Raw genomic sequence first — 278438 nt, 5'->3', positions numbered from 1 at the left:
GCTAAATTCCTAAGCCCGTCATGGACCGTGGGATGGCCTTGGTAATATAAGCCACTTACACCAGAAAAGGAAGAGGAAAGAAACAAAGCCCTTCACCAGCTCCAACTGTGTCACTCCAGACTTCTTTATTAGCGGGAGGGAAATATGCTTCTCTTTCATTTAATCTGAGGTCATTTTGGATTTTCCTGTGATATGCAGCTGAACTTGATCTTCAGTGGTATAGAAGTACAGAGATGATGCTTTAATCACTCTTCATTGAAAATATGCTTCACAGTCTCAATACAGAAGGTTCAATTGAAAAATATATTTATTGAATTGAACTTCAAAAACCACTGGGAGGGCTCAGAATTCTCCATTGAGTTATACACCAAAGTTCCTCCTGGTCTTATTGTCTACATCTAATTAAATTCATTCCAAATAAATTTTATAATTGTTTCTTTTCAGTCTTTCTTGGTCAGAGGTTTCATAATAGGAAAATACTTAAATAAAATGCTTTATGAATATTCCATATGCTTAAATATATTTTATTAGCTTTTGAATAAAAGGTGACCAAAATATTGTTTTGTGCCTTTTATTGAAAACAAACTTTAGCTTTATTATTAGGGATTAGAATAGCTTTAAAAAGAAGAACTAAACTGAAAACAAGTCAGTATTACAATGCATTTTCTGTTAAGACAATATAATGTATATTGTATATCATATTAACAATGTTATATAAGGCTCAATAATTACCTTGAGTTTTAAACTAGCAAGTTACACCAAAGCTTTTAGAAAATAAATATTTGTAAATTGGTGCGTAGGGGCTATATATAGACGTGTAAAATCCAAATATCAGTACTATAGTTTCTGGATTTTGGAAACTATAAAACCTTAGGATATTCTTTAATCATAACTTATTAGATTTCATCCTATTAAAATAATGACTATCGTTTTAGCACTCAATTTGTTTTTCTTTTTTAATATTGAGGTATAGTAGATTTATAATAAGATATAATTTTCAGGTGCACAACATAGTGATTCACAATTTTTAAAGTTTATAGTCCATTTGTCATTATTGTAAAATATTGAGTATATGTTCTGTGCTATACAATAACTCCTTGTAACTTATTTATTTTATACACAGTACTAATAGTTTCTACCTCTGAATCCCCTCCTCCTATCTTTCCCCTCCCGCTTCCCTCTTCCTTCTGGTAACCACTAGTTTGTTCTCTAAATCTGTGAGTCTGTGAACTATATCATACAAGTAAAATAAAGAATATTATCAAGTCATTCTATATAATGTTTAAATATATGTAATGGAATATAGCTGTCCTATGAACAACACAGGAGTTGGGGCACCAACCAAAGCAGTGGAAAATCCACATACTGCCATCTCAGTCTCAAAAAAAAAAGGAATTGATAAATGACTTACCCAAGGACAAGAAGCTGAAACAGTGTGGATACAGATAAGACTCAAACCCTGGTTCTTTTGATTCCACATATTATGATCTCTAATCAAACACAAACTTTTCCTCACACTTAAAGATCTATAAAGTAAAAATGAAATTGCCAACATTCGTTGGATCATAGAGAAAGCAAGAGAATTCCAGAAAAACATCTACTTCTGTTTCATTGACTACACTAAAGACTTTGACTGTGTGGATCACAACAAAATGTGGAGAATTCTTAAAAAGATGGGAGTACCAGACCACCCTACCTGTCTCCTAAGAAACCTGAATGTGGGTCAAGAAGCAACAGTTAGAACTGGCCATGGAAAAACAGTAGTTCAAAACTAGGAAAGGAGTACATCAAAGCTGTCTACTGTCACCCTGCTTATTTAATTTATATGCAGAGTACATCATGCAGCGGCCAGGCTAGATGAAGCACAAGCTGGAATCAAAATTTTGGGGAGAAATACCAACAACCTCAGATATGCAGATGATACCAGTCTAATGGCAGAAAATGAAGAGGAACTAAATGGCCTCTTGAGAGGAGAGTGAAAAAGCTGGCTTAAACTCAACATTCAAAAAGTTAAGATCATGGCATCCAATCCCATCACTTCATGGCAAATAGAAAGGGGAAAAATGGAAACAGTGACAGATTTTATTTTCTTGGGCTCCAAAATCACTGCAAACAGTGACTGCAGCCATGAAATTAAAAGACACTTGCTCCTTGGAAGGAAAGCTATGACAAACCTAGACAGCGTATTAAAAACATCACTTTGCCGACAAAGTCCATATCATCAAAGCTATGGTTTTTCCAGTAATCATGTACAGACGTGAGAAATGGACCATAAAGAAGGCTGAGAGCCACAGAATTGATGCTTTCAAATTGTGGTCCTGGAGAAAATTTTTAAGGGTCCTTCAGACTGTAAGGAGATCATACCAGTTGATCCTAAATGAAATCAACCCTGAATATTCGTTGGAAGGACTGATGTTGAAGTTGAAGCTCCAGTACTTTGCCCACATGATGGGAAGAGCCATTGTAGAGACCCTGATGCTGGGAAGGATTGAAGGCAAAAGGAGAAGGGGGTGGCAGAGCATTAGATGGTTGGATGGCATCACCACCTCATGGACATGGACATGAATTTGAGCAAACTCCAGAAGATGGTGAAGGACAGGGGAACCTGCCGTCCACAGGGTCACAAACAGTCGAACACGACTTAGCAACTGAACAACTAAAACAAAATTAAAATTCAAGTACTGCATTTATTGAAAAAAATCTGTGTGTAAGTGGAATTGCACAGCTCAAACTTTTGTTCACGGATCTACTCTACTTATGAAACTTCTACATTCAAATAGAAAATGCTCATTAGTCCATCAATATTTCTTTTGCACCTCTTACAAAATCATCTAAAAACATCCTGTTTAAACTTTAATCAGTATTATCTAGTCTACATTTTAATCAATAATTATTATTAAAAAGAACAGTTGTTCTGTCACTAAGTCGTTTCCAACTCTTTGTGACCCCATGAAAGATAACAGTAGTCAATATTTATTGATTATTTATCATGTGCTAGGCATCATTTTAAGAGTTTCACATATTCCACAAATAGAATACTGAAACTCAGAAATGATAACAATATGCTCCAATCCTACCAAAAAGGTAGAATTGTGATTCAAATCCAAGTCAGTCTGACTCTGAATTCGAATCTCTCTACCAATGAACACACTTTGCTGCCTTCTATTAGTAACAAGGAGACTATAATTTCAATATTTTTGTCATTCCATTTTTCTTCAAGTGGAGGTTAGCCAAATTAATGCCAAAAGATTTGCCAACCAATTTGTTAAATTCAAGAACTATAAGTCTTTCTAGTCTGCCTGAGGTGACTATTTTTTATATAAATGAGAAAATAAATCCTATCATTATGCAAAGACTGTATCATCACAGTTATTATTTATCTTTAAGCTGCATGGGAGCCAAGGTGACAAAGCAAATATGGTGAGCTGCATAATTCTTATTCCAAGACCTTGAGAAAAACATTTTTTCTAGTATCAAATTCTAAAACCCATATATTTATGAAGAAAAAGAATCAACAATGTCTTAAATATCATTTTCACAACAAAAAAAGAAGTGATATTATGTGCCTAACTTTTGGATTGTGTGTCTATGGAAGTCAATAGGGCAATAGTAAAGGATAATTCAAAAACAGTAATTTTTTTCAGAATTATCACAGTCAATATTTACAAATGTTCTATAGGAATCAAGCTTTCGCTTAACTAACACTGACACTATGTGTATAAGTTGTAAAAACATCATATCAGTGCCATCAAACCATAAAATAATGTATTCCATGATGCCGACTGTCCACATTGCCTCAGCATTTCTTTGACTTGTATGATACTATACAGAATTATATAATATCTGTGCCCTGCATCTTCCCTTTGAGCTCAAAAACCTTTTCACCTGTTTATGAGAAAAACTGAAAGTCTTAGTCTCTCAGTTGCTTCTGGCTCTTTGAGACCCCATGGACTGTAGCCCACCAGGCTCTTCTGTCCATGGAATTCTCCAGATGAGAATACCAGAGTGGGCAGCCATTCCCTTTTCCAGGGGATCTTCCCTACCCAGGGATTGAATCCCTCTCTCTTGCATTGCAGGCGGATTCTTTACCACCTGAGCCACGCATCTAAGCAAAGCATTCTTTTGCTGCCCTATAGCATATTCCCTTCATGTAGCTGACACCGCTGAGCATACAGGTACAAAATCGTCATGGCCACATGAACACCGGTTCTTGCCAGCTCGCAGCTCCTCCCTAGACAGTAGACAGGCAGAGACAGGCAGCTAGAAAGAAAGTGCGAGGGCAAAGTCCCCTGAGTTGACCTTTTGTGTCAAAAGTGCTTCACCTCCCCCACATTCAGCAGAGAGCTCACAGAACATCCTCAGGTATGTCTGTGATAAAAGCTGCCTTTGCCTAAGCACTTGCTTTGTGAATGAGGTCACTTTAACAAGCACAGTAGAAGTGATATAATGAAGAGATGTGGGTCTTTCCCTCATTAAGACATCACGTAAAACATAGAATGAGCTATGGTCCCTCCTGAGGAAACTTAGACATTTTAAATTCATAGTTATCATTACACATTCAAAGATAATCAGCAGCAGCAGCCTTACCTGGGATATATTGAGGCACAAAGGGAAAATGGAGCATAGGAAATTGCTTACCTAGTTCACAAAGGTACTGAGAAGCTTAATGCTTGAACTCAAAGCACTTGAACTGAAGACACAAAGCGTTATCTTCTTAGCATGCCATTGTAACAGACGTCCATATGGTCCCATCTTCCACTAATTGAACTTAGATGTTGTATGCATTTGATGATTGTGATAATGGGTGATCTGATTAAGAGCCTCCCATAGGGCATTTTATCCACAAACAAAATTGTCTTTATCTTATAGGAGAAAATGTTTCTCAGCTTGAAATAATCTGATTTGTCACCACAGGTTACAAACAATGTCCTGGGCTTGCAGTGTGCAAAAATGTCTTTAAGTCAAGTGCCTGTCTTAAGAGGTTTCTTTAAAAAAGAGAATGGAAGCCTCCATTTGTACCACGTGACACGATCTTATCTGTTGTCTAGACTGTGTTACCAATTCAGATCCTCTACCGTTGGGTGAATTGAGTTTAAAGGTAGATAAAGCAAAGCTATAGTTACACTATGTAAACTGATCTGGAAAAAAGAAAATTTAACAGTTTACCTACCATGAGATTGTGCACAGTACTTGTGTTCATTCACTTAGTTCTAGAAATCTTATATAATTCGTACTCAGCACGAGTGTGTGAATTTTGTAATTACTCATAATTAAATTGTGGCTTATTTGAGAACAACAGAGAATCAAAAGTTCATGAATTTTGTTATCTACATCTCAGATTGTAAAGTAAATAGATCGTTTTCAGAGTTACGTTTTTTACTTTTTTCTTTTTTCTTTTTTTTAAATTTATTTTTTAATTGCAGGACAATTGCTTTACAATGTTGTGTTGGTTTCTGCCATACAACAACACAAATCAGCCATAATTATACATACATCACCTCCCTCTTAAGCCTCCCTCCACAGAGATGCATTTTTTTAACCCATCAATAAGAGGAAAAAAATTGCAACATCTTGTGACTTTGCACTGTTCCTATTAAACTATTTAATAAAATCTAAAAATATAAGTTAAAATTGTTCATTGCTTATAAACTAGTTTTCCTTTAAGAACTATATACCGTTTAAGTTTTTCTTTCCTACCTTATATTATTGTGAAAGTATTTCTGTTTGAACAATGAGTATTTGGCAATAATCACCTTCCCCAGGGTCACAGCCATTCTGATCAAAGTTTAAGAGATGAATTAAGGTCTCCTTTTCAGTAAAGCAGGTATTGGTGCAGCTATACATATATATATATGTGTGGGAGTCAGGCCCTCAGAAAAGGTGATCCATTATCTCTGTACTGTAAGCCAAAGACATATACAGAAACTCACATAACTCTCCCTTCACCCACCCAAAGAGAGGCAAAAAAAAAAAAAAAACCAGGAAGAAGATTGATAACTATAGCCTGTTCGATTTACCTCAGAAGGAAAAATACACGGTAGCTTAAAATGAGAAAAAGGTAAATTCCTATTACTTCCAACAACTACAAAAGAACTGTGGAGTATATTATTTTTGAAAACTATCTGCATAAATCTAATAAGATTTTTCCAAGAGATGGACAAATTTAGAAAACTCAATCTAACACAGTTAAAAAGATATAAGATCTTGATGTATATGTAGCTATTTGAGGAAAGTTCTTAGGTTTTTCCAGTAACAGAGTTGTACCTTTGCTAAAAGCTTTTTGGTCTCAATTAGCTGAGTATTTACTTGGAAAGGAATCCCAATACTGAATGGGAAAGGAAAGATTAAAAATGTGGAGGAAGAAAAACACTCATTCCATTCAAAACCCTGGACCTGTATGTGGTTTCCTATGGGATCTGGATAATGGTACTATTCATCATTTATCTCTCACTGCTTTTCAAAACATTACAGTTGTAATGTCATCCTTATAAAATTTCCTTATAGCTACAGGGATCTCCATCCGATTTTGCCTCTCTGCTAACTCGGCTTTATTATTTACCATTGGTGGGTCCATAATTCATGAAACATATCATTCTTTTTAATTTTTCTTATTTTTATCTTTATCTCCTATTCTCAACTTTATTAAAAATTCATTCATCCAACATTGTATTTACAAAGATATCCACAGGCCTAGTTAACCAGCTTATGCTATTGTGTTACTGCAAAAGGGAGGTCTTAGAATTTATTTCGTGGAAATGAAAATTGTTTCCTTCTTGGAACGATCAATCAGTGCAGTCTTTTTATGTCAAGCTTAATGAAAGTGAAAGGTCCAGTCATTTAAAAATGAAGAAACTGAGCTTGGACTCAGACAACACTTATTCACCCATGAAAAGAGACCACCATGATCTGGAAACTTAAGAAACTGATTCAAAAATGACTATTTGATATTAATTTTAATTTTCTACAGTAATCCACCATTCATTATTTTTAAAAATTTTCAATCTTATAGACTGTGTCCTGTAGGAATGTTGCACCATTTGGAAAAAAAATATAAACGAAGCTATAGTTTCATCACATTATTCAATTAATATTAGCACTACCAATAAAGAACCAATGGTGAAAAAGGAGATAAACTTCAGTATCTACTGGTATACTTCTGTTACATTCGCCATCAATTATTTCCGTCTTCATTAATTAGTTATATGAGACACAAACATGTGTTCTTCAAGGAGTTGGTCTCATTATAATTAGATAAGTATGGCTTTGTAGGGATCTACTCAGCATATTATGTAACTCACATACAGGACAGCTTGTATTAACTCTATTATAATTTCAATATATTGTTAAACTGGAATCTCATTAATAGAGAGTAACAAAGGAATAAAGTTCTCTCAGTGAAAGCACATTTTTGAAACAAAGAGAATGAAAGAATCCTGGGAGAATGTTTGGGATAAAAGAATATCAAGCATGTTGTCATTTTTCATTTGCTTTAATAGCTTGGTTATAAATTTAGCTGGACACTAACAGCTTTAAGGAGAAGGCAATGGCACCCCACTCCAGTACTCTTGCCTGGAAAATCCCATGGACAGGGGAGCCTGGTGAGCTGCAATCCATGGGGCTGCAAAGAGTCGGACACGACTGAGCGACTTCACTTTCACTTATCACTTTCACGCACTGGAGAAGGAAATGGCAACCCACTCCAGTGTTCTTGCCTGAGAATCCTAGGGACGGGGGAGCCTAGTGGGCTGTCATCTATGGGGTCGCGAAGAGTCGGACACGACTGAAGTGACTTAGCAGCAGCAGCAGCAACACAGCTTTAAATCTGATGGCAGGTAATTTTTACTCAGCTCTTAGTGACAAGCTGGAGTCATTGGTCTTTTTCACTCTGTATTAAATACATGTCAGACAGTGGTAAATGAGTTTTTAATTTGTCTAAGTGGCCTTTTAGATTTCAAACAACCTTAGGATTTGCTCCAATTACTATTAAATATTGGAATCATTACATTATAAGTGTTATACAGTTAATAGTAAAGGCAATCATGATTTTTAATATGTGTGTTTGGGGGGAGCGCCATTCAAGGAAATAAGATTTGTAAAACTATTTCTCAAGCCACTTTGAAATCTAGTCTACCTATAACTTACTTAGAACCCTGCCATGGTCAAAATTACAATGGTCCAGGCAGCATCGTTAGACCTAATATCTTACTGCACTAAAGGGAATGAAACCTTGTCTAAGAGGCTGCGCTGTAAATAGTATCAGCCTCCTGACTTGGGAATCAGCTTCACAGAATTGTCTTCTCTGTCAAGTATGACATACACTAGAGAGTGAAATTGATTGGTAGTTTACAGAAGAAAGATCTAACCTTCAGATTGTATAACCAAAACTTTCTAAGAAAATCTCTTCTGAAAGTCAAAATCCTTTCATAGTCTTAGCAAATAACGATCAGCTGGAAGATTAAGACATTACTAGGTTTTTCCTAGAAGACCAGTTAAAATGGTGGTTATTTTTCCTGTTTTATCCAATAATAGTATTTTGTTTTCCTTTTTTATCCCAAAGATAAAATAGATCATCTTAAAGTTATAAATACTTTAACTCTTTTTCACAGAAAAATAATTACAATCGTTCTCTATTTTAAGTGTTTTTAAGTACTTATGGAAATATATATATTTAGGACAATTCAGGTAAAAATTCCCATGTAACCATGTTTAAAAGACCCTGCATCCTGTCCCCAAAGAGAAAATGAAAACAATATCCAAACTTCAATGCAGGAGACCCAGGTTTGAGCCCTGGGTCAGGAAGATCCCCCACCTGGAGAAGAGAATGCTACCCACTCCAGTATTTTTGCCTGCAGAATTCCATGGGCAGGGGAGCCCAACAGGCTATAGTCCACGTGGTTGCAAAGAGTTGGACACAACTGAGCAATGAACACTAGGATTACAGTTTACAACTTCCTTCCTGTTCTGGCTTTTGTGTTTGCAATTTCCTTTCATGCTTTATTCCTCTTCACTCACCCTATAGAACCCAGCCACACTGATCTCTCAGCTCTACAACCATATCTAGCCCTCCCCTCGCTTTCCCCTCTTCTTGGAATGCTTATCTTTCCTCTCCTTGAATGGTCACTTGCTTATCACTCAGGCCTCAGCTTAAATATCACCTTCCCTGTCAGGCCTTTCCCAGTAATTTGTCACAATAGGAACCCTCCTTGTTAGTTCCTATTTGAGGAATAGGAATAGTTCTTTGTTTGTGTTTTTCTTAACACATACCATCATTTGTCATTTGCCTGGTTATTTGACCTCCATCCCATTGCATGCTCCCTGACAAGAGGATCAGAATGTGTAGTTCTATACTGTAGTGTGAGTACGTATCCCTGTGCCTGCCATTGGTAAATTCTCAATAAACATTTGATCAGTAATTTAATTGATGCCCAAGAAGAGGTCATACTGGAAAACTATTTTATGCCTTTATGTTGGCAAGTCGTTTCTTTTTAAAATCTAATGCTGAGAATACTGCCTCTGTCACCACCATATAAACTAAGTCCTTGCAAAGCAATTCATTCTACAAAATTATTTTAAAATGTTTTAGGGACTCAGTTCAGTTCAGTTCAGTCACTCAGTCGTGTCTGACTCTTTGCAACCCCATGGATGGAAGCACGCCAAGCCTCCCTGTCCATCAGCAACTCCCAGAGTTTACTCAAACTCATGTCCATTGAGTCAGTGATGCCATCTAACTATCTCATCCTCTGTCGTCCCCTTCTCCTCCCACCTTCAGTCTTTCCCAGAATCAGGGTATTTTCAAATGAGTTACTTCTTCGCATCAGGTGGCCAAAGTGTTGGAGTTTCAGCTTCAACATCAGTCCTTCCAGTGAAGACTAAGGACTGGTTTCCTTTAGGATGGACTGGTTGGATCTCCTTGCAGTCCAAGGGACTTTCAAGAGTCTTCTCCAACACCACAGTTCAAAAGCATCAATTCTTTGATGCTCAGCTTTCTTTATAGCCCAACTCTCACATCCATGCATGACCACTGGGAAAACCACAGCTTTGACTAGACAGACCTTTGTTGGTAAAGTAGTGTCTCTGCTTTTTAATATGTTGTCTAGGTTGTCATAGCTTTCCTTCCAAGGAGTGTCTTTTAGTTTCATGGCTGCAGTCACTATCTGCAGTGGTTTTGGAGCACAAAAAATAAAGTCTGACACTGTTTCCACTGTTTCTCCATCTATTTCCCATGAAGTGATGGGACTGGATGCCATGATCTTTGATTTCTGAATGTTGAGCTTTAAGTCAACTTTTTCACTCTCCTCTTTCACTTTCATCAAGAAGCTCTTTAGTTCTTCTTCACTTTCTGCCATAAGGGTGGTGTCATCTGCATATCTGAGGTTATTGATATTTCTCCTGGCAATCTTGATCCAGCTTGTGCTTCGTCCAGCCTGGCATTTCACATGATGTATTCTGAATATAAGTTAAATAAGCAGGGTGACAATATACAGCCTTGACGTACTCCTTTCCCTCTTTGAAACCAGTCTGTTGTTCCATGTCCAGTTCTAACTGTTGCTTCCTGACCTGCATACAGATTTCTCAGGTGGCAGGTCAGGTAGCGTGTTATTCCCATCTCTTTAAGAATTTTCCAGAGTTTGTTGTGATCCACACAGTCGAAGGCTTTGGCATAGTCAATAAAGCAGAAGTAGATGTTTTGCTGGAATTCTATTTTTTTTGATGATCCAGCAGATGTTGGCAATTTGACCTCTGGTTCCTCTGCCTCTTCTAAATCCAGCTTGAACATCTGGAAGTTCACGGTTCACATACTGTTGAAGCCTGGCTTTAGGGACTACCTATCACGAATAAAATTAAGTTCAAGATCCTTATCCTGACACTCAAGGCCTCTAGAGCTGGTGGCTGCAGTGCCCCCATGCCCTGCTTCCTTTTTCACACTCTGATAACGGCCAGCTGTGCCAAGCCCTATGCCTGTGATTGAGCAGGCACTCCACAAGTGCTTGATGAATCAACTGCTAGCAGTTTCCTGCGTACTCCTGCCTGTTTGGGTGGTGTCAACTGAGACTGGAGAGCTAGTCAGAGACCGGATCTAGAAAGATGTCTATATGACATGTTAGGGATTAAAGCCTTTAAAGATTTAATGGGAAGCAATGCAAGGGCTCTTATCGAGGCAGTGACATCAAGGACTGCTCAGAGAGAAGCAGCATGCGTATCCTTCAGCATTGGCGTAACTTAGCATGTCTTTACGTGATTAGCTCTAAGGGTGATTTAATAGCCCCCCTCGAGAGTCGGGGGCAGAGTCTGGAAAATATTTGTAGCTGGTAGTTTCCACTTGAGTTGCATCTTGTCCACTTTCAGTTCTGTCTTTTATGGAGCATGTAAGTTCTGAGTAACCTCCAAAGTCACTCAAGTAAAAATAAATCAAGAAGGATTGTGTTTTATACTTCACTTCCCTGAGTGTCCTTAGGCAGGAAGAAAGACAGGCTTGGAGGGTCTGTATCTTTCCCAGTCATTTATCTTGAAAATGTCTGAAGCAACATTGAACTTTCAATGATTTTAATTAAGGTATATATTTCCCAAGTAAAATAAACATAGGGACAAACAAAAACCTCCCTGTTTGGGTATAAGTAGCTCTAAACTTTATATATTATCTGTTGAAGTGTTATATACTGATATAATATGTGCTAATGTTTGTGTTGATAATGGCTACACATATATGAATAAGAAATGCAAGGACAAATTTTATTATCATCATCAAAGAACTCCTCATAAAAAGTTTTCTAAGCATCTTTTGATAACTTTTTGATAATAACTATGCACTAAATTAATCACTAATTGTTTATTCCCTCAGCAGTAAGGATTATTACTTGGTATTTGAGCTCCTTTTTTAATAGCTTAGGTATTAAAACTTCTCTGTGACTGTCAGCTAGAACCAGTTTTACTCATTTGTCAAAATAATCGAGCTAATTTGACAGCATAAACACAATGCGTGCAAAGAAAAAGGTACATTGTTCTTTAGAGATATCCAGCAGCTACGCAATGACTGGGCTTTACATTTCTCATTTTTCAAAAATAAATTCCTATGACTTTCATAAAATCTGAATTAAAAATCAGTGCTGTCCAGAACCTCATGAAATAATCTGCAGGTGTTAACATGCTGATAGCCGCTGAGCTGAGAACAAAGTTAACATGCCAAAACTGGTTGCATTTTGGAATATTCTAACATCTGGGCATCGAGTTGGATGTGTATGGATAAACCTCAGCTTCTCACAGCTCAGAAGAGGATGAGTATGAAAAAGAAACAGAGGCGATCAGAAGTTTGCAGGAGCAGGCCAGGCACCATCTGGGCTATGTAGGAGGACTGCTGGGGAAAAAGGAACGTAATGGCATATGCTATAAAAGCACAGATTGTAAAGAAGGGTAGCACCCTTGTTTTGCAGACGAGTAACTACATTTATGTTGCAAAAGAGCCCTCTAAGACTCAGGAGGAAAAAAACACTCTGGTTTCAGGTTAGCTGTATTGCAATGTTCTCTACTGAAGGATGGGGAGGGGATGGGGATGTGCACCAATTATAGCCCAGTAGGTACAAATAAGTGTTCATGGGTGTAAATCTCTTTAACAATTGAGTAAGAATCTTGGAGGAGGAACCGTGTCTAAAATGCCTCCTGCCTTCCCCACAGAAATGCAATGCTGGGCATGTGAGAGTGGCAGAAACTCTGTATTTGAAACTCAGAGCATCTGGGTTTAATTACCATCTGTGCTTTTATGAGAAAGTCAGCCTCTCAGCCCAACTCCTCATCTGCAAAAGAAAAAAATAAATAAATAATAGGGAAGTGGATGGTTAATTCCAGTCCTGCTTGGGTTTTTTAGGGATTCTGTCAAAGTTAATACATTAATATGTGTGAAGATGTCGCATAAACTGTAAAAAGCCCCACTGCTGGAAGGCAATGATATTATACCTCGAGCAGAAAGATCAACAAACAGTTGTTAGTAGACTGGTTTCAAGATTAGGATTTATTCATGACTCACCTATGGAAGGATTCCTTTCCATTTACTTCAGGGCTCACAACCCCAACACTGTTGACATTATGAACCAGATAATTCTTTGCTGAAATGTGGAACGTGAGGGGTGGGGATTACCTGTACATTGTAGAATGTTTAGAAACCAAACATCGCACTATGTCTAGCCCTAGATATCAATAGCAGCCTCCCCTCCCCACTCGACCCTTATGAAGTGAGACAACCAAAACCACATACGTGCTCAGTCACTTCAGTCATGTCTGACTCTCTGTGACTTTATAGACTATAGCCCACCAGACTTGTCTCTCTATGGGTTCTCCAGGCAAGAATACTGGAGTGGGTTGCCATACCCTTCTCCAGGGATTGTCTCAGCCCAGGGATCAAACCCATATCTCCTGAGTCTCCTGCATTGCAGGCAGATTCTTTACTGACTGAACTGCCTGGGAAGCCCCAGAATGTCCACAGACAGCACTAAATGTTCCCAGGTGGGGGCGGGGCATAGGGGGCCACACCATCTCACAGTTGAGAACCACTGATTTAACCTAGAGACAAATCCCATTATTTTCTGAAAAAGCCATATATGCTAACAGCAGTAGTCATCTGGGATTACTCTGTGGAAGGCACCCAGCTAAACTATTTGCCTATATTAACTTCTTTAATCTTACAACAGCAAGGAGGTTCGAGTAATCCTCATTTCACAGATGAAGAAATGGAGGTTTAAAGGGTTGAAGCCACTTGCCCAGGTTCAAAATCAGAATAAAACAGAGCTTGCATCTGGATGCTACTCTGTAGGATTTCAGAGTTTTCACTCTTAGCCACCCCTCCTGTTCATGCTCACGTGAGATAAGCTGATCAAAACAGCCCCACTCTCTGTTAAACATAAGACAGAACTTGCAGAGGTGAAGCTGACGGAAGGATTAAAGCACACAGCTATCTAAAGGCTATAGCTGCTTAGTAAATATTATTTATATGAACCATGAAACTAGGCTAGGCATTGAAAAAAAATAGTCATGTCTGAAGAAAAACAGGCAGCAAGTCCTAACGTATTCATACATAATCATCGTTTAATTCAATATAAACCATTTTTTATTGGGAAATCGTATTTTCTTTGTAAATATTTATATTTTCTCATTTCAGTGATGTGGAAAGAGATGAAGCTTCCAAAAGTAGGAAGCAACATTGGCAAGGGTAGGTTGATTATAGTACATCTTACTTGATGGATATGAGGGTGGAAAGCCTTCTTATGGGACCAAGCAGCTCAGGGCAAAGGCTGTTGTTCATTAAGCATCTATGTGGGTGTGTTTTGCCAGGTGCTTAGCAAAAGTTAATGCCCTATGACTTAATATCTAGGATCTAGGCTCTTTCAAAATACAGAAGCTGTCGATATTATTCCCAATTCCCAAACCCAAAAATGTAGACAAGGTAAAGTTGACCAACACGTATCAAGTCACAAAGAGAAGGCAAAAGAAAACTTTAATTACAGAAGGATGTATAACTCAGATCATTCTCCTTGTACTGTCAATCATTAATGTCCCCTGAAATAGTAACCTGAGTAGCAAAGGTATTTCGTTTCTTAAGAGATCCATCCCTCATGGATGGTTCCTTCTCAACTGACTGTTGAACAAGATTGTAACTGCTAATTCACTACAAGGAAACCTGATTGCATTATCTTCCAACTTCTCTTCTGCTCCCCTAAATCAACCAGAATTCCTAACTTTACAAGTTGATACACATGTTTATTTCCTCCAAGAATAATCTTGAACTTTAAAGATGTGACGAGAATTTCTTTCTACCAATAACAAGAACAGATCAGTGTCCCCATAGGGTCCAGAAGATCTGGTCCTTCCCCAGTCAGAGATCTAGTCTGAGTATATGCAGGAAGGGTATGCTTACAATCTTGTTCTCATCTTCCCAGCCAGCATCACACATGTATGGCCAGTTCCCACAGCCACCCTTGCACTTTCAAGAGATGGTCCTGAGGGGAAGCGTCTGCCTCTGGGCTTGCCCCCAGAAGGCATTCTATTCGCGTTGGTTTCGTTGTGCCCCCTTGATGCTTTTCATCTGATTCAGATGAACTGTCAGATAACGCAGGTGCCCGAATTCTGTAGGAGATGACTATGTAAGTCAGGATTCTATCTGTTACAAAGGACGGAAACCAAGATCAAATTTGTTTAGGAAGAACTGGGAAGTTATTCTCTTTCCTAAATGAAAAAGTTTAGGCATGAACCCTTCCAAACCATGGGCCCAGAGTTTTTAAGTTACAAAGAATGTTTACATTTATTGGATTGCTATTAATAGATAATGGAGATAGGTAGGTAGGTAGGTAGATAGATAGATAAAGAAGTGGACGGATGGGCAGGACAGGTCTTACCTTCCTCTTCTGCTAAGTCACTTCAGTCGTGTCCAATTCTGTGTGACCCCAGAGACGGCAGCCCACCAGGCTCCCCCATCTCTGGGATTCTCCAGGCAAGAACACTGGAGTGGGTTGCCATTTCCTTCTCCAGTGCATGAAAGTGAAAATTGAAAGTGACGTCACTCACTCGTGTCCGATTCTTAGCGACCCCATGGACTGCAGCCTACCAGGCTCCTTCGCCCATGGGATTTTCCAGGCAAGGGTACTGGAGTGGGGTGCCATTGCCTTCTCCACCTTCATCTTCTAGATGTCATTAAATGATGTGCTCAAAGTCTCTCAGCTAGTAAATTGCACCGCTGATTCCTAGTTGACTCCACTTGCTGTGAATCCTAAACACTGTGTATTTCCCAATGTGGCCTATCTTGAAAGGATTGTATTAGACAATAGCCTTACCCTCAAGATATCTAATTAACAGCAGAAAAAAACGGATGCCCTTGAAAGCACTTTTGTGTGAAGAACTGATTTGTGCTTTACTGGTACTACCTCACTTTCTTTCCATAAGAGGAATTCTACAGGACTGCTTTGTGGAACTTCTAAAGGCATGTGCAAAGTAGAAGTGGACACTTTCTTTTGTCACTATCATACTAAACGGACAAACAGCGGACTGTATCGTTATCATCAGTATGTCACAGTCATGTTGCTATTGCCAGCAGCAATCGCAAGCACCTTGAGAGTAACTCCTAGCTCGGGCCTGTGTGCATCTGCAGGGTCTCAGAAGCCAGCGCTGCATTCATTCATCATCATATCCCTGACACCAAGCGTAATTTTGGTTGAATTAATGGCGAACAAGTCCTGATGGGACATAAAATCTGAAGAATGAGTAGAGGGAAAACGGAACTCTGGAGACTTTACGAGGGCCGTGACTGTAGATATTATTCTTTTTTGAAAGCGTAATGAAAATGAATCATTTCTTGAAGTTCCCATTGGTTATAAATGAAGATTACTAATTGATGAAGGACACATATAAGTTACCCTATTGTTGTGGAGCTGTATAAAGTTTCAGCAAAATTAGAATGAAAAAGTACCTCTCCTCCACCTGCACTGTAAATTCCATCCCCCGTCACACCCTAGGGGGTTTTTTGCCATCAAATACCCCCTCTTCATTTGTAGGTTTACTCAATGTAAAATTACAGCCATCAGTTCCAATATTAAAACAATCCTGGCTCGTCCTGGTATCTCCCTATAACAACTGCATTCTTTCCTTCCATTCAGAAACTAAAGTCTAAACTCATTGTCTCCAGTTCATTTCTCATTCATTTTTCATACTGTGACTCGGTTTTCATACCCTCTATTCTGCTAAACTTGTTCTTGCCAGTTTCTGATACCATATACTAATTTCAATTTCAAAGTATTCTTCTTATCCCTTATCTTACTTGACCTCTCTCTGGCATTTGACATTATAACTCCGTTCTTAAAACTCTCTCCCTGGAAGACCACATTCCCTCGATTTCCCCTATTTACCCCTTCTCACTGAAAGCATCTCTCTTAAACGCTATTATTCCCCAAGGCTCCATTGTCAACTGTCTTTTCTGTCTACATACTCTGTTAGGAAATCTTATATACTCCTATGCCTTCAATGAGTATTGATTTAATGTCTCCCAAATCTTGGTCTCCATTAATAAATCCACAAACACTTCAGCTATCCTGCAGTTTCAGCATGCCCTAAATCAGTTGCACTATATTAAATCCCACCAATATTCACATCATTGACTCCCTGTCCCCATGAATACCAGTATTATCTCTCCACATTGGAAACTTCAGTCATTCCAGATTATTCTGCCAAATCCTTTCAATTCTACTTTCTAAATATTTCTTGTATTTGGCCCATTTTTCTCATGCTCACTGCTGCTCTCAAAATATTTCTCCTGGTTGTTATGAAAAAAGCCTTTTATTTGGCCCACCTGTGTATGATCCACCTACTCACTTGCCCCCATTTCCCCATCACCACTCAATTCATCTCTAAAACAAGCTGTCAAAGGCCATTCTAAAAACCAAATCTTATCATGCCATTTTTGTGCCTGAAATACTTCAATGGTTCCACATTACCTCAAGGATGAAATTTTAACTCTGTAGTATGTCTCCCTTATAAGGCCTTTCATTATCTGGCATCTCACAGATATATTGATCTCTATATTTACAGCCCTAGTACAAGATAGGCCTTTGATAAGCACCTACTGAATGAATGAATGAAAGAATTCTGGAAAAGATGTCCTTAAATTTAAAAAAAAAAATGTTATGTTGATTTTATTTATCATCAACAAATAATAACTTTTATCCAGGGACTTCCCTGGAAGTCCAGTGGTTAAAACATCTTCTTCTGATGCAGGGGGTGCAAGCTTGATCCCTGGTCAGGAAGCTAAGATCCTGCCTGCCTCGTGGCCAAAAGACCAAAACACAAACCAGAAGCGATATTGTAACAAATTCAATAAGGCTTTAAAACTAGTCCGCATCAAAAAAAATCTTTAAAAAATAATTTTTACACATATATAAATTCACATAGCTTCTCTATTTTAAAGCTTAACATGTGTCATCCAAAAAAATAGGGTCTTAAATTTTGCTTCTTTATTTTAGGAAATAAATCTTTTAGGAAAAACACCTAATAAGATATTTTAGAATATCCCACAAATATATGAGAAACTCCTGAACTTGTAAATGAGCCATGTTCCAAACATTCTTTTATAACTTAGTTCTGTGAAACTTGGAACGCATTTTCTCATAGAAACAATGTTTTATATATATTTTATTTAATTTAGACTTAAATTATTTTAAAATGATTTAAGGTAGTATATAATAAAATGCACATGTCATAAACTATTAAAGTAATGAAAGAAAGTCTATTAACAATATATTTGACCTATGGAAAGTAATTATATCATAAATTTAATAAGCCTACACTAATCCAAAACCACATAGACATAACTGAGAATCTTGTCAGCCAATACAATATGAAAGGGAGAAAATTATGGGATTCTTTTTTCTTTTTTGCTTTTTAAACCTCTTTTTTAATTCTTATTGTCTAAAATGTTATATACTGATTCATCAGGAGACACATTTTCTTTGTACTAAATTCTCAGAAATTTTTCAAATGGACTCATACAAGGAATGTTTAATAAACTGTTACACAAATGTGGTCTAATAGAATAAACAAAAATATTATACATAGATCTACCATCAATGAAACTGAGAACATATTTCATTATATTCCTATAAAGGCATTTCTATAAGCAATTCAAGTAATATATACCCATATCTCTGATGCTATAACTTTATATGGAATCAAATCTGGCCATAGCCAGCATGTATCATTTAGAAGGTGTGTACATGCAACATCCCATTTAACCTTCACAAAAATTTTTGTGGTTAGTACAATTATTACCATTCCCATTTTACAGATGAGAAAACTGAGGCAAAGAAGTGAATAACCTGCCCAGTTCACACACCAACATTGGTAATATTCCTCTTACCTTTTTTCCTCCTTCAAATATTAATGATCTCATTCAAGAATTCAAAAAGCAGTTGAATAACAAAATTCTTGAGTTTGAGCTCAAGACTCAAAATTCTTGAGTCTGTTGTCTTTAAGATGAGTTGCACCACTCCTGCCTTTCCAATGTTATCTAACTCTTTTACCCTCTTTCCTCAGTGAATTTTTACAAAGAAATAAAATGCCTCTTACCAACCAAATGTCTTCCACACACATTAGGGCTTTACACTTGGAAAAAATACCCTTTACCTAGAAAATATTTCCCAAAACTCTTTCCATGACTGATGCTTTCACATAACCAGATCCCAGCAGAAGTCAAACTAGTTCCTCCTTGACCACACAATCTAGAGAACCCTACTCAGATACTCTCTAATGCATCACTAGATTTTATTTTCAGGCTGTTTATTGGTATTTCATTTATTCTGTTCTCATAACCTCTAGAATTGTGCTAACAGAAATATACTGTGAATCATAAATGCAAGTCACACTTGTAATTTTGATCTGTCTAGTTGTCACACCAAAAAAATATATATATAAAGAAATTTTATTAATTTTAGTAATATATTTTCTTTAACTCAGTATATCTCAAATATTACCATTTCTATAGCAACCAATAAAAAATTAAAGAAATATTTAACATTCTTTTTTTCATGCTAAGTATTCAAAATCCAGGGTTTATTTTTTATTGGCAACACACTGAAATTCAAATGAGCCACATTTCAGGTTCTCAGTTCAGTTCAGTCGCTCAGTCGTGTCTGACTCTTTGCAACCCCACGAATCGCAGCACGCCAGGCCTCCCTATCCATCACCAACCCCCAGAGTCCACCCAAACCCATGTCCATTGAGTTGGTGATGCCATCCAGCCATCTCATCCTCTGTCGTCCCCTTCTCCTCCTGCCCCTAATCCCTCCCAGCCTCAGGGTCTTTTCCAATGAGTCAGCTCTTCGCATGAGGTGGCCAAAGTACTGGAGTTTCAGCTTTAGCATCATTCCTTCCAAAGAAATCCCAGGACTGATCTCCTTTAGAATGGACTGGTTGGATCTCCTTGCAGTCCAAGGGACTCTCAAGAGTCTTCTCCAACACCACAGTTCAAAAGCATCAATTCTTCAGCGCTCAGCTTTCTTCACAGTCCAACTCTCACATCCATACATGACCACAGAAAAAACCATAGCCATGACTAGACGGACCTTAGTTGGCAAAGTAATGTCTCTACTTTTGAATATGCTATCTAGGTTGGTTCTCAGTAGCCACATTCAAATGTTCAATAGGTTCATGGGGCTGTTTGGCTACCATACTAGACAGAACAACTTAAAATATAAACTCTTATTCACTGGTATATCTCTAGAACCTAGATTAGCATAGTCATGTCTGGCCCTTGGGGTGCTCATAATGCTATGGAATGAATGAAAGAATGTGGACTATGTGGAATATAAGTGTTCTATAATGCCTATATTCTGTTAGTGCCAAATTTGCCCATGGCAAAGATGACATTGTCTTATATAATTTTAGATGAATGCTAATACCTTGATTCAGCTAGTGAACTGATTGCAGATGTCTGACTTCCAGAACTGAACAACAGTAAATGTATGTTGTTTTCAAGTAATTGACTTTGTGATAATTTGTTACAGCAGCCATAAGAAACTAATACACTTATTGATCTCTAAGCCACCTCATACTACATATAATTCTCTGATAGCCTGCAAAAATATTTTCCTTACGATATCCACTCCTCTCTGTGTCCATACCCCTTTGCCATGTGAATTAGCAGATTCTCTCCTTAAGAAATGTGGTTGGTTTCTTCACACTATCTGTTGCTTTGGCCAGCAGAATGCTGCAGAAGCAACATTCTGCCAGCTCCTAGTCTGGGCCTCAGGAGAGCGTGCATGCTTTCTTCCTCTCATCCGGAACCCTCTGTATTTCCATGTGAATAAGCCTGGCCTATCCCACTGGATGCAAGAGACAAGGGACCCAGGTGTTCTCCGTTGTCCAACCTAACAGTGAACCATCTGCTGGACCTGTGAGTGAGGTCATCTTAGGCCAACCAACTCTCGGTTGACCTGCCAACAGCTGACTGTGGACAAATGTGCAATATCCACAGATATCAAAATAACTATCTAGCGGAGCCTAGCCCAGATTGCTAGCCTATAGAATTGTGAGCTCAAAAAATTGTTGCTGTTTAACGCTGCTAAATGTTGGGGCAGCTTGTTATGCAGCAATAAATAACCGATGCACTCCCATAAAGCAAATTCCTTCTACATGTGCTCAACCCTCCCACACAAATTCAGAGAAGGAGTCTGCCAAAAAAAGAAGAGTTGGTAGTCTCACTTGGGGACAGTGCCAACTACACCATTTCTTACTGGGACTCTACAGAGCTAAAATTTTCTACAGAAGCAACATTTCATCATGTTGAGTATCTCAATGAATACTTGGCTAAGGCCAACGGCTCAGCATATATCACAGTAGAGATAAAGCAAACCTGGAATTTCAAGGTAGATATGAGTATATAGCTGATCTAAACATTTACTAAGCATCTCGTTTCCTGCCAAATATAATTTTCAGTGACATTAAATCCATTTTGCCCAGTAAAGATGAATTTGCTTACAGATATATCTTTGATAACTGTAAGAACCAACCTGTTGAATAGGTCAGTCCCGTTCAGTTCAGTTCAGTCGCTCAGTCCTGTTCGACTCTTTGTGACCCCATGAATCGCAGCATGCCAGGCCTCCCTGTCCATCACCAACTCCCAGAGTTCATTCAGACTCATGTCCACTGAGTCTCTGATGCCATCCAGCCATCTCATCCTCTGTCGTCCCCTTCTCCTCCTGCCCCCAACCCCTCCCAGCATCAGGGTCTTTTCCAATGAGTCAACTCTTCGCATGAGGTGGCCAAAGTACCTGGAGTACATGGAGTTTCTTTTTTTTTTTTTTTAATTTTTTATTTTTTTTTTTAATTTTAAAATCTTTAATTCTTACATGCGTTCCCAAACATGACCCCCCCTCCCACCTCCCCCTCCCCACAATATCTCTCTGGGTCATCCTCATGCACCAGCCCCAAGTATGCTGCACCCTACGTCAGACATGGACTGGCGATTCAATTCTTACATGATAGTATACATGTTAGAATTGCCATTCTCCCAAATCATCCCACCAGCATTGGTCCTTCCAATGAACACCCAGGACTGATCACCTTTAAGATGGACTGGTTGGACCTCCTTGCAGTCCAAAGGACTCTCAAGAGTCTTCTCCAACACCACAGTTCAAAAGCATTAATTCTTCGGTGCTCAGCTTTCTTCACAGTCCAACTCTCACAGCCATACATGACTACTGGAAAACCAATAGCCTTGACTAGACAGACCTTTGTTGGCAAAGTAATATCTTTGCTCTTTAATATGCTATCCAGATTGGTCATCGGAGAAGGCAATGGCACCCCACTCCAGTACTCTTGCCTGGAAAATCCCATGGACGGAGGAGCCTGGTTGGCTGCAGTCCATGGGGTCGCTAAGAGTGGACACGACTGAGCAACTGCACTTTCACTTTTCACTTTCATGCATTGGAGAAGGAAATGGCAACCCACTCCAGTGTTCTTGCCTGGAGAATCCCAGGGACAGCGGAGCCTGATGGGCTGCCGTCTATGGGGTCGCACAGAGTTGGACACGACTGACACGACTTAGCAGGTTGGTCATAACTTTTCTTCCAAGGAGTAAGCGTCTTTTAATTTCATGGCTTTAATCACCAACTATAGTGATTTTGGAGCCCCAAAAAATAAAGTCTGACACTGTTTCCACTGTTTCCCCATCTATTTCCCATGAAGTGATGGGGCCAGGTGCCATGATCTTAGTTTTCTGAATGTTGAGCTTTAAGCCAACGTTTTCATTCTCCTCTTTCGCTTTCATCAGGAAGCTTTTTAGTTCCTCTTCACTTTCTGCCATAAGAGTGGTGTCATCTGCATATCTGAGGTTATTGATATTTCTCCTGGCAATCTTGATTCCAGCTTGTGCTTCTTGCAGCCCAGCATTTCTCATAATGTACTCTGCATATAAGTTAAATAAGCAGGGTGACAATATACAGCCTTGACGTTCCATGTCCACTTCTAACTGTTGCTTCCTGACCTGCATATAGGTTTCTCAAGAGGCAGGTCAGGTGGTCTGGTATTCCAATCTCTTGAATAATTTTCTACAGTTTATTGTGATCCACAAAGTCAAAGGCTTTGGCATAGTCAACAAGGCAGAAATAGATGTTTTTCTGGAACTCTCTTGCTTTTTCCATGATCCGGCAGATGTTGACAATTTGATCTCTGGTTCCTCTGCCTTTTCTAAAACCAGCTTGAACATCTGGAAGTTCACGGTTCATGTACTGCTGAAGCCTGGCTTGGAGAATTTTGAGCATTACTCTACTAGTGTGTAAGATGAGTGCAATTGTGCAGTAGTTTGAGCATTCTTTGGCATTGCCTTTCTTTGGGATTGGAATGAAAACTGACCTTTTCTAGTCCTGTGGCCACTGCTGAGTTTTCCAAATTTGTTGGCATATTGAGTGCAGCACTTTCACAGCATCTTCTTTCAGGATTTGAAATAGCTCAACTGGGATTCCATCACCTCCACTAGCTTTGTTCGTAGTGATGCTTTCTAAGGCCCACTTGACTTCACATTCCAGGACGTCTGGCTCTAGGTGAGTGATCACACCATCGTGATTACCTGGGTTGTGAAGATCTTCTTTGTACAGTTCTCCTGTGTATTCTTGCCACCTCTGCTTAATATCTTATCGAGCCCATCTTTGCATGAAATGTTCCCTTGGTATCTTTAATTTTCCTGAAGAGATCTTTAGTCTTTCCCATTCTATTTTCTTCCTCTATTTCTTTGCACTGATTGCTGAGGAAGGCTTTCTTCTCTCTCCTTGCTATTCTTTGGAACTCTGCATTCAGATGCTTATATCTTTTCTTTTCTCCTTTGCTTTTCGCTTCTCTTCTCTTCACAGCTATTTGTAAGGCCTCCCAGACAGCCATTTTGCTTTTTTGCATTTATTTTCCATGGGGATAGTCTTGATCTCTGTCTCCTGTACAATGTCACGAACCTCATTCCATAGTTCATCAGGCACTCTGTCTATCAGATCTAGTCCCTTAAATCTATTTATCACTTCCACTGGATAATCGTAAGAGATATGATTCAGGTCATGCCTGAATGGTCTAGTGGTTTCCCCTACTTTATTCAATTTAAGTCTGAATTTGGCAATAAGGAGTTCATGATCTGAGCCACAGTCAGCTCCTGGTCTTGTTTTTGCTGACTGTATAGAGCTTCTCCGTCTTTGGCTGCAAAGAATGTAATCAGTCTGATTTCGGTGTTGACCATCTGGTGATGTCCGTGTGTGGAGTCTTCTCTTGTGTTGTTGGAAGAGGGTGTTTGCTATGACCAGTGCGTTCTCTTAGCAAAACTCTGTTAGCCTTTGCCCTGCTTCATTCCGTACGCCAAGGCCAAATTTGCATGTAACTCCAGGAGTTTCTTGATTTCCTACTTTTGCATTTCAGTCCCCTATAATGAAAAGAACATCTTTTGGGGGTGTTAGTTCTAAAAGGTCTTGTAGGTCTTCATAGAACTGTTCAACCTCACCTTCTTCAGCATTACTGGTCCAGGCATAGACTTGGATTACTGTGATATTGAATGGCTTGCCTTGATAATGAAGAGATCATTCTGTCATTTTTGAGATTGCATCCAAGTACTGCATTTTGGACTCTTTTGTTGACCATGATGGCTACTCCATTTCTTCTAAGGGATTCCTGCCCACAGTAGATATAATGATCATCTGAGTTAAATTCACGCATTCCAGTCCATTTGAGTTCGCTGATTCCTAGAATGTCAACAGTCACTCTTGCCATCTCCTGTTTGACCACTTCAATTTGCCTTGATTCATGGACCTAACATTCCAGGTTCCTGTGCAATATTGCTCCTTACAGCATCAGATCTTGCTTCCATCTCTAGTCACATCCACAACTGGGTGTTCTTTTGCTTTGGCTCCATCCCTTCATTCTTTCTGGAGTTATTTCTCTGCTGATCTCCAGCATGCAGTATGTTTCATGGAAATCAGAGGAAATATTGCCATTTATATTTTTAGTGTTTAGCAGTTAATTAGATTTTAGTTGTAGTTAATTAAGTTCTGGTATGCAGAAACACTCCAGCTTATCTAGTCAGAAACATGACCAATACAGAGAAACATTTACACACAGAGTTTGAGGAGCAAGATCTAGTCTTAGCTTCCAGAAATGATTCCCAGGTATAACAATGAACCTGCGTGGGAACTGCTGTTTCTCCATCAGAAATCTAGAAAATAGGAAAAATGTAATTGCTCGTTTCAAGAACACACCATCTTAACCACAATCCAAACAGCAAAATGGGTGCTTGGTGTCCTACTTCTCAACACTCAAGAAGTTAGGAACAACCACACTCTTGCCCAAAAACAAATGCTTCACAACCAAACATTTCATAAACAAACTTGTGCAAAGTAACAACAGAAGCACAATCACCTCATTACTCACTTCCAAAAATTATATTTGGAAAATCCCAAATATAAAGGAAATGGTGAAATGTAGGCTTTGACTTCCAGCCACTTCTTTTCAATAATGTGTGATCCAAAGATTGGAGCGATGTTGGGTGAGCCAAAGAACAGTAATTTTGCAATGCTGCAGCTGCTAATTCACTCACAGGCCCCAGATGGGATCATCCACCTAACTAAAGCTAATTAAAAAGTTAATTCCATTAGAAGAACTCCTGAAACTGATCCTCTCAGAAGACATAGCATTTATTGAAAAGTCAATGATTTGCATTGTAGACAGACACTTTACCGTCTGAGCCTCCAGGGAAGTCCTATTAGCTAATAAAACTATACATTTATATATGACTATATATCATATTGAGGGCTTCCCTGGTAGTTCAGATGGTAAAGAATCTGCCTGCAATGCAGGAGATGTGGGTTCAGTCCCTGGGTGGGGAAGATCCTCTGGGGAAGGGAATGGCCACCTACTTCAGTATTCTTGTCTGGAGAATCCCATGGACAGAGGAGCCTGACAAGCTACAGTCCATAGCGTCACAAAGACATGACTGAGAGATTAACACTTTCCAAATGCTGTTAGAAATGAAGTGATATGCACATTCTAATGATTTCATCAATGAGAGACTGAATTGTCCCTGAAATAAGGACAGTGTGTCGGTCCTTAGACTGTCCTCAGACTCACAGCTCCCCCTCCCGCTCCTCCCCCTCCCGCTCCTCTGGTCTGCTCTCTGTGCAGAGGGGCTGTCTCACACACTGTTTTTCCCAGACACCTTTGGCAGCCGCTGTTTTGCTGGATGCGGTCAATGAGAAATGCTGAACAGAGGATGGGAAAGGAAGAGAGAAGGAAGGTCATTTCTCCCTCTCTGCCTTGGGGATCATCTCTGGCAGCATATAGATTTCCTCCTTGACCCCAGCTGTCATTGAAAAGCCCACCTTGGTCTCACCTTCCTTTAGATAACCCTGAACACTGGGCTCTGATAATATTACCTCCTCCTTGAGGCTCTCCAGCAGTTGCTAATCTACATGATTTTTCCTGATTGGACTCTGACTGATAAAATTATTGTCATAATTCTTTTGGGTTGATCTGCAGTTTCCCGCCCCCCTCCTTGGGGTAAGAGATAGTTGGTACTTGGCCTGTGATTCGAAATCAACTTTAGTGACTGTCTTTTTTTCTAGTTTTTCGTTCCTTCTGGCTGTGCTGGGTCTTTGTTGCTGTGCAGGGACTTTTCACCGGTTGCAGGGAGCGGGGGCTCCTCTTCCTTGCGGTACGAGGGCTTCTCATCGCAGCGGCTTCTCCTGTTGCAGAGCACAGGCTTTAGGGTGCTCGGGCTTCAGTGGCTGCCGAGTGTGGGCTCAGTAGCTGTGGCTCCCACACCCTAGAGCACAGGCTCCATAGTTGTGGCACACGGGCTCAATTGCTCGGCAGCTTGTGGGATCTTCCCGGACCAGGGATCAAACCTGTATCTCCTGCATTGGCAGGAGGATTCTGTACCACTGAGCCACCAGGGATATCCAGTGACTGTCTTTTTTTTTTTTTTAATGTGAATTTATTAACTTTTCCCAGTGATCTAGTGTGTGTGGATCAAGGATTTCCTTTGACAGATGAAAGATAATTGGGATAATAAAAGGGTTCTGTAAGTGCTTAGTTAGGAGACAAAAGCTAGTCTGCCTTCCCTGTTTGTTTCTCAACCTGGTTCTCCATCAAAATAGTATGGAGAGTCTTAAAAATTATTCCCACCAAGAAGATTCTGACTTAAACAATCTAGGATGAACAATTTTTACAGTAATGGTCCCCAGATCAGTGGCATCAGTATTACCTAAGCACTAGTTTAAAAAGCAAACTGTGGGTTCTCCCCACCAACCCCATCACAACTGAATCAAAAACTTCTTGAGGTTAGCACAGGAAATCTTTGTTTCAACAAGGCTACTAGGCATTCTGATGTACACTGAACTTTTAAGTGCCACTGTTCTAAAACTGGTGCTTCTCAAATGGCTCAGTGGGTAATGAACTGCTTATAATACAGATGTGGGTTCAATCCCTGGGTCAGGAAGATCCCCTGGAGGAGGGCATGGCAACCCACTCTAGTATTCTTGCCTGGAGAATCCCACAAACAGAGGAGCCTGGTGGGCTACAGTCCATAGGGTCGCAAAGAGTCAGACATGACTGAAGCAACTGAGCACACCCACACACACATCCTAAAACGACCCAGGTGATGCTGATGTGCAGTGGCGTTTAAGAACCACTAATTTGGGAATAAACTATCGATAAAATCATAACTTTAATTAGACATGCAATTATTTAATACCTGCCATGTTTTGGAATTTCCTGTTGCCCAAGAAAACAACTGAAAGTGAGATTATTAACAGCACCTGAAACTGTGCAGAAAGATGATGCATTAAAACAAAAGCTGTAAGAACCACAAATATTCAATCACAGAGAATACAAAAAGAAAAATATATTATGAAATTTCTTCTTTCTGAATTGAAAAGAGCTAGCTAAATAGTAAATGTGCTTCAACTATAAGGCTGAAATCCATTGCAGAATGCATGTCCAATTATCCAACATACATTTCTCCAACTTGCCTTTAATCACCCTAATGGCGCAAAGTCTTTGCTAGAGATGGTTTTAGATATCATATAATCCAGCATTTTGCAACCAGTAATTCACAGACCCAAGAGCTCACAAAACTTTTCTGGCAAGGTAATAGTTGAAGGACGTGAGTAACAGTAGCTCCAACTCAAAGCAGCATAAACGATCGAGCACATAGGCTCACTCAGTTTAGGTCCGCGACTAATGACAGTTTCAGGCACAGTTTGCCCCACCTTCATTTCTCTGCCGTTCTCTTGGTTTCAATCTCCTCCTTATGTCAATCGACTTTGACTTCAAACTTGATGTCCGTCATTGTCGCAAAACAGCTGCAGCAGTATCAGGCCTCTCATCACAGCCTGTACCATCCAAAGAGAAAGCGTCACTCCAGATAAACGCTGAAGAAAAACAAGAATTCTCTTTTTCTAGAAATCCTTGAAAAATATATTCTGGTTTTCCTTTAGCCCAGGTTGGTTTATGGGACCTAATCCTTGTGGTCCAGAGAATGAACTGGACCTCGATCAGGGCCAAGTCCTAGAGCGAGGGGGGAAGTTCTTTTCTCATGAGGCAAATGGAAAACAAAGATACTACTGCCATAGGAAAATGCAATGAATGCCAAGAAGCCTGAAATGGCAAATGTCTGCCATACCTGGGGGAGGGGGAGAGATTTAAAATTGATAAGTAAAATAATTGTTCGAATGTTTTCTTTCAAATTAGATGCATCTTAGAGCTGCCAAGAGTTTATCAGATGACCATTCATGGCAGCCAGTGGACATCAGGAGGATATTCTCAAGACTCAGTCATTCAGTCAGTTTACTATCTAGATTAATACTACTAGTTTAATGCTTTATTTGTTCTTCACCTTAAGATAATTTTTATTCTTAGTTGTGTATTGTATAATTTAGCATCTACAAGGGACTGCTGTTTCGAGACAGGTATACATATTGATATGTTGTTCATGTTCACCCAGCACCTTCTGATAGAACCACAGTTTTCTTAAAGGAGGGTACCAACACTTTGGGACTTACCAGGTGGCTCAGTGGTAAAGAATCCATCTGCCAACTCAGGAGATGCAGGAGACACGGATTCTATCCCTCGGGTGGGAAGATCCCCTGGAGAAGGAAATGACAACCCACTCCAGTACTCTTGCCTGGGAAATCCCATGGACAGAGTAGCCTGATGGGCTATACAGTCCATGGGCTCACAAACATTTGGACATGACTGAAAGACTGAGCACAGCACCAGCAGCTCTTTCCTAGTGGGCACAATATAAGCAGGACTAGGGTTTTCCTAGTGGCTCAGTGGTAAAGAACCCTGCCAATGCAGGAGACGCAAGAGATGCAGGTTTGATCCCTGGGTAGGAAAGATTCCCTAGAAAAGGAAATGGCAACCCACACCAGTATTCTTGCCCAGGGAAATCCCATGGACAGAGGAGCCTGGTGGGCTACAAAAGAGTCAGACACAATTTAACAGCTAAACAGCAACAACCTTGATCATGATGTCCCTCTGTCCCATAACCAAGCAGTGGACATGTGACTCGCAACAGGCCAACCAAATTCCTTTTCCTGGGACAGGAAAGAATGGCAGAGCTGATTCATCTCTGTGATGATACCTTAACACGACTACTAAATTACCTACAGCTCACAAAACCCAAGAGCTTTCCAGGTTCTTGCTGTTTCTAACCTGGCCCTTGAGTGTCCTTTGATGTGTGAGTCACCCATGGCCTTCCAGTCAATTCTCTTTTTGTTTGAGTTTTTCAAGAATAGGTTTCTATGGTTTGCAACATACAATCCTGAAGAGAAGCATAAAAATGATGATTATGAACATTTCCTTCAAAATGATCAACACTGAATTAATAAATTGCATATCTGATCAAAAAAAATTATACAATGCATGAATGTACCTCTAGTACTTTAAAAATCATTGTTGAAAGGGAAAATCTAATAACATTTTATCCAATCTGACTTATAATTTGTTAGGAATAAAATCTTTCTAAACTCTCAATGTGTTATTTGTGGATGAGTGGTTGGGAATAGCAGCTTGAAGTCTTCTCTTTTATCTTACCATTTAGAAACAAAAGAAAAAAATTATGAAAATAAGCTAGCTTCTTTTTTAAAGCAAAACTGCTTTAAATGTTAAAATTCTAAGTATAGCTACAAAAGTGGCTTTTTGTCAAGGTTTGATGCATAATAGGCAGTAAAATTTTAGTATATATTTTAATATGTATTTAATCCCCAAAGAAACATAATGTAATATTATTTTTAGTTGATTCACCAACAGATTATGCTTTTTCTCATGCAATAAAATTCAGGAAAACTAAAGAGAATTAAGCTTTTTCTGAATAAGTCATAGGAATGTAATGTACAGGAAAACTATAGTTAATGATACTGTATTGTGCATTTGAAAGTTGCTGAGAGAGTTGATCTCAAAAGTCTTCATCACAAGAAAAAAAATTCTGTAGCTATGTATGGCTATGGATATCAACTATAGTTGTCATGGTGACCATTTTGCAATATATTCAAATATTAAATCATTGTGATGTGGTACACCCCAAACTAATAGAATATTGTATTATACCTCAATTTTAAAAATAAAAATAAAATTAAAATGCTTTCTAAAGCCAAATGGTACATTTAAATATATGGTGACTAATGCGCAATATATACAAAGCAATATTAAGAAAAAGAATAAAAATGTGTATAGTGCTCTTTGAAGACATACTGTCTTGGAAGTTTTCCTTGCCCTTCTTCGAATCTACATTTCACACAGATAATAATTATTTTTAACTTCTAGGCACTTTCTATAGATTATTTATCTCACTGAAAGGTGTTCAAGTCAAAAAGAAAGCTGGGAAACACTGATATACCTCCTTACTTGACAGGAACCAGAGAGGTCACACAGATAACCCTGAGAGGTGAGATACAAGCAGAGTTCCTTAGACTCTCAGGGCCCATGAGACACTCTTACTTTCTGCCACCACGAAAGCACTTCAGCACTTGTAGAAAAGCAAATTCTCATCAGCTTCTAGGCAATGTCTGTAACTTGTCAGTTCCAAAACCACACATTTCTATGTAATTACATATACAATTGCCTGTGAACCTCCAGATGAAGTCCTGTGTTGAACCCCCACATTTTGAGGCTAAAATCTAGAGCAGTTTCCCAGGATCCACAGCCCATAGGTTGATTTAAGACCTTCTCAATATTGAGTGATATTGCTAAATTAAGATTTCATATATCTGAGTTTAGAGATTGAACTTCTAATATTTATAAGAGGTATAGAACTGACTGCCCTCCTCTAGTTCTCTGCTAGAAGTTTGCTGGGACACCAAGGCAGGGAACCAAGAATGGAAAGAGACTGTGTCCCTTTGGTTGCTTCTGCTGCCCCAACTAGCCACTTTTGTATATTTCTGCTATCTTCAGCTGTCTCTGATGAAACTGATGCATAAACTTACAATAATCAGGACCCCATGGCATTGAGAGTCTGTAAGTAACAAAGAATAGTTCAAAGTTCCTGGACGAGACTGTTCCCCTTGTAAAATGGGCTGTCCTGATAAGCAGAGGAGGGGTAGACTTAGAAGGCTGGAGAAGATGACAATATCATACCATTAGTGAAGTGAAAGTCGCTCAGTCCTGTCCAACTGTTTGCGACTCCATGGACTGCATAGTCCATGGAATTCTCCAGGCCAGAGTACTGGAGTGGGTATCCTTTCCCTTCTCCAGGGGATCTTCCCAACTCAGGGATCAAACCCAGGTATCCTGCATTGCAGGCAGATTCTTTACCAGCTGAGCCATAAGGGAAACCCAAGAATACTGGAGTGGGTAGCCTAGCCCTTTTCCAGCAGATCTTCCCAACCCAGGAATTGAACCAGGGTCTCCTGCATCACAGGTGGATTCTTTACCAACTGAGCTATGAGGGAAGCCCCATACCGTTAGAATACCTGTCAAAATTTTGTGTTAGCTTCAATTGGAGCCTGATCTGGTTCCTGTGACATGATGAATGTCATGTGGCTAACAAAACCTCACTTTAGACCAAGAGTTTCCATGTTCCTCTAGATAAGCCAAGAATCCTAAGCTTAAAAAAAAAAATTAAATAAATAAACAGACAAGAAAATAGAGGAAGAGTTTTAATCAACTGTAGTATCCACCAACTGTAGTGCTCCACCCAGTTGATTAGAATTCCTGTCGTGTTTTATTTCTGAAAGGATGGCCAAAAGATACATGTTTTATCAATTATTTTATTGGGTTTTTTTTTTTTTTTGGTGAGAACATTCAAGTTCTACTCTCTTAGGCGTATTTTTTAATTGTATGATTCAATATATATTCACTATGTTATATATTAGATTCTCGGCTCATTGATAACTGAAAGCTTGTATCCCTTTACCAACTTTATTTCCCCAGGTCAGATTTATTCCTGACTTTATTTTATTTTAATTGAAGTAGAGTTGATTTACAATGTTGTTAGTTTTTGGTGTACAACAAAATGATTCAGTCATTTGTTTTTCAGATTCTTTTCCGTTATAGGTTATCGTAAGATGTTGAATATAGTTCCCTGTGCTATATGGGAAATCCTTACGGTTTATCTCTTTTATATATAGAAGTGTGTATCTGTTCATCCTGTACTCCTAATTTATCCCCCTTTTTCCTTTTTGGTAACTATAAGTTTGTTCTCTATATCTCTAGATTCCACATAAAAGTGGATACCATATTATATTTGTCTTTCACTGTCTGACTTACTTCACTTTGTATAATAATCTCTGGGTCCGTCCATGTGGTGGCTGCAAATGGCATTATTTCATTCTTTTCATGACTAAGTAATATTCCAATGTGTGCATGTGTGAGAGAGTGTGTGTGTGTGAGAGAGAGTGTGTGTGTGTGAGAGAGAGTGTATGCATATGTGTATGTTCAGATACACACATCTTCTTTATCAGTTCCTTCTGTTGGTGAACACGTAGGTTACTTTCATGAAAAGACACATTTTTTTTCTTCAACACTCTGCAACCAGGTCTAGAATCCAAGTGAATTTTCCCTCACCCCTCTCTTATTCTGAAATTTAGGATTCAGGCCTAATGTTCGTCTCTATTTCCCCTCCGACCTACCTTTCACTTAAATTCCAGACGACTATCACAACAGTGTTTCACCTCCTCGACAGTTTAATCTCTGGGCTTCTGCCAGCATGGAGCCCATAAGAAGTTGCCAGTGTTGCCTTTTTGTGGTTTATCAACCTGACAGTCAGGTCCTTGTCAGTTCAGTGCAGTTCAGTCGCTCAGTCGTGTCCGACTCTGCGACCCCATGAATCGCAGCATGCCAGGCCTCCCTGTCCATCACCAACTCCTGGAGTTCACTCAGACTCACGTCCATCAAGTCCGTGATGCCATCCAGCTATCTCATCCTCTGTCGTCCCCTTCTCCTCCTGCCCCCAATCCCTCCCAGCATCAGAGTCTTTTCCAATGAATCAACTCTTCGCATGAGGTGGCCAAAGTACTGGAGTTTCAGCTTTAGCATAATTCCTTCCAAAGAAGTCCCAGGACTGATCTCGACATCCCACAAAAAAACCTATTTAATTGATAATATCCTTGAACTGTGGTAGTAATACCAGTAGATCTCGACTTGCAGAGTTTTAGTTGGAGATACCAATCACACATCTTTGGCTACAACGGAAGCATAAATTCAAAATCTTTATTAAAATGTGCTGTAGATTCAAGTTTAATCTAGATTAGTGTCTGACTCCATTGTGTAGTAAACACCGTGTGATAAGTAAAATCTCCCAATATTTTTCCTGCTAATGATCTCTGTGTTTCTTTTAAGTTTCCTAAGAACACTTCTTTCCTAAGAAAGCTATGACAACAAAAAGGAAGTGGGGATGGGTAAGATCACCACAAAATCTGCCATTTTTAGGGCCTTCATATCTTAGTAATACAGGCACGAAAGTTATGTGTTTAATATTAATTGGACCCACCTGAATCAGGGAATGTCTCTGCTTACTTTTTCAACTCTGAAATTCTGCTCTCTGATCCTTTCCTTTTTTGGCTGTGGTGAGTCTTCGTTGCTGCAAGCAGGCTTTCTCTAGTTGCAGAGAACGGGGGCTGCTTTTAGTTGCGGTGTGCCAGCTTCTCATTGCAGTGGCATCTCTTGTTGCAGAACACAGACTCTAGGAGCACTAGCTTCAGTAGTTACGGTGCATGAGCTCAGTAATTGCGGCTCATGGGATCTAGAGTGCTGGCTCAGTAGTTGTGGTACACGGGATTAGCTGCTCTGTAGCATGTGGGATTGTCCCGGACCAGGGATCCTCCTGGTGTCCCTTGCATTGCAAAGCAGACTCTTAACTACCAAACCACCAAGGAAGCCCTGCTCTCTGATCTTTGAAGTTAGAGTTCTTGTCGGAGAAAGCAAGAGGATTATTCATTAAGACTGTGGAATGTACGGTAGGCTGAATGTAGCACGGGTAATGCAGATGCCATATTAAATGTGAAACCACGTTTATGGAAAAGAAAAGGGGAGCTTTCAGGGAGCAAAAACGCACCAGAATATAGAAACTACAGAAGACAGAGCTAGAACATGCTTCCGATGGCTAGGAATAGCAGAGTTAAAATGTCTGTATATTAGCAGATGTGGAAAATTCCAGAGTAATATTTGACAAAACCTTTTATTTCATACTTCTGTTATTTGTCCAGTTTCTTCCTTCTTTCCTTCCTCCTTTTCTTTCTTTCTCTTCCTTCATTTCTATAAGATTATATATTAATATGTCACATTTAATATACTCTAGTTCTGTTCATGTTTCCCTTTCTTTGACTCTATGGGCACCAAAAATAGTTTGCCTTTCTGATCACTGAATGGAAACTTCTTTGTATAAATTCTGAAACCTGGACCCTATGATATTGAGTATAGTCTTTCAGGGAGACTGAACTGAAAATCTTCACAAAATTACTTTTCAGTTATAATATCCTTCTGTGCAATATGGGATGTGATTTCTTATCCAAAGGTTTCAAGTTAATTAGCTTGTGAATTTGCTATATTGAATACTCTTTGATCAACATGAATACCAAATAAGTGAAATTATTTACCTAGTCATTTTAGGTTTCCAAAGAGAAAAATCTCTATATATCTCGGGAACGATCACCAGTCCCTGAGTAATCCACTTTAGCTGATCAGCTGGCGGGCTGACTGCAGGTCTCTCTGTCTCAGACAGCCCAGGTAGCACAAGCCCTGGATGAGGAGCCGGAAGCTCAAATATCAGCTCCACAGTGTCCCTGGGAAAATCTCTCAGCCCTTGTAACTCTCAGGTTTTTCATCTGTAAAATAGGATAAAAATATCTTCTGGTCTGCCCTGCTGGATTGTTAGAAGAATCAGAGAAGACAGCGCATTTTGTGAAAGCATTTTGCAAATGCAAGGCATTTGGGATACAATTTTACTCAACTGGTAGTGGATAGTCTCCTGCTTTAAAGCCACATTGTCAGAAAATGAAGCAATTAGTTATGGCAGTTCATATATATCCCAAAGCTAATTCTGACATAAAAACATCAGGTTCAAAGGCCCAAACCATGTGGCCTGTCCTTAGGCCTGAAAATTATTCAATGTTTCGTAAAGCTGAGATCAGTCCATTGGTGCCTCAGGACGGTACCAGCAGCAGGCCAAAGATACTCAGCTTTAGCTGGAGACCAGTTTTCCACTGTCCTCAATATTACAGTGTTTCAGCTATCACATGTTACAGCCCTGTAGGCTGGTTGATAAGAAAAATGAGGCAGGATGCAAACACTTGGGGCTCAGCTACCCTAGCGAGGTTAAGTCACTGTTAGGAATTGGGAGGCATTTCAGCAAGGGCTCTCACATTTATTTAAACTGATCTTAGCCTAAAGGTAAACTATTAACCTACTTAAGGAGCAACTAAATTAGAGTAGCAATGTAGTTTCTCAATTCAGCTATCAGAAGGACCTGGAAGGGAACCTTGTCCATGAATGAAGACATGGTCACTTTGTCACCTAGGTATTCAACCTGGGACAAGTTATTTTCCAGAAAGCGGTAGCAACATCTTATGTTTATGTGGTCTTTGGGATTGAAGGGGTAGAGTTCTATGAGAACATGACTGGTAGGAACAGAACCAGCTCAAACATTAGCATCATGACAGCAGTCTCACTGCCAGTGGTTAAAATGTCAGCTTTCAGTTTTCAGATATTAAAATAACAAGAACAGTTTCTACAAATGAACTGATACTTTTCCCTACCTTTGCCACTTCACAACCACATTATATCTGGACGCTAAGATATGGGACCAGGACTTTGAGAATTTCCATTATCAGGTTGGTTTGCATGGCTAGATGAAGATGTCTGGGGGAGTCCAAATCTCATTTACCACGAGGCTCCTTTGTTTATTTCCATTCACCTTCTGTACTGTATAACACAACAAAGTTAAATAGCATGGATTCCCAGGTTGAAGGCTAGCAATAGACTAGACCAAGTCTACTAGAGGATACGCAGTGGAGAAGCAGAAATTTTAATAAAATCCAGGGAGCAGGGGTAGAAAATCTGCTGTTTTAATTAGTTCTACCTCTTCCAGGCTTCTTATAGTTGTACAGTTATTTTCTGCTTCATCACCATGAGCTTGTTCACGTAAAACAGTAATTAATAAAGCTTTAGACTGCCCTTCCCAACAATTAAAAAAATCTGCAAGCAGAATTATTATATCATTTTATCACAGCCATTTAAAAAAAATAGGGTAATATAATTAGCAAATTGAGACCGACCTGTGACATGTCCAAGCACTTTCTTAACTGATAAATCAAGAATTGAACCAAGCATTTCTGGAGCCCCTCCAAGCACTGATACTCTATGCTTCTATTTCAAAAGGCAAAGGGATGCAGACAGCTCTTGAATTAACTGGGATGAAATTAATGTATCTAACATAACTGATAAAACTAAAACCTAACTTTATCAATTCATTTTTGGCTCTTCTTTCCCTAAATGTCTTTTTCTCTTCTTCCTGCTTATTTTTTGGTAGTTGCACAAATGGAAATGAAAGGTCAAATAGATGGCATAGACAGAAGAGATGTAGGTCAAAAAATACAAACTTTCAGTCATAGGTAGAGTAAGTCCTGAAGATCAAATGTACAGCATGGGGGCTACTGTTAATAACATGGTATCGTATATTTGGAAGTTGCTGACAGTAGATCTTCACCTTTATCACCACAAAAAAAAAACTATGTGAGTGATGAACATGTTTATTTTATTGATGTTGGTAGTTACTCTGCAACATATATGTGTATCAAATCATTGTGCTGCACTAATTATATACAATTCTATTTGTCAATAAATAAATGTGTGGGTAGGGGGACAAACAGCTGATCTCTCAATATTAAAGCACTGGCCATTATCAAGATTCCACAGAACCACTTATGAAATTTATTGAAAATTCCTCCTTTATCTATCTTTACTGGAAGTGGATTAGGCCTTAAAATGTTTCAGGGGAGATCCTACCCAGGGTTGCTTGCCTTCTAACTAAAGAATTTACTTAACGCTGTTGATGAGTTTTCATGTCCGCCCCCGCCGCCCATTCATAGAAGAGAAACACAGCACTGACGAGTCTGCTCCAGTGCATTGTGCTACTAGTTGGCCTCAATCCTGACCCAGAAGGAACATCTTCAAAGCTGAATGTTAATTTAGAGTCTGTTCCAGGTCAGTCCTTGGCATCTTTGCTGAGAAGACCTATTAATGCCAACCTCAACAAAAATAAACACAAGCCCATTAGGAAATGGACTAAGACCATTCATCATTTAGCATAAGACAAATAGCACAGCCTATCAAATGATGAACCTACCAACTCAAAACTGAGTACAAAATAGCATTTCCAAAATGTTTTAGTAGGTAATATCCTATCAAAAGGTACAGAGTTTACACATGGCCAACAAACAAATTAATGTACAATTAAAATAACATAGTAGAAAATTCTAAACGTAATGATCTTGTGATGCTCTTGTGATGTAGTCTGAGCCAGGAATGCTTCAAACTAACAAATTCTAATTTAGGGCATTTCACTACAAACTATCCTTCATACTTGGCACAATTTAAGATACAAAGATGCATGTCTGGGTTATGGTGAAATTTTTATTATCATAAAAACAGTAAGCTGCAAAACATTAAAACATGACTAGTAATCTACTGTCTCAATTTTTGAAACACTTTCAAATATCTCCATAAATGGAGAGATTTTTAGAGTTATCAATTAGGTACAGGATTTTCTTGACCAGTAAATTCTTACAGAATGAAGCTAATTTATACTCATTGTTCAATATCCTAAAGAACTACAAATTTAAATTAGCAAACTGTATTATGCGCTCGTATTGACAAGCATGTCCTTGGTGGTTCATATATAAATATTTTAGATACTTCTTTGCATCCCTTGGAGAACTGGATTAGGACACTTTTCTGAGGTCTTGCTGTCACCATAAGGGGCCGGTCCAGATAAAAAGTCTGTCTCGTGGCTTACAGACAAGGAGACTCATGTTATCACCTGGGCAGGTGTTGCTTCTGCTGGTGGCATGCTAATACTCCAACACTGAGTAAGTAATGAGGGAAATGAGGTCAGGACTGGGCAGGGACAAAGCTGGGAGAAACCAACCCAGCTCCAGGGCTGGTACCCAAGGAGGCAGTCTGCAGTCAAATGACCAGTCCAAAAGGGCACAGTGATCCTCCAGCGTGGTTGCAGCCGTCATCAGCACCTGAGATCCACTGAGAAGGTACAGTTTGGCAAAATGAGGATTCAGGCAGCAGGTGACCTGCCAAGACAGATGCCATTGTCACCGCAGAAACTGTGTCAGTCAGGGTCCTAAAGGAATCACACTCAGGTTAGGAAAATTCAAGAAAGTTCAAGTAAGGGACTATTTCAAATGTTGTAGGATGAAATCAAAAGGGAAAATACAATTCCTCAGTTCCTGAAAATGAAAGTATTAGTCAGTCAGTCATGTCTGACTCTTTGTGACCCCATGGAACCCACCAGGTTCCTCTGTCCATGGAATTCTCCAGGCAAGAATACTATAATGGGTTACCAGTCCCTTCTCCAAGGGATCTTCCCTACCCAGGGATCAAACCTGGGTCTCCTGCATTGCAGGCAGATTTTTACCTTCTGAGCCACCAGGGAAGCCCCAATACCTAGCTAGGCTATAACCATCCTTAACCAGAAGGGGTGAGAAGTGAAAGCAGTTCCTAGAGTGTGGAAACAGAGGACCACCTGGAACAGAGCTCTGACCTTCTGTGGAAGGAGGCAGGCAGCTCAAGGTAGCCTCAGATGGAAGAATCCAGAGATATAAATATATAAATTCTGGCCAAACCCAGCCAGAACCAGAGGGCGAGGATTGGTAGGTTCATATGGGTCATTGTGGATGAGAGAGGAAGAATGCAAAGTAGAAGAGGGTGGAGAAGAGTCTGGCAGAGCAACCAAAAAAATGGTGACATAAACAGGATCCCCCAAAATATGTGGGAGTCTAGGGATGAGGGTTCAGCATCCGGAGAAGGGCCAACAGAGGGAAGCAGAATATTACAGCCTCATCAAAAAAAAAAAAAAAAAACCAGAAACAGAAATTGTATCGGAGGACTCCACCCACGTAGGAAGTCAGATGCTAACCATCAAACCAAGTCTGCTGGCACATGCTCTGCCGGAGATGTGGGGGGAGGAGAAAGTCCCCAGGCATGCTGGAGGACTGGCTGCAGAGCAGAAACGCTCATTCTAGATCCAGCTCACTGATGCTTTTAGCATCGGAAGTACTTTCTGCCTGGATCAGGATTCACAGACGAACAAGTCAGGATTGAGACTAGTGAAGACCAGCACATGGGCCACTGAGCAAACAGGAAGGAAAAGAAGTATCAGGGCTATCAGAGACTGTATTATAATGGTCCCTGCAGGAAGTGGATGACACATTCAAGTTGGGAAACATAAGGAGAGTTTACAAAGCTGTGGGAAGAATGTAGGAAATCCTGAGAATCTACATGGGATGTGTGCTCTGCTTCTAGGCTTAGGACAGCAAGGGGAGGGGGTAGTTACAAAAGCCATAACTGCAGCCTGAGAGATGCCTCCAGCCTCCAGTTGAGGGACATTATCGGCCCTAGGATGGAAGGAGGGTGGCCACCTACGGAGAGGAAATCAAGGGGGCATATCCCTGGACGCACTCTCCACCCTCTTCAGTTCTTCTTCAGGACTCCCCATTGACCAAACCCACTCTGCCGCCAGAGGACCAGCTTAACTAGTCCGTATAGGTCAGTGTTGTAGGCCACAAAGAAGGATGCAGAAGGTTGGGATAGGGACACAGCAAAGCTGACAAAAATTATCCAGCACAGGCTGTCATGTCCTCCTGGTGACAAATAATGAGGTTCTTCCCATGGGATACTTATCCTTTACAAAGGAAAAATAGTAAGTTTACAGTAAAAGACACTAGCAGACTCCACCTCGCCTAGATGATCAAGTTAGCATCACCAGATACAGGTCAAAGTGGTATCACGTGCCTCCCTGTATGATTCACTGAGAAGAGATGCACACTGGAGTCTAATTATGAAGACTCAGCAGACAAACCCAGCCCGAGGGGCAGCTTGCAAAACAGTTAGTCCATCCACTTGAGAAATGTCAGTGTCATGAACGGCAAAGAAAGACTGCACAGTCGTTCCTGGTGAAAGGAGACTAGAGACACGGTGGCTGAATGCGGCGCATGACAGTGCTTTCTCCTGCTACAAGGACATTGCAGGACACGCTGTGAAATTTGAATTAGGTCTGTAAATCAGGTAACAGTGTTATATCTGTTAATTTCCTGATTTTGACTGTTGTACTGCAGTTATGTAATAAAAAGCCCTTGTTTTTAAAAAATACATAATGAGGTATTGAGGTGTAAAGATGCCCTGTGTCTACCCTCAAACAGTTCAGGGGGAAAAAGGCACAGAGAGAAAGAAAAGACAGAAAATACTATAAAATGGTAAAATTTGGGGAATTCAGGTGATGGATATATAAAAGTTCCTTTACTATTTTTGCAATTTTTCTTTAAGTAGAAAATTATGTCAAAATAAGGATAAAGATAAAAGTGATGAGACCTTGAGCTGGTGCAATAGCAGTGGGGTTAGAGAGAAAGGAGCATATACAAGAACAGTGTGGGAGGGAACATGGAGCTGATTTAAGCTATGAATTTCTGCGGGAGGGGTCTACAGTGGACATAACACATATGGTTTTGGCCACTGCATAGTACAGAATATCATCATTTTTGGTACTGTTAGCATAAGTTGTTGTCTGAATGATATATTAAATGTGCCCTGGCTAAAATGTAAATGTCTATTTCTATAATTTGCTATTTTCCCATCAGATTGACACAGTCATTCAAATATTAGTCGATTCAAAACAAGATCCTAAATATTGCCATCATCAATAGTAGTAAGAGTTCAATTCTTTCCCCCCGGAAGAGCAAGCAATTCTGAATTTACCCAGCAAGGGGCGAAAGAATGCCCCTGCCGAATCAGTCCCTCTTCTCCAGGGTTACAGAGCCTATTAGAGCTCTTTCTAAACATCAGAAGAACACTTAGAATGCAAAATAACTCAGACCTGTGAGAGAGCAGTTACCTGAAACTGATATTAGAAGCCAGTTGTAAGAGAGAGCATTCCAAACTCTTCTCCTCTCATGTAAAACACAAAGTTGAGAAAGAAAGACATATGTCTTATAGGCTTCCATTAATCTCAAGTAGTCACCACTATGAGGAATTACCTGCATTTCTCTAATCATCCCATGTGTCCTATCCCACGGTACAAAGCCCAGTTTTTAAAGCTATAGTCTATTCAACAAATTCAACAAACATGTACCGAACACTTACCATTACATCAGCTTTCAATCAGTGTCAGACTTACGGGTAGGTATAACCCACACTTGGCAGGAAATGGAGACTTGGGGGTATAACTTTTCTGCTGTATTTCTCATAATAGTGTAAGTTTTGTGTGACTAATTGTGATTATGGATTTAATGCCTAGTGAATATGAGTTTTATCTGTTTTCATTACTCCGAGTCCTAGTGAGATATTTGTTATAACTGAAATACCTCAATATTGATGGATTCTATTGAACAAGCAGCAGCTAGTGCACCCACAGTCAACTACTGGGCTTAGAAGGGAATGATATTGAGGTGAAATAGGCAACTGGTTATTAATTGATTGTCATTTTGAGATGCTTCAGGATCCCACAGATTCTGCAAGTGAAGTGAAAGTCGCTCAGTTCGTGTCCAACTCTTTGCAACCCCATGGACTTATAGAATTCTCCAGGTCAGAATACTGGAGTGGGTAGCCTTTCCCTTCTCCAGGGGATCTTCCCAGTCAAGGGCTGAAACCCAGGTTTCCCATATTTCAGGTAGATTCTTTACCAGCTGAGCCACGAAGGAAGCCCAGATTTCACAAGGTTACCATTAAATCCCATAGGTAACCATTAAATACCATAGATTCTGCAAGGTTACCATTAAAAATCTCTTCCTTAGGAATAACCACACCTATCAAGGTCTCCTTTAAAATGCAAATACCCTTAACGTATATCAATAATTCAGGAGGGTAAATCAATTTATTAACTATTATCAAGGATGAGGATAATATAAGAGTATTTTCAGGTCTGAAAGGGGAAGATTTTTAAATGGAGAAAAGGGTGGAGAATAGAGAAGTGCAAAGTTTTAGAGAAAGAAAAAAAAAAAGAAAATCTGCCTACTTCACAGCTTTCCCTGGTAAGGCCGTGAGTATATGGTGTGTTTTCTTTAACTTTGTCCAATCGAGAAATTTTTTTCCAAGGCTACAATCTACATCCCCAATTTTGACAAACACATTGTATCAGAATGAGAGTTGAGGAGCAAGAGGGCAGGAACTCAAATAATAACTAGAATTTCCAGAGCCCATGCTTTTAAATGTGGGAAGTAACGTCAAAATCATAAAATAATCCAGGATGTTTGCTTATCTTCCCTATTTGCTTACCGTCCTATGACCTGCCATTTCTAGCATTCTCTCTCTGCCAAAAACAAAGTTTTGTTCTGACCACATAAAAGAGCATCACTGAAATCTGCGGCTGTTTGGAAGAATATCTCCAAGCATGGGGCTGAACTTCTTCAATTAATTTTCAAAGAACATTTCCTTCCATCGAGATATGTTTGGGATTTCAGGATTCAAAGCACTGTACCTTAAGCTTCATTTTCAAACTGAGCATCCTCTTTAATTTTTCTCATCACACAGAGTGTGCACATAGTGGAGAGCTCCCTGGGACCTGTGTCTGATCAGAGCCCACAGTTCAGCAGGAGGGATCTTCCAACCAAGATCTAAAGGTAAACCCCGAGTGTCCTCATGAACACACTCTGGATAATGGCTTATATTTAATCACTTCAAGTGCTGCCTCTCTTTCTCGCTGGTAACTTCTATTTTAATTTTCATCTTTAGTGATCAAAAAAAGAGCAAAGAAAAACTTACAGTAATTTTTCTCCTAGTTTTTTGTCATTGGAACTACATTTCTAAATTTTTCCCACTCTGTTTCCTAAACCTAACATAATGTTATATGCCAATTATAACTCGATTTTTAAAATAATTAAAATGGTTTTTAAATTTTAAAAATTTGATAGAATATAATAAAATCCAGGAGGGTCAACTCTCTGGTCAGGCCCCACATATGTAAAATAGCATTATGCTTTCTATCTCACATAGTCATGATAGCACATGAAGTTATATTACATACATATCTTGCACAGAATGGACACTTAGTAAATAGATTTTTAGTCATGTCTGACTCTTTGCAACCCCTGGACTGTAGCTTGCCAAGCTCCTCTGTCCGTAGAATTCCCCAAGCAAGAATACTGGAGTGGGTAACCATTCCCTTCTCCAACCTGAGTCTCCTGCACTGAAGGCTGATTCTTTACCATTGCGCCACCTGGGAAGCCCAAATAGTAGCTATTATTTTCTAAAACTGGCATTTTAATAGCTGGCAATTCAAGAGCAAGATAGAGCCTGATAATGCTAAGAACATCAATGATAGCAGTTAGCTTATGTATGCTGCTTAATAATTTCTGATGCATTTCATACAATAATCACACAACTCTGTGAGGTAGATGGATAGTGTGATTATATTAGTTTTTCATTGCTGCATAACAAATGGCCACAAATTTACTGAATTAAATGATACAAATATATTATCTTATAGTTCTGCACGTAAGAATTCCAACAGGGGTCTCACCAAGCTAAAATCAAGGTGTCAGTAGGGCTGTGTTTCTTTCTGGAGGCTTTAGGGGAGAATTGAGTTCCTTGCTTACCCAGGTTGTGAGTGGAATTTAGTTCCTCGCAGTCATAGGACTAAGGCCCCCATTTCCTTGCTGGTTGTCAACTGACAGCCATTCCAGCTTCCAGAGGCTGCCCTATTGCTCAGCTCATGGCCTCTTCCCTCCATCAAAGCCAGCAACATTAGGATGAGTCCCATTCATTTTTGCCAGGCTTCACTGGCGGTTCAGACAGTAAAGAATCTACCTGTGATGCAGGAGACCCAGGCTTGATCCTTGGATCTGGAAGATCCCCTGGAGAAGGGAATGGCAAACCACTCCATATTCTTGCCTGAACAGGGAAGCCTGGCAGGCTACAGTCCATAGGGTCACAAAGCGTCAGATACAACTGAAACGACTAACACTTTCAGACTTGCAATCATGTTTTAAATCTTTCCTGCCTCATCTGGCACAACATCTTTCTGATTTCAGTCAGGAAAAGTTTCCCAGTTTTAAATGTTTGTGTGATTAGATTGGGCCCACTTGAATACTCCAGGATAACTGTCCATCTCAGAGTCCGTGTCTTTAATCACATCTGCAAAGCCCCTTTTATCATGTAGCATAGCAGATTCACAAGTGCTAGGGATTAAGACATAGACTTCTTGGGAGATGGAGAAGGGCATGGCAACCCACTCCAGCATTCTTGCCTGGAGAACTCCATGGACAGAGGAGCCTGGCCAGCTAGAGTCCATGGGGTCACAAAGAGCTGAACACAACTGAGTAACTAATACAACAACAACATCTTGGGGGATTCATTAATTTTCCTCCCACCATTATCATTATCCACATCTTCAAGAAGAATAATGAAGATCAAAGAGAATAAGAGCCTTGCAAAGAATGCACAATAAGCAGCAAAGAATGGACCCAAATCCCCAAGCTGTTTTACTCTAAACCCAAGTCAGTGTTCTTCCAAGTTTTTTCTCTGAAAGGCAATTTGGCATTTTTTGCTCTTGCATCGTCCCTCCCTCTCACCCACATGTAAACCCACACTTACATTAACTATATTTAAGGCTGACATTCTTCAGGAATTAATGCATTTTCCAAAGCTTCCAAAAAGAAGTCAAAGTTTAGTTGCATTTCTGCTGATTTTGATGTAATTTCTTCCAGGACTTACACCATTGAAAGTATTATTTTGCCAACAATTGGATACTTTCAGCTGGAGCTATAAAGAAAATATATATTCTGATGGGCTGAGCACTAAAAGTTTACACTTAGGTTATCTCACAATTCTTCTCAAAAGATGTACTTAACAATTTGATACTGAAATGTTCAACATTCATTTGAGATAGGACTGATCCCTTCACATTTCCTAGAAAATAGTATTTCCAGGCTCCTATCTTGTTACTAGGATTTAGAAACATAATTTCAAATTTATTTTCATGTGATATCAGTTGACCAGTAAGTATTTATTAAACCCATTAATAAATATAAAATGGTGATAGGCAACTCAAGGGAATATATGATTAAATGGAAAATTGTAGAGCCTAGACTGTAGTCTGCAAACAATCATGTTCCTGAAATATAAGGTGACTATTCTGACTAGAAGTAGAAAATGCTGTTTAAAGAAAGGTGAACAGTAAATTCAAGTTGGCTGTGTGCAGAAATATAGAGAACACGGTAAAAGCCTGGCCATAATCAGTCATATACAAGAAAAAATAAATAAATAAATGGTTTTATTTTTTAAAAATCTTGAAAAGTAAAAGTGATCAGTTTATGCATTTTTATTTATTTCTATAAATTACAAAATTAAATCAATAAAACTCATTTGTGAAAAGGCCAGGACATGGAGTAGATGCAAAGCAAAATAGACACATTGAAAATGTTTAATTTTAATTTAAATTTTAAAATTTAAGACACTTAAATTTTAAGAGAAATTTAAGCAAAATTAGTCTGACAACAGTACCCAATCTGAACTGTAAGTGGAAGAAAATAAGGACCGGTATGAGCCAAATACTTTCCAGCCATCTCAGTCTGTGATAATGAAGAGTGTAATTGTATAGTTGACTGGCTATCAGTTCAGTTCAGTTCAGTGGCTCAGTCATGTCCGACTTTTGTGACCCCATGAATCTCAGCACGCCAGGCCTCCCTGTCCATCACCAACTCCTGGAGTTCACTCAAACTCATGTCCATCAAGTCAGTGATGGCATCCACCCATCTCATCCTCTGTCGTCCCCTTCTCCTCCTGCCCCCAATCCCTCCCAACATCAGGGTCTTTTCCAATGAGTCAACTCTTCACATGAAGTGGCCAAAGTATTGGAGTTTAAGCTTTAGCGTCAGTTCTTCCAAAGAACACCCAGGACTACTTTCCTTTAGGATGGACTGGTTGGATCTCCTTGCAGTCCAAGGGACTATCAAGAGTCTTTTCCAACACCACAGTGCAAAAGCCTCAATTCTTTGGCACTCAGCTTTCTTTATAGTCCAACTCTCACATCCATACATGACCACTAGAAAAACCATAGCCTTGACTAGATGGACCTTTGTTGGCAAAGTAATGTCTCTTCTTTTTAATATGCTATCTAGGTCTGAAGGAGATCAGCCCTGGGATTTCTTTGGAAGGAATGATGCTAAAGCTGAAACTCCAGTACTTTGGCCACCTCATGCAAAGAGTTGACTCATTGGAAAAGACTCTGATGCTGGGAGGGATTGGGGGCAGGAGGAGAAGGGGACGACAGAGGATGAAATGGCTGGATGGCAACACTGACTCGATGGATGTGAATCTGAGTGAACTCCGGGAGTTGGTGATGGACAGGGAGGCCTGGCATGCTGCAATTCATGGGGTCACAAAGAGTCGGACACAACTGAGCAACTAAACTGAACTGAACTGAGGTTGGTCATAACTTTCCTTCCAAGGAGTAAGCGTCTTTCAATTTCATGGCTGCAATCACCATCTGCAGTGATTTTGGAGCCCCAAAAAATAAAGTCAGCCACTGTTTCCACTGTTTCCCCATCTGTTTCCCATGAAGTGATGGGACCAGATGCCATGATCTTAGTTTTCTGAATGTTGAGCTTTAAGCCAACTTTTTCACTCTCCTCTTTCACTTTCATCAAGAAGCTCTTTAGTTCTTCTTCACTTTCTGCCATAAGGGTGGTGTCATCTGCATATCTGAGGTTATTGATATTTCTCCCAGCAATCTTGATTCCAGCTTGTGCTTCTTCCAGCCCAGCATTCTCATGATGTACTCTGTGTATAAGTTAAACAAGCAGAGTGACAATATACAGCCTTGACGTACTCCTTTTCCTATTTGGAACCAGTCTGTTTTTCCATGTCCAGTTCTAACTGTTGCTTCCTGACCTGCATACAGATTTCTCAAGAGGCAGGTCAGGCGGTCTGGTATTCCCATCTCTTTCAGAATTTTCCACAGTTTATTGTGATCCACATAGTCAAAGGCTTTGGCATAGTCAATAAAGCAGAAATAGATGTTTCTCTGGAACTCTCTTGCTTTTTCCATGATCCAGCAGATGTTGGCAATTTGATGTCTGGTTCCTCTGCCTTTTCTAAAACCAGCTTGAACATCCGGAATTTCAGGGTTCACATATTGCTAAAGCCTGGCTTGGAGAATTTTGAGCATTACTTTACTAGCGTGTGAGATGAGTGTAATTTTCCAGTAGTTTGAGCATTTCTGACTGGCTCTAGAGTCTGACAAATATTGGGCCAAATTCTGGCTTTTTCCTTACCAGCTCTTTATCTTTGAGCAAGACACTTGATTACTTTAAGACTCAATGTTTTCATCTATAAAATGGAGATGATGATATTATCCAATTCATGGAATTGTCAGGAGAATTAAATGAGCTGCTATATAAGAAGCACATAGCATCTAACAAGTAGAAAACACTCAATAACTTTTAGCTGCTATTATTATCATGATTATTAACAATGGTGGCAATGAAATGGAAAGAGAAGAGACAAAGGTCATTTTGAAGGCAATATGATCAGGACACAGTAAATATCCCCAGACTTTCTAACTTATCACTAACACTTAATTGTTTAGGAAGTTGGTACAGCCTAAAACCTGACTCAATCTAGATCTTCACTCCTAATATGTCACCCTAAATCATTTCTGCCTACATAGGGCAAAATATGGTCAGGATTGTACTCTAAAGACCTCCAATTTAACAAGGCTATCCAACAGAGCTTTCTACAGTGAAATAAATGTTCTGTACTGGAACTGGGCAATATGATAGACACTAGCCACATGTGGCTATTGAGCCATAGAAGTGTGGCTATTGAGCCATAGAAGTGTGGCTAGTGGAGCTGAAGCTGAATATTTTGGCCACCTGATGCAAAGAGCTGGTTCATTGGAAAAGACCTGATTCTGGGAAAGACTGAGGACAAGAGGAGAAGTGGGCAACAGAGGAGAAGATCCGATTCAATGGATATGAGTTTGAGCAAACTCCAAGAGATAATGAAGGACAGGGAAGGCTAGCGTGCTACAGTCCATAGAGTAAGTCCATACTCTGGGGTCACAAAGAGTTGGACACGACTTAGCAACTGAACAACAAGTGCAACTAAGGAACTATTTCTTTAAAACTTTAGTTAATTTCATCTAATTAATTAATTAGCAAACTTAATCTTAACTAAAAGTGAATGTCCACATGTGGCTGGCGGCTACCTCCCTAGACATTGGCACAGCTGCTATGATAGCCAAGATGGTCTGTGATCAGGATGTGAACCCTTCAGTGCAAAAGTATGGGGTGTTGCTGGCTGGTGGCTCTGAGTACAGAGGAGGTGTTCATAAGATGACTCCAAAAGCTGGAGTAGACTAGAACAAAAGCTGAGGCCATAATTCTCTTAGATCTAGAAAGCCCGACTCTTCACTGTACAATTCAAAGCTAACTATTGAATACATTTACATTATCCAATAGTTTACATAAATTGGAAGGATGGGTAGAGAAAAGGAAATGAATTAGGAGGTAAGAAAATGAAATAGGGGACACTAAAGACAAAGGTCCAATTTCCAATCAGGAAGAAGTTGGGGTCGACCCACTCCTCCCAGTCTCTGTGCACAAGTGAAACTCGGGGTGGAGGAAGAAACAAATAGTTTGATTTCAGTTCCTTTTTTTTTTTTTTTTTTTTGCCTTCTCCATCTATTCCTCCACTTCACTTCCAACTTTACCCTTCAGCTAGCTGCTTCCCTCCTCTGTCTTCTTCCCTAATAGTAGCAGCACAGAAAGAAACATAAACATTCTGGAAAGTTCATTCTGTCTTTCCTAAGAGAAGCAGAGGAAACAGGGTAGGACAGATGGAGAAACTGTGATTCAGTTGAACCGAAGGCCTCAGCTGACCCCTCAGAGGGTGTGCTGGTAGAAGAGCATGAGTGGCCCCTTCAAAAGGTCATGAATTGTCCTGAACTGAAGCAAAGAGGCTAGTCCTTTGAATTTTCCACAGTCCCAATACCAGATAGACCGGAATGCAGGCTATCCCTGGGGGCAAAGGCATAGACTTGAGCAAGGCAGCTTCCCTTTGGCAGAGGACGGTGCCTAGAGAAAGAGGGAATTCTGAAGAGGAAAATGACTATCTTAGCAACCAACACTCCAGGCTGTTGACAGACATAGTTCAGTTCAGTTCAGTCGCTCAGTCGTGTCCGGCTCTTTGCGACCCCATGAATCGCAGCATGCCAGGCCTCCCTGTCCATCACCAACTCCCAGAGTTCACTCAGACTCACATCCATCGAGTCAGTGATGCCATCCAGCCATCTCATCCTCTGTTGTCCCCTTCTCCTCCTGCCCCTAATCCCTCCCAGCATCAAAGTCTTTTCCAGTGAGTCAACTCTTCGCATGAGGTGGCCAAAGTACTGGAGTTTCAGCTTTAGCATCATTCCTTCCAAAGAAATCCCAGGGCCAATCTCCTTCAGAATGGACTGGTTGGATCTCCTTGCAGTCCAAGGGACTCTCAAGAGTCTTCTCCAACACCACAGTTCAAAAGCATCAATTTTCGGCACTCAGCGTTCTTCAGAGTCCAACTCTCACATCCATACATGACCGCAGGAAAAACCACAGCCTTGACTAGATGGACCTTAGTCGGCAAAGTAATGTCTCTGCTTTTGAATATACTATCTAGGTTGGTCATAACTTTTCTTCCAAGGAATAAGCGTCTTTTAATTTCATGGCTGCAGTCACCATCTGCAGTGGTTTTGGAGCCCAAAAAAATAAAGTCTGACACTGTTTCCACTGTTTCCCCATCTATTTCCCATGAAGTGATGGAACCAGATGCCATGATCTTCGTTTTCTGAATATTGAGCTTTAAGCCAACTTTTTCTCTCTCCTCTTTCACTTTCATCAAGAGGCTTTTTAGTTCCTCTTCACTTTCTGCCATAAGGGTGGTGTCATCTGCATATCTGAGGTTATTGATATTTCTCCCAGCAATCTTGATTCCAGCTTGTGTTTCTTCCAGTCCAGCGTTTCTCATGATGTACTCTGCATATAAGTTAAATAAGCAGAGTGACAATATACAGCCTTGATGTACTCCTTTTCCTATTTGGAACCAGTCTGTTGTTCCATGTCCAGTTCTAAGTGTTGCCTGTTACTCCAGGTGTTTCTTGACTTTCTACTTTTGCATGTCAGTCCCCTATAATGAAAAGGACATCTTTTGGGGTGTTAGTTCTAAAAGGTCTTGTAGGTCTTCATAAACCCATTCAACTTCAGCTTCTTCAGCATTACTGGTTGGGGCATAGACTTGGATTACTGTGATATTGAATGGTTTTCCTTGGAAACGAACAGAGATCATCCTGTCGTTTTTGAGACTGCATCCAAGTACTGCATTTTGGACTCTTTTGTTGACCATGATGGCTACTCCATTTCTTCTGAGGGATTCCTGCCCACAGTAGTAGATATAATGGTCATCTGAGTTAAATTCACCCATTCCAGTCCATTTTAGTTCACTGATTCCTAGAATGTTGACATTCACTCTTGCCATCTCTTGTTTGACCACTTCCAATTTGCCTTGATTCATGGACCTGACATTCCAGGTTCCTATGCAATATTTCTCTTTACAGCATTGGACCTTGTTTCTATCACTAGTCACATCCACAGCTGGGTATTGTTTTTGCTTTGGCTCCATCCCTCCATTCTTTCTGGAGTTATTTCTCCGCTGACCTCCAGTAGTGTGTTGGGCACCTACAGACCTGGGGAGTTCCTCTTTCAGTATCCTATCATTTTGCCTTTTCATACTGTTCATGGAGTTCTCAAGGCAAGAATACTGAAGTGGTTTGCCATTCCCTTCTCCAGTGGACCACATTCTGTCAGACCTCTCCACCATGACCCGCCTGTCTTGGGTTGCCCCGCAAGCATGGCTTAGTTTCACTGAGTTAGACAAGGCTGTGGTCCTAGTGTGATTAGATTGACTAGTTTTCTGTGAGTATGGTTTCAGTGTGTCTTCCCTCTGATGCTCTCTTGCAACACCTACCATCTTACTTGGATTTCTCTTTCCTTGGACGTGGGGTATCTCTCCACGGCTGCTCCAGCAAAGTGCAGCCACTGCTCCTTACCTTGGACGAGGGATATCTCCTCACTGCTGCCTCTCCTGACCTTGAACGTGGAATAGCTCCTCTAGGCCCTCCTGCACCCGCGCAGCCACCACTCCGACAGACAGAAAGAGCCCATAAAAGTGGGGTGGAGGCGGGAGGTGGCAGGGCAGCAGCCACTGAGGTTGGGTCCCAGGCTTTGCCACCAGCAAGTGAACTTGTACCATCCACTCCTGTGATTGGGTAGGATAGCTTTTAAACCAGCCCTGAGGAAAAGGTTTATGTCTCATTCTTAAATGTCTCCAAGGAGCTCTTTCAGAATGTGATATGCCCTTTAACATTGATCAGCAACATTCATAGTTAGGAAGTTCTTTCTGATATCTAACCTAAATCTCTCCTACTTCTATTTCAAACTACTCCTTTTTCCATCCTTAATGAATTAGGAAAAGATCTGGTAATCATTGTCACTTACCTCATAATTTTCATGTTTAACTTTATCAGGATTTACTAAGACCTAAACATTTTCTCCTATGTGGCATTTTGTCCTACTTAGCTATTGCCTGCTTTTTAACTCTTGAGAAATATTGTTTAATCTTTTTAGTTCATTTTCTAGATTCTTTATTCCTTTATTTATGGAGCTTCTTTGTTCCATAAAGTATGGAGGCCAAATTTAATGAGTCTTTAAAACACCATGATTAATGAAGTCTTTGTTCAGACATTTGGCATATTACAACCTAACGTGGGTTAGCTTTCATATTCCCTTTAACTATCCCTACATTAAAAATGTACATCAGATTGTTTAACCTCAAGGAAGAAGTAATTTTCCCATGAGACCTATTTATAAAGTAGGATAGTATCTTCCATTATAGGGGAAGCTAAGGTAAACTATTAATGACATGTATCAAATACAAAATGTTCTTAATGTTCACTCTCTCCAAATAATTTTTAAAATAACAAGACTCATTTTACCTATTAGAATTTGGTTTTGAAAGACAAATATCTTAATTATTATTAGCTCAGTAATCAATACTTGGGAAGTTACTGTTTTTTCTGAGTACAGCCTCCATAATCCCATTGGCTAATGTGAGTTTTTTGACATGTAATATCTTTCCTGACATGTACAAAATTAGAAGGAAAAAAATGAACAGAGCTTCCTGACAGATTTTTCTGTTAGTATGTAGACTTCAAAAGAATTACAGGAAAAACAGAGCTCAAATTTTGTGTTTTAAGGAACATATGGAGAAAATACAAAAAAAAAAAGGAAATTCACTTTCTACTTGATATATCAAAAAGAAAGACAATTTAAAACATTTACAGTGGTTTCTATATTCTATTTAAGTGTAGATTTTATATTTGTACCAGGGAAGAAAGTCATATATACTTGTATTTGGGGACACAGCTTCCTTATGGACCTCTGCCTGATACTTCTATCATCTCCTTCTAAAAGTTGACTACCCACAAATGCATGTCAATTGGAAAGTCTGTTGACCCTGTAATTTGGGTCTCCTCTGGCCTGTAGGTATGGTGACTATCACCTCTGCTTCTTGGATTTATATTGCCCTTGAAAAAGTGAAAGTTGCTCAGTCGTGTCTGACTCTTTGCAACCCCATGGACTATATTGTCCATGGAATTCTCTAGGTCAGAATACTGGAGTGTTTGCCTTTCCCTTCTCCAGGGGATCTTCTCAACCCAGGGATTGAACCCAGGTCTCCCACATTGCAGGCAGATTCTTTACCAGCTAAGCCACAAGGGAAGCCTATATCTTCTCCCAATTCTGACTATGAGCCCTGGGTTTACTCCTCTGATGCTGCTGTTCCCACAGGTTGGGAAGAGCAGCTGAGCTGTTTCACAAAACCCCTTTGCACAAAAATACCTTCCCCATTTCTTCCCAGTCATACATTCAGATGTGAAGAGTGCTTTATATTTTGGTGATAGGTATTGTCTAGGCACTAATTTGTTTAATTCCATACTAAACTTGTAATATAAGTACTATTGTCATTATTCTACATTTTAGAAAATTAAATTCAGAGAAATTAAATATCTTACCCAAGCTGCATACCAGTAAAGGGTGGAGACAAGATTTGAATAGGTATTTCTGACCCTAGTGCACAAGTGTTTCCCATTATCCACTGTATATCCCTGGCCATATATAGGCAGGACAGCTTAGTGGTGCAAAGGGATGGTGGAGTTAAACTGTTAAAAGTGTTCCAAAACTGCTTCTCAGTTTATGACCTATTTGGCATCTCTACGCTCCAGGTCCATGATGTGTAAAATGGATATAATATTAATAATAGTCAGTAGTTCATAGAGTTGGTATAAGCATTAAATATGACTGGGTGTAAGGTAATGGTTACCATGTAATGTCATTAAATTAGCTATTATTATTATTTTATTTTTAACAACGTGCTAAGAAGATCCTGTGCTGTGTGTTTAGTTGCTCAGTCGTGTCTGACTGTGGCCCCATGGACTGTAGCCCGCCAGGTTCCTCTGTCCTGGGGATTCTCGAGGCAAGAATACTAGAGTGGGCTGCTATCTCCTTCTCCAAGGGATCTTCCTGACCCGGGGGTCAAACCCATGTGCCCCCTGTCTCCTGCACTGCAGGAAGATCCTTTACCCACTGAGCCACCAGGGAAGCCTTAAGGTCCGGGTGGTGGTGCTTTAGTCACTAAGTTGGGTCTGACTCTTTGAGACCCCATGGACTGTGTAGCCCGCCAGGCTCCTCTGTCCATGGGATTTTCCAGGCAAAGATACTAGAGTGGGGTGCCTTTTCCTTCTCCCAAGAAGATCCTACTGAAAAGCAAATGATATAAAAGTGGAGGAGGGGCAGTAGCACATTAATTCAACAGCCCATGTGGAGTCTGAAAGCTGGTAACTGGTCACCCAGCAGATCTGCAGGGAAATGGATAAAAGCAGGTGTATTTGTTGCACAAGGTAGAGCTCCCTCAAGGTAGTGCTAAAGTGGACAATGACTGAGAGCAAGGGACACTAGAAGCCCACATTTAAAATTATATATGTGGGAGAATAATTATAAAACTACCTGGAGTTATATATGGGACCTGTATAAAATCTAGGCCTTAAATTTTTATTGTTTCCTAATTTGGATCAAGGTCTGGTGCTTAGTAAAGTCCAGAGTATGTTTGACAGCATTCCAAATATCCTTTATTCGTCTTGATTTGACTTTCAACTTCTTTACAAGATTCTACTTCTTTGTCAGCACCTCAGAGGAGATAGCCTGCCTAAGAAGCAGATTTCATGGCAGCCTTCAACTCTATCCTGGTACCAAGATCTTAAAAGTCTCTGATCAGCTTGTCACACTTTAAGAATTAAAGCCTTGGTGGCGTGATCAAATGCTGAGATTCCATTCAGAACTTCATCTAGGATTTTAATCTGATTTCCTGTACATGCTAGTTGCAAGCATATAAAAATTTTCTATTGGTTTGTAGTGATTCCTTATGTAAAAAATTAAATCATGCAGAGGAAATGGTCATGGAAGTGACTAAATCTTCAGAGGAAAGATGAAACCATTTATACCTTTGCCTTTCCAATTGGGGCACAGTCAGAGGAATTCAGATTCCCAGTAACAGTTCAATAAGCACTCTATTAGAGTAGTAGGGACTTGAATGCCTACTTCATAACACAAAACCAATGGATGTGCACCATATTATTATGAATTCCTCAGTGAATTTTTAGTAATATCTAACATGCATTCTAGTTAAGACTATGGTTTTTCCAGTAGTCATGTATGGATGTGAGAGTTGGACTGTGAAGAAAGCTGAGTGCTGAAGAATTGATGCTTTGAACTGTGGTGTTGGAGAAGACTCTTGAGAGTCCCTTGGACTGCAAGGAGATCCAACCAGTCCATTCTGAAGATCAACCCTAGGATTTCTTTGGAAGGACTGATGCTAAAGCTGAAACTCCAGTACTTTGGCCACCTCATGCAGAGAGTTGACTCATTGGAAAAGACTTTGATGCTGGGAGGGATTGGGGGCAGGAGGAGAAAGGGATGGCAAAGGATGAGATGGCTGGATGGCATCACGGACTTGATGGACGTGAGTCTGAGTGAACTCCGGGAGTTGGTGATAGACAGGAAGGCCTAGCGTGCTGGGATTCATGGGGTCGCAGAGTCAGACACGACTGAGCAACTGAACTGAACTGAACATTCATTCTTTTTGTGTCCCTCCAATAAAATAAACCTTAATAGTAAGAATGAGTATGCTATAATGGCGTGTGTTTTTGTTAGTGTATCAAAAGCACCAACTAACAGTATTTTAATCTAAATTCCATCAATTTATAGTGAACCCTACTTCACTGGTTGTTGTTGACTAGTTGCTAAGTTGTGTCCCACTCTTTGTGAGCCCATGGACTGTAGCCCACCAGGCTCCTCTGTCCATGGGATTCTTCAGGCAAAAATACTGGAGTGCATTGCCATGATTCATTCCAGGGGACCTTCCCAACCCAAGGATTGAACCTGCATCTCCTGTGGCTCCTGCATTACAGGCAGATTCTTTACAACTGAGCCACCAGGGGAGCCCAGGGCAAAACCAAAAATGGCCTGGATTCAACAAACCACACAGAATGGGAGTAAAAGAAAAGATAATTCATTAGCAAGGTGTGAGATGAATTAGAAAGGCTGTCAAAATAATGGAGGCATGGTGAAGTCAGAAAGAAACCAAATACTATTTTGTGGAACCAATATGATTTAAATGCAAATAACAAGGGACAGAGGCAATCCCAAGAATTAGAATTACCTGTATGATGATGGCGTGTGTGTGCATGTGTGGAAATGGAGCCTCGAAAAGGCTGAGTAAGGTCATAGTGTTATGGCAGAATGTGGATTCAACGCTAGGTCTTTGGCTTTGAATTTGGTGTGCAGCGAAAGGGCATGGTTCTTCTCTAAATACGCCGTGAACAAAGGAATAGGATCTGCTAGAGAGTGTCCTGATAAAAGATACAAGATACAATAGAAAAAGACACCACTATCTTTGAACAGTAAGAACACAATAGGAAGTAAGAATAATGTTAAGACAAATAATAAGATATAAGCTGGATAAATATATGCTAAAAAGATATATAGGAAAGATGCACTCAGAATAAGTAGCATTGTTTTTAATATATCATTTGTTAACACAGAGTCCAAAAATTATCTCATATTCTGTGATAATATTTGGAGTACTCCCTGAACTCAAAAAAAGATTGTGATAAGATATTTTAAATCTGAAATTTTAATATTTTCCATATTATTTAGAAATTGGATGTGGTATTTTTCCATCCAAGAGTGTCAAATGCTCTCTACCTCTGTAGACATGTTGTTCTTGAACATTTATCTCAGAGTAGAGCCATCGTCAACTCACAGTTTAGTCATGAAGTTCGAGAACTGAAACCCAAGAGACTTGTCCATATAAATGAACATGTTTAACCTGTGCAGCATGACAGAAACTAAAATGTTTCTTTCTAATGGATGAATCATAGCATAATACAGACCTTTCCACAAAAGAACTTGACACTTTTTAAACATGCAATTTTAAAACCATTCAGTAAGCACAAAAGATTTCAGTTAATGTTAAATTTAGGAGAAGTAATTCACAGTAAAAGTCCTTCACTGGAATTTGACTCTACCTTTCAGTTGTCCTCAACCTTGACCATGTATCAGAATGACTTGCAAAGCTTTAGAAAAACACCTGCTGAGTCAGAACCTCCGAAGGTGCAGCCTGGACTTATTTATCTGGGAAAAAAAAAAAAAAAAACAATTCTACAGATGACTTCAATGCACAAACAAGATTGAGACTTCTGATATAAGCAATTCATAAACACATAAATGGTTCTTCAGTCACATTTCTCTGTGGGGAATTAGTTAGGATATTGCCATGCAAACCTAAAAACTAAAGTGTTCCCTGACAAGGAGAGTTTGACCACTTCTCAGAAGAGTTACCTCAGTTCCACAGAACAGCTGTAATTCCACAATCTGTGCACCTCCAGGCGATCCCACTTTCAGCAGCTGCGATAAATTCCAAGCATATTTCCAATGCAAACCACCCCAGCCTTTGAATCTAAATCCCTCCAACTCTCTCCTAAACTTTAACTGTGTAAGTGTAGTTCAATTTTCCATTTCCCTGTATTAGTCAGCTAGAATGGTTTAAAGATTTATAGATAGAAAAGCTCACATATGATTCATATTTTACTGTAATCAAATATTAACTGGGTTGCTCATGCTACCAAGTATTTGTCTACTAGGGACACTTAAAAATGATTATTTTCAATGAATCTGGGCTTTTTTTTTTTGAAAACTGATATTTGACCCTAATAAATATTTATTGGCATTCTACTATGGTTGGACATAGTGACATGCACTGGAAATATAATAATTTGCCCTTAATTTGCTCTTATTCTAATAGGAGAGCATTCACTTGACAAACATTTATTGAATGGAAACAAAGATATGTAAGATGTAATCTCTGCATTCTGGGACATCCCAGTTTACATGGAGAGGCAGATTTATACACAGAACTTCCTCTTCCATTTGCTAAGTGTCATGACAAAAGTGTTATGAGGTGCTATGTGATCACAAAGGAAAAGCTGTCTATATGGGGAAAGTCAGTACCTGCTCTTTAGAGAAAGTAGCATCTACAATGAAAGAACAAATGGAATTTTCCAGAGGAAAAGAAAGAGCATTCCGAACAGAAGTAGTACATGCAAGTCTCAGAAATAAGAAAATCATGGCTCTCTCATGGAAGAATGACTTCATGGAATATTTAGCCACAAGACTCATCAACTCTTTCTCCATTGCCAACATTGTCATCATACTTGATGACTGCACCAGAGCTGTAGATAACCATCCAGTTGCCCTGCCTCTAAGCTCTGTAGTTCCAGTCATCATACAGAAAGGTAAAATGATGGAGAATGGCTCTCTCTGCCACACTGTCTTTGAAATAGGATGTCAGTCTTGTCCTGCCTTTGGACTCAGACTTGAACTAGACCACAGGCTCTCCTGGGTCTCCAGCTTACTGACCACAGCTCTTGGGAGCGCTTAGCCTCCATAACCATGTAAGCCAATTTCTTATAATATGCATGTGTACATGTGTGTATTCACGCATAAGTATGTGTGTCTTATGAGTTCTGTTTTTCTATAGGACCCAGACTAATACGATAGCATCAATAAACAAAATGGATGAATGAATAATAGTATGTATAGTTAAAATATGGTGGGGGAATAAGGATATGAAACTAAAGAGATATCAATAATAATAATACTGCAAATAGATTATGCCTTAATTATATGCAAGATACTCAGTCAAAAACGTTTTAAGTGGGCAATCTCATTTAATCTTCAAAACACTATGAGATGTGTGTTTTTATTAGCTCCATTTTAGAGAGAAAGTCACTGAAGCTGAGAGAGATGAGGTAAATTTCTAAGGTCACATTATTAAAAATGTTTTGTTTTAATTCATTTCCAAAATAGAAATACTTTTCTTCATTATTTCAGTTCTTTTAAATCAATGAACTAATCAAGCAGCAAGAATGTACTGAGCCCGCTATTATGTGCCCTTTGTGATTTCCTCTCAGGAAATGAAGCTGCTGACGGTGAGCACAGGCATCTTCTTGGCTTCAAGAAACATCAGGTCAAAAGTACTCCAAAATTACTCTGGACAACCTTCCATTTTTCAGTTCTATAACTAGCTACTTGCAATAGAAATAAGTAATTATAAGAGCAAAATAACTACTAATTACAAGCAGCTGTAAATAAGAAAAACTTAGTTCAATGAAGCATATAACCCATGTGTTCCATTTCAGAAATGTGCTGTCCAGGTCATTAGTAACATGGGAATCATTTTTTACTCTAGACACCAAAAAGTCTGTCCCTGGTAAACGTATAAAATAAAAACTAAAATAAATACAAAAACAAACACCTTTTTTCCCCCTCACACAGCCATCTAGACCATGAATTGGCCAACTTTCCCCATAAAAGACCAGAAAGTAAATATTGTCGGCTTTGTGGGCCATATAGTCTCTATCACAACTGTTCAACTCTGTAGCTGCAGCATGCCAGACAGCCGTAGACAACAAGTAAATTGACATGCTTATACATCCAATCAAACCGTATTTCTGAAAATAGATGGTCAGCTGGATTTGGCCTGAAGGTTGTAGATTGCCCAATCCCTGGTCTACAACATTTGATACCATATTCCCAGATTAGAAAACATAAGTAGTCTACTCACTCTGATGAAAATTACTAATTGATGAGGTCTAATCTGATGAATATTATATCCAAAAGAATAGGTTGAGAACAGGTAAAATGTAGCAGTGTTTACAGATTTGTGTCTCTACTTGAGCCTATGGTAAATAAACAACTAATAAAGAACCTGTGTCACTAAAGAATCAGAGTGGTTACCATTTTAAGACCGGACTGTATCATTTATTCAACATCATCTTTCATTGGCAGGTTCTTAAACATTACTGGTTCCTTCACATAAATTCCACTTTACTGTGGATATTCAGGTATCATAGACAAATCAGATTTGTTATTTACCCCATGATTTGGTGACTTGTAAACTTGTGAACTGAAACATAGAAATCAATTAGAAAAACCACCTGCAATTTAGTTTTTAGGTTATTTCTAAGTGGTACCACAGATTTCAAAGGTAATGACTTAGACATCAGAAAATCTGCATTGGCAGGTTTTCACCAAGGATTTTGAATTTTGAAAGATAACAGGAGAATGTTTTTAAAAGTATAATAAAATTTCTGAGTCATAAACCCATTAATATTCATATTATAATCAAATATTAAATCTTTCAATTTAAAACAATGTCATTTTTAACCACACAAAAAAAAATGATGTAGTTAAAACTATTTTAATTCCCCTTAAAATTGCATTAATATTAGTAAACAACACTTTTTTTTTTGCTTTACACAATTTTTATAGATTTATAAAATCTATAGTATTTTGTTAACACTTCAGGTTGAAAATGAGATCTTGTTAACACATTATACTGGGATTTTATTGCTATAGGAACTGAAAGAACCTTCAAAACATATCTGGTTTAGGCCTTAACTTTCAGTATAGAGTTGTTAAAGTTTAATTTCCAAAGTGAATTCCACAGAATGCAAGTACCACCATTTAAAAATAAAACAAACAACAACAACAACAAAAAAAAAACCACATGCTTTGTGTTGTTTTATTTTATTCAATAAGAAGGATAATTTCTAAGTTCAACTAAGTTTAGGAAACTCTTGGTTAATCTTAAACAGGATTCAAAGCTGATCTTCAGAAAATCTATTCTTCTGGAATATAATTTACTCTATTTGCCCTAATTACTACCCTCAGAAGTTTTATGTAAGGCTTGGGTTAGCATTTGGAGGAAAACAGCATTCCTTGTCTGGCAGGGGTAGGCCAAGGATGTCCTGGGGGCAGAACAAAAGTCTCCTTCAACTTTTTCTTTCCAAACTACTGAAAGAGATTGACAAACAGGTTCATGCACTGCCAACAGAGAAGGCCTTCTCTAATCCATGTACGTGAGTCTCATTCCTAAATTTGGTTCAGAGACTCGAATTGTAAATCACTATCAATCAATAAAATTATACTCATCAGTTTAAAACTACTCCATATGCTATGCTACTGTTATTAGTATTTTGAGTTATAAATTAAGAGAGAGTTGCTAGAGCATGTGGAATTTTTTAAATAAACAACAAAAGTACATTGAGGCAAAAACAATGTTTTTAATCTTTATTTTAAATTACAAAGTGGATCGTGACAATAATCTTTGAACAACCAAAGGGCTGTTTGTGGAACAGGTGAGCACATTAGAGAAAAATCATTTGTCTTTCTTGCCATAGTAACAATGTTTTGAGAGTTAAATATACACTTTTTTCAAATGTTGTTTCACTCATTTCCATACTTCATAAGCATAACTTCTGTACATAACAACACCTGTCAGTTGATTATCAAGTGCTTATATGAAAACACAATAAAAATGTTAGAAACTACCAAAAAAAAAAGAGAGAGAGAGAAAATCTTCTTATTTCTTAGCTTTATAAGAGAAAGAGTGTGGTTAACAAAATAGTGTGTTTTAAAGTAACACATGTCCTGTTGAGACAACTAAATCCATCAATGGTTGTTTCAGAATATAATGCAATATATTTTTAAAGTCTTCTAAAATCAGGTATTATATGAAGAATAAAATAAATAAATTAATAAAGAATAAAATCTTTATTATATGACAAGTTGAACATCATATGCCCTAATTTAAAATTGCCTTATAATTTCTGAGGCCCTCTTCTTATGTAGAAAGGCAGGAGGGACAGATCAACTAGAAGGAAAAAGTAGAAACTGGTCAATTGGAAGAAGTAAGTTGAAAAAAAAAAGAAACATCAGAAAGAGAACTTTAAGAAGATTTTAAAAAGAAGGGCATTGAGAGAGAGATAAATGGAAAGAATAGAAAACAAGAAGAAAGAAAAAGAAGAAAACAGGGCTTCCCTGGTGGTCCAGTGATTAAGAATCCTCCTTGCAGTGCAGGGAACACCAGTTCAATCCCTGGTCCGGGAAGATCCCACATGTGTGGGAGCAACTACGCCCTACATCGCAACACCTAGCATGCACGCCTAGACCCTGCGCTTTACAGCAAGAGAAATCGTGGCAATAAGACGCCCGTGCACCACAATGAAGAGTGGCCCCCACTCTCCACAACTAGAGAAAGCCTTCGTGCAGCAACAAAGACCAAAAGCGGCCAAAAATAAACATGTATTTTTTAAAAAGAGAAAAGGAAGGCAAAGAGGCTAGTAAAGGAATCAACATAGATTTATAGCTAATGTGCCTTATTTTTCTTTCCACCCCCCCCCCAACTATTTTGAAGAGAAAAATGGCTAAATTTTATAAAACACAAACTGTAACCACCCAAGAACTGCAGAACTGAAACTTTTCTGTTACCAAATAGCCCTATTGCTTCACAATAATATGCCCTGCCTGGCATTTCTGGAACACAAAGATCACTCCATCTGCTATCTGATCTGCTATCTGATCCCATGGCTCATTTCCTGCTCCTTCCCTCGGTGCATGCCCCGTGTCCAGAGGAATATACTAGACACAGTTGGCTCAGTACTGGAAGTAAAGCTTTAAGAAAAGGAATATTTAGGTCCCTAGGTAGCACAGGAGGATCATGGGAATTTTGTAGCCATCAGTGTAGTAAGTAATTTAGGCAAGTGTCATCAATGGGTGCTGAAACCTTGGTCTCAAAGTATTACTCCATAGACGACTTATTAATTAAAAGGGGGAAAGTTTATCTTGACAAAGGAGAAACCTGGCGGTCACCATCTTACACAAGTAACCAAACTAAGCCCCACCAACAGGGGAACAACTTGACATCCACCTCTGTACTGTTCCTGCCCAAAATATTTTAACCTAAACCGAGCTATGAGGAAACAATCAAACAAATACAGAATTTAGGACACTCTGCATGACAAGTGACCTGACTTTTCACAAAAGATAATAGCATAAAAGATAAAAAGTGGGGAAAGTGTTCTGTGAGAAAAGATAAAAATAGACTACCCAAATGCTATGCATGATCCTAGGTTGGTTCCTAGATAGAAAAAAATAGAGCAATAAAAAAATAGGGGGACAGTTACAGAAATGTAAATAAAGATGATATATTAGGTGATGTCACTGAATCATTATTATTAGTTTTTTAGGTGTGAAAAGATTTATTATGTAGGAGATGTCCTTATTCTTAAGAGATGCAGGCTAAATATATTTGGAGGTGACAGGATGTCTGCAACTTACTTTCAAATAGGTCACCAAAAAACTGTGTGTGTGTGTGTGTGTGTGTGTGTGTGTGTGTGTGTGTAAAGGCATAAATCAAATGTGGCAAAATGTAATTGGTGAACAAGTGTTTGTTGTACTATTATAAACTGTTCATAGGTTTAAAGCATTCGAAATAAAAAACTGGACAGCAAGGTGGTGTTGGGAAATTGTGAGCCTTAAAGTCAGACAGCCTGGAAGTTCAAACTGGTGTTTCTCTCTTGGCGGCTCCAGCCCCTTGAGCTTGAAAAGGATTACCTCACTGATCTCCTCATAAGATTGCTCTAAAGATGTGCAATGTATGTGAAGAGGAGTTTGTAAACTATAAAGCACCCTAGAATTATCGACTTGCAGTCCAAGGATACAAGACAGGGTGCCGTGCATTTGGATAAGGGGAAAGTTACACCTTTGCTGTCTGTAGTCTCTAAGTGAAATTTATCACTTTTTCCAATTATACACATAGGCATGACTTACATGTCTTGTGTCAAGTACACAGTAAGAGATCAACACATGTTAGCTCTATTATCACTGCAGTTAATTGCTTCAAATTGCACAAATGAGGGTCATGAAAAGCATGAGTCAGTCATGGGGTTCTTAGAATCTTGCATCCTCTTTTTTCTTCCACATCTTAAAGGACACACCTACTCTGAGCCTGTACCCTGTGACAGATGCTGTATCTCTGACTCATGCTGTCCATGGCCCCTCTCTGCTATAGCTTTAAAATGAATTGCACTGAAAACAGAGCTAACTCAGTGCATTCAAAACTGAACTCCTGGTCTCACCTCAACCTATCCCCTCTTCCAAAAAATACTGCTCACTCAGAGCATGCTTCCCTAATGGCACTCCATCTGTCCAGCTACTTAAGTCAAAAATATTGGAGTCATCTTGATTTTCTTTTCTCCACTGACTTCTACTTTTTCAGAATATTCTGTCAGCTCTAACTTTAAAATAACTTTTAAAATCTAATCATTTCCCTTCACCTCCACTGCTACTATCCTGGCCCAGACCACCATCATCTCTCACCTAGAGATGATTCAACAGTCTGCTGAGGGGTCTCCTATTTCTTCTCTTGCTCCCTGTGCCATCCATGAAGAGTTCTCCTTTTACATTGCATCACACCATGGCATTACTCTCCTGACATTGCAATGGCTCTCATTTCCAAATAAAAGTAAAACTCCTTCAAGAGATATCAAGAACTGAGCTCCCTTTATGTCTGACCACAGGTCCTACTCTCCTCTACCCCAGCCACTCACTTTGACCAGCCACACTGGCCTCCTTGTGGTCCCTTCAACATGCCCAGCATGCTCCCACCTTAGAACCTTCATACTGAGTGTTTTCGAGATATTCATGTGGTTAATTCTGTCATCTCCATGTCTCTGCTCAAGTCACCTCCTTGGAAACGCCCATGCTGACAATTTGATATAAAATAGCATCCCACCTTAGGATGTCTAATCTGTCCTTACCCTGTTCTTCCTTTTGTGCTTATAGTACTTATCACCTTTTAACATGGGAGTAATTTAATTGCATGTGCTCTATCTCTTCCTACTAGATTATAAGCTCCATAGAGGCAAAGATCTTTTTTGTTTATTCATATATTATTTTTTAATTCATGTGTTCCTTACACATTAATAGATGTTGGCAAGAATGTGCAGAAAAGGGAAACTTTATACATTGTTAGTGAGAATGTACATTGGTACAGCCACTATGGAAAACAGAATGGAGGTTACTCAAAAAACTGAAAATAGAACTACCATATGACCCGCAATTCTCCTCCTGGGTATACATCTGAAAAAAAAAAAAAAAAACTGACTCAAAAAGGTACATGCAGCTCAATGTTCACTGCAGCATTATTTAACGATCGTCATGGAAGCAACCTGTGTCCATCAACAGATGAACAGATACAGTATGTATGCAATGGAAAACTGCTCAGCCATAAAAAGATTGAAATTTTGTCATTTGCCACACCATGGACAGACTTGGAGGGTATTATGCTAAGAAAAGGAAGTCAAAGAAAGAAAGACATCTACTGTATGATATCACATATATGAAATCTAAAAAGTAAAATAAAGCAGTGAATATGACAAAAAAGAAATAGACTCACAGAGAACAAACTAGAGATTACCTGTGGGGAAAGGGAAGCAGGGAGGGGCAAGCTTGGAGTAGGGGATTAGAGGTACAAACCACTGTGTATCAAATAGATAATCTACAAGGATATATTATACATCATAAGGAATATAGCTACTATTTTATAATAACTGTGAGTAGAATATAACCTTCAAAAATTGTGAACCACTATGTTGTATACCTAAAACTTAAATAACATTGAACATCATTTATACCTCATTTAAAAAATTGTGTGTTTATTTATTTTTTTTAATTGGGTTGTTTGTTCAGTTGTGTGTGTGTGTGTGTGTGTGTGTGTGTGTGTGTGATAAACCCCACATAATATAATACTCACTACTGTAACCGGTTTTTAATGTATAGTTCAGTTATGCTAACTACCTTCATATTGTTGTGCAGCCATTGCCATACTACCATTTTCAGAACCCTTTCCATCTTGCAAAACTCAAACTCTGTACCTATTAAACCATAACTCCCCACTTCTGTTTGTCATGCTCTGTAAGTGCCTACCACATAGGTACTTAATAATTTTTTGTGGACTTAATGAATGATTACATGTCACAGAACTTCAGATGTCATCTCCATGGGAAATATTTCCAAATCTGTGGGCTTCCCTCATAGTTCAGTTGGTAAAGAATCCACCTGCAATGAAGGAGACCCTGGTTCGATTCCTGGGTCGGGAAGATCCCCTGGAGAAGGGATAGGCTACCTACTCCAGTATTTTTGGGCTTCCCTTGTGGCTCAGCTGGTAAAGAATCTGCCTGCAATGTGGGAGACCTGGGTTCAACCCCTGGGTTGGGAAGACCCCCTGGAGAAGGGAAAAGCTACCCACTCCAGCATTCTGGCCTGGAGAATTCCATGGACTGTATAGTCCATGGGGTGGCAAAGAGTCAGACGCGACTGAGCAACTTTCACTTTCAATTTCAATTTCAATGATCACCTGTCACAAAACTTCAGATGTCATCTGCATGGGAAATATTTCCAAATGTATAACTCAAATAGGCTCTATTTCAAATTCCCCCCATTCTGTCTAAATTATCCTCTTCCTTATACATAAATTGGACTGTGTGCCTTTTACATCTTTATATTTTCCAACATCATTATCAGATTATCTTAAACAGAAAATGCTTACTAGAAGTCTAATAAGTGAATAAATGACTGCATACCAGCGTCATGGGTGTTGGACCTCCCACTACCTCAAAACCCAAACACATGTTTTAGCACCTCCTGCATGGTCCCACCAGAGAAGGCAATGGCACCCCACTCCAGTACTCTTGCCTGGAAAATCCCATGGACAGAGGAGCCTGGTAGGCTGCAGTCCATGGGGTCTCATGGACCCTACGAGGCTCCTCCGTCCATGGGGTTGTACAGAGTCGGACACAACTGAAGGGACAGCAGCAGCAGCAGCAGCAGCAGCAGCATGGTCCCACATGTGCCAGCGTGTGTTAAAGCTGAGATGTTCTCGGTAGGAAGGAAAGAGGCCACCAGCTAGAACACACACAGAACTATTTTTTTTTAATATCCTAAAAACCAAGATTTACCATGGATATTGATGGCCTGACTTTAAGATGCCAGTGCTTTAAGGACCAGCAGATGAGAAAAGATGGAAAAGTGGGGAAGAATTGAGCCAGTATATTTACATTGGAATTGGGAATTTAAAACAAACAAACAAAAACAGGCTTCCAAGAGTTGTAAATGCTAAAGAATATACCAGACCCCTTGAGAGAAAAATCGAGATGGAAAGCCTATGAAACCATGGTTGACACTCTCTCAACCAAAAAGAAAGGGATGAACCACCCAACCTAACATAGGAAAGAGGTCACTATGTTGAGAATCCATCCTGTGATACCTGTCCACAGCGGTGTGGAAGAGAACATTTTAAGACATATGATTATGTCCCTCAACTTGACTTCCTCCCAGGCCCTAGGAAGTGCTGCAGATTCTTTTGCAGAAGTGCCTGTAAACAAGTCAGGCTGATGCTGGGATCGGGAAGCAAAGCTGTGAACAATGGTGAGGCGGGATCGCCTGCACACCTCTGAGAGAAAGGCAGGGGTGACGCAGCTGTAGTGAGAGGATAGACCCACGCCAGTAGCAGGTGGAGAATGAGCGTGGGCAACAGGGACAAATCCTAAATGGCCACTGTGGAGAGGGCCTGAGCAAGGAGATGTGGGGAGGCTGAGAGGTCCAGGGCCTTAAATAGGTAGAACCCTGGAAGCCCTTTTTTATCCCTCCTGCCCTACAGGGCTATTGTTCCAAGGAAAGTGGAAGCACAATTAGATCAACTCAACTGAATTGTCTCTTCTTTGAACTGAAGTTTGAACCATAAAATGGGTCATAAAAGGTCTGTGCGTCCTAACTCATAGATATTCTGTATTCCAAAATTTCATACTGGTTGAACTTTTTCATCAAACTGTGGGTTAAACCTCTCCATACCATTAGATCTAAAAAGTTGAAACTGACTTCTGATAGCTGTCGAACAAAGTGATACAGTCCCTTCATGTTCCAGACCCTTGTTCCTCATCCAGTGCCTCTATTTTTAAAAGCTTCCCTTGTGACATCTAGATAAAAAGCTGTAGGATTTGGGGGTAAAAGAGTAGGAGACTAGGTGGTGATAGAAAAATGCTTTGACTCTCATAAGCTCCTTCAACGGGCCTCAGCCCAAACTCACAACAGAGATTTAGAACCTGCACACCAAGAAAAGCACGCACCAGAAAATTCACCCACCACCTCCTGCTTTCATCTACTTCAAACTTGAAGATTGCTACCTCTTCTTATTTAGCATCTGATGGTGCATCTTCAAATTGTTACTAATATTTCTAAGGAATTTTTTTCTAGTGTTTCTCCCTTAGCTCAGAGGAGAGTGGCCTACACTTGGGGGGAAAACACCAACCAGGCCCACAGTGTCCTTTCAGGGAAGGAAATAGGAAATCAGACACTAGAGTAATGTGAAGGGGCGAGGTATCTTCTTATGTGTTGCAGGATGGAAAAAAATTGAAATTCAGTTTTACTCAGTAATTGAATTCTATGCCACAGTCCCTCCAGGGCCTGTGATTCTGAAGAATGTGTCTTAATTTCTAAAGGTTGAAAGAAAGTCTTGAAAGAGGAGATTAGAGATTAGGGATGTAATTAAGGATTGGGTGGAATGGCAACAAAAACACAAGGTAAATGTTCCACACTGATATTTGAGGGGGGCGGGGGTAAGTTTTCAAAAAGGGTATCTGCTTTGCTATTTGTTGAAATTTGCATTAGTACCAGATAAATGATGTTATGAAAGATGGTGGGGCAGTGGAAGGGGGGGTGAGGGGAGGGAGGGTGGGGGGGTGAGGGGAGGGAGGGTGGGGGGGTGAGGGGAGGGAGGGTGGGGGGGTGAGGGGAGGGAGGGTGGGGGGGTGAGGGGAGGGAGGGTGGGGGGGTGAGGGGAGGCAGGGTGGGGGGGTGAGGGGAGGCAGGGTGGGGGGGTGAGGGGAGGCAGGGTGGGGGGGTGAGGGGAGGGAGGCTGGGGGGTGAGGGGAGGGAGGGTGGGCGGAGGGGTCTGGTCTAGTCAGTATTATTTGCCTTTCCAAGAGCCATTCTTTTTTCTTTTGTTTAAAGAATCCTGGCTTTATGGCCAGCTTTAGGAAATTAATCATAGTCTGTACTAGAGGAAGACAATTTTTTTTTTAAATAAAAAGCCAGGTAATAAATATTTTGGGCTTTGCAGTTCATATGATCTCTCACAACCCATCAGTTTTGCCACTGTAGTACAAAACAACCGTAGACAGTATGTATGTGAACGGGTGTGGCTGTGTTCCAATAAAACTTTATTCACAAAAACAGGCATCAGTCTGGGTTTGCTCCAGGACCATAGTTTGTCAAACCCTTATCTAAGGCAACATAGCAACTCCAATCCCTTTTGCCAGTGATTGATCTTGTCATACATAAGTGACCTACTTTTGCTGAGTATGAAATATGAGGAAGTGAGTTAAGAGATTTCTGATAAAACATTTCTTTCATAATAAAAGAGAGAGGGTATAAGAAAAAAGTGTTTTGAGTCCTTCCCTCCTTGTTTTCCTTTGAATACTTGTTTGAGGCCACGGTGCTTGAAGTTGCGGCAGCCATCTTGTCCTCACGAGGTTCTAAGTTGGAAAATAAAAGCCAACAGCTGAGAGTGGTGGAATGGCAGAAAGGAAAGAGCCAGGATTTGTATTAAATCACTGAACTGCCATTTATCTCCAGATTTCTTGTTGGGAAAACAATATCCTGAGATTAAGTCATTGTGATTCTAGTTTTCTGTTACTTGCACCTGAAAGCATTCTTAATTGATATATTCGCAGAAGCTCAAAATGTAAATGGAATAGTTTTAATAGTACCTTTAAATTCTTCTGAACATTTGGGATATTTTCTGCCTTAGCATTGGAGCATGAGCTCATATAAAATGAAAATAAGGACTACCCCAAAAAGTACAGAATTGCCACTGTCAAAGGTGTGGAGATTACACCAGTGCTATCCATGGAGGAATCACCATGACTATAAAAGAGGTTATTTTTACATATAAAATCATTTTAGATCAGGTTTTATTAACAAAGGAGAAGAGAGTTTGGGGATATGAATAAAGGCACCTAATAATGACTGCCACATCAGTACAATTACTGAAATTATTATTGATAATTTTAAATTGTCAAATAGAAGTGAAATTACGTGGTTTCTGTTTAAGAATTCAGGGAAGCCCACAAACTATTGTAAAAGTTTTTGTGTAATTAAACCAAAAAGAGTTTTATGTTCTTCAGAATGCTCAGCCTAATTGGACTCATGTCCCCTTATCTTCACTCAGTAGATGTTTACTGATAGCTCTATAGTTCAACCCTTTCCCTTTCTCTATGGCCTCCGAGTGTTTCCATATGCTATTTCCTCTGAATGGGACCTTCTCCCTTCTAATTCTAGCTCCCCGTATCTCAATCTCGCTGACTCTAACTCAACTTTCAGGTCGCAGATAAGCGTTATTGCCTCAGGAAAACCTTTTTCTAACCCCATATGATCACATTATGTATTTTCATGGCTGCCTGTCATCCACCTATCATTATGCTCGTTGTTCTATACTATAATTATTTTCTTTATTATCCATCTTTGTCACTTATATGCTTCACGAGTTCTAAGATAATGTCTGCTTTGTACATCAGGATCTAGCGGACTGCCTGCCCCATGTTGCATATATACTTGTTGACTAAAGAAATTAATGAGATGTCGTATAAACTGTGATAAAAGAAAACTAAAGACAGACCTAACATAATACTGCAAAGTGGCTAAGGCTACTACAGAGTCATGAACAAGAGGCTACGGTATACAGAACAAGTGAGTTTAACCCATGGCTTGAAAAATGTGTTGACCAGGTAGAGCATTTCATGCAGAAGAGATAATAGCTACAAAAGACTACTAAAATCCTGAATCAAGGTAACTGTAGTGGGAGGGGGTGACTGGAAATTCAGATATATTTTGAAAGTAGAATCAATATTGTGTGTTGAGAGATTGGTTGAGAATATTGAGGAAACAAGTGTTCAAAATGACTTCTGCATTTTTACCTGAGGCAACTACAGTGGTAATAACACCATTTATTAAGTATGGGTTAAAAGAGCAGTACATGTTTGGAAAGCCAAGAAAGTTAGCTAAGCTTAGGATAAATAGAATTTGGGGATTTGGGGAAACTTTGGGTATAGATAATAAGAAATCAAAGTTTGAAGTGGAAGACATGTTTGAGGGAGTCCATGAATCTGCCTGCAATGTAGGAGACCCTGGTTGGATTCCTGGGTTGGGAAGATCCCCTGGAGACGGGATAGGCTGCCCACTCCAGTATTCTTAGGCTTCCCTGCTGGCTCAGACCGTAAGGAATCTGCCTGCAGTGAAGGAGACCCAGGTTTGATCTTTGGGTAGGGAAGATCTCCTGGAGAAGGGAATGGCAACCTACTCCAGTATTCCTGCCTGGAAAATCCCATGAACAGAGGAGACCAGTGGGCTACAGTCCGTGGGGTCATAAGAGTCAGACACGGCTGAGCAACTCACACACACATGGAGCTCAGAAGATAGTTGAAAACAGGGGTCCAAATGAGACCAAGCCCAATTCATCTGCAAAAACATGGCATGATTATACAGTTACAATTGCTTCATCAAAACAAAAACAGCTTCACTTAGACATACAAAAGAATTGATGCTTCCTTCAGCTGAGCTGCCCCAGGAAGCCCTGCATTCATGCTGTCTCTGCTGCTACTACTGCTAAAAATATTTTCAACACTTTTTTTTTTTTGGAACCATCCTTTGAAAAGTGAAAAGGGTATTTTTTTTTAACATTCTCTGTGATGGCAAATCTTCATTATCTAGTATAACTTTTATTGGGGGGAGGAAGAAAAACTTCAAGGCTAAGTCTGATGAATAAAGGAAATGAATAATCATATTATTATCTAAGATCATTTTGATTTAGAAAAAAGGGAGTAGCAATAGCAAGAAATTTTCTTCTATGACTTATAACTGAATTTTAAAGCAATTTTAATTCAATAAATATTTCTGCAGTGCCTATAGGCTAAGCACTGTGCTCTTTGTGCACAGTAGCAAAAAGGAAGCTGCTGATGTGTTTTGAGCCATAGCATTTGAGCAAGAAGCACCATTTGAATAAATATTAAGGTCCCCCAGTTGATTCCTTTGAGAGGCATATTACTTAAAGAAGTGTTATATCTTCCAAGCTTCCTCATGGTTGGGCTGGATGCCTCTTTATCGTCTTCCAAAGCTCTATGTGCATATCTCTTTGATAGCACATTCATATAATATTGTTATCACCACATGTAGGTTTACTTCACAAGAGCATCATTATTTTATTCTTCACTACCATGCCCAACACAGAGCAGTGGTTAATAATTGCTTGCTCATTGAATAGGTAGGTGGATTAATGAGTGAGTGAGTAAGTGAAGCATAATTGAATTTCTGCACAAATGGCTCAAAGAAGTCTTTCCCCATCAGCTCACCTAAATATCTACACACTGCTATCCCTGTCCGTCTCTGTGTTTTTATTTGCTTTACTTTTTCTCCAGAGTATTTACGTGTATCTGAAATTATGTATGTGCTATCTATTTTTTATTGTCTGTCTCCCTCAGTAGAATGTAGCCTTCATGAGAACAATGGCCTTGCCTGGGTTATTCACAGATGCATCCCCCAAGTGTCTACAACAGCTACTGGCAGAATACTTTCTTTTTAAATAAGTAGATGCATTTTCAGTTATATGTTGTTATGTAATAAATTACCCCAAAATGTAGTGGCTTAAAACAACAACAATTTTATTATATCTCATGCTTGTGAGGGTCAGGAATTAGGGCAAGGGTCAGTTGGGAGATTCTTCTAACAACTGAGGAATCTTCAGTGATATTCATCTTGGAGGTGGGCTAATCTGGAGGATCCAAGACAGATATGCTCACATTTCTGACTCTTTGGCAGAGATGACTAGAAGGCTGGGCTTCGATAGGCCTGACGACCGGAGGGCCTACATCTGACTGTCCAAGATAGAGTTCTTAAGGCAATCAGGTTTCTTCCTCAGTGGTTGAGAGCTTCTAAATGAACATTCAAAGAGGTATAGGCAGAAGATTCAAGACTCTCTGTTAATTAGCTTCCCATATCCCACTCTATCTATTCATCAAGCAAGTCACCAAGTCTAGCCTATATTCAAGAGAAAGAGAATTGGACTCCATGTCTCAAAGGGAGGGTTAGCAAAGAATACATGGTCGTGCTTTAATCTTCTATGTTGCATGAAAGAAAAGTAATGAATATGCAAAATTGGGTAAGGGTTGAAAACATTGATTGCTAGGTAAGCTAGACATAAGTAGCCAAGAGAAAATAAATTACAACCCAGACTTCTTTTCTCTACCCACAGAAAGACCAATTTTTAGCAAACTCCTAGAATATGGGACCTATTAAACACTCTCTATATGTCGGCCACTCAAGTGACTACTTGACACATATTCTTTGACTTGGTCCTCACAAAAACCACACTATGGTGTCAACTATAGTCACCCCCATCTTAGAGATGATGAAACTGAGGCACGGATACATCAAGTCATTGTTTAAGATATTAATACACCATTAGTGAGTGGTAGGAACCCAAGTCCAGTACTCTTGCCTGGAAAATCCCATGGACAGAGAAGCCTGGTAGGCTGCAGTCCACGGGGTCGTGAAGAGTCAGACACGACTGAGCGACCTCACTTTCACTTTTCACTTTCATGCATTGGAGAAGGAAATGGCAACCCACTCCAGTGTTCTTGCCTGGAGAATCCCAGGGACGGGGGAGCCTGGTGAGCTGCCGTCTATGGGGTCGCACAGAGTCGGACACGACTGAAGCAGCTTAACAGCAGCAGCAGCAGGAACCCAAGTAGTTCAACTCCAGAGCCTACATTCTTATCCATTAAGCTATAATGCTCTCAAAGTAGGCATCATCATATACTGCAAGGCTGATATTTCTCCTTAAGAAAGAGGAGGAAGGGCCTATTTAAAGAAAGTGAAAAGAATGTGAGCTTTAGAATCAGCTCTTTGTCATAACCCTGGCTCTTCCTAGTAATAACTGTGCAACTGTGGGCAAGTTATTTCTTAATTACTCATCTGTAAAACTGGGATGATGATATCTAGTTTGTAGGATACAGTGAAGATGAAAGTGAATATTTTAAAGTGCCTAGAATAGAGCCATCACTTATAAAGACTTAAAAAGTGTTAGTTCCTTTCTCAAACACATAATGAGTGCCCTACTTGTAGGGAAAATCAATCCCATTGTGTGCCACAATTTTTTCAGAAGTTTTCCTGGTATAATTAAATATTTATTCTGATAGAAAAAAAAAAAAAGATGCTCCAGAAATTTAGACTTATCCCTTGGTGGCTCGGTGGTAAAGAACACACTGGCAGTGCAGGAGATGCAAGAGACTAGGGTTCGATCCCTGGGTCGGGAAGATTCCCTGGAGGAGGAAATGGTAACCCACTCCAGTACTCTTGCCTGGAGAATCTCATGGACAGAAGAGCCTGGTGGGCTCCAGTACATGGGGTCGCAAAGAGTCAGACACAACTTAGCGACTAAACAACAACAACCTTCACCAGTTCAGTTTCTGCCCTATGTAGTGTGGACGATAGAATCAATTCTATTAAAAGCAAGATTACCACTGACACAATAGTAACGGCCTGTCAACAACATTGTTCAGTGGTAATAGAAGTAGTTTTAGAAAAGACTTACTTCTTAGTTAGAATGAGCTGTAAAATTAAACTGTAAAGAAAAATGCTGTAGATTTAGTTCCTAGTTCCGTGTTCTGCTAAGTATCACCGCAGAGAGATTGTGGTATTAGAATATCAGCATTTCTAACTTTCATAATCTTACTACTATGATTAGCATGAATATTTTATTACTGATAGTATATAGGCATGGTTTTATAAGAAAACTTTCTTTTCTACAGCTAAAAGCACAAAATTGGTACTTGGCCACTTATAATTGTTATGTATAACAATGTACACTACTATTTTAAGTCTTAAATTAGCTACTTGCCTGACAAATAACAGAGAATATCAATTGCATTTACCATGCTCAAATTCTGTACTCTCTTAAAAGGGAGAAGAAATAAACTCGAGAGCAAACAGGCAGCCCAAGTATATGGAACATAAGGGCACCATTAGACTAGGGAAGAAATAGGACAGCTTGTGGTGATGGAAGGAAAAAGCTTGTAACTATCAGAGGAAGGAGGAGGAAAAAGCAGATACAAGTCAAGTGCAGAATATTTCAGCGTTGAAGTGAAGACAAATTTATGACAAATACAAAAGATGGAAACACTCTTGAATTCTAATAATGCTATATTTACAAGCACCTCACTTGAAGACCAGAATTGTTGCCTGGGATATATCTCATAATTACCTAAATTATAAAACCAGAGTATGAATCTTAGACTAGAAGGATCACTCTAAAGCAACAGGATATGATAATTACAGAAGAGACATGGGCAGGGAAACAATTCTGATTATTCCAGTCTTCTTGAATATATGAAGTTTTTTGTTTTGTTTTGTTTTGTTTTTACAAAGAAGACCACCAGAAGCGCCAGGATTTTGAAGAGAAAGATTTCAGAGAGAACCTTAAGAGAACTGTGAAAGATCGAGGAGACTGCCTAGATTTTGAGAAATCAGTCTTTGAGCAGCAAACTATTGTTGACACAGGAATCGAATGTGATAGGCAAGTGTTAGGTTGGTGCAGAAGTAATTGCGGTTTCTGCATTGTTGAAATTTGCCCTTTGATATTGGAAGGCATTCTATATAAATGTGGTTATCTTATACATCATTTTAATGTGCTTTTCTCACTTTGTGTTTTTTGCTGTGACTTATCACTTGTTGTTTATTTTATATTTATTTTAGACTATGAAAATAACGTTAGACAAAAAGTAAATTCGAGTGATTTTCTTATTTGAGTTCAAACTGAGTTGTTGAGTAGTGAAGACACCTTGCAACATCAACAATGCATTTGGCCCAGGAACTGCTAATGAACATACAGAGCAGCGGCGATTCAAGAAGTTTTGCAAAGGAGATGAGAAAGTTGAAGATGAGGAGTGCAGTGACGGGCCATCGGAAGTTGACAAGGAAGCGGATCCTCTTACAACTACATGAGAAGTTACCCACGAACTCAGCGTTGACCATTCTACAATTTGGCATTTGAAGCAAATCAGAAAGGTGAAAACATAGATAAGTGGGTGCCTGTGAACTGACTGAAACAAAAATTTCATTTTGAAGTGTCATCTCCTCTTTTTGTATGCAACAACAATGAACCATTTCTCGATTGGATTGTGATGTGCAGCAAAAAGTGGATTGTATATGACAACCAGCGATGACCAACTCAGTGGTTGGATCGAGAATAACTCAAGAATAAGTTCCAAAGTTCTTCCCAAAGCCAAACTTACACCAAAAAATGTCACAGTTGCTGTTCGGTGGTGGTCTACTGCTGGTCTGATCCACTACAGCTTTCTGAATCCTGGCAAAATCATTACATCTGAGAATTATACTCAGCAAATTGATGAGATGCACTGAAAACTGCAATGCCTGCAGTCGGCATTGGTCAACAGAATGGGCCCAATTCTTGTCTACTGCAATGCCCGACTGCACATCACACAACCAAGGCTTCAAAAGTTGAACAAACTGGGCTACAAAGTTTTGCCTCGTCCTCTACATTTGCCTCACCTCTCACCAACTAACACTTCAAGCATCTTGACAACTTTTTGCAGGGAAAACGCTTCCACAATCAGCGGGATGCAGAAAATGTTTTCCCAAAATTCCATCTGATCCCGAAGCCCAGATTTTTATGCTATAATAATAAACAAACTTGTTTTTTGTTAGCAAAAATGTGTTGATTGTAATGGTTCCTATTTTGATTAATAAAGATGTGTTTGAGCCTAGTTATAATGATTTGAAATTAACAGTCCGAAACTGTAATTACGTTTGCACCAGCCTAATATTAAACAAAGCTTTTACAGCCAATGACTTACAAAGGAGACACAAATCTCTGTTAATTGTATAATAAGTGCATTTCTAAAAGCCACCTATGAATTAGCCAGTGGAGGTCAATTAAAGGGATAATGGTCTACTCTTTGCCTATTAAGTTTTTATTCACCAAATCTGGAAGGCAAACAAGAAAATAAAATCAAAAGAAAGTGGACTCAATGATGGTATTCAAGCCCTATAAAACTCAATCTTTCTTTATAGTCATGGAACATTTTGTGTATTATTGCACTGGGGACTTTTGTGATTAGCACACCCATTAAATGAGATATAGTGGAAAAGTGACAGGGGGGGAGGGAAGGATGAAAGACACATACTTATCAATGTCCTGAGTCATCACTGTGGCAAGAATATGAATCAGCTGATTGCCACACATCCTGGTTTTTTGTTTTGTTTCGTTTTGTTTTCTTTTTTTTAAAGACAAGAAGAGAGGTCAAGTATACACAATAGAAAATAGTGAATGACTGTTCAGGTGTGGTATTACAGTGGGCAGTTTTGGAAAGAAAGTGTTATAAAGTCGGCAGTTCCTTGGGTGTTCTTTGACTTGAGACTCACCCGAAGGAGTGCCTGTTTTCTAATGAAAAATATGTCTCCTATTTACTGAGGAGTCTAAAATTCACACCATCCTTTATCACTTTAGGTTTACCGAAGGAAGGAAGACCCTAGGTCTGTTGGGATGAGGCCAGAGTGGAGCACCAGGAAGGAGTCTGGGCGACAGGAAAATGCTTTCTTTGTATTCAATGGAAGACACAGAAAGGGCAGTCTTAACATCTTAGTAATATTGTCCAAAAATTTGGTCCAAAGGGAATAAGAGTGATATTTTCAGTCCTTTTATCTCACTCACTGAATTGGTCATTTTGGCCTCAATTATTTTTGCCACTTACTAAGTTGTGTTTTGTGTGTTTATTAGGAAGCTTTTTTTTTTTTTTTTAGGAAACTAATTTTGCCACTTGCTCCTTTCCTGATCTTTCCTTTTTAATCACCATTAATGACTATTGATTTTGACAACTTTCAGCTTCAGATGGAGTAAGTGCCTTAATATGGAGATTAAGTATTAAGTATTAAATTGCTCAGTCGTGTCTGACTCTTTGCGACCCCGTGGACTCTAGCCCACTATGGATTTCCCAGGCAAGAATACTGGAGTGGGTTGCCATTTCATTCTCTGGGGAATCTTCTCAATCCAAGAATCAAACCCAGGTCTCCTGCACTGCAGGCAGACTCTTTACTGTTTGAGCCATCAGGGAAGCCCAAAGATTTGTATCAAATTCAAAACACATTTTTACCTAAATCTGTGGAGTTCATTCAGATAGAATGTTTATAGGAACCATAGGTATATACTACAGAAACTTCTGTATAGATAGAACTTTCAAATATATATGATATCTCTATCTTTCTTCATCTAGATATATGGAGAAAGAAACAAACAAATGTATATGCTCATTTAAAGCATTAACTTAATATCTTAAGACACTCTACCTAGACAATTACTCTTGTATGAATGTGAGAGCTGGGCAATGAAAAAGGCTGAGAGTCAAAAAACTGATGCCCTTCAACTGCGATGCTCAAGAAAACCACAAGAGAATTTCTCAAGAGAAGACTCTTGAGAGTCCCTTGGATAGCAAGGAGATCAAGCCAGTCAATCCTAAAGGAAATCAACCCTGAATATTCATTAAGAGGACTGATGCTGAAGCTGAAGCTCCAGTACTTTGGCCACCTGATGCGAGAAGCCTACTCATTGGAAAAGACCCTGATGCTGGGAAAGATTGAAAGCAGGAGGAGAGGGGGACAACAAAGGATGAGATGGTTGGATGGTATCGCCAATTCAATGGACATGAGTTTGAGCAAACTTTAGGAGATAGTGAAGGACAGGGAAGCCTGGCATGCTGCAGTCCACAGGGTCGAAAAGAGTCAGGGACGACTGAGTCACTGAAGGACAAGATGAGGAATTATTTACGTGATTATTGGAAAATCACTATGGCCCTATGTAAGTTACTGAAGAAACAGAAGAAAACCTATAGATTTCATTTTTAGAGAAGTTGTTCATTTAAAATGACTCTCTGATAGTTTAACTTTCTAGTAATACAAATGTCAATAGGACTTTTCTTTGAGTAAAAAGGGTTAGAGATAATGAGATTCCAATCCTCTATTTAATGCAAAAGTCCCCAACAGTTAAAAATGCAGATTTTGCTGAAGGGCTTCCCTGTTCCAGAGATGAGGAACTCACTACTTTGTAAGCACAGAATTCCAACCTTAACCTGAGATAAGTTTGAATTCTTCCTCTCCATTGTCCTTCTACCCCTCCAATTCAGTTGATCTCAGAGTCCTTTAGAGTTCAGCTCCTTAATATTTTCCTCAATCTCCGTGCCCATCACCACTTCCCTGTTTTACACACTCATCACTACCAATTGCATTACTAAAATAGCCTAAACTTCCCAAGGAGTTGTCTCCACCCCTTGTAACCATTAATTCATGATGCTATCAGAGTAGCTTTTTAAAACATACATCTGATCCTCTGCTGCTTAAAACCATACTTCTTGAATTTATAGTAAAGTCTTTGGTCCCAGCCTACCTTATTCTTCCTCTCCAAACTCATTCCTATATCTAACTTCAGTTCAGTTCATTTCAGTTGCTCAGTCGTGTCTGACTCTTTGCAAGCCCATGGACTGCAGCAAACCAAGCCTCCCTGTCCATCACCAACACCCAGAGTTTACTCAAACTCATGCCCATTGAGTCAGTGATGCCATCCAACCATCTCATCCTCTGTCATCCCCTTCTCTACCCGGCTTCAATCGTTCCCAGTATCAGGGCCTTTTCAAATGAGTCAGTTATTCACATCAAGTCGTCAAAGTATTGGAGTTTCAGCTTCAGTATCAGTCCTTCCAATGAATACTCCGGACTGATTCCCTTTAGAATGGACTGGTTGGATCTCCTTGCAATCCAAGAGACTCTCAAGAGTCTTCTCCAGCACCACAGTGTAAAAGCATCAGTTCTTTGGCACTCAACTTTCTTTGTTGTCCAACTCTCACATCCATACATGACCACTGGAAAAACCATAGCCTTGACTAGACGGACCTTTATTGGCAAAGTAATGTCTCTGATTTTTAATATGCTGTCTATGTTAGTCATAGCTTTCCTTCCAAGGAGTAAGTGTCTTTTCATTTCATGGCTGCAGTCACCATCTGCAGTGATTTTGGAGCCCCAAAAATAAAGTTTGACACTGTTTCCACATCTATTTGACATGAAGTGATGGGACCAGATGCCATGATCTTAGTTTTCTGAATGTTGAGCTTTAAGCCAACTTTTTCACTCTCCTCTTTCACTTTCATCAAGAAGCTCTTTAGTTCTTCTTCACTTTCTGCCATAAGGGTGGTGTCATCTGCATCTCTGAGGTTATTGATATTTCTCCTGGCAATCTTGATTCCAGCTTGTGTGTTATCCAGCCCAGAGTTTCTCATTATGTACTCTGCACATAAGCTAAATAAGCAGGGTGACAATATACAGCACTGATGTACTCCTTTCCCTCTTTGGAACCAGTCTGTTGTTCCATGTTGAGTTCCAACTGTTGCTTCCTGACCAGCATATAGGTTTCTCAAGAGGCAGGTCAGGTGGTCTGGTATTCCCATCTTTTTCAGAATTTTCCACAGTTTATTGTGATCCACACAGTCAAAGGCTTTGACATAGTCAATAAAGCAGAAATAGATGTTTTTCAGAAATTCTCTTGCTTTTTCAATGATCTAACAGATGTTGGCAATTTGACGTCTGGTTCCTCTGCCTTTTATAAAACCAGCTTGAACATCTGGAAGCTCACGGTTCACCTACTGCTAAAGCCTGGCTTGGAGAATTTTGAGCATTACTTTACTAGCATGTGAGATGAGTGCAATTGTGTGGTAGTTTGAGCATTCTTTGGCATTGCCTTTCTTTGGGATTGGAATGAAAATTGACTTTTTCCAGTCCTGTGGCCACAGCTGAGTTTTCCAAATTTGCTGGCATATTGAGTCAGCACTTTCACAGCATCATCTTTCAGGATTTGAAATAACTCTACTGGAATTCCATCACCTCCACTAGCTTTGTTCATAGTGATACTTTCCAAGGCCCACTTGACTTCACATTCTAGAATGTCTGGCTCTAGGTGAGTGATCACACCATTGCGATTATCTGGGTCGTGAAGATCTTTTTGGATAGTTCTTATGTGTATTTTTGCTACATCTTCTTAATATCTTCTGCTTCTGTTAGGTCCATACCATTTCTGTCCTTTATCGAGCCCATCTTTGCATGAAATGTTCCCTTGGTATCTCTAATTTTCTGGAAGAGATCTCTAGTGTTTCCTATTCTATTGTTGTCCTCTATTTCTTTGCGTTGATCCCTGAGGAAGGCTTTCTTATCTCTTCTTGCTATTCTTTGGAACTCTGCATTCAGATGCTTATATTTTTCCTTTTCTCCTTTGCTTTCTGCTTCTCTTACCTTCAAAGCTATTTGTAAGGCCTCCCCAGACAGCCATTTTGCTTTTTTTGCACTTCTTTTTCTTGGGGATGGTCTTGATCCCTGTCTCCTATACAATATCACGAACCTGCATCCATAGTTCATCAAGCACTCTGTCTATCAGATCTAGTCCCTTAAATCTATTTCTCACTTCCACTGTATAATCATAAGGGATTTGATTTAGGTCATACCTGAATGGTCTAGTGGTTTTCCCTACTTTCTTCAATTTAAGTCTGAATTTGGCAATAAGGAGCTCATGATATGAGCCACAGTCAGCTCCCAGTCTTGTTTTTGCTGACTGTATAGAGCTTCTCCATCTTTGGCTGCAAAGAATATAATCAATCTGATATCAGTGTTGACCATCTGGTGTGTCCACATGTAGAGTCTTCTCTTGTGTGGTTGGAAGAGGGTGTTTGCTATGACCAGTGCATTCTCTTGTCAAAACTCTATTAGCCTTTGCCCTGCTTCATTCTGTACTCCAAGGCCAAATTTGCCTGTTACTTCAGGTGTTTCTTGACTTCATACTTTTGCATTCTAATCACCTACTATGAAAAGGACATCTTTTTTGGGTGGTAGTTCTAGAAGGTCTTGTAGGTCTTCATAGAACCATTCAACATCAGCATCTTCAGCATTGCTGGTCAGGGCATAGACTTGGATTACCGTGATATTGAATGGTTTGCCTTGGAAACAAACAAAGATCATTCTGTTGTTTTTGAGATTGCATGCAAGTAATGCATTTCAGACTCTTTTGTTGACTATGATGGCTACTCCATTTCTTCTAAGGGATTCTTGCCCACAGTAGTAGATATAATGATCATCTAAGTCAAATTCACCCATTGCAGTCCATTTTAGTTTGCTGATTCCTAGAATGTCAACGTTCACTCTTGCCATCTCCTGTTTGACCACTTCCAATTTGCCTTGGCTCATGGACCTAACATGGAAAAGGCAATTTCGCCCCACTCCAGTACTCTTTTGCCTGGAAAATCCCATGGACGGAGCCACCTGTTAGGCTTCAGTCCATGAGGTCTCTAAGAGTCAGACATGACTGAGTGACTGCACTTTCATATTTCACTTTCATGCATTGGAGAAGGAAATGGCAACCCACTCCAGTGTTCTTGCCTGGAGAATCCCAGGGATGGGGGAGCCTGGTGGGCTACCATCTATGTGGTTGCACAGAGTCGGACATGACTGAAGTGACTTAGCAGCAGCAGCAGCAGGGACGTAACATTCCAGGTTCCTATGCAATATTGCTCTTTACAGCATCAGACCTTGCTTCCATACCCGTCACATCCCCAGCTGGGTGTTTTTGCTTTGGCTCTGTCTTTTCATTCTTTCTAGAGTTATTTCTCCACTGATCTCCAGTAACATATTGGGCATCTACCATCCTGGGGAGTTCATCTTTCAGTGTCCTAGATTTCTGCCTTTTCGTACTGATCATAGGGTTCCCAAGGAAAGTATACTGAAGTGGTTTGCCATTCCCTTCTCCAGTGGACCATATTTTGTCAGAACTCTCCACCATGACCTGTCTGTCTTGGGTGGCCCTACACGGCATGCTCATAGTTTCATTGGGTTAGACAAGGCTGTGCTCCATGTGATTACATTGGTTAGTTTTCTGTGATTGTGATTTTCAGTCTGTCTGCCCTCTGATGGAGAAGGAGAAGAGGCTTATGTAAGCTTCCAGATGGGAGAGACTGACTGAGGGGGAAACTGGGTCTAGTTCTGATGGGCGGGGCATGCTCAGTAAATCATTAATCCAATTTTCTGTTGATGGGTGGAGCTGTGCTCCCTTCCTGGTATTTGAAGTGAAGTCGCTCAGTGTCAGACTTTATTTTTTGGGGTTCCAGAATCACCACAGACGGTGACTGCAGCCATGAAATTAAAAGACGCTTACTCCTTGGAAGAAAAGTTATGACCAACCTAGATAGCATATTCAAAAGCAGAGACATTATTTTGCCAACAAAGATCCGTCTAGTCAAGGCTATGGTTTTTCCTGTGGTCATGTACGGATATGAGAGTTGGACTGTGAAGAAATCTGAATGCCAAAGAATTGATGCTTTTGAACTGTGGTGTTGGAGAAGACTCTTGAGAGTCCCTTGGACTGCAAGGAAATCCAACCAGTCCATTCTGAAGGAGATCAGTCCTGGGATTTCTTTGGAAGGAATAATGCTGAAGCTGAAACTCCAGTACTTTGGCCACCTAATGCGAAGAGTTGATTCATCGGAAAAGACTCTGATGCTGGGAGGGATTGGGGGCAGGAGGAGAAGGGGACGACCCAGGATGAGATGGCTGGATGGCATCTCCGACTCAATGCACATGAGTTTGGGGGAACTCTGGGAGTTGGCGATGGACAGGGAGGCCTGGCATGCTGCGATTCATGGGGTCTCAAAGAGTCAGACACGACTGAGTGACTGAACTGAACTGAACTGAACTGATTATGACTAAGGGGCTTCCCAGGTTGCATTAATGGTAAAGAACCCACCTGCCAATGAGGATACATAGGAGACTCGGGCTGGGTCAGTAAGATCCCTTGGGCACTGCAACCCCTCCAGTATTCTTGCCTGGAGAATTCATGGACAGGGCACCTTGGCCAGCTACAGTCCTTAGGGTTGCAAAGAGTCTGACATGACTGAAGCAACTTAGCATGCATGCACATGTCTTAGCTTAAAAAGTTAAAACTGCTGAAAACTCAACGAAGCTAATAATTAGCTCTGAAACACCAATCCTTACAAAAGTCTTTCATTCCTACTTAGAATTATTTAGGAAGGTGTTTGCAAGATCTAGCTGCTGTTGCTGCTGCTAAGTCGCTTCAGTTGTGTCCGACTCTGTGCGACCCCATAGATGGCGGCCCACCAGGCACCTCCGCCCCTGGGATTCTCCAGGCAAGAACCTGGGAGTAGGTTGCCATGTCCTTCTCCAATGCATGAAAGTGAAAAGTGAAAGTGAAGTCACTCAGTCGTGTCCGACTTTTAGCGACCCCATGGACTGCAGCTCACCAGGCCCCTCCATCCATGGGATTTTCCAGGCGAGAGTACTGGAGTGGGGTGCCATTGCCTTCTCCGAAGGGTTGCTATGCCCTCCCCCAACGGATCTTCCCCACCCAGGGACTGAACTGGAGTCTCTTATCAGCAGGCGAGTTCTTTGCCACTAGTGGCACCTGGGAGAATGGCGCCACCTTCTACGTGGAAGAGTCAGTCTGTATGGAACAATGAGAAGAGATACGTGCACCTACTTTTCAAAAAAAGGTCAACCTGTGAACAAAATTACTGTCAAACTTTCTGTGCCTTCCCAGTTTGAAAGTAGATATGGCACATGGATACCTGTGATATTATTTTTCTATACTTAACTGTATTTTTAAAATTTTCAAAATGAAAACTAAAAATAACTTTGAAAAGCTATGCAGAAACTTTCTTTTGCCTTGCCCCACTGCTTGACTTAAATCCTTACCCATCTATTAAAGTTGTAAATAAGAGTATGTACTGTATGTGAGGTTAATTTGTTTGTCAATATGAAGTGTCTACTGAGGCTTCTATTTTTTTTTTCAGAATGGTTTTTACCTCTTCCAATGTAAGTACTAAAACTATTTAACTCTGCAAAAGCTATTGTCCCTTTTTTTCATTTTTACAGCACTGGAAGAAATGGAGGATGAGTGCTGCTCTCTCCATTTTAGAGATGAGTGGATGCAGCTGTAAATGCATCACTGTCTGGCTCTGTGTCTCTCTGAATCACTACATCATGGTCCCTGAAATGGTAACACTTTACGGCCTACAAAAAGTTTCATCATTACCTACCTTCATATCTTCTATCCTTACTGCCCATGTGTCATGCTCGGTTGTTTCGATGTGTCCAACTGTTTGAGGCCCCATGGGCTGGCTCATGGAATTTTCCAAGCACAAATACTGGCATGGGTTGTCATTTCCTCCTCCAGGGAATTTTCCTGACCAGGGATCAATCCCCACATCTCCTGCATCTCCTGCATCAGCGGGCAGATTCTTTACCTCTCAAGTCACCTGGGAAGCCCTACGGCCCACGTGTAATATCTTAAATAACTACAGCTTTCAGAATGTGTTGATAAAGTATAATTTTTGTTTACTATTTAGACTTGTAGAGATAAACTTTAAAGCCCAGTTACTAAGATTAATTAGGAGGGAAAGTATTATACTTTACAGTAATTTAAATTACTTTTGACTTACTTCTTCCAATTACTGATTTATGCTAAGTTGAGAATTGCTACATATTTTGGATATATATCTAACTGTTAGATTCTAGTGTATTTGTGGTTATCAGTATGTCTTTTAGAATCTTAGAAACAATCATATAGAATATAAATTTATTCTTGAACATGCTCTCAAAGTATCTAAATCACTAGTTTTGGATTTTAGTGTCAGGAGGCAATAGCCTGATTGTTTTGGTTAGAAATTTATTGCATGGTTTTTGCATCTATATGGAGGATCTGATAGGCTCCATCTATAATAAGCGGCTTATTCAGTATGTTAATTTTTTAAATGCTGCTCAAAAAAAGAGGCTGCCTTCTTCTGATAAACCCCAGACTTTAATAACATGTCCTCTGAATTAATTCTATAAATGCAGTACTAAAGTTCAGCACAGCGATCTAGGCTGTTTAATTAGCTCACAGCTGCACTGCTGGGATAACATTTCTTGTTGAGGAGTTAGCTTGATTTTCATTTGGGCTCTGGTTCATAGTTCAGTGGTCATTTTAAGCATTCTTAAAGAATTGCTTGTATTTGCTTTTAAGGAAGACCATATACTCTCTTGCTTAATCATTACTCAGAAACACTTACTGGTAATCTTGTCATGATTACTTTATAGCTGTTGATTTGGCCTTAATATATTAAATGGTGGCAATCTTCTAGACATAGAAGGAGCCTGTGGGATCAAAAAATTATCTGAGTTACTAGTTTAACTAGTATGTAAGTCACACAGAGCTGAAATCTCAAGTGCTTTACTATTTCAAAATTCATTAAGCTTTTAAAATCTTTTTAATGATGAATATTTGTTGTTCAGTCCCTCGATCGTGTCTAACTCTTTGTGACCCTATGGACTACTGCACACCAGGCTTCCCTGTCCTTCACCAACTCCCAGAGCTTGCTCAAACTCATGTCCATTGAGTTGGTGATGTCATCCAACCATCTTGTCCTCTGTCATCCCCTTCTCCTCCCACCTTCAATCTTTCCCAGAATCAGGGTCTTTTCTAAGAGTCAACTCTTCACATCACGTAGCCAAAGTATTGGACCTTCAACTTCAGCATCAGTCCTTCCAATGAATATTCAGGGTTGATTTCCTTTAGGATTGACTGGTTGGATTTCCTTTCAGTCCAAAAGACTCTCAAGACTCTTCTCCAACACCACAGTTTGAGACCATCAGTTCTCCAGTGCTCAGCCTTCTTTATGGTCCAACTCTCACATCCATACATGACTACTGGTGGTGAAGAATATAGATTATAAAATTTTAATAAAGTCCCTTTTAAGCTGTATTCAATTTGACTATATTTTCTACATTTTCCAGTAAATTGTATTATTTGCATATATACTACAAAATATGAAGACAATATAAAATTGGCAGTTAAATGGGAGTTGAATATAAATACATATTCATTTAATGTCTACTAGGAAAAACTACATGATTTAATTTTATACTTACAGCCACACCAGAAGACTGTCTCCGTTTACACAGGGAGAACCAAAGAATCAGAATAGTGAAGGCACTTGTTCAAAGTCACATAACTGGCAAATTTCAGAACTGGGATTTGCATCCAGGCCTGATTTCCATCAAAGCTCAAGCTGTTTCTAAATGTCATTTTGCCTCCTCCTCAAACCCAAGTTTAAGATTCATCTTTCACATAATATTCAGTTTAATTCTCTTGGCATGAGTTTACACAATATGTACTATACTGTCACATATTTAGGTATTTCTTTGGAATTATTTTTATTGTTAGTTTATGACTTGTTGAGGCTACTGGATGTACATATTCCCTGGGTCCAGACCCTCTATGTTCTCCTTCCTTTTATGCCTCCCAGCGAGAACCACTTTGGACAAGTGATACAATCTTTTACACTGGTTTTATCAGGGTATGATCACAGAGATCTTTAGTTAGAATAGGACTACCTCAATGAAGACCTCAATGAAGAAGGCTGAGTGCCAAAGAATTGATACTTTCGAATCGTGGTGCTGGAGAAGGCTCTCTTGAAGGCTCTTGAAGGCTCTTGAGAGAAGGCCCTTGGACAGCAAGGAGATCCAACCAGTCAATCCTAAAGGAAATCAACCTTGAATCTTCATTGGAAGGACTGAGGCTGATGCTGAGGCTCCAATATTTTGGCCACCTGATGCAAAGAGCCGACTCATTGGAAAAGACCCTGGTACTGGGAAAAATTGACAGGAGGAGAAGGGGGTGTCAGAGAATGAGATGATTGGATGGCATCACCAACTTAATGGACATCAGTTTGAGCAAAGTCTGGGAGACAGTGAAGGAAAGGGAAGCCCAGCATGCTACAGTCTATGGTGTCACAAAGAGTCAGACATGACTTAGTGACAGAACAACCTCAAAAAACGTTCCCAGGAATACAGAAGGCCATGTACACATGCTTTATCAGTAGGATAATGATAGTTCAAAGAGAATTTAACACCCCAAACCAGAATGATAAAATTTTCATCCTTGTTGTTAGATTGTTTAGTGTTGAAGTATTGTTGTAGTCCTATAAATGAGGCACTATTACTTGGAGAAATAATTTTGCTGTGATAAACTCTTTATTCAGTGGTAAAGTGGCTTCATATAGCTTACACAGAAACAAGGAATATAATAAATATTTTAAAATTTAAATATAAAAAGTTAGGTGAATTATATAAGAAATGAAATGCCAGTGGCCAGACATATAACTCAATTCAGGGACTGTGTGTGAGGGTAGCAGAACATTAAAAGGGGGCTAGAGTTTGGAACTGGGAAAGCCAGAGAGGCAGACAAAGTGAAAATCTTGACAAGACAAGGTAATCAGCCATCAGAGCATTTTTTCAAGAAACAGGCCTAAGTAAAATTCAAGATGAACCAGGGAGGTCAGAAACTAAGCAATAAGTAAGCAGAAGTGAGTATAAATAGATGTGAGAAGTAAGTCTACTCACTGGGTCAGAAACTGGAGAGGCAAGCAGAAGATCATGAGGACACGGTCACTGGAGTTTAAAGAGCTACTGAAACGAGTGTTTACCAGCACGGTTACTGGCAGAGTGTGAGAACCTGGAAGCCACAGATTCCAAAAGAGAAACGCAAAGCAAAGAGTCAGATCTTGGACTCCTAGGGGCTTCCCTGGTGGCTTAGATCGTAAAGAATCTGCCTGCAGTGCGGGAGACCTGAGTTCTTTCCCTGCATTGGGAAGATCCCCTGGAGAAGGAAAGGGCGACTCACTCCAGTATTCTTGCCTTGGGAATTCCGCAGACAGAGGAGCCTTGGCAGGCTACAGTCCATGGGGTCAAAAGAGTCGGACACAGTTGAGGTGACTAACACTTTCACTCACTGGACTTCTAGCCTTCAGAATTGTAAGAAAGTAAACTTAAGTACCTTAAGTCATCCATCCAGCATGTGGTGTGTTATTATGGCAGCCCTGGCTGACTAATACAGTCCAATTATCAGGGCCCATGACCATCCCTACTGAGAAGAACTGCACCAGACTCCCTTGAACTCTTAACAACTGTAACCACAATGGGAAACCCCAGCTCTGAGTCACCAGAGAATATTGTGCAAACCTATATTGCTATAAAATTGTATGCTAAATTTGCCTGGGCCTTGGGTAACATTTTATCCTTTGCTCACCCTTCAGTTTCTATCATCAGCCCATTCCAGTACTTCCTTAACCTTATTCAGTTCTGGCTTATGACCATAAACACCTAAGATTGTATAATGAATATTAAGATGGCATTTGTGTCCCTGAGTCACCCCTCCTCTAAACTTTCTCACACTCTTTTCTTCTTGCCTTTTTCTTCTACATCAGAGAAAGAGATGCTCCTTTTTCTTTCCAAAGTGACTCCCCTCTGTCTTAGAACCTATCTTATTCTGATCTGCACACTCCCCAGCATTATCAGCTTTCCTCACCATCAAAACCACATATGTCAACAAATTGACTTTCTGACCTGGTTTTTGATGATTGGTAAATTGGCTTTTTTTTTTTTTCAACATAGGTCACCCTTGAACACATGGGTTTGGGTTCACTTACACGTGGATTTTTTTTTTTTTTTTTTTTGGTACATATATACTATAGTACTGCTCCATTTGCAGTTGATTGAATCTGAGGATTCAGAACCTCTGGCACAGAAGGAAGGCTGACTCTAAAGTTATAGGCAGATTTTCAACTTCTGGGAGTGTGGGTGCCCCTTAACAGCTGTGTTGTTCAAGGTTCAACTTTATTTCTACCTGGAAGCAAAAAAAAAAGACCCTGAAAGGAGTTCCCTCAGGTCACCAGAATAAAAGAACAAGGCAGTGAATAAACATTTAGAATTCATCATTGGAGAGGCGATAGTTCATTTGTTTATTCATTTCAAACTAATTTTATTTTAATCACCTATTATGTGCCAGATCTTATTAAGCCTGGTGTGTAATAAATGCTTAATAAAAGTTTCTTTGTATAAAAAGATAGATTAATTACTGTGTCAATGCTGCTGCTGCTGCTACTGCTAAGTCGCTTCCGTCGTGTCCGACTCTGTGCAACCCCATAGATGGCTCCCCCGTCCCTGGGATTCTCCAGGCAAGAACACTGGAGTGGGGTGTCATTTCCTTCTCCAATGCATGAAAGTGAAAAGTGAAAGTGAGGGCGCTCAGTCGTGTCTGACTTTTTGCGACCCCATGGACTGCAGCCCACCAGGCTACTCCACCCATGGAATTTTCCAGGCAAGAGTACTGGAGTGGGGTGCCATCGCCTTCTCCCGATGTCAGTGCTAATGCCTCCTAAGTAGGTATCTTCTATGTTTTTCTTCCTTAGTATGCTGGGAGGATAACTGTCAAGATCAACAAATGATTAATGAATAAATTAATGATTAACATTATCCTTACCCTCAAGGGTCTGAAGTCATGCAAATAGGTAAATTTTATGAAAGTTAGGATAGAAATGCTTAAGTATAAGAACTCACTGTTGGAAACAGGGAAAGACAGGGAAGAACTAATGAGAAACACAATAAGAGAATGTCATGACGAAGAGGGGAAACAGAGACTGTGAGGGCACCAGAGTCACCTAACTGCTACTGCTAAGTCGCGTCAGTCGTGTCTGACTCTTCGCGACCCCATGGACGGCAGCCCACCAGGCTCCCCCGTCCCTGAGATTCTCCAGGCAAGAACACTGGAGTGGGTTGCCATTTCCTTCTCCAATGCATGAAAGTGAAAAGTGAAAGTGAAGTTGCTCAGTCGTGTCCGACTCTTCACGACCCCACGGACGGCAGCGCACCAGGCTCCTCCGTCCATGGGATTCTCCAGGCAAGAGTACTGGAGTGGGGTGCCATCGCCTTCTCAGAGTCACCTAAGGGAACTGCCGAAAGTGTAGATGCTGTAGTTCCACTCCAAACAGTCTGAATCAGAAGCTCTGCCACGCTGGCTCCAGGAACCTGCACTGCGAAGTTCACACAGGTGATTCTGCCCCACATTCTGATATCTTGAGAAATAAAGGAGGAGTTTCAAAGGAAAGGTAGGCAATAAAGAAAAATTATATAAAACCACTGTGGTGCTGGAGAAGACTCTTGAGAGTCCCTTGGACAGCAAGGAGATCCAACCAGTCAATCCTAAAGGGATTCAACCCTGAATATTCATTGGAAAGACTGATGCTGAAGCTCCAATACTTTGGTCACCTGATGGGAAGAGATGACTCATTGCAAAAGACTCTAATGATGGGAATGATTGAGGGCAAGAGGAGAAGGGGGCGGCAGAGGATGAGATGGTTGGATAGCATCACCGATTCAATGGATGTGAGTTTAAGTAAACTCCAGAAGATAGTGAAGGACAAGGAAGACTGGTGTGCTGCAGTTTACGGGGCTCACAAAGAATCAGACACAACTTAGTGACTGAACAACAACAATAACAACATAAACACTACATCTGAAAAATGTAAAATGTACCACAGATGTGAGAAAATCCTTCTGATTTTCCTATTTTTAGCATAAAAACATACTGAAGTAAACACAGATCAGGGAGGGTGGAGCAGAAAGCTGTGAGTGTGGATCCTTGATGTCTGTGTTCAACAGCTAAATCAATCATATTATCACCTACCCCTGAACTTTTAATGTTAGAATAAGTCCCTACTTACTAATGAAATAAAAATATACTTTCTTGTTTATAGCACATTCACTTTCTAATAAGTGATTAAGACTATATGCTTACTAATAATAATGACATTTATTGAGCATTTAGTACACACCATATATTCTAAGAGCTGTACATAAACAACTCACCAAACATCACAACAAGCCTAGATGCACTGTAACTCACCATTACTACTAGAAAAATAAATGAGTTACTCAAGGAAGTGAAATATAACAAAGGTAGAAATCTGTTTCATAGATAATAAAGTGTTAGTCGCTCAGTTGTGTCCAACTCTTTGTTACCCATGGACTGTAGCCCACCAGGCTCCTCTGTCCATGAAATTCTCCAGGCAAGAATTATTGGAGTGGGTTGCCATTTACTTCTCCAGGGGATCTTGTCAACCCAGAGAGTGAACCTGGGTCTCCTGTATTGCAGGCAGATTCTTTACTACCTGAGCCAGCAGGGATGCCCACAGATACTACAAGGATAGGAAAATGGACATGGTAAACCTGTTTATTCTCAGTACATTTCCTGGCATTTCTATTGCCAATCTTATTTTGCATTAATTTGAATCTCCTAGACATTTTGTGGCACAAATCAGGTCCAAATCCTCCTGTAGGAAGTCTTCCTCAACAACATTTAAGTAAGAGCTCCTCCCTCTTTTTTTTTTTTTTTTTGATTCTCTGGAATTTAGATTTAGTGCCATAACCCATGACCTAGATATTACATATGGGGTAGGAAAAAAAAAAAAGCCTTATACCTTGAAGAGTACAGGACATTAAATAATTCCATCGAATTTTGACATCTAACTGCTCACATTTTTCATCTATAAAAATTTTCCATTCTGTGACTTGAAAATTCTTATTCTAGGGTTACCTGTAATCATTCATCATTTAATTCAGAACTAATAGATAACAGTTCTCTGTTGTTTTCGGCTAAGTAATGTTTCTCTTCGTATCTCTCTCTGGTGACCAAGGTTAGTGGAAATTTGAGAACACACACAACTACTTTCTGTGAAGCATTGAATATTTTTCCTCTCCTACCTCCGTACACCTGTCAGCTTTCTTTAACAGTCTGAAGTGATTAGAAGTGACACATTCGCATATGTGTAAATGTGTATTTTGGGAAATGATATGGTTTTAAAATATGCTGCTGTTGGTATGTATGTATTTTGTCCCCTTGCTAGGTGCGTGTGACAGAATTTTTGAGGGAATAAAGAGTCAAATGCTTCCATTTACACTTAATTACATGGAGGGTTTTAAAATGCTCTCTCCATGAGTTATACAAGATTAGTTCATATTGAATTGGTCAACTTATCAGAAAAGATGTCAATAGTTTAGATTTATGCCACTAAATGGAACATTTGGAAAAGACTCTGATGCTGGGAAAGATTGAAAGCAGAAGAGGGCAACACAAGATGAGATGGTTGGATGGCATCACCAATTCAGTGAACATGAACTTGGGCAAACTGTGGGAGATGGTGAGTGACACAGAAGTCTGGCGTGCTGCAATCCATGGGGTCACCAAGAGTCAGACACAACTTGGCGACTGAACAACAAAATGGAACATACTTTTTAACAGTTTGCAAAATACATCATTTTGAATACACAGTCTGTCTTCAAACAATGTTAACAATTCAAATGGTAACTTGCCATAGGATTTAAATATCTTTATATACTGTTTTCATTGTAACCAAAAAAGATATTTAAATTGTATTCAGATAATTTTGCAAAATTAAGTATTTCAACAATAAATTGCACCATTATTTTGTTCTTATGCAGTGATATATCTCCGGATCAATTAAACCCATAAGTGAAGTATTAGATTAAAAGGATATGATTATATCAAACACAGTGGCATCTTGTAAGTAGCTTCATTTTTTTATGTAAATGCTAATTAAGCAAACCAAAACTCTTTACTTTTAACAATGAAAAATATGCCATTAAGAAGGTTTCATTGCTAAACTTTTGGGAAAAAAAGATGAATTTCCTAATTTAATGTGTATAATTATTTATATATTGCTACTTGAAATTATAAAAACCAAATGACACAGTATAATCATCTTAATTATGACAGTAAACATATACTATTGCATGTAACTCACATGTCATTAAAATGCATATAAATATGTTCTGGGATAAGGAAATCCTATGGACAGAGGAGCCTGACAGGCTGCAGCCCATGGGGTCACAAGAGTCAGACAGGACTTAGCGGCTAAGCCACCAGCCATATATGTATATGAGCCCCATACATGAAAAGTCTATTGAAATCATGTTTTAAAGTGAAGATGTTGAGTAACTTTTCACAACTGCAACACTTATCAGCATATATTTTATTATCTGGGACTGCAACAAACCCACAAAGTGAACAGATCCTAGTTTAATTTATTTCCCATTTTGCTAGTGCACTATAGTAATGAATCATATATTACTTTAATGTCAAATTCTTGATTAAAGTAGAATACATAATTCAATTTTCTATTGGAGGAAAAGTTGGACAAAAGCCAGTGATTCTTAAATGTCTCTAAGCCGTTTAGAAAAGTTAATCTGTTCTTCTGTTAAGAAGTTTAGAAATAGTGTCAGGAATGGCTGTTGTACCCACCACCAATTTCTTAACAGTGATTAAAGACAGAGAGAAAAAAAAAAAAGTATCATCATGCCCAGTGCTTATTTTGCATGTCTAGGGCACAGCTCAAAATGTTGGCACTGTTTGACCTGGAAAGATACGTAAATTGATAAAATTTTTTCAGCAAGGTTAACTTGGTGTTTTTTTTAACTTTTCACATATTTAGTTTTTAATCCTTTAAAAATATTTTAAACACTATCAGAGTGAACAAACAAAATAAAATAAAGTCCTTCGTATCACCTATTTGTTTTTCAGGAAGACGTTACAGACATTACTTTTTCCAGCCCTGAGTGAGTAGAAAGGAGTCTCTGATGAACTTATCTTTCTGATCTAAGTGGCATTGAAAATAACATTGACATAGTCTCTAAAGCAGCGGCGACAGGTCAGAGGTGATGAGGAAGATGGAGCAGGATGTCTTAGGTAAGGTACAAGTGTTTACACGTGTGTATGTGTTGTGTAGGAAAGAAAAACCGTTTTATTCTTAAAGATGTCACTACGGTGGTTTTTTACTAACTTGCAAAATCTCTTGAAGGTTGGCGAAAAACATGTTACCTTTCAGCATCTCAATTATCGCGTTACCCCGTGTATCACCCCTCGCCCCCCCGACCCCCGCAAAGAAGAGTGCTGGGTCGAGATGCCACAAGTGAATTAAAAGAGCCAACAGCTTGGCATAGGTAGAAAAAGCAAACGCCAAACAAAAACGCTGGGATTCTGAGCGCAGACCATCACGGGCCTGTGTGCACCCGCCGAACAACTGGGTTAACCCTTTGGGCGCTGCAGTGGGGATCCCCGGAGTCTACGGGCCCGACCTGCAGGAACAGAGATGGGGCGCCCCGAGCCTGCGCGGGGTATGGGCTATCGTTCCACAAGAAGGGGACCGAGTTGGGTGGCACTTTTGTCGTCCGGAGCGTGAGTCACGGCCCAAGACAGGCACTGAGTCCAGTACTGAGTGGAGCAGAGACGCGGCGGAGGAAGCCGCTCTAATGTCCGCGGACGCGGGGGTCAACGTTAACCTGTCCTGGCATGGAGGGCTCACCCTAGCTCACCCGCCAGCCCGCCTGGCTCCCGGGCTCGGAGAGGCGCAGGCCCTGGGGTGGCCCCAAGGTGAAGGGTGATCAAGTCTGCCTGCGGCAGTCATCGCTTTCCAGCCTCCACAGTCGCGGGAGCCGCCCGGAGCCGCGCTGAAACAGCGGCTGTGACTGACGGAGTCACCGCCCCCCGCGTCCGAGCCACCCCCTCTTCCCCCCACTGTCCCCCCTGCCCCCCCTGCCCTGATACGTCATGGAAACACGGACGTCAGAGCCTCTCAGCCAATCGCTGACAGCGACTGGAGGAAAGGGGCGAGCAGGAGGGGGCGGGGGCAGCGGCCGGTCGGGGCGCTCAGCGGAGGAAGAGAGGGAGAGGCGCGCGGAGGCGCGAGTCCCCCGCCCCTCACTCCGGCCACCCTTTCCCCGCCGCGCGGCAAGTTCTAATCGTTGGGCGCGTGCTCGCCAGCCGGGAACGCGCTCGCCGGGTCCTCCCCTTAAACGCCCTCTCCGCGACGCTCGACTCCCAGTCTCCGTCCGAGTCGCGCTTCCTCCCGCGCGCGCGCGCGCGCGCGCCTGCCCGCCCCCAGGCTCCCCGCGGGCCGCGTCACGTGACCGCGCCTAGCCAAGGCGGCAGCGGCGGCGGCTCGAGCTTCGGCGGCGGCGGCGGCGGCGGCGGCAGTGGCAGCGGCAGCAGCTGCGCCGCCAGCGTGGAGCGGGAGGCAAGAGGGTGTGGAGAGAAGGGAGCGCCAGACCGGAACGGGTGAGCGTCCTCCTCCCCTTGCCTCCCCCGGCAATCCTGCGGGCCACCGGGTGCAAACGGGGCCCCTGCCTGAAGCTTCGCGCAGCCCCCCTCGTGCTCGGTGGTGTGGTCTCCGGGGGCTGCGGGTCCCTCCCCGAGGGGGTCGGGCTGCGCTGTTCAACGAGGGGGCTGTACCCCCGCCCGCCGCTGCCTTTGCGGACGGCGGCGTGAGGCCGGCGGAGCTGCCCGTGCTGAGCGCGGCGCGCCCTATGTGCGGCTCTGCGGAGCCCGGGAGGCGGGTCCTGCGGGGACGCGGGCGGCCACTCGGCGGCTGCCGGGCTCTGGGCGGGGGCCGGCCCGGGCGCCGCCTCCTCCTCCGCCGCTGCCGCCTCCTCGCAGTGCAGCGTGAGTAGGGAGCCCAGGCTGGTGGACGCCGAGCCTCTCGGCTGCGCGGTCACCTCATCCTCGAGGTGCAGCCGATCCTCCGCGTGGCGCCCCAAGTCCTCCGAGCCGTCTGCGGATTAGCCGAGGACCGAGCCCTCGATCTCGTGCTTCCCGCAGCTCCCACCGCTCTCTCCCCCGACCCTCCTGCAGCCTCCCCTTTCTTTCCCCTTCGGAAAATGGTTCCTGCTGCCGGGCGAGGTGAGTCGCGGCCGCCGCCCGCCAGCGGCGGGGGCGGCTGGGCAGGTCACCTGCGGGGGAGGCCGGGCGGAACGCGGAGGTCCGGGCGTCGCGGCGGGGATTCTGACCCCTGGGTTCTCCGCGGACAGCGGCGATTCGGGAGAAGTTGGCGGGGGCGGTCCGCGGGGCCCCTCGCAGGTGGTCTCCCGCTGCGCCCGCTCCGGCAGATCGTAAAGGTGAGCGGGTTCCTCGGCGTGCGCCTCAGCGCCGTGTCCGACCGGGTGTCCCCGCCTAGGGCTCGAGGGACGGGGCTCGGTGGGACTTCGCGTCTGTACCCGCAGCTTTTTATGGCTTCTCTGAGCCGCCTCGGCCGCGCCGTAGCCCATCCTGCGGCCGGCCGCCCCGTAGCCCATCCTGCGGCCGGCCGCCCCCGCCCCGGCGCCTGGTGACCTTGAGGGCAGCGGTGCCCGGCACTCCTTCCCCGCGCCCCGGAGGGTCACCCCTCTAATCCCTGGCTTCGGCCCCACTGGCGCTCCGCGGGCGGAGAGCGGACCCCCGACGAGGGCTAGCTAACTGATATGTGTCACACCGGACGATGATTCCCCGGGAGTTGGAGAACCGCCTCGCCTTTCTCCCGGCGTCTCCAGTCTGGCCCCCAGGATGTTCATGGTTGCTTCCGTCCGATTTGCGTTCTTAGACTTAGTTTAAAAGAAAGAAAAAAAAAAATCTTCCGTCCTCTACTCTTTTTTTGGAAGGGTCAGTAGGAACCGCATTCGCGGGGGTGTGTGTGGGGGGGGTGTGCTCCCTTGATTCCATCCTGTAGGCGAATCCTCTGGCTAGGCTAGTTAGCGACCCCTGGTTCTGCGCCGCGGTCCCTGGCCAGGTTGGTGTCTGTGCGCATTTCATTCACCAGTTTTCTGGCACCTGGCAGACGCCAGGAGTGCATCTCGGAACTGGCAACGCCGGGAGTGCACGAATCCTGTGCGGTGCAGCGGTGCCGGGGCGGGCCAGAGGTGCCAGGGGGGGGTCTTTCAACCAGCGGAAGCCTTGGTCCTCCTCTGCAGGCGTAATTGTGCCCTTCGTGGGGTGGGAGCGCAGCAGACAGCCACCTCGGGCCGCTGTGCGCGCTACTTTTCTGGGTTTATTAATAATCTAATGGCCCCTGTTGGTATCGATTGCTGTTCATGATAAATTAGTTCTATGGATTTTTCTTCCTCGGAGTGTAGGTATATGCATCTATTTGGACTGTCTGCCTTTCAATATGGAAGGCTTTGTTGTGTTTAACCTCCCCCACCTGAGGACAGTCTTATTTTAAAATAAAGCTCTTGTTCAGCGTGGGTGTATTTTATAATAAGAAGTACTTGTGAGGCTCTGCTTTGTATGAGGCTCTCGTCGGGCAGAGGGTGTGTAACCCTTTGGATAGTGGCCCACGTGAGTGAATGAAGGGCCTTCACCGCTCGCCCTGCTGCCAGCCTTCTTCCCCAGACTCCCTGCCCTTGTGTGTGGCAGAGGCGGATTGAGGGGAATTAAAGGGATTGGAGGAGAATCTGCTTTTTATACTTGAGCGTTTCATTTGGTCCCCCTGCTCCTCCCCCCCTTTTTTTCTTTTTTTGTCCTGGTGAGTTTAGATTTGAAGCAAATAGAAACATGTTCCTTAAAGGGAGCCTTTGAGAACTTGTATATGAAATGGGCTTATTTAGCCAAGATTTCAGGGGGACGTTTTAGTTTCTACCTTGCTTTGCATGAGACAGTTAAATTGCTGTAATTAAGGGTGGATCTCTGTCCTGATTTTGGCTTGGGTGTAACTGCAAAGATCTTTGAAAAGTAACAGTTATTTCCTACCATACAGTCTGCAAAAGTGAGTCACAATCGGGTGAGTTGAGGACAGAGCGCCACCTTTAATTTTAAGATTTCGGCATATTCTTTTATTAAAATGGTGAATATTCAGATTACGCCTTCTTGACTTTTGTTGGAGTTGTTGTCGTTACTGGCATCCCCATTTAGATGTGTAAGATGAAACTGTCTTCATTTTTCTGTATTTTGTAATTCTTCACTCCTTTAAGGAGGTTTCTGCAATTGTATGGGAAATCATAGTTTTTTTCACTGAAGCCTGGGATTTTAATATAGAACTCTGAGATGAGATGAGAAACTAGATTTGACTTGTGCTTATAAAATAACAGGGACAGTAATAGTTTGGATCTGTTTAGGAAAAGAAGGAAAGTAACAGCTTCATTGTAAATAGATATTTGAAACTAGGTGTTGCCACAAATAAGGGTACTCACTAGCATGACTGGTTATATAAATTTTTTTTAGCTTCTGTGCTATATTAACAAATTCGAAAGTAAATGTGCAAAATTATTAACCTTGTTTGAATAAGGCGTGGTAATTCTTTTTTTGTTTTTCATCTTCCAGCAGCTTGCCTTTTATGGTTTGCGAGTTTTCCAATTACTTGTTTTTAGATAATGCAAACAAGGACTTCAGCAGGCGTACTTAACACTCAAAGTTATGGAAGACCTATTGGAAAAGGTGGTTTCTGTGTGTGCCTTTTTCTCAAATGTAGCTGGTATAAAAATAAATGGAGTTTTTAATGCTTAGGAAACAAATGCTGTAGTGACAGCTGAATGGATGGGATTTCCTTCCCAACCACTTGCTCCTTCCTGTCCCCCTCCCTCACAGATCAAAAACTTAAGGTGCACTGTCAGTTCAGACAGGGATACCTTCTGATGATTGTGACTGCAGATGTAACTGAAAAAAGATTTAGCTTTCAAGTAATGAATGAATAAATGTGTGACTATTACCAAATATAGTTTTAATCACAAGCCACAAGGTTGTCAGCATTCCTATCTGCGTTTAATTTTTAATTCAACACTTGAACAGTTTCTTCATAGGCTACTGTAAAGCATATGCTATTGAGCTCCAGATAATTTTATTAAGGTAAAAAAATCTGCTTGAGGTGAAAAGTAGTTTATGCTTGTAAGTCTGTGGAATATGGCCCCAGGTTAAAGGACATCATTTGAGCAATTAGGTTGATGTATATAGAGTAATTATACAGTGTTACTCATATCTTGATAGAATCCTGATTTGGGGGTTAAATATATCGATTTCTTTTGTCTGACAGATATGTTAACTTCATTTTGGGTGCAGCATTCTCTTACCGTGTGAGTTGAATTATATTGGTTCACCGGTTTTAAGAGGAATGGCCAGATACAACTTTTGGTGGTCTTTTGCAATACTAACCAAAAAGTGTGTGAGAATCCTCTCTTTCTTTATGTTTTTACACATACATGCAGTTGAAACTGTTCATTCTCACTTTTTAATTATGAAATTTTGTAATGAATGAGCAAAAAATTAAAGGCGTAAGATCAGAATACAGAAACCTAAGAATTAAGTTTTTGCAGCTTAGGTATGAGTATTTACTTGCCCCGTTGTGGGGAATATTTTCTAATAGGTTTCATGATATGTAGAAGGGTACTGTGAGAGTAGCTTATTTTGGGATATATAGAATCTGAGGTAACATGGAAGGAAAATGATGGAATAGATACGGGAATAATTTTGAAAGAAAAGCTTAAAGATTTTTTAGCTTTTATAAATATTTTATACACACACATACACAGTTGTGTTGTTAAACTTTTTATTATGGAAATTGTCCAGAATGTGAAAGTAGAATAAGATACTTACTGTCCAGTTTTGACAGTTATCAATTCATGGCGCATCTAATTTCATTTCTATTTTTAAACAAGAAATAGATCTATTATAAGTGGGGACATAAGACAGATGACTGAATTAAATTCTTATGTTTTTTATTTATAATTTCTAGGATATATACAGTAATGTCCAATATCTAATGGAATCTAAAAGGTCAGTTTTTATGTTCCTTGTTTCTGTAATAAGTCTTTTATAGCAGGCATCTAAAGATAGTGTCTCTCAAATTTCACTCTTAATGATAATGCCTTTGAGTTATAAAATGCTTTACAGTATTTTGGAATGTATTACATACTATCTCATCTGATTCTCACAGTCAGTAATTCTGTGAAATGAGCAAAGTAGATAGCTATACTTTTCTTGTCTTTTAGATAGGTAAAATGATTTGTCTGGGCCCTAAGGTCATATAATACAGTCAGCAGCTAGATTAACTAGAACTGGACTCTAGGTGGCTTCTAGTTTTTGCTTCATTGCTCTTTCCATTATAAATGTTTATGCAAGTTTGTGAAAGTTATATAAGTTTATGAAAATCAGTTTCCGACCAGAGTAAATTTAATAGTGGAATATAAACAGATTTGTTTGGGTTTAACTTTATAAATTTAATCTTTGCTTGTATTTGGTATAATGTAAGTAAGCAGTTCATACCCTGATTTGCTTAACAGCTGAGGAAATGAATTTGACCATGTTTGAAGTTCTGTATTTTTAATATTGTGGATTGGATTATTTTTAAGTTAGGAGTTTTGTTCTCAAAGACCTATTAGTCCTTGAAATGATCAGGGATGTCTTAAATCATGAGTTAAAACTAAAAGAGGCCTATACTGAAAATTTCTTTCAATTACTGCTGTAAATTTTTTCATGCATTTTTTTTCCCCCTGCCACCACATGTTTTTTACCTAAAGCTTTTTGAAATGTTAACTTGGTACGTAACGAAGTTTGGTTTTAAAAGGTCCCAAATGAAGAGATTTTCGTTCTCGAAATCCAAAACCTTGTTGGAAATCTCACAAGAAAGGCGGTGGTTCTCTAAAGTGTGTGCAGGAGGATCACCTGGGAGAGTTATTGAAAGTGCAGATTCCCTGGCGTTGCCCCTGCAGATCTGATTCAGCAGATCTGAGTGGGGCCCAGCAGTCAGCATTTTAAGAAACACTGACGTTGAATTTACATCCAGGTTAAAATTATATTGCATAGTAGAGATGCCTTTATAACTTAGAAGGGTGTTATTGATTTATTTGACTTTGAACATCGGGCTTTCAAGTAGTTTTGACTGTTGTAGCCAAGTTTGAGTTGTGGGGTTGGTTGGTTTTGTGATCATTGTAAAACCAGTAAATTGAAAATATTTGTGATATCTTTGTACACTGTCTTCTTTCAGAAGACCCATCTGTAGTTATTAAGTTACTTATTAAGCACTGTAAAAGCCCTAAGAGGAGAATGTTCTCTTTGTTTTCATGCCCCAGTGTATGCCATTTCCAAATGAGTTGAAAATGGGGGCCTATTTATGTAAAAATGCTGAATGCTATGTCAGTACAGTACTGTATATTTATGCTTTAGTCTAGCTCTGATTTTATGTTGAAAGGAACATTTATATCAGATGTTCCTTCAAACTAAAAGGACATAAATTGGTGGATAAGTAGTGGTCCTTATTAACTTCAGTTAACAAGTAGCTATCCCTTCAGAAACAGTGTTAGTCCTTTATGATCTTTCAAGAATATTAATGACATAAGACCAAATAGTTTACCATTCTGTGCATGAAAACAAAAGTTACTGCTGTTTTACTTAAATGTTAAATAACAATTTATGTAGTTCAGCAATCTACTGTAAGATTCATTTTATATAAACTGATCTGACTTTTAAACTAATTTTGTCTAATACTGTATATCCCGTATGGATTACAATTGAAAACCAGATTTAAAATGCAATTATTTTTGCTTCATTTATGACACTATAGTAACTAGCCTGTATCTGTTTTTAAAATACATTTTATATTGAACTTAATTGCAAAGCAAGTCCATCTCAAGACTGTGCTGAACATTTGTTTGTTCATTTGTTACAAAAACTTAGGCTTGTTGGCTATGCTTTAGAATATATTTAGGAATCGTGGGCTATAATTTACTAATGATTGTGGAAATTAAAACTAATAAAGATTTCTGGCAGGGAGATCCAGATAAATTGTAGGTAACCCTTTTAAAGCTATTTCTTTTATTCTTTTAAAGCTATTTTTATTAAAATTTTCCTAGAACTGTGTTAGTTATTCTGAGCATTAGTATGCAGTTACCTCTTTGGTAAGAATATTATTTAGTATTTCTGAGTTGGGTAATTTTCAACAATATGGCATCTCAATATCTGGGATACCTGCTTTATATTAATATTTTTGTCACTTGGGCCTCAGAAGGAAAAAATGATGGTTTACTGCTTGCTTACATTGTGAAATCTGAGATTATACTCTAACTGTAAACTAGTATGACTACTGTAAAGATTTGACAAATATGGGACTAAAAGTTGCGTGCCCTGAAAAGTAGATCTTAAAAAGGATTTGACTGTTGAAAAGATGCTTTTTAAATAACTTGATAATTAGCAATGTAGATTTATTGCTCATTGTATTAACTCAGTGGGTGAGTTTGCTCCCAGAAGGATTTTAAGCAGTTTTACTCTCAGAATTCGTAGATCTGCTGCTTTATGCTGCTTTAATCTACCTTTGATATTTGTGCCAGAATTTTTTGTTCTGTTGTGTTTTTTACATAGTTTGCCTGCTGTCATTTCTTGACTAAAACTCTCAGTGGTTTCTCGTTTTTCTCTTTATCAAGATGGAACTTGGCTCTGAAGGCCTTAGGACACTGATTCTGAGAAATATTAATAGGAAGGGGTTATGGAGGGAGAGGGCCAAACCCGAAATTTGAGTTAGGCCTGGCTGATGCAGTTTCCTGTTTGGGACTTCTCCCATACTTTGATACGGTAGTATGGACTGAACCTGTCTAAATGTGTTTAGTATTTTGCTCACGTATCCCTTTTAGTGAAGCCTCCACCTGTTACTTTTCTAAACGAGTAAACCAGGATCGCCACTTTGCACAGCTCTGGGGGATGCTGTTCACAGTGGGAATCGTGTTTCTGGGAGCTGAGAGCACTGCTTCTTGCTGCGGGCCAGTCAAGTCTGGCAGTCTCTCTCTATATACTGCATATACTCTGTCCCTCCTTTTGCTGTAACTTCATCCTGTTTTTTCTCTCCCCGATAGGACCCTCGATCTTACGTATCTAAATGTTCCCATCCTTTAAAACTCAGCATTCGTCGGCCTTTCCCAGGTTGTTGCTCAGTAATTTTCTTGTGTGAATTTCACTACATTGGTGGGTCTGGTTCATATATTTCCCATCTATTATATATCCTTTTTGTCTTTGGGATAATATGGGACTTCAGGTAAGAACTTGAGTTCTTGAGGATATATAGAGTTTTATCCCACAAACATTCAGTCAGTATTTTTTTTGCGTGTATATTGATTAGAACTTAGACATTGTGTAGCTGACGGACGGTAAAGTAGATAAGATGGAAGAATTTTTCTTGGGCAATTTCTAAAGGCTTTTTACCTTTGAAATGTTAACTTTGCTCAGATGAATTCATAGGACAACTTGTGTTACTTCTGGAGAGCAGCTACATTTCGTAGGGTGTTGCTAGGACAATCAAATTTAGCTTCTATGTAGGAAGTCTTTCCCCTTTCTTAGCTAAAATTTGTCCTAAAACAACCAGTTTCGCTTTTCTTTTAGCTGTGACATCTTTTCCTTTCATCAGCATTGATGTTCTTAAGATGTTTTTGCATCTACTATCCATTAGCATATTGTGTGATGCAGAATGCCATAATTCAAAGCGTATATTATGCTTTAAAGTTTAAAATATGATACTCTTGTAGTTACTCTTTATTGATAGGAATACCCTTGGAGCCAAGTTTTTAAATGTCAGTTTATTGCAGATTCTCATTTTCTGAGAGTTCTTTTTCATGAATTGAGGGTGGACTTTTGGCCCATGACCTGGAGCAGTATCACTGTAGGCATCAGGAAGATGTGTAGATGGTTTCTGTTAAGTGTTGGAGCACAGCAATGTGGTTTTTCTTCTAAGTACCTTCCTTAGGTTGAGGCAGGAAAGCCTGTCCTTGACTTTGTCATTTCTGTTGAATGCTCATGTAGTACCTGGAGTCATAATTTCAAACATCTAAGCAATTAACAATTGAGGTAGATTTGGTGTATAAGCTGTGGTAGTTTTAAATGCTTTAAAAAGTTGCTCTTCATAGATTATTCACTTTCCAGCGTTCAGCACCACTGAAACTGTACAGGTGTAATGTAGAAAAAAGTATTGTAGAAGGAATTAATTGTTAATAATACAGGGGGTAGATGGTTTTAGTAGTGAATAAAATTAAAGTTCTGTGAAGGCAAGTCATCAGTGGAATCCGCAAAAGTGAAATAAATGGCTTAGAGAAGGATCTTTTCCTTCTGGACAGACATGGATGGCATTGCATGGACTCCATGCTGCTTTGCTTATAGTTATGCAGAAGTTGGTGCGAAATTTTCATTTCCTCCGCTGTGACACTGTCCTTTCTTCTCCTACTTTTACCCCAAATCAAGTGAGTGATGCCTTAGCTACCCTTTTTTGTTTAAAAAGGGAATCACAAACTTGAGGAACTTTACTTTGCACATTCCAGATAATTAGTACTATGGTGGAGAACTGCTCAGTTCAAGGGCAGATACAGGGGGCTGAGAACAAGGAATGTCAGCAGTGAAGTGGGGAAGAGATGCCGGCAAAGTCCAGGAAAAGGAGCTCCTCCAGCCTCAGACCCTCTGAATGTCAGGTATCAGAAAAGCAAACGTCAGTCAGTCAACCAGCCCTTTTTTACATGAAGAGTAGATTGAAAGTTTAAATTCACCTGCTCTTAAGCTTAAACTGCACTATAACCTTCTACAACTAACCTTCTAGAACTAACACCCCAAAAAGATGTCCTTTTCATTATAGGCGGCTGAAATGCCAAAGTAGGAAGTCAAGAAACACCTGGAGTAACAGGCAGATTTGGCCTTGGAGTACAGAATGAAACAGGGCAAAGGCTAATAGAATTTTGACAGGAGAATGTACTGGTCATAGCAAACACCCTCTTCCAACAACACAAGAGAAGACTGTATACATGGACATCACCAGATGGTCAATACTCAAATTAGAATGATTATATTCCTTGCAGCCAAAGATGGAGAAGTTCTACACAGGCAGCAAAAATAAGACCCGGAGCTGACTGTGGCTCAGATCATGAACTCCTTATTGCCAAATTCAGACTTAAATTGAAGAAAGTAGGGAAAACCACTAGACCATTCAGGTATGACCTAAATCAAATCCCTTACGATTATATGGTGGAAGTGACAAATAGATGCAAGGGATTAGATCTGAGAGAGTGCCTGAAGAGCTATGGATGGAAGTTTGTGACATTGTACAGGAGGCAGTGATCAAGACATTGCCCAAGAAAAAGAAATGTGAAAAGGCAAAATCGTTGTCTGAGGAGGCCTTACAAATAGCTATGAAAATAAGAGAAGGGAAAGGCAAAGGAGAAAAGGAAAGATATGCCCATTTGAATGCAGAGTTCCAAAGAGTAGCAAGGAGAGATAAGAAAGCCTTCTTCAGGGATCAGTGCAAAGAAATAGAGGAAAACAATACAATGGGAAAGACTAGAAATCTCTTCAAGAAAATCAGAGATACCGAGGGAACTCTTCATGCAAAGATGGGCACAATAAAGGACAGAAATATTGTGGACCTAACAGAAGCAGAAGATATTAAGAAGAGGTGGCAAGAATACACAGAAGAACTATGCAAAAAAAGATCTTCATGACTCTGATAATCACGGTCGTGTGATCAAACATCCTGGAATGTGAAGTCAAGTGGGCCTTAGGAAGTATCGCTGTGAACAAAGCTAGTGGAGGTGATGGAATTCCAGTTGAGCTATTTCAGATCCTCAAAGATGATGCTGTGAAAGTGCTGCGCACTCAATATGCCAGCAAATTTGGAAAACTCTGCAGTGGCCACAGGACTGGAAAAGGTCAGTTTTCATTCCAATCCCAAAGAAAGGCAATGCCAAAGAATGCTCAAACTACTGCACAGTTGCACTCATCTCACATGCTAGTAAAGTAATGCTCAAAATTCTCCAAGCCAGGCTTTAGCAGTAGGTGAACCGTGAGCTTCCAGATGTTCAAGCTGGTTTTATAAAAGGCAGAGGAGCCAGAGATCAAATTGCCAACATCTGTTGGATCATTGAAAAAGCAATAGAGTTCCAGGAAAACATCTGCTTTATTGACTATGCCAAAGCCTTTGGCTGTGTAGATAACAACAAACTGTAGAAAATTCTTAAAGAGATGGGAACACCTGACCTGCCTTTTGAGAAATCTGTAGGCAAGTCAAGAAGCAGCAGTTAGAACTGCACATGGAACAGCATACTGGTTCCAAATAGGAAAAGGAGTACGTCAAGGCTGCATATTGTTACCGTGCTTATTTAACTTATATGCAGAGTACATCATGAGAAATGCTGGGCTGGATGAAGCACAAGCTAGAATCAAGATTGCTGGGACAAATATCAGTAACTTCAGATATGCAGATGACATCACCCTTATGGCAGAAAGCAAAGAAGAACTAGAGAGCCTCTTGATGAAAGTAAAAGAGGAGAGTGAAAAAGTTGGCTTAAGACCCAGCAGTCAGAAAACTAAGATCATGGCATCTGGTCCCATCACTTCATGGGAAATAGATAGGGAAACAGTGGAAACAGTGACAGACTTTATTTTTTTGGGCTCCAAAATCACTGCAGATGGTGACTGCAGCCATGAAATGAAAAGACACTTGCTCCTTGGAAGAAAAGTTATGACCAACCTAGACAGCATATTAAAAAGCAGAGACATTACTTTGCCCACAAAGGTCCGACTAGTCAAAGCTCTGGTTTTTCCAATGGTCATGTATAGATGTGAGAGTTGGACTATAAAGAAATGTGAATGCCGAAAAATTGATGCTTTTGAACTGTGGTGTTGGAGAAGATGCTTGAGAGTCCCTTGGATGCCAAGGAGACCCAACCAGTCCAACTAAAGCAAATCAGTCTTGAATATTCATTGGAAGGACTGATGTTGAAGCTGAAACTCCCAGTACTTTGGCCACCTGATGCGAAGAACTGACTCATTTCAAAATACCCTGATGCTGGGAAAGATTGAAGGCGAGAGGAGAAGGGGACGACAGAGGATGAGATGGTTGGTTCGCATCACTGGCTCAGTGGGCATGAGTTTGAGTAAACTCTGGGAGTTGGTGATGGGCAGGGAGGCCTGGCATGCTGTAGTCCACTGGGTCTCAGAGTTGGACATGACTGAGTAACTGAACTGACCTGAGATATATTGAACATTGGAGCTCACCTGATTTCTCTTTTGCCTCTGGACTCTTGCTACATCATTCCTTTTGCCAGGAATGCCTACCTTTCTCAGAGCATGTATATCTTTATTTTTTTTTAATTGAATGAATTATAGTTGTTTTACAGTGTCATGTTTCAGGTGTAAAGCACGGTGATTCAGATAACTATCTTTTATCTATATGATATATAGATATGACTGAATTTCAGATTCTTTCCACCTTATAGGTGGTTACAAAATAGTATAATTCCTAGTGATCTATAGTCACAAAATAGTGAGTATAGATCCTCCAGAGGATCTTCCCAACCCAGGGATCAAACCCAGGTCTCCCGCATTGCAGGCGGATTATTTATCAGCTGAGCCACCAGGGAAGGCCAAGAATACTGGAGTGGGGGGATAGTCTGGCGCCTGTCTCTTCTCCAGCAGATCTTCCCAGCCTAGGAATTAGGGGGTCTCCTGGATCGCAGGTGGATTCTTTACCAGCTGAGTTACCAGGGAAGCCCTATATGTGTGTGTGTGTGTGTGTGTGTGCATATACACATATATACATAGTGATATATAGTTATGACTGAATTTCACATTCTTTCCCCTTATAGGTTGTCACAAAATAGTGAGTATAGTTTCCTGTGCTGTATAGTAGGTCCTTGGGCCTATGTATTTGCATGGTATTCCTGTGTGTGACTAGACCTAAAACTTCTGATTTTGGTTTTTAACTCTGTGACGTTGTTCTTAAGATCTCTCCACATTTGAAGTTGAGTTTTATCGTTGCCACTAAAAAGCCAAGTGACCATGGGTACATCACTTGGTTTATTTGTTACCTCCCAAAAAGTACCAAGTGCAAAATCCGAGTTCTGTTAATTTTTTTCCTGGAACTTTTGGCTTTTAAAACAATATGTATGTCTACACTACGTGGTCTTCTCCCTCCGCCTTGTCCCAAATTTTCAGTTGTTTGTTTAGGTTTGCCACCTAATTTTGCCTTTAACTTACCATTTGATGTTTCATCGGTGATACGCTGTTTCATTCATGGGGACAGTTTAGCTTTTTAATAAGTATATTTATCTGAGACTTCCAGTTACAGAAATGACTTGCGCTGGCATTTAACCCTCTCCCTGCCAAAGTGCACTGAAATGAGAGTGAGTGGGCCTTTTCAGTATTTGTGAAGATCCTCAGCCCCCTTCCCTCACTTTGCTTTCAAGATGCTGACCAGAGTTGAAGTGTCTTCTCTAAGGACTCTGATACGCTCAAGAGAAAGGACCGAAAGAGTCCTAAAGCAACTCTGTGTTTGCGGGAGGGGCTGTCCAAAGAGCCTGTCCCCTGCAGACCAGCCTATCAGTAGTGTCCCTAGTCAGAAACCACACATGCAAGTCAAGAACTCCTATTTAACTTGTGTCCTTTTGTTTTCCCTCATAATTAAAAAAAGAAAATTTGTTCCAGCCTTATTGAGGCATCATTGATATGTAGTCCAGTGCATATATTTAAAATGAAAAACTCAAGTTTTGTTGTGTTTTGCAGTGAAACTCCTTCCACAGTCACATTGATGAACACAGCCATTCCCCTAAACATTTCCTTGTACCATTTTGTAATCAGCTTCCCTCCCTCTTCTTCTCCCACCACCTTCTTTCTAAAAGCAACCACTAATCTGCTTTCTGTCTTTCTAGATTAATTTGAACTTTCTAAGGTTTATGTACCTGGAATCACAAGGTATGTGCTCCTTGTCTGGCTTTCATTCAGCGTAATTATTGGAAATTCATCCATGCTGCATATATTAATAGTTCAACTCTTGTTACTGCTGATACTGTTTATAGTAAAACAAGAATATTACCATGTTTTAAAATTCCACCCCCCTCATTGATTGCATGGACATACTGCAGTTTGTTTATCCATTTACCCATCGATGGACCTTTTGGGTCCCGGTAACTTACGATGTCTGTTCAGATCATCAATCTACTTTTCCATTAGGTTGTGTTATTATTGAGTTGTCATTTCTTTGTAGACTCTGAATAAAAGTACTTTGGGAAGCATGTGCACTTGTGCTAGGGGTGGGGGCAGGAATGATGTTAAAAGATATCTACACATCTCTATCTATAGATACAGATAGGTATCACCTCAAACTGGAAAAGCAAATGGGAGCGCTGCAAGTATTTTTTGTAGAAGTGGAAGTAGACACTTAAACAAAAGTCACCTGTACCTTGTTGCCTCTGAATGGAGAATGGGACAAGGGGGCTGATATTTTTAAAGAGCCTTGTAGACCTGTTTCACACAAACTTTATGCATGTATACGTTTGTTGAAACTAAAAATGAAAACATGAGTGGAATGTTTGTATGTGTGGATAAGACAGGTATGTCCCCTGTTGTTCACTTCTTGAGTCTGCATGCGTGTGTGTGTGTGTGTGTGTGTGTGTGTGTGTGCAAAGTCTCTTCGGTTGTGTCCAACTCTGTGCAGCGCTATGGACTGTAAGCCGCCAGGCTCCTCTGTCTGTAGGATTCTCCAGGTGAGAATATGGAGTGGGTTCTTTACCACTAGGTATGTCTCCTCATGTTTTTGAGTCTACATGCAGTCGTGGGCAACTGAGATGCAGAATTCAGTACTATTTTGGATAAGAGAATTCATTTTTACTAAAGCGTATAAGTAAGTGGTATAGACTTGATTGAATACTTGTTTGGGGAAGACAAGTCCACTAAGTTCCCTGATTTCTCCCTCAAGTGTTCCTCCACTTTGCCAGTTCACATTTCCCCTCCTTTATTATGTAGAACAGTTGGTTGCCTTCTTTGGTTGAGTTTCCCCTGGGTTGTAGCTCAGCACCACCGCTACTCCACAGGCACTCCACGCAGCTCCTAAAAACATATGAAGACATTTTTTCCAAATAACATAGCCAGGTACATATAGCCCTGTCCCAGATTAAGAGTTCATGTGATTTCTCCATTTCTTTATCTGGATAAGTATATATTCTTAATGTTAAACTTTCATCCCATGAAATGTTGATTTGTGAGACACTTCTTTATTAATATGTTAAGGATACTATTCTGTGCATGTTGAAACAGTTTACCATATTTTAAAATTCCACCCCCTTCATTAATTTCCCATCTTCTCTTTGAAGAATTTTATATTTGACAGAGTTCCTTCCTCCTGCTCTTTCTTTGAAGGAAAAGTCTCAAAGGGAGACAGCTGACATCTCTTGAAAGACGCTGGAATTCAGCGGGGAAAAACAAAAAAACCCATGGTTCTGTTGTCAAAGTGCCATGAAAAATAGACCAGCTCTAAAGCACACTAATTACTTTGATGGGACATAGGAAATTTAAAAGTCGTGGGTAAAATGAACACTGGTATGGCTCCTTGCTTATCTTTTTTAGCGTTCACTTACTTGTTTTGCCTATGCTGGGCCTTGGTTGTGCCCGCAGGCTTTCTCTAGGCGCTGCTCTCTCGCTGTGGCGCACGGCCTTACGTGGCTTCTCCTGTTGTGGCGCTCAGGCTGTAGGGCGCCAGGGCGTCAGTGGTTCCAACGCGCAGGCTCAGTAGTTGTGGCTCACTGGCTTAGTCTGGTGTGCAGCACGTGGGAACTTGCCAGCACAGGGATGGAACTTGTGTCCCCTGTATTGGCAGGCCAGTTTTCTTTACCACTGAGCCATCAGGGAAGTCCTGATGTAGCTGCTCTCTATCTGCCAGATACTGTTCCAAGCAACTTGCCGATATTAACCTGTTTCAGTGAGTAGGCTCTGTGGAATTTGGGGTGAGACAGTCTCTGCCGAAAAAGATGAAAAGAGTTATTAATGGTTTTAAAAGAGAATTCTGGAATACAGTGACTTACATAACTTTTCTACCAGTTTGAAATATAACAACACTATAATTTTGGGAGAATACAGAAGAATTAAAAATGAAACAAACTCACTGCCTCTGAGAAATAGCCAGCTTTAACATTTTATTTTTGACCTTTAAAAAAAGTTGTACACCTGTTAGCATGCTTGAGATAATGTAGGTGTGATTTTTTGATTTAAAAAAGTTTATATCCGTTTCTCCTGTTCTCAAATTTTTTTCACTAACATCATTTTAATGAAATGATAATCCATCCCACGGCTAGTCCCTTATTACTGGATGTTTGGGTTTAAAAAATTTTTCTTTTATGGTAGTTAAATAGTCCTCCAGTGAACATCTAGGATTTTTTTTTTTTTGTAGCTTTTATCTTCATTTATGATTGTTTATTTTGTAACTATTAGGTTTAAGAGATTTCAGTAGTTTGTTATCATTTGATTAACATTTTCTGCTAGCCTCATTTCTGAGAGACTGATTCAGTATTTGGGGTTCTATGTCATTTTCTACTGTGTGTATAGTTTGTGCCATTCAGCTTCTAGGTCTTTCATTTATTTTCTCAAATTCACATAGCCCTCTTACAATGTCATAAATTTGTTGTTCTACATGTTTGACACCTCCATGAAATGTTCACTTTGAGGGCAGGGACTTAATCTTTCTCTCTCTTACCTCTGGCACAGTGCCTTTTACCTGCGATGTTCTTAATAACTCTGGAACGAGCATCTTGTGACATCGAACTTCTGTGAAATGCTTGTTTTGTCTTTCTTTAGAAACTGTTACACTTGCAGTGAGAATTTATCACAAGGCACTCATTGTAAGCTGAATAATATGACAGCTGAATCATACTACTGAAGATGAGAAATAGCTTGTCGTAACTGTGCTGTATAGGTTTAATTCTTGCGGAAATTGTTCACCCTCCCTACTTTTTTTTAGAGTAACATAGACTTTACTAAGAGGAGTAGAATATTAAGAAGCCCACAGAAATGGATGTTACCTTTATTATTTATTTCATAATGCTGATAGTTTTCCTAGAATACTTCTTACAGATTAATATATCTTTTTTTTTAAAACAGAGGAGGAAATCCTACAAAAGTTTGGCATTAAGCTTTTAAGTGCAAGTGTATGCTGAGTCAATCCCAAAAAGTGGAGGGTCTACGTTTGCATGTGAAATAAAACTTTAATAAAGGTTTGGAAAGGTATCTTGGCAGGTTCTTCCTGTGACATCGTGGCTGATTTCTTTTCTTTTTCTTTTTTTTAATGCTCAGTCTTTGAGTGGAAAACTTAAGATTTTGCATAAATAATTTCCTTCAAAAAAGAGATACCTGATCACTGTGCTAAAGAGTAACAGCTGTGACCTGCCAAGAAAGAGAGGCTGTTGGGCACAGCTTGTGGTCTGTCGCACTTGGTGTGTCCAGTGTCCTTCTCGGTTTCTTTTTTGGTGCGGTGATTCATCAGGTGCCGTATGCTTCCAGGGAAACCAGCGTTAAGTGTATGCACACGTCGCTTTCCTAGTCTGATCTCTTCCTATAATGAATAGGAATATATTGTTCCCAACTATTCTAGAAGAGAGACATTTTGAAGTCAGCTGTCCAACCGTCATCTCAGTAGTTTTGCTACCATTGTTTCCTGTTCTTAGAACTCTTGATGGTGATCTCTCTCCTGTCACTACTACTCTTAAAGGATTTTTTTTTTTTTTAAGTTGCAGTGAGCTCTGCTTGTATTCTACCCTCAACCACGGTAGAGAGCCAGCCTGTTAGTTCGGAGTTGCATCGTAATCTTGGACTTGCCTCTGTAGTCAGTCTCCTTTTTTGATGTGTACCATAGATTCAAACTGAATGTTTTTCCAGGCCCAGGCTGTGTTGGTGAAGGTCTTTGTGCCAAAAAAAGGGAAAACTCCTCCTTTAAGGAGCTTCTTTGGCTCCGTCCCTCCAGTGTATTCAGTGCCTAGTAGCCCCAAAAAGCTGGTCTGCGGGGAGTTAAAAGTAACAAATTTTGAGTGGTTTTTGGGATCTAGAGAGATTATAGTTTAACTTAAAGCAGAGAGCTTAGAGTCATCAGAAGTGACTACATTATAGCATTGTTGAGGACTTTAGACAGCTACAGAAGTGGGATATGACCAGAGGAAAAATAGGACAGATTATGTAGTTAACTGAATGTAACTAAAAAAGTGAGCGCATTTAGTTAGTAGACAGACATCATATATATTTGAATATTCAAAGCAGGCTTTTTTCCTCTTAAGTCCTGCCTCTTAATTACTTAGAAAAGTTAAAGGTGTAAAGGAATTAAACTGTAATGACATAGCTCTGATGTTGATGTCCGTAAATAATGGTGGTCTTGTGGAGCGCTATTTAGTAGACTGCTTGCCATCTGAAATACCTCTGAAAGGGAGAGGATGAAAGAGGAAGGAGACTAGAATAGAAGTGTGGGATAGTTTCTCTGCTAGCCTGAAGGCTGTTGTTTATCTAACTTCCTGAACCATGTAAAACATGTAGAAAACCAGGACATTGACAGATAGGTCCTCTTAGAAGCCAGAAGTCCAGGCATCAAATCTCTCAGTACCTCATTCCACTTTAGGTATTTACTTGGTGTTTTTACTAGTACTTTAAATACATTTCCGTGGCATTTTGCTCACTGGTTTTCCACCACACTACAAATGAGAGCAGATTTAGAGAAACTGGAAAGGTTGTCCAGAAGGCAGAAATATTGCCACCCAGGTTGAAAATGGACATCTTGATAATTTGTGTTTTAATTTTGTGTTTAACGTGACTCTGAGTGTTAATGCATAAAAAGGAACTGCTGCCCTCTCTTAGTTTGATAATTTTGTGTTTTTTTCTGAGAGGTGGCAAATTTTGTTTCCTTTCATTACTTTGCATAAAAACAAAGAATCTGTATAAACTAGCTTTGGGTTTCAGTGTTGCTTCTTAATTATAAACTTCTAAAAGACATTTTAAGTGAAAATTGGGATTCAAATTCTCATCAGCTCGGCAAGGGTGGAATTTCCTATTTTATGGGCTTAAAATGCTGGGAAGTGGAGAGAATGACTTCTGAAATATATTTAAGCTGGAGAAATATGGCATTTCTAAAATATCTTTTATTATCTTCTGTTTATCTGTCAAGTTCATACTCCTAGATAAGCAGAGGTCTTCAAGGGCAAGGTTTAAGTTGGCGATTATCTTTGTCTCCAGGACCTAGAATAATACCTACCACATTGTAGGTTTCTTTTTTTTTTTTTTTCCCAGAGTAATGATCTTCAGTGATTACTTGCTGGTTTAATTATGTTTGAATTTTTCAAATTGTCCAAGATAATTTTGTGGTATGTTGTTGAAAGATTTTTGTGTAAAAATATTTGAGATAAACTTTTCTTTCTAAGGATAAGCTTCAGTTTATGGCAAATAATCTCACAACCCGATTCTGCTGCATTTTAAGTGCTTTTATCATGAAGAATTTGAATATTATACTGGAAACAATCACAGACTTCAGACCATTGCTTATTTAAAGAAAATAGATTTGGCTTACTGGCTTTAGTACTCGAGGTCACGAGGATAAAGAATCTGATTTTCTTTGATAGAAGAGGATTGATCGTGTCGGAAGCTTGTTGCAACGGTATCATTTATTCTGCATGGCAGCCCTCCAGATACGAAGATGGAATGATAGTTCCTTTGTCTGGAGATAGAGAAACGAGTCCGTTCACCTGTCCAGATGCTCGGTGGCAGAGAAGATCTGTGGACCCAGCCCTCTAATTCCCCACGCTGTTCCTCTTTCTGCTCTACACTCTTGAGCCTCTGACATGTCACCAGAAGTTTAAAGTAATGCCAAGGGTTGGATTTTTTTCCTTTTTCTTTTCTTCAAATTAAAATGTGGGGTTTTTTTGATGATTTTTGGCATGCTTTCCTGTTTCCCTAAGGTTTGACAAAAAATGTACAGGAGGCTAGAGATTTGCAGTATTCTGATTAACTCTAAATATCATCTGTGAAAAACTAAATTTAAATCTAGTTCTGCTTAGGTTGTAGGAAGTTTTTTCAAAACTTTTAAAAAAAGTTTAAAGTGACAACAAAGATTTGATAGTATCTTGATCTTAAGAGGAGAATTTATGTTACCAGAGATATTAGGAAGTAGTAGTTGTTAATGAGATATTGTATGTCTGACAATAAGATCTATAATAGAAAAGCATAACACTGGAGATTCAAGAAACCATTCATGTCAAAATTAATAAGTGATAAATAGTAAATGGTAAAACAGATGTTTGTTAATTTTAAAAACCATAATTCTGTTGAATTCATTCCACAAGGTTGAAGAAGTCATTTGGGTTTAGGATGTTGACATTCTGAATTGATTGAAGTGATTCTGTGTTATGAAACTCTGCCTTTCATAGACATTTAGCTCTGATAAACAACAGTTTCTGTGATATAATTTTTTTAAACCATGTCCCTATAACTTACAGTGTGTGAGCAATTCACTTGTTAATGAACTTATCTATAAAATTATTTCTAATGATATATCCTTCAAAAATAATGAAGATTGCCTGTTACTGAGAGTATTTTCTTTTAAAAGTGCCCCAGACTGTAAAAGAAATTTTAAAATAGGAGTGCTCGAAATGTTTTTAGCAATGACAGCCTTACTAGGATGAACTAAGGTATTAATAATTCTTAATGTAAAAATAGATATTTCTGGCTATATATTTTGATATATGAGCTACTTTTCTATAGTCATGCTAACCAGTCATAATAAGCATCTAGGACAGAATCTAGATTTATTAGATACTTAGTAAATGCTCACGGGCTTCCCTTGTGGCTCAGCTAGCTGGTAAAGAATCTGCCTGCAGTGCGGGAGACCTGGGTTCGTTCCCTGGGTTGGGAAGATCCCCTGGAGAAGGGAAAGGCTACCCACTCCAGTATTCTGGCGAAGAGAATTCCATGGGCTATACAGTCCTTGGGGTCGCAAAGAGGCAGACACGACTGAGCAACTTTCACAGTTCACACAAATGCTTATTGGAAAGCATCCAGCTCTCCAGAAAGTTCATGATTGGAATTTCTGTACATTTTATTTTTAAACTACTGAGTCAAGCAGTCAATGTAAATTTAATTCAAAAAGTGAGTTCCAGGTTTGTCGTGGGATCAATACACAGTCAGTACTGACAACTGCAGTTTTTGTGTCTATACTGTTCAACCATATTTCAGTATATAGAAAAGACTTGCTAAACTTCGTGTATGTAATGTTGTGTGTACTGTGTGTATGGTGTAGGATAAGAGATGAAGGTTTGGATTCAACGGAAGTGTCTCCCTAATTGGTTTATGACCTATTGGGTTTATAGATGAATATAAGTGTTTATAATTGCAAATTAGAGAATAAATGAGGTTTAAGAAGCCATATTGGTGATTTATATAAAATGTAGCGTGCATTTATACACAATGGAATGTTATCCAGCTATAAAAAAGGATATCTTACCTTTTATGATAGCATGGATAAACTTCAAGGTCATTATGCTGAATAAGTCAGACGAGGAAGACAGATACTATATGGTCTCACTTATGTATGGAATCTAAAAAAATAAAACTTGTTGAATTGTGGGCAAGAGAAGACTCTTGAGAATGCTTTGGATTGCAAAGAAATCAAACCAGTCAATCCTAAAGGAAATCAACTCAGAGTATTCATTGGAAGGACTGATGCTGAAGCTCCAATACTTTGGTCACCTGATGCAAAGCGCTGACTCGTTGGAAAAGACCCTGGTGCTGGGAAAGATTGAGGGCAGGAGGAGAAGGCGACAGCAGAGGATGAGATGGGGCTGGCTAGTGAGAGTTCAGGGCTTCCCCGGTGGCTCAGTGGTAAAGAATCCGCCTGCCAATAAAGGAGACTCAGGTTCGATTCCTGGGTCAGGAAGACCCCTTGGAATAGGAAATGGCAAGCCACTCCAGTATTCTTATCTGGAGAATCCCACGGACAGAGGAGCCTGGCAGACAACTGTGTGTGGGGTCGCAAAGAGTCGGACTCGACTGACCACACGCAATACTGTCAGTATTATTTAAGTGGGGAGGGGACCAGAGGGCTAGATTGGCCACTTTCTTGACCTTACCGTCTGGTAAGTTGGCCGTGGCTAATCATTTATGGGTGGTAGGGTCAGGATCATATTTATGTCTGGCTTAATACCCAGTTTTCAAGCAAGTTCCGGGAGTTGGTGATGAACAGGCAAGCCTGGCGTGCTGCAGTCCATGGGGTTGCAAGGTTGGACACGACCTAGCGACTGAGCTGAACCCAGTTTTCTCTTAGTGTCTATGCATGCATGCACACACCACTTGAAATATGAAACTTCCCAGTCATGTGGTTTTATGGTGAGATTGAGCAGGAGTATGTTGTGCCCTGAAGTACACATGGTGGAAGTGCCTGTGCCTGGAGAGCGCTCTTAGGCTGGTTAGGCTGTTGATGAATCTGGTTGGTTGGCTGATGTTCATTTGTATAACATGTATAAGAAATGCATGTTTATATTTCTTAATGAAGTATGCACTCAGTGTAGTATTATTTTTGCTAAAATTTCCTGTTAGGATTTATGGAAGGTTTCATGGTGTGCTCCACATCACATTTTATTCAAGGTAAACTGGATAAAATGGGAAATACAGTTGTGAGTTTTAAAATCCTTAACTGCAAACTGAAATAAAAGTGGGTGTGCTCAAAAGCATATTCCTTATCTGATATTCTTGTAGTGAGGGGAAGATAGGGGATGAGAATTCGAGAAAGGTCTTTGCTTAGACAAGTAAAGAGTAGACCAAAGTCAAATTGGTATGGATTGCAGATATTTGGAGCAGCACCATTTTGTATTTGGAAGTAGATTTCCAGCAGATTAAACTGCCTATGCTTCTGATCTTCCCAGGAAAGTGGGGTATAAGGTAACCCTTCCTTTATCATCTAAAAAGGGTAAAAGAGTGACTGGAAGATTGAGTTTTACAGATGCCTAAGGAGACTTCAGACAGTTTCCTTTTAACAGTGGCCAGTGTTTTCAGTTCATATCTAAAGAAAAAGAGCATCAAATTACGTATTGCGTGAGGTAAAACGGAATGTAAGAGTCTGCTTGAGCTACCATGACAAAATAACCGCAGACTGTGTGCATTAAACAACAGAAATGAATGTTTCTCACAGTTGTAGATACTGGAAGTCTCACAGGAGGATGTGTCGGCAAGTTGCATTTCCTCCTGAGACCTCTCCGCGAGGCTTGTAAGTGACTATCTTGCTGTGCCCTTATCTGGCCTTTTCTCCCTGGCTTCTCTTCGAATAAGAACAGCCAGTCTGTTGGATTGGGCCCCACCTTCATGATGGCAGGGCCTCCCTCGGTGGCTCAGACAGTAAAGAATCCACCTGCAGTGCAGGAGACCAGGGTTTGATCCCTGGATTGGAAAGATCTTGTGGTGAAAGAAATGGCTATGCCGGGAGAAATATCAATAACCTCAGGTACACAGATGACACCACCCTTATGGCAGAAAGCAAAGAACTAAAGAGCCTCTTGATGAAAGTGAAAGAGGAGAATGAAAAAGTTGGCTTAAAGCTCAACTTTCAGAAAACTAAGATCATGGCATCTGGTCCCATCACTTCCTGGCAAATAGATAGGGAAACAGTGGAAACAGTGGTAAACTTATTTTGGCAGGGCTCCAAAATCACTGCAGATGGTGACTGCAACCATGAAATTAAAAGACATTTGCTCCTTGGAAGAAAAGTTATGCCCAACCTAGACAGCATATTAAAAAGCAGAGACATTACTTTGCCAACAAAGGTCTGTCTAGTCAAAGCTATGGTTTTCCCAGTGCTCATGTATAGATAAGAGAGTTGGACTATAAAGAAAGCTGAGCACTGAAGAATTGATGCTTTTGAACTGTGGTGTTGGAGGAGACTCTTGCAAGGAGATCCAACCAGTCCAACTGAAGGAGATCAGTCCTGACTATTCATTGGAAGGGCTGATGCTGAAGCTGAAACTCCCAGTACTTTGGCCACCTGATGCCAAGAACTGACTCATTTGAAAAGACCCTGATGCTGGGAAAGATTGAGGGCAGGAAGAGAAGGGGACGACACAGGATGAGAAGGTTGGATGGCATCACCGACTCAACGGACCTGAGTTTGAGTAAACTCCGGGAGTTGGTGATGGACAGGGAGGCCTGGCGTGCTGCAGTCCATGGGGTCACAGAGTCAGACAGCTGAGCGATTGAACTGAACTGATGCACTCCAGTACTCTTGCCTGGAGAATTCAATGGACAGAGGAGCCTGGAGCTACAGTCCATGGGGTCGCCAAAAGTGGGACATGACTAATCGACTTTCACTTACTTTATGACCACATTTAACACTAATTACCTCTTTAAAAAGCCCTGTCTCCAAAGACAGTCCCCTTTTGGGTTAGGGCTTACACGTAAGAATTTTGAGGAGATCCAGTCCAGTGGTAACAGGGAAAACAAAGAAGCTCACTCTTTGAAGTGTGATTTTAGTCAGTTAGAAAATGGTTCTCAAATTGTAGCATGCATCAGAATCACTCGGATGCTCGTCAGAACTCATTCTTGGATCCCACCCATTGACTTCATGGTTCTGGAGTGGGTCTGAGAATGTGCATTTGCAGTGAGCTCCGGAGTATGCTGATGCTACTGGTCTGCAGACCTTGCTTTGAGATCTCTGAGGTGGTTATATCTCTCATTTGAATTGGGAGAAGTTGGAGAAGAATATCCCTGAGAGTTCCTGGAGTGAGAGTGAGAGATAGACTGCAGTGTAAAATAGAAGGCTTGGTGGGAATGTGGAAGAAATACTGTTCACTGGCCATCAGGCTTACTCTCAGTAAGTTAAAGTGACATTTGATTGGGTGTTGAAAGCAAGCACTTACTTATGTTGTCTGTTCGAGGAGGAGAGTGGACTCTAGACTTGGTTGGTTATTAAGGAGTTTAATTCCTAGGATATTTATCATATCCTTGAAATCTTTCCTAAAATGTCCCCCATCTTGGGTCAGGGATTCCTTGACCATCCTATGAAATTGTATCTATGAAGATACAGACTTTATCCCAAGAAAAGAGGGCAGAGGTAGATGCTAAAGTGAATACAAATTAGAAAGAGTGGTCTCTGATGCTTTAGCATTTAATATTTGCTAGTTTAAACAAACTTTTGGGTTGAAATACAGGCAGTGACTAAAATTGGGTTGTGCTTCAGAAGTTCAATTTTGTTGATTCAGATCTTGAAATGAAATTTTCTCATAGAAACAGAACTGTAACAGTATGTCAGGAAGATCCAAAAACGAAGCTAAGTCCCTAGTGCTGTACTGGCCCGAGATCTGGGAGTGCCCATTTCATAAACTGAGTGGCAGGTAAAAGGGAGAGAGGCCGAGTCCCCTTTTCTCACCCAGCCTCAGATGGACCGAGAGGACAGTGAGTTTTACAGTGTGACCGTAAAGCTCTGTATTAGATACTCCAAAATAACCTAGCTTTTCTTTTAAAACATGACTCTTGGTGAGGCTGATTTTGGCTGGGTATTGAAATAGCCCTAAATCACTTTTTTCCTCGTCCTTAGAAGTCCTTATATTTGAAGACATGTATATGTGTGTATGTATGTTTCATATACATATACATGTATACATATATATATACACATATATGTATACATACATATATATATATATGAAATAGCGAATTCATATTGATAGCTTCCATACCAGCCAGCCCACAGGGCTCTTCTTTGCCTTCCCCTGTTCCATCTTTCTCTCTCTCTACTTCTAGAGTGAGAAATATAGCTCCTCACATGAACACTTCTTTTAGGAACATCTGCATCCATGCTGCTATGCCAGACAGAGGTACTAAGAAATTTAAGACTTGTTTATAGTTCCCTTTCTTTTAGACAAGAGCTATGAAGTAAAAATACTGTGTCTAAAAGTTAACTTGCATTGTGTCCTCAAACACACTTTCAGAGTTGTTTTATTCATTTGAAATACAGTTGGGCTCATTTATTTATGTTGTATCCTCTTTCAACTCCTCCAACCATTTTCATTTCGATTTTATATTCTGAGTATGTAGAACACTAATGTGCTTCCAAAACTACACATGAAAAATGTGTACTCAAGATGAAAGTCGCTCAATTCTGTCCGACTCTTTACGACCCCATTGTCTATACAGTCCATGGAATTCTCCAGGTCAGAATACTGGAATGCATAGCCTTTCCCTTCTCCAGGGGATCTTCCCAACCCAAAGTCTCTAGCATTGCAGGCAGATTCTTTACCAGCTGAGCCACAGGGAAGCCCCAGAATACTGGAGGGATTGCTATCCCTTCTCCAGGGGATCTTCCAGACTCAGGAATCAAACTGGGGTCTCCTGCATTGCAGGCGGATTCTTTACCAACTGAGCTATCGGGAAAGCGTACTCAGAGTAGTTGGTTCTTTTCCTTTTCCCTTGTATCCCTGCTCTTTTTGCAGGTAACCAGTTTTTTTGTTTTCTGCTTTATTCTTTCTGTTTCTTCTCTGAAAAATAAACAGACTTATATATCATTTGTTATTTCTCTTGCCTTACACAAAAAGTGCTGTACATAGTCTGCTTTTTTCCCCTACGCTACATTCTCTGCACATCCCTTCATATAAGCTTGTAGAAGGCTTCTTTGGTTTTTTGTTTTTTATAGCTTCCTAGTATTTTGCCGTATATCTTCTGCAACCACTCTCCTGTGTTTGGACATTCTAGGTAGTTTCTAGCATTTTGAAGTTATAAATAATGCTGTAATGAGTGTGCATGTGTGTTTTTATATTGTTAAGATACACGTCAAAATAAAATTTCTGTGCTGATGTGAAGCATCAATAATAGTAATTTTATTAGCTATTGTCTAGTTAAGGACATGCCATGCTCTGGTTATCTCTCTGCTTAAGATACTACCCCAGACTTAATTGTGTAACATTCCTTTGTTAAGCTTCTAGCTTCTAGGTCAGAAATACGGGTAGGAGACTTTATAGTGGCTCATCTCTGCTCCACAGTGTCTGGAGCTTCCACCAGGAAGTCTCAGCTGACGGGAAGTGACTAGAACTGTTAGGGACCATAGTTCTTTACCCACATCTGGTGTCTGGACTGAAATTGGGCTCAGTTCAGATGGTCAACCAGAATATGTACCCATGCTCTCAAAGTGACCCTGGACTTCTTCACAGAGTTGGCAGCCTGGACTCTGAGAAGGCATAGATACGAGGAGACGGAGCATTCCAAGACAGCCAGACAGAAGCAGCACAGTGGCCGTTTATGGCCAAGCCTCAGGCCTCCTAATGCTGCTCCTCCCGTACTCTGTTGAGCGGACTGTCCAGATTCAAGGGTGGGGACTTGAACTTCACCTCTCCGTGGGAGTCGTGTCCAAAAATTTGCAACTCTGTTTTACAGCTGCTGCCTGATGCTTTGCATACATTGCTGGTACATAGTTTGTTTCCTCAAAGCCTTACTAAACAGTGCAGGTTCCAGCTTTTGAAGTTTTATCAGCACACCTGGTGGTGAGAGATGGTGTTTCACTGTAGATTTAATTTACATTTCTCTTATAAATGACATTGAGCATCTTTGCCTGTTTTTAAGGTCTGCTTTTATATTTTAGTGAATTGTCTGACTCTTTTATAGGCTATTTGGTCTTTTTCCCAGCAACCTAAAAAACACCTTCAGTGTTGAAGGAAAATTAGCACTGGGACTCTGGCCTGCAACGTGTTGGTAGAATTTCTCTGTGAACCCTTCAAACCTGCTGCTCTTCTGTAGAGGTTTTTCTTTGGTAGTGTTTTCTCTTTATCTTTGCTGTGGTCAGTTTTGATAAGGTGTATTTTCTTAAGAAATTACCCATTTCATCTAGGTTTTAAGATTTATTTTTATAGAGGTCTTTAACCTGGTTTTTGAAATTTCCTATGCATAGTTTTTTCCTGTTGTCACTTTATTTTAGTATATTTGTGCATTCTTTCTACTTTGTCAGCCTGTATAACCTGTTCATTCTCTTCTTTTAACCACGTTCTCGTCTTTGTCTTAGATCTGTTGTTAAGCGTGTTAAAATGCTCACCCTTGAACTTCTCACTGAAAATTCCCCCAAGAATCCTTTGATTTGATGAAGTTCATCATCTAGTAAATTCTTCAGGAAGGGCACGTGCATATTAGTATTTCTGAGTTTTTCTGAATCCACAACTGTTCTCTTTGGTAGACTGAATATTTGAAGGGAGGCTTGGCTCCCACATTCTTAAATGTCTCAAAAATGCTTCTCCGCTGCACTATTGTTTCTTAGTGTTTGGGGTTTTTGTTGGTGGTGTTTGTTTTTGCCATTTTACCAAGAAATATCTTGAAGTAGGTTGTTCTAGATCGTCTTTCTCAGGTATACAGTGGACCCTTTCAAGGTTCAAGTTTAGATTTTCTCTTATTTCTGGAAAGATTTCTTGAACAGTAGTTTTAAATATTCTGTTCCCGTTTTCTTTTCTTAAAGGACTCCAGTTATACAGTGTTGGATCGCTGGCCTGTCTTATATTTCATACATTCTTTTCTGACCCTTTTTATTCCTTTTTTATTCTCATTCTCCTATTTTCCTGCCTTTTCTTCAAACGTCTCTTCTTGGATTTTCACTCAAATCCATTCTCTCCAGAGCACTTTATAATTTATTCTTAATTTCAGAAACAGCTTTATCTTTTCTTCTCTAAGACCGATCAATTCCTGTTGCATTTCTTCCTAGAATTTTGTTCATTTCTGCTTTTAGTTTTTGAATGTTTTATTCTAGGTGATTTTTAATGTTGTTTTCAGTGTCTTCAGGTACTTGCTTGAGGGTCTTTAATTCAATTTGGAACATCACTTTATAATTTCCTAATGTTTCGTGGGTTTGTTGTGTGTTGTCATGTTTTGTGGGGAGCGTGTTCATTGGCTGGAATGTAATTTACATCTTCTGCTTCTTTCAGTAGCTCTTGATGGAATCCATGTGATTTCCCCCATCTAGTCATAGACATGTTTTTGGACAAGATTCTTGGTTTATAAGTGCCTCCCATCAAAATAGTAAAGGACTTTTTTTTTAATGAATCATGGCAATGGTAAAGAGGATTCGGCAGGAATTTGTTTTTTTTCTCTTTGGTTTCCCCAGGCTCCTCACAGTTCCTTTCTTCACTGTTTGCTCTCTAAGGGGCGCCTCTCTCCTCTTTTCGTCTGCTGCTTCCTCAGAAGTGCTGCTTGTTTGAGCTTGCGTTTTTTGTTGCTGTTGTCTTTATGTGTCACCAGCGATGCAGACTACAAAATCGCAGTGTTACTTCAGCATTTGATGTGGCCTCCTTCCCCAGTGGGTGATGTGGTCTGTGCTTCATCTGTGTCCTTAGGTCCCGTCAGTTTTTGCAGAATCTCAGGTGCCTGTGCCCATAGGTTTGCCAGGGCAGTGGGAGCTCTCTTGGATTCTGAGGTAATTTGAAGTTTGTGGTGTTCTGTCTCCTTGTTAATACTAGAGGTCATGTGTGGTCTTATTTGCACTCTTCATGTTTTTATGTGTTTTGGGGAGAGAGAGATGGGGATTCAGGCTGTTACCGTTACCCTCCTGACGCGGCAGTCCCAGAGGTGGTGGTGCTTGTTGAGTCGCTCAGTGGTGGCTGACTCTTTGTGACCCATGGGCTGCAGCACGCCAGGCTTTCCTGTCCTTCACTGTCTCCTGGGGCTTGCTCAAACTCATGTCCATCGAGTCGGTGATGCCATCCAACCTTCTCCTCCTCTGTCATCCCCTTCCCCTCAGGCCTTCAGTCTTTCCCAGCATCTGGGTCTTTTCCAGTGAGTCAGCTCTTCACATCAGGTAGCCAAAGTATTGGGGCTTCAGCATCAGTCCTTCTAATGAATATTCAGGATTGATTTCCTTTAGGATTGACTGATTTGATCTCCTTGCAGTCCAAGGGACTTTCGAGAGTCTTCTCCGACACTACAGTAAGCTTTTTTAAATGAAGATTCTCAGACCCTCGTCCTGGAGACTCGGATTCCGTTGGTGTAGGGTGAAGTGAAAGCTGTCTAGATTAGATACAGAGCTAGTTTGGGGAACTGCTTGCCTGAGACTAAGGATTAGCAAGTTCTGTAAGGGACAGATAGTAATATCTTAGGTGTTCAAGAGCCTCTTCAGTCTTTGCTGCATAGTCTGTTTTTTTTTTTTTTTAAACCTTTTCAAAGTCATTCTTATCTTTAGGCCTTAGAAAAACAGGGTAAAGGCAGGTTTGGCCGATAACCTGCCACAGAACATCTTTAGTTGCCTCTTTATGAATTTGGCCTGAGAGCTAGCGTTTACTGACTGATGTTTACTATTTTCTGAGAGCCTGCAACAGTGAATGTTTTCAGGGCCCTTCAGTGCCTTAGCAGCTTTGGATCTCCTCGGGTGTGTAAGCCAAGAGATGGGCTGAGCGACAAGCCAGAGAGCATAGAAGGGATGATGTGAAACAGAAAAGGGAAATGTAGGTGTTGCTGGCTAACTGCTTCAAGAACGAAAGCACTGTATGTGACTCCCGTAAACCACCTTGTTTCACAGAGTACTGCGCTTGAATGGGTGCCTAGCATGTCGACCAGCACAGTGTGTATTACTGTGGGATCAGGAGCCTCAGAGTCACAGTTATCCCTCAAGAGTTATTTGTTTAAATTTTAAGGATTTATACCAAATTTACTTTGACTTTTTGCTCAGCTGACAATGAACTTTTCTGACCACGTACAGATTCAGTTGCTTCTTAAGGCAATTTTTGATTTCTGTTAGTAAGGCAGGCACAAAATAGCTTTCTATTTCCCAGGACCAGAGGGCACGTTTTTAGTCTTAAAGCTGTTATTCTATTGTCTGTAAATGTGTTGGAGAAAGTGCGTGAACTAGTACTGTGTCGACAACCACCCTTACCACTTCTGATTCTCCAGCACTAGTTTTGAACAGGCTTTCACAGCACAGTTTTAATGCGAGGAGCAGAGAGATCATTCTGGAAGGTGAAGTAACATGAATAACAGCATTGTGGAGATACAGAGGTAAGAAAGAATAAGGCTTAATTAGCAGGCTCGTTATTGTTAGTCTTAGCCATCTCTGAAAGCCATTTACTGACAGGTTCTCTTACCCCTACTGTGAGAAAACATGAAAGAAAAGTGAAAGTGTTAGGCGCTCAGTTGTGTCTGACTCTTTGCGACCCCATGGACTGCAGCCCGCCAGGCTCCTCTGTCCCTGGGATTCTCCAGGCAAGGATACTGGAGTGGGTTGCCATTCCCTTCTCCAGGGGATCTTCCCAACCCAGGGTTTGAACCCAGGTCTCCTGCATCGCAGGTGATCCTTTACCAACTGAGCCACTAGGGAAGCCCAAGAAATCATGAAATGGAGGTCAAAGTGGCCCCAAAAAAGGAAGGTCATTTTAAACTTCAGGAGTCACGTAGCTTTCTGGAATCCATGAGGAGATGGATTTCTATTGTGAAATCGCTGTGGTTTGAAGCATGGGCTTTAAAAAAAAAAGGCACTATGTTAGTCACCTGTATTTTTGGTGACAAGTCATCCTGTTTCTCTTCATCATTCACTGCTGCAGTTAGTGTGTAAAAGCCGTTCACACAGACCCTTCCTCTGTGTAGGAGGAAGGGACAGTTGGTAGGTTAGTGATTTTGCTGGATGCATTGTCCTGACTCCTCCACTTTTTGGGAGGGATTATGATTTTCATTTCCTTACCAAACAAGAAAAATGGACAAAAGCAGTTGGATACCCTGATGCTGTGGTCCATTTTTCATGGGAGCCAGCATAATCGTAAAGCACTAATCAGATCACATCACCTTGTAGTTAATGTTCAAATGCCTTGCCATGGCCCACCAGGCCCTCCATATCTGGCCCGCTCCATCTCTCCCGGTTACTCCCAGCCAGCCTCTGCCTCCTCACACACTGTGCGCTGGCCTGTTGGGCTTCCTCCTGTCCCTTTGGGATGACATTTCAGCTTTGTTTCTACCTTAGGACCTTCCTGTTTCCTCCACAGGAGTGCTTCTTCCCTCGCATGTTCTTGAGGCTTCTTCCTTGTTACTGTTGAAAGTGAAAGTCGCTCTTTGCGAAAGAGTTGTGAGTCTACCTCTTTGCGACCCCATGGACTGTAGCCTGCCAGGCTCCTCCGTTCATGGAATTCTCCAGGGCAGAATACTGGAGTGTGAGTAGCCTTTCCCTCCTCCAGGGAATTTTCCCAGCCGAGGGATCGAACCCAGGTCTCCCGCATTGCAGGTGGATTCTTTACCAGCTGAGCCACCAGGGAAGTCCAAGAATACTGGAGTGGGTAGCCTATCCCTTCTGCAGGGAATCTTCCAGACCTAGGGATTGGTACCGTCAAGTCTTACACTCAGCACCACCCTTACCCCATTCCCCATGATGCGTAATCAAGTGCTTTTAAAACTAACTGGCCAAGTGTCCTCAGCATCTAAGACTTATTCAGGGAAATGCTCAGGAGACTTTGAAGACTGCTGCTGCCCTCCCTGCTAAGGTGAAAGTGTTAGTCAGTCATGTCAGTCGCTTTGAGATCCCATGGACTGTAGTCTGCCAGGCTTCTCTGTCCATGGAATTCTCCAGGCAAGCGTACTGGAACGGGTTGCTGTTTCCTTCTCTGGGAATCTTCCTGACCCGGGGACTGAACCTGGGTCTCCCACATTGCAGGCAGATTCTTTATCAACTGAGCCATCAGCAAAGCCCCCAAGAGCCTTAGTCAGTGTGTTAAGTCACTCAGTCATGTCTGACTCTTGATGACCTCATGGACTGCAACCCACCAGGCTCCTCTGTCCATGGGATTTCCTAGGCAACAGTACTGAAGTAGGTAGCCATTCCCTTCTCCAGGGGATTTTCCCAACCAGGGATCAAACGCTGGTCTCCCGTGTGTTGTGTTATACCCTTCTTTTGTAGTGTGATGTTAATGCAGGCAGGCTTTGGGTGTAGCAAACTAAAACTCCTAATAGTTTTTGAAGATTTCTCCATTCTGTACATAAGTCTCCCCCCCCCTTAGAAAATCTAAATGCAGGGCTTAGTATTTATAATATTTCATGCTTTTCCTTTTCTGTCCCTTTTGTTGAACATGTAGCCTGAGATCTCCCCTGGTTGTGGCATTTGAAAATCCTGCATCTTTTATGTCTGCCTTTAGGTTTGTTTGTTTTTTTTTTTTCCCCCTCATGCTATTCTTTTTTTTTTTTTTTTAGTTTTTTATTTTTTAAATTTTAAAATCTTTAATTCTTACATGCATTCCCAAACATGAACCCCCCTCCCCACAACATCTCTCTGGGTCATCCCCATGCACCAGCCCCAAGCATGCTGCACCCTGCGTCAGACATAGACTGGCGATTCAATTCTTACATGATAGTATACATGTTAGAATGCCATTCTCCCAAATCATCCCACCCTCTCCCTCTCCCTCTGAGTCCAAAAGTCCGTTATTGATTAAAAGCATTGGACAGAATGAACGTATAATTTAATTGATGTGATAGACTACTACTGGTAAGCTTAGGAACAGCCACACCTGATTTTCTGGTACTATAGAGAAGAAGAAATGAACACTGGTGCCGTCTAATACCAGGAGAAATCAGCAAGAGCAGAAAGTGGTGAAGGAACCTGGTGATATATTTTCAAGGAAGTGTAAGTGGTATTTGTCGCAGTTCACTTTTCTTTTGAAGATAGTAGGGGAGGACACACAAGAGAGTATACTTGTTCTGTGTCATGTTAAGTCTTCAAATGAAGAAAGCATCAGTTTCATTAGAAACTTCGTCCTGTGTTCTTCCATTTAAAGGATGGTGAATCAGATAGTGCCATTAGTGAGTTAGGAGGAGAGTATTTGAAGGACAAATTAATCTCAGTTGGAAACTATTCCTTAAAATGTTCATTAGTGTGCCAGAAAGATTTGGGGAGGGTATAATCACTGCCTCCCACTTACTAGCGCACAATTGAAATTAAACTCCTGTGGATAAATCACTCAAAACAGCTGGGCTCTGCATAGGAGTATCGCAGAAGCTGGGCCCTGTATCCCTGAGAAATACAAGGTGTTTAATATCCTGCAGGGTGTGTATTCAGTATCATTTGGCAGTGATAAAGAAGGCATCTGTCTGCTGGTCCTTGTGTTGCTTTTCGGGCATTACTGCTTATATGCGGTATTGTTGATAGAATTGTGAAGTCCTTTTCGGACTAGGACTGTCATTGTTTTTTTGGAGCGATAGTGGTTATTTTTTGTTTTTGAGAGAGACTTACGGAAAAATTTTTGATCCATAATGGATACTGTTTCCTACAGAGTTTTCTTCTAAGGAGAGAAGGTGGTTTGAAACTGTGAAAAAAGGATACCTTTTTCTTTTGTTTGTGTTCTGTAGTAATAGTAGTAATAATAAAAATGACTGCTTTGTGAATCTGGGAATTATAATTGTTTTAAAAATGTGAATTTAGAAGGGTACTTATCTTGTAAGACTGTGGGAGCCAGAACATTTTATTTTGTGTTATGAGAAGTGGCCACAGCTATAAAAGCTGCATCTATTGGCAAGTTTTATACCCTTGGATAAGTATCAGTGGTGTCTTCATATAGTAGAGTAGTCCCCAATCTTTGCATACAGACTTTGTTGTCCTTTTAATGTAAGTAATACCTACAAAAACAGCAGCAGTAGAAACACTCCTTTCACTTAAAAACTGAAGTATAGGAAATGCTTATTTTTCAGATCTTTTCTAGGAGAACGTTACAGTTTTTAAATGCAGTTCTAGCTAGCGCTGCCACACACAGCCTTAACAGAATCTGTTGTCAGTAATTCTGCCGGCCATCAGCTGGGGAAACCATGTGGGTAACTCTGGTGTAGCGCCTTACGTGGCTCTGTGCATTCAAGGGGAAATACTGTTGAAGATAAATCGAAGACCTTTGGGTTTTTCCCTTGAATTTGTCCTTTAGAACCTGCGGTGGAGGGGGAGCTTGGAAGGTTTCTCTCCATGCCTGCGCGTCTTTCTTCTCACAGTGCCCAGCCCCAGCTTGGAGTTTGTGTTTTACATTCTGGTCACCCACAGACAACAGGTTTTCAACTGCTTTCAAAGCAGACTCCTCTTTCCTCCTTGCCCTCTCTCTCCACTGAGGAAACATTTTGATAACAAGAAGTCTCTGAGGTTGTAAAAACGGATCTCTGGCCTAAGTAGCTCTGTTAGGTATTCCTTAAGCAGTACTGTTTTCTGAGAGCCTTTTATCATTGTGAAGGGAAATAATTATACATAAAAATAAGTTTTAGGTAGTTAGGGCTTTAAGGTAAAAAAAGCAATAGTGGAACCCAATCAGATTCTGGGGCAGCCTAGGAAGGACTTTTTTCTTACCTGTTTTATTATAGTGGTAACTAATGGTTGAATCAGGGGCTTTCCTGGTGTCTCAGCTAGTAAAGAATCCGCCTGCAGTGCAGGAGACCTGGGTTCGATCCCTGGGTTGGGAAGATCCCCTGGAGAAGGGAAAGGCTACCCACTCCAGTACTCTGGCCTGGAGAATTCCATGGACTGTATAGACCATACAGTTGCGAAGAGTCGGGCACAACTGAGCGACTTTCACTCACTCAGGTTGAGTCAGGTGAAATATTTTCGTAGTCATGATCTTGAGTTGTAAGGGCCACCTTTTTGGAATGTAGTAAACACTTCATTGCTTCAGTTTTAAGTTACATAAAAGTAACATTGGGACGGGTACACATTTTATATTTGCATGGCTTTTCTACCATTATAATTAAATAGTGCCGTTTGTTCATTTAGCAAACATTCACACGCCTACCTTGTCCCAGACCACATACTCCTCTCTGCGGGTAAAAGACGTACCCCTTAGGCTCATTGTTAATACAGGAAGAACACAAATATTCTCAGAGTTCAGAATAATATATGTAAAAGGATGAATAGTAATGCTGCCTTCAGATACAAGTTTGCCATGGTTCATAATGGATGAGTATTTGGGCTCTGAAAGAGATTTGTTGACGTTTATGTAGTGTGATTCCCTGTATGCAGTTACATGTACGTCAGTATTCCTGCCTGGAGAATCCCATGGACAGAGGAGCCTGGTGGGCCACAGTCCATGGGGTCGCAAAGAGTCGGACACGACTGAGCAAGTTCACTCATACTGTTACACGCATGTCTTAACTGTGAAAAGCATTGAGCATAAGCTTAACTGTGGAATAAGTTGAGGTTTTCCTGTCCTTAATGAAGAATTCTCTTCTTGGTTTGTATAGATAACACCTTTTCCTTTGTTTTTTAGCTTCTTTGTTTTTTCATAATGTGGTGTAATTCTTTTCGCATAATGAGCTTCAGGAAATATTGATGATAATGAAAATTCCCGATCTCTTCAACATATGACCATTCAGAATTAAAATTCCCAGAGAATTTTAGTGATGTGTTGAACTTCCAAATAGATGAACATCTCAGGTCTGTTCCACGCCTCAGTATATTTGTGAGTGCGTATGCAAAAGAGGGCAGAGTGGGGAGGAGCAAACCACCCTGCTGGGGTGGGACTCCCAGCTCTCCATAACAGCTTTGTGACCTTGGACAAATTATTTAACCTGTTTCACTTCAGTTTCCTCAGCTGCGAAATGGAAAGTAATACTGCCAATCCCATAGGGCCATAGTGTCCGTACAGCACTATGGAAATGTTAATTATTGTTGTTACCATCATCATCATAATCATTCAGTTTCATGTAAAACTGTAGCAGCGCTCTCTGTATAGTAAAGACTCAAGATTGGGTGGTTTTTCTCTTACTGCTTTTGCTGTCACAGGGAACCTGCTTTTCATTTTACCTTGTGGCCAAAGCTTTCCCTCTTGGCCACCCCTGTGTTCCCTGGAATATCCCAGGTTCCTTTTTTGTTTTCTGGCAGGTTTTAAAAGGTTCTAACGAGGCATACTATTTTGAACCCTGTTAGAGCTTAATTCCCACTGTTTTCTCCTTCCCGAACTATGAATAACTGAAGGTTAAAAACGAATCCACTGAGGCGTCCGTATCACAGTTGTTGTTAAATAGCTGCATGTAGGTTAATACATACAGCTAGTCATTGTAGTAGTTTCATATGTGTGTCTTCTCCGAAGAGTGTGAGATCTGTGGATGGAGATGATTCTGTTTCGTTTCCCCCCTGTGGCCTCAGCACCTAGCACTCAAATGCACCTTGGATGAGGGGACACGTTTGCCGGCCTGTTCTCTTCATGCTGATGTCCCTGAGGGACAAGTCAGTGTAGGTGAGTGAAGGCCTTCACCTCCCCTGAAACCTGAGAGAGTAGTGGAGGAGGCACGCAGTCTAGAGAGTCAGAAAAGCCCAGCTGCAAACGCTTGAATGGAAGAGAAAACTAGCTGTAAGCTGTCACCTGTCTGTGCCTCCTGACGACAGTGTTGGGGGTGACATTCACTCCGCCACTGGTGTTACTCGGGCCGTATTCATACTATGCACATTTCTCATTTACCCGTTTAAAAGTTTCCAGTCCTGGCTGGTAGGTATAAGGCCAATGCGGCCTTTTTTATGGAGATGGTATCCTTGAGCTTCGAGTTAAAATTTGTCGTCATAAAGCACAAATTCTGCCTGAGTCTCAGGGAGAAATGATGAGTGCTTATGAAAGACACATTATTCAAGATGTCACTTTCATTCTGTTTTTAATCCTCATGACAGCCTTGAGGGGTTGAGAGCCACATATCTAATATTTATTTTGTAGACATGATCTATCACTTTTATGACAGGGTCTGGAATTCAGTGTTTAGGAGGGAATAGAAAGGATGGAAATGATTAGGTTGAGAAGGCAAAGGAATTTAGCTACTGACTGGATATTGGGGAGAAAGTGCGAGATCAGAGGCACTTCTGAACCTAAGTGGTGGATACTCCGACTGAACTAGGAAAGGACAGAACACCGTTTCCTAAAATATTCTGTGAAACACTGGTTCCAGGAGATATTAATAGGTGCTCCATGGAGAGGGAGGGGGGAATAGTAGTTAAAAATAAGTTCAGGAAATGCTACGTACATCATTCCCCTCTTGTAGATCCACAAAATCGCAAGGTTGTTCGAAGTCTGACTAAAGAAGCCTGTTTGCTGTGCTGACCTCTTCATGTCATAGCTGTTAACGTATTGTGAATTGGCCTTCTCTAGGACACCAGTTCGGAAGTCTGGTCTAGAGGAATTTGGGGACTGGTAATAGGAATGGGTTGTGAGGTTTGAGCTTGAGGTTAGGACTAAACCTTCAATTACTATGAGGATTTTGGAGATGAGTGAGAAATGAGGTCTGAAATAGAGTCTTGTAGGTAAATGAAGTGAAACCAAGAGACAATACTTGGAAAAGGGAATACTAATATCCAGTTGAAATCCTGAACCTAAGACTGTTGAATTGCATGTGGGTCTTTCAGATAAAGGCCCAGCTTTTCGGTACCACAAGTATATACGGATACCATGCTAGGCCCGGTATAATGGGGAGCATAGGTGGTGTTTATGTGTACAGATCTAGTGTCGTAACTGAGTGTTGCTGAGGTGGGAGTAGAGGACCCCAGACTTTGCTGGGATAGGTGGAGGGACAGAAAGTGGATGGGGGAGCCAGTCGGAGAAACAGGGCAATGCTAAGAGGAAGAAATGTAAAACTGGAAAGCACTTAGGGAGGGTGAGGGAGGCGTGCTGAACAGGATAGACAGCCAGTGGTGTAGATGAGAAAGGGATATCAGATCACTGAGCCCAGCTCCTCCGTTTTATCCATGAAGAACTGGGAATGAGGAAGGAGAGTGGCTCCAGTTATGTTAGCACAGCACAGTCAGGATTAGAATCCGGTCACTTCTGTTATCTCTTAGTCCCCTAGAGATGTCAAAAGGGAAGGAAATGCTAATGATGATGTTGATGTATCTTGTCTTTTGGGAGAATGAGGACTGGCTGTCCCCCCAGGGGCCCTCACTGGATAGGGTTTATTATATCCCTTAGTAGGTTTACCATGATAAAGAGGCTGAAACTTGCAGGTTCTGAAACCCAGTTGATCTGCACTCTTAATAATCTATTTGTGGGGATCAGGCTCATGTTATCAAAGCCTCATAAGATTCATATAAAATATTAGAATGTCAGTTTATTAATTTACAGTAGGGAAAAAAAAAAACTGCCTTGGGAAACAGATTCTCAGGTTCTGGCTAGCACATTCTCTTTCCCATAGATGCTGCCACATGGGAATCCACATTATAATTAGAAGGTTGCTCAGTGAGCATGTAGGCAGAACAAGTGGTACAGTCTTTGGAATGTGTAATGGAGTCAGGCTTCTCTTACGCTCCCAAAGACCAGTTACCTCATCTGGCAGTTGGGGTAATAATAATAGTACCTTGTTCATAGGGTGTTGAAAGGATTGGGCTGGATATACGGTCATTGCTTAGCATAGTTCCTGCCACGTGCATACCATCAGTGTTACAGTTCTTCCCAGGTGGTGGTGTTCAGTCACTAAGTTGTGTCCGACTTTTTGGGACCTCAGGGACTGCAGCACGCCAGGCTTCCCTGTCTCACCATCTCCCACCTAGGATACAGCTACTACTGGAACCTCATTGTGGCTTAGTATACTCCCCTACGTGCGTGCCAAGTCGCTTCAGTTGTGCCCAACTCTTTGCAACCCTGTGGACCATAGTCCTTCAGGCTTCTCGGTCCGAGGGGTTCTCCAGGTAAGAGTACTGGAGTGGGTTGCCATGCCCTCCTCCAGAGAATATTCGCCTAAACTCTGCTTAAATGATGAAGACCAAGTTTTCTTTTGATGTTTTGACAGCTATTCTTTCCTTGTTCTTTTCCGGTTGACCAACCCATTTCTGACTCTTGCTCTCTGTCCCTCCCACCCATTAAATTAACTCATTCAATTTAGGTGGTGTCTGATCTTGAGTCCTGGGATCCATTTTAACCTTTTTAGTATGCTTGATACGGATACTCTGCTTAATCGATCATATTAGGTTGAACCATATGAAATTGCAGATTTTCTGTTGCTTTTCATCTACAAAAATGTCAGTGTCATATGGCTTAATAGAATACCTTTATTTTTAAAGTTAATTCCTTCCAAGTGGTCCCAGTAGTTTCTTTCATGAGAAGCTAAGTCTGTTGATGAATTCAGAAGTCTTTCCTTTAAATACAAAGAGGTGTGTGTATACCGGCATACTTCTCTTCCTGTAACTAGGTTCTGAGGGTCTTCTGTTGTGTGTCTGCTTGTATCCTTTGTGTTGTAATGCCGTTTTTCCTCTTCTTTTTACATTTACTCTTTTACCTCCTCAGGCCAGCATCAAACATGTGAATGATTGTTTGTAATCCCTTGACTGATAGTTTACATGGTGCATTTTCTGTTTAAATTATTAAGCCACTGTTTGCTGCCCATTGTTCATTCCATATGTTGTTGTTCAGTTGCTCTGACTCGTCAACTCTTTGTGACCCCATGGACTGCAGCACTCCAGGCTTCCCTGTCCTTCGCCATCTCCTGGAGCTTGCCCAAACTCATGTCCATTGAGTCGGTGATGCCATCCAACCGTCTCATCCTCTGGAGTCCCCTTCTTCTCCTGCCTTCAGTCTTTCCCAGCATCAGGGTCTTTTCCAGTGAGTTGGCTCTTCACATCAGGTGGCCAAAGTATTGGAGCTTCAGCTTCAGCATCAGTCCTTCCAATGAATATTCAGGACTGATTTCCTTTAGGATGGACTGGTTGGATCTCCTTGCAATCCAAGGGACTCTCAAGAGTCGTCTTCAGCACCACCATTCAAAAGCATCAATTCTTCAGCAGGCAGCTTTTTGTATGGTCCAGCTCTCACATCTGTACATGACTACTGGTTCTATATCCTAGATTGTGGCCATTAAGTTTAAAATGTTGACAGTTCCAGTGAAGCTACTGTGGATCAGTACCAAAGTTGGCAGATTCCTTCACTGCACTAGAATTTCAGCATAATGCTGACAAGATCAAGGCAGAAGGCCTGATCATTGAAGGCAAATACGTCACTTTTATAATGCTCAACTAACATCCACTGGCTTTTAGGTAAAGAAAATGATCTAAAGGCTGCTCTGACAAATTGGCTATTTCTTCTTGTGGTTTCTGGTTCTTACCCATTTACAATATGTGAATTCTAAATGGTGGTAATCATCATACAGACATAGATCTGTGTTTATTCCCTGAATATTGTGTCACAGAGAGTTTTCCAAGTTGGTATTTAGATTTCCTAATCATTATTTTTAAGTTTTTAAGAATCTCAATGGTTAATTGTCTAATTTTAATTGTGGCAAGAAAACCTTTTTCTCCCTCTGGGTGTAACTACTGTTTTTCTAAAGTAGATCAACTATTAGAAAATTCTGAATGTGATCCAGGCCTCTCACTTTTTAATTTTTAAATGCTATTATAGGTCATTATATATGAGGACATCACATTCACATATTGAATTTAATGTCTTCATTTATTTAACAAGTGTGTATTATGTGCCTTCTATATTGGTAGGCTGACTTAAGTATTATACAGTGAATGCTGCATGTGATGGTTTATTGGAAACTAAAAATGTGTTATAGTATCAGTGTCACTGCTAATTATTAATTTAACAGTTAAGTAGGTATCGCTTCCCAGGTGGCGCTAGTGGTAGAGAACCCACCTGCCGGTGCAGGAGACTTAAGGGATGAGGGTTCCATCCCTGAGTGGGGAGGATCCCCTGGAAGAGGGCAGTCAGATACTGGCAGTCCACTCCAGTATTCTCGCCTGGAGAATCCATGGACAGAGGAGCCTGGTGGGCTACAGTCCATGGGGTCGAAAAAGTCGGGCATGTTAACTTTACCTTGAAGGAGAGGTTACGAGAAAGGTGAAGGAAATAGGCCAGTTTTCATTAGGAAAGATGATGCTCGGAGACTTATTTGAAACATGTGCAAAGACAAAGGAGTTAGGGAGTCTGAGAGCAGTACCAAAACAAATGGATGAGAGAAGGGATGTTGGTTGGATACATGATCCTACGCTGAGGCCCTCAGCATCTGCGTTTCTCCTTTTGAAGACCTCTGCACAGGGGAGATGCCCATAGGCTGAATGCTGCCCAGTGTCTTACCACCATCTTAAAAGACCCGCTTCCTTCTGATCACCTTCTTGGTTCCTTCATTTTACTTTTTGCTAGTGCTAAGAAAGGAAATTTCCCACATGGCTTGGTGATAAAGAATCTGCCTGCCAATGCAGGAGACACAGGAGATGTGGCTTCCGTCCCTGTGTCTGGGATCCCCCAGAGGAAGAAATGGCAACCCGCTCCAGTATTCTTGCCTGGAAAATTCCTGGACAGAGGAGCCTGGTGCGCTGTAGTCCACAAGATGACAAAGAGTCCGGAGACGACTTAGCAACTGAACACACAAGAAAGGAAATTAAACATGTTCCGACCTTCTCAAAAGCGATGAAAAGTCTCTCATTATTTTATAAGATGATTTAAAATCATTTGTATTAAGAAATTATCATAAAGAAAAAGCCAAGAGCTTTTGAAATCTGTATGTTTTTTCCCCCGAGTACTATAATAATCTGAAGTTTTGGTTATTATGTGTATTCTTGTTTGTTTAAACACTCTGTTAGGGGAGCTTGAAGATTCTAATTGCATTGATCGTCCACAATTCAGATTGACTCTTAACCATTTTTATTCTAGTGAATAGTTAAGCAATTTATTAGCCTCTGTAAGAACCGTAAAAAGAACAGTAGTTGGGGTTCCCTCAGAAAGCTTTAGTTGTATTTAAGAAGAAAAGGTTTCTTTCAAGAAACCTTCCAAAGATACAAGTAGATGTTGTTGTTGTTGTTGTTTTTATCATGCTATCAACTCTTTACTGAGCTACCTCTTTATTCTCCTTTGCTCAGATGTATCCACCCCTCTGTGTTTAACCCCTTCATCCACTTTGCCCCGTCCCACCTCAGTCCAGGGTGTTCCTGACAGTGAAGCCTTTCTCTGATCCACATCCCCGATAACACTCAACGCTTTGTGTGCTCACCAAACCATTCCTGATGCTCTCTACAGCAACTCATCGTGTTTGCTTGTTGTTGTTTAGTCACTGAGTCATATCTGACTGCAACTCCATACACTGCAGCACACCAGGCTTCCCGTCCTTCACCACCTCCCAGAGTTTGCTCAAAGCTATACCCATTGAATCAGTGGTGCCATCCAACCAGCTCATCCGCCGCTGCCCCTTCTTCTCTTGCCCTCAGTTTTCCCCAGCATCAGGCTCTTTTCTAGTGAGTCAGCTCTTCTCATCAAGTGGCCAAAGTATTGGAGCTTCAGTTTCAGTATCGGTCCTTCCAGTGAATATTCAGGGTTGATTTCCTTTAGCATTGACTGGCTTGTTCTCCTTGCAATCCAAGGAACTCTCAAGCGTCTTCTTCTGCACCACAGTTCAAAAGCATCAATCCTTCGGCTCTCAGCCTTCTTCATGGTCCAGCTCTCACATCCATACATGACTACTGGAAAAACCCATACCTTTGCCTAGACGGACCTTTGTCAGCAAAGTGATGTCTCTGTCTCTCAAACACTGTCTAGGTTTGTCATAGCTTTTCTTCTAAGGAGCAAGCATCTTTTAACTTCATGGTTGCAGTCACTCTCTGCAGTGGTTTTGGAGCCCAAGAAAGTAAAATCTGTCACTGAGTTTCCCCATACATTTGCCATGAAGTGATGGGACCGGATATCAACATCTTAATTTTTTGAATGTTGAATTTTAAGCCAGCTTTCTGACTCTCTTTCACCTTTATCAAGAGGCTCTTTAGTTCCTCTTCGCTTTCTGCCATTGAAGTGGTATCATCTGCATATCTGAGATTGTTGATATTTCTCCTGGCAGTCTTGATTCCAGCTTGTTTACTTGTCTTTCTCCCTCATATAGGCTGTAAACTTGAAGAAATTGCCGTGGATGTAGGGCTTTACTCAGGTATCAGTTCAGTTCAGTTGCTCAGTCGTCCAACTCTTTGACACCCCATGTACTACAGCACACGAGGCCTCCCTGTCCATCGCCAACTCCCAGAGTTTACTCAAACTCATGTCCATTGAGTCACTGATGCCATCCAGCCACCTCATCCTCTGTCATCCCCTTCTCCTCCCGCCTTCAATCTTTCCCAGCATCAGGGTCTTTTCAAATGAGTCAGCTCTTTGCAACAGGTGGCCAGAGTATTGAAGTTTCATCTTCAGCATCAGGCCTTCCAGTGAATATTCAGGACTGATTTCCTTTAGGATGGACTGGTTGGATCTCTTGCAGTCCAGTGGACTCTCAAGAGCCTTCTCCAGCACCGAAGTTCAAAAGCATCAGTTCTTCAGCGCTCAGCTTTCTTTATAGTCCAACTCTCACATCCATACATGACCACTGGAAAAACCATAACTTTGACTAGACAGACCTTTGTTGGCAAAGTAATGTCTCTGCTTTTGAATATGCTGTCTAGGTTGGTCATGACCTTTCTTCCAAGGAGTAAGCGTCTTTTAATTTCATGGCTGCAGTCACCATCTGCATTGATTTTGAAGCCCACAAAAATAAAATCTGTCACTGTTTCCCCATCTACTTGCCATGAAGTGATGGGACCAGATGCCATGATCTTAGTTTTCTGAATGTTGAGCTTTAAGCCAACTTTTTCACTCTCCTCTTTCACTTTCATCAAGAGGCTTTTTAGTTCCTCTTCGCTTTCTGCCATGAGGGTGGTGTCATCTGCATGTCTGAGGTTATTGATATTTCTCCCGGCAATCTTGATTCCAGCCTGTGCTTCATCCAGCCCGCTTTTCTCATGATGTACTCTGCATAGAAGTTAAAGAAGCAGGGTGACAGTATACGGCCTTGACGCACTCCTTTCCTGATTCGGAACCAGTCTGTTGTTCCATGTCCAGTTCTAACTGTTGCTTCCTGACCTGTATACAGATTTCTCAAGAGGCAGGTCAGATGGTCTGGTATTCCCAGCTCTTTTAAGAATTTTCCGCAGTGTGTTGTGATCCACACAGTCAAAGGCGTTGGCATAGTCAATTAAGCAAAAATAGATGTTTTTCTAAAACTGTCTTGCTTTTTCTGTGATCCAACTGATGTTGGCAATTTGATCTCTTGTTTCTCTGCCTTTTTAAAATCCAGCTTGAATGTCTGGAAGTTCATGGTTCACATACTATTGAAGCCTGGCTTGGAGAATTTTGAGCATTACTTTACTAGCATGTGCTGCTGCTGCTGCTAAGTCGCTTCAGTCGTGTCTGACTCTGTGCAACCCCATGGATGGCAGCCCACCAGGCTCCTCCATCCCTGGGATTCTCCAGGCAAGAACACTGGAGTGGGTTGCCATTTCCTTTTCCAATGTATGAAAGTGAAAAGGGAAAGTGAAGTCACTCAGTCATGTCTGACTCTTCACGACCCCATGGACTGCAGCCTACCAGGCTCTTCCGCCCTTGGGATTTTCCAGGCAAGAGTACTGGAGTGCATTGCCACTGCCTTCTCCAACTAGCGTGTGAGATGAGTCCAATTGTGCAGTAGTTTGAGGATTCTTTGGCATTGCTTTTCTTTGGGATCGACCCCGGGTTTGATCCTCCAATCTGCATTGGAGACAGATTCTTTACCATCTGAGCCACCAGGGAAGCCCCTACTCAGGAACTTCAGGAACTTGTTTGGGACTAATAGGAACTTCAGAAAAAACAGATTCAGGAAGATAAGGATAATATTGGTGATTGAGTTTGATTTGCTGCAAGACATTCGGATGTTGAAACAGTTGAAAACATTGGCCTGGGGCTTGATCAAATGCTGTGATATAGGTTATGATGTGGTATTTGCTGTTCTGAGAGGCCTATGGAGATATCCTTAGGTGAGAACCTCATTTAAGATATGGTAAAAATGTAAAAAGCCAGGAAATATGTGGGCTGAGAATTGCCTAGAGACCTGGGAGTGCTAAGCAAGATAATGGAGAGGGGGGGAGAATACTGTCAAACGACACAAAAATAGATAGGAGGATGAGGACTGAGAAGAAGCCCGAGATTGTTAATCAACACAAGCAGCCAACTCAGGAGTGAGGATGGATCCAGGTTGCTCATCACAGTGAGTGAGGATCCAGGAAGAGCTAAGAGCGGCCTCATTCAGAGCCAAAGGATGGACTTACCAGCTGGCACTTACGGTAAAGAAAGTGAAGGTCGCTCAGTCACGTCCAACTCTGTGTGAGCCCATGGACTGTAGCCTGCCAGGGTCCTCTTCCTCTGTCCATGGAATGCTCCAGGCCAGAATACTAGACTGGGTAGCCATTTCCTTCTCCAGGGCATCTTCTGCGGATTGAACTCAGGTCGCCCACATTGCAGGTGGATTCTTTACCAGCTGAGCCACCAGGGTAAAGAACCCACCTGCCAGTGCAGGAGATGCAAGAGGCACGGGTTCAATCCAGGGTCTGGAAGATCCCCGGGGGTAGGAAATGGCAACCCGCTCTATCCAGTATTCTTGCCTGTAGACTCCCATGGACAGGGGAGCCTGGCAGGCTGCAGTCCATGGGGCCACAGAAAGTCAGATATGACTGAGCAGAGCGGAGATCTAGTTTGGCTAGTGAATTCCAGGAGTGGCTTGTTTTGGGAAGAGGAGGAGAGAACAGTCTTATAGGGTAGCGTGTATCTGGATATGGAAGTTGAAGGAACCAGTATAAAGTGGTGGTTGGGGCTTGCAGTGGCAGTTCAGGAAATAAGGTCTGGGAGTAGACTTGAGAAGGCCGGAGAGGCAGGAGCAGGAGGAAATTCAGGAGAATCTGAATAGAAAAATGAACAGGCTCGGATGCTGGAGATGTGTCAGGGGATCGTATGTGACGGAGAAAAACAAGTTTCTAATGGAACTAAGAACTCAGTTTTTAAAATTTCTTCCACCGTTGCTCAGCCAGTTGATATGTCTTTTCAGGGGTAGCTAAGTAACCAGATGGGTGTAGGATGAGAATGAAAGAGCACAGAGGACAGACGAGCAAAACTGCAGTCACTGGCCGTTGGGAAGCTAGCCTTTTTTAGGAAGGCAGGTATGATCAGAAAGGGTCTTGATTGCCTTTGAGCCTGAAGGTCAGAATGTCTACATAAGATTCCATTCTCTATAAGAGAAATAAAGAGAAGTTGTACCAGAGAGGAAGTCTTGAATATTGAACAGTTCCCAGTGAGCATGACTTGTAATGTGCAGCTCTCCCCTTGAATAGCAGTCACAGAGTACAAATCAGAGTCTTGGAAGGAAGGTCAGGAATTGTGTGAAGCCAGAGTTTAAAGGATCATCAGTGTGATGTGTTGGCGTGGTTATGATTCAACACATCCACTAATGTCCTTATTCTTTGCATTTTGGCGAGTGAGCTATAAGTCAGCTTCTTGCCTCACATCGTCTTAAAATAAACTTACCTTATATTTTAGCCAGATGCTTTGAATGCGTTGCAGAAGTGAGTATTGATATACTGGACCATTCTTTAGTATCTATGGCTGGAAAATGCAAAAGACTGTCAAGGTACTATCACACGGTTTAAAGAAAAAAAGGAGAGGAAGGAATGGAAAAGGGTCTTCTGCCCTTCGTTCTGTGTTCCGTTGTTTAAATATTGGAATAAATAGTCCTTGAAATCTAGAAGTTTTAATTAAGAAAACAGACAGCTCATGTTAAATTTACAGATGAGAGTTATGCTTCCTTAAATATTGCCAACTTTATTTTTGTGAGTTTGTTCTGTGACATAATGAGCATCCTGCCTCCTTAAGCAGTTAAGTGTAGGTTCTTGTGAACTGACAGGAGAGAAGCTCTTAAGAACTGAGTAGGCTGGTAGAGCAGCTGGTGTGACATTCAAGTGTTCATGTTGCCTTCGAGCTCCTGAACAGAAGGGGAAAAACACTGTTTTAATTTAGAAATCGCTTTCTTGACTATAGCTGAAATGCTCCAAGCCAGGGAGGCTAGAAAAATGAGAGAACATTTCGTTCTCATATTTAACTGTAGATATAATATGTTCTTATATTTGTTAGTAAGCAGCGCTGGATTATGTAAAATTACTTCTGAGCTTTTCAGAGGCTCAGAGGGGTGGGGGCAGGTAGGAGAAGGTAGATCTCTGAAATGTAGTTATCTGTTAAATTCGTTAAAGTTTGATATATTTAGTTTAAAATCATTTTATGTAAATTCAGAATAAAGCAGTACGTCTTCATGTTTCTTTGAAGGAAATTATTTGCAGCATTTGTGTAATACATCAGTATATTTGGTATTAAAAATCAAAGTAACGGCTATTTTTAGAGTATGGTCTACTTTCAGATATTCATGCAGATTAAGAATAGGATAATAAAGAACTGTGAGTAATTTGTTTCTATTGTTGTTGGGAAATTTGGGGTTAAGGTGGTAATCCAACAGTTTGTTCCTTAATCAAGTTTCAGGGATTACTTAGTATCTCTAATAGTGGTTGTCCAGACCAGTAGCGTCTCCATTGCCAGAGAAGTTATTTGAAACGCAAATTCTTCTTACGTCCTATCCTAGATCTACTGAGCTGGAGTCAGAGATCGCCAGCAGTCTGTGGATTAAGGAGCCCCTCAGGTGATTCTGATGCAGGTTGAGGTTTGGGAAGCACTCATCGGTGCTCTGGACATCCTTTCCAGAGACACAGGCATCATTGGTATTTGGGGCAAGATGGTTCCTTGACCCTAAAGCAAAAATATCTATAGTGAACTTGAAGATCCCTGTGTTGGGGATCATTCACATTACAGTTTTATCATATATTCTGCTTAATTAAGGACTTTGAGGTCATAAACAAATCATCCATGCTGGAAATGACAGATATCAAAAGAGTGATTGTCTTGCAGCCCCAGGGACGACAGTGAAGCCCCAGTTTAACAGGAACTGTTCTGCTTTGGGCTGACAAAGTTATTTCTTCATAAAGTAAAGACTAAGAGGAATGGGAGCTGTAGTGGGAACTACGATAAGGAAACTGGGTGTTTTTTTTTCACACTTTCACTAAGCCAGAGTGCTATAGTGTGGGTTCATCATTTTAACTGAACAGTGAAATTCTGAGCCGTGCAAGGAGAAAAATGAGTCTTGTAAATGCACATACAGATAAATTTTTGTTGTTACCTACAAACTGATCTCACGCTTGCTAACTGCAAATAGATGGAAACAGTCATGGTCAGGACTGCAGTGCCACCCAGTCTCTCTCCACTGATTCCCTTGACAGTTAATTCAAGAAGGGGAACAAGCAGTGGAAAAGAGAACTGGCCACCAGAGATGGCACCATGGTGGGAACGGGAGTCAAATATCAGAGAAATGAAGGCAATAGAACATTTCAAGAGCGAAGTGGTTGGTAATAACAGAGGTTGCCACCAGGTCAGATAAAAGGGACTAAATGTGTCCATTAGATTCAGGAACAAGAGAGGTTAGTGATCACCTTGAAGAGTTGTTTCAGTGTGGCATAGGAGCAGCAGCTAGATAGAAATGGGGTGATCTGTGAGTTGGAGATGAAACAGAAATGGCAGATTTAAGAGGACGGTAGCTGGATGTGGGATTGAGGATCATTTTTCCAATGGACTTTTATGGGTGAGATTATTTCTTTATTATTTAGATCTAATCACTAACTTTCTTACATATTGATTTGGCATCATTTTAGCATGAGTAATCCTAACAAATTATTTCTCAAATAAATGCATCCTTTTTTCTGCGCTTTGTGAAGTATTGAAACTCAGCATTATTACTTGGCATAGAGTCTAGCACCTGGTTAAGAACCACTGCCTTGTAGCAGTCATTGTATAATTTACTTGGAAATCTTAACTTACATTGTCTGAAAGAATTTAAAGGAAAGTTTGTGTATTTGCATACCAAACTGGTTTGAAAACTCTTTGAATCTTACGACTTTCTCTTAACAAACTAAACACCTAGCGTATTATTTTAAACAGAAGTTTAGAAGAGTTTGTTTTGCTCTGCTGTTTTAATTGGCATTGATTACTTTTCAAATAGATTTTTAGCCAAGGTTCAAAAAAAGAATGTCTCTATTCAGTAGACACTGAGCACCTACTATATTCCTGAGAGTGCTGGGGGTTAAAATTAAATGGCGTGAATCCTGCCTTGAGTTCACAGATCACTGGGGAAGACAGACTGGTAAACAAATCATTGCAGCCGTGTGTTAAAAGCTGTGCTGGAAGAACAAATTAGCGCCTCCACTGTTCTAATCGACTTGCTTCCCACACTGAGAGATTTGCTGAAGCGGTCATGCTGAATTTATCACTGGCAGCATCTGTAACTTGCCCTTCCAAGTATTGTATTTAGTCTGTCTCTCAAAGACTCTGGCGGATAAGTCACTTGCTGGGAGGAGTAGGGCTAGTTTTTTTGTCAGCACAGACACAGCCATGATATTCATGAATCTGGGGGGACGTATAAATCAGGCCTTGTAGATAGTGCTTATTTTCTGCTTGTCGGTTCTCATGAAGCAGATCCCGTTCGGTGGATTTTATGCTGTATGTGCGTATCGTTCTTCACACACCTGAGGTAAATTGCTTTCCTAAACAAGCTTAATATTTTATGCAAGTGTGTATGTTTTCTTTAAGCCCCTTAAAATGCGATTAAAGTCAGCTCAGAGTAATATTAAAAGCAGACAGTCCCTTGGTTCTTCACAGTGTTTTGATGAAATAATTTGAATATAACAAAATCCTGTAAAAGAAACTTCCCGCCACTCATGGTCTTGTGATGTCTGTTCCTTCGTATGTATGATATTATATCATCTGCTCTTTCCTCCATTACAGTCATATATTACAATAGGTACTTAACCTGTTCAACAATCTATGTAAATTTTTATCATTTCTTATTAAAATTGTTTTAAGTTTTTAAAAACTTCATTTTAGGATATGAGTCAGGCAGGTATAATGTTTTTTTCTGCAGAAGGTGACTATATAAGGAACTTGAAGGAGGGTAGTACCTCTTGTTTAAGATATGAAGATCAAAGGCAGAAAGGATGCTTAGTCACCCGGTCGTGTCTGACACTTTGCCACCCCATGGTCTGAAGCCTGCCTGGCTCCTCTGTCCATGGGTTTTTTCACGTAAGACTCCTGGAATGGATTACCATTTCCTCTTAAGTTTAATCATAGGTATACAGTCTGCCTCCCTTAGGGAACATTTAAGGTGGGGCGTTTCAGGTTGCTCACCCTGGCTGAGAGTTACTGCTAGTATCTGATGGGGTAGGGCAGGGAGGGGTTGGGTGAGGCTGGATTTCTGAATTTATGAAATAGTGCTCACAGTCAATAAAATGCCAATAGGAGCCACAGTGAGAAACAGCTATAAAGATACTGTCCCTCTTCTCATAGCTACCTGTCTACAAAGGAATTTGAATCAATTTTTATGTTTTAAGAAAAAACTATGACAAGCAGTAAATGCTGGAAAGGGTGTGGAGAAAAGGGGACCCTCTTACACTGTTGGTAGGAATGCAAACTAGTACAGCCACTATGGAGAACAGTGTGGAGATTCCTTAAAAAACTGGAAATAGAACTACCTTATGACACAGCAATCCCACTGCTGGGCATACACACCAAGGAAACCAGAATTGAAAGAGACACATGTACCCCAATGTTCATCGCAGCACTGTTTACAATAGCCAGGACATGGAAGCAACCTAGATGTCCATCAGCAGATGAATGGATAAGAAAGCTGTGGTACATATACACAATGGAGTATTACTCAGCCATTGAAAAGAATACATTTGAATCAGTTCTAATGAGGTGGATGAAACTGGAGCCGATTATACAGAGTGAAGTGAGCCAGAAAGAAAAACACTAATACAGTATACTAATGCATATATATGGAATTTAGAAAGATGGTAATGATAACCCTGTATGCGAGACAGCAAAAGAAACACAGATGTATAGAACAGTCTTTTGGACTCTGTGGAAGAGGGAGAGGGAGAGGGTGGGATGATTTGTGAGAATGGCATTGAAACATGTATAATATCATATAGGAAACGAATTGCCAGTCTAGGTTTGATGCAGGATACAGGATGCTTGGGGCTGGTGCATTGGGATGACCCAGAGGGATGGTACGGGGAGGGAGGAGGGAGCGGGGTTCAGGATGGGGAGCACGTGTACACCCGTGGCGGATTCATGTTGATGTATGGCAAAACCAATACAATATTGTAAAGTAATTAGCCTCCAATTAAAATAAATAAATTTAAAATTTTAAAAATATATATGAAAATGGAGATAACTTGAGTCTTCTTTTTTGAAAGGCTGCAGTCAAAAACTTTTGTCAGTCAGATGGTGTGTAACAGCTTAGGTAGTAGTACCCGTTTGAGGTATACTGCCAAGCTATTTTCTTGATAGTAGCCTCTATAGAACATATAGGTTATGATTTATCACATGTTTTAAATTTTGATATTTCTACCCTTCTTTTAATGATTTTTGTGAGCATTTAATTCTTGCTTTCTTTCATTCTTTTTGGCAGTAGATGATGATGAGTATTTGGTTTCATTGCTATAAAATGAACCAATGGATTTGATCTTCAACATGCCTTTCAGATGTTAAATTCTGATTCTTTGTTATGTAATAATTTTTTTAGCAGAATACTGGCTTTTTAAATTTTGTTCATTGTTGGTGTATTGATTTAGAAACTTATAACTTTTATCATTAAGTGAATGAAAATAAGCTGTCTTTATCTTTAGAGGGTCCCCTGCCAAACCCCAGATCCGTAATTTGTGTTCCTATAGCAGGAGTCGTGGCTTTCCCTGGTGGCTCAGAGGGTAAAGCGTCTGCCTGTAATGCAGGAGACCTGGGTTCAATCCCTGGGTCAGGAAGGTCCCCTGGAGAAGGAAATGGCAACCCACTCCAGTAAAATCGCATGGACAGAGAAGCCTGGTAGACTACAGTCCATGGGATTGCAAAGAGTCGGACATGACTGAGTGACTTCACTTCACTTCTTCAGAAGGAGTCATGGACTAAGAATCTTTGTAAATACTTCTTTTTTTTTTTTTTAACTTTCATGTTTACTGAGATATATGATAGATCTAGTAAATAGAAATTTGACCTAACACTTAAGTTACTTTGGGTATATGAATGAAAATTTGAAGACATTGAGTTATTTCAGTGTAGATACCTTAAGAGAAATGTTGGAATTTCCTTGGGAAAGAATATATGAAATCAGAAGTAACTTAATGTACTGAATTAATTACAGAATCTGTAAGCATTAACAAATTAAAGATTAAGATTTAGGACTGTAACTTTTTCTGTTAGTTTTGGAATTTTATCCTGAGTTGGGAGTGATTTGGAAAAATCAAAATTACTCGGGAATCTTTAGTTGGCTTGAAGGACACATTAAGAGATTAATGGAAGTTTAAATGAAAAGATTAGTTTCTAACAAATTTTGATTTATAACCAGTTTGCATAAATCTAAAGTTGAAATTAATCAAATGTCTTTCCTAAGCTGATGACCACAATTAGCAGATCTTCAAATTAGATGTTATGTTTCATACACTGTATACAAAAAAGAGTAAGTTTTCCCATCTGGGTTATGTTGTCTTTGACCTAATCTTGTCTAAAAGGAATCTTGATTTTTAAAAGCTAAGCAGTTTAGGATCACGGGAATGAGTGCTGAATAGAAGCTGTGTACATGTATAAAGCGTACTTACTGCATCAGGACTGATGGTGTTATTTTTTAAAACAGGGATGGACTTTCAAGACGTGTGTGTGTGTGTGTGTGTGTGTGTGTGCGCGTGCTTAGTCACTCAGCCATGTCCAACTCTTTGCGACCGCATGAACTGTATAGCCCACCAGGCTCCTCTATCCATGGGGATTCTCCAGGCAAGAATACTGGAGTGGGTTGCCATGCCCTCGTCCAGGGGATCTTCCCAACCCAGAGATAAACCCAGGTCTCCCGCGTTGCAGGCGGATTCTTTACCGAGTGAGCCACCAGGGAAAGCCCGTCAGGACTTGAGTCATCACCAGAACAGATGGGCTGTCTTCAAGTTTTGAACCGTCCTCCGTACATTCTTTTTTTTTTTTTTTTCCAATGGAAAAATTATTATTTTATTGGGCATGCTAGTTATTTTCTTTTTTTTTTTTAGTTTTTTATTTTTTAAATTTTAAAATCTTTAATTCTTACATGCGTTCCCAAACATGAACCCCCCTGCCACCTCCCTCCCCACAGTACATTCTTTCAGTATAGCTTCATCAACTCCAAGGGTAGAGAGTCTAACTGACCAAGGGACCCTTTATTGGTCAGAGTTCTCCCTCTCCAGAGAAAAGAAAGAACCAATGGGAAATCTGTCTGTATAGTGATTTATCATCTACCCATATAGTGATTTATCAGGAGGAATTTGCTCAGGCAGTTACAGGGACTGAGAAGTCCCACAGTCTGCCATCTACAAAGTAAGACTCAGGGAAGCTTATGGTTTCATTCAGTTTGAAGGCCTGAGAGCCAAGGAAATCGATGGGTAATTCCCAGTCTGAGGGCCAAAGACTGGACAGTCAGGCAGGGAGTGGGGTACGATTTACCATTTTTTGTTTTGTTTGGGTGGATTGGATAATGCCCACCTACATCACAAAGAGCGGTCTGTTTACTTAGTCTGTTCATTCACGTGCTAATCTCATCCAGAAACACCGTTGTAGGCATACCCATAAATAATGTATGGCCAAATAGCTGAGCTCCATGGGATGTAGTCGAATTGACATAAGATTAATAACTGTTACAGATCCATTCCAGTATGGGATGACTTGTTACTAATAAGTGCTGCCTCAGCCAAAAATCTACCTCTCTGTAACTTTCTTTTCATACTAGTTGTGCCCTCCACTACAGAATATATCTAGTCACTCTTGTACACTGCGAATTTTCAAATGTTTTATGCTGTCACTTATATGAGAAATCTACAATTCAACACAAATGAACACATCTATGAAACCGATAGACCCACAGACATAGCGAACAGACTTGTGGTTGCCTGCACACAAGTAGAAGAGTGGAGAGGGAGGGAGAAGGGGTCGGAGTCTGGGATTAGCCGATGTAAACTGTTATACACAGGATGGAGAAGCAGCAAGGTCCTACTGTGTAGGACAGGGAACTTTATTCAGTATCCTGTGATAAAACAGAATGGAAATGAATATGAAAAAGAATGTATATATGTATATGCATAACTGATTCCCTTTGCTATATAGCAGAAATTAACACAACACTGTAAATCAGCAATACTTCAGTAAAAGTTTTTTAAAAATTTCAAATGTTTGAAAATAGCCATCTTGAGATATTCGTCTCCTAAATTCTTTCCACATCTGTAATGGGCTGGTTTTCTGACGTCTCCAGCATTCTCTTTATTATTTTTCACACTGTGCATCTCATGGTAATTCAGACCTGACCAGTGCAAAGTCTAGTTGGCCTGTTTCTGTCATACACATAAAAGTTGGCGCCCCTCTTTTGTTCGTTAGTCTTTTTGATGTATTCAGTCATCATATGCTTTATCTGTATAGCAGAGCCTCACCTATATTAGACTTAGCAGAATTCTCTGTTTATTTAGGTTTGGACATCTTAACAATAGAAATTTGTTTGCTGTTGTTTAGTTGCTAAGTCATGGCCAGCTCTTTTGTGGCTGTATGGACAGTAGCCCGCCAGGCTCCTCTGTCCGTGGGATTTCCCGGGCAGGAATACTGGAGTGGGCCACCATTTCCTTCTCCAGGGGATCTTTCTGACCCAGGGGTTGGACTGCATCTCATACATTGGTAGGCAGATTCTTTACCACTCAGGCACCAGGGAAGCCCAACAATAAAACTAGCTCACATGCGTTTAGTTTACTGTGTGCCGGGCTAAGTTCACATTGTCTCATGTACAGTCACACATTTAGGGAGGCGTGTTATGTTGTGTCTGTGTTGTGTGATCCTGTAACATTAGAAGTGTGTTTGTGCAAGGCAAAGTAGGAGGGATTTGTTAACTCCCTTTGTTAGTTTTTAGTACTCCTGTCGTTGCTGCCTAAGACAGCTTGGGGCTGGGAGGGGGAAGCACTTACATCATGTTAATGAACATCAAGCCAATGCTTTGAGTAAACTGAACCTTTGTCTTTGAATGTACACTGTTGGGTTTCTTGTATGTCATATTTGTACAGTTGTGTTTTTGAAATTGAATGTAAGAGATCATACCTTTGTACTAATTATAGTTAACTTCCCATTCCCACCTGTCTTTCCAGATTCTAATTCTGTCATCTGGTACACTTGCTGAGTTAGCTAGCTTCAAGTCATCTATAGATTGGAGAAATATAACTTCTGTGTTTCACGTCACTAATAGAAGTTTAGAACAGTCGGGAATTTGGAACCCAATAATACGTTAAATAACACCTTTCAGGTTGTTCCTCTCATGCTAGTACACTTAGTTATAGTAGCATATGTTTTCTTGCCTGCAGGAATCATCATGTTACTGCATAATATTAATAATCACTTTAGAGTTCAGTGTTTCATCCAACTCCATGTTTCATCACCAAATTTATTTAGCTGTCCAGCTATTTCTTTCAGTTTTTCTAATATGTGGTATTTTTGTTGTCCTCATCATTGTTGAGTCTAAATAATATCATACAGCCATTCTGTGATCCAGAGTCAGGTGACCTTGTGAAAGAAAGCACTGATTTGTAACATTAACAAAACTGTCTCTTTATGAGCTTCACTCAGTGCTAAGACTTCATAGGCATCCTTTTGTTTTCTCTTGGGGTCCTGGCTGCCCATTCACAGTAAAGCTTATGTGTCAGTTGGAATCCATCTCATTCTTTTTGAAGACTAGCTATTTTTGCCCAACTCTAGTCTTAAACCATCTGTCTTTTTATGTAATAACTCAAAGATTACCAACAGTTCTTGGATCAGAGACATTATCTAGGGATTCTGGGATAAATTATGTATGGAGATAGGTGTTTTCTTTAAAACTTCCCTCTTGTGGAGCCTCAGCTTCCAAGATTTCTTCTTAAACTTTTCAAATGGAAGATCAGAATCTCTTCATGAACAATGAGAAGCAAAGGAAATGTTCTACTTTCTGTTGTATCTCAGTTCTAAATAGTGTCTCTCTCTGCTGATTGTCATGGTGTAGCGAACAATAAAGAGCAAAGCTTTTTTGTTGTCCTTGGCGTTTTGGCAGTTTACTGGTTAGGTGACTAGAAGCGTGAATAATAGTAGGGAAGAGAGGAAAACAGAAGAGGTGTTAGACAGTCTAGAAATAGACAGCAGTTCGATTTGTCACTTGTGGGTTAATTAGTGGTTCAGATAGTCCACTTTGGGAAGGTGGTTCATTGGCGTTGGGTAGTTTTCTCTGGACTTCTCTTTCTTTACACAGTAGGGGGAACTGAACATGGTGATCGTGTACTTACCAAAGCCCTGCGAGTTGCAAAGTGATAGAAAAACCTCCAAAAGGAGTTTATTGACAAAGAACGAAACGATCACGGTTAGGACAGACTTTAGGTGTTGGTTGACACAAGAGCCCAAATGATCCAGCACCGACAACCGTATTTTCTCCCTCCCTTCCTTTTAGATGCGTTCTCAGAGGCTTTCCACATCTCAGTTTTAAGTTCAGTAAGAAGAAACAAGTCTGTATGCCAGAGTCACAGCAGAAGCCCCGTTGCCCACTGTTGGCCTTTGTTGAGTCGCATGCACGTGACCGAACCCATCATCCTTATGGACAGGGCAGTATCCGGATATGGGGATGGACCACTGAGAGTTGGGGAAGGGCAGAGGTAGCAGATAACAAATACCACTCTAATGTCTAGTGAATTCTTGTTTTATCATATAAATTGGTACATTTGGTGTTGTTTGACTGTTTAACCTACCAAAATTTCCATTTCAGCCTGATAAACGTGAAGACTTCAAGCAGAGACAGATAGTATGAGAAACATGACTTTAGATTTGCAAATAGAGGTTTCAGATTCTAGCTCTATTATGTATCCTTATTGTTGAGAAATTTAAGGGCCACCCAGTAAATAACACCCTTCTCTCTGGCGTGAATTTTGTCAAGAGAAAAGGCAAATATTGGCACGTAGGAATAAAAATACTACTTTTATTACTGACAAAAGCTGAAATGAATGACTTAGGTTTTGTGTGATAGCTGAGATTCTAGTATTGAACCCAGAACTAAACAGTTACTTACCTTCACCCCAGGCATTTTGAAGGATGGCTAGGATTTTTTACCTGGGGTCTGTCCCTACTAATTCAGATTGCGTGAGTCTTACGGACATGCTGTTTACAAAGAAGGCAAGGAGGTGAGGAAGCTCCTTGTTCTCGGAAAATCAGTCAAGCAGTTCATTTCGACTCGATGATGATGGGTAGGAGGCCAGAACTTGTTGAGGAAAATTTCTCTTTCTGGAAACCGGAGGAATGGTGACATACATGCTTCCAACATGCAGACTGATGAATCTTAATTGTTTTATTTCTTAAATAAATGATAATGGTTTACTCTAGGATTGGTGTGATGCTCAGATACCAAGAAATTTTAGGTAGGAAAACACAGAGATCGTAAAAATAACCACCCTCTCCAGCTTTTGAAGTTGAGTTATTATAATAATTGTTGTGTGAGTACGAGCCCACTTTGCCTAGGGGATGAGTAACATTAGTAATAATTGGGCAAGCATAAGGATCTGTGAAGTGGGTGGGAGCAGGCAACGGAAGAAAATGCTTTACAGAATCCACAGCTGCCACATCCCTGTAAACTTAAGCCAAGGCCAGTGAGCTTTTCCTTCCCCGGCCGTCTTTAAGCAGCGGGCAGAGAGTCGTCACTTTGTCCGTTCTCGTGTCCAGGGGTCCTCACGTTGCACTCTCTGAACTACTAGCATGTCGCCTGATAGTTTGTTAGAAACAGAGATTGTGGAGCCCGCCCTAGCCGTGCTGAAACTCTGCAACTGGCGTCTGTAGTCTAACAAGTCCTCTAGCCAGTTCTGATGGATATTGAACTGGGAGAAACACACACCACGATTTTGCGAACCTCCCTGTAACAGTTCCACAGCTGAAGACCAATTGCACTTGCAAGTAATCTTTTCTAGCTCCTCATCATTCGTGAAAGTGAAAGTCGCTCAGTTGTGTCCGACTCTTTGCGACCCCATGGACTATACAGTCCGTGGAATTCTCCAGGCCAGAACACTGGAGTGGGTAGCCTTTTCTTTACCAGCTAAGCCACAAGGGAAGCCCAGTCACTAAGCATTTATTAAATATGGGCTTCCCTTGTGGCTCAGTTGATAAAGAATCTGCCTACACTGCAGGAAACCCAGGTTTGATCCCTGGGTCAGGAAGATCCCCTGGAGAAGGAAATGATTACCCACTCCAGTATCCTTGCCTGGAAAATCTCATGGACAGAGGAGCCTGGGGTCGCAAAGAGTTGGACATGACTGAGCGACTAACGCTTCAGTTCAGTTCAGTTCAGTTGCTCAATCGTGTCCAACTCTTTGCGACCCCATGAATCGCAGCACGCCAGGCCTCCCTGTCCATCACTGTCTCCCAGAGCTCACTCAGACTCATGTCCATTGAGTCCGTGGTGCCATCCAGCCATTTCATCCTGGGTCGTCCCCTTCTCCTCCTGCCCCCAATTTCTCCCAGCATCAGTCTTTTCCAGTGAGTCAACTCTTCGCATGAGGTGTCCAAAGTACTGGAGCTTCAGCTTTAGCATCATTCCTTCCAAAGAAATCCCAGGGTTGATCTCCTTTAGAATGGACTGGTTGGATCTCCTTGCAGTCCAAGGGACCCTCAAGAGTCTTCTCCAACACCACAGTTCAAATGCATCAATTCTTCGGCACTCAGCCTTCTTCACAGTCCAACTCTCACATCCATACATGACCACAGGAAAAACCATAGCCTTGACTAGACGGACCTTAGTCCGCAAAGTAATGCCTCTGCTTTTGAATATACTGTCTAGGTTGGTCATAACTTTTCTTCCAAGGAGTAAGCGTCTTTTAATTTCATGGCTGCAGTCACCGTCTTACTTAAATATGGGGCATTCTGGGGAGCAAAAGAAACTGAGTAGGTAAAATTGAGCCTAGTCTTGAATGCCCAACAGATATTAACATTAAGACTGTATTTTCATCGTATAGGTTTAGATAGAGTGGCACGGTGGTTATTTGAAAGGCTAAATAGAGCCTCAAAATGTAGAAGGGACTGGTTAAAGGAGATAATGGAATGAGAAAGAAACTAGAGGGTATTGATTGTCATCTGTGTAGGGCACTTGAAGACGGGGGAGAAAAGGGGATGTGCAGAAGCGGCTTTTCAAAGGAACGGTTACCTGAGCTCAGTTAACTCAGTGAAGCTGAGGTGGACAGAATCAAAGATGATTGAAGAGCTGAAGCCCACATGATTAGGATAATGATAGGTGGGAAGGAGCTTTCCAGTTAGGGAATAAAATGAATCCATTGTCAGGCGTGTTAACTTTGTGGTCCTAGTTGAAAAGGACATATATTGAAAGGGAAGCTCGTTTTTAGTTGGTTTAGAGTAAGAGGAGAACTTGAAAGCACGTTTGTCCCTTGGTATTGGCAGGAGATTGGTTCTAGGCCAAAACAGCCCCCCAACCCCCCAATACTAAAATCTGCAGATACTCATGTGGGCCATCTATCTATGGGTTCCACATTTGCCCATTCAGCCAACCGGTTGTTGTGAAGAAAATTACAGTAATGCATTCACTCATTCTTGAAATGCTTACTGAATGTCTACCATGAGTCTGGCACAGTTCTAGGTTCTCAGAATATAAAAATGGACCAACCTGTGCCCAGCCTTCAGAACTAATGTTGTGGGTGGAGGGAGACAACAAATAAGTAAATAAGTGAGCAAGATAATTTCAGGTAATACTAAGGGCCAGCAAAGAAAATAGAGTAACAGTGAAGAGTGGCTAAGGGGGGAGGATTTCTTCAGATAGCTAGTCAGTGAAGACCCGAGCTGGCAGCATGTGACAGAAACCAGCTGAAAAATGTGAAACAGGTGAAGGATAGTTTTAGGAAGCCAAGAGGTGCTGGCATCACAGAGTGGCCCAGGAGAACTGCAAGAAAGCAGGTGAGAAGGGTCCTGGTGCTTTTCGCCTTTTCAGGCACTCTTCTATATGAAAGGTTTGGAGAGAGAGAATAGTGTGTATTTGAAGGAACATGAGCTTAGAGGCATCCTAGGTCATTCATGTCAGGCATTTGTTGGCTGTGTAGAAACTCCTCAATTTATCTGAGGCCTATTCTTCTCAGTAGAGTAAGGAGTAATAACACCTCATGGGATTAAATTGTGATGATTAAGTGAGAGGATGAATTTAAAGCAGCTAACGTATTTCTTGAAACATGTGCTTAATGATAGTTATCTCGATCGGTCATGTGAAATACAGTTTTATTTAATAATGGTGAAATAATCACGTCTCTTGATACCCAGTTTTATTTAGAAGTTATACTTTGAACTTTTATCATGCAAAACATTTTAAGGGGTGCTAGACTGTTATTTTTGCAGTTAAATGGTGTATTTTGATAAGGTATCTGATGACAAAGTATGCTTATATGCATAACACTCTCAGATGGATTTTACTCACTTTAAATATTTTCTTCTTACAGATATGTACCTCTCATGACTGATAGGAAGAAACTAGTCATGGGCCAAAGGTCAAGATACTTCCCTGGGAAATGCTGCTGATGCTCCTTTACAAAGTCATATGATGAATGTTTGGTTTAAGAAAGATTTTCCTATTTAAGAGATTTTCATCTTGGAAATATATCAAGTGAAAATTATAGAGTCTTTTGGGAAACATTTTCCTCCTAATAAATTATACCTGTAATGGGCGACATGGCAAACAACTCAGTTGCATATGGTGGAGTAAAAAACTCTTTGAAGGAAGCTAATCACGATGGAGACTTTGGAATTACACTCGCAGAGCTGCGGGCCCTCATGGAGCTCAGGTCCACAGACGCATTACGGAAAATACAGGAAAGCTATGGAGACGTCTCTGGAATCTGCGCCAGGTTAAAAACATCTCCCAATGAAGGTGAGCTGTGTTACATCCCTCTTTAGTACTTTGTTCAGTGAGTCCTGTGATTGGCTCATAAAGAAGCATGCTCAAATTGTCTTAGCTGTTGTTTGATGATGCCATACTTTTTTAACATTTAAGGTGGTTTAGCTATCAGATTCGGAGAAGGCAATGGCACCCCACTCCAGTACTCTTGCCTGGAGAATCCCAGGGACAGAGGAACCTGATGGGCTGCAGTCCATGGGGTCTCAAAGAGTCGGACACGACTGAGCGACTTCACTTTCACTTTTCACTTTCACGCATTGGAGAAGGAAATGGCAACCCACTCCAGTGTTCTTGCCTGGAGAATCCCAGGGACAGGGGAGCCTGGTGGGCTGCCGTCTGTGGAGTCACACAGAGTCGGACACGACTGAAGCAACTTAGCAGCAGCAGCAGCAGCAGCAATCAGATTGGTGTAAAGTAACTTTAGATCAAAAAATAGTATTGCACAGTGATTTATTTTAAGTTGGTGGGAGGAAGGATTTTGTACTGTCACACATGTTGCTGCTTGTTTATTAAAGAGCATGGTTGTCTTTCCACTTGAGCTTTGGAGGGTGGAACCAGGCTTGGTAGTTCCCAGGAGATTCTGTAGAAATAAACCCTGCTCACTATCCTTCATTTTGCCAGGCAGCTTAAAATAGTTTTCACTGCCTGTAGCTGACTGAGTTGTTTTTTGTTGTTAAAAAAAAAAAAACCCTAAAACTTTAGCAATTTGTTCAGAAGGTACCAGAGCAAATGGAGTAGATTAGATGGCAATTTTTTATTTAGCAGACATTTCCTTTGATTAAAAATAGTTTTCAGTCTTAGAATTATATTCAATTTCCGTGTTCAAAGAAGTCTTCGGTTTTATAATCCTTGATTTGTAGTAAATTTCTTTTTGAGAAGCAGCAGAATTCGTTATAACTTCATTACATTATGATCTTTGAAGGGTTTTCAAAGGATGACCTTTTTTTTATACACTGATCATGTTAAACGTGAAATTAAGGTTAGGGATTTTCAGGGAGGCATTTCTACACACTGCAAAGGAAGCGGCAGGCAAATACATGAAGGTGAGTGTTTGGTGGTTACAGTTTATTTTAGTAAGAATAGGTGGTTAGTACTGTTAAAAGTTTAAAGGATATTAGTATATATCCTTTATATCTTTATGTAGAAAGGAGTATCTGTCTAAAGCCAGTTCTAGAGAAATCATTTTTCCGGAAGCATCTTATGCCGTGCCACTACTTGTGATAAATTTTGAGGTAATAGCAAAAAGTCATTTCCAAAATCGTCAAAGAATTTTAAATCATACCAAAAGATTCTTTGAAACCCTTATATAATTCTGTGTGAATTGCTCATTGTTTTAATGATGGGTAGTTACTTTAATTTTTCTGAGGAAGCTGATGTCAACATTCCCATTTCCTTAAAGGGCTTCCTCAGGTCACTTGGAGTATGTTCTTTTTTCTGTAAAGTCTTCCAGATGGTCTGGATCTTTTCCTCAAGTCAGAACCACTGGAGACATGGACTTCTCAGTTGCACCTTAAATATGCTGCACCATTTTAAGAGCTGCTTCAGGGAATCGAGAACAGACACATGGGCTTGAAGCAATGTAATATGACAAAATTGTAGCTTGTTCATTATGCAAGTCTTACTTTAAAGTTTCAGCTAGCTTCATATGGCTTTAGAGATTTGTTCATTGCTTGCACTATTTTCAGTTGGTTGATTCAGTAATTTAACCATCTGTGCTTAACTACATTTAATCTAAAACCTAATCATTGGATGTTTCGGCATCACCAAATTGATCAAAAGCATTAACATTTTTTAAAAACCCTCAGTATAACTGAAAGTGATACTGAACTTTACTTTGAAACCTGCCCTTAACTGCGCTTTCCCCAACCATAGCTCTGTGTTTCCCTACTATTAGTTACTCAGAACTTTTGTCTTCTCATAACTAAAAATCCCTCCGTGGTGTGTTATTTTTAATGGACTTAGTTTCTGTTTAGTTTGCACTGCAATTTCTTTTCTTCTCTTATTTCAGACAGTGCTCCTTCCGTTGATTTTGGTTTAATTACTGAAGTTTCTTAAATTAACTGAAAAGTTACACCTAATACATTAGTTTCTAAATTTAGGGGAAGGGAATGATTATGTACCTCTTTTATGACGTCGTGGAAGTTGTGGACAGTCTGTAGAAATATTCAACACTCAAAACTGTGTATGTTTTATTGCTGTTTTGTGCTATTAGATGAGTGAATGCCGTTTCCCCCTCATTTACTAGAACACTCTTGCTCACCTTTCTCCTAGTATAGTGAATTTAATTTTTGTCAAAATTTGTACAGACTTTTGTCTCCTACTCTTTATATATAGCTTGTCATTGTGAAGTATTCTTTTAAAGAATTTTATAAGCATTATATTTGTACTTGCACTCCTTATAAGAATAAATATAAACAAAAACAGCTTTCACAAGAATGTCATTTCCAAAGGAATAGTTCTAGTTTAATTTAGAAATAATTCACTCAGAAAGCTAATGAATATTTTGTCACTGATCAACTAGGCAAATGATAACAAGTGACTCATCACTGGGGAGGTTTTATGCCCGAGAAAAATGATCTAGACAATAAGTAGCCTTTTGTTAGTATGATCTGCTTATGATCATGGAAAGTGAGATAGAAATAGGATTCTTCAGCATACAGGAATTTTGTTTAGGTAAGACTGATGTTTATGTGTCCGTTTAGCTGTTTCATTCATTAATTTCTTCATTGATACATACAGCCTTTCATCAGATCTAGGTCATTGTCGTATATTTTATATAATCCCTAAAAAAGGAATTAGTGTTGGGAGTTGTAAGTGTATAATTAAATTACATTTCAATTTCAGAGATGTTAATACAAGGTAAGAATATGTGATCAGGCTTCCCTGGTGGCTCAGAGGGTAAAGCGTCTGCCTACAATGCGGGAGACCGGGGTTTGATTGTGTTTATTGGGTATCTTCTGTCTGATTGTCACTTTTCTAGGCTCTGGGCATATGCTTGCATGCTAAGTCGCTTCAGTCTTGTCAAACTCTTTGTGACACTGTGGACTGTAGCTGGCCAGCCTCCTCTGTCCATGGGATTCTCCAGGCAAGAATACTGGAGTGGGTTGCTGTTTCCTTCTCCAGGAGATCTTCCCAACTCAGGGATCAAACCTGTATGGTTCTTTACCACTGGCACTACCTGGGAAGCCCTCTGGGCGTACATCAATGAATAAAACAAAACTGAGTGCCTTATTTTTCCACCCGGGGAGACAAGTTCACAGGACAAATAAATGAGATGTGGGAAGAAAAAAAAAATGAGATGTGTGTTATGTTAGTGACATATGCCTAAGAGAAAACTAGAGAAGAAAAATAAAAAATATTAGGGGTGTAGATCTCAGATTGCTCTAAAGTCTGGAGGAACAGTTGAAGATGTTGAGAACAACACAGTGGTTTTTGTGCCAGCTTGGTAGTTCGCACTAAGAAATATTAACTTATCCTCACAATGACTCCATCCAACCTACAGCCCAAGAACCCACAGCACAGAAAGGTTAAGCAGCTTTGCTGAAGTCTTACAGCCTATAAGCCCAGAGGAAGGACTCAAACTTAGACATTCTAGCTGCAGAGAACATGCTTTTAACTGCTATCGTGTACTGCCTGTTGTAAAAGCTCACCTCATTCAGCGTGCATAAGAGTTGAGATACTGAGAATGGAGTATCTGTGTTCTCTCTTCACAACAGTTTTTTTTTTTTTTTTTAATGACAAGAATTACATAATGAAAAAAAAAGTGGGGGTTTATCAGTCAGTGTTTAAAATATGCCCTGCTAAGGAAGTTGTGTTTCTGTGCCTTCTCATTTGGCCTGCTAACTCACTGCTTGTTTTCTAGCAGCCTGGTACTTGACTGAGTTTGAACCTTACTGTTCATGTACTGATCAATAGGAAGTGTTTGAAGCCAGATGTGATTTTCGTATTAAAAACTTCCTCAGTTCAGTTCTGTCGCTCAGTTGTGTCCGACTCTGTGCAACCTCATGGACTAGTGGTTCTGATTGATCATCTTCACTCTTAAAAGAATTAGAACTATGAATTTCAGGGTAAACTGGAAATGTGAGTTATTCATATTTTTAGTTTTATCTGTTACCAAGCACCCAGCTTACAGTCTCCCCAGACTCCCAGAAAGAACTTTTATGCCAAAACAACCTTGTAACAAAGTAACCTCACTGTATAGTTGTCATTGCAGTTTTGTTCTTCTGTATCATTACTGTTTCCTTACAGTAACTTTCTCATTTCCTGTTCTAAACCTTCTCTCGCGATCTTTTTATTTTTACACTAGCTTTTGCTATCTTTTCCATTTTAATGTGTTCCTTGTGTTATCTATAGGATATTTTTTATTGGATGGTAGAATAGACTCTAGTAGTAAGATTTACAGAGTGCAGATCTCAGCCCTTGGTATCATTTTGTATTCGTAGCACTGTATTAAGCAAAGGATAAAAATCAGACAGTTACTGAATGGTCTTCTGTAAGAGGCATGGCTCTGTGGATTTATAAAGGATAGGAAAGCAGAAAGAGACACCAGGCTTCCTAAGGTGGGAGTTGCTAAAATTAGAAGAGAACAGAGGGGGAGAAAAAAGGAAATGAGGAAACAGTGGTAGAGAGAAACGAAAGTAGGCAAGGTAAGAAGCAGGGTAGCCAACTGCAGTTGTCCCTGGCTGACTGGTGTCTCCGTCGTGTTTCAGATGGCAGCTTCTGTTTGCACTTGCTGGCGATGAGGCTGTTGGTCACGTTGTGCTTTGACCATGTCTTCATGATGTAATATAACAAAACGGGCATTCACACATGGAAATGTATTTTAGCTCCCTAAAGAAGCCAGCCTTTGCCCAGGATAAATCCTTATTGACTTAGAGGCTGCTGCAGGAGCGCAGTGATTCCCTGATATACGTGTTTGGTGATGCCAGTCAGCACAGCCATTGTAGGCACTCAACAAGGATTTGCGTGGTGGTGATATGCCAGCCGCGTATGTTCTAATACTTGTATACAGTTACCAGTGAGGGTGTTCTGTTGATGATGCTGTGTGACCTAGTCCTAGAAATTTACTCCTGCTATGATAATTAGCGTACCCCAATTTTAAAATATAGAGAATTATACATTTAATACTTGCTCTGGTTACCAGTTTTCATTGCTTATGAGTTTGTTGAAGATAATTGCAATGCTGACTCCTCCTCAAATCTTGTAGCATATATATTATTTTGTAAGGTTGTACTCGATAGAGTCTGAAGCGGCATCGCGTTGTTCGTTTTTCCAGGTTCAGTTTTTTGAATATAATATTTCCTTCTCAGAGCCTTCTCTTCTGCTTTCATAACACTATGCTCTCAAGGTTTGCTTTTTCCTGTCTGACCGGTTTCATCCGCCTCCTGTGCTTTCCTTTCCATGTCGGCAGGCCTTGGGTTTCCGATCACGGGGCACTTGCCTCTTCATCTCTGCCTTCTCCCTGGGTGATGCTCTCCGCTTCTAAGACTTCCCATCTGACTCCGACATCCGTGGCACCGGTCCAGGCTTTTCTCGCAGGCTTTGGGGCCAAAAGCTCAGTTGCTAGTAGACATCTTCATTTCCCCAGCCTCTCCAAACTTTCCCTTCGGAAGGGATACTCCCCCACTCCCCCCCTCTCTGATGAAACTGTCACCCACCTTGCTAGGTAGACTCAACTTTGATAGGAGTCTTTCGCCTGTTCTTACTCACTGGGTCGACAAGACATGGAAATTCCGTGACTCCTGCCTCTTAACTCAAGGCGTCTGCTTCTCTAGCTCCCCACCACCCTGGTTGAGGCTGCTGTCTTTCTCTTGCATAATTCAGGTAACAGCATACTAACGGGTGTTTTTTCCTGTCTCCCTTCGCACTGCCTGTCACTTTCCTGCTGAAAGCTGGTGGAGGTGTTACACTTGCTCTTAGAATGAAGTTCAGACTTCTCACTTAGGTTAACAGATGTCTTTGGGGTCTGGCTCCTGCTTACTTCATCTCATCTCTTGTCTCCTCAGTGTTTGAGGCATAGCAAACTTTTCAGTTTTCTGAAATACTGTTGTGCCAAGCTCATTCTTATTCCCGGTCTTGTGATCTCTTCACCTTAAACATGCTACCTCACCCTTCCTGTGACTGTCTCTTAATCATTCCTGAGATCTCAGGTTTGGTATCTTATATTTCCCTTATCCACCCCAACTCCCTAAATTTGGATTCCAGTTCCTTTTGCTGGCTTCCGGTAACATCCTCACCACCCCCATCATTACTGCTTAACGCTCTGGGTTGTGATTAACTGATTGCTTGTCGGTCTGCCCCACCAAACTAGGAGTTCCTTGAAGGCAAGTGCCGGAGAAAGGCATCCCGTCTGACTCATTTCCCTTTGTATGTTTTTGCCTCTCCTTATCTGGCCTGCGGTTGGCGTTTAGGAACAAAGCCTGAGTTTGACTTCAGATAGTGATTCACTTAAATTTGAGGGGAGTCTCCTCCTTTTTTGAAATTGAGAATATGATGAGAGTATTGATCTGTTTTTCAAAAAGAATTGGCACAGATCTGCACATACTTTGTTGGTCTGCATCTTTTCCTGTGTTGCTGCTGTTGAGTCACTAAGTTGTGCCCAACTCTTTGCAACGCTGTGAACTGTAGCCCACCAGGCTTCTATGTCCATGGGATTTCCCAGGCAAGAATACCAGAGTGGGTTGCCGTTTCCTCCTCTAGGGGATCTTCCCAACTCAGGGCTCAAACCCGTGTCTCTTGCATTGGCAGGCGGATTCTTGACCTCTGTGCCACTTGGGAAGCTATGTTTTCCTGTGACCCTCACTAAAAAAAGGCATCGCTGTTCCACATACAGAACATACTCAGAAATGCTGACATCATCTCAAGCAGAAAATTTGAGATTAGGATGTGCTATGTATTAGCCATGACTCTCGGTTAAATCCATCTGCTTTCTCCATTTCAGTGCTTTTTCCTCTTCATTTTCTAAATTGAGACATGGTTTTATTAGCCTCAGCAGTTGGAATGCTACATTTTCTGGTAAAACATCAGTATCTTGATAGCGTTTGCATTTTTTCCCATAATATGTCTCTTTCAGATATACAGACAGTATTCTTGAGCCATTATCTATTCATAGAATGGTGGATCCAGACCCCGAAAGCATAAATTCTGAGGCTACTTTTGATAGGTTTTTAATCTGTTTTCAAATCTGTTTCCTCTTTGTGAAGCTAACTGGGCCATTGAAAGATCAATGCCTTGGCCTCATCGCTGCTCCACTACAATCTGTGGAGCCAATAGGTCTAGTCAGAAGAGTTCTCATTCTATCTGTCTGTTATTTTTTCTAAATGATTTGATACCATATCATCTATTTTTAAAGCTAGGACCGTGTAGTCTCATTACCAATTTCAACAGGGCTTACCTTTCTCTTCCCTACACAGTTTGCTTTTCTCCCTCCTCACAGTGGAAACGTCTTCCTATACGTGTAGCAGCCTGACACCCATGCCCTGGGTTCCATTCCCAACCCTGGCTTCTTCAGAGGTTTGCTCTAGATTAACTAGTCTGTGTCACCAGTGTGGTTGGTCATTTCCATTGCTAAATAGCTTGCCTTAATATCCGTCAGTTCAGTTCAGTTGCTCAGTCGTGTCCGACACTGAGACCCCATGAATCGCAGCATGCCAGGCCTCCCTGTCCCATCACCAACTCCCGGAGTTCACTCAGACTCACGTCCATCGAGTCGGTGATGCCATCCAGCCATCTCATCCTCTGTCGTCCCCTTCTCCTCCTGCCCCCAATCCCTCCCAGCATCAGAGTCTTTTCCAATGAGTCAACTTTTCGCATGAGGCGGCCAAAGTACTGGAGTTTCAGCTTTAACATCAGTCCTTCCAAAGAACACCCGGGACCAATCTCCTTCAGAATGGACTGGTTGGATCTCCTTGCAGTCCAAGGGACTCTCAAGAGTCTTCTCCAACACCACAGTTCAAAAGCATCAATTCTTCGGCGCACAGGTTATATCTGTCACTCATCTTTAAAAAAGCAGAATGATTTTATTTATCCATTTTGTAGTAAAGAGCAAGATAAAGCAGTAAAGCATTAAGGTAAAATGTGGCACTGAGGGCAGCAGCGTGGTGGTCCACCTCTGTGTGCATGTGTGTTCAGTCGTGTCCAGCTCTCCGCGACGCCATGAACTGCAGCCCGCCAGGCTCCTCTGCCGGTGGGATTTTCCAGGCAAGACTGCAGAGGTGGGTTGCCTTTTTTTTCCCCTTTACTCTGTTTCCTTGACTGCTCTATTTCTTGTCATTGCATCACATGCCTGGCAGTTACCTGTGCTCACTGTTTCCACTTAACTCATTCCCAGACTAGCCTCCATGCCGCCTCTTGGAGGTTCCTTATCAGTCATCAGCCCCCATCTAGTGAAGGCCAGTTGTCCAGTCTGTCTTCATTTTATTACACCTTCGCAACACCATTTGATATGATCGGCCACATCATCCTTTTTAAAAACTGGCTTTCTGTGGTACTCCATGAGCGTGTGTCTGTGTGTGTGTGTGTGTGTCCCCATTTCTTCGCAGTTGCCTTTGGTGTTTTGAGAACCCTCTCTGACCATCAAATGTTGGAGTGCTCCAAGGCTCCCACCTCAGTCTGGCTTCCTTCTTGTCAGTGGACTCTAGCTCTCCAGGGGCTGCCGTGAGGCCCATGGGTCCAGAATGATCTGTATAGTGAGATTCTCTGGCTCAGATCTCTCCCTGAGTTCTGAATGGATAACCAGCCATCTACCAGACATTTCCACCTGTTTGTTTAATAGGCATATCATGTTTAACCGTGTAAAGCAGAACCATGAACTCCTGCCTCCCTTTTTCTACCCAGTTCTGCTGTTCCCAAAGCCTGCCGTATCTTGATAAATGTCTCTATCTTCCATCCATTTAGGTGCACGGGCAGAAAAGAATCTAGGTATTGTGCTTTATCCTTCTGTTTTGTTTTTTTTTTTTTCCTGTCATCCTCATCCAGTCCTTCAGCAAGTTCTATCTGATTTCCGTACAAGATGCCTGGAAGATTCAGGGGCTCTGCCTCCGGTTTGGAAACCCGGAGCCACCCACCACCACCTCTCATTTTGTACCGTGGAGACCAGTGCTCTCCCGGCTGGTCTTCTCCTCCACTCCAGTTTGTCCTTCAGCCAATTTAAATGAGATTAGTTACCACTACCCTCCTGTGATGCCTCCTAGTGGTGTCCATTGCACTTAGAATAAATGCCAGTCCTCTCTCTATTATTTTAACTCTCCCTCTCTCCCTCCAGTGCAGTATAAGCGTGCTGAATGTAAGAGCTTTTTGTTCACCCTGACTTCTCAGCAAAGCACAACAGACAGTACCTGGGCGTAGTAAATATTCAGTAAATATCAGAGAGGGGGACAGACTGTTGCTGCAAAACTCTTAACTGGGTTCCGTAAGTTTGTTATTTTAACTTAATAGGAATCCGTTGTCCCCAAAATAGAGTTAGAACCTATAGTGTTCAATTTGTAACTTGTCTTCCTCCTTACTTAATTAACTGTTGCCCTGTAGTTTATGATTTATATACTTGGTACCTTCTTGGGTCCTCCCAAACAGTCTAGGTTTTACCAATAACTATTAGTTCTGCCCATCCCCCCAGCCCCAGCCCCAAAGGAGTAAGTGACTTGCCCAAGATTTCAGTAGGTTCACTGGAACCTAGGTCTTCTAATTCCTAAACCAGATAGCTTTGGCGGTTCAGTGTTCTAGGTGTGTGCTTGTATATGTGGGGGGAGCATAGAAGAATTATGCTAATCTTTGGATCAGTTGCTTTTTTACTTCCTGTATTCCCTCCAAGATAACATTTTAAAGCCATCTTTAGCTCTGTGGCTGTTCTTTTCAGCATTAACATAAAATATTGGCCCCTGTTACAACCAACATCATAAGTTAGGCCTTAATCAATGATTTTTATAGTTACAGTGGTGATATTTAAAACTGAGGTGTTGTATGTGATTGATGGTTGACTGTTCAGGGTAAGTTAAACTGATGGAACTAATATCTTCAAACATATTTCTTAGAAAAAAAGTGGAGACTAACACAGGGAAGGAACAAGAACCTTTTATTTTTGCTGTAATGGCATTAAAATATAAGACAGAACAAACCTACCCAGTATATAATAATCATTGCTTCATAAAAGAAAGACTGCTTAATTTGAAAAGCATTAGGCACATAATTTCAGGACATCTCAAAGCATAGTTCTTTAAAACAAATACATTTCGTTTGGTAGAAAACCTCACTGCATTGATTCCCTTCAGTTCAGTTCAGTTCAGTTGCTCAGTCCTGTCCGACTCTTAGCGACCCCGTGAATCGAAGCACGCCAGGCCTCCCTGTCCATCACCAGCTCCCGGAGTTTAAACCCCCAATTAAACCGTGGATGGCTGTTAACTCTCTGCAGCCAGGATTGGTGAAAGGATTGCTCTCACCTGAAGGAATAGCTTGTGAAATCCGAGTCATACTTTGCAAGCTTCCTCTCTCCCGCTACCTTTCCCCCAGACACTGTCAGCGCAGTCCTTCACCGTCTGTCTTTCCGCTGACTCTGACTCAGAGCCTCGAGCCCCGTGGAAGGTTTCAGTGGATGACTTCTGTCGTCAGAAATCTGAGGTGCTTTCCACACCGCCCAGTGTGGACCTGACTTTGTTATAGTTGCTAGTGGCAACCTTCTTTGGAAGCTTTTTGGTATCTTTAACAAGTAAATAAATAATGATAAACCAAAGTAAATCTTTAAAGCCCTGTATATACATTTCTCATTGTTGATTCTGACAGTGAGCTTGCTTTGTTCTCTCTTTACTCTCTGCCTGCCTCACATCCAGAATCGTAGCTAAAGCGAGCCGAGAGCTTTCCAGTGATCTGCTGCTCTCCTGAATTCTTCCCTGGCTGTTCTCCTAGAATGAGTTCTTGCCAAAAAACAAAGAGTTGAGGCTACTTCATTCTAGATTTAAATATATAATGATAAAAGTCCTGTCACCCCGGTATGTCTGTCCCCTTCTTCATTGTTCTTAAACTTGGGGAAAATGTCCTTCGTCGCTGCTGCTTCTGTTTCCCTGCCTCCATAATCATGTAAGCGTGGGCATCCTTTGCAGTAGCTAATTGGGATGTATCTAGGCTTGACAGGATCATCAGGATTAAATTAGAGGAGGACTAACTTGGTAGGTGAAGAAAAGGCAAATTTGATCATGCAGCTCTCTCTTTAACTTTCATAGCTTTCTAATTTCATGCTCTAGGCAGTAAATAGTATTTCCCACAAAATGTATCTTTTCCTTAACAGTGACAGTCAGTCAATAGCACTGCCTATTTCTCCAATTGAAAATAAATCCTAAAAGTCAAGCTTGAAGGAAAGGTCAACCTAAGTCTCCCAGTTTTTGTGATTTAAAAATCTTTTATCACTTGAATTAGAACTTTCAGAAGTTGTAAGGCTTATGATAGGTGAACTTTTCATTGTTCAGCAGAATGAAAGTAAAAAGAAAATTGCGCTTGTTAATTAAGATGCCATAAGTAAATCGAATAAACATGTTTATATACTTCCCTACTTTTGGAAGAAAAGTACAAGGAAAGATCAGGAAACTGTTTAATTCCAATCTAAAACTATCAAACATATCATTTCTGGTTCTCTAACAGCCTATATAGATGGTATAGGTAGTATGAACAAAAAGCAGCAGCTGGGAAAAGTGCAGTTTCTTAATTCAGCCTTGTGTTGTCTATTTAAAATATTTTCTTCAAGCACTGCACATGTTTTTTTGGTGATTTAGATTGCGTACAGTTAGTCTAACTCACAAGAAGAAACCATTTTGGCAAGGTCTTATATGCATTGTGTCCAAATGTAATGAATCTGTAAAGTGTAGAGAATGTGTTTTGAATAAAATATTTTCATTTGTAAGTAGTAAAACCGTTCACTGAAATTTCTTTCTTTTTACTAGGTTTAAGTGGAAACCCTGCAGATATAGAAAGAAGAGAAGCAGTATTTGGAAAGAATTTTATACCTCCTAAAAAGCCAAAAACCTTTCTTCAGCTAGTATGGGAAGCATTACAAGATGTCACTTTAATTATATTAGAAATTGCAGCCATAGTATCATTGGGCCTTTCTTTTTATCAACCTCCAGAAGGGGATAATGCACGTAAGTAAATTGGTAGGGGAGAAAAGACTGTTATGTGTGAAGTTCAGCTCATTTCCTTACTTGCTGCTAAGTCGCTTCAGTCGTGTCCGACTCTGTGCGACCCCATAGATGGCAGCCCACCAGGCTCCCCCATCCCTGGGATTCTCCAGGCAAGAACACTGGAGTGGGTTGCCATTTCCTTCTCCACATTTGCTTACTTAGTACGTAATAAAAATAGCAGGTCAGCATTTATTAAGTTTGCTGTATGCTAGAAATCATTCTAATAGTGCTTTTTAATAGTTCTCAAAATATATTACCTCAGATAGTTTTCCCAAGAGTCCTGTAAGATAGATAGTGTCATCTGCATTTTACAAGTGAGACACAGAGGTTAAGTAACTTGCCCACATACGCATATTCTGTGTCTGACAAGGAGCTAAGCATGTATATAAAGTGTTACGTGTCATGGTGGCTTTTAAGTTCTTTAGAACACTATTGTGAAATAATTAGTTTTTAATTTGGGGTGTTTTAAAAGAACCTTTTGGAAAATCATTATAAAAGCGAAATTTATTCTTTTCCCCAGGCTATGACTTTCCAAGTACTTTAAATATTGTATATATTTTATTGTTACGTGCATGATTTGGATAATTTCTTTACCGTCTTAGAAATGTTTACGCTACAAAGTATTCTGCTTAAGGAAACTTGGCTTTAACCTGTAGCTGCAGATGACTTTGTTTTTCTCCTATCTTTCTATGTCTTTCATTTCTTTTTTAAATTTCTTCTTTTTCTTTAGAGCAAATTATTTTAAATGGATTTTCCTGACAGTACTTTCTATATCTGATAGGAGATCTAGCTTGGTTTTGATCACTATATTTAAGGAGCTATAGGGTGAACCAGTGGTATTTTATATGTCAGGAGAATGATTCACCAAAATATTTTTGTTTGTGAAAGCTTCATTCTTCTGTCTTACAAGTTATGAAGAGTTATAATAAGTATTTGCTAACTTGGCTTAGGTAATCATTTAAATTAATTCTTCAAAGGTATGCCTAGAGCTCAAGTGAGAGAGAACTTCTTGGGGGCCGGGGGGCAGAGTGAGAGGAGACAGCTGGTCACAGAATAAGGACATTTGCCTGAGGCTGAAGTCTGTGTAGGTCAGGGTTTCTCAGAGTGGCACTGTTGACGTTTTGCACTGGAACATCATTGTCACCTGCTCATTGTACCATCGCCCAGTTGAGGCAAGTCAGAACATCTCCAAAGATAGCCAGCATCCTTTAAGGGGGCAGAAGTGCCTGGGGGTGAAAATCTCTGATGTAGATAAAAGAGGATTTGGCAACATTCTGGGCAATATTGAGCCAGATTATTTTTTAAACTTTTATTTGTTGAATAAATGGTACATACTTTAATGTTGAAAACTTAGAGGGAAAATGACATTTCAAAGGAAATTATATTTACTGAAAATTCCCACTGTTTAGAGATTACTGCTGTACCATTTTGAGATATATATATCCTCTGAGATGAAAAAAAATTTTTTTTAGTTGTCACTAATGGTGCTCATGTATGTGCATGTGTGCACAAGTGGGTGGGCGTGAGGATGTGTAAGTGTGTGTGTCTTTTTATCTGGAAAAGGAGGTGATACAGCTAACTTCTTCACTGCCGGGTTTACCCAGCTGTCATTGTAGAATATTTGGAATTGGTATTCTAGCCTTAAGTGAGTTAACAGATGATTAAAAACTTTTTACTTGTGACATTTTTTTCCCAGGACTGTAAGAAAACTGAAGAAAAATGTTTTCAGTGGGAGTGGGTTTTTTTATTCACAGAATCTGGACACATCTTGGAATTCACCCTGCTTCATTTGTACAGTGTAGTGACAGGCCCTTTTTCAGATTTGCTTATGGAGATAACTGGTGTTATATCCAACTGAGAAGATAATCTAGAGTTGTTGGTGTCTTCGGGCCATTTAAAGAGACTCAAGATCTATTAGAAGGTCTTAATAAACAATATAAAGATGTTTTTGCTCCGTGGTAAAAGTTATGTAGTGTTTGCACTTTTAAAAAATATGCTTTTATATGTATTTCATTTATCTTTTCATCGTATTTAACACTTAAGAAGTGGTGACTTGCTTAAAAGGAAATCCAGTAATTATAAATCTATAGTCATAGAAATCCAGATTATCAGAATTTCTTACTAGTGCTGTTTGGTATGAAAATAAGCACTATAACCCAGAAATCTGCAGCCCGTACAACTAGTGGTTCTCAGACTCCTTGGTCTCAGAACCCTTTTACACTCTCAAAGTACTGAGAACTCCAAAAGTTTTGATCATGTGAGTTACAGCAGTGGTATTTACTATATTCTAAATTAAAACCGAGAAATTTAAAAATATCAGTGCATTTAAAAATAATAAATATTGTTAGCATATAATTATACTTACTATAATTAATGAATGAAGTTTAAAATGTAGTGGTATTTTTAATTTCATTGTGCCTAGTTAATGTCTGGCTTAATTGAAGATAACTGGATTCTCAGCAGCGTCTGCAGTCATTGTGCTGTGTTTAGCTCATGTGGTTTTTGGAAAGTTTCACTCTACATTCATGAAATATGAGACAAACAGCATCTTAGTATTATTGTAAAAACAGTTTTGACCTTGAGGATCCCCCTCGAGTTCCTGAACAATACTTTGAGAACTTTTTTTTTGTGCTGTTCATATATACACTTCACGTATGACCCAAGAATCACATAGGGGATTTGAGAATGGCGTATTTGCCCTGTGATAGCATAGGCTGAATTCAAATGGTAAGTACCTCTCAGATAAATATATTTACAAGGGAGCACTTTTAGTAAAATTGGTATTTATTACTTTATTTATACTTGGACTTTACTGAAAACATCATCACTTTTTCTTCTATTTTCCACATATAACTGGTAAACTACAGCCCTTTCCTAACTTTGATTTTAGAGAATAATCTTTCCCTGCAGCTCCCTTAAAAGTTTGTAACGGTCATCAGTAGGAAAAGTATTCAATTTCTAGAAATACTTTACTACTGTCTACTTCTAGATCATTCTAACTTTGTGTGATATAAAGTAGAACTGTATATGAAATGAAATATGTCACTAACTGCTCTCTTTAGAAATGCTCAGTAGTTTAGTTAAAAATACATGTGCATGTGAGATTTAAAACTGAAAATTAAATAATTCTCTCACAGTTCCTTTCCTTTAACCTCAGTTTCACTGTCTTTAAACTTTTTTAGTTATTTACCCTATAAAGAAAAGATCTAAGTAAATGTCTCCAAATGATACATTTATGTTTTATATATATTTAAAGCTATATATAATGTAAGCATTTTAAAACATACAAAAATAGATTTAAAAGGTGAAAGCTTTAAATTTTTATATTTAGTAGCCATAAGACATCTTTATTGATGGCATGATTGAATGTATATTATTATATTTTATAATCTTGATTTGGCCTGATTTGGGTCTTAAGTTTGTTTTCTTTCAAAACTTGGTTTTAATGTCTCTCATAGGTGGGAAAAAACTCATAATGTTAAATAAATCCACGTAGAAAATTTTAGTGCACTCACTAAATCGTGATACTTATGATACATCCACCAGTTACATAAAAGTTTTTGTTGAAATATGACGGTAAATTTCTTCTTGTAAAGTACTGCATTATGTTTTTAACTAGTAAGAGCAAAGCCCCCTGCAGTGCTTTATTTCGAAGATTATATTTTAGCACTGCCTCCAAGTTGGTGAAAGTGGTCAATACAGTATTTCAGCCTTTCTCTGTTCTTGAGTTCAGATTTGCCAGATAAATCTGACTCAGAAAGCAATTCTCCTATCTTCTGGGCAGGGATGTAGGTAAGGATCAGCTGTCTTTACAGCTTCTGCTATTTAAAATACCAACCATAGATTCACTTAACTAGTTATTGTATGCAGTGATACATGGTTATTTGTTCAGCTTGAAAATAATCAAAATAGAAATTTCAGTATTTGAATGGCTAGGCTGGCCCATTCAGTAGACCATCTTGCCATCTCTTTTGGAGAACATACTTTATACCCCTTGATCACTGAATCCTACTGATGTTCACAGGGATATTTTTTATGATTGTTCACATCATCCCTTCCGTTTCACCCCAGTTGATTTTTCTCCAGTTTCTGTTTTCTCTTTATCTGTCCTACACACCTCTCACCAATTCATCTTTATTCAGCACCCTTGCACCTCAAGTCTCTCTTCAGTTATTCTCAGTATTCTGGAATATGTGTTAATGATTTCTAGTGTTGTGTTTACTTATTATTTTCTTGTGAATAATCCTTTTCCTGTTCTGCATGTCCTAAAAGAACCGATGACTTTCAGAGAGTTTCGTTCAACCCTCAGTAAGAATTAACTTTACATAGGAACACAGAAGAACATGTTCCATCATGTGAGTTTATAAATGACCAGAGTAAGCTTTCAGAAAACAATACTTGTCTTTACTGCATGTATATCTTCTCTGTTTTGTCTGTTTTATTTCTCAAAGTTTGGTCATGAGCCGCTGAATTGATTTTAGACTCACAAATAGACTATAGCCCAGGATCCAAAAGAGCGCTGTCCTTGCTCTTTCTTCACCATTCCTGACCCTGCAGTTGTGAGCTTTCTTTTTTCCCTCCTCCTGTCTTCTTCTAAACTCTTTTATGCTGAGTTTAATCTCTCTCTGCAGTTCTCATCCCTTAAAGCTACACGGCCAGCTCCCTTGTGTCATTTGGCTCCTGAATCAAATGTCACGGACACTTCAGAAGGGCCTCTGTTCACTTAACCATGATTAGCCTTCTTTTTTATTTGATAGCACATCATCATATTTTATTTTCTTCATGGCATTTGCAATATCTGAAATTAACTATTTGTGTTTTAGTAACTGAATTCTTCATATACTGTCCACACCTGCCAGTCTGAATATAGGTTCTCTAAGGAGAGAGAGCTTATATGTCTTATTCATCATCACATCCTTAGCTTCGAAAACAGTGTCTGGCACCGAGGGTAGGTGCTTAAATAGTTGAATTAATGAGCAGCACTTGGCTTAAAATTTTATCTTATGAAAGTTAAGCTTTTATCATACTTCAGTGGTGTTGATATGTCAAATAAGCGTGATTCATGGGTAACACATAATACTTAGTTTCTATATGTGGCTTGCCTACTGTATGTTATAATTAATAGCATTGGTTGAGGATGAACAAGTTTCAGCCACCTTCTTTATAAATGTCTTCTCATGTAATCCTTGCAACAACTCTGCAGTAAGTGGTGGTCTCCCTAACTTGACAGATGAAGAAACTGAGTCTCAAAAATAAGTAATTTGCCTCAGGTCGAGATTTAATCTTTCCAGTTTCCTCCCTCTTAACTAGCACCTTGGACTGCCTCCCTGTCCTGAAGATGAGAATCTTTGGAGGCAGAGAACTTGAAATTAACAGAGTTAGCATCGTCCTCACTGTGGAATGCTTTGAGTCAATAAGGTGTTCAGAGCTCTACGTAAAATTAACGGAACATATAAGCATCATAATTACATGTCTCTTGCCATCAATTCAGAATCTTTTTTGATAAGCATTTTCTTTCTTTCCAAATAGTTTGTGGAGACGTTTCTGTTGGAGAGGAAGAAGGTGAAGGTGAAACTGGTTGGATTGAAGGAGCGGCAATCCTCTTGTCAGTAGTGTGTGTGGTGTTAGTAACAGCTTTTAATGACTGGAGTAAGGAAAAGCAGTTTAGAGGTTTGCAGAGTCGAATTGAACAGGAACAGAAGTTCACAGTCATCAGGGGTGGTCAGGTCATTCAGATACCCGTAGCTGACATTACTGTTGGAGACATCGCTCAAGTGAAATATGGTAAGTAAAACAGGGCAGTCCATGTGACACGTGATATGATTTTATTGTAATCTTGTTCACAGCTTGGCTTACCATTATTATTTTGTTCTAGGTGATCTTCTTCCCGCTGATGGCATACTTATTCAAGGCAATGATCTTAAGATTGATGAAAGCTCTTTGACCGGTGAATCTGATCATGTTAAGAAGTCTTTAGATAAAGATCCCTTACTTTTATCAGGTATGAATTTCTTTTTAACTTTTAACTTTTTCCTCCTCCACGACTGTACACCCCTGTCGGTAGTTTCCCCCAAGAGCCAGTAATACAAAGAGGATTCTGTAGTTTGTATTAGCTTCTAGCCTTATAATCCTTAGAGAGTTTTTTTTGTAAGCTGGCAGAGACTTTAGAGATCTTTAAATTCAGAACTGTGTTTTATAAATGAGAAACTTGAGTCCAGAAAAACAGAAGAGTTGAGAGTCAGTGTTAATGTTCAGTTCAGTCCAGTCCAGTCACTCAGTCATGTCTGACTGTTTGCGACCCCATGAATCATAGCACACCAGGCCTCCCTGTCCATCACCATCTCCCGGAGTTCACTCAGACTCACCTCCATCAAGTCAAGGATGCCATACAGCCATCTCATCCTCTGTCATCCCTTTCTCCTCCTGCCCCCAATCCCTCCCAGCATCAGAGTCTTTTCCAATGAGTCAACTCTTCACATGAGGTGGCCAAAGTACTGAAGTTTCAGCTTTAGCATCATTCTTCCCAAAGAATACCCAGGGCTGATCTCCTTCAGAATGGACTGGTTGAATTTCCTTGCAGTCCAATGGACTCTCAAGAGTCTTCTCCAACACCACAGTTCAAAAGCATCAATTCTTCAGCGGTCAGGTGTTAATGTTAGTATAATGATAAAGTATAAACTTAATGATCTCTGTTGAATTGATCGGTTTTTCTGTGTCATATTTATTCTTCAGGCCTAGTAAAATATAAAATTAAAGAATGATTATGTGTTTAAAGCAAATTAATGCATTTTCTGTGATGATCTACATAAGACAAGTTTTCTGTTTTTAAAAAGCTCGTAAATTCCTTAAAGCTAGCCTAATCTCACTTCCTCATTTTAACTGCTGAGGAGTGAGTCTGAGACATTAACTATTTACCTAAGGTGATATGATTAATAGTAAATAGCTCCAAGAGTAGCACCACATCTACCAGACAGAGATGAATTTGCACAAGGTTAAGACATGTTCTGAAAATGGAAGGGTATGTATAGGTGCTGTCTGAAAAGGGGAAGTGTGTATCTACTTAGGAGGCTCTTGTAACAACTTAACTGTTGATAACTAGATCTGAGGTTAATTGAAAATGAAATGGAAGGGGTGATGAAAAAAATTACAAGCTGCCTTCTAAAGTGAAAAGAAACCAAAGTACCACAACTTGTCTCCAAAAGTATGCCAGTTCCTTAACTTTTGTTTTCCAGTTTCCTGTCTCAATTTTCTTGTATTCTTTATAGAATTTGCAAAATTGCTTGTAAAACATTTGTTTTAGGTATGTTTTTAGATTGAGTCACACTAGCATTTAGAGTAAGAACATGCTGCCTATTTGTCTTTAATTATCATTTTCAGATGTTAATAGAATGCTAACATTTCCTACATTCTAAGGAGATTCTGCTTATTTAACTGTTTAATACCTTGGCAGCTATGCTTTTTCACATCTTCTATGTGAACTTTATATTCTAATTGGTCGGACATGGTTTTACTCAACCCAAAGTCAAACCTGTGACAAGGGTCAGTTACGTTAGAATCACGACTATGGGGCACGTACCTAAGTTTAACTATTACCCTTTTGAAGATTTGTAACTGTGTTCCAAAAGGCTGATTGCAAAACATGTCGCCATTAAAAATCACAGTAATTTCATGTATGTACATTTATAAACACCATTATATATAGGGGGAAGGTTTCAGTTGTAATATAGACTTTCATTTCTATGAAAAAACTTGAGATTTGTATACTGTCAGTATCTTGCACTGCTAAGACCATTTATACTCCTTTAAGTTTTTCTTTATCTTGGTGTGCTTGAAATTCATTCCGGATAGAAATATCTTGGCTATATAATACCCTCTGTCCATGGAATTCTCCAGGCAAGAATACTGGCGTGGATTACCATTCCCTTCTCCAGGGGATCTTCCTGACCCAGGGATTGAACCTGGGTCTCCTGCATTGCAGGCAGATTCTTTACCATCTGAGTCACCAGGGAAGCCCGTATATTAAGCTTAACGTTACTTGTTTTGCTTATTCCTTGCCATACTTCTAAGAAACTGCATTTCATGTTAACCAAGTAAAATCTGTGACCTTTCCAAAGGAAAGAGAAGCTTGCTGGTCAGACCTAAACCATAGACTGACCAGGCCACAGTGTTTGGTGAACTGAGGCCGTCTCCCTTGTGTTTTTGCCACATGGACTTCATGGACTTTGCTGGCTGTACTTGTAGCTTATTCACGCCGTGCTTAGCTCTTAGCGTCTTAGGTTGACATCCTGTTACGGAACCTTGGTCCTTTTCTGTTTTAACAGAGATGGCTGCTGAGTTTTTGGAGACTCAGGTTCTCAACACACCAAGTATATACCAAGAAGGACTCGATAAATTTTCCATGTTTAAGAAAAGACTGAAATAACTTTCTGGAGTCCCTTATCATTGTACGGGTGGGAAAGTTTTTCTACATTTATTTCCCTCTTCCAAAAATGTACTGAAAACATGAAATGCATTTATTTTTAAATTTATTCTCATGATGCCATCTCTCACTGCTGTTCTTGGCTTTTTAAATTTAGATGGTTAAGAGCAGTTATTCCGTTAGCGGTGGGGGTATGACCAGAACAAACACTGTTTACTTTGCCTGAGCCTATTAGCGGCCAACATTTGATTATCTGTGGTAAAGATGAACATAACATAAATTGAAAATTGCTAAAGGCTAGAATTGGTAAAAGAAACTGTCTTCTACATTTAGTCCTTGCGCAGTATATTAAAAAGCAGAGACATTATTTTGTCAGCAAGGTCCATCTAGTCAAGGCTTTGGTTTTTCCAGTGGTCATGTATGGATGTGAGGGTTGGACTATAAAGAAAGCTGAGCACCAAAGAATTGATGCTTTTGAACTGTGGTGTTGGAGAAGACTCTTGAGAGTCCCTTGGACTGAAAGGAGATCCAACCAGTCCGTCCTAAAGGGGATCAATCCTGAGTGTTCATTGGAAGGCCTGATGTTGAAGCTGAAACTCCAATACTTTGGCCACCTGACCACCTGATTTGAAGAGCTGACTCATTTGAAAAGACCCTGATGCTGGGAAAGATTGGGGGCAGGAGGTGACGGGGACGACAGAGGATGAGATAGTTGGATGGCATCAGTGACTCAGTGGACATGAGTTTGAGTAAACTCCGGGAGTTGGTGATGGACCGGGAGGCCTGGGGTGCTGCAGTTCATGGGGTCACAGAGTCAGACATGACTGAGCAACTGAACTGAGCTGAACTTGCTCAATAAATATTGTTTCACTGTCCTTCATTTCTTGTTTCTCTTGCATTTTTGCTGGCATAGAAACTAATAATTAGGGAAATAGTCAGAATGTAGACTTTTTTTAAAAGCAAGAAATTCAAAGATTTAAAAATTCATATGGGATAAATTAGTAATTAATAGCCACATACAAATCCTTAAGTACTAGAGTAAGTACACATGCTTCACAATCTTAGTTTGCAAACAACAACTGAAGATTGATTTGTTACACAGGATGTTAGTAGGTGCTTCAGACCTGTCCTCCTGATGGTTGTGAAGTAGGAGATCAAATAAATAAGTGATAACTATAAAGAAGATTTTCAATATTTAAAGAAGAGTTTCAGTTTAGAAAGCTACTTAAAATTCACAAAAATATTAGAACATAGAGGTGGGCAGCCTTGTAGTAAGTAAAGCAAAGATGCAGAGGTGTGGCTGTACAGGTTGGAGGGCTGTGAGCAAGCTTAGCAGCATTACAAGGAGAATATGCCCTCTGTCCTCTGACAGAGCTGGATTGAATCTGCCTTGTCAGCTTGCAAGATTATTGTGAGGGACAGTCAGAATTCAGTCCGCGTTCCCATCTCTGCCCGCTAGCTTTTTGTAATGGAGTTTTATGTGAGAGTAATGGATGAAAAAATTTGGAAGGTGAATTGGTCTCCTTGTGGAGATTTTGGATTTTATGGAGTAGGCCATGTAGAGTCGGAAGTTTTGGAGCCATGAGAGGCTTGGATAAAATCACATTTGAGTAAGGTTAGACCTTTTTCAGGATGGACTGGAAAGGCAGAAGCTCACTAGGAAGCTGTTGAGTGATCAAGGTGGCTGGCATGACAGCCTGGGTTAGGGAGAGGTTGTGGGGTTGTCTTAGGGATACGGCGGTTGTTGCTGTGTAATCCTTTCGGTTCTAAGCATATTTCTCTCTAAGTGATGGCTTTCTCAGAGAAATGTCCCTAATGATAAAAACACAGTTATAATTTAAATACTGACCATTCACTGAACCCCTAGATTATACTTGATTCTCATTTTTAGAAAGTGTTCAGGTACTGTTATCCCCATCTGTGGACTGGTCATTGAGATGTTACACTTTGCCCCGTATCACAGGATAAATGAGTGGTAGAGTGGGTTTTGAACTCAGATGACATATTACGAACATAAAACCTGAAGCACAAGAACTTAGGCTTTATTTAATGTCTTACTGGATTTTAAAACCAAATTTTTTATTGTTATAGGTACTCATGTAATGGAAGGCTCTGGAAGAATGGTAGTTACTGCTGTAGGTATAAATTCTCAAACTGGAATTATCTTTACCTTGCTTGGAGCCGGAGGTGAAGAGGAAGAGAAGAAAGATGAGAAGAAAAAGGAAAAGAAAAGTAAGAATAGCAATATGCTATACGAATTGGTAATTGGAAATACAGCCGCTGGATTGTAATAACTCACCCAGTAAATACACTCTTTCATCAGGTTTTGATATAAAGAGTTCAAAGAGTTCGTTACCCAATGTAGTACTTTCAGGTGTTAGAATTGATAGAAGGGATTTTTTGTTTTAAGACTTAAGAGTTCATAAAAGGCTTTATGAAGACATCATCCCCTTTACCATAGTCAGACAAACTCAACACCTCCTTGAACACTTTGAAATCTCCCTGTCATTTTCATTTGTCTAGCAAAGTGAATTAAATTCCCAGTTCCTATTTACTTTTTTTTTAAACTACTTTCATATCAACTGTGATATGTCAGACATATGACATGTTGGCCTTATTGAACTTTTTCATCTTTTTCAAGTTTCCTATTGCTTAGGTAGCATCTTAGGTTGTTGGCTTTTAGACATAAGATCAAGACTTCACTTTGACACCTAGTATATTTGTCTTGTTCTATTCAGCCTGTTATTAGCTTATCAAGGTGTTAAAAATTTTAAACTTGATCCATTGTGTCTACTGTCCCTACATGAGATCTGTTATTAGTAAGCTTGATAACCATAGTTTATCCACAAGGATCTTATAAGAAGCTCTGTTACATAGGGAACTAGTTATCAGAATCACTTCATTGGGCAGTATGTCACTTTTTTAAAAAAGCCTTCCCTACTCTTTTAAATATTTACTGTACCACCATTTACTCCAGTTTTTCCTTTTAGGGCAACAGCAGTTTATTGAGGTTTAACCACTTAGATTTATTTCATCTTATTTAGGCTAGTAAGCCCATATTTTACTCACGCACATAAGTATTCTGAAGTCTTCTAAAATAAATGCTTGGCTGGCTATATCTACATCATTGCTTTTAATCTTTAGGTTAAATCTTTAGCTTTTATTCTTTGGGCTTTATCTTTAGCTGTAAAATCTTTCTTTCAAACAGAAACATGTTTGAAAAGCTCTGGCTGCGGGCAAGGGTGGCAGGCTCCACATTCTGGGTGTTTTCCTGTCCCACTCACAACAGTCCTCCATATGCCACCTTAAGGTTTCGTAAGGCAGAATAGAAGGCAGTTTAGAAACCAATAGTGGTGATACCCACCCCGCTGCAGTACTCTTGCCTGGAAAATCCCATGCATGGAGGAGCCTGGAAGGCTGCAGTCCATGGGGTCGCTGAGGGTCAGACACGACTGAGCGACTTCCCTTTCACTTTTCACTTTCATGCACTGGAGAAGGAAATGGCAGCCCACTCCAGTGTTCTTGCCTGGAGAATCCCAGGGATGGCGGAGCCTGGTGGGCTGCCATCTGTGGGATCACACAGAGTTGCACTCAATTGAAGCGACTTAGCAGCAGCAGTAGCAGCAGTGGTGATACCATTTATTGAGCACTTTATATGCATTATCTCAATAATCTAAGACTATCTTTTTTTTAATGATGAGTAGATTGAGTCTTATGCGGGTTATATAACTTGCTCCAGATTAAAGATTTTAGTTAGTGGCAGACCAATCCCACTTGTCAAACTCAAGAGTCTGTATTCTTAACAGTATGTTATATTGCATCCTAATTTTCAGGAGACTAAAGTCAACAGACCTTGTTAAAAAAAGAAAGGGAAGTTCATATCATGACCTTGTTCTTATTGACTCCAGTTTCTTTTCCAGTAAGCACCATTTTTTTTCTAAGTCCTATTATACACCTATTTTTATTAATGCAGTCAAGAGTATTCCTAGGAATTGGCATCTGACTGTCTACCATTTTTGATTCTTACCGGGTTTGCGCGTGTGTAAATTGCAGAGACCATTTTTTCATCTGTGGACTTTCAGCTCTTCTCCCATTCCTTTGAGTAAATTAATATTATATATTAGTATAATCCAGGGTAATCTGTTTCTGTTCCCTTCATAATCCGAAATGTGAATGTTTGGGCTCACTCCAGGCTTGGGCTCATCAAAGTAGCTAGGTATTCTGTTTCCCTTGCCTGTCTTGAGTATCTGTTCCTCTTTGACCATATTTGCTCCAGGTTTTCAAGTTTGAAGGAAGCACTCCTTGATGGATAAGTTCACCTTCCTCTTTGTCATTTTTATTATTAATATTATACGGCCTGCTCCAGACAGTAGACCCCTTCCTTCCTTGATTACTTTGTACTTCAGATGGTCTCATCTTTCTGCGTTCTTCTAATCTAAGCTAATTTAGGAATTACCCTTCCTGGTAGTCTCACTGACTGACTTTGTATTTGCATGCCCCAGTTTTACTTGCTTGCCTCTCCTCTCTGTTACACATACCAATTTGCTTCTCTTTCCCATCAAAGCTGTCCTGTGTGCCTGTGGTCTTCCTAGGGCACTCCTTCCCTCTCTACCTGTCTCTTTCCTACATTCTTAGGCTTACATCTATATTTAGTTTGAAAACCTTTGGCGATATTGCAGCATAAAAGAGTAAAATTTTATGGAGAAGTCAACCCAAATGTAATGCCCCAAATTGTTTTGGAATGTTCCCCCATGGTTAAGACCTAGGGAGAGACTGAGCCAGCAGGTCATGACAAGCCAAATGCTTTCTAATCTGTACACACACACACCCCGTTGTGTAACATTTCTGTTATAGAAATGTGAACTACCTTTGCATAATTTAGCATGGCTGTATTCATTTCTTTTGGAAAGCTTTAATTCCCGTTTTGTTCCTACAGATAAGAAACAAGATGGAGCTATTGAGAATCGCAACAAAGGTAAATTCAGGACGTTAAAAGTACACTTAGCTTATGCTTACTATAGCCAAAACTATTTCTCTTGTGTACTGTATTCATCCAAAAGTAGGATTCTTGTAGCAGAGAAAATTAACAACCTGTATTACTTGGGTGTATGTCTCTCTGGTCAGTGCCTGACTCATGTTGCCTTAACATTTTTGATATAAGATTTTAATTATGGCATGTGGTAGTAAATTTAGAAAGCTCCAGATGTAGGTAACTTTAAACTTAGACATTTCAAGCATTTTATCATTGGTTACTATGTGATTGCTGGCAGAAATGCATAAGTAACAAAATATGTAATGTGGATTTTTTGGCATCTATTTAAGTCTGTAAGCATATGTACATTTCTCGTTTGTATGGTCTCACATGATGTTCTACGTTATGGTTATAACTTATTGGGAGGAATTTATGGTGTTTGGAACGACACAGCACACAGGAGGAGAAATGATTGGGTGTTTAGCTCTTTTTTTTTTTAATTTTTTTTTTTTTTTTAAATTTTAAAATCTTTAATTCTTACATGGATTCCGGGTGTTTAGCTCTTTCAGGACCCCGTATTTCTTCTTATGCCTCATCTCTATTTCCTACCACAGCATTCTCAAATCTGGTACAAAGTTTCAAAACCTAGTGTCACTATTGCCTTATTTTCTCTGGGTAGGCACAGACATACACACTAAGGTAAATGTTTAAATCTTTGTGTTTCTATAAGAAATTGATTCCCCCCCCCCCCCCCAACACACACACCAAATTGCTTGAAAATGTTAACAGTTACGTGTGCACTTCAACATAGCAAAAGCCCAGGATGGCGCAGCCATGGAAATGCAGCCTTTGAAGAGTGAAGAAGGTGGAGATGGTGATGAGAAAGACAAAAAGAAAGCAAATTTGCCAAAAAAGGAAAAATCCGTTTTACAGGGGAAACTGACGAAACTAGCTGTTCAGATTGGCAAAGCAGGTATGATATTATAAGAAAATAAGATGTTTTGTTTTAAAATATGCTGACTTGCTATTTAAAAATATCTTTTGACGTACTTAAGACTGGAAATCATTGCTTTGTGAGTGGAAGGGGAGTTAATAATATTTTCAGTTTTATCTACAGTGTACCTTTTGAGTTATTAGAGAGTCTCATAATATTTTGAAACTTGGGAACTGTTATCATCATTTTATGTAGAGGGAGTGTCCTCTGTCAACTTGCTAATAAATAAATGGTCAGGTTAGGATTAGTGCTTAATCTACCCAATTCACAAGCCCATGAGCTTGTATCTGAATTTCTGGGCAAAATAGAGAGAGGGCTTACTCTATACAAATTACCGAGCTATATTTTAATAAAAAGAAACTTCACCACACATCTTCTCATCTTTTTATTGACTATGAAAAAAAATTAGGTAATGTGTTTTTCTAAAAATTGCAGTTTACTTAAATTGAGTGGAATACTTACAGCATCGCCCTGGTGAGATTGAAGTTATAAATTAAGAGTCATCACTAGAAAACACCTGTTAAATAGAACTACTCTTCAGGGGAAAATAAAACATAATGAAGAATTCACCTGCAGTGCAGGAGACTCGGTTCGATCCCTTGGTCGTGAAGATCCCCTGGAGAAGGAAATGGCAACCTACTCCAGTATTCTTGCCTGGGAAATCTCATGGACAGAGAAGCCTGTTGGGCTGTAGTCTGTGGAGTCACAAAAGAGACATAACTTAGCGACTGAACAACAATTCAAGCCACTTCCATTGCATCATTCTGTTACTTCCTGGGATTATCTCAGAAAAAGTTAAGATTTTACCTGTGTCCTCAGAAAGCTTATTATCTAGGAGATATTTGCTTTCTGTAATATTTAGCCAAATGTTAATACTGAATCATGCAGAAGTGGATGGCTTTAAGGTGGTGATGGTGTTTTAATAAACATCAGATTGGATTATTAGTTCCAGATATGTGGACATGCCTTATTTTGCAATATTCATTTATAAGGAGATTAAACACCCCACAAAATGGAAAGGTAAATGATTTGTAATACGTGATTAGCTCTTGGTTTTCTTAATGAAAAAATTAATTTCAGTAATTTGTGTTTTTCATTAAAAAACATAGAGTTGAATATTTAATTCTAGGTCTCCCCATTGATCAGATCCTTACCAATTTCTCTTTTGTCATTAAGCAGCTTATGCTACACTTTTGGTATTTCCTTGTCATTGCTTGTTATTTTGTCTCAGCTTTAGCAAAAGACCGAAGATGCAGTTAAGTCTAGAAAAGAATCATAAACACTTTTTTCCAGTTCTCCTAGTCAGAAGCAGAACTTAAATCTAACAATGTCAAGGGATGAGTTAGGTGCAAAAGAGTAGGTAACAGTTTCTCAGAGAAATTAAATATCACCAAAGGAGTTATGATTCTTCGAGTGGCTAATATGTAACTGACAGTGAGTCGTGTCTGGAATATTTAATGATTGCATTTTCCTTCTTTTTGTGTGCTGAAAGGTTTGTTGATGTCTGCCATCACAGTTATCATTCTTGTCTTATATTTTGTGATTGATACCTTCTGGGTTCAGAAGAGACCATGGCTTGCTGAGTGCACACCGATTTACATACAGTATTTTGTAAAGTTCTTCATTATTGGAGTTACGGTTTTGGTGGTGGCAGTACCAGAAGGTCTGCCCCTTGCAGTCACTATCTCACTAGCTTATTCAGTCAAGGTAAGCGGAAAAGACTTATGCACGACTGCCCTTTTCCTTTTGGGTTCTGAAAGTTGGAGACTTCCCTAAATTTGCACTGCTTCCTTTAGAAATTCTGTTGTTGGTCCCCTCCTCCTCTCCCCAGTTGAAGATCTCTGCACCGAGGCCTATACATGCCTGAAAGGGCAGCCTTGACACAGAGCTAAGCAGAACTCCACTGGGAAAGTTCTAGCTTACGTTTCCGCATACGATAGTTAAGATGTCCAGTCCCCTTCTGTTTCCCATCTGTAAAATTGAAGTAAGCGTGTTTGTCATTTGCCTGTGGGACAAGAGCAGAGCGGTTGACCTGCCTCCAACAATCTCAGGCCTCCTTGTTGGACCCTCATGACCCCACGGTCCTGCCTTCACATGGGAGGCAGATTCATGTTTCTAAAAAATAATTCAGATCGTTTTTGTTTCTTGTGTAAAAACCCTCCAGTGGCTTCTCATCAGAATGAGATCCAGGGTCCCTCGCCGTGGCCTGCACGGCCTGCCTGGTCTGCCCAATCTCTCTTTCTTCTCCTGTTCATCTCCCACATCTTTCTCCCACTCTGGTCCAGCCTCACCAGCCTTCCTGCTGTTTCTCAAAAACTCCAGCCCTCTTCTCCCTTTTGGACCTGTGTGCTCCTTTCTTTGAATCAGCAGCTCTCTAACTTTACTCAGCTCTCTTCACATGTTACTGTCTCCGACCACTCCGTGTACAGTAATACAGTCCTTCTGTTCTCAAAGTAGAATGCTGAAAAAATGAGCTTGGATGTTTTTGCTGACTGCTGTTTTACTTAAACGAATATTCTGTTTGAAGATTATTAATTCTTTTTATCAGTTTTATATCCTAAATGGTAAAAGCAAATTGGATTTTAAAAGAGTTAGCCTGGACAGTTTTTGTTTTTTTTTTTTTAACAGTAACATTGTGTTCATTTCTGCCATACAGCAGCACAAATCAGCCATATTTATATATATATCCCTTCCTTCTTGAGCCTCCCTCCCTTCCCCCCACCCTACCCCTCTAGGTCATCACAGAGCACCAGGCTGGGCTCCCCGTGTTATATAGCAGTTTCTTGCCAACTATCCACTTTATGCACAGGAGAGTATGTTTGTTGATACTACTTTTTCCACTCGCCCCACTTGCTCTCTCCCCCACTGTGTCTACAGGTTCATTCCCTACATCTGCCTCTCCGTTCTTTCCCTGCAAATAGGTTCATCAATACCATTTTTCTAGATTCCATATATATGCATTAATATACTGTATTTGTTTTTCTCTTTTGGACTGACTTACCCTGTATAACAAGCTCTAGGCTCATCCGCTTGCCTGGAACTAACTCAAATTCGTTCTTTTTTATGGCTGCATGATATTCCATTGTATGTGTGCACCCCATCTTCTTTATCCATTCATCTGTTGATGGACATCTAGCTTGCTTACAGGTCTTCAGCCTGGACAGTTTTGATCTTTCTTTCAAAATGGCTTCACACATAAAATTCTACCTAACGAAAGAATGCCGCTTTTGTCAATTTTCTAATGTTAATTAGTATTCTTCCTAAGTAGCATTGATGGCAGAAAGCAAGACAAAGTAATTAATCATAGTTTCTGCTCTAGCGCTCTCATCTTCTGTGTTCCCAAGAATTTTCAGCAGACCTGTCTTGATAAGAATATTTTGGGGCTTCCTGTTTAAGTTTATATTCAAGCATTTCACATCTTTTGTTTCAAAAATGAAGTGGTAAATGTATCAAAGGAATAGTGAGATACAATCTGTTCATCTACTTGATATCTTAAAATAATTAGAAACAATTGAGGGTAGATGTAAGTTTTAGACACATAGGTAAAATCATTTTATTGGTACTGAAATTAGCTCATTTTGAGTAGTCATTAATGATACTGATTTTTCAGTTGATCAAAAAGATATAGGCAGAATTGATTTGCATTCCTGTGACAGAAAATGAGTAGGAGCATTTTGACTGTTGTTCTTTAAGCTCTCATTAAATGTTTCTTTAGCCCAAACGTTACCTCTTTCCTTTTCACTGAGCCGTCGTCCTTATGGCTCCTCTGTTAGTGTTTTGCAAAACTGAACACCTTTTTTTTTTTTTGCTGCAGAACTTTCTTTTAATCGTTAGTATTAACGCAGATCGCAGTAATCTTCCTTCCCCAAACTTACTTCAAGGAACCAGTTTCTTGCAATATCTTGCACATCAGTGGACACAGAACATACTTCGTAAAATAACTCTTTGCATTTTTTAACCCATTCCAGTTAACGTTTCAGGAATCAGTTATTAAGCATTTTAGCCTAAATGCCTTTTGGAACTACAGTAAAACTCATTTTCTTTAGAAACTTATCTTTTTCTTGTAAATAAGAGGAAGGGATGATCCTAAGGATGAGAATACCAGTGTATCACCATTTGGAGAAGATAAAAGTGACCCTTGCTGGTTTTGATATGTTACTTCAATCTATCAGAGTCAAAAAGAAAAAAAAGAAAATTCAGGCAACTACATGCCCACAAATTCTATATTTTAACTGATAAAAGCTACTTTTTTCTTATTGACTGATTGAAGAATCTTTTGTTTTCCACTTAACAAGGAGACTTAAACCTTACATGTAAATACACTGTTACATGGCTGTGAGTACAAATTGTCATTGCTCTTAGAATTTGAGGATGCTTCCTAGAAGCTGTTGGAGGCATGTCAACATGATTTGCATGTGGATATCTGCCTTCATTTACTAGACTATGTTATGTAGTGGGAAACTTATTGAAGCCACAGAAAGCTAGTACTTTGTTTAGCTTATTTGAATAGGCCATTTATATTAAATTCTTCCAATATTAAATCGGTGCTTTATACTATGTATCCAAGTAAAGTTGGGAGTTATAGTTCTGATTTTAAAGCAGTTTACAATCATTTTGATATAATGAGGTCATTGGTTTTATGTGTAGCTTAACTACCTCTTTTTTTTGTCACTGTAGAAAATGATGAAAGATAATAATTTAGTAAGACATCTGGATGCTTGTGAAACCATGGGAAATGCTACAGCTATTTGTTCAGATAAGACAGGAACATTGACAATGAACCGAATGACAGTTGTTCAAGCTTACATAAATGAAAAACATTATAAAAAGATTCCTGACCCAGAAGCTATTCCACCAAATATTTTGTCCTATCTTGTAACAGGAATTTCTGTGAATTGTGCTTATACATCAAAAATATTGGTAAGGTTTCTTTAATAATTTATTTATGAAAACTAATTTTTCCATTTGTGATGATTTGCCTATATGTCGTTCTTAAGCCCTATCACTATTATTTATAAATTGAAGAAATGTGTTAAGTTTTTAAATAAGATTTGTTGATCAGTGTATATATTATGTTTACTTATATTTTTCTTCTATATTTTGAATTTTCTGTGTTTAGAAATGTTTAGAAACTTTTGAGCCACATAATCAGAATAAGTCCTCAATTCAAAATTTCTACTTCATTCATTTTGTGAAAGACTAGGCTATCTTACTGTAGAAAGTCAACTTTCAATTTCCTGGAGCAAATTTTGAAACCAGATTTTAACTTACTATGTGTCATATATGCTTGCTATAGGCTCTGTTTGATTTCTCAGTAGATCGTACCTATAAGGTGATTCTTAAACCTTTGGCACTAACTGAATAAAGTAACTCTAGACTTGTGGTGCCTTAGAATAAACTATTTTTAACTTTGCACATTTAAAAAGTTTTATTTATAACATAAAGCATGAGATTGTTATGTGTTCTAGACTTATGGATGAAGACCATAAACGCAGTTAATATTGCATGAATTGGATTATTGGACTGGAAAGCTATGAGATCTTGGTTCTGCATCTAGCTTTGTCTTTTCCTAGCTGAAAGCCTAAGCTTTACTTTCTTCAGTTGTTAAGTGAAGATGGTTTTATCTGCCCTTCATACTGTTGTGATTACAGAAGGAGGTATTTGTGAAGATACTCTGAAGGAAATAAAGGTTTTATATGTATTTAAGGCAACTATATTTTAATGACTGTAATTTTAAGCCATAAAAAATGGTAAAGTAGATTTAATTTTGAACTATTTAATACAAACTTTTATGAAAACAAGAGAAAAGGAAGGGAATTAAAATTTATTAAGTCCTGTATGTATCAGGCTGCATGAATCACAAGCCAGAATCAAGATTTCTGGGAGAAATATTAGCAGCCTCAGATATGCAGGTGATAGCACTGTAATGGCAGAAAGTGAAGAGGGACTAAAGAACCTCCTGATGAAGGTGAAAGAGGAGAGTGAAAAAGCTGACTTAAAACTCAGTGTGCAAAAAACTAAGATACAATATATGGTCCCATCACTTCATGGCAAATAGAAAGGGAAAAAGTAGAAGCAGTAACAGATTTTATCTTGTTGAACTCCAAAATCACTGCAGATGGTGACTGCAGCCCTGAAATTAAAACACACTGGCTACTTGGAAGGGAAGTTATGACAATCCCAGACAGTGTATTAAAAAGCAGAGGGATCACTTTGCTGATAAAGGTCCATATAGTCAAAGCTATGGTTTTTCCAGTAGTCATGTGTGGATGTGAAAGTTGGACTATAAATAAAGCTGAGCACCAAAGAGTTGATGCTTTTGAACTACGGTGTTGGAGAGGACTCTTAAGAGTCCCTTGGACTGCAAGCAGATCAAACTAGTCAGTCAATCCTAAAGGAAATCAACTCTGAATATTCATTGGAAGGACTGATGCTGAAGCTAAATCTCCAATATTTTGGCCACCTGATGTGAAGCGCCAGCTCACTGGAAAAGACCCTGATCCTGGGAAAGACTGAAGGCAAAAGGAGAAGCGAATGAAAGAGGATGAGATGGTTAGATAGCATCACCAACTCAATAGACATGCATTTGAGCAAAGTGTGGGAGAAAGTGTAAAAGACAGGGAAGCCTGGCATGCTACAGTCCATGGGATTGCAGAGTCACACATGACTTAGTGACTGAACAACAGCAGCATGTGTCAGGAACCAACTTTAAACTTTACTTGACTTACCTCATTTAATTCTTGGATGCTCCTGTTGTCCTGGTGTTGAAGCCAAAAACCGTGGCAGTTGAGTTAACTTGCCAGAAATTCACACAGCTAGTAATTGGCAGGGCTGAGAGCGGAATCCACGTTATTTTTGCCCCAGACCTTCCTTCAGCCTTTCTTTTTCTATGTTCCTCTTTGAAATGCTGATACTAATAGAAGTTTCCTATATGATTTTGCTTAGAATGTCTCGTTCTGCTTTGCATTCTAAATTAAACTGTATGGTACTAGCTTCTAAACCTTTTTCTCTTATAGCCACCAGAGAAAGAGGGTGGATTACCTCGTCATGTTGGTAATAAAACTGAATGTGCCTTGTTGGGACTTCTTTTGGATTTAAAGCGGGATTATCAGGATGTTAGAAATGAAATACCAGAAGAAGCACTATACAAAGTCTACACCTTCAATTCTGTCAGAAAGTCCATGAGCACTGTCCTGAAAAATGCAGATGGAAGTTACCGAATATTCAGCAAGGGTGCATCTGAGATAATTCTGAAAAAGTAAGAGTAAAATGCTTAGATGAATAAACTTCTCACTGTGGTCACCTTACGGAATACCTACCCTGTTGTTACTGTTGATGCTTTCTTTTTGTGAACGTCAGGCATTTCTAGGACCTTACGAGTTTATTAGTGTAATTTAATGGTATTGATCTTTTGTCCAGGGTATTCTGCCATTCTCATACTCCAGCTTTTATTTCTTAGTATTCTTCTACAGGGAAAATAAGCCCATTATATTCCATCTGTATGGTTTAGCAAAATGAACACTGATATTTGTTCTTAGGCATGTTGAGTCCATTGCTGTATAGGATCACAAAAAATAAAAGCCTCCTGGGAAGAAAAATTCATGGTCATGTCTTCTATACGGCATTGTAGATAGTGATGAGTGAATTATACATTAGTTTTTAGAATAATAAAGCATTAAAACTTGATCTTGAGGCTCCTCCTTTTATATCAGAGTGAGGTTTTATCATACTTAATGCTACTGCATTGTTGTATTTAAATACCTGCTCTCATTTTGGATGGTAATCTTTTTTTTTTTTTCGTACTGTCCATATTACAGGCCAGTGGCCCCACTTTTGACGTCACATGTTTAAATATAATTTTCCTAATGCTTATCTGTTATTACAAGCATTGAAATTATTTTGACTTTTTTTTTTTTAATTCCAGTAGAAAACTTTTGTAAAAAATTGAGGAATTCTGGAAAATTAGAACTCACTTGAAATTGCAATATTTAAAATATTTCCATTTTAGTTTGCTTATAAATGGATTATAATCCAATGTTATAACATTGGATTATAATCGGCAGATTATAATCTCACGGATTAAGAGAAAAATACATAAATGTTAATGCAAAATATGACAGATGCACACAAAATTTTAAGCTGAGAGATCATACTATGAAGGGTGTAGCATTTAAGACAGGTTTTGGTATGAAGTTAGAACGTGAAGGTGAAGGAGGCCGCATTGGAGGGAAGGAGGTGAGAATGTGCAGACCATGTTGGGGGAATAGCGAATAGTCGTACAGTTCAGCTGAGTGGTGCTGGGCTTTTGTGACACATAGGACTTCTTTCTTCCCTTTACATGTGCTTGGTTATCTGACTTCCCTGAAGTGTGAGTTATCTTGTTTCTGAGGCTTGTTGGGAAGCAGGTAGATGGATGGAGGAGATTTTTGAGTCAAAACTAGTCAGGTAGTGGCTCTGTTGCAACTCATTAGCTTTGAGATCTTCCTTTAGCTTCCATTTTTACTTCACTAAAAAAAGAGGATAATGACCCTGAATTCCAAGACAGTGAGATAAAACAATGCATGTGAAACATCTCACATGCAGTATGCTAAGTAGACAGTATTCTTCTCACAGTGAAATTTACATTTTGTTGTGGAGGCTCTTAAATTCTAGACTCAGCAGTTAAAACAGTTAAGTAGGCCAGATAATGCAGCTAAAGAACTTTTTTCATCAGGTAGCAGAGTGAGCAAAAAAACTGTGGAATTGAGGATAATTCTTGCATCAGGGAATAAGGTGGGTTGGGAGGAGGGGAAAGGATGGGCTGGAGACTGATATCAATTGAAAGGCTATTACAGCAGCTTTAGCTCCAAGTAAGAGCAAGAAGAAGCAGGGGCAATAGGAAGAAGAGGAAATATTCAGAAGACTGTTCAGAGGACAAGTACATAGGACTTGGGAGCTAATACTATATAGATGACGAGGAAAAGAGTTTAGACTTCCCATTGAAATTACTGGTAGTAATGTTGATATATATTCAATGGTCAGTGAGGAGATGACCTGTAGTCTCGCCTGCAGTCAATTTAAGGTACTGGTACAACATCTGAGTGGACTCTTAGGATGGGAAAACAGTCAGAACAGAAGAGGGGGATTTGGGAATCACTTTCCTAGAAGCAGGAAGCAGTGGCATCACCAAGCAGGAAGAACAAGAGAGGCAACGTGAAAACCTTTCGGTAGGGAAGTATATACAGTTTTATGTATGCAAGTTTTATTTATTACATTGTTAAAAGGTTGTAGTTCATTTCACTGAAACAAACTATTTTGGCATTATCTTTCATTCTAATAGAAGGCTTATTTTAACAGTAAGTTACTTTTTTCTTTCATGGTTAAAACAATATAGGTGATGAAACAACATCTCAGGTAAGGGGTTGATTGAACGTGGCTTTTTACTTTAAAAGAAGGACATATGTGGCGATTTTGTGTTACTTAAGACTAATATCTAAATCTATACCAAAATGTTCAGGTATGTAGTTTATTCTTCTCTGCCACTAGGGGTTTTTGGTGAAAATTTTAAAGCCCTGCATTTCCTAAAGAGAAGTTTTAAAAATATCTTCAGCAACTGATTCAATGAAGAATGATCAAAGGAGAACTATAAAAAGAGAACTGTTTTGTAAAGGGGAGAGTGGAAAGTAAATATGGTTGAAGCCTGTAAAAACGCAACATACATAGTTCTCTGAATTCCCAATAATCAGATTACGTGAACTCTAGCCCATCCAAGTCACTTAAATGGCATTGACTATTGTCTTTGTTAATTATTGATGTTTGGATTCAACATTTCCTTATAGGTGTTTCAAAATCTTGAGTGCTAATGGTGAGGCAAAAGTATTCAGACCAAGGGACCGTGATGATATTGTAAAAACTGTGATTGAACCGATGGCATCAGAAGGCTTGAGAACCATATGTCTTGCATTCAGAGATTTCCCAGCAGGAGAACCAGAACCAGAGTGGGATAATGAAAATGATATTGTCACCGGCCTTACATGCATTGCTGTTGTGGGGATTGAAGATCCTGTGAGACCTGAGGTGGTGAAACGTTCTGTGTTCTGCATGTGCAGAAGGCACTAACTGTAACCGGTTTTCTAGTAAAATTCTTAGCCTTTGTGATTTTCTTTCCAATGTGAATCCAAGATGAGTGAAATAATAGTACTTGGGATGCATGTGCTGCCTATTTATGGTTTTTAATTCAGTAACTGCTCTTTGGGACCCTCCATGTTTATATAGCACCATAACCAGTGCCTTGAACTCAGCAGGTTTTTTCCCATTGATACTTATATTAAATTATATAGTATACACCTTAAAGTTATCTGTGTTCATGCTCTGTGGTCCAGCACTGTCCAGTAGGACTTTCTGCAACCATGGAATTGTCCTATGTTGTTCCATATCACAGCCACCAGCCACATGTGACTACTGAGCTTTTGAACTGTGGCTAGTTCAACTGAAAAACGGAATGAAAAAAAATTTTTTTTCAATTTAAGCATCTTGCTACCATATTGGACAGTCCGCAGCTCTAGACTTTGCTTTTTTTCTTAGTTTCTTTTTTTTAAAGTTTATTGAGCAATAACTTTTTTAAGGTTATTGAGACTATACGAGGATACTGGAGACATAAAGATTTTTGAGATCTCATTCCTAGCCTCAAAGAAGTCACTGTCCTGGATGGGAGTGGACAAATACATAGTTATGACCAGCATATTAGTACACAGATACATATGGAAAGCATGTTATATGAGCACAGAACTTGAGCCCCCAGCCTTTTAAAGCAATAACGTTTAATGCCTTCTTACTGGGTGCCAGCTATTGTGCTTAGTGCTTTACGTGTATTATTTTACTTAATATTCACCTCTGAGCTATAAGTATTATAACTTACAGAAAGATGAAGAAAAAAATTGAGATTTATAGAAGTTAGCTGTAAACCATAGAGCTAGTATGTTCAAACCTAGCTCTCCTTAAGCTATGTGTGCTTAAAAATCCACTGTGCTATATTAACCCTGAGAGGTGTCAAGTAACTAACTTCCCAGAGATTACCTGATGTGAGTCTTACAGGATGAAGAGGTATTAGCCAGACCGAGAGAGAGAGAGGAAAGCACATTTGAGCAAAAAAGCAACATGAATAAAAAGCACAAAGGCAGAAAAAGCTTTTGTTCAGTAACTATCATCAATTGTTTCAGCACCCAATATGTAATACCAGGCAGTCATCTAGGAACTGGAAATACTGTAGTAAACACAATAATTATGAAACTTATACTCTAGAGAGGTAACACAACAGATGAAATGAGAGGTACTCAGTTGCCAAGTGAAAACGCTTCTATAAGGAATAAGACTTGGTCCCTGCCATCATAGGCCTTCTAATCTAGTTGGCGTGGGGTATGAGGGGGCATCAACTCTGACTAGTACAAGTGAAATAAGGGCCATAAAGAATATGCACAGAGTGATAAAGATAACAGAGACCCCACGTTAAAGACTTCTGAGGATTTAACATTGAAGTTGAGTTCTGATGGCTAGAAGTGAGCCAACCATGTTAAGTAGATGCAAGAACAGTATTCCAGGAAAAGGGGACAAAAAATACAGGAGCCTTAAGGCAAGAAAAAAGATAGCGCTAAGTCATGTCCGACTCTTGCGATACCGTGAACTGGAGCCTGCCAGGTTCCTATGTCCATGGGATTCTCCAGGCAAGAATACTGGAGTGGGTTGCCATTTCTTTTTCCAGAGGAACTTCCTGACCCAGATATTGAACCCAGGTCTCCCACATTGCAGGCAGATGCTTTGCCGACTGAGCTATGCAGGAAGTATTTAGTTTTTTGAATATAGAAAGGAGGGCAGTGTGGCTGTAAGCCTGAACAAGAAAGGGCATATGAGATTATCTTTGGCCTTACCAGGCAGTAAGGGCTCTGAATTGTATTCTGAAATGCAGTGGGAAGTCATTGAAGAAATTCAGGCTGGGAAGTGACATGATTCATGTTAAAATTGTACACGGAGTACTCTAAGAAATAGAAAAGTGGACACAGAGAACCCAATGAGCTGATTGCAGTGATCTCAGACAGAGATGATCATGGCTTAGTACTTCAGCTGCGCCAGGGAAGTTGGAAGGAAAAGTTTGATTTCAAAGGAAATGGAGGTAGAACTGCTAGATATTCATATGTTGGATTTGGATAGATCTATCTGACATTGTGGAGGTGTCCGAAAGAGCCAGTTATATGTCAAGTAGACATTTGGAACTAGAAGCCTGAAGGTGAACTAGGCAAGAGAATCTCTGGAGGAAAATGTATAGCTAGAGACTTAGGACAGAGGTATCTCCTAGTAACTCTTCTGGAGGAGTAGGAATCCCTCTTCAGCTTGTGTACCCGAGTGGCTGGTAGATGGTATAAGAGACTGTAATAAGAGACAAAGCTGCCTATTTAGAGATCAAGGTAAATTCAGTTCGGAGTTCTAGAGTTTCAGATGCTTGTGAGACATCCAGATAAATCATGTTTGCCAACCTTTGGTCAAAGGAAAACCATTCAAAGTTTTATACATTGATTTATGGCTTAAATCTCATCTAAATACAATGTTAAATCAGGATTCCTTCAACTTTTGTCCTTTGGAAGATGTATTGCTCATTTTTCTTGGCACTGAGGTTGACAGGTTTTTTTTTTTTTCTGACATGAAAGTGGCAATTTGTTTCTTCAGTATCATGAAACGAGATGAGTGCTTTCAGAGGAGTGAGACAGTGTAGCAGGAGGTAGCTTTCCAGAGTGCGTCTCCTGGACGGTACAGTCCTCATGTAGAGAATCCTGATTAGTTAGATACCTGGACTAAATCCAGCTTTATTGCATATGCATAGATGCTTTAAAAAGATTTGGCTTCTCTTCAGTTTCTCTGTAGAATTGGAGGTAACTCGTGAGTTTTAAGTGATGTGATGTGTTTGGTGATTAGTGGACTGTTAATAATTTCGTTTGCTCTCTTAAATACCGTTTGCCACATAGCTTTAACCGAGACCAGTTGTCGCTTTCTTAGCCTGCTTTCCTCATTTCTGTTACCTGCATGGCCCTCTGGGTATTTGCATTTATAGCCTCTGTTCTGAAAGGATCGTCATGGATTTTCTGGTTAGAGAAGAACAGGAAAGGATTTTTAGGCAAAGGGAAACTGCAGAAGCAGAGACCCCAAAATTATACATAGATTAAGTGTATAGTAGAAAACAATTTAGATCTTGGAAGCTTTTTTTTTTTTCTAATTCTTTTCTGAAACACAATCATGATACTTAAGACTTTTAACAATAATTCCTAAGTATTATTTTTAAAATTTCCTAAATTATACCACAAATGTGTATTCCAATCAGAATCACCCAGTGCACACATTAAATCTGTTGCCATGCCCCTCAAAGTCTTCATCTAGAGCATCTGTAGGTTTCCTCTCTTTTCCATTCTTTCAGATTATCTGTCAAAGAACAAATAGTTTTATTTTCTCCTAATCAGCAAATACACTGTCGTATTTTTGCAGGTTATTTGTAGAAGGACGTGTGTCCTGGGGAGTCTTCTACATTCCAGACTTTGCTGAGTGCTTTCCTTCTGTTCCCTGTAAACTGGTAGTTAGATCTAGAGTAGGGTTTCCAGATAAAATACTGTATACCCAACTAAAATTTCAATTTTATCTAAACAGGTTTTTTTTTTTTTTTTAAATGTAAGAGTGTCCAGTAGTATAGTATTTGGTCATCTTGTATTTTTTTTACTTGAAATGTATTCAGTTTACAATACTGTGTTAGTTTCAGGTATATAGCCAAGTGATTCAGCTATACATTTTTTTCTTTTTTTATTCTTTTCCATTATAGGTTGTTACAAGATATTGAATATAGTTCCCTGTGCTATACAATAAATCCTTGTTTATCAACTAGGAAACTATTCTGAAGCTCAAGTGTGATACTCTGTTATACTGAGAACTTTGTGGTTTATAGTATAACAGTTGAGTAATCATCATGTATTTTTAAGAAAGTGTATTAGAAAAAGAACTCTATTGTCAGATATACCAGATGTTTTAAAGGGGAAACAAACATAAACACAGGGATGCCAATTAAAAAAAAAGCTTTTGCAATAGCTCGGGCAACAAGCATGGTGACGGGAATTGCAGGGAAGGTTTGAGATCCAATTTGCAGGATTCTTTCGCTCTTAAGGATGTAGGGGGTAAGGGAGATGGAGGAGGTCAGATCATCGTTAGGTTTCTGTTAGATAGAAAGCATAGTTTTCCTTTTGGACACCCACATTCTGATGTCTGCTTTTCTGGTATAACTAAGAATCCAACTCTCAGAGTGAGCTGGGAAAAACATGTAGTAATTAGCACGTAGATGGTGGTTGGAGGTTCTAGAACAGGAGAGATGACCCTTAAAAAATAAAGAGTTGGGTGGAAAGTGAGTCTCTCTTTACCCCAAGAATACCAACAGTATATGCTGATGTCTGAGCAGTAGAACCCTAAAGGTAGAAAGCCAACCAGGAAAGAATTGCCTGTTGGTTACCAGGGGAAAGGCTCTGGGAAAGGCCTTTGGCAAATGAATAATGCAGGCAAGTTAAGTCAAATGATAACTGAAAGTGAAACCTAAACTAGGACTGTGGCAGTGGAAAAGGAAAGAGGTTATTGGGAATACTGCAAGAAGTATTTAATATCTTGAGATGAAATGAAGGTTGTCATTTGTGGGACTGTGAGGCAAACTATATTTGTTCAGTGGGATTTTTTTTCCCCATCCTGGAAATACTCTAATTTTCTTTCATGATATGAATTTTTTCCACATTAACCAGGTGCCAGATGCAATAAAGAAATGTCAGAGGGCTGGAATTACTGTGCGGATGGTCACTGGTGATAATATTAATACTGCTCGGGCTATTGCCACCAAATGTGGTATTTTACATCCTGGGGAAGATTTTCTTTGCCTAGAAGGTAAAGATTTCAACAGGAGAATACGAAATGAAAAAGGAGAGGTAAGGGTGTTTTGCTTTTTAAGCTGCTATATTTTTAGTATATTAGGAATTTCATTCAACAGATACACTTTGAATATGCACTGTGTGTTAGGCATCACACCTGGAAAGGTGCAGCCCTCACCTCAAGAAGCAAAACATTTTAGGAAATAGAGGGAACAAGCGATAAAGAAATTTGCCTTGAAGGGAGTGAGCGGTTCTTTTTTTCAGTCCGGGCCCAAAAAAACACAGTATGTGTAAGCCAGTAAGGGGAGATGATTTTGGACAGGTTGCTATGGAACATATTTTAGGAGGCCCCAGACTTTGCACTACTTATGCTAAGGAGTTCTTATGTTCATAGGCAGTGGGGAGATGGTTAAAATCTGATCTTGTAATAATATGCATAACATTGTTCTCAAACTTGAGTCTGCATCAGAGTGACCTGTAGAGCTTTGTGTAGTACATGGATTACTAGGCGCCACTTCACAGTATCTGTATCAGCTAGGCCTTGGATCTTGCTCAGCAATTTCCATTTCTAACAAGTTCCCAGGAGTTGCTGATACTGCTGGTCTGGTAACCATCCTTTGAGAACCACTGATACAAATGCTAGATAGCTAATTTGGAATTAGAAAACTAGGCTTGGGCATGTTTTAACTGTGACGAAAATTTATAGATTGAGCAAGAGCGGATAGACAAGATTTGGCCAAAGCTTCGAGTGCTTGCAAGATCATCTCCTACTGACAAACATACACTGGTTAAAGGTGAGTAGGTTTTGCAATTTTCCCACAACTTTTTGATACAGAAATGCATTGTTTCCTAAAATAGTAACAGATACTGAATATTAAATTGACTCATGGATGTCATCTTTGCCAATAAAATCTAAATACATTTCCTGTTGATACCTTAGGTGGATTGTGTTTATTCTCAGTGAGTAAAACAGGATATAATAGCTAATACAACAATTTCTGGAGTTGTTCCTTGCCCAGCATCTCAGCAGTTTCCATTTCTCTATGCTTAACTATTTATTTTGAACTTTGAGTCTATATAACTGGCCAGCCAAGGTATATCCTACAGAATCACTATTAAATTAAACAAATCGTTTTTACAGCACAGATACTTTTATTCCAGGTATAATTGACAGCACTGTTTCCGAACAACGCCAGGTGGTAGCTGTCACTGGTGATGGTACAAATGATGGCCCTGCGTTAAAGAAAGCTGATGTTGGATTTGCAATGGTAGGCACTCACCTAATTCAAATATTCAGTTAGACATAATTTACTGGCTGAATTTTCTGTTTGTTTGGTTTCTTTGTTACTAAATTGCTGTTGATTTTAAACACTGTCCCTCTACTCTTGAGGGACAGCATGTAAGCCGAAATGGGTTTATAAGTCTAATTAGTTTATATGATAACTTTTTTTGATGCTGGAAGAAGACTTTTTTTGAACAGTTATAATACGATCATACGTTTACATTGTACTCTGTAAAGTACATAAGTGTCTGTATCTCATCTAAACCTTGTAGTGGTCCTGTTAAATTATTTATGCATATAAATAGTTATGCATTAAATTAGTTATGTGTATTTAAGAATAAAATTAGAAATCTTGCACTCAACTGAAAATGTCTTAAGTAACTTTTCAGAATAATCATTTAATATATAATAGGTCTAATCTTGTTTAATTGAAAACAGTCTGCTTCACACCACCCAAGTTCTCAATTTATATTTGATTATTTTAAAAGTGCAAGGAAATTTCAGCCTTTCATTATTTTCTTTATACTGTAGCCATAGTACTGATGAAGTGTTTACTATAAAATAGATATCTTGAAATACGCATGCTACATAAATGTTTAATGATTAAAATTAGACTGTTGAATCTTTGAATCCAATCCTAATGTTTCAGTGTTGGGATGAATCTTTGTACTTACCATGACATAGAAAATTTAAGTGTATTTTATTTAATTTTAATTTGATTTATTTAACTTTTAGAATATACAAGTCCAAAATCACAATTCTCAAATACAAAAATACAAAACTGAATTTTTTCCCCTAAATTTGCAGCACACTCATTTATTGCAAAAAAATATTCTGGATGATGTGAGGGTGTTATTTATCACACTTAATATGAACATTCATAGTCACTGTAGAAATAGAAATATTAATGTGTGTTATGGGATGCTAACCCTGTCTGGGAGAATTTGTGATAGCAGGTGTGTGCTTTTAGAGTACGATCAGGCTTTGAATTCTGAAATACAGTCAGGCCCAGGTGTTTCAGAAAAGAGAATATTTATGTGTACCCGTGTTTGTTTGCATAATTTGTCCCTCTGATGTTTCACTGCTAAAATAGAGGTTTAGCAGAACCATCACGATGGTGGCTGCCTTTCAGCAGAAGTTAGGGAGATGGAAGAAGGAAATGATACGGGTAAAGTACCCTCAACCAGTAGCTGTGAACCCAGAGTTTCCCACTCTGCCTTGTCCCAGACTCATTATGGTAAGCAGGACGTTGGTGGGAACCTCTGAAGAGTGGAGAAAAGTAGCTGAGAGGATAAGGAATGTTTCAGGGCCGTTGCTTTGGCTGTAAGCAAAACAGGTTCACTTTGGAAACACAGAATCATTGCTCTTGAGCATTTAGCAGGATCCTTACTTCTGCTCTCATCTGGACAGCTGACCAGGAATGTATTTATGTACAGTGCATTTTAAAATTCAAAAACAAAAAACTTTCTTCCTGAGACTTCAGTGCTTAAGGCAGATGCTAAGGGCTTTAAATAAAGGCAGGTAAATATAGTATTTCAAACAAAAGCACAATACAGCTGCTAGTCTTATTTGATTTTTAAGACATGAAAGTTTTAAGCCCATTTTACCACCTGTTTTTTTAAAGGTAGCATGTCAAAAAAAAAAAGTCTTAAATTTATTTTAGATTTTTGTTAGTTTTTTGTATGGAGAAAGAGAAAGTACTTAGTGGCTCGGAAGCCACTTGAAAAGCACTTTCAAGTGACTTGAGAGCATTCTTGCTCAACCTTGAATTTAATTTGTGTATTTGTTCACTTCTTCAATTTCATATTTTAAAACTGAAAGACAAAATTATTTATCTCAGGATTTTATTAGAGACCCACAAAAAATTGCTGTCGATTAGATCTTTCTAAACCTGTTTCTTATATTTCAGACAAATAGTATTTTAAAACAGTCTATTCTCTTCTCCTTTTTTCCTCTCTTTCCCTTTTTCTCTCTCTCTTTCTCTGTGTCTGTATCTATGTGTATTTGGCAAATTCAACATTAAAATTTACAACAATAAAATAAAGGGGCTCTAATGTGAGTACATTATTAGCTTGCAAAGAGACCTGGCATTTTCCCCTACTTAGCCACTCCTTTTAGAATTCCTTTAGATGGCAAGTCTCCATGCTGTGTTTAAAATATGATTACCTTATTTTTAAAATTATATTGCATTATTCTTACCGAGGGCCTTCCCAGGTGGCACTTGTAGTAAAGAACCCACCTGCCAATGCAGGAGACAGTGGGTTCAATCCCTGGGTTGAGACCATCCCCTGGAGGAGGGCATGGCAGCCTACTCCAGTATTCTTGCCTGGAAAATCCCTTGGACAGAGGAGCCTGATGGGCTACAGTCCATGGGGTCACAAAGAGTCGGACACAACTGAAGCAACTTAGCATCCACACATTCTTACCAAAATTCAGTTAACCACATATCTACAGATATTTCTGTCGTCAAAGCCTGAATGCCATTGTCAGGCGACTGTATGCTCCTCGGTTCTGTCTCTTTGGGGTGACGGACATTAAAGCCCCCCTCGGCGTGTCGCAGCTCTTGGGTCTTAGACAGACTGTGTTATAGCTCTCAGGTCTCGAACGGACCGTGTTATAGCTCTTAGACAAATCAGTGTTATAGCTCTTAGACAGCTCAGTGTGACAGCTCTATTTCATTTAGATAATAGCAGGAAAATCCATCTTCGAGGCGTGAGGGTATGTCAAGCCAAAGACGTGAAGAGAAGAGCGCCCCAGCGCGTGGGGAAGAGAGAGAGTGCACGCCCTTTGGCTCCTCTTTTTGTGTGTTTTCTCCCCCCGGGCCTGCCCTGTGCAAATGGGCTCAGCCAGGAGTGCTGTTTGTTCCACCTGAAGTCCTCACTGCGGTCCTCGGACCTTCCTTTGACCTTCCTTTGTTCTATTTTCGTGGGCCTTTCCCTTCCTTGTCTTTTAGCCACCACCGTTTTAGACTCCTGTTTTCTATTCTAACTACCTAACATTCCCCTCTCAAGAGACGAGAGGCCCAATTCTTTGGGAATAGGGGCGTCAAGGTCTCTCTGGCTACTTCCTGCTGAACGGGGACGGCGAGGGGCATTGGGCCTCTCCCTCTTGCTAGTCTCAAGCCTCAGAGTCCTTATAGCGGGGTCCATCTAAGGGTGAGTGACATTTTCCATGGTTGGCCGTAGTTTTATATCTTTGTTGAACTGGCACTGCACGTTGTAGCTTGTTGACCTGGTGGCAGAGGCTTAGCCTCGATGGTCTCAAAACTGGAGACTACTGCATACCCGGCTCTTATTCCATCCAAGACAAAGCTGCTTCCATCAGTGTACCAGATTTCCTCAGGATTGGTCAGAGGATCTTCGGACAATCCCTCTCGGGGTTTTGTCCAGTGGTCCAAGGTTTCTAGACAAGAGTGAAAGGGGAGAGAGCCCTCAGGGGTAGGCAGGAGAGTGGCTGGGTTAAGAACCTCACAAGGGGATATAGTGAGGCCTGGATTTTCCATCAGCATTACTTGATATCTGAGGATTATTTGATCAGACATCCATAAATGGCCTTTCCCATTTAGGAGTTGTTCTACTTGGTGGCTGGTAAAAATTGTCTGCCCCCAAAGAAGAGTTTTAAAGCATCTTCTATCATGATTGCAATAGCTGCAAGATTTCAAAGGTGGTGGGCCAGCCTCAGGCAGTTGGATCAAGCCTCTTGGATAAGTAAGCTACAGGCTGGGCCTCAGATCCCAACCTTCAAGTTAACACTCCAAGGCTATTCCCTCTCTTTCATGGACATAAATTTGGAATGCTTTTTCTGGGTCTGGCAACCTCAAGGCAGGTGCCTGAGTTAAGGCCTGTTTTAGTGTAGCCTCTGCCTTCTTTTGAGGAGTTCCCTACATCAGTGGGATTGAATCATCCTGTCCCTTTAAGCTTTCATATAAGGGCTGGGCAATTAGACCATAGTTGGGTATCCAGATTCTACAATACCCAGTTAGCCCCAGAAAAGCTCACAGTTTTTTCAAGTCATGGGCAACTGGAGGGCAACTGGAGGATTCCTTGTACCCGATCAGAGGACAGCCTCCCAGGCCCATGTGTAATCTGAACTCCCAGGTAAGTGACTTTTGTCTCGACCATCTGTGCGTTAACACGGAAGACTTTATATCCCCTTTCTGCCAAAAAGTTTAGAACCTGAATTGCATGCTGTTGGGCAGTTTTCTCATCTGGAGAGCAGACTAGTAGGTCATCTACATATTGTAATATTTTCCCATTAGGTCCCAGGTCCAGATCTAGGAGATCCCAGCTAAGGGGCTGTTCAAACAGGTGGGGGCTATCTCTGAACCCCTGAGGTAATACTGTCCAAGTCGTCTGTTGGTATTTTTCTCCTGGGGCCTCCCACTCAAAGGCAAAAAGATATTGGGATTCTTTAGCCAGTGGTATGCAAAAAAAGGCATCTTTGAGATCCAAGACTGTAAACCACTTGGCCGTGGGTGGGATTTCTCCCGAGACTGCATAGGGATCGGGTACTGTGGGATGGAGGGAGGCTAGCTTCATTTATGATCCGGAGGTCTTGAACTGTTCGCCAGGTTCCGTCCTTTTTCTTTTCTGAGAGGACTGGGGTGTTCCATGGCAAATTGGTGGGGACCAATAGCCCACAAGTAAGGAATTTGTTTATTAAAGGCTGTAGTCCCTCCCGAGCCTCTCTTCTGAGAGGGGTATTGTTTCCGGTTAGGAAACCGAGTGGGATCTCAGAGGACAATGATGACCGGTTCAGCTTGGTGGGCTCATCCAGGAATCCCTTGGTCCCACACCTGGGGGTTAATTTTGTCTTCCCCTAGTTTTTGGTCCCTCTCTATGGGTTCTTCAGTAGTAACCAGGAGCTGTAGAGCTCTAGGGGCTGAAAAGCTTCCCATCACAAGGGTGGTCCCCAGTTTAATGAGTATATCTCTTCCCAGTAAGAGAGTAGGATACTCAGGGACCACCAGAAACTGGTGGGAAAATATTTGTCCATCCCAGCAACAAAGAAGTGCTCGGGTGAATCTTTTAGTAATTGTTTTTCCTGTAGCACCCAGAATGGTACAGGTTTGGGAGGAGAAGGCTCCGGAGAAGGAGATCCAGACAGAGTAGGTAGCCCCTGTGTCAGCCAAGAAATTCTCAGACCTACCTGCCACATCCAGTTGCACCCTTGGCTCCAGCCCTGTGATGCTTATCTGTGAAAGGTGGGCTGGCTGGAGCAGGCCACTTCAGTCTTCTTGAACCATCATGAGGGAAGGCTTGGCGCTTGACCTTGAGGCTCTTGGGTCTCAAGGGCAGAGTACTGCCCAATGTCCTAGTTGATGGCATTTGTGGCAAGCTGTTCTAGGAGACTTGTCACGGTTCGGACACTCTTTGGCCCAATGCCCCGCCTGTCTACAGAATAGGCATTTGCCTCGTGCCTTGTCCTTGAAGGACTCAGGGTGTGCCATAGGACTTCTCTGGAGGGTGGCCAGCATCTGGGCATTGCTTGTCTCTTTCCTTTTCTCCCTTTCCTGGGCTTGGCCTCCCTCTCCTGTTCTCTGTTATAAAGGGTATTGGTGGCTGTCTGGACCATCTCATCTAAAGAGGCAGCAGGGTCCTGCTGCTGTAGCTGTTGTAACTTAATTCTGATATCTGATGTACATTGGGACAGGAATTTGTCCTTTAAAATCACCTATCCCTCATAAGAGTCTAAGTCCAGATTGGTAAACTTTTGGAGGGCCTCTTTTAGCCTCTCTAGAAAGGCAATGAGGTTCTCGTTGGGCTCCTGAGTTATTGCTGAGACGTGGGCATAACTGATCCTGCCTTCACACAGATTAGAAAATGATCTGTTTCCCAGATGTGCTCAGGGTCATTATAATTCCAATTAGGTCGGAAGAGGGGACTGCAGTTTCCTCTACTGGGTATTTATCGCTTGACTTGTGAAGCCCTGTTGCATGCCTTCAGGCTTCCTTTAAGACCCTAGGATGCTCAGGGTCAGATAAAGTTTAACTAAATATGACCATGATGTCCTTCCACGTCAAGTCAAAGGCCAAGGTAATATGTTGGAATGTATCTAGATATTTGCCTGGGTCATCTGTATAGCTTCCCAGGTCTTATTTGATCTGTCTTAGTTCTAAGAGGGAGAGGGCTTATGGACCCAGGTTGGTCCGAATTCTCCAGTTTCAACTAACGGACATACTTGAGGTAGCTTTTGTGGAGGGGGTGCTCCTGGATATGGGGGCACGTTTGGATACAAGGAAGGAGCACCAGACAACTTGGGAGCTGTGGGAGGTGAGCCTTTATGGGGGCGCGGGGTGGGGTGGGGATTCCTCCTCTTGGTTGCCTGTGCCTAACACCATTTGCCTAGTAGGCTCACTTTTAGGGCGTACAACAATCCCATACTTAAGACAGAGTTCCTTCATATCTCTTAATCGGAAGAAAATTTAGACATAGGGGATCTCTGTCCATTTCCCTTGTTTTTTGCAGAATAATTCTAATTGCAGGATGGTACTGTAATTTAAAAGTCCCATCCTCAGGCCAGTGTTCCTCATCCCCCAGTGGATACTGTGGTCACACAGTGGCACAAAATAATTTTAAGCGACTCCTCGGAGTTAGAAGATCGAACAGCTTCCAGTTATCAAGGATGCATCTCAAGGGTGTCTGCCGAGAAGTGGATTGGTTATTTCCCATCTGAAAAACAGTCATGACAGGGAGGGAAAGGAGGAGAAAAAACTAAAAGGTCTCCTTCAACTTCCATGGGTGGACTTCCTTAGGGGTGAGTCTTTCTGAAGCTTATCCTACCCAGTACTGTTGCAACCTGAGAGCCAGGCGTTCCCAGGTCAAGGTGCAGATCCCCAGGCAGGCTGAGGCGTGACAGCCTCCTGGAGATCTAATCCCCAGGCAAGGAGAGGCTTGACGGCCTCCCGAGAATTGGGTCCCTGAGCAGATCGAGGTGTGACAACCTCCTGAGTTCCCTGGGACTGGCGGATCCCCGAGCAGGTTGAGGCATGACAACCTTTCGAGGACCAAATCCCTAGGCAGGTCAAGGCAGGTTGACCTCCTGGGACCCCCGGACTGGAGTTGGGCGTCCCCAAGACCTCCAGCGTGACCAGTGCTGAGTAGGATTAAGGGGTTGGATATTATATAGTATTTCCCTCCCAAGGCCAGCTATTTTCTGGTTGTCCCTCCAGAAGTTTGTAGAGGCAACATTGTGGGCCCGGATGGGGCTGAGGAAAGGAGCTTGAAACAGGAGGGAATGGGGCAGGGCACAACCTTTGAAAGAATGACATAACACAAGGGCATAACGTAAACCAATTAAAATCAGTTGGGTCCAGCATGACAAGTTAAATTCAGTTCAGTTCAGTCGCTCAGTCGTGTCTGACTCTTTGCCACCCTATGAATTCCAGCACACCAGGCCTCCTTGTACATCACCAACTCCCGGAGTTCACTCAAATTCAGTTCCATCGAGTCGGTGATGCCATCCAGCCATCTCATCCTCTGTCGTCCCCTTTCCTCCTGCCCCCAATCCCTCCCAGCATCAGAGTCTTTTCCAGTGAGTCAACTCTTCGCATGAGGTGGCCAAAGTCCTGGAGTTTCAGCTTTAGCATCATTCCTTCCAAAGAACACCCAGGACCAATCTCCTTTAGGATGGACTAGTTGGATCTCCTTGCAGTCCAAGGATCTCTCAAGAGTCTTCTCCAACACCACAGTTCAAAAGCATCAATTCTTTGGCAGTCAGCTTTCTTCACAGTCCAACTCTTACATCCATACATGACCACAAGAAAAACCATAGCCTTGACTAGACGGACCTTTGTTGGCAAAGTAATGTCTCTGCTTTTGAATGTGCTGTCTAGGTTGGTCATAACTTTCCTTCCAAGGAGCAAGCGTCTTTTAATTTCATGGCTGCAATCACCATCTGCAGTGATTTTGGAGCCCAGAAAAATAAAGTCTGACACTGTTTCCACTGTTTCCCCATCTATTTCCCATGAAGTTAAATTCAAGTAAACCTTAATCCTCAATCTGTAAACCAAAAGACACACCCAGAGATGGCAGGACAGCTCTAAGGCAGTGTCAAAAGAGGGAGGGGTGGGTGGTTCCCCAATGATTGGGATGATCCTCCCACTCGTTAGCATATGAGTTCACCCCGCCAGCAAAACCTAGCCACGCTGCATTCCATGGCCCCAGCCCTTGTCATTAGCAATGGCCCACACCCTGAAGAATGGCTTCTCTGAATCCTAACAAATCTACCTCTTACTTACCACTTTGTCTCAATGAATTTTTGCAATGAGACTGAGCCTGAGCTTCATGGGTTTTGGCCGGGCTTGAGTCCTGGGAGAGAGGGAGCTGAAGGACAGGAGGAAAAAGCAGTGGGAAAAACATGCCAAGGGATCCCCTTCGTAGCCTGCCAGAAAGCCTGCTAAATTCCTGACCTGTGCTCACAGCTTTCATTGGCCTGATCCTTGGCACAGAGAAGAGAAAGGACAGAAGAACCCGCACCGGCTTGGGTAACAGCTACTGGGGCCCAGCAGATAGCGCCTTTGGGACATGCCTAGGAGTAGCCTCTCCAGAGTCCCTCAGTTGCACCTACTGCCTCCCGCCTGTTCACAGGGGTTCAAGGAAACAAGAAATGAGAGATTGTCAAGGAATTAAGATTTTGGTAGGCATGTCCCTCCAGCCATAGGAGCGAGGACCTCCTACCTTAACTGGAGGTCTTCTGGAATCCGAGACCGAGACGCGTGACCTTTCTGCTGGGTTTGTTTGGTTTTCCAGCACGATGGGCCTCTTTAGTCAGTTCCCTTGCTCTGGGTTTTCTTCGTGTTCCGCTTCTACTGCGGGAGCTTTCACTGAGTTGGGCTCCTGCTGTGCTTGGCTTATCCTTGCAGCCAGCGTCCCAGTTGTTTCAGCCAGGTTAAATTCGAGTCACGGCACCATCGATGTCAGGCGAGTGTATGCTCCTCGGTTCTGTCTCGTCACAACAGAAATTTGGAGTGACGAACATTAAAGCCCCCTTGGCGTGTCACAGCTCCTGGGTCTTAGACAGACCGTGTTATAGCTCTCAGATCTCGAACGGACCATGTTATAGCTCTTAGACAAGTCAGGGTTACAGCTCTATTTTATTTAGATAATAGCAGGAAAATCCATCTTCGAGGTGTGAGGGCATGTTAAGCCAAAGACGTGAAGAGAAGAGCGCCCCGGTGCACGGGGGTGGGGGACAGCGAAAGCGCGCCCTTTGGCTCCTCTTTTTATATGTGTTTTCTTCCTCCCGGGCCTGCTCTGTGCAGATTGGGCTCAGCCAGGAGGGCTGTTTGTTCTACCTGAAGTCCTCACTCCGGTCCTCGGACCTTCCTTTGACTTTCCTCTGTTCTGTTTGCGCCAGCTTTTCCCTTCCCTGTCTTTTAGTCACTGCCATTTTGGACTCCTGTTTTCTATTTTAACTGCCTAACGCCATGATGTATTAATATTTCTGAAAGCAGGCATGCATCTGTGGTAATAAAATCTTCCCTAAGGTAGTTAAAATATCTTAATTTAAAATGCTTTCAAACTTTGGGTTAATAAACATTTGTTTCTTCTCCAAACATTAAGAAGCTGTTGCCAGTATCTGGTCCAGAGGTGAGTAGTTGCTGCCTCCTAAAGGTTCAGCACATAAGGGAGTACATCAGTGAAGCACCGTGGCAACAGTGAAGGGCTAAACACAGCACGGAGAGTGCCTCCAGGAAGAAGTCCTAGACTCTGCCTCTAGAGGCTAAGAAAGGTTTTCTGAAAGAGGTGCCATTTGAGCCGAGGGAGGGAGAAAAGTACTGCCAAGAGACTCCCAAGAATTACAAGTAGCCTAACTTCACTAGAAGAGGGTGTGGTGTTGGTGGATACTAGATGTCAGGATCAGAAGGGCCTTGACTATGAAGCTGAGCAATTTGTCTTATATCCTGTAGATCAGCAGTTCCCAAGCAAACTTCTGAGGTCTGACTCTTCGCAGCCCTTTGGACTATAGCCTGCCAGGCTCCTCTGTCCATGGGACTCTCCAGGCAAGAATACTGGAGTGGGTTGCCAGTATTATTCTTGATATTGGCAACCCTGTCCAGGGAATCTTCCCAACCTAGGGATTGAACCCAGGTCTCCTACATTGGCAGGCGGGTTCTTTAACACTGAGCCACCTGGAAAGCCCCAGCATACAGCTTTAAGAAGCTCATAAAAAAACTATTTTAAACTCTTTTTGATATAAAGTTTCCCAGGCTTGTTTCACAATGGAACTAGTTTTTATTTGGACACCAATTAACATCTTAAAGTTGCTTTTTAAATTTCAAAAGATTTTGAGCTGGGGACTGTAGATTTGCATTTGCTGAAGATGGAGAACGATTCGAGGCAGGGAAATGTGTTGGGTTTGGATGTGTTAAGCATGTCGCACATTAGAAGTAAAATATTCAGATTAGGGGCTAGAAACCAAAATTTTAAATTAAGATTGCTCTTTCATGAACTATTTTAAGAAAAGCTTGATTTGGACTTTGTGTTTGTGTTTATCAAAACAATATTACATAGCTTTTAAAAAGTCAGACAGTTGTATAAGACTTGATAAACTATATCCCCTACCACATAGCACTTCTTACAGCTCATTTTCTGACTAAAGAAAACCAACTATTTTCGCTGTTTCTTTTCCTCAGTTGTTTGCCTCCATGTATCTAAATGGCACAATAACAAGGATTTTTTTAATTTGTTTAATAAAAAGCATCTGTTGATGACTTTTCGTTTAGGGAGGTAAGGATTTAGCACTTTGATAGGCATACACAGAGACATCTATAAGCTTTCATGCACACTTTCTCTCCTGTCTTCTTCCATCAGAGTTAGAGATCAGTCAGTATACCATCCTTAGTGTGATTGGTTATAGTGAATGGAAAGCTGAGCCATGTGGTCGCTGCTAATTACTGTTACTTCCTTGTGTGACTTTTTGCACTTGCTATACATTTTCTTTTTCAATTCACCTTTTAATCTTTCTCTGTTTATTTTCTTAGTTTTTTTTTAATGTTCTTAACTCTAATTCATCAGCATCTTCTCCTTTCATTATGTCAGAGATGTCAGGCAGTTTTACCATTCTGCCTTCTTACTACTACCTCTCCCAGATCTTTTAACATGCTTTAATCTGAACTGTTTGCTCAGCCTGCTGCACAGCTGTCTCCTTACCCCTCTATTATGTTGCATTTGAATTTCTTAGATTTGATGTAATTTTCTTTTTGATTTATGAAGTTGCGTGATGTCATCATCTTTTTTGGTTTACCCTCTCATGTAGTAATGCCATCTCCAATAGATTCCTGAGAAAAAGGATTTTGTGAAAGTTAAAACTTTTTCATAACTTTTATGAGTGAAATCTCTCTTTCTTCAAAGACTTCTCCTTGATACTTAGTCCTGCTTGGTGTAAAAATCTAGATCGGAAATTACTTTTGCTCAGAATTTTGGATTTGTACCTTCATTGTTACTACGTATCATTTTGAATTTTGAACCTCCTTTTGCTTTTCTTTCCATTTTGGTGGTATGTAAGTCTTTCCTTTGTTCTCAGTCCTCTGAAACGTCATGATGTTTTGTCTCAGGGCAACTTTTTTCTATGAAAACTCATTGTCTTCAATTTTGTGACATTTTCTTATACTCGTCTTATTTCTTCTCCACTGTTTATTCTTTGTGGATTTGTCCCCCTGGTTTTTTAACCTCGTGGGCTTGCCTTACTTTGTCTTTTTTTTTCCTCTCCTGTCTGCCATACTTTTATCATCTTGCAGGAGTACAGGAGTATTTCCTCAGCTTCTGTTGTATTTTCATATATGTTATCATATATTTAATTTCCAAGAGTTGTTTTTGGATCTCTGAGTTCTTGTTTCATTGCTGTGCCTTTTGTCATTCTAAGGATTTGGTTTGTTTTTTTTTTTTTTTTAATGTCTCCTACATGAGTTCTTTACCACTAACACCACCTGGGAAACCCCGATTTTTTTTTTTTTTTAATCAGCTTTTGTCCCTCTGTAGAGTCTGTGTCTTTATCTCCCTTTAATTTAGTCTGTGTCTTTCAGGTTAGCGCTTTCATCACATGTCAAAGTGATGGTTGGTTATTTCTGCATATTTTTACCAGTAGGAAGCTGAAAAGCTGGAAAGCCTGAGGCCTCTATGTACGACGTATCAACCAAAAGCTTCCCAGTAAAGTGATCTGGCTTGGCCATTTCACTTTCTTAGGGTGCCGTGAATTTTTGGTATCTGTCGGTCTTATCTCCTAGGATGGTCAGATTTTCAGGAAAGAGTTTTCAAATCTGCTGCCTACAGGGCAATCTTGATTTCTGGGAAACAAGTAGAAGAAGAAGAGTACTGTACTCAGCAGCACGTGGTACCCTTGAGTCTAAAGTTCGCTGTTGGACCCTCTTTGGTCAGTTAGCAGGCGGTCTCCTGCCAGGCCAGGGAGTAGCAAAGTGCCCAGTTGTGTGGGCTTGGGGAGGGCTTCTGGGGCTCCAGTTGCCTTTTCTTTTAATTTTGTTATTAAAATGTAACACATACAGAAAAGTTTCTCTGTCATAAGTACGCACTGAATGGATTACCCCAGATCAACAGACCTGTTCTGTGCAAGGCAAGAAATATATGTTCTGTATTCCCATATTCCTCACCCACACTCTCTTCTAATTACTGCTGTGTCTCTCCACAGAGATAACCAGTATTCTGAAGATTCCCTTTGTCTGTTTTTATACTTTGTAATTAGGATTATCTGTTACATGTTATTTTTGAGTCCATCTTCCTTTATGCATCATTGTGGTGAGATTCGTCTGTGTAGTTGCATAGAGCTGTAGTTCACTCATTTTTTTTAATCCACAACTTAACTCATCTATCCCATTCCCCTGTTGAGAGACTCTGTTATTTTAGTTTAGACCTTCTAAGTACTTGCTCAGTGTCTTCAGTAAACGTAAGAATTTCTCCTGTTTTCATTCACGCCTTCACCTCTTCATCCGATGCTGTAAGTCCTGAGCCTTACTTAGAAGAGTCCTGGGGTGCAAAAAAAGTGGCTACTCTGCTCTCCCTACTGTTGGTTTAGGGCTCAGCTTTCTGGGTCTGTGAGTTTCTTAACTATTTAGTTATCTGCTTTCCAACCTCTTATGATGTATCTCTTTTCCCACTAACTTTTAGCCATTGAGAGGTTTGTTTTTTTTTTAATTAAAAAAAATCTTTTATGTGACTTTTGGAAGGAACTTGGGGTAGTACTTGTGTCCATTTCTCTCTTTTTTTTTAAACTGAAGTTGAACTTTATTGTAAATGTCTCATTTATTATTTTCAATTTCTACTGAGATGAATGTCTTTCTGGGAGACAGTGTCTTAGACTTTTACAGTAAATGTAAGTCAATAATTATTAAGTATAATAGTAAATTTTTGTTTGTAAAATACATATTATCCTTTCAAATATTTAAAAGTTGTATTTTAAACAATTCAGTCTAATTCTCAGAAATTTTCTTTAATAGGGTATCGCTGGAACTGATGTAGCTAAAGAAGCATCTGATATTATTCTCACGGATGACAATTTTACAAGCATTGTTAAAGCAGTTATGTGGGGACGAAATGTCTATGACAGCATCTCAAAATTCCTTCAGTTCCAGCTTACCGTTAATGTAGTAGCAGTGATTGTTGCTTTCACGGGCGCCTGTATTACTCAAGTAGGTTGACAATTTGTTTATTAAAACTTGGTTATTTTAGAGCACAAATGTATATAACCTGCCTTTTTCAAATATTTAAGTATTTAAATAAGTTCAAGCTTAGCATTTTAGGTTAATTAATACAGAAATGTAATTTTTAACTCCTGTACTTTAAGTTTTTAAATAGAAATGGCTTCCTGAGAATTGCTGAATCCCTGGAAAGTTGTGAGTGTCTGTTAAGAAACCTGTCTTTTCTAGGACTCGCCGCTTAAAGCTGTGCAGATGCTATGGGTAAACCTCATCATGGATACGCTTGCTTCCCTGGCTCTGGCGACCGAACCCCCCACTGAATCTCTCTTGCTTCGGAAACCTTATGGTAGAAATAAGCCTCTCATCTCACGCACAATGATGAAGAATATTTTGGGTCATGCATTCTATCAGCTTGTCGTAGTCTTCACACTCTTGTTTGCTGGTAAGAATTCAGTGCCCAGTAAAGCTTCAGTTGTTTTGGTCCTGAGCTCATATTGCAGATTTTTCAAGAATGTATGTTATTTTTCTTTCTGGCTCCCCATTTATCTTTAATTTCTTCTGTCAGTGGATGCTTAGTACATTTTGAGAGGCAGTGTGATAGTAGTGGGAAGTAAAGGGTCCTGATTTCTTATCCTTGGCCCTGCCACTAACTTAGATGTGATCTTGAACATGTCACCATAGTTCAGGGGGGCTTCAGTCTCCTTCCATCTAAGATAAGGGAGTGGTACTGGAGGATCCCAGGTCCCTCACAACTCTTTCTGTGCTGCTGTTAGAGATCAAAGAAAGGTCTGGCTAGGTTTTAGTGCATGCTTCCTTAAAATGTTCAGTTATTTTGTATGATAATTACAAAGCAATAATTTTCCATTCTTTCAGGAGAAAAGTTTTTTGATATTGATAGCGGAAGAAATGCTCCTTTGCATGCTCCTCCATCGGAACATTATACTATTGTTTTTAACACCTTTGTACTGATGCAACTTTTCAACGAAATAAATGCACGGAAAATTCACGGTGAAAGAAATGTGTTTGAAGGAATCTTTAATAATGCCATCTTCTGCACAATTGTTTTAGGCACTTTTGTGGTACAGGTGGGTAATTGTAAAAGAGCGTTTCAAATACGATCACTGTGTGGAGATCTTAGGTAAGCAGGTGGCTTATTCCAGAAAATGCTTGACCTCAATGTGTGGGCCTTCTGTGAATTGCCTTGATGACATCAAAGAAGAATTTTAAATATCACAACTCAAGTGAAAATCTGCCCCATCCTGAAGTTCTGCCTATGAATGAGCATATTAAACTAGGACCCCTTCAGTGGCACTACTGGCTCTGCTGCTGCGACACTGCTCATGGCAGTGTTTGCTCACGCTCACTCTGTTTCTGATTATCTATTCTACATGGCTTTTATGAAGACTGTTATACTGTTGATCTTATTTAAGGCCAGTCTTAACAGCTAACCACTTCTTAGTCTACCTGGAGTGATCCCTTAACTGCTTCTTGCAATTAATAGCAGTTGTATTTCTACAGTTAAGTTCATTATTAAGTAAAAATAGGTTTTGAAATAAGTATTTTAAAATCCACATGATTCTAAATGACTGCATCCTGAGTTGGTTATATGCCAGTTGTATGTTTTGTTACATTGTCAAAACAAGGCAGAAGAGAAGTGGAGGATGGGGTATGCACAGTGAGGTTGAGAAGGAGTAGAAAGGACCGAATTTTGCCATTTTTATAAAGACCATAATAAGAGCAAACTAAGCATCACTTTACGTGTGGTAAATTTTACGTAATTATGTATTATACCTATGTTTTATACCACCTTGAATTCTGTGGTACTCTTCTATGCAAACGCCTGTTAATAGCAGAATCTGGAATCGAAGCAGGTGGGTGAATGGTGCATGATCACATCAGGAGGTCAGTAAACACAGTAAGATTTAAAAAGTGAGCTTTTCAAGGATAGAATCAGACAGTGACCATGCTAGTTTCAAAATGAAGGTCTAAGAATTTTGAAGCGTTTATTCATTCCATGCCTTGGGCACTGGATTCTGAAACCCAAACTCAATTATTTCTCTGCAAACCATTTCTGTTTTAGCTTTCAGTTTTTCTGTCAACTTGAGAGGAACTGTTGCTTGCTTAGTTGTTGTATAGTTTCTGGAAGTATTTTATTTAAAAGAAATCATTATTCTTGATACACTAAAATGTTAGTTCCTACTTACTGTCAAAGTTAGGTTTATTTTATGTTTTTAATATATGGGGATTGCAAAAACATAACTTCTTGTCTCTCTACCAAGCAAGTCTGATAACACTTAGTTGCTGGCCTAGATTGATATGCCTAGGACAACTGATGAAAGTAAGGTCATTCTTCAGTGCCTTTGTGCTACTCAAAGCATGTCTGGATCAGCTATTTTGTTTGTTCATTACAAGTCCACAGTGAGATATAAGGAGCATGGGTCAGAGTGTAAGTCAGCAACTTCACTAAATAAATTTATTCTTGATTATTCCTCCAGATAATAATTGTGCAGTTTGGTGGAAAACCTTTCAGTTGTTCAGAACTTTCAATAGAACAGTGGCTATGGTCAATATTCCTAGGAATGGGAACGTTACTCTGGGGCCAGGTAAAAAAATCTCATCACTTTTTGTTCAAACCTAAAGTGACTTTTTTTTTTTTTTAATTTCTAGTGTGTATACTCTTTAATCAATTCTATAACTTGATTCTAAGTAGTTTTCATTCTGGGTCAAGAAAGGACATTCAGAGATTCTTTTTAATGTAATATTTGTTCTAGTATGTCACTTGGTATTAATTATGATTATGCCTATGCAATAAAACACTAATTTCTTACATAGTCTTTTAACTTGTTTTTTAGAACAAGTTTTACACCTCTTACCAAAATCATACATTTATAACTGGTCAGAATGCTAATATCTGTATCTTTTGCTCTATGACCTACTTTGCATTTTCAGAATTAATATTTTAATAAAAATATGCTTTAGCCATTTTATCATTCTGTTATATAATTTCATTGAAATGTAGCATTAAAAAAATCTTGGGTTTCAGTTGATATGACAAGTGTTTCCATAAAACTCCTGGTGTCTGGAAAAATAGGCCAAAGAATGACATTTTAGATGATTTGGATTGAATGACTTTAACAGTGTACATATAAAATACACTGCCTCAAAAATGAGATGTCCTTCATCTTCACTATGGGTAGCTGACTTGCAGATGTATGTCATTGTTTCTTCAAAGATAAGTGATAACAGTGTGTATGTTCATTTTAAGTCTATTACCATGACTAGAAAACTGATGGAGAATCTACTAACATTTTCATAAATGCAAGTTAGCACATGTTGCAGTGTGTAATTGATGTGAACTAATTTATGGTTATTTTGCAAGTCAGACTAAACATTCAGATTGTGCTTAACCTTAACTCAATCTTTATGTGCTTTTTATCTTTTTCTTTTGCTTCTAGGCTCTGAGCTTTCTCTTCTTACTCATTGTAAAGACCTTTTCTAACAGAGATCTTCTTTTAAGTAGGATCTGTACTAGGTCCACATTTTTCTTTTAACTGTTCTAGTTACTTTATAATGTTCCCTCACAGGCAAAGCCAACCCCCGCAACCTCCCCCCACACCTGGCTATTTTCAAGAAGAGGAAATTCAATATCGTGTACATGCCTAATAGGCATTAGCAACTGTCTTTGGTTGACATTGTCCATTGATTTTTAGGTGCCATGGTAGAAAGCACTGATTTGTTAAGTCAGGAAACTAGGGTCTTAGTCACTCCATGAACAAGTTGCTTTCTGTGTCTCTGAACCTGTTTCGTCTCTGAAATGAGGTGGTTGAACTAGAAGTTCTCGGAGCAGTTCTGATACTCACTGCATGCCTGTTTCTCCTAACTTCCTTAAGAAATGGCTGTTAACACTTACAAGTTAATACATATTGGTATTGTTCTATCTTTTATGTCTTCTGGGGCATTTGTTCCTGTTTGGTATCATTCTCAATCAGTGTTAATCCAATTTTAAATAGTTATACTTTATGAAAACAAATACATTGAATAAAATCTATTTTCAGTGCAGCCTGGAAGGTTTTCTGAACTTCAGTGTGTTTTTTCCTCATTGAATTCTTAAAGCGCTAATGAAATGTAAACTTCTTTTGCATCCTATAAGATCGATTTTCATTTTATTTGAAATAAATATGAGTTTAAGTGTATATGTATATATATATATCAAAGCATGGTTGAATGATTCATGGTCTCGAATGTCTTAAATAAAATTTGCAAATGTAATCAGGTTATTTTCATTCAGGGAAACTTTTGCTCTTCAAACTTAAATCTTTTGTGTAGCTAACAGAAGAATGTTTTTTGTTCTGAGAACGAAGGCCTATGATGGACAAGGTTTCATTTCTTCATTGGTAAAGATAGTTGGCTCTTGAGTGCAGCTTTTCACTCCTTTTCTGTATTGAAGTTGATCAGTTTCATTATATCTTGATATGGTTTGTCTCTAAGTTCTCTCCCCTGTGTTGTAGCTTATTTCAACAATTCCAACTAGCCGTTTAAAATTCCTCAAAGAAGCTGGTCATGGCACACAAAAGGAGGAAATACCCGAGGAGGAGTTAGCGGAGGATGTGGAAGAGATTGATCACGCTGAGCGGGAGCTGCGGCGTGGCCAGATCTTGTGGTTTAGAGGTCTGAACAGAATCCAGACGCAGGTATGGGCCTGGTGGAGAGGTAGGAGAGACGATGGGAGCGGGAGCCAGGGGCCTCTGGAGCTGGGGAGGAGGTTTGAATGTGCTCCTTCGCTTCCTTTCTAGCCTCCCCAACCCACAGAACTTACTCTTTGAAAAATAGTACTGGTGCCTGGAATGAGTGCAAGTTTTAACTGACCACGAAAGAATGTGTCCGTATGCCCCGAAGCTCCTTTTCTCCTAGCTTTTTTTCCACCCCCTTCATCTCCAAATGCTCCTCTTGCCTATTTATCTGCTCTGTAAAAAGTGCCTTTTTCTTTACTTTTTATATGTTGATAGATGGAATGGTCCTTTCTCTTGTTCTCTCTCTCTCTTGCTGAGCAAGCTGTCACAATCTCTGATTCCTTGCAGATGGATGTAGTGAATGCTTTCCAGAGTGGAAGTTCCATTCAGGGGGCACTAAGGCGGCAACCCTCCATCGCCAGCCAGCATCATGATGTAACAAATATTTCTACCCCTACACATGTAGTGTTTTCCTCTTCTACTGCTTCTACTACTGTGGGGTGTGAGTGTGTGTTCCTAAGTGCATGAAATTAACATTTCCTACTTCACACACCTAACGGTTCTCATTTTCTCCTTAATGTTTAAATCCATTGTTCAGGCTTCTCATAAAGCTTTCTTTTCGTAAAGTGGATTGAGACCTCAAAGTGTTGTCGTTGTTGTCGTTTTATTTCTTAGAGGGCTAGAGAACAGGTGGCACAATTGAAACCAAAGATCAGACATGAAATCTTTGTCTCTACGCTAACTCTGATAGTTAATACGGGGAATAAAGCTGTAGCTTAGAATTTGTGAAACTACTATAAATTTTTGAGTATATGCCTTTAAACATATTCCATTCTGCATGATTCCCAAAAGCATGTGATTTGACACTGATCTAACAGAACCGAGAAATTGTGTTTTTAAAGCTGAAAATGAACTTAGTGTCTTGACTTGTATCTTGATCAGTTTAGAAAGTAAGTTGGTACCCTGAAGAAGAGTTCTGAGCATATACCCAGGTATTTGCCTTCTTAGACTTCCCTGGTGGCTCAGACAGTAAAGCGTCTGCCTCTAATGCAGGAGACCCGGGTTTGATCCCTGGGTTGGGAAGATCCTCTGGAGAAGGAAATGGCAACCCACTCCAGTACTCTTGCCTGGAAAGTCCCATAGACAGAGGATCGTGGTAGGCTACAATCCATGGGGTCGCAAGGAGTAGGACACGACTGAGTGATTTCACTCACTTGCCTCCTTAGCCTGGACTTTGTGGGCTTGCTGTGAATTTTTTATTTATTTTGTTTTGTTTTGAGGTAGAAACCCTATAGAAGCTTCTAAGTTCTTTGGTATTTATGTGAGGTTTTTTTTAATTGATACAATCAATTTAAAATTGCTTCCTAGATAAGATATTCTATTGAGTTTTCTAAAGAAGTAGGGAAAATGCATTAAGATTTTTTTTTATTCAATTTTTTTTTTTTAAGTTTACTCAGCTTTCCCACCGCTGCCTACTCCCACCTCTTACAGCAACCATTTGCTTTTTTAATATCTGTGAGCTTGGTTTGAGGGGGGGAGCGGTTTATATGTCACATATACATGCAAGAGAAATCATATGGTATGTGTCTGTCTCTGTCTGTTTTATTTCATTTAGGATAATAATACTCTCAGGGTTCACCTGTGTTTTTGTAAATGTCCAGAATTCCTTCTTTTTTATGGTTAAATACTATTCATGTGTGTGTCCACCATACTTTGTTTATCCACTCATTCATCAGTGAACGCTTAACCTTGTTTCCATTTCATCCTAATAGATGTGAAGTAATACGTCGTTGTGATTTTGACTTGCATTTCTGTGATTAGCAATATTGAGCATCTTTTCATGTACCACTTGGCCATTTATATATATTTTCTGGGAAAATGGCTGTTCAGATCTTTTGACCATATTTTAATTGGACTATTTGGGGGTTTTGTTATTGATTTGTATAGATTTGTAAATATATATATATTTTTTTGAATATTTACCCCATATTACATATATAGATTTGCAAATTTTTTCTCACATTTTATGAGAACAAAATATTGCCTTTTCATTTTGGTCATGGTTTTCATGATATGTAGAAACTTTTCAGTTTGATGTAATCCCACTTGTTTGTGTTTCCTTTTATGCTTTGGTGTCAGATTCAAAAAATCGTCATCAAAACCTATGTCAAGCTTAGCATCTGTGTTTTTTCTAGGAGCTTTATGGTATCATATCTCATGTTAAAGTCGTTATAATTCTGAGTTCATTTTTGTGTGTGATGTAAGATAGTGGTCCAGTTTCATTCTTTTGCATGTGGTTGTCCCACTTTCCTAACACCATCTGTTGAAGTGATTGACTTTCCCCATTGTATATTCTTGATTCCTTTGTTGTGAATTAATTGATCGCCTGTGCAGAGGTTTATTTCTGGGGTCTCTGTTCTTGTCCATTGATCTGTATGTCCATTTTTATACAAACTCATGCCAATATCATACTGTTTTAATTACTACATCTTTGTAATGCAGTTGAAATCAGGGAGTGTGATGCCTCTGGCTTTGTTTTTATTTCTCAAGATTGCTTGGCTATTCAGGGTCTTTAGTGATTCCATACAAATTTTAGGCTTGTTTGTTCTATTTCTGTGAAAAATGCCATTGGAATTTTGCTAGGGATTACATTGAATCTGTATTGCTTTGGGTAGCATGCACATTTTAACACTATTAATCCTTCCAGCCTATGAATGGAATATCTTTGCATTTATTTATGTCATCTTCAGTTTCTTTTATTACTGTCTTGTAGTTCTCAGTATACAGGTCTTTCACTTCCTTGGTTAAATTTATTCCTAGATACTTTATTATTTTTAATGCAATTATAAATGAGATTTGTTTTCTTAATTTCCCTTTCACATAGTTATTAGTATAAAGAAATATAACAGATTGTTGCATTTTAGTAAACTCTCTCTTATAACCTTTATCATCCTTACTCTGAATTAGCTTGTTGATTCCATGGTGGATTCTCAGTATATTGGAAGCATTAAAGATATAAATGCACCCACCCCTCATCCATACCCTCCAACTCAGTCGTGATACCTGATTTGGGCAGTGACTTATCTTTTCCATTTGATCTTTAGCCAGTGAGAGACTAAAGAGAAATCTTGGGAAACATTGTTGTTCAGTCGCTCACTTGTGTCCAACTCTTTGCAACCCTACAGACTGCAGCACACCAGGCTTCCTTGTCCTTCACCATCTTCCAGAGTTGGCTCAAGCTCACATCCATTGGGAAACTGGGGAGAGGATAAATTAAAGGAGAAAACAATGCTGTTTAAAGAAAAAGAAAGACTGTTCACTTAAGAGTCTACCTGTTCACTGTTTGTTTAAGTAATTTTCATTTGCCATTTTTGACAGTGTTGCACAGCAGGCAGAATAGGAACTATCCCCATTTTACAGGTCTGAATGCTGACTTAGAGTTTAAATGACGTGTCCATAGCTAATAAGCAGAGGCAGCATGAACAAAGAGCACCCAGGTGCTGAAAAGACAAACTGACCCTGTAACTTTAGACATGTTATATCTTTAGGGTGACTGACTTTAGGATGTTACATTTGTATACATGGACAGATAGCAATCTTCCTCTTAGAAGTTACCGTGGTGCCACCTGCCTGAATGACGTGGAATGGGCAGCCTTATGCCCCGGCCTTAGGCCTGGGATAGCTGATGTCACTTGCGTCCCTCCCTCATCTGAAGTCCACATGATTCCTGGCTTTCGAGGGCATGTCACCACTCCTGCCTTCACCTTCTGCCCTTAGTGTTCACTTTGTTGTATTTCATAAACACTGCAAGGCCTACCGCATGCCCTGCAACCTCCCGACTTTGTCGTCTAGGGAGAGAAGCAGATGAGAAGATAGGAATTTCGACATGGTGATGAAACAGTGTTATAACAGAGTCTTCACCCCTCCCTGAGAAGTCAGGGAAAATTACCTAAGGAAATTACTCTCAAGCTGACCCCTTGATAAAATTTGTTGGTTGAGGAAAGCAGATCCCAGCTGATGTAGTTTAAAACTAAAAGAGTAATGAAATGAAGGAGTTGATGAGGCTGGAATGGAAAGTAAGCTTCTATTTATATCCACAGAAGGAGCCAAACTGAGACTTAATCCTGATATATTCCCTCCCCTCAAAACTGAAAAATTGCAAACTGATAGACAAGTTGAAAGATGAATCCATACAAAATCCCTTTGCCTGGATTTACCACTTCTTAATGTTTTATGATATCTTCCCTGGTGGCTCAGAGGTTAAAGCGTCTGCCTCCAATGCGGGAGACCCGGGTTTGATCCCTGGGTTGGGAAGATCCCCTGGAGAAGGAAATGGTAACCCACTCCAGTATTTTTGCCTGGAGAATCCCAGGGATGGAGAAGCCTGGTAGGCTACAGTCCACGCAAAGAGTCGGACATGACTGAGCGGCTTCACTTACTTGCTTAATGTTTTATGATGTCTGCTTTATCTTTATAATATTAATATATACCATTTTATCTAATACACAGTCCATATTTAGATTTCTTCAGTTGCCCCCAGAATGTCATATATTACAGCTTTTTTGATCCTGGGTCCAAGAAAGGACATTCAATAGTGTATGTTATGACTCTTCTCTCCTTTAACCTGGATCCATTTTCTCTACCTTTATTTTTCATAACAGTGATTTTCTTTTTTAAAAATCCAGGCAGATTGTTTCATAAAGTGTCCTACATTCTGAATTTGACTGTTTCCTCTTGATTAGCTTTAAGTTAAACTTCTTTTGACAAGTTTTATCTACTAGGTGGTATAAATTCTGTTGATTTTTATTTTCAGCAAAATTTTTAACAGTTGACTTTTTTCACTAGGTGTGGTATCATATTAACTGTCTTTCTCTGTATAATTGTGTCCCAGGCTTTATATTAAATATCAAATCAATCACAAGCTCTGTTTTAAGTCTTACACACCCACACCTGCTGCAGACTTCTTTTCTGATGCACAACTCTGTATGAAACCTCTGAGTTGCTGGGCACAGGTAGCCAGGGTAATGGTGTTAATTCATTTAATGGAAGGTTTAATTTTATCACTGGGTTCCTGCCCTAGTAGAGAATAATCTTAGGAATATATATGTCAAACTTCTTTGACTCTTTTTTTTAACCTCTTTTTTAAATTGGAGTATAGTTAATTTATAATGTTGTATTAGTTTCAAGGGTACAGCAGAGTGATTGTTATACATATATATCCACTCTTTTTCAAATTCTTTTCCATTATAGATTATTACGAGATACTGAATATAGCCCTCTGTGCTATGCAGTAGGTACTATCTGGCACTTGACAGAAAATATTTCCCAACCCCTATTCCAGATAATTAAGACATTAGGTATTACACAGGTCTCACTTTGAGAAAATTCGATGTACAAAGACACAACTTGGAAAAGCAACCTAGAATTTTCTTTCCTGTTGCAAAGTATCTTTTACTTTACCATTGAAATTCTTTAATTTATAGTGCACGTAGTAAAAGTATGATGACAAAGTTCGGGAAAAGTCTGTTGTAGAAGGTAAAATAGAACTGTCTCCTGTGTACCATGTTTTGGGCAGTAATATTCTTTTCTCCTATCAAAAGTTAGGATTATATTTAAGAAAATGGGTGGTTTAGCATGGTACATGGTCCTACTTTGCTAGATTTAATGTAGTGCTTACCTTAGTCATCACTTCCAGTTTCCTAAAATTACTTTATTATTATAATAATCATTTCAGTGTATTGTTTGCCATATGTGCCTCATGCCTCAGATTTTTTCCTCTCAATAATTTATTCTTAAAAATTTTTTCTTGACATAGGAATTGTTGAATTTTCCTTAAATAGTGTTGTACATAGTAGGTCTTTATTGCTATTAAAAGAATAGCATTTAAAGACTGGATTAAATAAACAGTAGGGGTTGAATTGTCAAAAATAGGTAATCAGTTTCTGCTTAAACTGATTTCTTTGTGGTATTAAAATAATTTTCTATCTACCTACAGTATAATGCATGCAATTGTGCTTTTTCATTACTCAGAATTACTATTGTACTGTGAGAATTTTACCTATAAAAGTTACAGAGATGAGAGCAAATATACTAGCTCAGTGGCATGCCTTAGATCCAGTGCTTTCTTATTTAATGAGCAGGAAGTAAAACAAATTTGTTTCAGTGACCCCTAGTTAATCTAGATGTTATTTTGTGTGCCTAATATGAGGACTGTTTTTTTGAAAAGTATCTTGCTTTGGAGCATTTCTAAGCTTCCCTTGTACTGTGCTGACCTTAATCCTAGAAAGTACCTTATTCTAGTAAAGTTAGTTATAAAGTTAATGTCCATATATTCTCTTCTCTTACTGACTTGAAAGAACCTGGAGTTGGGAGTCCAGAAACCTTAGCTCTTAAGACTTTCTGGCGCTAATTTGGAGGGACCTGGCAAGGCAGCCACCTGTCTTCAGTTGCTCAGTTTATTATTTGTAAAGTGGTTGAAAAACTATCTCAAATATCCTTTCAAGGTTCGATGTTCTAGGATAACATAATAAATTTTGTCAGATGGGGGGAAATTTGAAACACTTCAGTGGAAAGGAATCTGATTTCAGCTGTCACAGGTGTGTGTAACTGTATGTATAAATACACTTGCTGCCCTCACCTGCTTATTTTTACACTCTACCCGTCCTGCAGCTTTGCTAAACTCCCAGATCTCTAACTTACACCCATAACTTTCTTCTGAACTCTGAATATTTCCACTTTGGTTGTTTAACAAATTTAACATTTCAAAAATTGATTCATTTTTCCCGTGATTCTTCACTACTCTCCTCCAGCCAGACTGGTCAGAACAAAAGAAAGACCTCAACTGCTTCTCTAGCTCCATTAGCAATACCAGCAAACAAGTCCAATAAGCAGCAACTTCAGAGTCACGTTAAGCAGCTCATCACCCACCAGATAGGCTGGCTGGTCCTCCAGTTCGTATTCTCTGTGCATACTGGCCACTGACAGCGGCGAACACGGGAGTACAGGAATCACTCCAAAATCTTGATTTCAGTTCCTTTGGTTAAAGTCTCAGAAGTGGGGATCTGGAAGAGTCAAATGCGTATGAGTAGAGTAGAATGGGGATTACCAGAGGAAGGGGCAATTGCAAGATGCTGTTCAAGGGGTACAGAGTTTCAGTTATGCAAGATGAATGAGTTCCGGAAGTCTGATGTATAGCGTGGTGACCGTAGGTAACAGCACTACTGTCTACTTGAAATTTGCTAGCAGAGTCCAACCTCAGGTGTTCTCAACACACACAGACAATAACTATGTGGGGTAGTGAATATGTTGATTAACTGGATTGTAGTGACTGTTTCATGCTATAGATGTGTATCAAATAGTCTTGTATGCCTTAAATACATGCAGTAAAAAAGTGGGCATAAATTGTTACATTTTTACAAAATAAATTGAAATATCCCTGTGAAGAAATTTATTTTTTGAATACCGTTGTTTTATGAGGTGATTTTTAGGACTTTAGTCATCTTTTTTCCTGAAATGTCAATGTCAGTTATATCTGGATAACTGACATAATAAATAATAATAATCCAGTTATTTGGGGTTAAGTCTTTATGATACTGGATTAATGAGACCCCTAGTCTGTATGTTTAGTAATGTATTTGAGTTGATTACTCATTGACCTCTTTTCTTCCATATAGCAGAATTCTGAGAAGGAAGATGAATTGTTGGTCTGTGTGTTTAAGGGTGAAAATGCTTGAACACTTTTTCTTCTCCTTGGGAAATTTTTCACAGAAGAATCTCCGAAAGTTTTTTATTTTAAATCTGTTCTTTCCAGTGGAGTGTAGTCCATAAAGTTATTTAAGTTTTATTATTATAGAGAAAAATACTAACACTTTATAGACAAATGGCATATACTCAAATATTTATAGCTGTTTAATGGCACTTCATAGATATTTATTTGGGTTTTGTCTTTATTTTTATTTTTTTAATTAAGGGTGTAGTGGGGGTAGATGTGAGTTCATTGTGGCATTCAGCTTATATTTGCTTGGCTTTTTCATAGTCGGTGACTCCCTAATTCCTAGCATGATGAGTAGTAACCCTCTGTGCTTGACTTCGTTTAACTTATTTGAATTGTTTTTAAAAATTATATTTCTTTTATTTAAAAAATCAGCTAACGCTTGTGTATGGTTAATTTTATGTTTGTTTTCTCTTTGATTTTGTTTTCTTAGGGAAAAATATCCTATAAAATGGCTATTAAATTCTTAGCCAGTGACAATGAGATATTCTTAGTATTACTTTGAATTCTATACCCTTAATTCTTAGAGTATGTGGTTTCGTTGTTCTGTAGTGTCCTACTAAAATATTCATTTTTTTTACAGTGTATTGCAAGTTCCACTGCATTACATGCAAATATGATTCACTCATCCCTAGCTGTTTGTGGATTCAGACTCATAAATGAACCATTTTTAAATTAAGGTAACAGTGTACTGATATGTCTCTGTGTTTTCTGATATTTACAGATTCGAGTGGTGAATGCATTTCGTAGTTCTTTATATGAAGGGTTAGAAAAACCGGAATCAAGAAGTTCAATTCACAACTTTATGACACATCCTGAGTTTAGGATAGAAGATTCAGAGCCTCATATTCCCCTTATTGATGACACTGATGCTGAAGATGATGCTCCTACAAAACGTAACTCCAGTCCTCCACCCTCTCCCAACAAAAATAACAATGCTGTTGACAGCGGGATTTACCTTACAATAGAAATGAACAAGTCTGCTACCTCTTCATCCCCAGGAAGCCCACTACATAGTTTGGAAACATCACTCTGATTGTAAGCTGAATGTTAACACACTAGCTGCATTGTAAAGAAACAAATTGAAACTGGGTCTTTTCACATATTGTGACGGACAAGATAGTATTCTTGTCTCTGGACTTCAACAGAAGACATACTTGTACGAATGTAGATTTATTTTTTTAAAAAAAAAAAGCAAAGCTTTCTGCCAGACTGAGGGTGCTTTTTGGGGGGTGGGAGTAATGAACTGACAGATAAACAGTAACTCAGTATAAGTCGACCTGTGGATCATCAGTAGAACCTAAGAATGGTCCTGAACAGGATGTTAGCAAAGTTTTAGTTGATCTCAATCCTTGATGGGAGAGAGGGAGGAGTAAAGCTGGGCAAGCAAGCAAAGAGCCCTGGATCATTGAATTGATGCTTTAATTTCTGCTGTTGGCTGTTAATAATTTGGATTATTTATGTTTATAAATGATGCAGATCTGTTTACAAGGTTTGTAGATACTTTTTTTGTTCCTGTTCATAGATGGGACGCTTCCTTATAACTGATGCAGAGATAAAATTAGTCCTTCAAATACTGCTGTATTTTCAGGAAAAAAAAAAAGGAGGGGGGTGTTTCTATTGAAACTGTACTAAATTTTTGCCTACAATTTACCTTGTTAAATACTGTAGATAAATTGCTAATACTAATAGCCAAATAGATAACACTAATGCTTTGTTTTAAAAAAAAACAACAATGAAAAAAAACAAAACAAAACAAAAAACATGAGCAGTGGTGTTCTAATGAAGTTATGGCATCTGTCTTAATTAGTTTCTTAAATACATTTACTACTTAATGGTTTTGAAACAACTGTTTAATTTTTAAAATTTTTGAAAACTTGCTAATAACCTTTGTTCAGAATTTAGTAGATTGTTTAATGCAGGACATCGACGACATAATGAAAGATGCTTGAAATGCTTTTGTTATTTCAGGCAAATCAAATTAAATCAAACTATCAAACGACAAGAGAATTTTAGTCCTTTTTGTTTTTGTCTAAACATGTTAGTTCAGTGATGTCTTGGTGAACTGTGAGTGAACTGTATTGATTTTATTTTTTTCTAATAAATCCTTAGAAACCTTCATACAGCATGAGGGCTGTTGGCATTTTGAAAAAGGTTAATAAGTAGAAGCATACATGTTTTCCTTTTGTTTTTGAAACTTGTTTGTAAACATAAATAAATATGCCCTTTTATTAAATAAATACACAGCAATTTTTTTAAAAAAGAACTTTGAGCTTCTTTACTCAATTCTGCCTATGTGGTACATCGGTCTGTTCTCTTTAACTGCAATTGGAATAAATTTCAAGATGGTAACAGCCCCATGAGGTACCCTCTTTAATTCCTTGGTGGCAATCTACTAGAACCAGATTAAGAAAATCATTGCAGTTTGACATGTTCTTCATAGAGTTTATTTAGTCTGCTTAAAACAATCTCAGAGTTTAAAAAAATAATAATAACAACCACATTGTCTCTGATACATTTGTTTTCATTCTTAAGTGGCCAAATAACAAATCAGTTAAAATGATAATGTGAAAAGATGGGAAAGGCCCTAAAGATATATATTTAGATACCTTACTTAACCATATGCTGGAATGCCTGTCTCTAACCCAGTTGGATTTTTTAAGTCTTTCTTTCTTTTGTCTGCCTTCTCCCCTTTGGCCTCTGTCTTTACCATTTAGGAACTGGCGCTGTGTTAGGGCCCAGATTTCACCAGATACACAATCCTCAGGCTGACATAAAGTTTACAAGGACTACTACAACATCTGAAAATGCTGACCCAGCAAAGAGACATTTTAGTTGATGGTGCTTGATATTTTTGGTGGGTGGGGGAGAATCTTTTTCTCTCCATCAATCCTTTGCAATTATCCTCTGCAAGACTTAGAAACACACTGGCTCTGTCAGCATTTGTAATTGTACATTACTCATCAGGTATTTAGAGTGAATCATACTGTAAAAAGAGGTAGCATGATATGCTGGAAAGCATACTAGGCTGGGAATCAAGACCTGGTTTCTAGTCTGGGTTTTGCTATTAATGTGCTGCATGACCTTGACCTTGGGAAAATCATCTCCCCTACACGAGGGTGGTGGACTTGACTATCTGGAAGAACCCTTTTTAACTCTAAAAATTTATCCTATCAACTGGAGAGCCTACAAGGCATAGGGAATAGAGAAAAGGGAAGTGTTTTCAGTTTTCTTTTTTGTTTTGATTATGCTTAAATATGAATGTAATTACCAAAAGATATAGAAGTGCATGTGCTTTGGAGGGTTTGTACTGAGCTTTTACAGTATTCGTTTTTCAACTCAAGGCAATGGCTTTTTACACCAACTCTAATCCATAAACGGGTCTTATGACATCCATGAAGTAGTAGCAAGACATGCTTAGTGTGTATTTCTCTCTTTGAGACACTGTAATTTCTACCAGAAATTTCCAGAGCATTATGTAAGTAGGAAAAAAATGCAAGCAAGCTGTTAAAGATCTTGGATCCCATTATATAGTATGTATTGCCGAAATCAGCATCTGTAATTCAATCACTTCTTCTCTTTTATCCTCTAACCAAAAAATTGTTTAATTTTGCATCCCAAATGTTTTTAATCTTTGTATATTTTTTAAAAATCTTTTTCTCCTCATCATTGCCTTTTTGTGGTTGTAAATAGACTTACTTGCACTTTGAAGATGAGTTACTCCTTGTCATCTTATAAATATGTGATATGGTAATTTTCATAACAGATGTCAGTTTTGAACCAAGAAATGGCAATTTGTTTATAAGAAAAAAAAAACTGGCTTCATTTCTGTGAAACTGCTCTTTGAAAATTTCTTTTTACACGTGTAAGCCAACTGAGATACCGTGATGGTGTTGATTTCTTTCAATGATGCTTACCATCTATTTTAGCCACTGAGCCTTTTATTATTTGTCTATTTGTAAAGTTTATTTGTCTTAACTCATTTAATAAATATACTGTTTATCTGTTTCTGAATGGGGACTGACTGAACTTTTTGAATATTTAAGTTAATCTGAACATCATATTTTAAAATTACTTTTTTCTACTTGAAATTTTAAAAATCTAATTAATGAGAATTCTGTAATGTACTTGAAATGTTATGGTTCTGTTACAGTGAATCAGTGTCCTAATATGCATGATCTTGCCCCTAGAATGAATGTGGGTATGTTGTCCATTCTCTCATGCCCACCATCTTCAATCTTTGTAGCTCAAGAGTTAATTTCTGCAGTCCAGGGGAAAGTACAGTTTTGGTTTTAGAAAAGATTATATTTTCACATTAACTGTGAGACCTGATTTTTTCATTAACTAATCTAAACTTGTCAATAGCAATTATCTAAAGTTTATGGTAACAAAATTAATCAATTTGCCCTCTGCTGGTATTTTTATAATAAATTTTTAACATAAATTAGCAACTTTGAACTACTGAGAAAACTTTGAATTTTTTTGGTTACGAATACTATACTTTTCCATTAGTAAATATTATTCAATTAATGAGTATATGAGTACCATATTTATGAGGAGAGATTTCTTCCACTTTATCAAGTTCAATTCTGTAAGTGTACTAAATATTAGGGTTGAATTTTGAATGAAATCCCTTTGTAAAATTCACGGAATAAGGAAAGTTTCTATAAGTTTTTGTGTATTGACATTTTTTTTCTTGCCTGTGTCTTTAGAGAGCTCCTGTTACACTACAGCTGCTTTCTTTCCTTTAACCTCTGCCCCTCTAGGACCCTAATATCCAGATCCCACATTGCCTTTTACCTTTTCCAGTTAGTGTTACATTCACTTGTAGACCAAAAAATTTTATTAGTGTAGTGATACTACCTACCTAAAAGCAATCTTAGAAAGATCCTTGAAAATTTTTTTTCTGTTCAGTTCAGTCGCTCAGTCATGTCCGACTCTTTGCGACCCCATGAACCGCATCGCGCCAGGCCTTCCTGTCCATCACCAACTCCGGAGTTCACTCAGACTCACGTCCATCGAGTCAGTGATGCCATCCAGCCATCTCATCCTCGGTCATCCCTTCTCCTCCTGCCCCCAATTTTTTCTGTTAGAATAGGCATTATAAAAATGCCATGAAGAATGTTCCATGCTGGAAGAGGAGTCTTGGTTCTGTCCCTGTGCTTCGCAGCAGTACTGCAGTGCAAAAGGAAATATCCTGCAATTTGTAGGGGTGGTTTTGTCTCAGATTCTCGATAATTTACTTCTCCACTTTTTGTCTTAAGAACGACTTCTTTAACATTGTCCCTATTCTGCGTATAGATGATAATACTAAACATAGGCATGTTTAAGCTATATTCTCTGAATTCAGTGTCATTATTAAACTGGTTAACATTAATGGTTCCAAAGTAGGAAATTAAAGGAAGAAGTAGGCCTATGTGCTTATATATTATCGGTCTTTGGCCCAACTTTCTTAACCCGCACTGTATCCTAGGAAAACAAGTTTCCAAGTCAGTATTACGTGAATCTGGGTGTGGGGGTTCAATGTGGTAAGTTTCTAAGATTGTCTTAAAGGAAAGTGAAGTCGCTCAGTCACTCTTTGCGACCCCAAGGACTGTAGCCTACCAGGCTCCTCTGTCCATGGGATTTTCCAGGCAGTAGTACTGGAGTGGATTGCCATTTCCTTTTCCAGGGGATCTTCCCAACCCAGGGATCAAACCCGGGTCTCCTGCATTGTAGACAGACGCTTTACTGTCTGAGCCACCAGGGAAGTCCGAATTAAATCCAAATTACAAGGGCCACATAGCTTCCAAATTAGTTTTTAGGTAATTAAATATAGACACTGATACTTTCCTTACTATTCAAAGGAATCTTGTCACATCACAGGTGAATATGTATAGAGTACCTGATCTGTCAATATGCTAAGCTGTTTATGTGGACTATGTAAGTAATAACCCTGTGTTACTTCTGCCATTTTACATAAGGAGAGACTGAGGCTTAGCAAGTTTAAGTAACTTGTTCTGGGTCACATGATGAGCTGGAATTGACACTAAACAGATCTTTGCAAGAGCCCAGGCTGGTAGCTATTGGCTTTACTGCAGTGCTAACATCTTGTTATCTGGAATCCAGGCCCAGTGCCTAAAAACCTTAACTTTTAAATGTTTCTTTGTTGTTGTTCTTTTCTGCTATCAAATGCATCAGAGTTGGTCTTAAAGATTCTTCACAACCTTGCTAGGTTATGAAGAGACAGGGAAAGAATCACTGATTAAGATGTATAACCCAAGCTTTCCTTATAATCAGACCTCGTGTAAGGTAAACTCAGTAGCAATTGCTTCTTTTCCTGTGATGTATAATGAAAATTGATCACTCTGATGAGATAATAGCATTTGTCTTGAAATTTATGAAACCAAAATGATAGGGTATGTTTCTTGAAGAATTATTCTGTCTTCCAGTTGTATTTTCCTTGGTGAAAATTTTTAATGTTTTAGTGTTTAGCCTAAGGGAGTAACCCTATTGCACATTAGACTTCAATAATTTTTAAAATAAGCAAATTGCACCCATTATTTCACAGCTGTTTTAATACCATTTTATATTAACATTGTTTATAGTTTGTGAATAGCCATCCTCCCAGTCTGTCAAAATGAGATACTTGCTGATTTTTATAATCTTTAAGGTAACATTATCTTACTGATGATAAAATATTTTAAGATTCTTTCTTTTTTTTCCTGTTAGGCTGTTCTTGGATCATAAAAATTTAGCGTAAGGCATACCTTAATGAGTAGTTTGAGACGAATGCAAAATTTTTTTTAAAGTGAACTCAGGGAGAGTTGTATTATCTGAGGTTAGAATTTCAAATGTAGAATGTTTCTGGTGGATCTAGGATTCTGCTCTTTCAACCATAAGCCTACTCTCAGTTGGCTTCAAATCCTCCAAGAAGGGTAGTCTGTAAGTATCTAAAATATTTCATTGTCTCACTTACAGACTTAGAATGGCACATAGGTCTTAATCTGAAGTGTGGAGGAGAGTATGACAGTGAAACCACGCCATGTTTTCCCGAGTCTGGGATTTAACTTCTTAAGAACACTACTCTAGTGTCTGTCTCCTGGTTCCTCCCTCCCAACAACTGCTCTCCTGCTCTTTGTCTGCGTCTCCTCTCCAGTCATTTGGTCAGGGGAAATTCATACCATTCTAGACAGGAGAACAAATCAAGGTCCTTCCTCTTGGAGACTGTATTGTAATGGGTGAGAGACCTATGTCAGGTGATAGGAGATGGTGCTGTGTTACATAGCGTGGTCAGGGAAGCCTCTCGAACGAGGTGACATTTGAGCAGAGGCCTGAAGGACGTGAAGGAGCCAACTTCGTGGTTGCCTGGAAGACCCTTCCAAAGAAAGGTTCCGGTAGCTGGGGAAAAACAAGTGTGGCTGGAGTGGAGTGAACCAGTGTGGCTGCGGTGGAATATAGCCTGAGAGGTGTAATGCGAGGACTTGCTTAACCTTATAAGCCTTGGCAAGAGTGTTGGCTCTTAGGCTGAGTGAGATGGGAAGCCAGTGGAGGTTTCTGAGCCGGGCAGCAGCAGGTCCAACCTTTGAGAGGCTTGTTAGCTGTTCAGCAGAGGGAGAGGTTGGAAGTTAGAAAACCAGTTAGGAAGCCGTTGCCTTTTTTGGATGCTTTCCATGCCAGCTTAGCTCATTCTGTTTTTGTAGCCCCAAAGCTGTATTGTAGAAGCTTCAGGCTACTAAAAAAGTCTTGTGGACCCCTTATTTTGTTACATGTTTTACCCTTATGCTTGATACAGATGACATAAGGCTGGCATTTTTAGTCAACTCACAGAACCTAGGTATTTTCCTCATTTGCTTCAGTCTCTATGCATTTTCCCACATGAATTATAGTACTATGTTTTTACTGTGTTATTCAGAAACATGGTCACAAATAGAATATAGTCATTTTTCAGCTGTTCAGTCTCTAAGATTATAATTGCACCTTCTCCAAACTAGCCTTTTTTTCTTTCTTTTTTTTTTTCCTTTGTGAAAGCTCTTTACACCTGCTAACTTTATTTTTTATACCAAGCGTGACTGCTAGTCTTGATTCCTTCATCTCCTAGTCTTTTTTAGCTAGTTTCCTGGCCCTATCCTATTGAAGGCACTCCAGTAGGCTGCCTCATACCTGCTCTGTCATCGACCAAGATGGCTTTGCTTCCTTGACATTTCACACCTTGGTGCGCAATCCTGAACCACCACTAGCTTCATATCTGTGCTCAGCTTCAGAGTATGCTCACAGTCTTGCTGGTGAACACAGTTCACATTCATTTCCTGGTTTTTCTCACTGATGCTCAAACCAGACTTTAATGCTTTATTCTCTTAAGGGTCATTCTTCTTTGTATATATTCCAAATCTTTTACATTTTTCTCAGGGCAAGGATTCAAGATGTGGTTTGTCTCAGTTTAGAACATACCTTTCCGTTTTACCTCTCACTGTCAACCAATCCTATATTTATTCACACGTTTTTAGCAGACATCTGCCTCATCTTGTACTTCTACTACTGGTTTGGGGTCCCAAAGAACAAGATTTTACCTCTGTTGATAGTAAACTGTTGTGTTAGTCCTTTCATAGCACTGTGACTCCTATTTTGATCATCTAGTTTCATCCCTGACCCTTCTCAATTTAATGCTGCCCAAGACAGTCATTAGCTTTCTTTCTACCCCTTTATGGAAACCAGTTTCTCACCAAAATGGAAAGACATAAGACAGATCTGCCAACAACCCTTCACCTTACTTTTCAAAACCACTACCAGGTTGGTATTCAGTTCAGTTCAGTCGCTCAGTTGTGTCCGACTCTGCGATCCCATGAATTGCATCACGCCAGGCCTCCCTGTCCATCACCAACTCCCAGAGTTCACTCAGACTCACGTCCATCGAGTCAGTGATGCCATCCAGCCATCTCATCCTCTGTCGTCCCCTTCTCCTCCTGCCCCCAGTCCCTCCCAGCATCAGAGTCTATTAATGCCCTTTTAATCCAGTCATTCAACCAATTAGGGGTCACCTCATTAAGTATTCTGTCATCCTACACACAGCCATCAGATCCGAAAGTAAATATCTTACTGAAGTCGTCAGCTGCATTTCCTGTTTTGCTACAGATACTTCATCCTTGCTTTCCAGCATTTTGTCAGTTTCTTGATTTTCACTCTTACTGCCCTAATCTATTCCCTCTTTACCTCAAACCCATATACTTAGGTTTCTTAACCATATGATCCACATCCCTGTCCTCCTCTCCCATCATCAGTCCATTATAACACGTAACCCCTGCTGCTGCTGCTAAGTCGCCTCAGTCATGTCCGACTCTGTGCGGCCCCGTATACGGCAGGCAGCCCACCAGGCTCCCCCGTCCCTGGGATTCTCCAGGCAAGAATGCTGGAGTGGGTTGCCATTTTCTTCTCTAATGCGTGCAAATGAAAAGTGAAAGTGAAGTTGCTCAGTTGAGCCCAACTCTTCACAACCCCATGGACTGCAGCCTACCAGGCTCCTCCATGCATGGGATTTTCCAGGCAAGAGTGATGGAGTGGGTTGCCATTGCCTTCTCCAAACATTTTAAATGCCCCTGAATTGCTCCTTGATAATTCTGGCCTTACATGGTTGTCGCGTGCCCGCTCTCCATGCCCTGAGCACATTCTCTATCCGTCTTCTCTCCCCTCTCTTATGTTTTCCTCCTTGAAGCTCCATGTTCCTGGCCCCTTTTGTACTTCACACCTCTTTGTAGTGCTTGAACCACCAGACCTCAACGTCTCAGATGTATTAGGGAGAAATAGGGAAGAGTGTTTTCTTAAAGGAAAAATCAGCTCCCCAGGAGAGGACATTGAGGCTTAAAGATTGCTGAGGTTTAGGTAGAGGTGATGTGATGTCAGAAGAGCATTTCCATAGAAGTCACCCCTGGGGTCTGGTTCCAACTGTGCTTTGTGCCAGCTTATAATACCTTGAGCCCTTATTTTCCTCCACAGAAGTGCAACCATTAACGATTCTTCCACAGCTCTGGGTTTTCAGATGGTCTTGGAGTCATGAAAGCACTTTGACAATTATAAAGGGCAATGCAAGATGGTACTGTTGACTCAATAGCGACAGAAACAATCCTGTGAAGAGCTATTCCTGTCTCTCCCAATAAATTTGGTTTAAATAGAAAATTTCAGAGTTGAAAAGTGCCCTTAAATCTCAATTGGTTTATAAACACCCAAGGCTTTGTGAAGAGTACCCTGGAGATTCATCTTGCTAGAAGTAGTAGTGTTTGCTTCCATTTCCTTTTTTCTGTGCTTTTAGTCACTATAAACATTATACATTTTAAAAATAAGCAGTTTGCTTGCCTCTTGCACATCTGGAGGTGGAGATCAGATGAGTGTGCTAGAAACCCACTCAATTTTTTTTTTTTTTAACTATGGTATTTAGCTAAACACCACTGATGGTTTTGGAACCCAGTTTTAATGGCTTTTTAAATCCTAGTCATAACTATTTCTATAATGGGCCAGGGGATAAGACCATATTTCCCAAACTTGGTTGTACAGTGGAGTCACCCAGGGAACATTAAAACATACTGGCTTGCACTCCCCAGGCGTTGTGGTAGAGGCTGTGGCCTGGGTTTCAGGAGTTTCAAAAACTTCCCAGGTGATCCTACTATGCAGCCAAAGTTTGGGAACTACTGGGGTAAACAATGAGGCATTGAGAACTACAATGCTGAAGGACAAGAAGGTATAATGAAGAGGATAAACAGTAATCTTTTTATAAACTTGCCCTTCAAGATGTTCAGTACCAGAAGTTCTGTTTACTTGGACAAAATGCATTTAAAAAATCAGGCTCTTTAGTACTTTAAAAAAAATCAATGTTAGCAAGAGAAAATAAACTGTAGAGGACTGTATTTAGATTTTTTTTTAATTTACTGTCATTAAAAACTAACAAAATACATTTTAGTAAGAAGTTAAAACCTCTTTGTCTTATTATTTGAAAAATAGGTTATGACTAATTTTAAAATCAACTGTCTTTAATGAAGGGATTTCAAATAAAATGGAAGTTTGTTTCTTAAATTCTAATCTCTTTACAGATGCAGTCTCAAAATCAAGCTATTAAAAAAATCAAGCTATATGCCATTTAAAAAATTTTTCTAACATGCTTTTTTTGCATTGTTAAAAGTAAACAGCATATATAGCTTGACAAAATGTCATTTTATGATGAATATTAAATATTATATTAAAATATTTATCATTCATTATTTGAGTATCTTAAAGATTTGCATAAAATCACTTTATCTTGTCCCTGGAAAAAATTACTAATTGATTTCTTCTATTTATAAGAATAAAAGTTAAATTACTCAGGAACATAAAAGGTTGGCTCTGATCATCCATTTAGCTAATCCCTAAGACAGCATTGCACCACTGTCCCTGTGCTCGACTATTTCCAGCAATATTTATTGAACCCCTATTCTGGGTCACTTGCTCTTCTATTTTACAGTATGTCATTACAACTCTGTTCCCCTTTTATAATAAGAGACTTACCTATGCTCACACAGCTAGTTAGCCTCATCTGGGGCTGAATCCAGAACTGTTCAACAGCCAAGATTGTGACCATTACATCAGATGGTAAAGCCTCTTGAGCTTGGTTCAGTCACTCCAAGGGCTAAAATAAGGATCATATCAAACCAGTTCTTTGTGGGGTTTTCAGATACCTAAGGAGAAGGCAATGGTACCCCACTCCAGTACTCTTGCCTGGAGAATCCCATGGATGGAGGAGCCTGGTGGGCTGCAGTCCATGGGGTCGTGAAGAGTCAGACACGACTGAGCGACTTCACTTTCACTTTTCACTTTCATGCACTGGAGAAGGAAATGGCAACCCACTCCAGTGTTCTTGCCTGGAGCCTGGTGGGCTGCCGTCTATGGGGTTGCACAGAGTCGGACACGACTGAAGCGACTTAGCAGCAGCAGCAGCAGATACCTGAGGCAGCTTGCAGGTCCCTCCACGTCTTCACCTTCTCTCCTCCATGCTCACCATTGCCAGTTTCTACAACTGTTCTTCATAGTAGGTTGACCATATGTCTCAGGTTCCCAGGGATAGTATACAAACCTGCCATCCCTATGTGATTATTAAGATCTCCTGTCTTTTACTTTCAAAAGTGTTCTAGATGGAATGATAAAAGTTATGTTTTACGTTGTAACATCATCTTGGTCCCTTTTGTCTAATGTGTCTATATCCTGTGTCTATAGTTGGACAGCTATTATTTTGAAATTGTGGAGTTTGAAATTCTACTGCTTTGACAAGTGGAAAATTGAGAAAAGATGTGGAGCCTTTTTTTTTTTTTTTTGGTCATTGGCATAGATGACAAAGAGACTCCAAAGTACATCCTGTTGGTAGGGGTAACTTGCAAAAGTTCAGCACATAAATCTCAATAAATCTCCCAAAGTTTCTAGCTGAGAAGACCACTGTAATCTACTGTGCAATTCTCCACACTGAGCTATCTGGAGGACAGCTGCTTTCCACCCAAGAGACCAAGTATAGATATAATTTGGGACCTGACCTCTGATTCAGAGGTGAATGCTTAAATGTCGTAAATTTTTTTGAAGCTGACCAGAGGACTTCCTTAAAATTCATAGAAGCCCTGTACCATGTGTGTGGGGGGGTGGGGGGGGGTAGGGATAGGGCAGGTGGTGTGTATCTATGCTCACCAAAGATACAATTACAAATCAGACATTTCTTCGAGAACAGCATATAATCAAATGACTGATGTATAGGCCATCAATTAATAATTTCAAGTGAATGAAGTCAGGATTTTGCAAAAAGACTTCCCTACTTGATTTTACTAGCAACTCAGGTGTTCAGTAGCAAAGGTTTTTAATGTATATTATACCACATCTTCATGATAGAATAATAAGGAATCATTAAAAGTCTGAAAAGGAAGTTTATGTCATGTATACTTTTATAGCTGTCTGTTTTCATTATGCATTATATTATAAATAATTACATGTCAATACTTTAGATTCAGCTCCTTAAAAAATAAGTTACATGACTTAGGACATGTTATTTGGTCTCTGCGAGCCTTATTTCATCCCGAGATGTTAGGGTAACAGTATATCTACCCACCTCTCAGGATTATTGTAATCATGAAAGGAGATTAAATGTCAGAGAGTCCTAGCACAGAGCATAGCATGTAAAAAAACCTCGGTAAAAACTCTGTGGGTCATGACAGTATGAGCTTTCATTAAAGGAGTATTATTAGCAAATTATTTACTGTGTGCTGATCCCAGCACCATGAGGGAGACAAATAGAACTGATATTGTAAGCTTAGTAGTCTGGGAGCCATATTTGATCCATTAGTGTGTTTCATTTGGCCAGAACGGTAATGGTCCAAAAAAGGTTGTTTTTGTTTTTCCAATGTTCTTAATTGATTGCCTGCATTGACAGTTAGATTTCACTAAAAACATTCAAATGATTAGTACCTGGCAAAACTAGACCCTGATTCCCATATGGTAACGCCGTCTTGTTGCTTTACCTGCCCTCGCTGGTTTGCCGCAGCCTCTATCCCCCCTATCGGGCCACGCCACCGTCATTTATCAGTATTGGTGGCCCTTTATTACTGTTTCTTTCAGAGTAAAACTAAGAGCAAAGTGAAATATGTTTATTGCTATCAAGTGTAGAATAAGGTAAGATCGATAAGGATTCACACTCAAGAAAAATTCTTCTCATTCGGGTCTTTTTCACTCAATATGTGTTACCTACCTGACCCCATAGGTGTTTGTATGTAACCTGTAGCCTCTCATAAAATTCTAGAGCTGTAACAAACCAGCACTTTAGACCAGGTAATCATCTTTTCTTCACTGTATGCATGAGTTAAGACCCCTCAGAGACAGTGACATGCCCAAGATTTTAGTTAGAAACAAATTTGAGGCTGAATCACATGTAGAGTTTTGTCTATTTTTCAGACTCCTAAAAATTGGATCATTTTTGTCTTAATTTTTAAATCATGGAAATTAGTGTCAATTCTCTTCAGAGTAAACAAATTCTCTAGTACCTCTTCCCTCTACAAAATACATATGTAATTCATGGCTTTTTAAATGCATATTTTTAGCGTTTTTCCAATAATGTCGAGAAGCTTTTTAGTTCAAGAAGCTATAGTTTCGTTGCAGTGCTCATCGTGAATTTTAAAAGACCATTTGAAAGGTGCTGTACTTTGCATTGATGGTTTTCGTTTTTTTCAAGAATGGAGAACCTGAACAGGATTTGTCCCTGAAGGCCACGCAGCCTTGAAACCTGTATGTGGAGGTGTTTTTGGTGTTTGTTGCGGACATGGCTCTTGACTACCTGTGAAACCAGAAGCCCCGTGAATAATAGATTCATGCATGTGTCTGTAATTACTCTTAACTATTGATTTCAAGCTTCTCCAAAACAGTACTGAATACAAATAACAAACAGCTGAATTAAACCATTTTTCAGTACTTTTATGTTCTTTTTCTTCCCCTCTCCAGTTTCTGGAAAGGGAAGACAGCCCAAAGGAGGTGGAAAGCAGATGACATGGGTAATTCACAAATGACTCTCCTAAGTGAGATATAATTCAGTTCAGTCTCTCAGTCGTGTCTGACTCTTTGCGACCCCATGAATTGCAGCATTCCAGGCCTCCCTGTCCATCACCAACTCCCGGGGTTCACTCAAACTCATGTCCATTGAGTAGGTGATGCCGAGAGATATAATTAGGATGTATAAAAACAAAAAGTTCTTTTGAGATTTATGGTGTGATTAGTTGAGTCAATTTAAAGATAGAACAAAGCAACATGGCTAGTAATTCCATTAAGAAAACAGCATTTTATATTTTCCCTTGGGAATATTACCTTTTATCATTGGATTTAAAACAGTTTTATATAGGAGATTTTGGATTATATTCATTATGAAACAATCCTAAGCATAAAAATAGTTTTGTTTTTTATTTCAAAGATTATTAGTATTATTTAGATTATAAGAATAATCTATACTCATTATTAAATAAGGAAAGTATCTGATGACAAGAAAAACTACCCTTAACCCCATCACACAGACTTAAAACATGAATGTATATTTAGAATCTTTTGTTCGGTGAGTTAATACCACAGCTCATGTCTTCAGAACTGTCCACAACTGGAGTTTTAGATATTAAAAAAAAAAATTAGATGGATTTTAGGACTAGTCTAATGCAATCCCATGATAATTGTTGGAAGAAACAAGGGACACCCTGAAAAAAAAGTCCATTTCTGTGAAGGTTGAAGTCATGGCCTGTCGATCCTTAGTGAGCAGACCAGCAGAGGGGATGAAGGCCGAGGACCTTGGCTCACAGTAAGTGCTGTTCCTGAGAAAGAAGACATGAAACAGAAGAGCTGTGTGGTCAGAGGCCTGGCAACTATGCAGTAAAGGCCACCTTCCAAGAGGACTGTGGGATGAAACAGCCTTGTTACCACGAACCCAGCCACTCTCCTATGGAACCATCAAAAACTGAGGCAAGGACATACACAGAAAAGCCGTTTCTCCGTCAGTCAGAGAAGGAGATGGAGGTAGTTTCTCAAGAAGTTCAAATGGCATAGTCCCAAGGGCCAAGTTGGGAAGACCCAATGGGAGAGCAGACCAGAGCAGAAATAAGCAGTTTGGTTATGCTAATCACTCAAGTAAGTAAGTAAGTAAAATCACTCAGTCGTGTCCGACTCTTTGCGACCCCATGGACTGCAGCCCACCAGGCTCCTCAGTCCATGGGATTCTCCAGGCAAGAATACTGGAGTGGGTTGCCATTTCCTTCTCCAGGGGATCTTCCCGACCCAGGGATCGAACCTGGGTCTCCCACATTGGAGGCAGATGCTTTAATCTCTGAGCCACCAGGGAAGCCAAAACTGATGCTTTAAATTCTGGTTCAGAAACCTCATTGGGTATCCATCTTATGAAGGGACTGTCCTTGGCAGAAAATGTACCAGATGAAAAAGACAAAATCCTCAGTATCTGAGACTGATTCGGGAACAATTATGATAATGTGATAAATGCAATAATGATGTCAAACAATATATGTTGGAGTTAGCTCCAACAAAGATGGGAATCCAGGGGTAAAGAATGCTTATCAGAGAAGTCCTCAGGGCAAGAAATCGAGAGAGAGATGGAGCTCTGCCGGCCCAGAGAGACAGACAGAGGCAGTCCAGAGAGAAAGCAGCTGATGCAGCATGCAGAGAAGATGGAGATGTTTTTGCCGTGATCATCTGCAAGTTTGTCAGGTAAGCAGTTGTTCTGAATCCACTACCCCTTAAGGTTAATTGAATGATGAATGTTTAAAATACAGTAAAAATCTCTGTAGAACAGGGTAATGGGAAAGGCTTATCTTGATCAGCTAGATTCTTGAAGATGTGGGCTTGTATTAAACATACCAAGGCGTTCAGACAAGAATGACTGTTGGATAATAAGAATTTTAGAAACTGACAATGAATAGCTTAGAAATGTGTGCTTTTAACATGCGCTGTTCCTTTTCCCTTACAATCTTGATTATACTAAGAGTTTGCTAAACTCACCTTCTTTCACTTGCATCTAAAGCAGAATAAATCCTGAATCAGAATAATAAATATTTACTGTACTATTTTGTGTTTTTTAAAAAAACTTTTTTTTTTTTTTTGGTTACTAAAAGAACAGTCTACCCTTTAATGAATGGTTTACCTAGTAAATATTTTCTCAGGGTTTAATTTGGTGACAGAAAGAACAAGAAGGCCTAAAGATAAATATCTTTAAAATCATACCTTCATTGCCAACTATATAACTTCATGTCAAGATCTAACATAATTAGAAAAAATAAATTCTCTGTGTTATGCCAACATAACCAAGTCCATGACATTTGAATCATCACAAAGCTAAAACTGTTTCTTGATTTCTTTTATAGAAGACTCTTTAAAGTATATGTTACTGTGTACTCAGTTTTATGGAATGTGGAGGCAGCATCTGATTTAATATTTTCTATTTGGGCTGTTTACTTTGTAGTCAAACATTCTTCAAAAACATTTGCATCTCCCCCCACATTTTCCATCCAAGGCTGTCAGTTCCTGTTTAGAAAGGTTAATGGAGATCTGGAGTCTCCAGGCCTCTGATACAGAAGCAGCTCTTGCTGGCCTTTGAATCTGCTGCCAGGTCTGATTCTACATGTAAATATTTGCCTGAGTGGGTTACATTTTCTTTTTCCACACAAATAGGGGGAGCGAAGTTACCATAATGAAACTTATGAAAAAAACCTAACTTTGATTTCTGCATAACTTCTGGCTAAATTCTTAGCTGTTGTCAAATTTGCAGACGCCTTTATTACTGCTCCTCATTAAACTTTCAGCCTCCTTGGGAACTGCTGAGTGGACCAGCAGATAATGCAACTTATTTGCGGGAGGCCAGCCTGTTTTAATTAACTTGCCTGAATGTCACAGAGAAGGTTGGGTTGAGTGGGCCCCTCGCCATGACCCTTAACTCTTGAAAAGTGATCATCTTCTTAGGAGGGCCAGCTTGGAGTAACTTACTTTGGGGTGCTGATGTGTTTTTTATTTGTTTGTTTTTTTTACCTCTTCAGAAAGCAGAGCCTGCTTTGGAATGTGGTGGAAATAACCCACCACAGAAGAAATCATCAGTGGGCCAAAGAACTTGCTGCTAATGTTGGCTTTTTGCCATGGCCTCCTGACTGTGGAAGGAAGAAACTTCGTCTTTTTCCACCACTTCACTTGCTGTTTCCAGCCGGAGTTCACCTACCCAATTCAGACCCAAGGAAGGGAGCTGACCAAGCCAGCCCCTAGACTCACTAGAATATAAAGTAAGCCACAAGGGTGGTTTTAAATTTTCTTGTAGCCACACTATTTTATTTTATTTAAAAAATAAAAATAAACAGATAAAATTAATAACTTTAACAGTATTTTTTTGGACTTCCCTGGTGGTAACACTGGATGAGAATCTGCCTGCCAGTGCAGGGGACAAGGATTCTATCCCTGGTCCAGGAAGATCCCACATGCTATGGAGCAACTAAGTCTGTGTGTTACAACTACTGAATCCATCCTTTAGAGCCATGAGCCGCAAATACCGAAGCCCCCACACCTAGAGCTGTGCTCCGCAATAAGAGAAGCCGCTGCAATGAGACCCCACAGTGCTGCAATGAAGTGTAGCCCCTGCTCGCCGCAACTAGAGAAAGCCCATGCAAAACAACAAAGACCCAGGGCTGCCAAAAATAAAAATAAATGCATTTTTCAAAAATAGTATATTTTAACCTAACATAGCTAAGATATCATTTCAATGTGCAATCATTAGAAAATTTATTAAAAAGATATTTTCCTTTTTTTAACTAAGTCTTCAAAATCTGTTGTTTAGTTTATGCTCAGAGTTTATTTCAATTCAGATGTTAAGTTTCCATTGGAAAAAGATGTTCAGCTATTTAGATTTCATTCAATTGATAACTGAAAAGATAGATTCACAAGTTGTTCTGAACATACTAAAAAATGTTTTCAGATAACTGAACCAAGCGTCAGTTTTAAAAAAATTAATTGAAATTAAAGTATTCCATTTCTTTGGTGCACTAGCCCACATTTCAAGGGCTCAATAGCACATGTAACTGATAACTTCCATACTGACAGCACAGAACTATAGCCTTGCTACTGCAAGTGTGGCCCACACACTAGCATCATCTGGGATTTTCTTGGAAATGCAGAATCTTGGGCCTCACCCCAGACTTACTGAATCAGAATCTATAGTTAGCAAGATTTCCCAGTGATTCATATGTAGAATATAGTTCAGGAAGCACTGATCTATTTAAGACACCAGGAAAACAGGTATTATTGCATCTATTTTATAGAGGTATATTAAGGCTCTTTTTATACCCTTTATTTATACTGTTCATGGGGTTCTTGCAGTAAGAATACTGGAGTGGGTTGTTGTTCCCTCCTCTAGTGGACCACGTTTGGCCAGAACTCATTACAACCCATCTGTCTTGGGCGGCCCTGCACAGCCTGGCTCATAGCTTCATTGAGTTACGCAAGCCCCTTGGCCACAGCAAGGCAGTGATTCATGAAGAGCCAGGGAGGCCTGACGTGCTGCAGTCCATGGGGTCGCGAAGAGTCAATGACGGAGCGACTGAACAACAACAACGTATTGAGGCTCCGAGAGGTTGCATAATGTGTCTAAAGTCACAGAGCTCATAAGTGTAGGGGCTAAAATTCAGACTCAAAGCTTGCCCATGTTTAAGCCCACACTCCTTCTGACATTTATCACTCAATGCATGAAACATGTTACTAATGGCATGAAAGGTAATTTTACATGGTGCCCAGGAAGCATTCTGAAAAGCATTGAATACAAAGTTTGATGGTTTGACCCTTTTCTGTCCTCTTTTAAGTTTTCTAATATGGTCAAAGATAAAATCTCTGATTGATGACAGTTTGTTTTCAGTACCTAACATTTGCTGTAAGTGGGCCACAGCCTCAGAGCTTTCAGTAAAGGAGGTAGCTAGGTCTTCCTAGCTTTGTTTCCTTCCATTGTATTTATTCTTACTTCTACCGTCTATTTATGATGAATGATGCTGTCTTTCCATTTACAGCAGTGAGGCATCGACACTTAAATATATTTATTTAAGTAAGAGAGTGTGAATGTCGTGTGAATGTAGACGGGGCACGGCTCTGGCCACCTGGGGAAGGAGACGTGAGAATAACGGGGTATGGTTAACCCTGGATGAAGATGCTTCCCCAGGAGGCATGCCAGCAGTGGTTGCAGCCCTAAGAAGACTGGGAGGCACAAGAATGTGTGTTTTTGTTGGGGGTGCCCCGTCGAAGCACTCAACAAGAGTAAATTCTTCTTTGCGCCTGTGATGGATGTAATTATATTCAGTTGATTGGTTGAAAACCCAGCATTTCTTACCTCCCAGCTGGAGGTCCTCCTCATGACCTCCTCAACAAAACCTCCTCCTCTTGACCTCTTCAACCCAACAGCAAAGCTGTGGGCTCCTCTAGTTGAATGCCTTTGCTCCTGGATTTGCATAGAGTGGGTGCCATGAGGAAGCGAAGGCAGTGGCTGCGCTGATGGTCCATGGTGGCAGTGATTTCCATGCAGGACCCAGCAGAGGCAGCAGGGATGTCTGGACTGGGCTCTGACCTGATGCAGGGGCTCAGACTCCCTTAGCAACATCCCCGTTTTCTATGCAGATTGCTCTCGTGGTTTCCTACAGTATCTACGGGCTATGCAGCATCATTCGAAAACAGCCTCTTCCCTTTATGGTAACCAGACTTGGTTTCTGTGTTTTACAAATAAAAACCCTATTAGAATGATATTATTTGATTGTCCATCAAACCCACTAGACAACCAAATCCCTTAAGAGTATAGTCTTTATTTGGTTGCTCACCTGGCATAATTCCCTGGTTTCAAACAAAGTTGGTGCTTTTACCCTGGTGGATCAGATGGTAAAGAATCTGCCTACAATGCAGGAGACCCAGGTTTGATACCTAGGTTGGGAAGATTCCCTCAAGTAAGGGAATGCCTGGAGAATCCCATGGACTGAGGACCCTGGCGGGCTCCAGTCCATGGGGTTGCAAAGAGTCAGACATGACTGAGCAACTAAGCACGCAATAGTTATTTGATGAACAAATGAGTGTTAAACATATAGGAGATGCCAATAACCAATGTTGAAAAGCCATGCTTTTACTATCTCAAAACACATTAAGTGCATCCTATGACTTAAGAAAATCTATCTATGAAAATTAAACTTCAAAGATTAATTAATATCTAAATTGAAAGAACTCTTTACTTACAAAATGATTTACCCAAGATTCCTTCTCTGGTTTTTTAAGTGTTGTTTTGTTTTCTAACTGTAAACTATTAGAGGAGCTTAGAGAATAAAGGAAGAGTTTAAATTTTGTGCAGTGAATATGCAATGATTTCAAAATTAAAGGAAATCAACGATTTTGAAAAATAACATCTTTAGAACGGATGGCAACCTGACATGGCTCTACCATGAAGATCACATGTGTCTGAAATAGAAACCTCAATCACAGAATTTTCAGAGAAGAGTATGTGGCATGCTAAATTGCAAAGCTGTGCATACAGTTTACCAACATCATTAAGCTTCACCACAACCAAGGAGTTACCTAATTTGTGGCCTTGTTCCAGATGAAGAAACTGAGATGCAGCAAAGAAACTAATTTGCCTAACAAGCTCAAAGAGCTAATGAAAATCACACAGCTAAGGAGCTAGGATTGAAGCTTCAGCCTCACTCCAGGCTTAAAGTTTTAAGCACCATGCTATTCTTGTCGCCTAAGAGATTTGTGGCACATATTTGTAATACGTATTTGTAATAAAGACCCTTGACTCCATTGTTAATGCATGACAGCTGGTAGCTTTTCGATCCCCCTTCTGTTTCTGCTGCACAGCTGGGAAAGCGGTTATGGAAGCTGGGACTTTCTCTCTCTTGGTGCCAGTGAAGAAGCTCACTTAACTTCAACCTTACCTCCTAACCACATGCACACACACACACAAGCCATTCATCCCTTCCTTCTCTCCAAGCATCTTCAGCCCTGTACCCCTGCATCCTCATCTTCTATGACCCTGCTCATCATCCCCTTCTCTAACCAGGTGTGGTCTCATTGTAAGGCCTCTGCACTCATTGTTTCCTCTGTCTGGACACTTCCCACAGATAGCCACATAGCTGACTTCCTCACCTCCTGTGAGTCTTTGATGCCCTTACCCCCTGTGACAGCTTGAATCTTCCAAATATGGCCAAGAAAATATCTCATCCTGAGACTCTTATAACAATATCCCCTTTTCACTCTCTCGCTAACATATGGCATTGATGCCCCTTTCCCTTTGAATCTGGATGAAACTTTGTGCCTCACTCAGTCGGCAGACAGAGAATCTGTGACTTGAGGCTAGGTCACAAAAAGCAATCCAATACCATTCTCCAGGGAAAGGAACCAAGGTTTCTTTTAGAAATTAGAGCATAGAATAGGGAAAATCCAAGTGATACTGCAAATGTCTTATAGTACCAGGAAGTGCTTTAAAAAATTAAAGAATGAAGGTATGTCAAAGGAACACAAGGGTGACCTAAAGGACCCCCCAGTGCCCAAAGCTGGAATAATTTGAGCAATAAAGGAATGTATTATTGTAGTAATTTTGAAAAATATATTCATTTATTTATTTGGCTGCACTGGATCTTAGTGGTTGCACATGGGATCTCCAACCTTTGTTGAGGCATGTGGGATCTTTAGTTGTGGCGTATGCACTCTTAACTGTGGCTTGTGCGGTCTTATTCCCTGACCAGGGATCAAACTTGGGCACCCAGCATTGGGAGCATGGGATGTTAGTCACTGGACCTGCAGGGAAGTCTTGTAGTAGTATAATCCAAAGTATAAAATAAATATATGTGAGTCCACACTGATATAAGTAAGTGAGGAAGGAAAGAGATATTTCAAAGAAAAGAATTCCAAATGATCCTTGCAGACACTACCTCACCAGGATGTGGAGTTTAGCCTCACCCTCCCTTTTGAGAGTGGGATGGACTTAGTGACTTGCTTCCTAAGAATAGCATATGCGGGGAGGGGGAAATAAAAACTTTGCTCTGGTAAAACATGGCGAATATCACCAGTGATATCACATGGATATTGTATACCTACACATGGGAAAGGCCCTTCCCCTTTGTGGTATTTTTTCTAAAAATCCATCCCCTCAGTCTAGTCATGAGAAAAACATCAGATGAATCCAATTTGAGGGGTGTTCTACAAAGTAACTGACTAGTACCCCTCAAAACTATCATAGACCCAAGCAGACTAAGGAGACATGAAAATAAATGCAAAGTGGGATCCCAGATTGGATCCTGGAACAGAAAAAAAAAAAAAAAATTAAGGACATTATTGAAAAAAATTAGTGAAATCCTGATAAAGTCTAGAGTTTAATGAATAGTTATGAGCCAATGTTAGTTTCTTAATTTTAACATGGTAACGTTAGGGGAAAGTGAACCTGGGTGAGGCATGTATAGAAACTCTTTACTTTGTTTGCAACTTTTCTATAAATCTAAAGTTATTCCAAGATAAAGTGTGTTTGAAAATAAGGAGGTGATATAGGTTCATCTAGGCTTCCCTGGTGGCTCAGATGGTAAAGAATCTGCCTGCAATTGCAGGGAACCCAGGTTCAATGCCTGGGTAGGGAAGATCCCCTGGAGGAGGGAATGGCTGCCCACTCCAGTATTCTGGCCTGGGAAATCCCATGGACAGAGGAGCCTGGCAGGGCTGCCGTCCATGGGGTCGCGAAGAGTCGGACATGACTGAGCAACTAACACTATAGCTTCATCCAGACCTCCCCTCCTTCCCCCACCTCTCCCCTCACACACCCCACTTATTCTTGATTCCAGACGTCAAGGGGTGAAAACGTCCAGTGTCCCTGGCGGCACCTGATACATACATTCCAGCTGACAGTCCCAGGGATAGTTTCGGATGACAGCCAACATCAAGCACCAGACACACGTGTGAGGAGGCCTCTAAGATGATCCCAGCCCCAGCTGCCACTGGACTGCACCCACGGGAGAGGCTGTGCGTGAGGACGCTTCACTTCGCCTCCTCAGCTCTCGGAGCCGTGAGAGACAATGGTCAAGAGAAACTGGTACTGTTTGTGCCACCAAGTTTAGGGTGGTTTATCGCACAGATGACAACATTCTTTCCCAGGTTAATTATGTCCTGCTCTTTCTCGTACTCCATCTAGTAGGGGAGGCAGACTCTGAAAACTGACCTACATGTGCGTTTCCAAGGGGAGAGGGGACAGCTGACTTCTGCTGCTGCTGCCAGCCTTCAGATCATGCCAAAGGTGGTTAGACCAGACCACCTTGGCTTGGGAAAATAATGAGTGGCTGAGCATCTATTAAGCAAGTAGTAATCTGATTCCCATTCTTCTATTTTTGTGTATACAGGGTCTTGAAGAATGAGCTCCGGGACAGTGTGTGTGGAGCAGGTAGGGTGGTTGTATAATACACTAAAACTTCTCACCCTGCAGAAGCATAGAGGGAAAAATATCTCCCTGAAGCCTCAGTATCAAGAATTGCTCTGTGTTTCAGAAGAACTGATGACCTTTTGCCTTTTGGATACCAAGAACCACGTGGAGTGATCTTTCATGGACTGGGACAAATTTCTGAGCTGAGTTGGCAGGCCACTGCTGGCAGGAGCACTGGGACTGCTGTGCCATCTATACCCCTGACTTCTGGATTCATTGCTATTTTCTATTGTATAGCGTTCCCACTTATCCTATGTGTTGTCTTATAACTTAAAATATAAGTTTTATATTCCTTCTGGAAAGAAGGCATAAATAAATACACAAATACTTAATAATGTTAAGTGCCTATTCCAGAATAAATGCCCAAGATATGGATTTTCTTGGTCTTTTCTTAGTCCTGAGCTTCATTGAGAAGGTTAGATGTCTACAGCCCTGTCTGTGCTTCACACTGATGGGTTCTGATACATAGATCTGTAAGCAGAACCCCGGTTGAACCCCCTTTTCCCTTTGTTGTCCACTTTATATAAGAACCAGGTTCCAGCACAGTTTCAAGGTGGAGTGGGCCACTTTGACCTGGGCCACAAGTTTGGGTACACTACGACTGTGAGGACAAAGTGTGAAATGTGACTCAGCAGATGCTGGGAGCAGACCCAGTTCAGTTCATAGGAGTAATTACCTGGAGGCTTAACAGAGAAATGTTTTGTTCACTGAACTGCTAGAGTGAGATCTGTACATTTTTGTAACTCTTGAGACTTTGGTCTCTCCTAAAACAAATATATCATCAGCTTTACCAATCCCATAAGGTAAAAACTCTACATAGTGGAAAATTCTTGTAATTGTGTCAAGTCTTTTTATGAGAAAAAGAAGAAATCTTGCTTGGGCTGTCAGAATAATATAAGACAGCTTGTGGTTTTTTTGCCTCAAGTTTGCGTGGGCAGGAAATTTATTCTTTGCTCGGTACATCTTTGAGCTGCACGCAGCTGTGTGAGATCCCAGCTCTTTACAAATTGCTAATAAAGAAGATAATGCCAACATTTGCACTCCACTCAGAAGTCAACCACTGAAGATTTAAATCTAGATTTCTGGATAGAAAATCTTAATCTTTTGAGTCATGTCACTATGCTTTTAAATTCATTTCTGAACACTGAAGTGAACTAAAATTAGAATTTGGAATAAGCTAGAAGCAATGAAACAATTTTCTCATTCATCTAACATGTACTTATTGAATATCTAATCTATGTGTGTGCGTTTAGAAATTTTTTTAAAGTGACGACATGGGTTTGTTCTCCAAGTACAAGGATTCTATTAAGTTTTGGCCAAAGAAGAAGAAGCTAATTAATATTTGTTGAGCCCTTACTATGTGTCAGGGATTTGGCCTGGGCTTGTATAACTGTTATGACATAAATATTATGGATCCCATTTTACATGTGAGGATACTGAAGCTATATAACCAGTAAGTCACAAAGTGGGATTTTTAACCTCAGCATAATGGATTCCACAGCCTGCTATATCACAGTGCCTCCTACAATATAAATTTTCATGGTGATTAGAAAATTTTCTTTTTTTAACTTTTTTTAAATGTTCTCATATTTTTAAATTCACCTAAAGTGAATTTAAGGCCTTCCCTGGTGGTCTGCCTTCCAATGCAAGGGACAAGGTTTCCATCCCTGGTCCAGGAAGATTCCACATGCCTCAGGGCAACTAGGCCTGTGTGCTGCCACTACTAAGGCTTCATGCTGCAACTGTGGAAGCCCGCATTCTCTAGAGCCCATGTTCTGCAACAAGAGAAGTCGCTGCCACGAGAAGCGCACCCACCACAACTAGAGAGTAGCCCCACTCACTGAAGTTAGAGAAAGCCCACACACAGCAATGAAGACCCAGCACAGCCACAAATAAATATGTGGTAATTACAGTTTTAAAAATATGTAGATTTAAATCCATTGAAAGCACAAAGAAAAGATATATGTGTATGCATTTCTATGACAAAAGCATTTATTTTTAAGTTAATGTGATATTGAATGTACATATGGGAAGCAAAGTGAAGTGAACCGAAGCAGTCTCGAGGAGGTGTCTGGTCCCCTTGAGTTCATCCCTGCTACCATCCTCCCATCCTTCCCTCTTTCCATCCATCCCATTAATTGAGCTCCTACTACAGTCTATCCTGGGGTAGGCATTGGAATGAAGACATAAAAGGAAATGGACTTCACTCTCAAATAATTTTCAGGTGAGTGAGTGAGTGAAAAGGATACATTAAGTAAGTAACTTAAATATAATGTATTTCATTAAAAAAAAATACAAGGGGCAATGGGGTCTGGGTAACAGCTGTGCACTTGGAGGAGTCAGAAAGTGATTTGAGACTTTCCTTGTAGGAAAGATAAGAGATGAACAGAAGACATTCTGCTTAAATAACAAAGGGACAACGTTGGATTAAACTGAATGGCTACCCTCATACTCCCATGCCAAAAATCCACACTGGAAGATGAGCCTAGTACTTCCCTTTCATGATCCCAGTCCATATCCACAAGTCAGCTGGGAATAGCATCAATTTATGTCTCTTCCAAGTTCAAGGAAATCTCTACACTCTATTCTTGGCGCCGTTGTTGTTCAGTAGCTAAGTTGTGTCTGACTCTCTGTGACCACGTGAACTGCAGCAGGCCAGACTCCCGTGTCCTCCACTATCTCCCAGAGTTTGCTCAGATTCATGTCCATTGAGTCGGTGATGCCATCCAGCCATCTCATCCTCTGTCGTCCCCTTCTCCTCCCGCCCTCAATCTGTCCCATCATCAGGGTCTTTTCCAGTGAGTCGGCTCTTCACATCAGGTGGCCAAAGTATTGGAGCTTTAGCTTCAGCATTGGTCCTTCCAATGAATTCTCAGGGTTGATTTCCTTTGGGATTGACTGGTTTGATCTCCTTTCAGTCCTTGGGGCCCTATTCGTTTCTAAATGCAGGCGGGAATATATTTAGAAGTTAGAAAAACCCTCATTCTAGACTATGCCCAGGTTCCCCTCCAGTTCTCAGGGATGCATGCACCACTGAATGTGGTAACGGTGGGAGAAGAGGAGAATTTTGGAGCCATGCGGTCAGTCTCAAAATCCGTGCTGCTCAGGTATGGTCTAAGGACCTCTGGCTCAGAATCCGCTGGGGATTCTCACTGAAAATGAGGTGTCCTAGCCCTTCCCTATGGCTCTGAGTCAGAATCTTTGAGCATGGGACACAAGAATCCTCATTTAAACAAAATCTAAAGTTGAATCTGATGCTCTAAAGCCATCCTTGGGAATATCCTGGTTTTTCAGTGGTTAGGATTTGGTGCTTTCACTGCCAGGGGCAGGAGTTTGACCCCTGGTCAGGGAACTAAGATCCTGAAAGTTGTGCGGCACGGCCAAAAAGGTGGCGGGGGGGATCTTGACCTGTGTTACTATGGGTCCAGAGCTTCCCCAGAACTGGTATAAAAAGATATTGAAACTGCTCATTACCATCGTGCAAAACTGCTTTTAACCTCTCCCTAAAACCCACCACAAAAAGGAATAATTTATGTTTGCACTCATTATGTGCAAAACGTTGTATGTACTAGGTGCTGGTGGAGGATAAATAGAATTATATGGGAGGGCCCACCTCTCCAGGAACTTGTGTTAGGAAGGAACACCAAGACAGAGCTAGGAGGGCAGGAGATCTACAGGGAGTAATGCTTATGAATGGTAAAGGGGTAAAGCAAAAGGCACCATGAGCCTTGGACCATGATGCAGCTCTGAGACCATCCTGGCTAGCCCAAGGGAGAGCTCCAGCTCACTGACTTGCTGAAGAGGGGTCCCAACTTAAGCAGAAGTGGCCAGGCCCGGGTACCCCTACCATGCTCAGTCGCTGGCCACAGCTATGCCGAGACAGTGTGTCCTTGCCTCAAACGTCACACCAAACCCCGAAGTTGTTGCATCTGGAAGCTGTCACCTGACTCCACTCCTTATGAAGTTCCCTCCTAGGGGGAGTGCTGAGAGGCATGCCTCCATAGCTGCCCCAGAACTTGGTCTCTAAACGGACAGTTAAAGTTCTCATCCTAATCAACGCAGCATCAAGAAGAAGGATGTGGAGATCATGAAGACTCAGGCGCATGTCTCTGGAGCCAAATGGGCCTAGATTGGAATCTCAGCTGTCATTTAACATGGGACCTCAGGTAGGTGACCTGGCTGGCCAAGACAGTCCACAGTGGTCAGGGTGGGGTCGTTCTAAGAGGGTCTCTGGGGCTGGCTAATGAGAGTTCCGGAGAAGGAAATGGCAACCCACTCCAGTATTCTTGCCTGGAGAATCCCAGGGACGGGGGAGCCTGATGGGCTGCCGTCTATGGGGTCACACAGAGTCGGACACGACTGAAGCGACTTAGCAGCAGCAATGAGAGTTCAGGGCTTCCCTGGTGGCTCAGTGGTAAAGAATCTGCCTGTCTATTCAGGAGACATGGATTTGATCCCTGAGCTAGGGAAGATTCCTTGGAGGAGGAAATGACAACTCACTGCAAAATTCTTGCCTGGGAAATCCCTTGAACAGAGGAGCCTGGCAGGCTACAGTCCATGGTGTCACAAAAGAGTCGGACACGACTGAACAACAACAAAGAGAGTTCAAGCAGTCCCTAACTTATGATTTGACTCATGAGTTTTCAACTTTTAAGATGGTGTGAAAGCAATACACATCCAGTAGAAACTGTAGCTTGAATTTCAAATTTTGATCTTTCCCCAGGCTGTTAATATGATACTCTTTTATGATGCTGTACAGTGGCATTGAGCTCAGCTTCCAGAGAGCCCAGCAATCATAAGTGACCAATACACTGACAACCATTCTTCCCTTTCAATACAGTATTCAATAAATTCCATAAGATATTTGACACTTTACTATAAAATAGGCTTTGTGTTAGATGACCTTGCCCAACTGTAACCCTACAGTTTCTTTTTTAAGCTGCTGCTGCTGCTGCTTGCTGCTAAGTCGCTTCAGTCATGTCCAATTCTATGCGACCCCATAGACGGCAGCCCGCCAGGCTCCCCTGTCCCTGGGATTCTCCAGGCAAGAACACTGGAGTTTTAAGCTAGGTAAGGCTAAACTCTGATGTCCGGTATGTTTAGGGTATAAAATTCATTTTTGCTTTCAGTATTTTGAACTTGTGATGGGTTTATCAGGATATAACCCCATCATAAGTCAAGGACGATCTGTATAGACAATATTATATCTAACAATATATACATACACCCACCCACACACTCATACATACACTACAATCTGCCTCTTCCTTTGCATGCAAGTTTTATTTCCTAACAAAGAAGAGAAACCAGAAAACAGGAAAGGCAAGCAGTCAAGTAATGGCATAGTGTCTGTTGTTGAGCTGGTCCAGATTGGATTTTTCTCCCTTTTGTGGTTGGCACAGGTTTGTGTGGTTGAGTTTGTATAGATGGCTAGATTCATATCATAGTATGTACAGAAAATGATAGTATCTATAGGCCACACTGGGGGGTGATGACAAAGACTGCTCAAGGTTAGATGGAGGTGTTTGAGCTATGTCACTCCAGTCCCACCAGGCTGCCCCAAGGACCAAGGGGACCAATATCCCCAGTAGCTTCTGTGGGTCATCAGTGCCACGAGGCACGCTATTAGGAAGCCCTGCTTCTCATTAGGAGATTTGACAAGCTACTCACTGGCCATGCAAAGAACTGCTAAAGGTATGCGTTGACACAGAGGGCAAGGAAACATTCTCCCTGTCTCTTCATTAAACTCAGAGATGTCTGGGCACCCCAAGGACCAGAACATTCAGTAGCATCTGTAGCTGAGATCTTGAATGTAGATGCTGTTTCACAGTGACATCTGCGTGTGAAGAAAGAGAACAGAACAGTCTGTGTGGTGACTGAGTTGGTTTATAAGAAACTATGAGTGAGATATTGCAATTTAGAAGGAACATATATTTGGTCATTCAGATGACTAAAATATATTTCTCATATATATTTGGTCTTCGTCCCAGGTTCCTGGCTCGCAGCTTTCAGAACCCTTGGGATTTCCTGGGTGATGAGAGTTATGGGAGTCATAATATGTGGTCTTTTGTCCTCAGTTCTGGAAATCGCTTCAGGACCGTAAAGGTGGAATAGATGCCTTTTTGTTTATAACAAGCCCCTTTCCACCACAGTTGTGTTTATGTTAATGAGGTGAATTTTGTAAGCACTAAATGTGGAGGCTGGCTGCCAAGGGAATTGAGCATGACTGGAGTGCTGGAACTTTTAGCCCCACTCCCCAACCCCTGGGGAGCATGGGAGCTGGAAATTGCATTCAGTCATCAATGGCTAATGATGTAATCCATCATGCCAGTGTAATGAAGCCTCCCTGAAACCCAAAAGAGTGGGGTTCGGAGAGCTTCTGGGCTGGTGAACACGGAGATATGGGGACAGCGTTGCCCTTGGAGAAGACACTATACCTCCACTTTTTCCTCATGTCTTGCCCTAGGCATCTCTCTCATCTCGCTGGTCCTGAGTTGTACCCTTTCCCAAGGAAGGAGTCCTGGGACCTCTGACTCACACTCCATCAATCAGAGGTACAAGTAACAATCTGGGTTTGCCATTGGCATCCGAAATAGAGCATGGTCTCGTGGGACTGAGCCCTTTACCTATGGAAACTGATGCGGTCTTAGAGTGGATAGAGTCCGAATTGAGCTGAATGGCAGGACACCAGCTGATGCTGGAGAGTTGTTTGTTGGTGTTATGAGGAAATCCCTCTCCCTTCAGGAACTAGTGACCAGGGCCCCTTTAATGAGGCACCTTTGGGTGACACAAGAAAATATTTGGGGATACTCGAAGCTATTAGAGGAAACTTTTAACCCAAGGGAGAGCTGAGTCACAAGAACTACTTCTCAGGGAGTTAGAAGGGTTAAACGAGATAAGTCATATGAAGTCTGGTGCACACTAAACGCTTCATAAGTGGTAAGAGGGGTAGATGTATTGGGTCTTCTGTTAAATCTCTGTGAACAGAAAATAACTGCAACATATTAAAATCAACAAAGAATTGTGTGCATGCATGTGTGTGTGTGTGTGTGTTTGCACACGCAGAATGTGGAATGTGGTGGTGTGGTGTTTATTGTAAAAAAAATAGTTATCTCATGGGGCCTGGTCCTCAAGAGGGACTGGAAGCTAAAACTGCACAACCATTCAGAACTCACGTGATTTCAATGAGTGAATTTCTCTATGGACCAGTTTACTCAGCTTGTCAGTCCACTTGGTGGGTGGAAATGGCACAGCACAACCCCTGCATTCCCCTCCTCTTCAGTCCAGATGGAGAACTCCTTCAGGCATTCTCCCCAGAAGAATATCTGACTGGACTAATTTGGGTGAGGTGTCCAAACGTTCTTTGAATGAACTATGGCCTGGAGTGTGGAACCCCGTTTTGCAAACACGGATCCTTGGCACCCCGCTCGGGATCAGGGTGAGCAGATGCCCTGCACGTCTCTACCTCAGGACTGAGGGAGGTCTCAGTGAGGAAGAGAGAGTGCACTCATCTTAGGACAACTTGAGGAAAGTGTAAGAAAAAGACAACTAACAAGGTGAGCAGGCTCTAGGGAGCAGGAACAAGATAGTACTCAATCTGGGCTGTCCCCACCCCTGGACCCAACCAGAAAAGAAGGAATGGCTATCAGAACCCAAGGGGAAGTGTGCAGTTCCTCTATGGGGTGCAGCAGCATGGATGACCCTGCAAGGATGGAGCCTGGAAGATAGGTTCCCTCGTATCACTCACCTCCTTCCCTCGGATCACTCGCAAGTCACTCTGTGGCTGAACCAGGAGGTAAGGGAGACGCTTGTCCTATCGCCTCCACAGGCCTGCCCACTGGGGAGGAGAGCAGGAGGAAAGAGTAGAAATGTGTCTGGAGGGCAGAGGGACATCCTAGGCCCTGATCCTGTTCACGTTACTTACTAACAGCAAAGGAAATCACTCCTCTACGTGATATTCAATGGCTCTCTCTAGGAAGCAAACCAGCAAGCTTACAGCATCGGACCTATCATGGGACCCTAATCACCATAATCCCCTTTTCAATCAAAGTAGGCTATTAACCATTCCGTGTGTGTGTGTGTGTGTGTGTGTGTGTGTGTGTGTGTGAGTCACTCAGTCATGTCCAACTTTGCAACCCCATGGACTGTAGCCTGACAGGGCCCTCTGTCCATGGAATTCTCCAGGCAAGAATACTGGAGTCGATTGCCATTTCCTTCTCCTGGGGATCTTCCTGACCCAGGGACTGAAACCAGGTTCCTTCCTAGGGATCTTCCTGACCCAGGGATTGAACCCAGGTTCCTGTATTCCAGCTTCCCTGGTGGCTCAGACAGTAAAGCATCTGCCTGCAATGTGGGAGATCTGGGTTCAATCCCTGGGTTGGGAAGATCGCCTGGAGAAGGCAATGGCACCCCACTCCAGTACTCTTGCCTGGAAAATCCCATGGATGGAGGAGCCTGGTAGGCTACAGTCCATGGGGTTGCAAAGAGTTGGACACAACTGAGTGACTTTCACTTTCCTGTATTGTAGGCAGATTCTTTATCATCTGAGCCACCAGGGAAGCCCTTTAACCATTCTACTTATTCCAAACTCCCACTGCTTACCCTCCACCACATCCCACTTACCCAAGAAAAAATTCAAACCCCACCTACTTCCTAAGGTATTCCACTGAACAATCCCATGTCTGATTTTTCTAAACTCAGTGAGATTTGGTGCTAACTCATTTCCTACTTTGTGTTATAACTTTTATCCAGCTTATGCTCTCTCATTTCCGTATATATATGAAAACATGCAGAGAGCATCACCCATAAAAGAAGCTCAGGAATGTTCGCTAAGTTGTTGAAGAAGGTTTGAAGAGTTTGGCAATCCTCATTTCTTCTGGGATGATGTTTCCTCTTTTAAGATTACATAATGGATTCGTTAAGCTTGAAACTTGGAAATACACAGTTCAACAAGTTAGAACATTTGTGAAAGGATTTATGTCTATCTCACAACACTGGCACAGCTCTATTGCCCTTAGGTTACTTTTGAAGAACTTTGATTAATTTTGACTGTATCTGAGAAGGGGTTGAAATTAACTAACACAGGAGTGAATAACTCTCCTATCTTATAGGATATCTCATATACACTCTCCTGTCTCTTACACAGCAATAAGAGATGGACTTTAGATTATTAAAACCCATGTGGACTGTATCTTGACATAGTAATAACTTAAAATCAAGTCACATGAGATAAAGCTGAAGGTGAGACTGAAAATATACATACAATATTCTGTTTTATACCTTTTAACCTTATTCCAAGAATTCATTTAGGATCTGGAAAAGCACCCAGTTATCCAAGTGGCCATATTAGCATCAGAAAGAAATTCACCCTTTCGAGTCTCATATTCTCAGGTTCACCCTCAAAACTCATCTTTTTTTTTAGAGACTTTTTCCTGCATGTGAAATTACGATTCAAGGCCACGCTGTTAAAATAGGGGTTATTAGACTTCACTTTCACTTTTCACTTTCCTGCATTGGAGAAGGAAATGGCAACCCACTCCAGTGTTCTTGCCTGGAGAATCCCAGGGACGGGGGAGCCTGGTGGGCTTCCGTCTATGGGGTCGCACAGAGTCGGACATGACTGACAAGACTTAGCAGCAGCAGCAGCAGCCTTTCTTAGTATTCAGCCTACCATCTTTCCATCCTGTTGCTTCTACTTAGCACTTGGGATCGCTGATCCTCTACTGTTTTCTGTTTCCACATTCAGTGAAACGCCACACCATGTCTATCCTGCCTGCTTACAAAGCATTGAATTTTCCTGACCCTGGGGCTCTTTCGCAAAGCTGTGAGTACTTAATAAAGAAAACACAAGTAAATCAAGGAGGAGTTCAATGACGAGAATGATAATACCTGCAAAGGTTTGGGAGAAGGATCCGATAAGGTATTGCAGGCAAAGCAGCAGCCCCTAGAGGCTCATGATAAATACAAAATAAACATTGACTCCACAGTTCTCTTCATCATGAGAAAACGACCACCCTTTCCAAGATTATTCATCTTTGGGGACCTGACAAAAAGCTGGGGTGGCTCCAATAAGTGCTGAACCCACCCAACACCTCCTATCTGTGCTTCTGGGCAAGACTTGCATGGTTGATGAAAAAGCAAGTTTGGAAAAGAACACGTCTTGGCTCAGTGAGCTCCTGTTCCTTTGCACAGTGCTCACCTCATGCATAGCCAGCCACACAAAAATGCCTAGGTGTTTCTCATTGACAGATTCCCTCTCTCTCTCAGGGTTCTGAATTCTTAAACTTTTAAGATCAAACTTCAGCTACAGTCCTACACTCTGCCTCTTGGGAGGTAAACAGAGGCATCTTTTTTAGTGTCAAAAAGAGAAAGTTTTGCTGGGGAACTACCCCTCGGGCCTTGGTAACTAGTCTTCCTGGAAAAATACCAGATTATGACAGAAAAGCCCAACACTGAATTCCTAGCCAGCAAGACAGTTTTCTTCTTCTCTTTGAATTCTCCAGTTTGCTTCAAGTACACCACTGATCTTATCTTTCCTCTTCCCAAGCCCTAAAATCCTGCTGCTAAGTCACTGCTAAGTCACTTCAGTCATGTCCAACTCTGTGCGACCCCATAGACGGTAGCCCACCAGGCTCCCCCGTCCTTGGGATTCTCCAGGCAAGAACACTGGAGTGGGTTGCCATTTCCTTCTCCAATGCATGAAAGTGAAAAGTGAAAGGGAAGTTACTCAGTCGTGTCCGACTCTTCGCAACCCCATGGACCGCAGCCTACCAGGCTCCTCTGTCCATGGGATTTTCCAGGCAAGAGTGCTGGAGTGGGGTGCCATCAGTCAGTTCAGTTCAGTTTAGTTCAGTTGCTCAGTCGTGTCCGACTCTTTGCGACCCCATGAACTGCAGCACATACACCAATTACACCATGGCCAACTCGGCATATGCTGTCCCATTCAGTTCTCATGTTAACTCTGTGATGTAGGTATGAACATTATTTCTGTTTTACAGGTGAGCTGCTGAGGTTTGGGAAGTTAATTGCCCGAAGTCAAATTGCTGTTACGTGTTGAAGCCAGAAGTTAAACTCATTTCTGAATGCAAAGCCAGTGCTTTTCATCTCTGTGCCTGACAGGACCTTCTGCATCCTAACCTTCTTTCTCACCGGGCTGGTTTTGATGACATTTTTGGCTATATTCACTGAAGTATCTTGCTTTTATCTGTTAGCCTATGACTATATATATATATATATATATATATATATATATATATGTATGTATCTGTTTTTATTTTTTATTTATTTACTTATTTTTTTGCCACATGGCTTGCAGGATCTTAGTTCCCTGACCAGGGATTGAACCAGGGCCCATGGCAGTGAAAGCACTGAGTTCTCTATGATTTTATATAATGCAGTTTATTTTTTTTTTCTTTCAATATTTATTTATTTTTTTTCAAACAATGTGCAGTGCTTTTACTTATTTTTTTTTTAGTTTTTTATTTTTTAAATTTTAAAATCTTTAATTCTTACATGCGTTCCCAAACATGAACCCCCCTCCCACCTCCCTCCCCATAACATCTCTCTGGGTCATCCCCATGCACCAGCCCCAAGCATGCTGCATCCTGCGTCAGACATAGACTGGCGATTCAATTCTTACATGATAGTATACATGTTAGAATGTCATTCTCCCAAATCATCCCACCCTCTCCCTCTCCCTCTGAGTCCAAAAGTCCGTTATACACATCTGTGTCTCTTTCCCTGTCTTGCATACAGGGTCGTCATTGCCATCTTCCTAAATTCCATATATATGTGTTAGTATACTGTATTGGTGTTTTTCTTTCTGGCTTACTTCACTCTGTATAATCGGCTCCAGTTTCATCCATCTCATCAGAACTGATTCAAATGAATTCTTTTTAACGGCTGAGTAATACTCCATTGTGTATATGTACCACAGCTTTCTTATCCATTCATCTGCTGATGGACATCTAGGTTGTTTCCATGTCCTGGCTATTATAAACAGTGCTGCGATGAACATTGGGGTACATGTGTCTCTTTCAATTCTGGTTTCCTCGGTGTGTATGCCCAGCAGTGGGATTGCTGGGTCATAAGGTAGTTCTATTTGCAATTTTTTAAGGAATCTCCACACTGTTCTCCATAGTGGCTGTACTAGTTTGCATTCCCACCAACAGTGTAGGAGGGTTCCCTTTTCTCCACACCCTCTCCAGCATTTATTGCTTGCAGATTTTTGGATAGCAGCCATTCTGACTGGTGTGAAGTGGTACCTCATTGTGGTTTTGATTTGCATTTCTCTAATAATGAGTGACGTTGAGCATCTTTTCATGTGTTTGTTAGCCATCCGTATGTCTTCTTTGGAGAAATGTCTATTTAGTTCTTTGGCCCATTTTTTGATTGGGTCGTTTATTTTTCTGGAATTGAGCTGCATAAGTTGCTTGTATATTTTTGAGATTAGTTGTTTGTCAGTTGCTTCATTTGCTATTATTTTCTCCCATTCAGAAGGCTGTCTTTTCACCTTGCTTATATTTTCCTTTGTTGTGCAGAAGCTTTTGATTTTAATCAGATCCCATTTGTTTATTTTTGCTTTTATTTCCAGAATTCTGGGAGGTGGATCATAGAGGATCCTGCTGTGATTTATGTCTGAGAGTGTTTTGCCTATGTTCTCCTCTAGGAGTTTTATAGTTTCTGATCTTACATTTAGATCTTTAATCCATTTTGAGTTTATTTTTGTGTGCGGTGTTAGGAAGTGATCTAGTTTCATTCTTTTACAAGTGGTTGACCAGTTTTCCCAGCACCACTTGTTAAAGAGATTGTCTTTACTCCATTGTATATTCTTGCCTCCTTTGTCAAAGATAAGGTGTCCATATGTGTGTGGATTTATCTCTGGGCTTTCTATTTTGTTCCATTGATCTATATGTCTGTCTTTGTGCCAGTACCATACTGTCTTGATGACTGTGGCTTTGTAGTAGAGCCTGAAGTCAAGCAAGTTGATTCCTCCAGTTCCATTCTTCTTTCTCAAGATTGCTTTGGCTATTCGAGGTTTTTTGTATTTCCATACAAATCTTGAAATTATTTGTTCTAGTTCTGTGAAAAATGTGGCTGATAGCTTGATAGGGATTGCATTGAATTTGTAAATTGCTTTGGGTAGTATACTCCTTTTCACTATATTGATTCTTCTGATCCATGAACATGGTATATTTCTCCATCTATTAGTGTCCTCTTTGATTTCTTTCATCAGTGTTTTATAGTTTTCTATATATAGGTCTTTAGTTTCTTTAGGTAGATATATTCCTAAGTATAATGCAGTTTAAAGCTCTACTCGACTCTGGTTCAGAGACAAAGAATTTTGCCCTTAATTTTCTCAAAACTTAACTGTCTTTACCCAAATGAAGTGGGCATCTATTTGGATAATAAATTCTGGTTTTTCTTCCTTCTCCACACAGAATTAGTGAACCCATTAGTAAAGTCACAAGGCATTAGTCTTGTGGTTCTGTTAACTGCTGGGCCCCTGAAAAGAACACCAAATTAATCTATTGCTCAAGCAAAGCTGAGTTTGCTGCTCATTGCAATGAAGGAGAGCCTTGTATTGGCATCATCTTAGGGTGTCTGAAAGTGGAACTTCAAGGATGGGTATTTATAAGGTGAAGGTGAGATTTCCAGTGTGGGAACTTGCTTGTGGCTAGACCAAGTGTGTGACACACAGTTTAAGACTGGTGAATTCAGCAAGGTGTAGGTTTTGAAATGACTCTTGATAAGTAGACAACTCTTTGATAAGCAGTCTGGTTTTCCCAGCTGAGTTGTCTAGCCTTCAGATTTCAGGATGTTCTTGAGACAAATATTTTACAAGCTCTATCTTCTTGGCCAAGAACTTCCCAGTGTAGAAAGTTATGTTCATGGAGTCCTGTTTTGTATAGTTGTAAGAAGATTTGCTCAGTTCTTTATGTCTCTTATCTGTAAATGGAGATGATTCTAGCACTTACCTCATAGAGTTATTATGAGGTTTAATGAGTTAATGGAGGTTAAGCACTTAGAAAAAGTACCTGGCACACAGAAGGTATTATGTATGTATTTATCATCATCTTTCCAACCTAGTACACTTTAATTAGTCTTGCCTGTGCCAGATTGAGGAGGACTTTCAATCTAAATGGATTTTTAAGGATTTTTTTTCTGATAAAATCAGATTTATAGCAACGATAGTTAGCTGACAGCTCCACATTACTTTGCTTTTTAAGCCATTCTGAATCAACAAAATTCATTACGTTTGCATATATTGCCCTGACTTTTACCTTTCCTGAATTCTAGATGTGTGTTTGCTGTCAGAGATGAAATTCAATTTCCCAAAGTGGAACTTCTCATCTTTAAAGAAGTTCTTCCAGCACCCAACTTGGCATTACTAGAGCCACTCAAATGTAGGCGTGAAGACAAATGCAGGTTCTGATTTCTATCCCATCCTCCCAGAGGCTCTTGTCAAAGGTCTCAGTCATTAAGCAAATATCAGGTGAATACCTTGTATGTTCCAGGTTCTCTGATTGGTATAGGGAATAAAATGGGAAGCAAGACAGATGTACAACTTCCCCTTACAAAACACAGAGTCCATGGTAGAGATGGACATCAGTCTGGTGTAAAGTTACAATTGCCACAGATGACTGAGACACAGGCATGTCAGGAGGACTGAGACTGCTTGCGTACATATCATTGTAACTTGGGACTCAGAACTAAGGCCACCTACATCAACAAGACTGCATGATTTATTCCAATAATTCCTGCCCAGGGAGCTAAGACTATACACTGGTAAATACCTTTATTGTTTGCTTTAGGAACTTCCTAAAAAAATCAATTTATCTGAACTTTAGCTGCTCAAACAGTCAATTTCTCAGGATAACAGAACTCTTCACTGTATAACTCCTTGCTTCAAGACCCCCAGCTCACTCTTAATTCACTACTTCTAAATGATTAAATAAAGAACTTTGCCTGATCTCAACTGGATCCCCTTAAAATCACTTGAGTCAAGACCTCAAAACTCTATCATATCAGCTCCTGACTTCCCCTTTCTGAGACATTTCTAAGTTTTACTTGAGTGACAGGTTAAGCTGGTGGTCTTTTGGAGAGTCTGTACTCAATAAATCATGAGAGAGGCTATGAAATCAAAACATGGGGATAAGAGTGGGTAGCAAGAGAGCTGGTCTAGAATGAGAGTGGGGAAGGAGAGCTCAGAAAGTTCTAGACTAAATGATGTTGGAACTGAAAATTCAACACCGAGGAGGAATTAACTAGATAAAGAGTGAAGGAGGACCTCTCTTGCCTCTGCGCTTCCAGGATGACCAAGAAAAGAATCATGACCAAAAACAACAATAATGGTTGGACCAACAAGGGCCTCGGGCACGTGCAGCCTATTCGCTGTACCAACTGTGCCTGCTGCCTGCCCGAGGATAAGTCTATTAAGAAGTTCTTTATTTAGAACATCGTAGAGCTAGCAGCCTTCAGGGACATTTTTGAAGCGAGTGCCTTTGATGCTCATGTGCTTCCTAAGCTTCCATTACTGCCTGTATTGTGCAATGCATAGTAAGGTAGCTGAGAATCTCTCTCGGAAGCCCCAAAGGACCGAACACCTCTACCCTCGATTTAGACGTCCAGGTGCTACCCCATGTCCTCCTCCAAAGCCCACGTAAGAATCCAAGCCCTTAAAGATTAAAGAAATACTGGGTTCTCTGAAATGACAATAAAATGGAAATTATACTTAAAAAAAAAAAAAAAACAGTGAAGGAGGGAGAGTGTTCCAGGCAAAGGCATTGAATTGGGAGAGGACTGTATTTTTCTAGAATGGAAAGAAGTCTACAGGGGCTGGAGCAGCAAGAAGGATAGGAGGAAATGGAGGACAGGAGGAGATGTCCAAGGGATGGGCAGAACCAGCCAGGTCATAAGGACCTCACACTATGTATTGAAGACTGGAGCTCTTATTTCTGAAAGTAAAGGGGCACGATTGAAGACTTCGCAGCAGAAGAGTGATAGGATCTGATTTGACACTTTAAAAAGTTCACTCTGGCTGTTGAGTGGATGGAGCGATTGCAGAGGAGGAAAAGTTAATGGGAGACAGTTAAGAGCTGCTGCAGAACTCAAAAAAAAAAAAAAAAAAAAAAACTAAGATGGAATTTGTCACCTGTATTGCAATCCAAGTCCATCCTACACTTCCAGTTTAGTTTCTCACCATAGCCTCCTACCCTAGTCTAACTTAGACCATTCTCCTTTTTTGGCTGAACCGTGCTGGCATGTGAGATCTTAGCTTCCTGACTAGGTATTGACCTGTGCCCCCTGCATTGGAAGGCAGAGCCTCATGCACTGGACTGCCAGAGAATTTCCTAATCTAGACCATTCTAAATCAACTCTAGGACCCAACTAGTTCTCTGATTTCAGTATCCTGTTCTTTAAAATGGGAGAAATAATAACATATACCCTTCTCGTTTAACTCAACAAATACTTTTGAGCAACTGTCATATGTCCAGCATGTGCTAAGTCCCAGAAATTTACTCATGAGCAAAAGCAAGACAAGACAAACATGTCCTGCCCTGCAAAGCCATCAGAGCAAGTGAAACAAAGCGTATCAAAGCTCTTTGAAAACAGTGAAACTCTAAGTATCATATATATTTTTATTTTCTGTTTATTTGCTATTTTGACACCTGAGGTTTGACAGAAAACAGCAAACTTCTGTAAAGCGATTATCCTTCAATAAAAAGTAAATGAATTTAAAAAAAATTTAAAAGCCTTTCTGGCTGGAGAGAGACTGTTCCTCCCAGAGCTAGCACACTTAAGAGATAGCCAAGGGCTTCCCAGGTGGCTCAAGTGGTAAAGAACCACTGTAGGCTGCAGTCCATGGGGTCACAAAGAGTTGAACACAATTTAGTGACTGCTCAGCTTCAAGAGCCTGTTTGGGAGCACACCTTTGATATACCAACAAACCAATTAGAGCTGTCCTCTATCAGGCCTCACATCCCAGCAGGCAATATCCCTCTGCCTTAACCATCCTAGGCCAGGTGTCAGGTGACTAGGACTTCTCTGGTGGTTCAGATAGTAAAGAATCCGCCTGCAATGCAGGAGATGAGGGTTAAACCCCTGGGTTGGGAAGATTCCCTGGAGAAGGAAATGGCAACCCACTCCAGTATTTTTGCCTGGAGAATTCCCATGGACAGAGGAGCCTGGCAGGCTACAGTTCTTGGGGTCACAAAGAGTCGGACATGACTGAGTGACTGACACTATACTTTAGAGCCCACAGAAACAAGACTGTTTACCTTGGGATGCCTTGACTTTCCCCAGGAAACTGCAAAAAAGTTCTAGCCTCAGCTTTCCTCCTTTTTCTTATCTTCTGCTTGAAGATAAAACCCAAATTCTGGTGCTTTTCCTGTGACCCTGTATGGCAACAGTGACTCCAGTCTATACCCTTGAGTATAATAAACTTGGTTTTCTTGTGCTCGCCTGTGTCTCCTCCTGTGGCTGCCCTTGACTGACCATCACATAAAAGCACACAGAAGACTGCGTGAACACCTTTGATTGCAAGTAACTAAAACACAAATCAAGCAGCATGAAGAAAAAGGAAAGTTTTTAACTCATGTAGGGGACAGTCTAGGAGGATCCTCGTCTGATGCATATTTGTATCTATGACATCAAAGAATGACCTGAGGGGTCCGTATCTTTCTCCATCACTTAGGCTGTTTCCACATCATGGACCAAATGGCCACCAGCAGTGAAAGGACAGTCTCGATAGAAAGACTCATCTCTAATGAGCACCCTAAGAGGAAAGTTCAGGGCAGAAATCTGATTGGGTCTGGCTTAGATCATGTGCCTTCCCATGGTGTCAGTCTTGAGGTAGCGTTCTATCGCGGCCTGGATCACATGTGCTTTCCTGGTGGAAGTAGTTGGGTGAGTCAGCTCTCCCGAGCAATGTTTCTGAGGGTTGGTGTGAAGGAAGATGGGTTCCCTAGTGGGGGGGTTTCTGGGCAAAGAAAAGACAAAGATGCTGCAGATACACACCAGGCTTTTACAAGTAGGATCTGAATATCCGATGTCTGATAGCCTTTATGAGCCTCAACATAAATAGTAGGAAGGAAGGAAGGAAAATAAGAGAAAGAGCAAAATGGAATAATAATAGCTAGAGGATGACATTATGAGAGCCAGGCTGATGACTTTCTAGATAAAACAGACCTGGAGATGTTTTTAGTCTGAGGAAGTTGGACTGAAAAACACTGGAGAGAAAGGGAAAAAATCAGTGGGAAAAGGTCAAGGAGGAGAAAAAAAATAGAGAACATAATGAGAGAATTTTAGTTTGGAGGAGGGATATCTCAGCTTTTGACACAGGAAAGAAAAAGGTTTTGAGGGGTATGGATGTACCATACTTAAAAATCATCCGTTTTTTAAAGAAAATTTACCGCTTGAACCATCTCTTATATAGGAATCGTCTTAACATTTTTTCCATAATTTACTTGAAGCACTTTTTAGAGTTATATGAAATAATGGCGCTTCTTAATCAATAGTCACTAAGATTTGATGAAATTTGGTGGGTGATTGTATCAGTAATTGACCATCCCCATGCTCTTCGTATTCTGAGCAGATGAAGTAAGAGATGCAGAGAGGTTGTTTGCCAGCAGAGATGGGGTTGAAATTTAGATAAGGTCAGTCCAGCCCTGGCTCTGAATTGACTATCGGTTCCACCAGTTACTTCAGAGTCAGGGCTGAACTGATCTCATCTCTATTTCAACCCTTCTGAGTGTCTCTGACGGCTATGAGGTTTGACTCTAAGTGATTTTGCCCTCCTTCTGTCTGGCTGGGGCCTCTCCTTTACCCTTGAGTATGGAGCACCTTTTATGGTGGGATTCAACATTCTGCTGCCGATGGTTGCTCAGCAGCAAGCTGCAATTTTGAATTTCTCGCAGAAGATAAGCACACGTCCTTCTGTTCCATCATCTGACAGTGGCAAACGACCTCTCTAAATCTCTTACTTCATCTGCTCAGAATATGAAGAGCATGGGGATGGTCAAACAATTAGTGATACAATCACCCACCAACTTTCATCACATCGAAGTGATTGCTGATTATCAGAAGCACCATTATTTCATGTAACGCTAAAAAATGCTTCAATTATGGACAAAAATGTTGACAATTCCTATAGAAAAGATTCAAGAAGTAAATTGTCTTGATTCAAGAAGTAAATTGTCTTTAAAAAAAAATGACTTTTAGCTCCACCAGGTACTGTACTTCCCTAGTGGTTCAGATGGTAACGAATCCGCCTGCAATGCAGAAGACCCAGGTTCAGTCCCTGGGTTGGGAAGATCCCCTGGAGAAGGAAATGGCTACCTACTCCTGTATTCTTGCCTGGAGAATTTCATGGACAGAGGAGCCTAACAGGTTACAGTCCACAGGGTTCCAAAGAGTCAGACCCGACTGAGTGACTAACCCTTTCACTTTCACTTTCCACCAGTTACTAGTGAGATCCTTGGTCAAGTTTAACATCCCTATGCTTCAATTTTCTCATCTATAAAATAGAAGTACCTAAATATGAAAGTTATGACCAACCTAGACAGCATATCAAAAAGCAGAGACATTACTTTGTCATCGAAGGTCCATCTAGTTAAGGCTATGCTTTTTCCAGTAGTCATGTATGGATGTGAGAGTTGGACTATAAAGAAAGCTGCTGCTGCTGCTAAGTTACTTCAGTCATGTCTGACTCTGTGTGACACCATAGACGGCAGCCCACCAGGCTCCCCCATCCCAGGGATTCTCCAAGCAAGAACACTGGAGTGCGTGGCCATTTCCTTCTCCAATGCATGAAAGTGAAAAGTGAAAGTGAAGTCACTTAGTCGTGTCCAACTCTTCATGACCCCATGGACTGCAGCCTACCAGACTCCTCCGTCCATGGGATTTTCCAGGCAAGAATACTGGAGTGGGGTGCCATTGGAAGCTGAGCACTGAAGAACTGATGCTTTCGAACTGTGGTGTTGGAGAAGTCTCTTGAGAGTCCCTTGGACTGCAAGGAGATCCAACCAGTCCATCCTAAAGGAGATCAGTCCTGGGTGTTCATTGGAAGGATTGATGCTGAAGCTGAAACTCTAATACTTTGGCCACCTGATGTGAAGAGCTGACTCATTGGAAAAGACCCTGATGCTGGGAAAGATTGAGGGCAGGAGGAGAAGGAAACGACAGAGGATGAGGTGGTTGGATGGCATCACCGACTCAATGGACATGAGTTTGGGTAAACTTCAGGAGTTGGTGATGGACAGGGAGGCCTGGCGTGCTGCGGTTCCTGGAGTCACAAAAAGTTGGACACAACTGAGCGACTGAACTGAGCTGAACCTATATATTTGGAGACTAAATGAATTAAATGTGTGGGAAAAAATTTAACATGTTGCCTGCAGCATAGAGGCTTCAAGTAAAAGTTTGTTGCTGTGTTTTTCATTTTATCTTTGGTTTGGAAGATGTGTGCATGTTTGGAAGGGCTGTGTTTCATTGCTGTGTTTTAGTTTTATTTTTGGTTTGGAGATGTGTGCATGTTTGGAAGGGCTGCCATGGCAAGTGGGAGTGAAACTGCACACCTCAGATGGGACTCAAATCTTCCAACTGAAGCTTCATGACTCATCTCCGGACTTAATGAAACTCAAGTTTTTATGTTTAGGTGCAGAAGGCATTCAGTGAGAGGCAAAGTGCTAGGTAAGAAGTAGGTTTATTTATATCCTTTGTAAAGAGGTTGCAGGAAATGGGGCTTGAGAGAATGGTCATGTCCCAGGTCTCACAAAGTTCCTTGGCTTCTTGCAGGAAAGAATTCAAGAATGAGCCAGAGTAAAGTGAAAACAGAGATGCACACTCCATAGGCAGAACGCAGGTCCATTTCAAAAGGCAAGAGCAACCCCCTAGTGTGGGGGTGGTTAATTTTTACCAGCTGGGTTATTTCCTAGGCTAATGAGTGGGAGAATTGTTCCAGCTATTTGGGGGAAGGGGTGAGAATTTGTGGGAATTGGATCACCACCTACTTTTTGGCCTTTTAGTGTTGGCCTTGGAACTTTCATGGCATCTGTGGGTGTGTCATTTAGCATGCTGGTGTGTTACAGTGAGCATATAATGAGACTCAGGGTCTGCCAAGTCGCTTCAGTCGTGTCCAGCTCTGTGTGACCCTATAGACGGCAGCCCACCAGGCTCCCCCGTCCCTGGGATTCTCCAGGCAAGAACACCGGAGTGGGTTGCCATTTCCTTCTCCAATGCATGACAGTGAAAAGTGAAAGTGAAGTTGCTCAGTCGTGTCTGACTCTTCACGACCCCATAGGCTGCAGCCTACCAGGCTCCTCTGTCCGTGGATTTTCCAGGCAAGAGTACTGGAGTGGGGTGCCACTGCCTTCTCTGGACTCAGGGTCTACTGGAAACCAAGTCTTCTGCCATCGCGGGCCTAGTAGGTTCTAAGCAGTTTATGCTGTATCCTCAGTAGCTCCATCTGTCTTTTTATGGTTGTTCCCTGCCCACTTCCTTCCTGTCTCAGGAGAAAGAACTAAGAACAAGAGGAGAACCATCTGAGAGTTGAAACAGTACATCTACAGCCTCACTGTTTGCCCACTGCGATGAGTACCTCCCACTGATCAGGTGTAGGGTGGCGATGGCAGGCTGTACTACCCGATGTTTGGCTGAGTGAGGGCAGCAACACGCCACCCATGTCGCCGCTGCTGCTGGTCCTTTGCTTACCGTTCTCTTGCCGAGAGCACCTCTCCCAAAAGCTGTGTGGCTCCTGCCTCACTTCACTCAGACTCTTCCACCGATGTTATTTCTACAGTGATGCCTCCCTAGTCACCCTCCTGAGAGTAACACTCTACCGCATCCTGATTATTTGTTTTCCTTTTTATTTCTTTTATGTGGACCAGAAAGTGAAGAGGAACTAAAAATCCTCTTGATGAAAATGAAAGAGGAAAGTGAAAAACCTGCCTTAAAACTCAGCATTCAGGAAACTAAGATGATGGCATTTCGTCCCATCACTTCATGGGAAATAGATGGGGAAACAGTGGAAACAGTGTCAGACTTTATTTTTTGGGGCTCCAAAATCACTGCAGCTGGTGACTGCAGCCATGAAATGAAAAGACACTTGGTCCTTGGAAGAAAAGTTATGGCTAACCTAGACAGCATATTAAAAAGCAGAGACATTACTTTGCCAACAAAGGTCCATCTAGTCAAGGCTTTGGTTTTTCCAGTGGCCATGTATGGATGTGAGAGTTGGACTGTAAAGAAAGCTGAGCACCAAAGAATTGATACTTTTGAACTGTGGTGTTGGAGAAGACTCTTGAGAGTCCCTTGGACTTCAAGGAGATCCAACCAGTCAATCCTAAAGGAAATCATTCCTGAATATTCATTGGAAGGACTGATGCTGAAGCTGAAGCTGAAGCTCCAATACTTTGGCCACTTCATGCAAAGAGCTGACTTATTTGAAAAGACCCTGATGCTGGGAAAGATAGAAGGTGGGAGGAGAAGGGGATGACAGAGGATGAGATGGTTGGATGGCATCATCAACTTGATGGACATGAGTTTGAGCAAGCTCCAGGGGTTGGTGATGGACAAGGAGGCCTGGTATGCTGCAGTCCATGGGGTCACAAAGAGTCAGACATGACTGAGCGACTGAACTGAAATGGACCATTTTTAAGGTCTTTACAATATTGCTTCTGTTTTATGTTTTGGTTTTTTGGCTACAAGGAATGTGGAATCTTAGCTCCCCAACTAAGACTCGAACCTGCACCCCCTGCATTGGAAGGCAAAATCTCAACTGCTGGACTGCCAGGAAAATTCCAGCTTGATACCTTCATTACCATACGGTGGCCCTTGAGGGAGGAAAAAATCCTACTTCCTCTCTTTGAGGTTCTCAGCTGGGGTCCCTGTAACAAAGTAAAGTTGCTCAGTGTGTCTGATTCTTTGTGATCCCATGGACTGTAGCCTACCAGACTCCTCCATCCATGGAATTTTCCAGGCAAGAGTACTGAGCAGGTTCTTTCTTCAGGGGATCTTCCCAACCCAGGTATTGAACCCTCATCTCCCACATTGCAGGCAGATGCTTTACCATCTGAGCCACCAGGGAAGCCTGTAACAAAAGACAGTTAAAAGACAAAAACAAACAGAAGTTTATTAACATGTGTAATTGCCAACATCCGCTGGATCATCGAAAAAGCAAGAGAATTCCAGAAAAACATCTATTTCTGCTTTATTGACTATGCCAAAACCTTTGACTGTGTGGATCACAATAAACTGTGGAAAATTCTGAAAGAGATGGGAATACCAGACTACCTGACCTGCCTCTTGAGAAATCTATATGCAGGTCAGGAAGCAACAGTTAGAACTGGACGTGGAACAACAGACTGGTTCCAAATAGGAAAAGAAGTGTGTCAAGGCTGTATATTGTCACCCTGCTTATTTAACTTCTATGCAGAGTACATCATGAGAAACGCTGGACTGGAAGAAACACAAGCTGGAATCAAGATTGCCAGGAGAAATATCAATAACCTCAGATATGCAGATGACACCACCCTTACGGCAGAAAGTGAAGAGGAACTAAACAGCCTCTTGATGAAAGTGAAAGTGAAGAGTGAAAAAGTTGGCTTAAAGCTCAACATTCAGAAAACGAAGATCATGGCATCCGGTCCCATCACTTCATGGGAAATAGATGGGGAAACAGTGGAAACAGTGTCAGACTTTATTTTTTTGGGCTCCAGAATCACTGCAGATGGTGACTGCAGCCTTGAAATTAAAAGACGCTTACTACTTGGAAGAAAAGTTATGACCAACCTAGATACCATATTCAAAAGTAGAGATATTACTTTGCTAACAAAGGTCTGTCTAGTCAAGGCTATTGTTTTTCCAGTGGTCATGTATGGATGTGAGAGTTGGACTCTGAAGAAGGCTGAGTGCCAAAGAATTGATGCTTTTGAACTGGTGCTGGAGAAGACTCTTGAGAGTCCCTTGGACTGCAAGGAGATCCAACCAGTCCATTCTGAACGAGATCAGCCCTAGGATTTCTTTGGAAGGAATGATGCTAAAGCTGAAGCTCCAGTACTTTGGCCACCTCATGCGAAGAGTTGACTCTTTGGAAAAGACCCTGATGCTGGGAGGGATTGGGGGCAGGAGGAGAAGGGGACGACAGAGGATGAGATGGCTGGATGGCATCACGGACTCGATGGACGTGAATCTGAGTGAACTCCAGGAGCTGGTGATGGACAGGGAGGCCTGGCGTGCTGCGATTCATGGGATCGCAGAGAGTCAGACACGACTGAGCGACTGAAATGAACTGAACTGAACTGAACTGATACCTGGGCTTCCAGGTGGCACAGTGGTTAAGAATCCATTTGCCAATGCAGGAGAAGCAGGAGATGCAGGTTCAATCCCTGGCTTGGAAAGATCCCCTGGAGAAAGAAATGGCAACCCACTCCAGTATTCTTGCCTGGGAAATGCCATGGCAAAGGAGCCTGGGGGACTACAGTCCATGGGGTCACAAAGAGATGGACACGAATGAGTGACTAAGTAGCTGCAGCAGCAGCATGCCTCATATACAGAGAGAAACTCTGGGAAGAGAGACTCAGAAGTGGTTTAGAATTTGGACTTAAACACTATCTTCCGCTACAACAAAAGAAGAAAGGTGGGAGGGGAGGTGCCAAGTTAAGGGAAAGTGACCAGGAAAATATAATAAACAAGAGTAAGTCTTGTTTTGCAGAATGACGTCTGCCCCTTCCTTCTCTATGGAGAAGAGGTTTCTGTGATTTAAAGTCTTCTTCTCCCTGGTATAGAGAGACACTTTTTACAAATGGAGATTTCTTTTATGAATGGAAATTTTCCTTACAAAAGGGTAATTTCTACTCTGATTTCAGAGCACCACTGGTGTCTGCTCTTTCTTAAAATAATCAGCTTACAATAATCCTTATGCAAAAGAGGCATATTTGGGGGCAGCATATCCTGGTATCTCATAGCATGCAACATTAGAGCACATTTCAATCTGTTTATGTATTTATCGGCTGTCTTCCTGGCAAGGAAAGAGGTGGTGACTTAGTTTTGTTCGCTATCTCTAATGCCTGGTACAGGACAGACACATGAATAATTGTTGAGCAAACAAATGAATAAATGAATGAATGAAGGGTGAGGTAGTGATTCAGGTCATCATCAGAAGTTGAGGTGGCCAGGGAGGGAAATGCCGTCGGCAGTAGCTGATACCCACTTGCTCATTCATTCAAAGCTATTTCTTGTGCTCCTGTTCTGAATCTACTCTGCTTTTGGTGCTGAAGACCGATCAGTGGAGAAAATAGATACAATTCCTGTTCTCTGGAGTTTATGTTCTACTGCCAGAGAGAGAAAATAAGCCTGATCAATAATTAATTATGTGCTGTGTTCGAAAGGGATCTGAGCTATGGAAAAGTGAAACAGGACAAAGGGAATCTAACACAGGCCAGAGGGCGGGACAGACTGGAAGTTGATCACAGAGAATCTTGGAGCTGCCTGGGTGACGGTTTTTCTAGGCAGAATGTACAGCTAGTACAAGGGCCTGAAGGCAGGAGGTCTGGAGTGTCCAAGTAATAGCCAGTAGGCTGGTGTGCCCGCAGCGGAACAAGGTGGGGTTGCGGGGGCACCTGGGGATGAGTAGGGTGCGATGTTGTTCTGGGTGTTGTCAGATATTGTAAGAATTTGGGCTGTGATTCTGAGTGGGAGACACACAGGGTTTTAGGTAGTAGAGTAACAAGATCTGGGCTTCCCAGGCGGCTCAGCATCAAGAGCCCACCTGTCAATGTTGGAGTTGCAGGAGCCTCAGAAGAAATCTGCAGCAGAGGGCACCTCCCGGGTCCAGAGAGCAAAGTTCCAATTCTGTGTCTGACCTGAGAGTGCCTGGCGGCAAAAGGAGCTGTATACTCCTGTCTTTGTGAGTTTGTCCTTCTAGCCTACAGAGTCGCTGCCTTCGCTCACCCCTCCACCTGTTTGTCATCTCAGTAAGAAGAGAGTCATCCAAATACCATGAGCCTCAACCCCAAACCCCAAGGAAGCTCTGTGCTTGAATGTCGGGTCCCATTCCCTCATAGCACTTGTGAAGAGAATTGCCCCAACCCTGGCCCCGACTTTTTGTGGCCTCATGTGTGCAGGCATTTATGACCCAAGGGCAGCCCGTCCATTGTCTAGGCTGTGACAGTATCATGGCCCAGTGATATTCTGTAACCCATCAGAACTAGAAAATTCTAAGAGATCTTCCTGTCAGTAGTGGCAACAGGAGTTAATGCAGAAGCAGAGGACTCGGTGGGTGGCGAGAGGAAAATGGAGCCAATAGAGGATCGCAGCAGACGGGCTGAGAGAGTGCTGGTCCAGGAACGAGGCTGCCTGCGTTCCTGAGCTGTGGACAGAAATGATGCGTGGGGAGTCCTGCAAGTAGCTCTCACTTTCCCTGAGGTATCTTGAAAACTGACCCAAGCCAAGCTATAGCATGTTCTCAGTTCATTCTTGATATTTTCAAAGCAACACCAGCTTCTGCTCCCCAGGGCTCAAGGGGTGTGGCCCCCTGCCTACACGTTCCCTGTGCTTCTTCTTGGTAAGTGCTGCAGAGCTAGAGGCCAGGCTGGGCCAAGTTCACGTCTCCTGACTTCCGTCATTAGGATTCTAGATGATGCCTCTCTTTTCTGCTGGTGGTTCAGACCTTGAAAAACATTTAGCCCTCTTTTCTACCAGACATTCTCACCTTATTTTTACTATGACTGCTAACCTCGTCTGGAACTAAGAATCTAAAATAATCCTGGTAGTTAAAGCTCTGTGTAGAGGCATATGCTCAGCTGTGTCCAACTCTTTGTTACCCTATGGACTGTAGCCCACCAGGCTCCTCTGTTTTCTAGGCATGAACACTGGAGTGGGCTGTCATGTCCTATTCCAAGGCATCTTCCTGACCCAGGGATCAAACCCAAGTCTCCTGTGGCTCCTGTGTTGGCAGGTGGATTTTTTTTTTTTACCACTGAGCCACCTGGGAAGCCCCAAGTTAAAGCCACTTTCTACTATTCAACACAATCCAGTAAACACTACATGAATATCTATCATATATTGGGTACTGGGAGCAACTGTGCATAAGGCAGGTAAGTCCTCAGGCAGCTTCAGTCTAAAAAAAAATAATAATAACAAATTTGTAGTCTTATTTTGGGCCAGGTGGCATAGTACTGTTGTATATAGAGCTTTGTTTTGAGGATCACAGAAGAGCAATGGCTTATCCTTCTTGTGAGCTTAAGAACTTGAAGTTGGTCATTTGCTGACCCAGCAAACTCTTGGAACATATTGCTGATTATTGCTGGAAAAGCTGATTAAAGCTAAAGCCTGTCTCCTTGTCTCCTGGACTGAATACTTTATACTGAACCTTAATACTTCCATTAAGGTTTGAATGTCAGTCTTGTTCCTTTAAACATGGCATCAGGCCAAGTCATTAACTTTCTGATAGCCAGTCCTTTCCCCTGGCTATCTGTTCCAGATCTTCACTGGGTCACTCAAGCTGCATGGATGCTTTGATGGAAATTGAGAAGGAATACACATGTAGAATATTAAACCTGAAAGTACTTGGCCTGAACAGTTTTCTACCCTAGATAAGTAAAAAAGGAAAAACTGAGTAAAATGATGATTTTCTGCCTGCTTTGTGTCTGTACAGTCTTCTGGGTATTCTCCAGTTTTATTTTTAAAGTTAACATACAGTAAAGTTGACTTTTTTGTAGGCACTGTCTGTCCTGTAAGTTTTAACATGTATATAAATTCATGGAACCACCACCAAAATCAAGATTCGGAACAGTTCAATCCTGCCCCAAACACCCTAGTATTGTCCCTTGGGCATCACACTCTCTCTCCAGCTCTAATCTGTTGTTCATCACTGTGGCTTTGTCCTTTAGAGACTTTCATATGAATGCAATCATTGAATAGGTAACCTTTT

The 278438-nt window shown here is 40.4% G+C and overlaps 2 protein-coding genes across 5 annotated transcripts; one reads left to right on the top strand and one right to left on the bottom strand.

The window, feature by feature from the left end:
• The first annotated feature begins 95903 nt into the window (after window positions 1-95903).
• On the top strand, window positions 95904-230547 carry ATP2B1 (ATPase plasma membrane Ca2+ transporting 1). 4 transcript variants are annotated; one of them, XM_069584174.1, is made up of 22 exons: window positions 95904-96375; window positions 157184-157611; window positions 169563-169760; window positions 175329-175583; window positions 175675-175800; window positions 180310-180450; window positions 183155-183193; window positions 184002-184163; window positions 185677-185891; window positions 188862-189104; window positions 191201-191442; window positions 194003-194240; window positions 198977-199156; window positions 199806-199893; window positions 200261-200367; window positions 213832-214023; window positions 214261-214474; window positions 214906-215117; window positions 216528-216635; window positions 218541-218723; window positions 219111-219197; window positions 227258-230547. In XM_069584174.1, the coding sequence occupies exons 2-22, from the start codon at window positions 157404-157406 to the stop codon at window positions 227567-227569; spliced, it is 3750 nt and encodes a 1249-aa protein (XP_069440275.1). In that variant the 5' UTR covers window positions 95904-96375; window positions 157184-157403; the 3' UTR covers window positions 227570-230547. The 4 variants fall into 4 exon arrangements, with proteins under 4 accessions (XP_069440275.1, XP_069440277.1, XP_069440274.1 ...); XM_069584173.1 differs by having other exon boundaries at window positions 95918-96996; XM_069584176.1 differs by lacking the exon at window positions 219111-219197.
• On the bottom strand, window positions 96234-97388 carry LOC138436302 (proline-rich protein 2-like). Its single transcript, XM_069581942.1, has 2 exons — window positions 96923-97388; window positions 96234-96868 (listed from the first exon to the last, which is right to left on the bottom strand). The coding sequence occupies exons 1-2, from the start codon at window positions 97386-97388 to the stop codon at window positions 96234-96236; spliced, it is 1101 nt and encodes a 366-aa protein (XP_069438043.1).
• Window positions 230548-278438: the final 47891 nt, after the last annotated feature.

The sequence above is a fragment of the Ovis canadensis genome, chromosome 3, assembly GCF_042477335.2.
Source record: "Ovis canadensis isolate MfBH-ARS-UI-01 breed Bighorn chromosome 3, ARS-UI_OviCan_v2, whole genome shotgun sequence".
Lineage (NCBI taxonomy): Eukaryota > Metazoa > Chordata > Mammalia > Artiodactyla > Bovidae > Ovis > Ovis canadensis.
This window is presented reverse-complemented; position numbering and strand designations above follow the sequence as displayed.

What these genes read in the sequence shown, in the direction of transcription:
- LOC138436302 (XM_069581942.1), bottom strand. Translation starts at nt 97,388, where the DNA reads ATGGGCTACGGGGCGGCCGGCCGCAGGATGGGCTACGGCGCGGCCGAG. An exon ending in GAGGGTCGGGGGAGAGAGCG is followed by an intron (nt 96,869 to 96,922) that starts GTGGGAGCTGCG and finishes GCTAATCCGCAG; the next exon opens with ACGGCTCGGAGGACTTGGGG.
- ATP2B1 (XM_069584174.1), top strand. Translation starts at nt 157,404, where the DNA reads ATGGGCGACATGGCAAACAACTCAGTTGCATATGGTGGAGTAAAAAAC. An exon ending in AAGATCCTGTGAGACCTGAG is followed by an intron (nt 194,241 to 198,976) that starts GTGGTGAAACGT and finishes CACATTAACCAG; the next exon opens with GTGCCAGATGCAATAAAGAA. An exon ending in GAACGTTACTCTGGGGCCAG is followed by an intron (nt 216,636 to 218,540) that starts GTAAAAAAATCT and finishes CCTGTGTTGTAG; the next exon opens with CTTATTTCAACAATTCCAAC.